Raw genomic sequence first — 288,358 nt, 5'->3', positions numbered from 1 at the left:
GAAAGGGAAATATTTATTTCTGGTTGACACGACATGTTTATACGAACTGTTACTCTGTGTGCAAAAGAATACCCAAACATATTAATTGTCTCACTGTGATGTATGTGAAAAGTAGGAACTTATGTTTTAAAAACAATGGATCAATAGAAATACATTTTCAAGATTATTTTACTTCAATTTGAATCTTCGTATGATAAAGACGTGGATGAAGACGTATGTATTTTATAACATATTCCTGATGAATATACGATGTTACTTAGAACCAAACCACTTACTTCAGTAGCGATAGAATGCCTATGTGCGTGAAAATTTAATTCTACTTTTTTCCACAGATTAATAACGTGTGGTACAGCGCGACTTGCAGTTTGTATTGTAGGCCGTCATTGCAAGACGGCAGATTCTTGTTCAAAATACTTCAATACTGGAGAGGGTTTACAATTAATTCTTGGGTAAACATTCTAAAGTCGAGTGAATTTCATTCATTTTGCAAAGAGTCGTATCGATATTAAGACATCCTTGCGGTTGCACCTTTGAAACGTCCCCTTAGAAAAATTATTGAATAACTGTGCTGATAAATCTCTTACATTATTTGATTTTCAAACAGCTGAGCAAAACTGAACGTACTAAGACATTTCGCTCTTTTCCTATTCTGATCAACACTAAACTGGCACACAATATTTTTAGCGCAACGCAATCTGACTTTCAAAAATCCCTAAAAAAGAATGGCCCTGACTAACATTAACCTATACCTTTCACAAATCACTTACCTCACAAAAATCATCGTTACTCGAACTACTGCAATACAGCGAGCGCCACTACTGGCAGCTAAATAAAAGATCTAACTACTGAAGGCACTAACTACTGATAGGTATAGTTAGCAAATGATAGATTTTGATAGAGAACAAACAATGTATTTACCTTAGTAATGTTCAAAAGTCATAATATATATAGCAGTTCATGACATCCATTCTTACAAATGTACTGTTTCTGATGGACACACGTCCAGATGATCTGCTTGCTAAAAACTCCGCCATCTCTCTCCCCACATCCACCACTGCTGGCGGCTCACCTCCAACTGCGCAACGCTACGCGCTGTTAACAGCCAACAGCCCAACACTATAATAGCGAATATTACAACAATGCCACCCAGCCACAGATTGCACACAGCACAGCCAGTGATTGTCATACAGAGCGCTACATGGCGTTACTAATATAAAAACCTAAACAGCCTACTTACACCTTTACGACTATCTTTTGTTCAAGTGACGAGATTTTCCCAGTTAGGAAAGTTATAAGCTTTGAATTAATGGTAGGTGTACCATGCAAAAGGTATTTCTCCACGCGAACCCACGAAAATACAAACTATTATTCAAGTGAAAAGACATCCAATTACAATATTTCTATATGTAAAAGATTAAGGTGCTTCACACCGAGCTGTTCCTATTTTATTTTAAATCTGTACAGACATTCAACAGTGATTTATTTATCGAGAACTTGAATATAGAAAGCCATAAAAATATTAAAAATAGTAATACTCGCACGTGATAAGAAACTGTAGTGTACATGTATTATTAACAGCACAACTACACACACACACACACACACACACACACACACACACACACACACACACACACACACAAACACACAACATACGAGAAAATCACTACAGCCTACCACCGATATGATACACAAATTAAACCAAAGGCGTTTTTTGTTGCGACAGGATCTCCTCACGCAACTGGATCACCAATTTGCTCCTCCGTATGCAAAATATTCTGTTGGCCCCCAACTACATAGGGAGGAATGACAGGCAAAATAAAATAACAGAAGTCAGAGCTCACACCTAAAGATTTTAGTTTTCGGTTTTGCTGTGAGCTTGAAGGTAGTCTAATGAACTCTCAGATGGTTGATTGTGAACTGGAGAGTCATCATGTAGATTAAGAAAATTTAAAGTACTGACATTAAAGCTGAATGCACAACGAGTTCCCAGTCACCTCCGTACTTTTAGCTTAACCACGAAGATATGAGAAAATTGTGCTTGAATTGAGGCAAATATACAGTCGTTTTTCTCTCGCTCTATCTGCGAGTGGAAGAGGAAAGTATATCACTTGTAGAGGTGAAAGGTATCATCCACCATGTACACTACTGGCCATTAAAATTTGCTACACCAAGAAGGAATGAAGATGATTAACGGGTATTCATTAGACAAATATGTTATACTAGAACTGACTTATTATTACATTTTCACGCAATTTGGGTGCATAGATCCTGAGAAATCAGTACCCAGAACGACCTCCTCTGGCAGTAATCACGGCCATGTTACGCCTGGGCATTGAGTCAAACAGAGCTTGGATGGCGTGTATAGGTACAGCTGCCCATGTAGCTTCAACAAGATACCACAGTTCATCAAGAGTAGTGACTGGTGTATTGTGACGAGACAGTTGCTCGACCACCATTGACCAAGTTTTCTATTGGTGAGAGATGTGGAGAATGTGCTGACCAGGGCAGTAGTCGAACATTTTCTGTATCCAGAAAGGCCCGTACGGACCTGCAACATGCGGTCGTGCATTATCCTGCTGAAATGTAAGGTTTCGCAGGGATCTAAAGAAGGGTAGAACCACGGGTCGTAACACATCTGAAATGTAACGTCCACTGTTCGAAGTGCCGCCAATGCGAACAAAAGGTGACCGAGACGTGTAACCAATGGCACCCCATACCATCACGCCGGGTGATACGCCAGTATGGCGATGACGAATACACGCTTCCAAAGTGCGTTCACCGTGATGTCGCCAAATACAGATGCGACCATCATGATGATGTAAACAGAACCTGGATTCACCCGAAAATATGTCATTTGGCCATTCGTGCACCCAGGTTCGTCGTTGAGTACACCATCGCATGCGCTCCTGTGTGTGAAGCAGTGTCAAGGGTAACTGCAGCCATGGTCTCCGAGCTGATAGTCCATGCTGCTGCAAACGTCGTCCAACTGTTAGTGGAGATGGTTGCTGTCTTGCAAACGACCCCAACTGTTGACTCTGGGATGTAGACGTGGCTGCACGATGCCTTACCGCCATTCGGATAAGATGCCTGTTATCTCGACTGCTAGTGATACGAGGGCGTTGGGGTCCAGCACGGCGTTCCTATTACCCTCCTGAACCCACCGATTCCATATTCTGCTAACAGTCATTGGATCTCGACCAACGCGAGCAGCAATGTCGTGATACGACAAACCGCAATCGCGATAGGCTACAATCCGACCTTTATGAAAGTCGGAAACGTGATGGTACGTATTTCTCCTCCTTATACGTGGCATCACAACAACGTTTCACCAGGGAACGCCGGTCAACTGCTGTTTGTGTATGAGAAATCGGTTGGAAACTTTCCTCATGTCAGCACGTTGTAGGTGTCGCCACCGGCGCCATCCTTGTGTGAATGCTCTGAAAAGCTAATCATTTGCGTATCACAGCATCTTCTTCCTGTCGGTTAAATTTCGCCTCTGTAGCACCTCATCTTCGTGGTGTAGCAATTTTAATGGCCAGTAGTGTACATGAGGTGCAGTTTTGACTACGTACGTAGATGTAAGGCCAAATCAACTGACCGGTAGCATCGACTTTGAACTGCGCCCCGGATTTAGATCTTCGGTTTGTAACAAAATGTTGGTACATTCTGTGGGGAGAAGTGCATCCTAGTAACTGTTACTGTTGTAAGGTGTCTACAGCTGGTGTCGTCGTACTGTGGCTGCCTAGTGAAATGCGGCAGAGAGACTTGTCACTTCCGCCGTCGAGGCGACCATCGAGTCACAAAACGCGGCCGCCGTGGCGCGTCCTGCCTCGGCTGTGAGCCGCCGGCCGCCGGCCGCCGGCCGCCCGCCCGCCCGCCTGTTTTCCTCAGGCGAGGCTTTACCGGCTGCCCCGCCAACCCCTTGCTGCCTGCTGCCTGCTGCCTCCTTCCTGCTGTCGCCTACGTGCGCTGACTTGGCTGCCGGCGCCTCCTCCCCAGCTACAGACGCGTCCCCTGCGGCCCCCTCCGGTAGCGAGCTACTGCATCTTCGGTGCGGCAACCGACCGGACTGTTGTTGTTGTGGTCTTCAGAGACTGGTTTGATGCAGCTCTCCATGCTTCCCCATCCTGTGCAAGCTGCTTCATCTCGAAATACCTAATGGAACCTTCATCCTTCTGAATCTGCGTTGTGTATTCATCTCTTGGCCTCCCTCTACGATTCTTACCCTCCAGGCTGCCCTCCATTACTAAACTGGTGGTCCCTTGATGCCTCAGATCATGCCCTACCAACAGATCCCTTCTTCTAGTCAAGTTGTGCCATAAATTCCGCTGTTCCCCAGTTCTATTCAGTACCCCCTCATTAGTGACGTGATCTATCCATCTAATCTTCAGGATTCTTCTGTAGCACCAAGTTTCAAAGGACTCTATTCTCTTCTTGTCTAAACTATTTATCGTCCATGGCTTTCAGAAAAGACTTCCTGACACACAAACCGATATTCATTGTTAACAAATTTCTGTTCTTCAGAAACGCTTTCCTTGCCATTGCCAGTCTCCATTTTGTATCCTCTCTACTTCGACTACCATCAGTTACTTGGCTCCCCAAATACAACATCTCGTGCACTACTTTGAGTGTCTCACTTCCTAATCTAATTCCCCCACACCACCTGATTTAATTCGACTACATTCAATTATCATTGTTTTGGTTTTGTTGATGTTCAACTTATATGCACATTACAGGACACTATCCATTACGTTCAACTGCTCTTCCAGGTCATTTGCTGTCTCTGACAGAATTACAATGTCATCAGCAAACGTCTAAGTTTTTATTTCTTCTCCACGGATTTTAATACCTACTCCAAATTTTTCTTTTGTTTCACTGCTTGCTCAATATACAGACTGAATAACATTGCGGATAGGCTACAACCCTGTCTCACTCCCTTCTCAACCACTGCTTCCCTTTCATGCCCCTTTACTCTAGTAACTGTCATCTGGTTTCTGTACAAATTGTAATTAGCCTTTCGTTCTCTGTATTTGAGCCCAGCAACCTTCAGAATCTGAAGCAAAATATTCCAGTCAACATTGTCGAAAACTTTCTCTAAGTGTACAAACGCTAGAAACGTAGGTTTGCCTTTCCTTAATCCATCTTCTACGATAAGTCGCAGGGCCAATATTGCCTCGAGTGTTACAACATTTCTGAGGAATCCAAATCGATCTTCCCGAGGTCGGCTTCTACGTCTTTTTCCATTCGTCTGTAAAGAATCCGTGTTAGTATTTTGCAGCGGAGACTTATTAAACCGATAGTTCGGTAATTTTACACCTGTAAACACATGCTTTCTTTGGGATTTGAGTTATCATCTTCTTCTTGAAGTCGGAGGTATTTCGTCTGTCTCATACATCTTGCTCACCAGATGGTAGGGCTTTGTAAGAGCTGGCACTCCGAAGGCTTTCAGTAGTTCTAATGGAATGACGTCAACTTCCGGGGCCTTGTTTCGTCTCAGGTCTTTCAGTGCTGTGTCAAATTATTCGTGTAGTATTATATCTCCCATTTCTTCATTTAAATCCTCTTCCATTTCCACAATATTACCGTCGAGTATGTCGCCCTTGTATAGACCCTCTATGTACTCCTTCCACCTTTCAGCTTTCCCTTCCTTGCGTAGAACTGTTTTTCCATTACATGTCTTGCAGACGTTTCTATTCCTTTTGCCTGCTTCATTTACTGCATTTTTATGTTTTCTCCTTTCATCAATTAAATTCAATATCTCTTCTGTTACCCGAGGATTTCTACCAGCCCTCGTCTTTTTAACTACTAGATCCTCTGCTGCCTTCACTATTTCATCCCTCAAAGCTACCAATTCTTCTTCTACTGTATTTCCTTCCCCCATTCTTGTCAATCGTTCCCTAATGCTCTCTCTGAAACTCTCTACAACCTCTGGTACTTTCAGTTTATCCACGTCCCTCTCCGTAAATACCAAACTTTTTGCAGTTTCTTCAATTTTAGTCTCCAGTTTATAACCAATAATCTGTGGTCACAGTTCACACCTGCCCCTGGAAATGTCTTACAGTTTAAAACCTGGTTCCTAAATATTTGTCTTACCATTATACAATATATCTGAAACCTACCAGTGTCTCCAGGCCTCTTCCACGTATACAACCTTCTTTCATGATTCTTAAACCTAGTGTCAGCTATGATTAAGTTATACTCTATGCAATACTCTACCAGGCGGCTTCCTCTTTTATTACTTGCGCTCATTCCATATTCACCTACAATTTTTCCTTATGTTCGTTTTTCTACTATCGCATTCCAGTCCCCCATGACTATTAAAATTTCGTCTCCCTTCACTTTCCGAATAATCTCTTTTACCTCATCATACATTTTTTGAATCTCTTCGTCATCTGTGGAGCTTGTGGGCAAATAAACTTGTACTGTGGTAGACGTGGGCTTAGTGTCTATCTTGGCTACAATAATGTGTTCACTATGCTGTTCGTAGTAGCTTACCGGCGCTGCAATTTTTTTATCAATTACTAAACATACTCCAGCATTTCCCCTATTTGATTTTGTATTTGTAACCCTTTATTGACCTGACCAGAAGCCTTGTTCCTCCTGTCACCGAACTCACTAACTCCCACTAAAAGTAATTATAACCTATCCATTTCCCTTTTTAAATTTTCTAACCTACCTACCCGATTAAGGGACCTGGCACTCCACGGTCCGATCCGTAGGGAGCCAGTTTTGTTTCTCCATGTAACGACGTCTTCCTGAGTAGTCCCCGCCCGGAGATCAGAATAGTGGACTATTTTACCTATGGAATATTTTACCCAAGATGACGACATCATCATTTAATCATACAGTGAAGCTGCAAGCCCTCGGGAAAAATGTCGCCTGTAGTTTCCCCTTGCTTTCAGCCGTTCGCAGTAGCAGCACAGCAAGGCCGTTTTGGTTACAGTGAGAAGGCCACATCAGTCAATCATGCAGACTGTTGCGCCTGCAACTACCGAAAAGACTGCTGCCCCTCTTCAGGAACTTCACGTTTGTCTGTCCTCTAAACAGATATCCCTCCGTTGTGGTTGCACCTACCGTACGGCTATCTATATCGATGAGGCACGCAAGCGTCCCCACCAGTGGCAAGGTCCTTGGTTTGGGGGGGTTGGGGGTGGGGGGTAGGGAATGCAATCGGACTATCAGCATGATGTTAGCATGCAAATTCTTACCTTCGATTAATTCTTCAGTAGCCGGCCGAAGTGGCCGAGCGGTTCTAGGCGCTACAGTCTGGAACCGCGCGACCGCTACGGTCGCAGGTTCGAATCCTGCCTCGGGCATGGATGTGTGTGATGTCCTTAGGTTAGTTAGGTTTAATCAGTTCTAAGTTCTAGGGGACTCATGACCTCAGCAGTTAAGTCGCATAGTGCTCAGAGCCATTTGAACCATTTTTTGAATTCTTCAGTACTGTCCAACAGCTACCTGCAAAGCCGTCGTCATACAGGCCGTGATATTTGCCATGCAGTGCGCTGACTTGATCTCCAGCGTGCTGCTGTATGCTAAGAAACGATCCCGCTTGTGAGTATTGTATGTCTGCCTCAATGTGGTATAAGAGACAGCAGGGTGCTCCAGTGGCAGTTTGCGGGTACAGGTGACGTGGGACAGTTACACAACACTCAATAGCGGTCGAATTGGATTAACGTAAACTAGCTGCGGTAGCCGCTCTCACACGAGACGAGACAGCTGACGTATCGGTGGACGTGGACCGAACACTAGAGCCACCTGCACGACACACAGTGGCCGCGTCACATATGACGTGCTTGTTAATATGGTTTGACTATGTACCTTGGTGCTTTGTGACTGCAGCCCTCTGCACCAGCAGCTGTCGTCTATATGTTGCTGGCAAATAACATAGTCCGCTCACAAAATGGACGGGCGTAAAACTGCTACGTTAGCTCTGTTAAAACCCACGTTTCCCCCTTGCCCACAAATTAGTGATATTGTTCTCATTTTAGTAAACACACACAAAACCTTCAGTAATCATGGAAATGTTATAAAACAAAAGGGGAAGAACTATCCATGTCCTATAAGTAAAGCCATTCGATTATAATAATGTGCAACAAATTGACGATAGTCTAGCACATATGGTAAAAATTAAGTTATTCATTCTCAGTTTTTAGTACAAAACCCTAATATCATTCACACTTGACTATTATTCCTATTTAGTAGCAGTATCTTTATAACATGTGAAACCCGAGTCTCGATTCATGTAGTGTAAGTAGTTTTGGCACTTAAATTGTCGTATCAATGCGCCACATACTTCTATTCTGTTAATAACGAAGTCCCAGAATCTTTTAAGGAACTCAGAGATTAGTTCAAAATTCTTGGATTTATTGAGACGCTAATTAGGTATGTAGCTCACACACTACTCCATATATATATATATATATATATATATATATATATATATATATATATATATACTCCTGGAAATTGAAATAAGAACACCGTGAATTCATTGTCCCAGGAAGGGGAAACTTTATTGACACATTCCTGGGGTCAGATACATCACATGATCACACTGACAGAACCACAGGCACATAGACACAGGCAACAGAGCATGCACAATGTCGGCACTAGTACAGTGTACATCCACCTTTCGCAGCAATGCAGGCTGCTATTCTCCCATGGAGACGATCGTAGAGATGCTGTATGTAGTCCTGTGGAACGGCTTGCCATGCCATTTCCACCTGGCGCCTCAGTTGGACCAGCGTTCGTGCTGGACGTGCAGACCGCGTGAGACGACGCTTCATCCAGTCCCAAACATGCTCAATGGGGGACAGATCCGGAGATCTTGGTCAGGGTAGTTGACTTACACCTTCTAGAGCACGTTGGGTGGCACTGGATACATGCGGACGTGCATTGTCCTGTTGGAACAGCAAGTTCCCTTGCCGGTCTAGGAATGGTAGGATGGGTTCGATGACGGTTTGGATGTACCGTGCACTATTCAGTGTCCCCTCGACGATCACCAGTGGTGTACGGCCAGTGTAGGAGATCGCTCCCCACACCATGATGCCGGGTGTTGGCCCTGTGTGCCTCGGTCGTATGCAGCCCTGATTGTGGCGCTCACCTGCACGGCGCCAAACACGCATACGACCATCATTGGCACCAAAGCAGAAGCGACTCTCATCGCTGAAGACGACACGTCTCCATTCGTCCCTCCATTCAAGCCTGTCGCGACACCACTGGAGGCGGGCTGCACGATGTTGGGGCGTGAGCGGAAGACGGCCTAACGGTGTACGGGACCGTAGCCCAGCTTCATGGAGACGGTTGCGAATGGTCCTCGCCGATACCCCAGGAGCAACTACGGGGGAAAATTCTAAAGCCGTTGAATTAGCTTCAGTTGCTGCTAATTCTCACATTAGTTCTCATCAGCTGAAATGTGATTCCCGAATTTCGCAAAGGAGTGTTCTTCGAATACCTAAACGTAATAAATTCCATCCACAGCACATTAGTCGACATCTATCCCTTCATGAGGATTATTTCAGAAGCGTGTTGAATTTTGCCAATGGGTCTATTACAAATAGAAAATGGTACGTTTTCAAACATTTTCTTTTCTGATGAGGCGACATTCATCAATCATGTTCAAGCGAACCAACATAATATACATTACTGGTCAGTGGAAAATTGTAGATAGTTACGGGAAACGGGAAGTTGAGCATTAAAGGCAGCGGTGCGTGAATGTATCATGTGACCATACTTCAGATAAGAAAAGTTAATGGCCGGAAAGTGTTTTTTTGAACAAGAACTTTCACCGTTGCTTGAAGATGTGCCCCATGTCGAACTGGGTGCCATGTGGTATCAACACGATTGTTATCAGTCTCATTACTCAACTATAGCTAGCGAAATACTAAACAGATATTATCCTGATCGATGGATAACATATAGGAGCGCCTCTGACCTGCTTGCTCCCCTGCTGTTACGTCATCATACTATTTGTGCAATTCAAAGAGTATCCACTGAGCAAAAATATCACTGATTTCCTATTGAGCAAAGACCTAAATCAAACAAAGAAAGTACATGGCAGGTATAATTCTTTAATAACACAAAAATAATTACAAAATTATCATTCAGAATTAACTTGTTAGTTAAGGACTATGTGACAAACTGTTTCGCGTGGTTTCATTTGCAGCAATTGACAGTGTAATTCTAGAAAATAAGAGAGAGAGAGAGAGAGAGAGAGAAAATCATTATAAAGCGGATATATATCTGGGGTGAGGCATTCATGTTGTCGTGGCCATCTTGCTCCGAGGGGAAGGTGAAAATTTTCAGTATTCATAAAAGAGTGATCGAAATCGTCCTTAAAATGCCTGCCCAATGTTCCTTTCAGGGAAATTTTCTTAAATGGGGTGGTGTATTTTCTTCTACCAGACTGGAAAAGGCATTGAATTTGGAGTATAAATCTTGTAGAACATTTATCCACTAAGGCTGGTTGATGGTGTGATATATTTTGTTGTTGTTTTTCAATGCAGGAAATTCATTTGTTAATGTCAGCTAGTTTCTTGATATTTTATTTTTATTCCCATAACGATACTCATTTGCTTACTGGTTTGGTGAAATCGATACGAGTTTATCCAGAGGTAACTGAAACCGATTAAGAATGTTACCTACTATTCTGAGTGCACTATACTTCGTTTTGCAATCATTGGTATTCGATAGGCGATTAATGAGGGAATCGATATGATTTATATTTATGGTGAAGCTTGTATGAACGCTAGAGCAACTTGCAACTTATACGGAGAACGGTTATGGGAAGCTGAGCATCATAGGCAGTGGCGCTTGAATGTTTGGTATGGAATTCTAGGGTTAAGTATCATTGGACCATTCTTCGGGGAAAATAAACATAATGGCCACATATATAGAAAATTTTTTAGAAAATTTTTAGGCCAAGAACTTCCACCTTTGCTTCAAGATGTGCCCCTTATGGAACGGGGTGCCATGTGTTATCAACACGATGGTTACCAATCTCATTACTCAGCTATAGAAGGAGAAATACCAAACAGAGATTACCCTGATCGGTGGATAAGATATAAATGGGCCTTGCCACTGTCCTTCTCGCTCCCCTGCCTCACGGCTGCAGACTTTTTCGTATGGGGATACATGAAGGACAAAGTTTATCAAGAAATTCCAACCTCACCCGAAAAACTATGTCAACGAAGTAGGAATGTCTGTGCAGGAATCAGCAAAGAAATGTTCCGATATGTTCAACTGCTTTTGAAGTGCGTTTTCGTAAGTGCAGCGAAGCTAATGATCGTAACTTTGAGCATTTACTAAACTGAAATTGCTTGTAATGTGAACATAAATTTTGGTTATACAGTGTACTAGTATTGTACGCATAGAGTGGAAGTGGATGTCAGTAAAGTTAAAGTGTGTCAACACTATTTTCTGTCTTCTCACACCTGATGGATAAAAGTAATGCAACATTTATACTCAAAATTGAAGGCCCTTCCCAATTTCGTAGAAGAAAATACATAATCCCATTTTTTAAAAAAAGTAATGTGAACCTGAAAACGTATCGAGAATGGCATTTTAAGGAGGAGTTGCGGTCACTATCTTATGTCCTCTTATAAATACTGAAAAACTTGTGTGAAAACGTTTTAGATTTTCTCCTTCGTTTCGGAACAACATAGCTTCGACATTATATATGCCTCATTCCCACTTATCTTGCTCATCCAAAATAACTTTTTTTCTGATACGTTAAATGAAAAATTGTTCATCCAATGGTTTTCAACATCATTGGAAATTTCCAGAATGACATTTTCACTCTGCAGCGTAGTGCGCGCTGATATGAAACTTCCTGGCAGATTAAAACTGTATGCCGGACCGAGACTCGAACTCGGGACCTTTGCCTTTCGCGGGCAAGTGCTCTACCAACTGAGCTACCCAAGCACGGCTCACGCCCCGTCCTCACAGCTTTATTTATGCCAGTACCTCGTCTCCTAGCTGTTTTCTCGCTCTCGCTCTTATATCGGTCTCCACGGCGGAGCCCATCTCCGTGCAGCTTAGCCGAGCAGAAGTAGCAGCCGTTGTCAGCAGGCCGCCTTATGCTGTAGCGTCGGTAATATATGCTGCTCTGACCTGTAGGGTTTTAGTTGATTATTCAACAACCCAAAATTCCAGCTGAGGTCTCTCAGCGTTGACATGCATAGGACCACTTATCCTCCTTATGGTGAGGTTGTGGTACCGCTTCCGATTACGTACTTCTTTATTTTACATTTCACCCATTTCCTTTGCTTCCCCTTCTCGTAGAAGAGAAGCGCACTAGATTCGATGCAGCGTCTGTTGCACTAGGCCCTTGCCAACAGCTCTATTAGATGAGGACGGTTTACATGTTTGGTTTACGTTGAAATCGATGATTATTCCTCGTAAAAGTTCATGACCAAATTAAAAAAGAAAAAAGATCGTAATTTTGTCGGACTTCATCTGTTAAAGTCACACTCACCAGAACCCTTTCGCATATTCATTTTTCAAGGGAAAAAATGTTTAAAATGGCTCTGAGCACTATGGGACTTAACTTCTGAGGTAATCAGTCCCCTAGAACTTAGAACTACTTAAACCTAACTAACCTAAGGACATCACAGTCATCCATGCCTGAGACAGGATTCGAACCTGCGACCGTAGCGGTCGCGTGGTTCCAGGCTGTAGTACCTAGAACCTCTCGGCCACCTCGGCCGGGCTTTCAAGGGAAAGTTTGAGCAAGTAATGGATACTAAATTGTATGACAGGATACCCAAACCACGTAGTATTTATTTCAGGGGCATTATAAGATTTCATTCCACACGTTGTGCAGATTCACCATAAACCCGCTTTGGGTGTGATTTGCCTTCTATCATCATTCTGGCCCCTAACTTGCACGTCAGTTAAGGGCACCGTGATAGCAAACACGTGGATAGTCTCCAGTACTTGCATCGGAAACCTATTGTGTCTGTGTCATAACGTCATATCTGAGTACTGTATTTCGCAAATACGGTCAGTGTTTTAAATTGGTATCTCGTCTAGGCAGGCAAGAGGAGAAGGGGTGGAGGGGTGGAGGGAAGGGGGGTGGAGAAATTGCTACAGAATTTCAGTTTTTTATAATTTTAGTGTAAGTTTCTCCCTTGTTTACTTCATTACGTGCATACTACTCCTTCGCCCTGCTTTCATTTCCTTGTCTCCCACTCCCACTCACTTCATTTTTCCCCTCGCCCCACTTCCACTGCCCACCATTGCCCTCCCCTCACCCACAGCTCCACCAGATACCAGTTTAAAATAATGACCGCAGTTGCGAAACACACGTCTCTGATATAAGCTTCTGACACAGATACCATGAGTCCCTGATGCAATTACAGTACATAGTAAATCCTATATATGAGCACAATGATTTTCTACCTACTGTAAAATAATAGGCAGTAAATACTCAGTTTTATTTTGTTTCAGATCTGAAGATGATCCGGTATGACCGAAATATAATCTATTTAAAAATGTACAACTGAGACTGAATATTAAGTGACTGCTTTTTAATTATCAATACAGTTGCTGTTCTTTCGCTACTAATATGTCGGCTATATTAAATTTATGTAATATTAAATTAAAATTTCTGTTAAATATTACATTTGATACTCATAACGTCTTCTCACAAGATCTTTGCTCAAAATCTTTTCATTTGATTGAGTCGAAACACAGTAAACACATTTATTTTATGTAAATATCTGACAGTGAATCGAATTCACTTGTCCAGGTCTCTGTCTCATCTAAAAGTCAAAGAATGCCGACATTAATTTAGGAGATGTGTTGTTCTAGTTTGAAGTGAAATTGCTTGAAAAAACTGATCCATCACATCTAACATGTGTTGATCTATACAGATCTCATAACAGTTCTACAAAATTTTGGAGGTTGAGAACTTTCATTATCAAATTCCGCTAAAGATTATCCATTTCCGCCAGCGGTTTTGATAGGTAAACTAGAATTATTAATGCAACCTACTATGTACCAGCATTCGTACATTTCTGTTGACTTCTGCGTCGTGGTCCTCTCCCCGTGGATCAGTTAGCAGTAAAGAGGTGTAAAAAAAGCCATTACGTTTCTTACTGCATATTATTCCTTGGCGGATTATTATTTTCTGTATACGGTGGATGTTTTCTCTAAGGAGAATGAGTTTTCCTAAAATCACCGTGCGCCTTGATATCTGTCTACACGTGTCTCCAAATGGAAGAGTACCGAAGTACAAGACTTCAAAATATCTTACGGAGATGCGTTGCTTATGGTCACCGCACATCTCTAGCCAGTATAAAAGAAGCTTGTCATAAATAACGCAGTAAATGATCACGAAATTAAGTTTGGATTAGAGAATAGTATTACTGGAAACACGGAGAATGGGCTAAGTTCTCGGGGCAGTTGGGTCGGCTGATCATGATAAGACAAAAGAGGAGGGATAAACTCTGCTTACACCGCTCTATCATTGACTCGATTTATGTGCTAGTGAGTCGCAAAAAGACTTTCGAAGTGCTGCCACTAAAATCTCTTTGAAAAGAGGAACTAAATCTACTACTGATTTATCCAGTGACCATATATCTGGAGAGTGACAGTATCTCTCTATCAGACAGGAGGCGATCTCTCTGCGAAGTTGGCACTTGGCCTCAGGCGCAGGAAAATTTGTACCTTTTCTGGGGCTACAAGAGGCTTTGTCTTATCGCAAAGATGCAGCTGCTCTTTGAGTGTTGTCTTCTTGTAAGTATGTTGTCGTTCCGATGTAGCGTTATCTTTGAAAATTTCAGTTTCCGCAGCCTGATGAATGCAACTAGGCTTTATCTTTCCGCCTTTGTCACCGACTATGCGCCAGCAGTCTAAGTAGTAGTAAGAGCGTATGTTGTGTGGTTGGACGGCCACTGTGTACAAGCCCCGTGGTGTTACTCATAAGTGTAAAAGATGATTTTAATGCGGTTTATACAGTATGAAAATGTGTGACTTATTTTGAAATTAGTGTATTCTGATAATATCTGGTGGACTAAACGTAACGGAATGTAGGAGAAGTATATAAATGTATTGATGTGATGCGGCAACGGTGACAGGAGCACAAACTTTGTAACTGTAAATTAATATGACAACTCATAAGTGGTTGTTGGGACTGAATTAGACACAGTACGTTTTTGGCAGTTTCTACTTTTTTTTTAATTTTGTGCATTCAGTAATATTACTTACAAAGCGACCGCGCCTGCTGAGCAGCAATTTCGTTCATATCTATGTCATATACTGGACTTGGCCAGAAATGAAAGTGACAGAAGTGGTAGTTTCAGAGGGGCAATCACTTTGAAAAAATAGCATTTTTGGTGTGGTCGGACGAGGCATTTACCATTTATGTTTCAGTAGTTCCCAGTTAGCGCCCGGTGCGGCAGAAAGAATAAATGCTATGCGGAATTATTTTATTTCTATTTTTACGTTACTTGCCCTAAAAATAAGCTGAAAAATATGAAGAAAGGAATCGACTGTTATAAAACGCAGTATGCTATAACCCTTTCAGGAAAATTATTGCCAATAATCTACGTGAGCCTACAAGACAGTACGGGATCTTTTGGACCGAGGATTCAAAAACGATAGACGAGTACAATGTAGGATTGCAGTCATTACTTCATGAAAATCTGGGGATCTTTTTAATAGACTTACACAAAAAAAATTCCATTGGTGAAGTGAAGTCCTACGTTATGGAGAGCGAATTTCTTCTGTTGAATGATTCGTGAGAAGGACAAACAAGTCCACAGTTACACTACGTGATTTTTCAAGATGATGGATTTCCATCGTGCAGTATTAAAGCGATTCTCCCAAATTCATCCCGCTAGTGTAACATTGTGATCCGTATTTTTCTCGTCAGGTAATAAATTGATCAGAAATTTAAAAAAATGCTATTCTCCTGTGCAGCGAGAAACAGAAATCGTATCTCGAGAACATTGCGTCATATTCCACACTATTGTTCATCACCATCTACCCTCACAAATACTTGGTGAAATGATGCGTCACGCGTGGTTTGCTGCAAGACTGTGCGATGAGAGTGAACCTTTTATAAATGAAAACCAAGTTTTTTTTCTATAGAACTTAAAAACAAGCAAGTAATTGTAAAATTGTGGCATTAGGACGTGTGCTACATGCCGACAAAATTACTGCTTTCCCTGTTTCTACAGTCAGTATCATCCCAGCACGTGTAAATAATCAACTTTAAAATAATAAAAATTTACGAAGTTCTCGTGTATGCTTCACATCTATCCCTGGAATTTATTTGTAATCCCAAATTTTCCTTTCCATTTCCATTTCATACCTTTTATGAAAATATTAATAACTAAAATATACTGAGCGTTATTTCGGTTTGTTTACAGTGTAAAATAGAATATGAAAAATGGAAATATGAACAAAACTTACGCACAAAGACTCGCCCCACGATCCCACGATTACCATTCTCTACCCTGTATCCTGCTCCAGACGCCGTGAACTGCGCTAACATAAATGGCTCATGTGTCGTCCAACTCTCACCAACAATGCTATTTTTCTAAACGCTTGACAATCTGTAGCTCCTCTTTCTGTTACTTTCATTTCTGGCCAAGCCTTAGGTATACCATACATATGAGTGAAACTGGTGACGAGTAGCCGTGATGTCCTTGCCACATCTGCAACATTTATTTATATACTGAAAAATTTTATGTTATTTCATGAAAAAAGGTATAAAATGTACGACCTTTAAAGTACTAAGTAAAAGGACTAAATATGCTATAAATAAAACGAGAAAGTTACGATTCCGGCAGTCAGTACTGGAAACTCGCCTAACTACTGCAGATTATACGAGCCTTATAAATACAATAAAGGTCTGGCAATAGTTTGCCACGGCCACTAGTGTAACGCTATTTGCTATGTACCCAGCGTGAGCTTTAGGAGAACGATACACAATGTCAGCAGGCTACTATGTCGTCAGGCTACTACCTGCGATACAGCAACCAACCATACAGTTGTGTACATGTGTTGCCGAATCACCGGTCTGGTAACGACACTTCCTCTGCAGATCAAAAGACGACAATCCACATCAATGCACACATGCTGTGTCGTTTTCAACCAAAGATCCTGCAGCTAACCTGGCACCATGTAGCACCAGCCATATCGACAGCCATATCGACAGAGATGTTCGCATCACCGCAGACAGCGCTGTCATCGCAACAATACCTCGATTCCGCAGGACACATGCACCCGGAGTGCCGAGCCAGTATACTTTTGTCGGACAGGTATTTAGCTCGCGTCCGACCGATCTGTAGCCAGCTCACAACTCTGCTTTACGCAGGCTGCATCTATGCTCCCATGAATGGGTGTTGAAATCACCGAGTCAAGGAGGAGTACCTCACTGCAACACCAATGGACTTCGCCCTTCCTCGATCACCCTATCGTTCACCCTCAAACTCAGCCTCTTAGTCTTCAGACATCATCCATGCCTGAACACTCTAACCAACAACACCCTCATGTAGTTCGTTTGAGTCTGAAGATTCCAGCAAAATGTCAGTGATCAACTTCTGCCGGATCCAACAACTGCAAACTCATGTCCCAAGAAACCGCGTTCCATTCATTATACACTCTAAACATACAATTGTTCCTTCTCAACTGAGTACTTTAATTTTAATGTGTTCTTGCCCTCGATCACGAACACTGCAGCGGTAATGCCAAGTTTAATCACAGTCTGTAGCAACTAAGATAGAAGCATCGACGACCTCATCCAAACCACAACGCTGACGAAGATAACTGGCTGGTAGATCCCAACAGCGACTAGCGTCCAGACTGTCATAATTCTGTGTTTTCGTGCTTGCAAAGAGCGGTCGCGCCATGCCCGTACACTGCTTCAGAGTGTTGCTTATGTTTCTGCGGCATGTGTGTGCCCTCCAAGCCCACTGTCTCTTTACAGTACGGCATCATAGGTCTCGGACGTCTTGGTGCAGCTCATACAGTGCATACAGCCAGACTCCAAGCTACTCTTACACAAGGGAACCTTCCCAGACGCTGCCGTCACCCAGCGCTGACAACACAATCAATGCTACCTCACAAATTTAACGAAGAAGTGGAGCCACGATCCGCTTTCCTCACATAGCTGGAACAGTACTCCAGGGCTTCTGCAATTCACAGTGACTCTCAACACTTAGACATTCTTCTCGCCTATCCCAGTTCTCTTACCCATCACGATCTTCGGTTCCTCAACCTTTGCACATACCTTACTACCCAATCTTAGGTTCACTTACGGGACCAGCTCAACGTCTATTACTACGCTTTTCGTACCCCTGCGCATACATGTACTGTTCTGAGGCACCTTGCTTGATGTCACAGGATCCCTTCATCGTCCTACATCTTTCTCCAGCTTTCTCTGTTGACGCAACACAACCCACATCGTCCTCCATGGCCCTCGTCGGCTCCCTACCGGTCCTTAAATCTTATCAATTCACCAGCACCTCTCCCATTGGCGCTTCTGTCATCAGCACTCCTGCTGCTAGCACTTCTGCCACCAGAGCATCTCCCTCTGGTAGATTAACATGTGGTTCATCCATCACCAGCGCATCTGCCACCGGCTCTACTGTATTCAACCCCTCTGAAGCACGTCTTTCTGCAGCTGTACCACCTGCACCTGGCCCCTCTGGAGGCAGTCCCATCATCGCCGGCCTGTGTCCCATCCACCTCTGGTTACAAATGCCCATAATCCTTCCTTTTCCAGGTCGCTTATGCACCGTTCTGTAGGATCTGATATGGTTCTCCTACAATGCATGTGTATTTCCCTCCAGAAGAGTCATATATCATTATGCAAGCAATGTCGCAAATAATGGCGCCTTCCTGCGACCCTGCACTTCCACTCCCTGGCCACATCTCCAGACCACCTCAAGCACTGTGCGGGCCCTGATTTATCTTATTTTATCGCGGTGATCATTTCTCCCTATGCAGGTGGGTGCCTACAGAATGTTTTCGCAATCGGAGGAGGCAACTGGTGACTGAAATTTCATGAGAAGATCTCGTCGCCACGAGAAACTCTTTTGTTTTAATGATTGCCACTCCAATTCACGTATCATGTCTGTGGCACTATCTCCCCTATTTCGCGATAATACGAAACGAGCCGCCCTTGTTTGAACTTTTTCTATAACATCCGTCAGTCCCACCTGATGCGGATCTCACGCCGCACAGCAATACTCCAGAATAGGGCGGACAAGTGTAGTGTTGCACCTTCTAAGTGTTCTGCCAATGAATGACAGTCTTCGGTTTGCTCTACCCAAAACATTACCTACGTAGTCGTTCCAATTTAGGTTATTTGTAGTTGTAATCCCCAAGTATTTAGTTCGATTTACAGCCTTCAGATTTGTGTGACTTATCGCGTAATCGAAATTTAGCGGATTTCTTCTAGTGCTCATGTGAATAACTTCACACTTTTCTTTATTCAGGGTCAATCGCCACTTTTTGCTCCTGAGCCGCCTTGTTAGCACCAGACATAGTGGCTGCGCCAAAGACTGAGACGGCGTGGAGTTTTACAATTATTTATTGACTTTTCTTTACAATTTCTCCCTCGTCGTCGCTGCCCAGCCCTGCTGATCCTTCCGCCTGCCTGCTGCTGTGTAGATTCTCTGACAATGCGCCGCTGATTGCACTCGCTAACCTGGCCACCAATGCTCCGATGAAGCCAGGATGCCCTGTGCTTCAGATGAACTCGTCACCTTGAGGTCAGCTGCCGACACCTGCTACACCGGCGGCTGGAAAGCCGTCAGTCGCGATGTCCGCGAGGTCCCGCCATGGATGGACCACGCGCCATGGGGCTGGGTTGCTATGAGGTCCAGGCGTCAGTCTCCGGCGGCGCCTGTGACCAAGACCATGCTGCAGCCGGTCCTGCTGGACGTTCTCGCTGTAGTTAGTCAGCCATGGTGCCGACCGAACCCGGGCCGACCTCCAGAGCTGAAGTTGACATCTGGCGGCGAACAGATGACTCCTGCGAGCCGGAACAGACTTCCGGAATCGTCACCTACGAAGGTTGAACATTCGGACACGGCCAACCGTCCTCAGATCCGAACTTCTTCCTAATGGCTTCTGTCTGTTGCCGCCTGCGCTCCACTATTTATATCCGGCAGGAGGACGTTTTTTACCCTCTGTGGTAGATTTTTGTTATTACTCCCGCAGTATATTGCAGCGTAACGTAGGGTGCTGGCCTCACTTCCCCTTACTCAGCACTCTCCGGGCTTTGCTCGGCGCTCGGTCTCCGTGTGTCCTTGCGTCAGCCAGTTGGTAGACTACTGTCAGCAGGGCTATCTGTGCCGCGCTTACTTCGCAACGCCTCGGTCGCCGGCTGCCTCTGCTTTGCCATTCTTCACTGCCACTACATGTGGCCGCAACAATACAGTTATGTTATCTAAATCATTTTGCAATTCGTTTTGGTCATCTGACGACTTTAAAAGACAGTAAATGACTGTATCATCTGCAAACAATCTAAGACGGCTACTCAGATTGTCTCCTATGTCGTTAATATAGATCAGGAATAGTAGGGAGCATGTAGCACTTCCTTGGGGAACACCGGATATTACTTCTGTTTTACTCAATGACTTTCCATCTATTGCTACTAACTGTGATCTTTCTGACAGGAAATCACGAATCCAGTCGCATAACTGAGGCGATATTCCAAGGGCACACAGTTTGGTTAGAAGACGCTTCTGAGGAACGGTGTGGAAAGCCTTCTGGCTGAAATGGTTCAAAAGGCTCTGAGCACTATGGGACTCAACTGCTGAGGTCATTAGTCCCCTAGAACTTAGAACAAGTTAAACCTAACTAACCTAAGGACATCACACACATCCATGCCCGAGGCAGGATTCGAACCTGCGACCGTAGCGGTCTCGCGGTTCCAGACTGCAGCGCCAGAACCGCGCGGCCACTTCGGCCGGCCGAAAAAGCCTTCTGAAAATCCAAAAATATGGAGTCAGTTTGACATCCCCTGTCGATAGCACTCATTACTTCATTAGTATAAAGAGCTAGTTGTGTTCCGCAAGAACGATATTTTCTGAATCCATGCTGACTGTGTGTCAGTAAATCGTTTTCTTCGAGGTACTTCATAATGTTCGAATACAGTATATGTTCCAAACCCCTACTGAAAATCGACGTTACTGATATGGGTCTGTAATTCAGCGGATTACTCCTATTTCGCTTTTTGGTTATTAGTGTGACTTGAGCAATATTCCAGTCTTTAGGTACGGAATTTCTGTGAGCGAGCGGTTTGTGTATAATTGCTAAATATGAAGCTTTTCCATCTGCATACTCTTGAAAGGATCCTGACTGGTATACTATCTGGACCGGAAGCCTTGCCTTAATTAAGTGATGTAAGTTGCTTAGCTACACTGAGGATATCTACTTCTATGTTTCTCATCTTCGCAGTTGTTCTTGATAGGAATTCGGGAATATTTACGTCGTCGTCTTTGGTGAAGGTGTTTCGGAAAAACGTGTTTAATAACTCTGCTTTGGTGGCACTGTCATCACAGACTTCACCGTTGTTATCGCGCAGTGAAGGTATTGATTGCGTCTTGCTACCGGTGCGCTTTATATATGACCAGAATCTCTTTGGGTTTTCTGCCAGATTCCGAAACAGAGTTTCGTTGTGGAAATTATTAAAAGCATCTCGCATTGAAGCACGAGCTCTACTTCGAAATTCTGCACATCTTTGCCAATCTTCGGGATTTTGCGTTCTTTTAAATTTGGCATGTTTTTGTCGTTGCTTCTGCAACAGCGATGTCACCTGTTTTGTGTACCTTGGGGGATCAGCACCATCACTTATTATGTGGTATATGTCTCTCAATTATCCTCGATACTCTTTGAAATCATTCCATATCTTTTCTACGCTTACGTGATCATACAGGAAGGAATAGAGACTGTTTCTTAAAAGGGCGTTAAGAGCATTTTATCAGCTTTTTTAAATAGATGTACTTTACCTTTCCTTTTGATGGTTGTGGGTGTTACAGTACTCAGCCTAGAAGCAACTGCCTTGTGGTCGCTAATCCCTGTATTCGTCATGATACTCCCTATTTGTCCAGGATTATTTGTTGCTAAGAGGTCAAATATGCTTTCGCAACCATTTACGCTCGGAGTGGGCTCATGAACTTATTGTTCAAAATAATTTTCTGAGAAAGCATTCAGAACAATTCCGGATGATATTTTATGCCTACCACCGGCTTTAAACGTATAAGTTTTCCAGCATATCGAGGGTAGATGGAAGTCGCCACCGATATAATTCTATGAGTGGGGTACCTGCCTGAAATGAGACTCAAGTTTTCTTTGAACTGTTCAGCAACTATATTTTCTGAGTCGGGAGGGTCGGTAAAACGTTCCAATTAATAGTTTAGTCCCACTGTCAAGTATAACCTCTACCCATACTGTTTGACAGTAACTATCTGCTTCAAATTTACTACAAGACCATCTATTTCTGACAGCAATAAATACTCTACAACCAACTGTATTTAATCTATCCTTTCTGAACACCGTTACATCGTTTGAAACAATTTCGGCTGAATTTATTTTCGGCTTTATACAGCTTTCTGTACTAATAACTGTATGAGCTCTAGTGCTTTCTATCAGGGCTTGGAGCGAAGGGCAGCGAGTGGAGTGCTTGGGGAAGGCGGATCTGATTAGCTTTCCTTGACTTCTTCTTATTATTTACTGCGTTCAACTTGTTTTTAAGCTCAACCAGCGGTAATTTTTCTTGCCTGGTCGCCGTTAACGCCACAGTTACCTGTCCTGGGGGTTAGTCTATGTAACGGCTGTGTACGCCCTATAGTGAGTAATATTGACGAACCCACATACGATATAGACAAACATCTACACTATCCGCCATTAAAATTGCTACACCAAGAAGAAATGCAGATGATAAACGGATATTCATTGGGCAAATATATTATACTAGAAATGACATGTGATTATAAAAAATGGTTCAAATGGCTCTCAGCACTATGGGACTTAACTTCTGAGGTCATCAGTCCCCTAGACCTTAGAACTGCTTAAACCTAACTAACCTAAGGACATCACACATATCTATGGCGGAGACAGGATTCGAAGCTGCGACCGTAGCGGTCGTGCGGTTCCAGCCTGTAGCGCCTAGAACCGCTCGGCCACTCCGGCCGGCCACGTAATTACATTTTCACGCAATTTGGGTGCATTCATCCTGAGAAATCAGTACCCAGAACAACCACCTCTGTCCGTAGTATAGGCCTTGATACGACTGGGCATTGAGTCAAACAGAGCTTGGATGGAGTGTACAGGTGCAGCTGCCCATGCAGCTTCAACACGATACCACAGTTCATCAAGAGTAGTCACTGGCGTATTGTGAGGAGCCAGTTGCTCGGCCACCATTGACCATACCTTTTCAGTTGGTGAGAGATCTGGAGAATGTGCTGGCCAGGGCCGCAGTCGAACATTTTTTGTATTTAGAAAGTACCGTACAAGACCTGCAACATGAGGTCGTGCATTATCCTGCTGAAATATAGAGTTTCGCAGGGATCGAATGAAGGGTCGAGCCACGGATCGTAACACATCTGAAATGTAACGTCCACTGTTCAAAGTGCCGTCAATGCGGACAAGAGGTGACCTAGACGTATAACCAATGGCACCCAATACCATCGCGCTGGGTGATACGCCACTATGGCGATGACGAATACACGCTTCCAATGAGGGTTCACCACGATGCCGCCAAACACGGATGCGACCATCATGATTCTGTAAACAGAACCTAGATTCATCCAATAAAATGACGTTTTGCCATTCGTGCACCCAGGTTCGCCGTTGAGTACACCATCGCATGCGCTCCTGGCTGTGATGCAGCGTCAAGTGTAGCCGCAGCCATGGTCTCCGAGCTGATAGTCGATGCTGCTGCAAACGTCGCCGAACTGTTCGTGCAGATGGTTGTTGTCTTGTAAACGTAACCATCTGTTGACTCAGGGATCGAGACATGGCTGCACGATCCGTTACAGCCATACGGATAAGATGCCTGTCATCTCGACTGCTAGTGATACGAGGCCGTTGGGATCCAGCATGGCGTTCCATATTGCTCTCCTGAACCCACCGAATCCATATTCTGCTAACAGTCATTGGATCCTGACCAATGTGAGCAGCAATGTCGCCATACGATTAACCGCAATCGCGGTAGGCTACAATCCGACCTTTATCAAAGTCGGAAACGCGATGGTACGCATTTCTCCTCCTAACACGAGGCATCACAACAACGTTTCAACAGGCAAGCCGGTCAACTGCTGTTTGTATATGAGAAATCGGTTGGAAACTTTCCTCATGTCAGCACGTTGTAGGTGTCGGCACCGGCGCCAACCTAGTGTGAATGCTCTGAAAAGCTAATCATTTGTATATCACAGCATCTTCTTCCTGTCGGTGAAATTTCGCGTCTGTAGCACGTCATCTTCGTGGTGTAGCAGTTTTAATGGCCAGTAGTGTAGCTTCTTATCTGAGACCATTGGTTGGCAAATGTTAACACCATATACGGAACTCTGCTGATTTTATCAACAGACTGGGTGCTTTCCAGTTAGGTAGTTCCGATCTTCTAGTGAGTTTTGATGTAGTTTCCCCTTTCACAAAAGTACCCCTTGCGGATACCCTGACGCTAATTGGTGAACAGTTTGAATCAGACATCACTTCTTTGTTTCGACATGCTCTTTCCTCAACCTATTTCATGTTTAACCAGGAATATTTTGAACAGTGGCAGCCCTCTGTCTCCTCTGGTGGCTGACTTTTTATGGAGGATTTTGAGGAAGAAGCAGTTGAATCAGCAGTTTGTAAACCAATTTTTTTGGAGATACGTCGGTGATACTTTAATGTGGCCCCACGGAGAAAGGAAGTTAATGGATTGTTTTCATCAACTCCATCCTTGAGAATATTCGATTTACTATGGAACTAGAGAAAGATCGTTGCATTTCATTCCTAGAAGTTTTGTTTGAACGGAAGAGTGATGGCACGGTGTGACATTCTGTTCATGGTTAGCCCACTCACACTAATGTGTTCTTGCATTCTTCAAGTTGCCATCACCGATCCCAAACCATCAGCGTGTTTAAAACTTTTGTGCACAGGGCACATACGGTGGCGAATGCAGAAAATTTGCCTAAGGAACTGGTACATTTAAGGACGGTGTTCAGAGACAATGGATACGCGACCCGGCAAATTAACAGGGCCTTCTCAACTGCAGCCAGGAACCGGGAAGTGGATTAAGAGGAGAACGAGCCAACCAAGTCCCTGGGTTTTCTTCCCTTCGCTGGCAATATCTCCTTGTAAATAGCGACGATTCGTAATAATCCTTATGTGAAAGTGGTTTTTCGTCCAAGATTTCGGATCTGCTGGGATCGGTGAAGGATGATTTGTTACTGCGGAAGGAAGGAATTTATAAAATACCGTGTCAATGTGGTATGGCCTATATAGGACAGACAACGCGTACAGTAGAATAGCATTGTATGGAACATCAAGGTTGCACTGGTCTACTTGAAGCTAGTTGTTCCGCAGATGCGGAACATTGTAATTCCAATGGACAGTCAATGGAGTACGACAAAACTTCGGTTTTGGCCACAGCAACAACTTTTAGGCACTCCATTATCAAAGAATTCGTTGAAATGCACATTGCGTGAAATCTAATGAACCGTGGCAGTGGTTGCCAACTGAATAACGCTTGGAAACCCATCATCTCCGAAATTTCCTCGAGACAAAGACACCAGAAGACTTAGATCGCTGCGGCCACCGACAATACCGACGACAGCTGAGTCATGCAGTTCCACCAGCGAAGGCGCTGACGTTGGGCGGTGTGGTCCTTCTGTCTCCGCGACTTCAACGCATGCGCGGCAGTACCTTAGCGCACTATATAAGACGGAGCAGAGAACGTCCTCGTCAGTATTCGTTCGGCTCACCTGAAGTTGGCTGGCAGTTGTCCAGCCGAAATATCGTTTAATGAAGTTTACGACGATCGGCAGCAATCCCGAAATCTCTTTGAACACCTACTATCTGCTCTCACAAACTGAAATCGAAACACTTCTGACCAGGCCTCGGTTCTCCTGTCATCTAGCGTCCAACTAATATGGTCACAAGCTCAGGAGATGGGCTGCAGGCGATGTCGAGCTGGTACCAAAAGTAGTGGCATTAATCGTCTGCTGCCATAGCCCATTGACTCCAAATAACGCCGTAGTCTCCAAACGGATACATTCGTCATTCGTCTCGCATTGATTTCTACGGTTATTTCAGCAGAGCTGCTTGTCTGTTAGCACTGAAATCTCTGCGCAAACGCCGTGTGCTCTCTGTCGGTAAGTGAATGCCGTCAGCCACTGCGTTGTCTGTGGTGATAGGTAAAACCTGAAATTTTGTATTCTCGGCACATTGTGAGAACTGTGGATTTCGGAACTATTTCCGAAACGGAATGTCCTATGGGCACAGCTCCAACTACCATTCCACGTTTGAAGTCTTAATTCCCGTCGTGCGGCTACAATTATGTCAGATATCTTTCCACATAAATCACGTTACTACAAATGACAGCTCCACCAATGCACTGTCCTTTACTATCTTGCACTCGCGATTCTACAGCCATCTGTACAGGTATATATTTCCGTCCCATGACTTCTCACCTCAGTGTATGCGTGTGGAAACATTTTGTCTGCAATACTGAAGATCTACCGTAGACAATGCGGCTTTTGCACACTTAGTTTCTTCTTCTTGTTCTCGTACCTTTTCACTGCATCGATGCAGGGTCAGCATCGTTATTTTCGAATTTCGTAGGGTGAGTTTAAGGGATGGTTGGCAGTCGTTCTTGTTGCCGCCGCATTTCTCCTGGGACGGGTCATGTTTACCCCAAATGTTATTCATGTAAAAGTGAGCGAAAATAATCCAGAAGTATGGGATTTGTGTAACTAAGGCAGGGCTTAGATGCCAGATGGGAATTCACCTTCTTGGATGTGGGAAATCGCCTAAAAACCACACCCAGGCTAGCCAGCATACCGACACTTGTCGTTAATCGGTCAGACGGATTCGATCCTATGCCGCCGCATTTTATCATCCCCCATGCAGTGCTTCAACACGCACAGCTATCCAGATATGGGTCTATTATACACTCAGTTTATGTTATCGTTTCTAATAGAGTTTCGCTTCCGTTCCAGTGGAAAGAAAGGAAAACCTTACTGAACTGATTTCACACAGTGGTACATAATTAAAGTTAGCTGTGCTGCTAGATGACCTTTTTTTGTTGGTAATATCACTTGCTAGATCTAGCACAATACGCCGATAAACATTCATATTAAAAGACCTGTTAAAGGGATTATAACAACCGTTGAGCTCTTCAAATCTCTCTGAGGAGAATCGAATACTGACCTGGAATACTCGTTGCCGTGCAGTGCTGTTTGCTAGCTGGCGAACGCTTCTGCTGAAACTGTCCACGCGCTCTTGAGTGGGCTCACCCGTGACATTTGCTGCGAGTTTGGACAACAACGAATTCAGAGTTTGCCGGGTACTGTTTCTATGTTTCGCGTGTGCACACTGTAGCGAGGCCACAGCTGGCAGCGTGGTGAAGGATGGGGACCTTATCTCCGCCGAAGTCCGCGGCTGACAAAGGGCAGCGCAGATCGCACCGGCTGAGTCGGGAGCCGCTGATAAATGTCTTTCCGATACCGCCGCCGCCGCCCCCGCCGTCGCTGCTGCTGCCACTGATAACCGCGTGCTGAGTGCATGTTCACCTCTGGCTCAGGGGGCGGAAATAAAGGCCCATTATCGTTACGAGCGATGAGCCGAACTTACGGCTGAATCAGAAATACTATCCGAGTCTGTTCGTGCTGTATGCCACGACCTGCAGAAGTTACATTCAGCAAGTATCATACTTAAGACCATTACGTTTCCCGTTGAAGAGTTAGTAATGGTCATCTAGTATAATAATTTTACAGCCCAAATTTCAAAACTCATCGACCACTTCAAATGTCTCGTACTCCTCAGCGTCCCCTGATTTAGTTAAACTGCGTTCCATTAACTTTTTCTCCTTTTGTTGATGTTTATTTTAGATCCTTCTTCCTAGTAAATGTTAGAAAGGACCTCACAATAATCACAATAACAATAATGTTATGACTCGTATAAAACTTAGCATTATTCAACTAACTCTATGCGCGAACATAAAATTTTATCATACATTAATAAGTTTATACTCTCAAGATTATTCCTACCATAATCATGAGCAATATGTCATGAACTGATGGACAAGAGCCTCTTCCAGTCTTCCCCTTGCACTGCAAACATCACCGTTTCGCTTCAGGTTTGCCCTTCTTGTTTCTTTAGATCATTTCGCTTCACTTCGCCCATTAGGTATTTTCTTGTTAAGAGGAACAAATTCAGATTCTTTTTCCTTAGTCATCTCGCGTAATCCTGTCGGTACACACACACACACACACACACACACACACACACACACACACACACGCACGCACACGGAAATTACAAAACATTATGCTCTCAGTTAATATAGTTAATCTACCCAAACAATAACGGTTACTAATGACGTAGAAATACTTCCGTTTCATTTCCTGTTACATAAATTTTCAGTGTAAAACATCACTACAGTTTTTACAAGAGAATTTCATTAGCTCTTATACAAAAAGAATAATATAGTACGTATTTCTAGCAGTTCTCAATTCTAAATAACTTACCAGGACAGATGAAATATTTGTTGCTCTAGGTAATTTAGTTTACACCAACAAATGTTTTACTTTTTCTAAGTTAATGGTTTAGATAGCCTTCAGAGCTATAGAAATGAAATGAGTGGTGTAGTTAAGAATTCAAATCGTAACGTCTAACATGGGAATATTACGGAGTGGACGAATAACCAGAACACAGCACTTGTGAAGCTACAGTTTGTGGAATCAGTCACATAATTATGAATGTACAGTGCACATCTCCATCTCCATTTGGCTGAACCTTTTAATCCTACCAATGAGTCATTTAATGCGTCCATTATAGTATTCTGTTTACACCAAGTTTCATCATGAATAAACCACGAGCTTAATTTCAATGTCTCTTTCGTGACAGGTGTACAGTATTTTCTAATGTCTTCTGTGCGAATCTCTTATCAGTGACTTCCTCAAACTGACAATACTCCACACTAGTTCCACAGATATTACACATTGCACATAATTTTCAGTCTCATTACAGTTATTTACGTTTATATGAACAATAATGAACATTGACTATATGAAATTAAATACTTAAATCGAAACCAAAAATTTGTTCATCAAATATATTCGTTTCTTCTTTGTTATGCCTATTTCGTAACCAGTATCGACTGGACACTCTCCACTTTCCCTTGTCCTGTGCCTTTTCCTTAATAGAATCGTATCAAGTGAGTAGCTGTAGTTGCATCTACTTGCGATGGCATTTAAATCGTACAATGAGCTCAGCTCACAAAAAATGAATGCATGGAATTCAATTTATAGCTAATAATGATCCACAAATGTATTCTAAGCACAGTCCGTGTGTGCCATTTTGTAGCTGATTTTTTTGTTGTAAGAAACCAACATGGGAAAGAGTGTATTCTTGATGATGATGATGATGATGATGAGGCTTTTGGAAGATTCTTGATACTATTTTCAACATTGTGAATGAAATCCATGATTCGTCTTTCAAAGGTTCATACTCCGAGCAACCGCAAGCAATACATCAAAATAGATATAATCTTCAAGTGGTGATGAAAATGGCGATGCTGATGAATGTGCACCAAACAGTTTAAAATGTATTCATACTACAACACAACCTAAGCACAATGAATGGAACTGCAAAAAAGTGGTAATAATTCTGTTTTCTTTCTATACAATGTCCACAGTATGAAGATTCGTTCATGATCGTAAATCTGACAAACTACATACTTTCTTGAAAGTAAGGGATTATTGTTCAAACTGATTTGTGATTTACTCCAGAAAACAATAGAACAATACAGGTAGAATGAAAAAGATGTATATGAGTGATTGAGATGTCAGTGAATTTGTATTAAACCTGTTTTCGCAGCAACCTGTAGAAATTTTAAAATTTGAAACATGAGAAGAACCAGCAGCTGTAGTGTACATTTCATGTATGAAAAGGTGATGAAAACAGCCGCATCAGTAGGGAATTTAAATACAATCTCATTGGGCTATTTTGCGGCTAACTTTCCTTATATTTAAACTCATATGTCACTGCCAGCCTCCCTCTTTTCTCTGTATCATCTGTATTTCGACACGTAGTCCACCAACATAACATGAAAAAGATGTTTATGAGTGATTGAGATGTCAGTCAATTTGTATTAAACCTGTTTTTGCAGCAACCTGTAGAAATTTTAAAATTTGAAACATGAGAAGAACCAGCAGCTGTAGTGTACATTTCATGTATGAAAAGGTGATGAAAACAGCCACATCAGTAGGGAATTTAAATACGATCTCATTGGGCTATTTTGCGGCTAACTTTCCTTATATTTAAACTCATATGTCACTGCCAGCCTCCCTCTTTTCTCCGTATCATCTGTATTGCGACACGTAGTCCACCAACATAACATGTAAGTTCCGCTGGTTGCTGAAACGCCGGCCTGCAGACGACGTGTCTTCCTGAGGTATTTCTTACCAACATTACCGGAGGACATTTACTACAGATTACTTTCGTGAGTAACTTCGACAGCCACAGCCACGACACTTCGAGTTTCCTTCACCTACAGGCGGCGACACTCGCAACACTGGGAGGCTCACCAGTGCAGTATTTAAGTTCAAATGGCTCTGAGCACTATGGGACTTAACATCTGAGGTCATCAGTCCCCTAGAACTTAGAACTACTTAAACCTAACTAACCTACGGACGACACACACATCCATGCCCGAGGCAGGATTCGAACCTGCGACCGGAGAAGCCGCGTGGTTCTGGACTAAAGCGCCTAGAACTGACCGGCCAGTATTTAGGATGCTACACGGTGACCCCAAGCGAGTTCCTGCTGACGAACAGCTGTCCACTTGTCTTCTGTCTGCACTCTGAATGTGAAGCTATAGGTTTACCAGTTTGCCACAAACTGAAGAGACAATTCATATTAGTTCTGGTCGTTTTATCGTTCTTTATTCAGACATTCAGTAGCATCTGCAAATTTTACGTGTAATAAGAATTTTAAGTTTGTTAAAATAAAGCTGATATTGTTTAATGTCTACCTAACAACTTTCTTTTTGGTAGTGGAGCCCTATAAGCTCACAGCAGTATCCTTTCCTTGAATGACTCTTCGAAGCAGACAGTTTCCAAATATGTGTTCAAGCTTTGACGTTTTCCTAATTGTTATTATTTCCACTAGCGTTACTGCCTATCCTATATTTATACGGCCGTCTCCATTCGTGATTTTGTCTGTTAGGTTAACATTTTGCTTTTTTCCATTTATCTACATTTCGAAACAAGTCAAGTCGTTTTACTTCTTATTTTGGACTGTCATGGTTCACTGCCATATAATACTACAGTTCAGACAAAATTCTTGTCGGCCGCTGTGGTCGAGCCGTTCTAGGCGCTTCAGTCCGGAACCACGCGGCTGCTACGGTCGCAGGTTCAAATCTTGCCTCGGGCATGGATGTGTGTGATGTCCTTAGGTTAGTTAGGTTTAAATAGTTCTAAGTCTATGAGTCTGATGACCTCAGATGTTAAGTCCCATAGTGCTCAGAGGCATTTGAACCATTAATTAGCTACACTAGATTGCTTGTTTAGTTTAATAACAAATCGATTCTACTGTTTCTTGGAGTGTAACGCAAAACATACAATAAAAGAGTTTCGTGTGGTTTTCGAAAACCAGAAATGTCAATATTATCTTTTCTTAGTTCAAAAATCAAAATTCAGTTACAAATAGTTATTGGACACATGCCTATGGTATTTAAAATGGGGTATGCACGTTATTCCACCTATAGACTCGTCGTAATACAAAAGTCAAAATTTCTTTCCCTGATCCAAAGTAAGTTCCAGTAAAATTAGAACTGTCAGAACACTTGATTGAACGTTTCGTTACAGACCAAAAAACTTAGTCAGGCCAGCGAAAACATAATTTTAACGTGGTACAGTTTCACCAAGAGTCAAAGAATTAATTGCCAGTTACGTGGCAACATAATAGTTTGCAGAAAAGGAAAATAACTGACGACCGCACCTTATTATGACGACAGAATTTTCAGAAATCGGTTACATATTATTATTTGTTATTATTTATCTTGCGGTACAACATAAGACGTCGGAATTCTGGGGCTTTCGAGCGTATGTGCACATTTGTTTACCATTCATAATTCCCGAGTAGTCAAGAGTTAGGTGGTAATAACCTTCTATGGGATGTATATATTACACTTCACAAAATGGGCACCGTCGACATGTTCAAAACAAACCGTTAACTTGCATCATGAATACCGAATGAAAAATGGTTCGCCACTGTGATCACAAAGGTTCGCTCCACCAAGATCGAAGGAGAGCTTGTTGGGAGTTACAAACCGTGCAGCAAGTTAAGCTAGATATCCCCTCTTAAAGGATGCAAATAGAATCATATTTGAGTAACGGGATGATGAATACTGATGGAATTTGATAGCATGCAACCGAATTTGAAACTCTGTCGTGGATCTTATCGCAAAACTTGTTATATCTTATGATGAAGCTGTAGATAGTGAATCAATATGTTTTATAGGCACGGAAAACACAGACATCCAGAGGCTGAATTTGTCCAGTGGTAGCAGGTGGTGCGAACTGCACTGTCACACACTTTTCAGGAGTGATTGTTTTCCCTAAAGGAGTATAGTTTTTGTATCCAGGCCAGGAATCAAGTAAAAGCATGTTATTATCAGCAGTTCGCGAAAATCAGGGCTCATGCCATAGATGTAGTTCTCTTACGCCCAGTTTCCCACTCTTGCCTGCTGTGACGTAAATATTGCCTACTGCCAGTGCACGATCATGCATACGGGAAACAGTCGTAGGTGGCAGAGCACCTCCCACTTCTCGCAGCGAAATTAACAACTTTAGAGTCAATTTATCATGCAGATTAACAGTCAGCATCACGGTATAGGAACGCATTAAAGTTAAAACGGAACTTGGCTTCGGTCACACAACTTGAGGCTGTTGCCAATGGGCATCACTGTGGGGGTCTGGATGGGGGTTTGTCGGGGACGGCCAGCTCGTCCCACGCATCCCCCGATCGGACTACGACTGTGGCTGCCCGGGATACAGCCCACATTGATGCTGATCCCTCACCTGTGGTAGAGTGGGAGGTCATCTCGAGGTGTGGCTGGGAGCGAAAGACATTCCGGAGGGCTGAACGGAAGGCCTCTCCAGTTTGTCTGACGAACCGGTTTCAGGCTCTGTCTCCGGCTGATACTTGTCCTGTTCCAGAGGTTGCCTCTCAGTCTGCTAGATCCGGGCAGTCGCAGAGGGTGGGCTTACTGGTAGTTGGGAGCTCCAACGTCAGGCGCGTAATGGGGTCCCTTAGGGATATGGCAGCAAGAGAGGGGAAGAAAACCAATGTGCACTCCGTGTGCATACCGGGGGGAGTCATTCCAAATGTGGAAAGGGTCCTTCCGGATGCCATGAAGGGTACAGGGTGCACCCATCTGCAGGTGGTCGCACATGTCGGCACCAATGATGTGTGTCGCTATGGATCGGAGGAAATCCTCTCTGGCTTCCGGCGGCTATCTGATTTGGTGAAGACTGCCAATCTCGCTAGCGGGATGAAAGCAGAACTCACCATCTGCAGCATCGTCGACAGGACTGACTGCGGACCTTTGGTACAGAGCCGAGTGGAGGGTCTGAATCAGAGGCTGAAACGGTTCTGCGACCGTGTGGGCTGCAGATTCCTCGACTTGCGCCATAGGGTGGTCGGGTTTTTGGTTCCGCTGGATAGGTCAGGAGTCCACTACACGCAGCAAGCGGCTACACGGGTAGCAGGGGTTGTGTGGCGTGGACTGGGCGGTTTTTTAGGTTAGATGTCCTTGGGCAAGTACAGAAAGGGCAACAGCCTCAAAGGGTGCGGGGCAACGTCAGGACATGCGGGGACCAAGCAGCAATCGGTATTGTAATTGTAAACTGTCGAAGCTGCATTGGTAAAGTACCGGAACTTCAAGCGCTGATAGAAAGCACCGAAGCTGAAATCGTTATAGGTACAGAAAGCTGGCTGAAGCCAGAGAGAAACTCAGCCGAAATTTTTACAAAGGCACAGACGGTGTTTAGAAAGGATAGATTGCATGCAACCGGTGGTGGCGTGTTTGTCGATGTTAGTAGTAGTTTATCCTGTAGTGAAGTAGAGGTGGATAGTTCCTGTGAAATATTATGGGTGGAGGTTACACTCAACAACCGAACTAGGTTAATAATTGGCTCCTTTTACCGACCTCCCGACTCAGCAGCATTAGTTGCAGAACAACTGAGAGAAAATTTGGAATACATTGCACATAAATTTTCTCAGCATATTATAGTCTTAGGGGGAGATTTCAATTTACCAGATATAGACTGGGACACTCAGATGTTTAGGACGGTTGGTAGGGACAGAGAATCGACTGACATTATACTGAGTGCACTATCCGAAAATTACCTCGAGCAATTAAACAGAGAACCGACTTGTGGAGATAACATCTTGGACCTACTGATAAGAAACAGACCCGAACTTTTCGACTCTGTAAGTGCAGAACAAGGAATCAGTGATCATAAGGCCGTTGCAGCATCCCTGAATATGGAAGTAAATAGGAATATAAAAAAAGGGAGGAAGGTTTATCTGTTTAGCAAGAGTAATAGAAGGCAGATTTCAGACTACCCAACAGATCAAAACGAAAATTTCTGTTCCGACACTGACAATGTTGAGTGTTTATGGAAAAAGTTTAAGGCAATTGTAAAATGCGTTTTAGACAGGTACGTGCCGAGTGAAACTGTGAGGGACGGGAAAAACCCACCGTGGTTCAACAACAAAGTTAGGAAGCTACTGCGAAAGCAAAGAGAGCTTCACTCCAAGTTTAAACGCAGCCAAAACCTCTCAGACAAACAGAACCTAAACGATGTCAAAGTTAGCGTAAGGAGGGCTATACGTGAAGCGTTCAGTGAATTCGAAAGTAAAATTCTACGTGCCGACTTAACAGAAAATCCTAGGAAGTTCTGGTCTTACGTTAAATCAGTAAGTGGCTCGAAGCAGCATATCCAGACACTCCGGTATGATGATGGTATTGAAACAGAGGATGACACGCGTAAAGCTGAAATACTAAACACCTTTTTCCAAAGCTGTTTCACAGAGGAAGACCGTACTGCAGTTCCTTCTCTAAATCCTCGCACAAACGAAAAAATGGCTGACATCGAAATAAGTGTCCAAGGAATAGAAAAGCAACTGGAATCACTCAACAGAGGAAAGTCCACTGGACCAGACGGGATACCAATTCGATTCTACATAGAGTACGCGAAAGAACTTGCCCACCTTCTAACAGCCGTGTACCGCAAGTCTCTAGAGGAACGGAAGGTTCCAAATGATTGGAAAAGAGCACAGGTAGTCCCAGTCTTCAAGAAGGGTCGTCGAGCAGATGCGCAAAACTATAGACCTATATCTTTGACATCTATCTGTTGTGGAATTTTAGATGTTTTTTGCTCGAGTGTCATGTCGTTTTTTAAACCCAGAATCTACTCTGTAGGAATCAACATGGATTCCGGAAACAGCGATCGTGTGAGACCCAACTCGCTTTGTTTGTTCATGAGACCCAGAAAATATTAGATACAGGCTCGCAGGTAGATGCTATTTTCCTTGACTTCCGGAAGGCGTTCGATACAGTTCCGCACTGTCGCCTGATAAACAAAGTAAGAGCCTACGGAATATCAGACCAGCTGTGGGGCTGGATTGAAGAGTTTTTAGCAAACAGAAAACAGCATGTTGTTGTCAATGGAGAGACGTCTACAGACGTTAAAGTAACCTCTGGCGTGCCACAGGGGAGTGTTATGGGACCATTGCTTTTCACAATATATATAAATGACCTAGTAGATAGTGTCGGAAGTTCCATGCGGCTTTTCGCGGATGATGCTGTAGTATACAGAGAAGTTGCAGCATTAGAAAATTGTAGCGAAATGCAGGAAGATCTGCAGCGGATAGGCAATTGGTGCGGGGAGTGGCAACTGACCCTTAACATAGACAAATGTAATGTATTGCGAATACATAGAAAGAAGGATCCTTTATTGTATGATTATATGATAGCGGAACAAGCACAGGTAGCAGTTAGTTCTGTAAAATATCTGGGAGTATGCGTGCGGAACGATTTGAAGGGAATGATCATATAAAATTAATTGTTGGTAAGGCGGGTACCAGGTTGAGATTCATTGGGAGAGTGCTTAGAAAATGTAGTCCATCAGCAAAGGAGGTGGCTTACAAAACACTCGTTCGACCTATACTTGAGTATTGCTCAACAGTGTGGGATCCGTACCAGATCGGATTGACGGAGGAGATAGAGAAGATCCAAAGAAGAGCGGCGCGTTTTGTCACAGGGTTATTTGGTAACCGTGATAGCGTTACGGAGATGTTTAATAAACTCAAGTGGCAGACTCTGCAAGAGAGCCGCTCTGCATCGCGGTGTAGCTTGCTCGCCAGGTTTCGAGAGGGTGCGTTTCTGGATGAGGTATCGAATATATTGCTTCCCCCTACTTATACCTCCCGAGGAGATCACGAATGTAAAATTAGAGAGATTCGAGCGCGCACGGAGGCTTTCAGACAGTCGTTCTTCCCGCGAACCATACGCGACTGGAATAGAAAAGGGAGGTAATGACAGTGGCACGTAAAGTGCCCTCCGCCACACACCGTTGGGTGGCTTGCGGAGTATAAATGTAGATGTAGATGTAGATGAAAAAATTCTCTTGGTACTGCTAATTTGCAGGATTCCTTTCATATGCATACCTCTTCAAACTCCGATTGCTTGGAGTTGAAAACATATTCCTTACTGAATGATGGGATAAGTTGGTTTATCTCATCCACAAATTTTTGGAGCGATTCTACAGTTTGCTGTGCGTCGTCATGTTGACGCCTTGTTTGAAATTTCGACGTTTTATATCTTCCTATACTGGAACTCTGTTTGAAGTTATGCAACTATCCACTGCTGCCCTTGAAATCACTGTTTTCTGTGCATAATAACGTACTATCATGCACATTCTGTAAATTGGCACGAGCTTCCTTGAAATACACGAAATTCCTTTGTTCCTTTCTAACGAAATGTCAACTTTGTCTACTGTTGTCGTCATATAATGCAATGTTTGCTACGTTTACCGTTGCCATTGTTCTGCATTGTATCTAGACCACTAGCACCGTGACACTGTTGCAAGTTATTCGTCGACCGAGCAATCCAGCTACGCTCCATAGCCTCATCCTGCGCTCATCATTGGATACCTCCAGCCCTGGCCCTTGTTGGCATTAGCCGCGAACATTCTGGTTGCATGGTAGGCAACACGTAGGGTGTCGAATGCCGTAAATATCATTGGCCTTTTGCGACCTCGCACTCAAAGGGCTCCTTTTAATATTACACAGAGAATTCGTCATTCACTAGTGAACTTGAAAGCAGCGTAGTTACAAGTACATACTCGATACCTCGCATAGGTTTAATATTTTGTACGTTTCGTAAATGCAGCTTCAAAGCGGAACATTCTAGCATTCTACAGAGAGAGAGAGAGAGAGAGAGAGAGAGAGAGAGAGAGAGTGTGTGTGTCTGTGTGTGTGTGTGTGTGTGTGTGTGTGTGTGTGTGTGTGTGTGTGTGTATGTGTTGAAGGGATCCTTTGTGGTAGTTATCGTCAATTTACGCGGCGGTGCGTTTGGGCGCCCTACTCGTGCGGTCTACCTGCTTCTGCTTCCGTCCAATACATCCGCTTCGCGGCTGCTGCCCACAACAGATCCTTTTAAAGCTCGGCCGCGTCTGCTCCCAATCGTCCGACTGATTCTTTGGTGTGGAAGGGCAGACGTGTTATCACTGTGCTTGGTGCCTCATACGTGTGTCGTTTTCAGAGGCATACTGTGTACAATTACAAGAGCGTTGTCGCTGAAGACCGGTTGCATTCAGTGTTCATCTTTCAAAAACTGCTGGAGTTCTGCTAACCGTTAATGAAGAAATATCCAAAAGAGAGAATATGGAATTGTGTATTCGACTTGATGCAAAACACTTTTGTTATTTATTTATTAAAGATAAAATTGTTTTGCATGAAGGTGGCCTCACATCCAATATTATGGTTTTTCTATGCAAACACGGGCCAATGGAAGAGTTTAGAGGTAAAATTATTGAATAAATACCATTTCCCTGTTGTAAAAGGTGCGTATTGCATGTTGTACTGCAAAGGCATTACCTTAAAACGTAAGACCTAATTTGCATATACATTTATACCCTGAAAACCACTTTGACGAGTATGTAGAAGGCACTTCCCACTGATGCACGTGTTATATTGTTCCATTCGCATGTGAAGCGCGGGAAGAATGGCTGCATAAATATTTCTATGTGCTTTGTAATTGAAGACTAGAAAGTCAAAAGAGGCTAAGTGCCAAGCTGAATGTTTCAAGAAATTGAAAAAAAAGATCATTTTATTTTGTGTAGGATGCCTTGATACAAATAATAAGTTGTATGCCACACTATAGGCCGCTGTGACCAAGTACGTAACTGAGAAACTGAACAACTAGTACGTCCTTAGCATCACAAAGAAAATCATACTTTGGAAGTCCATTGCGCTTTTGTTGTTTTTGCAATGGTTACAATACAAGACGACGCAGTATAAGAGTACCAAATACCATCTTACGACATTTTACATGCATTTAACCACCAGTGTCCCGCTGAAACTCCTTGTGGCCCTTGGGTAAATATGATATTATATTTAACAAGTCCTTCTCTTCCTCTCGCGATAAGCATTGGCGGCTGTTAACTTGCTTCAGTTCCATGTTTTGGAAATCAGTGACTGATATGCACTTCTTCAGGACATTGAACGTTGTCCATCCTTCCAGCTCCTTAAGAGTTCTTCGTATTTTGACCTCTCCAGGAGCAGTTGGAATCCTCGGTACAGTTGATAGCAGGATAATTGGTGATTATCAAGTTTTCCGCTTCTGCAAAAGTCGAGAAAACACGAGTAACGTATTTCGAGAACATTAAATGGCTATGCATGACATGACGATGTCACAAGCTTCATTAGGTCACTCGGAACAAAGCATTACACTGTCTTCTTTCTCTTTTCAGTGTGTTCCAAAATCTGGACCGCGTACCAGAAAGTTATGTCTTGAAATGAGATACTTATAGTCAACACTTTAAAACATACCACAAGACTATAGAAACTTTATTGGAATAGAATAGTTTTCTTTCTATTTTGTGAACAGCAGTTGTCCATACACACAGTTTTTTTCTCCACTGTCATGCTAGGTACTTGACTGAGAAATGCAAATAAAACGGATTCGATTTCATTGGATCCTCTGCCACCTTCCGTTTCATTCTACACACATACTGTGCCATCACCAGTGTCATGTGTCTGTAGACCGAAACTTTAAGATGAGAGTAGCCACAGATAGAACATATCCCAACGTGTAAGGAAAGGTATGAACGTAACCCGCTGGAGATCTATGGATAGCGTGCAAGTATCACTGTTTGATAACGTTGCAACAAGTGCATCAGTTTTTACCACTTGATGGACTTTCAGCTTTGCGATGGTGCAGTTCAAGTTATTGCTTAGCTTTGTCAGCATTCTGGTAGTTTGCTTTTCCTTCAAGAACCAGTCCGTCACATGTTCGGCTTGTATCTGATCATGGTTTTCTGAAGGCCACGTGCGGAAAATCTTCAAGGAAACTTCTCTGTGTTTATAAGTCACAGTACTGCTGGGATATTTTACTTTCAAAGCAAGGAAGAGGATATCCATATTGAGATCTCGGCTTAAGTACGACTTCGTTGCGCGCTATCCACGCTAGTGACTCAAATCTCTAAGCAGCATATGAATGTGAGCCCGAACAATCTGCCGAACTTCATCTGAATATTTTCTTTTAAACACTACGCTTTTTTAATCTTTGAAAACGTTACAACAATCATAATCTCTATTTTTTCTTTGAAATACCGACAACATCCATACAGGTCTTCTTACATACCTCTTACATTCACCCTCGGCATCAGGACCAGGAAATCTGGAGGCGACTTTCCGCTGGGTCGGAGTACATTCCATTTCATCGACTTTCTCCTGGAATAACGACCATGACCCCCATTAAGAACGTACGTTATGTCTGTTCATCTTGTTGGCAGAGCGTAGTAAACAGGTTTGTTTTAAGTTCCGTTGACAAGGAGTGACAATAATACCCACAGTTGCAGGGAACCTAAAACCAAATATTGTGACACATTATAACATTACACTATTATATTATATGTTTCCAATCATAAGAGTTTCCCGTACATTTATCGCGGAGCATTAACATTTGATACACCGACCGCTTACGATATCAGACTCACAACGCGTCACAACGTCAGCCATCTTCATTAACAAATGTCAACTGAAGAAAAGCAGAGTGTCAGTCGCAGAACGTCAGTGGTAGAACGTGGACTCTAGTACATATCGACATTTCTCATGGGTTAACGCCATCTAAGAGCGGTCACAGAGAACTATCGGGAGCACGTACGGACATAGCACCTCTCGTCAGAAAATATCCTCAGCAGAATCTCGTTCTTCACAAAAATTGTGCTTAGCCCATATCGAATTTCTTGTCTTCAGTTAGTATAATCTTGTCTCCGCGGTCACTAAGGGTACAATATGTAAGAGGTAGCAGTTTCCTCAAATATTACTGGTATTCTACATATTAGAAGTATAAATTGATGATAAAATCTTCTGAGTCGTTAGGCCACATCATATTTCTCTTCAAACTTATTCAGAGTTCGACGTTCCAGTACCTTCAGTGCGATGTTGCAGGAATTACGCTGGTGCCCCTGGGTGATTGAAGACAGTGTCGCGTTCACGTTTGTGAAATATTATTTGTTGGCGCTTGACCTCAGAAGTGGAGTAACTGGGTAAATATTTTCAGGCCGATTTTTCCTACAAGATAATGATAAGTTCAGGTAACGATGATGGAGGTGGATGGCGATAACGCAGACTTCTCTCCACAGAAGAGGACAAAGGCTCCGTACCAATGAGATCTGATGATTGTGGTGGCCATGGGAGACGCGACAAGCCATCCTCGTGCTCACAAGACCAGTCCTCGACGACGCTAGATGTGTGAGCAACGGTCCTGTCATCTAGGGACACAGGTTCGTCATTAGTGAACGAACATTGTACCATGGGGTGCACCTGTCAGCCAAGATGACCACATAATCCTTGGTAGTAATCAGACCTAGAGGAGTGACAACGGGGCGCCACAGAATTTGTCTGCCCAAGTCATCTTCAGATCCTCGTCATATTTAATTCTTTGAACTTGGCCAGAAGTTCGAAACAGTGTATAGGAAGACCTATCCCGCCAATCCATTGCTTCATAATCCAGGTTTTATGAGTATGGCGCCACATTTTCCTATAATGGGCATTTATAACACTCCCCCTCTGCCCCTCCCCCCTCTATCTGTTCATCTCCTTCTCCCACTCAGTATGTCCATCCCCCCCCCCCCCCCCCCAGCATCACCATCTCACTACCAAGTCCATCCTCCCTCCTTTCTCCGACCATGTTTTCCAATTTTCCTTTCTCTAGCCATTTGCCCATCTCCCCTCTCTCTGTCTATTTCTTCTGCATCCCTTTCTTTGGCTATCTCCTCTTCCCCCTCTCCATGACCACCACTTCCTCTCCCATCATCCTTCTCTTCCCTTTCTCTCAGCATCTCAACCTTTTCCCTCTGTCCATCTGCTGCTTTCTGCTCCCTCCATTTCCTCCTCCCCCTGTCTCCTCCTCACCTACTCAAAGTGGATCTCCTCCTCTCTATTTCCTCCTCCCCTCCTCCTCTCTGACCATCTCCTGCTGTTCCTTTTCTCTGTCCATTTCCTCCTACCCCTCTCTCTATCTCCTGCTCCATCTCTCTTGTCAAATCTTCCTCCCCACTTTCTCTTTCCTATCTCTGTCTATACCCCTTCCCTCTTCCATTCTCCACCTCCTTCTCGTCTCTTTCTGTGTGTATCTCCTACTTCCTCCTCTTTGTCTCTCTCTCTATCTCCTCCCTCCTCCCATCCCCTATCTATCTCCTCCTCTCCACATTATCACTTCCTCCCCAATTGGAAGTTTCTGGTTCTTACCCCCACTGTATTTCTTTCCAGGTAGTAAATAATATGACTACTAAGTTTGTATGAACTAGGTTCAGAGGCTTACGAGGAGATTTTTATTCATGGGATCTCCCACATATGCAAACGTAACATGTATCTCACATATATTTAACACATTTCAAACATACAGGGTGTTTCAAAACTGACCGGTATATTTGAAACGGCAATAAAAACTAAACGAGCAGCGATAGAAATACACCGTTTGTTGCAATATGCTTGGGACAACAGTACATTTTCAGGCGGACAAACTTTCGAATTTACAGTAGTTACCATTTTCAACAACAGATGGCGCTGCAAGTGATGTGAAAGATATAGAAGACAATGCGGTCTGTGGGTGCGCCATTCTGTACGTCGTCTTTCTGCTGTAACCGTGTGCTGTTCACAACGTGCAAGTGTGCTGTAGACAACATGGTTTATTCCTTAGAACAGAGGATTTTTCTGGTGTTGGAATTCCACCGCCTAGAACACAGTGTTGTTGCAACAAGACGAAGTTTTTAACGGAGGTTTAATGTAACCAAAGGACCGAAAAGCGATACAATAAAGGACCTGTTTGAAAAATTTCAACGGACTGGGAACGTGACGGATGAACGTGCTGGAAAGGTAGGGCGACCGCGTACGGCAACCACAGAGGGCAACGCGCAGCTAGTGCAGCAGGTGATCCAACAGCGGCCTCGGGTTTCCGTTTGCCGTGTTGCAGCTGCGGTCCAAATGACGCCAACGTCCACTATCCATACAAAATTCAAACGCGGCAACCCCTCAGCGCCGCTACCATTGCTGCACGAGAGACATTCGCTAACGATATAGTGCACAGGATTGATGACGGCGATATGCATGTGGGCAGCATTTGGTTTACTGACGAAGCTTATTTTTACCTGGACGGCTTCGTCAATAAACAGAACTGGCGCATACGGGGAACCGAAAAGCCCCATGTTGCAGTCCCATCGTCCCTGCATCCTCAAAAAGTACTGGTCTGGGCCGCCATTTCTTCCAAAGGAATCATTGGCCCATTTTTCAGATCCGAAACGATTACTGCATCACGCTATCTGGACATTCTTCGTGAATTTGTGGCGGTACAAACTGCCTTAGACGACACTGCGAAGACTTCGTGGTTTATGCGAGATGGTGCCCGGCCACATCGCACGGCCGACGTCTTTAATTCCCTGAATGAATATTTCAATGATCGTGTGATTGCTTTGGGCTATCCGAAACATACAGGAGGCGGCGTGGATTGGCCTCCCTATTCGCCAGACATGAACCCCTGTGACTTCTTTCTGTGGGGACACTTGAAAGACCAGGTGTACCGCCAGAATCCAGAAACAATTGAACAGCTGACGCAGTACATCTCATCTGCATGTGAAGCCATTCCGCCAGACACGTTGTCAAAGGTTTCGGGTAATTTCATTCAGAGACTACGCCATATTATTGCTACGCATGGTGGATATGTGGAAAATATCGTACTATAGAGTTTCCCAGACCGCAGCGCCATCTGTTGTTGACAATTGTAACTACTGTAATTTCGAAAGTTTGTCTGCCTGAAAATGTACTGTTGTCCCAAGCATATTGCAACAAACGGTGTATTTCTATCGCTGCTCGTTTAGTATTTATTGCCGTTTCAAATATAAGGGTCATTTTTTAAACACCCTGTATTTGTAGACATACCGGTATTTTATCTGTGCTCTAGCAGTTTTTCACACATCTTCGTGTTATGACTTCATATCACATGAACTATGAGTTGTATAATTATATACATTTTTGCACGTATATTCTGTGGCATATGTGATTAGTGTCTGCAATATGTGTAGCCAACAGTGTAAACAGCAAAGAAGAAATAAATTAAAATATCGTTTTCGTTTCATCATTTTGTAAAGGTTGTTAGAGAGGAAAAGTCTTGTAAAGGTATGAAATTATGTGTATAGATGGCTGTAAGTAACTATGTGCTCTCATTATAAAATATTGGATGACTGAATGTAACCTGGCTATTTGCGTGTTGTGAGCTGCGCTTTATTTCACGTCCCCCCTCCCTCTTCCTCTCTTTGAGGTGTAGCAAAATTTTATCCCCAGAGTGAGGTGACATACACTCCTGCAAATGGAAAAAAGAACACATTGACACCGGTGTGTCAGACCCACCATACTTGCTCCGGACACTGCGAGAGGGCTGTACAAGCAATGATCACACGCATGGCACAGCGGACACACCAGGAACCGCGGTGTTGGCCGTCGAATGGCGCTAGCTGCGCAGCATTTGTGCACCGCCGCCGTCAGTGTCAGCCAGTTTGCCGTGGCATACGGAGCTCCATCGCAGTGTTTTAACACTGGTAGCATGCCGAGACAGCGTGGACGTGAACCGTATGTGCAGTTGACGGGCTTTGAGCGAGGGCGTATAGTGGGCATGCGGGAGGCCGGGTGGACGTACCGCCGAATTGCTCAACACGTGGGGCGTGAGGTCTCCACCGTACATCGATGTTGTCGCCAGTGGTCGGCGGAAGGTGCACGTGCCCGTCGACCTGGGACCGGACCGCAGCGACGCACGGATGCACGCCAAGACCGTAGGATCCTACGCAGTGCCGTAGGGGACCGCACCGCCACTTCCCAGCAAATTAGGGACACTGTTGCTCCTGGGGTATCGGCGAGGACCATTCGCAACCGTCTCCATGAAGCTGGGCTACGGTCCCGCACACCGTTAGGCCGTCTTCCGCTCACGCCCCAACATCGTGCAGCCCCCCTCCAGTGGTGTCGCGACAGGCGTGAATGGAGGGACGAATGGAGACGTGTCGTCTTCAGCGATGAGAGTCGCTTATGCCTTGGTGCCAATGATGGTCGTATGCGTGTTTGGCGCCGTGCAGGTGAGCGCCACAATCAGGACTGCATACGACCGAGGCACACAGGGCCAACACCCGGCATCATGGTGTGGGGAGCGATCTCCTACACTGGCCGTACATCACTGGTGATCGTCGAGGGGACACTGAATAGTGCACGGTACATCCAAACCGTCATCGAACCCATCGTTCTACCATTCCTAGACCGGCAAGAGAACTTGCTGTTCCAACAGGACAATGCACGTCCGCATGTATCCCATGCCACCCAACGTGCTCTAGAAGGTGTAAGTCAACTACCCTGGCCAGCAAGATCTCCGGATCTGTCCCCCATTGAGCATGTTTGGGACTGGATGAAGCGTCGTCTCACCCGGTCTGCACGTCCAGCACGAACGCTGGTCCAACTGAGGCGCCAGGTGGAAATGGCATGGCAAGCCGTTCCACAGGACTACATCCAGCATCTCTACGATCGTCTCCATGGGAGAATAGCAGCCTGCATTGCTGCGAAATGTGGATATACACTGTACTAGTGCCGACATTGTGCATGCTCTGTTGCCTGTGTCTATGTGCCTGTGGTTCTGTCAGTGTGATCATGTGATGTATCTGACCCCAGGAATGTGTCAATAAAGTTTCCCCTTCCTGGGACAATGAATTCACGGTGTTCTTATTTCAATTTTCAGGAGTGTATATTCCAGGTTTTGTTGATCACAGTGGGGGTTTGAGGACAGTGGAAAGTGGATTATTAGTTCCAGTTTTCCCAAACAACAGACACTCAATAGCGTTAGTGCACAAAGATAGCTGAGGTATATCTTCACTGCCAAGTGTAAGGAACGTGAGCCGTGGTTGCAATAATACAATTTACTCGTATTTTGGAAGTTTCGTTTCATCATCTGCAATATGAAACCAGAGACACGTCATACAAAATTCAAGATGCTGCAACAACGAAACACATATTTCTAAAGGTGCATTCTATGAGCCGCTATTTGAAAACACAGTCATATTACATAAAATTCTTTTACTGCATTAATGAAGTGCACCATGGCACTTAGAGTTGTACAACGATTCTTCCTTTTTCCAAAACCATCTCAGAGTCTGACATCCGTGATAGCAGTTACATTTGGAGACTCTCAGGCCGTTTGCACTTTCATCTGGGCAACAGTTTTTTCTGCTGCGTCTTTCTCCCCCGAGATTATCCTGAGAGGGCAAGTATTGATCTGGGACCTGAAACAAAATAACGCCTTAGTCGCAATCGTACGTCTCGTTCCGATTCGGATGAAGCCATTAACCGACATCGAAGAACGTACTTGCATTTCCACTTCCTCGATCGAAGTCAGGAACTGTACCTCTAACTGTACCTTACTTTTCCACTGTTGGCAAACTACAGTCTGAGCACTGCTGAATTCTTTGTGCTTCTTCTTCTAAGCCTTGCAAACCTCAGTTCTGTGTTTTTAACAGCACGCGTTGGCTCGTCTAAACCAATCAGGCACTCTTTCTTATTGTCTGGGGCAAATTTCTGCCCTTTGCTTCAACCTCTGTTCCTGTTGATATGTTATCCCCCCGCACCGGAGATTTGCTATCATCATTATAATGCAACGTTTGAGTCCCTTTCCCACTGCTAAAGCTCATGTGATTAAATGCATTTTCAATGTCGTCCTCAAAATGAAAGTTTGTCAGTGTTTCAGAAGGCAAACTTGATGAAGCAAACAATGTTTAGGAGGACATCCAAGCATGTCTTCGTAGTGAGACCTTTTAATTCCAACACGAACAGCGCTGTTCTTCACTGACCGCACAAACCTTGGTGCTGGGCTCCACTCTGCTGTGTTGTTCTCCTGCATCCATGCAGTTAGTATACTTCCTGTCACGTGACTTGCTCTCTCTAGGCTGCTTTCCCCTGGCTGTGTCTAGGTTTGTCGTGCACAATCTTGAAATTGCGCTGATTATTGTGCTAACGAATTCTCTACCACTGAGTGACTGCAACCGTGAGGAAATGCCGAACCACCTAAAAATGTCAGCAATGTTATCGCATACCTCCTTAGCTGTATTCGACTTTTGTGGTCTGAGAACAACCCATCACTAATTTATAGTCTCGACCTCCATTGCAACTGGAAGTCAACGAGACCAGCTTGAAATCTGTAATTTAACTCTTGAACAGTAAGGGATTCACTACTATTCTTTTCTTTTGGCATTTTTGTTTTTATAGACATTGCTCACATATGCTGAGATAAATCTGCACATATCTGTATGTTACATTATGGCACTTTGATTTTAAGAATTTTATCATTCGGTAGCTTCAACCGCCGCCAGTCGTTATATGATCATCATGCAAAATATTATAGAGTTCTTCATAGTAAACACAGAACGTAATTTGGCTTCCTTCAGTAACAATTTAATTCCATTATCGCATTCATCTCAGAGCGCATCATATCTCGTCAAAAACTTGCAGCCTTTGCCGCCCCTCTTTCGTCAGATTTTATTGATTTAACCTTCTGATAAGTGAGTCGTACTTCTCTCTGCCCACGAAGACAGAATTATAATTGGAGTCGACTCCAAGATGTTCGTAGAACTACTCTGATTCAACCATAGCTACACTACTGTATAATGTAGTGATAACCAACTGAAGAAAATTACATTCATGCCGATGCCCGGTACCGTTGTTCGGAGCACAATTATTAGTCTGCTACTGGACTAGATAGCTAATTGAGAGTGCGTTCAATAATCTTTAACATGGTGTCTAATCGTACATACCACTTACAAAAATGCGCTAACCTCACTTTATTGTTGATTGATAGTTGTCTCCTGTAATGATAAGAGAATTACTGGAAATATCCGTGCCTTGTGGTCCATGCGGTTACGCACTCTCCCTTTACCACTTCCCACTTTGATACCAAGTCTTGCCAAATCAATCTCGCATTAAGCTTCAGTTTTAGCTTGTTATTCACTGCGAAAAATACTCCTTCTGTAACTGTCATTGACCTACCCTTTCGATGTACACTCACATTTTTCACAAATATTCCACTGCCGCCAATAGATTTAAGGAGATTAAACATCTAATGCCTTCAGTATTCAATTCACCTCCTAGATAGAATTAGTATTCCAATATGCGTCCATAGCAAGTTATATGAGTAAGTGTGGAGAGGTTGTCTAAATTACACGAGCTCAACTGCTGTTTAGGATTACTTAACGAAGGGACTATGTCACTTAGTATTACTTGCAATTGCGGGAGTATGTCTCTAATGTTTCGGCAGAAGATCACTAGAATCTTAATCGTTTCGTCTTGATCAGTTCTGGAGAAAATGCTGCAAATTGTAAAATCTTTGAAATTTCTCAACAAGGCTACTATACTCAATTTTCACTGGAATGATACAAGTATGACCTCATATCTCTTAGACATCGTTGATTCTATCGTGCACCACAATCTTCAGTTAGCTGCACATTTTCCCCACAGTGGCCGCCGAAATAGCCTCTCCAAAATGTTAATGAGGCCCCCAGGCATTGAAATAGGGTGCAAATGGTGGTCCCTTCCATCCTTCGGCACCATTTGCGTATGGGGTGCGATTCTTCACCGTACGTTTGAACTACCTATGTTTAATATACTCCCAAACCTACTAAAATTGCCTCCTCTTGACAAAGAACTCAGCAGACTTCTCACCAGGTGGACTGAATCTCCCTTACTGAGGTTCTGTTTCGGTGAAGACAGCAAGTCGCACTCGTTTGTTAGGAGTTGGATGCAATAACTTTTCTCCTTGGTCCCTTTCCTCGCTGAACAGGGCTTGTACTGCTGCCACTGACACGCCACTCACAGTGAAGTTGACAAGCACTCATAGGTATTATAATTCCTGTAGTGGAGACAGCATCAAGTGGAGAGATTAGTAGTTGAAGTATCTTTGGTATTACTGACACTGGGTGGTTGTAACTGAAGTTCATCTACTCACTGAGACACAGTTTGGGCCGTAATCATCATAAGACAGCGAAATTTGGTAGATATGCTACGCATTAATGCGGAACCTACTTAAGCCAGGAAAAAAATTAGTTCGAATTTTTGCCGCTAGGTGTAAATCTAGCGCTTTGAACGCAAGGAAGACTTATAGAAATGTTGTCATATGCATTAAATTAAAAACGGGACGTGAGAGAGGTAGAATATTTATTTTATTATTAACACAATTTTTTTCAATATAAGCACCAGAGATGTCGACGGGAAGCTGCACATGTTTTACTGTATACTGCTATTGTGGCCTGGTAGAGACCGATCGTATCCCTGGTAAACGCTTTCTTCTGGATATCCCCAGAGCCAGAAGTCACATGAACTTAGATCACATGATTTTGCAGACCATGCATCTGGAGAAACATCTGAAAATGACAGGTAGTGTAAGGTTGCACTCAACAGATCTAAGAATTGGCGAGCGACTTGAGGTATTGGTCTATCTTGCATGAAAACATTGGTTTCCACACAGTTGCGCTGTTCCAAAGCAGGAATCGCATGCTGTACAAGGAAGTGTTCATAAATTTCAGACGTTACTGTGCACCTGATAGGCCTTCTGTGTGTATTCTCTTCAAAGGAGAACGGAGCAACAATAAAGCTGCTTGTGAAACACTCCACACAGTCACATATGACAAGCGCAGTGGCTCTTTGTGTACAACACGTGGTAACAGTGTATTCACTGCACCCTGTAGTGATAAGTGTGCCTCGCCACTAAATATAATATTGCCCGGCCAGATGTCATCAACTTCAGTCCATGCTAGAAACCGAAGAGCAAATTCAGAACGCTGCTGCGGATCACGAGTTTTCAGTTGCTGTACCGTCTATATCTTGTACGTATACCATAGTAAAACAGACCGTTTGGCGAGCGAAAAGTGTTCGACTGCCGTCACGGATTCTTAGTCGCTTCACCATATTAATTTAGAGCTTGGAAAGTTGTTAAAACTTGAAGAATGGTTGTAAATGCAATAGCGTTCTGTAGCTAAAGCCTTTGTGTATCAAACTGTTGCAGAAAAACGAGAAACATTTGCGCTTGACAGTTCGAACAAGTTGCGGCAGTCTCCATGCGCCGGCACAGAAGGCAACAGTTGTCCGCACCAGAGATCCATCCCATCAAGCTGGCCACTATTCGGCGCAGCGAAGGCCGCAGAAGAATAGAAAGTTAACTGTGAAAAGCAATGGAATCTTGAAGTAATTGTCAAAAATTGTTTCCACGTATGAAGAGGTGTTGTCGATGCGAGTTGTTAGTAAAAAGCATGCGATAAACGTAGTAAATATTATACTCAACGTGACGTTATATCAACTTGCATTTCTTCAACGTAATTGACAGAAATGGTGAGAAAGGAAACTTAACAAAGTCGCAGAAGAAATACTTCGGATTACGAATATTGTAATGAGAGAAATAATTTTAGAACACAAAAGTAATCGAGTGGGCCCAATCTTACAAACACACACTTCTGCTATATTGGACGTCAGAACGTGAAATATAAAGTAGAAAGAAATGACTCTCGTAAAAATGAACGCTACTACACGAAAGTGTCAAAATCATAAGAAAAATTAAACTATAAATAACTTACCAGCTCAGTTACTTCTCCAAAGTCTGAGACTGTTGATAATGGTTCCCATGATTCTCCAAAGTAAAATTTACTTCGCGGATAGCCAAACCTCATATTGTGCTAGGAAACAGAGAACTATTTCTAATAAATAATTCCTCGTAAATCGTCTCATATTCGGACTAAGATAAACCGATGACGTTACATCGTTAGTATTTTGTAATCCAAAGATAATACTCATTTGTAAATGATGTCAGCTGCAGTTTTCTATTGACGACTCCTAATTGAACCACGTACTCCAAATATTCGGCAAAGTCGTAAACACAAGTTGGATATTGTGAAGAGCATCATATATGAAGACATACAATAGAGATCAACCAGGCACCGAACATTCGTGCTGGCATTCGTTTTCTTTGACACCTCAAAGAAATTTACACATTGAACATAACATAGGTCTCTTGCTACACCACAGGTGAGCCCCATAACACATGTAGTTTTCTTGCCTGTAACTAGAGGACTGTTGAATTACTACATAACCTAGACCTCAGGATACATTACATATTGGTCATATCTGTCTGCAACCACGGAAGGCTTTTCCACTTTCACATTTGTTGGTTTCACAAACTCACAAGCAAACTTTTGCATTTTAACCTAACCTAGACCTCAGACTGCGCTACAGGTCAGTCTGTCACCACATAAAGCTTTCCCGCTGTCACATTAGATGGTTTTGCCAACTCACAATCAAACTGAAGCATTCCAAGCTAACCAAGGCCTCTGGCTACGCTAAAGGTCAGGCTGTCACCGTAGAAAGTTTCTCCACTGTCACATTCGTTGGCTTCGCCAACCCACGAGCAAACTGTCGCATTCGAACCTAACGTAGACTTCAGATTACGCTATAAATCAATTTTTCACCACACAGACCTTTTCCATTTTAAGATTTGTTGGCTTGCCTACTCACATCCATATCGTCACATTCCATCCTAAGCTAGACCTCCGACTAAACAGATCAATTATCGTGAGGTTAAGCTGATCTACTGACTCACGAGGTAACCACTCTCTCGGAAATTCGGAACTTTCTCTTCGACATGTATTCAAGTGTTATCTACGAATTCGTTAACACTAATATCAAACAACTGACATCACTACACAATGCAAGAACCACTACACGGCATGTCAGTATTAGACAAAACTAGTATAGAAATGAAAATTACGATAACAGGTTACTCATCCGACTTATCAACAGCAGATTAGTATTGCTAATAGGTTGACGTCCAAGAAATTAAGGATATCTATGAATTATTACAAAACCCATCCTAATACTCAAAACCAGACATGAAACGAAATTAACAAAACAAAAGTAACTGCAAAAATTAAAATAAGAAAACGAGAAAGGTACCTCCGTTCCAAAAGAGAAACTTAACAATTCTCTTTCTTTGGTACATACATCCGCGGCACACCTTCCGAAAAAAAAAAAAAAGCAAACAAGCACCAAATTTGTGGAACATTCTTCCTCCAGCCATACTCATCCAAATGACTTTCTGGTATGGAAAATGTCCTTTTCCGTCGGCCAATAATAATTTTTATTGTCCCAGTGCCCTTCAGTTGTATTTCTACAGACTGTGTTTTCTTGTCTCTACAGTCAACGGAATGAATTACAGCCAAATGCATGCACCCAGTTTCGTTTAATCTCCTACAACCTGCCCATCCATGTGACTTTATGATGGACACATCTGATATAGAACATTTTACTAACTGAAGCATAGTACAATCTGTCCTATTTTTAATACAGTACCTTAAAAATCATGTCTGGAGAAGAGTGATTTCCTGAAACAACTCCCCCCCCCCCCCCCCAACCACCACAACCATGGCCCAACAACGTTATGGCCTGTCTAACCCTTTTTTTTTAGATTTGCGTTTCGTCAATTTCTATAGTAACCAACGGCCCACCTATATTTTCCATTCTTATAAAAAAATTCGTAAAAATTTCCCGGCAAAACGAATACCACTCTAAAAAAGTTTACTATCTGTTTTTGTCTCATGAGCAGCAAGACAAGTAGGAGATCTTCAACAAAAAAATAACAAACTAAGGAAACACTTTTCACAGGAAGTCCTGATTTCTCAAACGACGTTCCTCTACGATTAGACCGCCACACACCATCTCCTACAGAGTGTCACATACACAGATCGCTCGTGAATTTCTTAAAAACCTTGCACAGTGTCAAGTTGTTGCCACAAACACTACATTTACAATAACAAGCAATTAAATTGTACTGCCTAGCCAAACTGATGACATTTATTTGTTCCCTCAGTTCAGCAGGCAATTTCGCAAAATTAAAACGAACGTGAGGAATATGTAGGTCCCAAATCCCACTGTTTTCCTCATCTTCAGAATACGGAGCAGAACTTGGCCCCGCACTTGCCTCCATATTTCACAATGCTATTAATAATCAAAAGCAATTCCAAATCCCGCGCAAATACTAACAATCATTTTCTGTATAAACCAACGAGACTACGATCGATAGAATGTGCCTCTGTCAGGCACTTAAGAGTGATTTGCAGAGTATCAGCGTAGATGCAGATGTAGAATACTACACAGAAATTCAGTTCAAAATACGAACCGAAACGTGACGTCACAGTCACAATTTTGTCATAGGCCAAAGCCGACGGCTAGTATTGAACAGTCCTCTAGACCCTGGTTCTCCTATGGTTATTGAGTGTTAGAAGTTCAGTCCTACACGAGAGCCCAACGCCACAGTTGCCAAGTCGAAGCTGTAGATAGACATCCCGTATAACAGTCACCTTTGGAAAGACAATTGATCGTCGATCATGTCTGGACGGCGAATATCGTTGATAAGTTTGACTGGAGATCACTAAGTTAGTGTAATCGATTTTTGCAGACGAGTTCTGCAGTGTATCTGCTTTGAGTTTATACTGTTCCGTAGAGAAATTTAAGGTTCATTAATGTTAATTAATGTGACATTATTCTGATGGTAAGCTCTGGAAAGGTACAGATACGGCATGGTACTTGGTGAATGAGTTATTTGTCTCTAGAAGGGCGTATATATAGTTTATGTAGTGTCGCGGAATAGCAAAGGGTTGGAAACGTAGAATATTGTCAATGTTTCGTTGCCTATGCCAAGAGCCAGAGGCAGTAGGTTGGGCAACAGCTAAGAGGATTGCACATGTATGGAATGTGTCGTCACGCAGGGGCAATGGCGAGAGAGAATTGATTAGCACGCGGCTTAGTGTTAGATGGAGACTTTCGTAGTGTGCAAGACAGAGGTAAAGCGTCAGCTGTACTGCATTTCACAACTTCGCGTGCGTCTGTCGTAACAATACGTAACCCTGTCGCAAGAACACCTAAGGGGCGAGTACGACGGATGAATCGGCAGTATAAGTGGAACGAATACGGTCATTACAAACGAGCATGACGTCAGGACGTCGCTCGTGCTTCCTTTAAATACGCCAGCTTTGATAGCAACAAGACACTCACACTAGCACTTAGACGTGTACTGGGTCGCTGCGTAGCGCTCAGCTCGGTGATCGACATGTTAATCTTTATTAAGGAGATGTTGCAGTAAGGGCGGCCCATCCAGCAGCAGACGTGAGGGGACAGTACCAGCTCTGGTCCTCTCTGCTGCCGCTGTCAATCATCAACCCAGGATTAGCAGATATCGCGGCAGACTCGCTCGCCGCCAATACTGACCACATCAACGAGCCGTCGTCGAGATCGTGCGGGGCCTAGGCCCTGTGCATCCGCCGTCACAACCGGGTGAGCCGACGACGCTGGGGGACTGCAGCCCGTTCCGCCCGTCCACCGCGGACGAGCCACCAGGAGGAGCAGGGAAGAAGACGGGGTGGGATGGAGTACACTCCGCACTACGAGAACGCCTCTCGTGCCGACAGCGTCGGGACTTCAACCCGGAGCCACCTGCTGTACACCGTCGAGCCGGCCACCTAGCCGGGCGCCGCCAACCACGCGCGGCCAATGTAAGGGCATTCCTTCGTTACGTCACAGCACGCGGCGCTGCGCTAGCAAGACTGCGCGGCCCGGATCTGGTGTCATCGCTACGAGTCAGCGAGGACTCGGGGAAGGCCACATTGTACTCGGCAGGAATAAAGTTGTTATGAATGAATAATGTTTCTTTGGCGTTTCTGACGCTTCTACAGCCATTTCCTAGCATCCTGACAACTGGAGCGGTCACCGCTCGGCCATCCAGTCCACCGTAGGCGACCGGAACCACCGGGGCGCCTACAGATTCGTGGTCACGGAGGTAAGAGATGACGAGCTAGTGCTGAGGAAAAGCCACGCTCGATTTCAGAAAGCTGTTTTCCTTATTTGGAGAAACAACGTGTGCATAAGACTGATAATCACGGAACTCTACTGTTAGTACGATTCGTGGTTTTCCTGGTGCGCAAAAGACGTGAAAAGGCGTTGTGGTTATATTTTGTAGTGTTTAGAGGCACGCACGCTGTAAGGTACCTGAGCGTTTCCGATAATACTGTGGTTGGTGTATGACGCCGACTCTAAGGTAACTGCCTGCTGAGCGGTTGTGTTTGTTGATGTTTTAATACGCACTACCGGGATGGTGGCGTATCATACGTGATTTATTTACCGTTGAGTTGAAGTCTGAGTTGGTGTTCAATAAGAGCCTGATATCAGAATCTGCACAGTTTATATTGAGAGAATACAGCCTAACGGAAGCAGCTGATGGAACACGACGATATTCCATTGCTTGATATAGTGACGATTGACAGTTAAGCTATGGATTCTTAGTGTAAAAGCGAAAGCCAACGCCTGAAGAGGCCGAGCCTTGCTTCTAATTCTGAATTTAGTAAAAAAGTGGTCGTGGGACGTCGGCTTTTTGTTGTCTCTAATTTGTGTTTTAGCTTTTGTATCACTCTTTCACATTGAGGTTTAAAAGTTGCTTTGAAGTCAATTAATCGAATTAAACAAAGAAAGGGCAAGTAGCGTAAAGAAAGTAAAGATATAATTTTGTGTTTCAAAGCATTCAGAAGTGACAATCGCAAAGATTAGTCACTTTCAGTGGTGTCAAAGATAATGAAACATAGAAAATAGTTTGTTGTAGTTGTAATTCAATTACGATTTAAGTTCAGTAAGTATTGTAAAATGTTGTAATCAGAATTTCATTTGAAATATATAAACAGGATAATAAAATTCATAACTGAAAGTTTATGCCAAGGTTTTAAAGAGATAAAGATAATAAAAGGTATAATAAGAAAGGTCGATCAGAGATCATCGGTGTTAATGTTATCGCTGGTTTCTAGTAAAATTATAACTTTGTTTGCTTAGATCAGAATTCTCGTAGAAAGAGACGAATTGGCATTTAATGTTTGAGAGATTTTATTAAATCGTTACTTACCGCAGGTAAGATTAGCAGTAGCTACGGTAAATATTTCATACCTGTGTTGATATGCATTGCGTTTTTCCTAGTAATTTGACGCGCTCTGCTGTAGAGCATCTTATCGATCGATAGCATTGTTTTGAGAGAAATAACCAGCTGTAGCCGTTGTTATCTCGCCACGCGAAGTTATTAAATGTCTTAATGAGGTGGGAATAGTAAATATTGCAACATCACAGTGGGCGTCACATTGCGTGTATAAAGTCTCGTAACCGATATTGGATTACTGATATCCTTTACAACGTACTGTAAGACAGAATTAGAAATCGTGTATAGGTGCCATTTTAAAGTTTAGTCAATTCACATTTGCTATCAGGAGTAATGCTTCCCATGCATAGTAATATTATTGACAAGCTGAGTAAATTGGGTTTAGAGAACGGTATGTACACGTACTAGTGGCGTGCGCCCGAGTTCTTCTGAAATACAATAGCACACACGTTATTCGCGTGCAGCCACTAGAACGAATACGTAATTAACAATCCTGGATTGAATTTTAACGTTCATTTAATACTGGGTACGAGGTGCGGCTAATCGTAAAGTCAGGGCTATGTCACTTGGACAGGTTAGCGTATCATCTCGCCACGCCACTCTGTCTGCACAAAGAAGAGGCACAGTTCAATTGTAAGAGCCGGCCGGTGTGACCGAGCGGTTCAAGGCGCTTCAATCTGCAACCGTGTGACCGCACCAGTCGCAGGTTCGAATGCTGCCTCGGGAATGGATGTGTGTGATGTCCTTAGGTTAGTTAGGTTTAAGTAGTTCTAAGTTCTAGGGGACTGATGACCTCAGAAGTTAAGTCCCATAGTGCTCAGAGCCATTTGAACCATTAAACCGTAAGACATTCCGTTGAGTCGTGCGACAGACAGTTCTTGTGACGCCGGACGAGCACGAACACTACACGGGGAAAGTGTTACCTGCTCAGTTATACACTCCTGGAAATGGAAAAAAGAACACATTGACACCGGTGTGTCAGACCCACCATACTTGCTCCGGACACTGCGAGAGGGTTGTACAAGCAATGATCACACGCACGGCACAGCGGACACACCAGGAACCGCGGTGTTGGCCGTCGAATGGTGCTAGCTGCGCAGCATTTGTGCACCGCCGCCGTCAGTGTCAGCCAGTTTGCCGTGGCATACGGAGCTCCATCGCAGTCTTTAACACTGGTAACATGCCGCGACAGCGTGGACGTGAACCGTATGTGCGGTTGACGGACTTTGAGCGAGGGCGTATAGTGGGCATGCGGGAGGCCGGGTGGACGTACCGCCGAATTGCTCAACACGTGGGGCGTGAGGTCTCCACAGTACATCGATGTTGTCGCCAGTGGTCGGCGGAAGGTGCACGTGCCCGTCGACCTGGGACCGGACCGCAGCGACGCACGGATGCACGCCAAGACCGTAGGATCCTACGCAGTGCCGTAGGGGACCGCACCGCCACTTCCCAGCAAATTAGGGACACCGTTGCTCCTGGGGTATCGGCGAGGACCATTCGCAACCGTCTCCATGGGCTACGGTCCCGCACACCGTTAGGCCGTCTTCCGCTCACGCCCCAACATCGTGCAGCCCGCCTCCAGTGGTGTCGCGACAGGCGTGAATGGAGGGACGAATGGAGACGTGTCGTCTTCAGCGATGAGAGTCGCTTCTGCCTTGGTGCCAATGATGGTCGTATGCGTGTTTGGCGCCGTGCAGGTGAGCGCCACAATCAGGACTGCATACGACCGAGGCACACAGGGCCAACACCCGGCATCATGGTGTGGGGAGCGATCTCCTACACTGGCCGTACACCACTGGTGATCGTCGAGGGGACACTGAATAGTGCACGGTACATCCAAACCGTCATCGAACCCATCGTTCTACCATTCCTAGACCGGCAAGGGAACTTGCTGTTCCAACAGGACAATGCACGTCCGCATGTATCCCGTGCCACCCAACGTGCTCTAGAAGGTGTAAGTCAACTACCCTGGCCAGCAAGATCTCCGGATCTGTCCCGCATTGAGCATGTTTGGGACTGGATGAAGCGTCGTCTCACGCGGTCTGCACGTCCAGCACGAACGCTGGTCCAACTGAGGCGCCAGGTGGAAATGGCATGGCAAGCCGTTCCACAGGACTACATCCAGCATCTCTACGATCGTCTCCATGGGAGAATAGCAGCCTGCACTGCTGCGAAAGGTGGATATACACTGTACTAGTGCCGACATTGTGCATGCTCTGTTGCCTGTGTCTATGTGCCTGTGGTTCTGTCAGTGTGATCATGTGATGTATCTGACCCCAGGAATGTGTCAATAAAGTTTCCCCTTCCTGGGACAATGAATTCACGGTGTTCTTATTTCAATTTCCAGGAGTGTAGTAACAACTACCTAGTTAATAACTTCCATCGGGATAAGAGGCATTCCTCTTTCAGGTGCCATACCAAGCTCACCTGTGTTTCCGAATTTCATTGCCATCTTCTTTAATCCACTTAATGTCATCGGGCCCCTCCTCAGATCGTTCAGTCGGTGATTCTCAGTCCAGCACTGTAATTGCTGCCGTCCACATAAAACAGTTTCACTAACAGCGCACAGCTTATCTCCTTGTTCACTCACGTTATTGCTTGTAAAATGACAGCGTGAATGTCATACTGTCAAACAGTGCACAGTGTGGATCTGCTCCTGGTAGCCACAACCGAAACTAATACTTTTTCCTGCACAAATCGGTTCCGCATTAATGCATTGGCATCCCAGAATGAGATTTTCACTCTGCAGCGGAGTGTGCGCTGATATGAAACTTCCTGGCAGATTAAAACTGTGTGCCGGACCGAGTCTCGAAATCGGAACCTTTTCCTTTCGGGGGCAAGTGCTCTACCAACTGAACTACCCAAGCACGACTCACGCCCCGTCCTCACAGCTTTACTTCTGCCAGTATCTCGTCTCCTACCTTCCAAACTTTACAGAAGCTATTTACCAAGTTTTACTGTCATACGATAATAACATCACACTCTGGACCTCCGTGAGTAATTGCACTTTGACTATTACCATTCGGTACATGACAAGGAGTGATAGATCGTACAATTCCTGTAGCGGAGATGTTAGTACCTGAGATATCTTTGTTATTTCTGGTACATGTTTGTCGGCACTTTGACCAGTCATTTGAAGCAGCTCCCAATCGATCTATAAACAGAAGCCAATTCATCCCGTGACCTAGAATAGCATCTTACGGTGAGGCTGCATTCTTATTGGTGTAATTTTTATTTGAACACTGAATGAAGACCTCTAAATTATACTGTCTGATATTGTTTTAATTTCAGGATCTTATACGCTACAAGTATCGCAAGTTCCTTTTCAGGTACGAAGCTATGACGATTAAGAAAGTGATTTGTACAAATAACTAAAGGAAACCAGAGAAAAAAAATTCCAGGAAATAGGCCAGTTAGCAGGAAAAGTGGAAGTATCGCTAAATCATTTATTGTAAGTGAAAGAAAGGAAAACCTATCCAATTAGACAGATGAATCAACAATGCAATGTGACTTTACTTTGTTCTATGGCCACGTGGTCTCACACAAAGGGAAATCTCGAAAACGGCTTACAATTAGATAAGTAAAGAGAACTGCGAATGCACTGAGTTTCTACTTAGCTAACTTTGGGACATCTATACTAGTGCAAAAACGATGAACACCACAGTATTAGTTTATCGCACGTCATTCTCAGGATATTGGGTCGGGGGGGGGGGGAGGGGGGGAGGTTGAGGGGGGCTGAGGGGGTCGGATAATATTGCAATTCATGACTTGGCTACGAACACAGTCAAGCACGGTAGATTCTTTCCGTCATTCTGTCACGTCTCTGCGTCGACGCATCTTGCTCTGTTGGTTCCATGGATCCGACTCACAAATACCACTTTACTGCCACGATTTACGTCATCACTGGAGAGTTACATGACCACCTAGTAACGGCCCTACACCATCCATGGCTCTCCAATGTCTTTGCCTGGTGATTCTGTATTTCCCATTTGTTTGATTCTTTATTTACTTCTTCCTTTCGAACCATTTTCATCAATTCTACGCCCGGTAAAAGTGTACTTTGAGTGGAGTCTGAATTGCCTACGCTGCCACTGTTTAATAAGCCGAGTTTATGGACATATATCTTTGGAAGCAATGAAGATAACACTCTAAAAGTTTTACAGATTAGCTATACATATTTGTTTTGACTGAAGCAGAATTAGAAAACGAAATGCATATAACCAAACGTACTAACGTACACAATTTTACATTAAATATTTGTACATGCAAACACCTAACTTCACAATTAGGTAGTCAAACTTTTTTACCTACCGCTCACTTTTGTAAGTCAGTTAGTAGTAAAATTTTCTAACCTCCCACTGGTTCCACAGTAATGGTTATTTGTAAAATAGGGGAGGTGCTGTACAAACTTTTGTAAGACAGAGTTACAGAGGTTTAAGACATCTGATAGTAGTAGTAATAATAATAATAATAATAATAAGTGCTTTATAACAAACTTCACGTAACCCAAAGAAACATATGAAATGATCGTATGGCATTGTTGGCCGGGAGGCCGCTTGTGGGGAAGTTCGGCCGCCGTATTGCAAGTCCTTTTTAGTTGACGCCACTTCGGCGACTAGCAAGTCAATGATGATGAAATGATGATGAAGAACACACAACACCCAGTCATCACGAGGTACAGAAAATTCCTGACCCCCCCCGGGAATCGAATCCGGGACCCCGTGCGCAGGAAGCGAGAACGCTGCCGCAAGACCACGAGCTGCGGACAAAGAAACATATTTAAAGCCCCTACTGCATATCGCCCTCCATGAAGCCTGGAACGCCTACTAACGGGCGGTAAGGACCAGAGTGGCTACCACTGATTTCGATTCATTCAAACTCTGCCATGGAGGAGGATATTAGTGTTTAACGTCCCGTCGACAACGAGGTCATTAGAGACGGAGCGCAAGCTCGGGTGAGGGAAGGATGGGGAAGGAAATCGGCCGTGCCCTTTCAAAGGAACCATCCCGGCATTTGCCAGAAGCGATTTAGGGAAATCACGGAAAACCTAAATCAGGATGGCCGGAGACGGGATTGAACCGTCGTCCTCCCGAATGCGAGTCCAGTGTACTCTGCCATGATTGCGCTTCAGTTACTGTAATAAAACAACTCACGAAGTTTCATGTAGCAATTAAAAGTATTTTTCCAGATATGGGAACAATAAATATAAATATGTCATTTTGCGTCAGTCGTGTTTGAAGCTGAAAATGATAAAAACTCACTCATGTTTTTAAATGAAGGCACAAACCCATCTAGCAAAATAATCAGAATCTTCTTCCTTGCCCCCTTCTTTCTCTAAAAGGATCTTCCTGTGGGCTTACCTTACTTCCTTGGTGATGGACTCGCCTTAATTTTCCTAACGTCAACCACTGAAAGGTTGTTCTTGCATTGTTCTTATGTAACAAATGACTTTCTGCTACCACAGTTAGTGGAAATAATTACTTCTCTTGCCGCAAGTACACTTCTTGCCTTAAACGATTCATCTACGATTATTTACGTCCACAAAGATTACAAGATAAAGAATTAGTTAAAACTAATCTGCTTTTACTTTTGTTAGTGATTTGTATCTGTGTATGTGCCAAAGCCTCTCGCTCAATGTGAAAGCAAATACATTTGAACTAACATTACACTGTCTCACCTAGAATCGCATTTGATACCCTACTTTTAAACACTGACATGACTGTGAAAATTACTTTTGATGTGTGTGATATCACTTAGCCTAACTGCATTTGACTGTAAATGAATGTGAAGAAGATTATAAATAATAATAATCAGAAGACTTTGTCATGAAACAATCAACAATCATAGATAACTGTTGCGTAACAAAAACTTTGCGCTCTTATAAAAACGTATTCATTGATTTTACATGCAGTTATGGAAATTGAAACTGTTTCTAATATTCTCACAAAAGGTCGAGTTAGGCCGTACAATAGATAACTCGGCTTTGCTGACTGCACTACAAAAATGATGAGCTGAAATAAATCATTCCATGGCAGTTTGCCCTTTTAATTCTTTAACCAGACTGATTAGCAAATTAAATATTTTCGTCCTTTATTCAGAAATGGTAATCGCTGTCCACGCAATGGTGCACTGCATGACAGTGCAACATTAAAAAAAACATATTTCTCATTTAAATTGTCGGGGTACATTTCATGAAATGTTTTGTAAGTAAGTAAAATTTTTTTTAGCAATTATATTGAAACATTTTAATAGCACAGAAAAACTCCAGTTAACATGAAATATTGCCGGCCGCGGTGGTCTCGCGGTTCTAGGCGCGCAGTCCGGAACCGTGCGACTGCTACGGTCGCAGGTTCGAATCCTGCCTTGGGCATGGATGTGTGTGCTGTCCTTAGGTTAGTTAGGTTTAAGTAGTTCTAAGTTCTGGGGGACTGATGACCACAGCAGTTGAGTCCCATAGTGCTCAGAGCCATTTTAAAATGAAATATTAGTCTTTCTCAATATTATCTTTCTCAGCGTTGTCGCACATCGTACTGAATGCTTTTTAAGAGATTTTTCTTTTTAAATTACGTAATATATTGTATTTAAAATCCTAATAAATCATATTTAGGTTAATTGTGGGGGGTGGGGGGGGGTGTGGAACTAATTACAATACTGAACGCTTGACTGATAATTTTCCTGGGTACCAACTCACATTCGGGAGGACGACGGTTCAATCCCCCGTTTGGCTATCCTGATTCAGGTTTTCCGTGATTTCCCTAAATCGCTGATTTCCCTAAATCGCTCCAGGCAAATGCCGGGATGGTTCCTTTGAAAGGGCACGGCCGACTTCCTTCCCCGTCCTTCCCTAAGCCAATTAGACCGATGACCTCGCTCCTTCCCCGAAGAACCCAACCCAACGAACTCACAGATATTGTTAAACACAATGAAATCCTTTCACTACCATAATTACTAAACTAGCCCTCTTTTCTTTCAAATGAGCTTTCTCTCTAATCAACAACATCAAATCGTCCTGTATCTTCAGTTAAGCGCCTTGGAACACCTCAAATACAAATCTCTTTGCGACACATCCGCCATCCAGCCTCTCCACTCTGCCGTGACACATCACTTTCTGTCGCTACCTGCCCCACAACTTTTTCCGACTCCTTCAGTCACCCGAACTCTGTTCAATAACACTGAAACCTCTGGAAGGTAAAGAATACGACTCGCTCGTGTGTTCGGCAAGCAAAGATACTCAAATTGGTAATCATTCTGAATAAACCGTCAAATACATCAATCAATTGACATTACTCTCTATACATATGCCTTTCATAACCAATTTTCGTAGTACATACACCTTCCACAACCATTCAAATCAACTAAGTCATCACCTAAACTGAAGTACTGTTTGCTAGACTCTCTTCCAATGATCCTAGTTCCTCAAACTGTTGAGCTCTTTCGGTTCACTTGCACTGGCTGTATGCCATCTCAGCCGGCTGACCTATTTGCACACTGAAGGTGGACTCTTCCTGATGCAGATCACGCTATTTTGTGTTTCGGAAATTGTGGTTACATTTGAATCTACGATTCTTAAGGAGATTGGCCAATTCCAGACATATTTATTTTCTGTCAAGCAGCAGCAAATCACATAAAAGTCATTCGTTTTCTTACGAAACAAAGCCAAGCGGTGGAGATTTTGTGCACAGCAGGACAACCGACGTGAGGTACTGCGTCCCTTCATTCGATAGGTGAAAATCACAGCAGTTTCAGAGGTATCTATGTACAACGTGAGATGATTGTCTAACATTAGATATATTCAAAAAAATTTAGAATCAAATATTTTTAAGTGTCGCACGGAGAAAAATTACACACAATTTTATCCAGGAAGAAGTGGAATTACCGGAGTTTTGTCTGAAAAATATCAAAAATTTCACATTTTTGCTCACAAATTCCCCGTAACAGGAAGGGTTCACATTTGACTTTATGTTTTGGTTTCATAATTCTAAATTACTTGGCTACTCGCAAATGTTTAAATCTCCTAAAGGTAGCACCACAAAATCACGTAACTTTGATGTTACGGCGATTGACATAAAGTATATGGTTGGTAGAACTACCACGCTATTGAGCGTCAGAGCTGGGCAATCGGGACGTCTGTGGCCGTTGTTTGCGGATTGGCTCTTGCCGCGATCTCCGGAGACGTCGTAAACCGAGGCAACGATAGCAGGCGCGGTGAAAGCCTCGAAGGCGCCGGCAGCCATCCAGACACAGCCACAACCGACGCGCCGCGCCGCGCCACGCCACGCCATCGATGTCGGGACGGGTGTCGTTTGCTGCCTCCAGCTAACAAGGTCGCTCCACAGCTCTGCTGAAGCCGTATTTTCAGCAGTGGGAAGTGCCGTCTACAGACAAAAAGGAAGACGATGGGTAAATAAGAGAATCTGAAATTCCAGGCAAAAATATTCCACCAGTACGATCAGTGGAGGGGACCTTTCATGAGTGCACGACTCAAAACTTTACGCCTCACCTAACACCGACATATTAACACAATCCAGTTCAATAATTTGGGTGACGGACGCTATGAGCACCTCACCGAAGCGCTGAAAGACCTGAAGTGGCTGGCGCCTGAAGATAGACCATAACTATCCCGCCAAAGTGTACTTACAAGGCTTTAAGAGTCATGCGATGAATTTAGGTTTAGTGGAAGGTCGGGTATTATCGAACATCTGACAGCGGATTTTGTCCGACTACAGCTGCTTTCAACATCAGCGCTAGTGACAACAGCTTTCACGCTCTAGAGTGTTAAACTATGGAGGAACGAGACCGTTCACGTCATTTTGTATCAAAACAGCACTGCGTTTCGGAGAGGCCGAAAGTTAGCCGTTTCAGCGTGCGAAAGAAACTTTTCAATATTTTCTTTTGTTTGTAAGTAAGTCATACACCGAAGTGCCAAACAAACAGGTACACACATGCGTGTTCAAATACTGAGATATGTAAACAGGCAGACTACGGCACTGCGGTCGGCAACGCCTAGATAAGAAAACAAGTGTCTGGCGCAATTGTTAGATCGGTTACTGCTGCCACAATGGCAGGTTGTCAAGATTTAAGGAAGTTTGAACGTTGATGATTATGTTTTGGTTTGTGAGGCGCTCAACTGCGCCGTTATCAGCGCCCGTACAAATTCCCAACCTTTGTTCAGTCCAATCCCGCCACTTCCTTGAATGATGATTAAATGATGAAGACAAGACGAACACCTAGTCATATCGAGGCAGGTGAAAATCTCTGACCCCGCCGGGAATCGAACCCGGGACCCCGCGCTCGGGAAAAAGTTTGAACGTGGTGTTATGGTCGGCGCACGAGCGATGGGACACAGCTTCTCCGAGGTAGCGATAAAGTGGGTATTTTCCTTTACGGGCATTTCAGGACTGTACCGTGAATGTCAGGAAACCAGTAAAACATCACATCTCCAACATCGCTGCTGTCGGAAAAAAGATTCTGCAAGAAATGGGACCAACGACGCAAATTGCCGCAGATTTCAATGCTGGGCCATCCACAAGTGTCAGCGTGCGAACAATTCAACGTAACATCATCGATATATTATTTCAGAGCAGAATGCCCATTCGTGTGCCTTTGATGAGTGCACAACACAAAGCTTTACGCCTCGCCTAAAGCCCATCAAGGCCGACATTGGACTGTTGATGGCTCGAAACATGTTGCCTACTCGGACGAGTCTCTTTTCAAATTGTATCGAGCGGACGGACGTGTATGGGTATGAAGACAACCTCATGAATCCATGGACCCTGCATATCAGCAGGAGGCTGTTCAAGCTGGTGGAGGCTCTGTAATGGTGTTGGGTGTGTGCAATTGGAGTGATATCGGCCCTCTGATAGTCTAAATACGACTCTCACATAAGTATCCTCTCTGGTCAGTCATGTCCATTGTGTGCCGGCCGCGGTGGTCTCGCGGTTCTAGGCGCGCAGTCCGGAACCGTGCGACTGCTACGGTCGCAGGTTCGAATCCTGCCTCGGGCATGGATGTGTGTGATGTCCTTAGGTTAGTTAGGTTTAAGTAGTTCTAAGTTCTAGGGGACTAATGACCACAGCAGTTGAGTCCCGTAGTGCTCAGAGCCATTTGAACTATGTCCATTGTGCATTATGACGGAGTTGGACAATTCCAGCAGGACAATGCGGAACCCCACACGTCAGAATTGCTAGAGTGGCTCCAGGGACACACTTCTGCGTTTAAACAGTTCCGTTGGCCACCCTCCCCAGACATGAACATTATTGAGCATATCTGGGATGCCTTGCAACCTGCTGTTCGAAAGAGATGTCCACCCTCTCGTATTCTTACGGCTTTATGGATAGTCCTGCAGGATTCATGGTGTCAGTACCCTCCATCACTACTTCAGACATTAGTCGAGTCAACGCCACGTCGTGCTACGGCACTTCTACGTGATTGCGGGGGTCCTACACAATATTAGGCAGGTATACCGGTTTCTTTGGCTCTTGAGTGTTCACGCTAACTGTGAGATAAAGTCATGTGAGATGTATGCAGCCATTGAGGTTAACCTTAAACGCAGAGACAATGTTAATATAGACATTACAAAAAAGATACATAAGTCACAGGTGTTGTGGTGACTGATTTATTTAATGACGCGGGCCGATATAATTATCGTCAGATAATTTGAATAAATAACAAAAACTTAAACAGCACAATGGAGGCAGATTGATAATATTCATTAAACAAATCATACATCTCAAAACCGTGACTGCTGTATATTTTTTATTGCCCATATTAGCATTGTTTGAACGTTTAATAATAAGTGATATTAGGTTTTTATTGTACCTTTAGGTACGACGAATATGATTCTATGTGTATACTGCTGGCTGTGGTATTATGTTTTCGAAGTACTAAAAATAGAAATGTTGAACTACCACAGAGGTACGTTCGGGTGGTACTGCACAAAACAATTTCTGTTGTATCAGACAAAACAAGCCACCTAAAAGACTGCATTGTTAAGGTTTATTTTTCTTTAACAGGCAAATCTGGATAATTCAGGTCATTAATTTGTTGAAAATAACATGAATGAAGCCGTAAAAAAATGCCAGACTTTTTGAAATGAGCTTAAAATAAGAATCATGGACGCGAATGAGAAATACTGTTCGCAACACAGTTTGAGAATCACTTCTTGGAAACGCCGTAATAGTCTCCCATTACAACGCACTAGTTTCAAATTAGGCTCACAGCTGCTCACAACCTTCCTCTACAATGTATCGCAGGCGTCGTGCCCTGGGGAGCAGCCTTTAGGTCTCGGCCACGCTTTTATCAGCAAGGAGCCGACACATACGGAAAGAAAGGTTAGAGCTCCGAGGTTCAAGTGTGTTGGTGAGATATAAGGTGGGTTAACGATGTCACATTGGCACCATAATTCTACCCAACGGAACCGTCGACCTTTCACACCGTAGGAAGGTCGTGAGCCCACTCTTACCCACACTTGACTCCCTACTTTGACGCCTCTGTGATAAGTCAGAACCTCGACGACCAGCGTTCAGAAATCACGGAAGTTTTTTTATGGACGGCCGAGGAAAACATTTCAGACACACCGTCGCTCAGAATCGACACGAAAAGCGGTTATGGTACGGCATAAAGGGTGGGAATTGGACCACACCTTCCCTTGGTGAGTCAGTTGTCACATATTTCGCGGTTGAAAACGCCAGTTTGCAGTGTGATGATCAAAACCATGACGTTATTGAAAGTCTTTGACATTGCTGGCACCTTCCGGACGATTCAATCCTTCTCTAACAAAGTCGTGTGCCCGAAATCCCACTGAACACCAGAGCAAATATTTCGGTCACGCTGCACCTTTTCGGAGTGCAGTACGCTCGAAAGTTTTTGTGCAGTGTACATGGTCGAATCACTAGCGACAGTTCAAAGCCATTCGACGAAATCTCGACGTGTTTCGAAGGAACAAAGAGTGCTTGTGCTTTTGCAGCTCTCTTGTTTCGCGCCTACATTGGTGTGATCATGGAGGGGTGCGACATTGAGATATTGCAAACAAGGTGCCGTCGCTTGCATTAATTAGAAGTGGATGCCTGATGCTAAATATTATTAACTTTACATATAGAAAAATATTGCCTTCTCAATAACCTTCAAATCGTGAAGTACACACGTAATTGTATACATATATGAATTAGTGAATTAACTCTTTACGCTTTTGTTATCTATAACTATGGTCACTTTCAGAACTCAAATTAATAACAAAATTAATTAATGTAATAAGATTTTGCCTTAAATTGATATTGTAGCCAAGTGTAACCACAATAAAATAAAATCAGTGAATAGTTGATGGAGTATGAATGAGAACAGGAGGGTGTTTAATTTTACAAAATAGTGACAGGTTTTATTAATGCTTTCAGAACGAGAATGAGGCCGCCCATGTGGCCGAGCGGTTCTAGGTGCTTCAGTCTGGAACCGCGTGATCTTTACGGTCGCAGGTTCGAATCCTGCCTCGGGCATGGATATGTGTGATGTCCTTAGTTTTGTTAGGTTTAAGTAGTCCTACCTTCTAGGGGAATGATGACCTCAGATGTTAAGTCCCATAGTGCTCAGAGCCATTAGAACCATTTGAACGACAATGAGCTGGTAAATCTTACACAAATAATAACAAACACAGAAAAATGATAGTGTTTGAATGGCAAAGCTTTTATTGGGTGGTAGCTACACAGATTCTCCCATGAATTAACCCCTTTCCAACGCAATCTGACTTTCTTTACATGAATCCGCCGTGAGACCCAACTCTGTTCAATTAGAATCAATTACGATCAAGTATACCACAAACTATGGTTCACCTGAGAATATGGAGCTGTAAATATCATTTAACAACGTTACGCCGTTGCAGCAGTATTTGACCCTTTCACCTTGATTCAGGCAGCAGCATAAAACGGTGCTGTGGGAGACGAGTGGCGCACACCAACTATTGTAGAGTTCTGACGGGCCCACGAAAATTTGCAAGCTACGCTGTCTGGCGTACAGATTATTAGAACGCAGGATACTTCCCTATCAGAGACGAAATCTCGGCAGATTTCAATGTAAGGTGCATTCCTTTGCTGGCCTGGCCATATCAATTTGGCTCACAGGCACGACGGTTCGTGTTGGAATTGTCAAACGTCAGACGGTCGACTCAGAACGAATAAGATCACTATCGTGACACACAATAAGTCCGTCATGATATGCTGTTCCGCGGTCAGTACAGCTGGAAACTGCCACTGGTTCTTAGTCCACCATAATATAAAGACCACAACGGAAAAATCTGAATTTCTCCATCGGGGGAGGACCGGAAGACGAAGCAGGCATTAAATCACAACCACTTTCCACTATGCCTCGGTACGGGAGCCACATTAGAAAAAACGAAACCGGCCCCCGTTGCACAAACCAATCGAACTGTTCCCTACTCACTGAATCTCCCCTCTTGACTCACATGTTGGCCCGGTAGCTAATCGAGACACAGCACCGTGGTTCCCACGCTGGGGAAGGAAGCCTCCGCTTTGCACATCGTGAGAGGAGCCAATCAGCGAATCTAGATTTCTCTAGTCTGAAAAAAAGGAGATTTTCAACTAGGAAGGCGTCGTTCTCACGGTAAGTGTGGCCATGTTTTTGGTAAAAGACATGTACCTGTTGGGGACCAAGTCCCTCATTTGCAGAGATCTTATCTTTCCATGCCTACGATTTCTTAAAGATGTCTATTAAGCTTTCCATACAGTCATGTCCGTGATAAAATCAGTCTGGAACCGCGAGACCGCTACGGTCGCAGGTTCGAATTCTGCCTTGAGCATGGATGTGTGGGATGTCAAAAAAAATGGTTCAAATGGCTCTGAGCACTATGGGACTTAACTTCTGAGGTGATCAGTCCCCTAGAACTTAGAACTACTTAAACCGAACTAACCTAAGGACATCACACACACCCATGCCCGAGGCAGGATTCCATCCTGCGACCGTAGCGGTCGCGCGGTTCCAGACTTTAGCGCCTAGAACCGCTCGGCCACCCCGGCCGGCTGTGTGATGTCCATAGATTGGTTAGTTCTAAGTTGTAGAGGACTGATAACCTCAGATGTTAAGTCCCATAGTGCTCAGAGCCATTTTTTTTAGCTTCCTGGCGGCAGCGGAGCTACAGTATTGCTACTACTAAGCACGTGCACCCGCGGCCTTGTCCGTGCCGTCCCAGCTTCTACATGAGAATGCATTGAGTTATATGATCTTTCCATCATTTGTACAATTGCTCATTTTACAGCAGTCTCTCTTAAATGGCTTCCTCCATACACTTTCCACCAACTGGGTGCCTTTGCGATGTACTGCCACTTGGCCCAGGCAAAATATTTTGCTAACAGGCGTCCTTCTGTCTGACCCTAAGTGGAATAAGGAGAGTGCTAAGATACGAATTCCCCCTGCAAGTAAGATCCACTGAGTGCTGGTTCCCAGAATTACTCACACAATCTGTTCACTGCACTCAAAATTTATGGCCCCTGATCCGTGTCTCTCCCTGTTCTCTGTTGTCTCCATGGACCCTCATATACAAGTTCTGTACAGGTTACACATGCATTTATAAGAACATTCTGACGACATTTTCCGTCTGAAAAAAGGTCATAAATCACACTTAAAAAATGTAGTAGACACCGAGATCATGACCTAAAATATGAACATTAATCTGACCATCTTGTTAAATTGAGAGAGCTGCGTGCCACCACTCAATATGCGTGAATAAAACGGCAAACTCTCATTTTGGCAATATCATCGATGCCACCCATCCACCTTTGCTGAGCACTTTAAGAACGTACCTGAAGAGAGACAACCTTTGACGAAGTCGTAGCCGATTGCAGACAGGAAACCCCTTTCACACCTCTCGATTCCAAATGGCCTACTAGAAGGGGCAAGAACATGCAGGCGCCTAAGACTCTCCTCAAAGATTCTGTCTGTTCGGGTATATTTTAAAAGCGTTTAATAAAGGTTGGCAGGTGCTACTGACGGTGATGCCGAACTGGGTGGTGTTAGAGGGAATCTTTGTCGTTTTGTTCAACAGTGTATCAGTGTCGCATCTTTCCATGATCGCGCCACAGCCGATCGCAAAACATGAGGAATGAAAAATTTTTATGACCATTTGCTTCTTCGGATCACGGTCATATATCATCGAATGGATATGGACGGTCGGTAGTAGTTCCAAGTTGTGTACCACAGGAAAAATCATAGTAGCACTGCACTGAGAAGGGGTGTGATGGCGTTCACTGCGGTTGGTGGCCCATGATGTCTTTCGAGTAGGGTTGACTCTCCTGGGGGGAGCGTATCAACAGACTCAAAGCTTGACACGAAAGACGTCCCGCGAAATGTGGGGAAATCAACGCCCCAAGGTAAGGGGTTATTATTTTCATTGACGTCTTTATACCTTTTCCTAACGTCTTTGCGTACCTATTCTGAATGGTGGTGTGTCCAAAATGTTTTGCTCGGCCGACCATAAGAAAACTGCGTGATTTCAAAGCTGGGAGACTCTTTTCTCAACGCCTCTCCTTGCCAATTTGACATCATCAGTCCACCTTTCACCTAAGTTGAGCTTCTGTGCTATGGGCTTTTTTTCACTCCTGTCGACACCTTGCTAAATGAAGCTTTGCTGAACACGAGGATGACGTCACAGGGCACCACGCTTTTGCAACGTTAGAGCTGAAGGTTGTACGTACTTTTTAACCAAATTTTAAACTTACGCGTCGCAATGTGAGACAGTTATATAGTTAGATAGTAATCCGGTTATCGTGTTGTGCAGAGTTGTTGCAATAAGTAAGACTTAGCCTTGGGAAAACTAAAGGGTGTGCATGAGGCACGTTTTAGAAAATAATCTTTATCCGAGAAAATTTAGTTATGAGCAGAAAACACTCTATAATCATGTAAAAAATTTAAGTAACCAGGTTGTGCATATGACTATTGGTAAGTTCTTAAATCTAGCCTAAAAATAAGCAGGGAAACTAAAAGAATTAGTTCAATAGGACGAAAGGTTAAGCGATTAAAGACTTTCACCATGATTTTATGACAGGACATGAAGATTCAATGCTCGAGACAGCTGAATCTGCGAGACTGCAGCGAGCAACAAGTATAAGCAAGAATCAAATCGACAAATTCTTTCCCAGATTAGGTGACATCACTGACAAACTGAAGTTTATAAACATTTCTGATTCAGCTGAACCTTTCTGCAACAAAAATCACTACTATACAAATTTCAATTTCATTCCCGATACAACCCTCCGAAAATTTAAATGCACATATTGCAAAGGGTAGAAAAATATTAAAAACTGAACGAACGTTAGTTATTATCACATTGAGTTTATAATTCAATTAAGTAGCTTTGTACAGTGTTGTTCATTGTGAAGATGTACCGAATCGCCAAAGAAACTGGTACAGGCATGCGTATTCACATAAAGATATATGTAAACAGGCAAAATACGGCGCTGCGGTCGTCAGCGTCTATACAAATGGCTCTGAGCACTATGGGACTCAACTGCTGAGGTCATTAGTCCCCTAGAACTTAGAACTAGTTAAACCTAACTAACCTAAGGACATCACAAACATCCATGCCCGAGGCAGGATTCGAACCTGCGACCGTAGCGGTCTTGCGGTTCCAGACTGCAGCGCCTTTAAACGCACGGCCACTTCGGCCGGCTAGCGTCTATACAAGCCAACATGTGTCTCGCGCTGTTTTAGATCGGTTGCTGCTGCCACAATGGCAGGTTATCAAGATTTACTTGAGTTTCTACGTGGTGTTATAGCCTGCGTACGATGGGCACCGCATCTCCAAGGAAGAGATGAATTGGGGATTTTCCGGTACGACCATTTCACGAGTGTACCGTGAATATCAGGAATCCGGTAAAATATTAGATCTCCGAAATCGCTAACTAGAAACATTTCTCCTGGTCGAACGAATCTCGTTTCGAACTGCATCGAGCGGATCGACATGTACAGGTACGGGGACAACCTCACGAATCCATAGACCCTGTTCAAACTGGTGGGGGCTCTGTAACGGCGTGGGGCGTGCGAAGTGGGAGTGTTATGGGACCCCTGATACGTCTAGATACGATTCTGAGAGGTGGCACGTATGTCAGCATCCTGTCTGATCGCCTGCATCCATTCATGGCAATTGTACATTCCAACGGACTTGGGCAATTCCAACAGGACAATGCGATACCCCACACGTCCAGAATTGCTACAGAGCGGCTCCAGAAACACTCTTCTTAGTTTAAACACTTCCGCTGCCCACCAAAACCCTCCATATATGAACATTATTGAGCTTACCTGGGATACCTTGCAACATCCTGTTCAGAAGAGCTCTCCACCCCCTCCCACTCTTACGGATTTATGGACAGCCATGCAGGACTCATGGTGTCAATTCCCTCCAGCACTACTTCAGACATTAGTTGAGTCCATGCGACGTCGTGTTGAGAATCTTCTGCTTGCTCGCTGTTGCGCTACACGACATTAAGTAGGTGTAGCAGTTTCTTTGGCTCTTCAATCTAATACAACCATCATAAAATATTATAACTTCTCAAAAGCTATCATGCCTGATAGTGCTCCTGTGGTGCAAGATTTCAGTAATTACAGCGTACACAGAGCCACTCAATACCAAAAGTACGATCTTAAGTATTCCCTGACATGCACTTCACAGTGGTTTAGAGAATATGAATATAGACTACTTTGTACTCTTTCCCCAAAGAAGAGGTAAAAATTATCGATTAGCTTAGGATTCCCAATGTTACTGCTATGAGTTCACGAGTATCTCAAAGTATTCTTCGTCACTGTCACTCGCAGACCCTGATTAATTGACCTTCACTTCCGAACCTCTGTTTCAAATAGTTGTAGACAATAAATTGGAAGATATTCTTAAACCCATCACATAATTTACCTTTCTTCGAGAAATTACTATGTGGTATTTCTACTAAATATTGGAACAATTAACAACTACATAGAAAACAATGAGGCGTTCGTGTGGCTTTTAAATGTGTCTGATAATATTACGCAAATAACATGTTCAGATTTCTGACAAGAAAGATGGTGTAGTACGGTAAGTTACAGGACATACACAAAGAAGTGAAATAATATTGGATTCTCGATGGGGTACTCACTGGCCACTCGGAAACTTTTCCATTACCATTCTCTTTATACGATTCATAAATTCTAGACTAGGTTAAACCGCTTTTAAATGGCCTTAATTCATGTCAGAACATTTGTCTTTATACTTATTTAATACTGTCTGTTCCTTTATACCTGCATATGTATGCATGTCTAAAGAAATACGTACTGTTGACTACTTGAAGTGGTATTAATATTCTGAATTTTATTTGCAGTTGCGAATTCCTCATCAACGTTTTTAGGTACGGAAATGTTACCTACTGCCGCCACACGAAAATTTGCGCCGATCCAGTACTCGAACCCGGATTTCCCGCTTATCACGAGACCGCTACGAATTCTTCCTCTCCTGCGCCAGTCTCTTCATCTTTGAGTAACTCTTGCTCCCAACATCCTCAATTACTTGTAGGATACATTCCAGTTTCTGTCTTATCGTACAGGTTTTACCCTCTGCACCCCCTTCAGCTATTACCCAAGTTGTCCTTTCATGTCTTATCTCTTGTCCTATAATCCTGTTCCATCTATCTGTCAATGTTTTTTCACACTTTCCTCTTCTCGCATGGTCTAGAGAGAACCTACTCATTTCTTGTCTTATGAATGCACCGAATTCTCAGCATCCTTCTACTACACGATGACAACGACTCTTTCGTTTCCCGGTTTTTCACAGACGATAATTCACCTCCATGTAAGGCTACGCTTCAAAAGTACATTCTAGGAAATATCTTCCTCAAATGAAAACCGACGTTTAATACTACTATACTTCTTTTGGACAGGGGTGTCCTCTTTTCCTGTGCTAGTACGTTTTGTATGTCGTGCTTTCTTCGCCCTATATGTGTAATTTTGCTTCCAAAACAGCAGAATTCCTTACTTCGCGGTCCCAAATTTCATTTCGATGTTAAGTTTATCGTTGGTCTCATCTCTGCTGCTTTCTGCAGCATCCTTGGTTGTTTGGTTGAGTGGAGAAGGGACCAAATTACGCGGTCATCAGTCCCTCCGATCTTAGATTAACTAAAACCGATAAAATCCCAAATTAGGAGAGAATACTACAATGTCTATAAAATGATAAACTAATGACAGAGAAGGAAGGGAAAGGGCGGAAAAAGAGGTGAGGGAAAGAAAGTGACTAATGACGGGGGCGGGAAGGAAGAAGCACAGGAGACAAGAGAGACACTCAAGACATAACAGACCCCATAAGGAAAGGAGTGGGAAAGCAGAGGGCCAGGGTGAACAACCAAGCCCAGTTGAAGCCAATCCAGTCGGGGCAAAAGGGGGGAGCAACAGGGCCTGCCATCCCCTCCACTGACCGATAAGGTGGAAGGTATCTCCCTTAAATAAAGCAATAAAAACCCCCATCACGAATAAAACGTAAAACGAGATCCATCACTATAGATCACTTCTGAACCCTGAAAAGAACTGAGGAGACGGGAGAATTGGTGGCGAAGAGCCATCAGAGCGACAGAATCCTTTGAATCGATTGAGAGATCAAGACAGAGCTGCTGCTGAGAGATGCACCATGGAGGAGTATGTGCATGAGTGGAGAAGAGAGGTGGCAAAGGCAATTGTTGGAGCTCAGAAAAGAGCGACTGAATGTGGACAGCCATGGTAAGCCCACATCGTGGCCATCACTGCCACATCTCCGTATCTGGATAAAGGAGACTATAATTAGGGTGCTTTGGGGTGCAGCAAATGCAGAGCACATAAGATTTCAGCTGTTGTTGGCGCAAAACTCACAGTGGTGGAATACCCACCTGTGCGAGAAGGCTAGGTACAGGACTAGTCCGGAAGGCACCAGTCACAAGTCAGACCCCATAGTGGTGGATGGGGTCTAGTTATCTGCAGCTTCAAAGGGGACGCAGAATCATAGACATGACTTCCATATACTAAACGAGACTGGACCAATGCTTGATACAATCGCAGGAGAACAGAACAATCTGCACCCCAGGTGCTATTGCAGAGACACTTATGAACATTGAGTTGGGACCAGCACGTCCTCTGCAGCTGGTGAAGATGAGGGTGCCATGTCAACCGGGCATCGAAGACCAGACCCAAGAAGTGATGGGTGTCCACCACCTTCAGGGGCTGCCCATCAAGGAACAGTTCAGGATGGGTATGGACTGTACGGCGATGGCAGAAATGCTGACACATGTCTTGGCCACCAAAAACTAAGAGCCATGGGAGAGAGCCCATGAGTGCGCCTGACAGTTTGCCCCCTGTAGACGACATTCTGCAGCGCCCATTGTGGAGGAGGCGAGGTAGATACAAAAATCGTCAGCATACAAAGAGGGGGGGGGGACACTGTCGGCCCAACAACTGTCACCAGACCATTAATGGCTATGAGAATGAGAGTGACGCTCAGCACGGAACGCTGTGGAACACCATTTTCTTGCCGATGAGGAGAGCTGTAGGAGGAGCCAACTTGGACCCAAAAGAAGCGAAGTTACCGATAAAAAAGGGGAGAGCGCCATGAAGGGCCCCTTAGTGAGGGGTGGTGATGATGTGATGGCACCAGATGGTATCATAGGCTTTATGCAGATCAAAAAGGACTGCAAGGAGGTGTCGCAAATGGGCAAAAGCCGACCGGATGACAGATGACATGTGGACCTAGTTATCCACCATAGAGCGGCCACAGCGAAGACCACTTTGAGTCCATGACGAAAGCCAGGGGATTCAAGGATCCAAGACAGCCGCCAACTCACCATGCATTCAAGGACCTTGCAGAGTGTGTTAGTAAGGCTAATTGGATGGTAGTTATTCAACTGAAGAGGCGGCTTCCCTGGCTTCAACACTGGAACAACAACGATTTCCTGCCACTGGGTAGGAAAGATTCTCTCACTCCACAGATGGTTGAAGAGGGTCAGTATACGATGGTGGCCAGCCACCAATAAGTATTGGAGCATTTGGTTATTTATCCGATCCGGTCCAGGAGCAGTGACAGGACAAAGGGCGAGGGCGATGGCAAATTCCCACTCGCTGAATGGGGCATTATATGGCTCTCAGCAGCGAGAAACAGAAGACAAAGGCAGTCGTTCCGAACGCTCTTTCAGGTGGAGAAACGAGGGTGGATACTGAGCTGATGCCGAAGCTTTAGCAATGTGTTGAGTGAAATTTTCTGCTACAAAGTCTGGATTGGTAAGGATAACACCATGCACAGAAATTCCTGCATCCCCGGACTTGTGAAAAGCAGGTGTGGAGTCCTATGGCAGCTACATATCCATCCCAGCAATTCCGTTTCTGAAATTTTATTAGGTAGCAGTCCTGGGTGCGGAGTCGTTTAAAGACCAGAAGAAGAGCAGTAGAAGGGTGAAGTGTTGAAGAGCATGGCGGCGGTCTTTTATGGCTGCAGCAATTTCCAGAGTCCACCAAGGGACCATGTTCTGGCGTGGGAACCTGAAGAAGAAGGGATTGCTGAAAATGCTGCTGAAAGGGTGGCGGCAGTCTGAGTGGATTAATCCACACTGTCGTGTGGCAATACGGGGGGGGGGGGGGGGGGGGTGAGCAGAGGAGAAGGCACCCTAATCAGCCTTAGATATGGCCCACCTGGGAGGGTGACGGAGTGAGAGACACTGAAGGAAGGTCAAAAAAATCAGGTAATGGTCATTGTCACAAGAGTCATCTTGGAGGCCCCACTGAATGGAGGGAAGAAGGCCAGGACTGTAGATGGAGAGGTCAATGGTTGAGAAAGTGCCATGCGCCAGACTAAAGTGCGTGGGAGTGGTCCCAGCAATGGTTCAAGTCCTCCCTCGGGCATAGGTGTGTGTGTGTGTGTGTGTGTGTGTGTGTGTGTGTGTGTGTGTGTGTGTGTGTGTGTTTGTACATTTATTTAGATTAAGTAGTGTGTAAACTTAGGGACTGGTGACCTTACCAGTTAAGTCCCATAAAGTTTCACACACACTTGAACATTTTGAACATTTGTGTGGGAGTGCCTGTGTTTAGTAAACAGAGGTCAAGCCCTGCCAGAACAGCTTCAACTGTCCTGCCCACAGCAGTAGTCGTCTGAATACCCCAAAGAGGGTTGTGGGGATTAAAGTCCCCAAATAACAGGAAGGGAGAAGGGATTTGCTGAAGAAGGGTGGTGAGGGCATGGGATGTGGGAGGTGGAAGGTAAGGGTTACAGTTTGTGATTAGAGATGGACCCTGGCAGCACTGGCTTCCAGATTGGTACGGAGGGGAACCCATTTACTAACAATGTCCTTGCAGACCATGGTGCAAACACCACCAGAAGCCACCAATTCGGTTCTGATAGAAGGCATGGAACCCACAAAGTTCAGGTGAGTAATAATTGACAAAATGGGTCTTCTGGAGTGCAATACAAGCGTCAGAGTAGAAGGAAAGAACTCTGGAAGGTGATGCACAAGCATCCATTACAATTCCACTGGAGGATTCTCAAGCTGGTGTCCAACGTGGAAGCGAATGGACTGGAGTCAGTCATGCCACCGAGTTGCTATCCATCACTGATAAGGATGGGGTAATATCCATATAGCTGGGGTCAGACTCTGTTGGTTCATTGATTGTAGGAGGGGAAGGCTGCACCTCAGGGGGTACCAGAGGGGCCTTAACCTTGTTCCTGCATTTCTGCTTCATCTCTTGGGAAGGAAGAGAAGGGCAGACTTCAGCAAGGGTAGGCACACTGGAGAATCTTGGCGCCCACCGGCCACGGATCACTTCGCCAATGTGGAGCAGTAGATCACCTTTCAGAGGAGTGCCAGGAAGAGGAGTCCCAGGGGGGAATTCCAGTACCAGTGGCCGCTGAAAGAGGGGAGCACTTCTCTGGTGGGGCAGGAGGATCAGCACCTGAAGGGATGGGTATAGGTACCGACAGGGAGGCAGAGAGGGAGAGAGGGAGAGAGGGAGTGGGAGAGGGGGGGAGGAGGAGGAGGAGGAGGAGGAGGAGGAGGAGGAGGAGGCTGAAGGCATGGGGCGAAGGGGGTTGGGCTGGGAAGCGATGGGGTAGGAGGGGGATTGGATGTAATTGTAGCAAACGTAGACGCCATAGACACAGGATGGAGCTGGTCATACTTTTAATGAGCCTCACTGTCGGTGAGCCGATCTAAGGTTTTGTATTCTTGAATCCTCCTTTCTTTCACAAAAACTGGGCATGTAGGTGAGCATGGAGAATTCTGTCCATGACAATTTACACATCTCTCAAATAGGGGGCGCCCACAGTCACCACAGTGGGGATCAGTGGTGCAGCAGGAAGACATGTGTCCAAACCGTAAGCATTTAAAGCATATCATTGGTGGTGGAATATAAGGTTTTACATTACACCGATACACCATTACCTTTACCTTCTCTGGGAGGACATCCCCCTCGAAGGCCAGGATAAAGGCGACCATAGCAATGCAATTGTTTGTAGGGTCTCACTGCACACGGCGGATAAAACGAACCCCTCGCCGCTCGAGGTCAGCATGTAGCTCCTTGTCAGTTTGCAGAAGTAGATCTCGGTGGAAAATAATGCCCTGTACTAAGTTCAAAGATTAGTGGGGTGTGACAGAGAATGGGATGCCACTGAGTCACAAGTATGCAGGGCGTCAGATTGGGCACAGAAGATGTCTTGATGAGCAAAGCACCAGACCGCATTTTACACATTGATTCCACTTCAGCATACTTATCTTCAATTGTCTCCACGAAAAAAAATGCTTGGTCACAGCAAAGCTACCGCCATCCGTCCTGGTACATACCAGGTACCGAGGGAAAGGTTTCAACCCAAGCTGTCGAGCTTGACCCACCTCCCAAGTGGTGGCCAGGGATGGGAAGGCTGAAGGATCAGAAGAAGGAGTGAGATCTGCTACCACTCTTAAAAGACGGCCACAGAATGGCCAGGATGGTGAAGCTTTTGTCGCTTAATGTGCAAGGCATCCGCCCTAGAACCACCCACTCCGATCAGGGGCTCGCCCCGTGGGCGCCACCCAGCCACAGCAAAGACCATATGGCACGGCAGCCATTGCCGGGAGTTCTGGTGCCCCAAAATGATGAGCATCGACTCCTGGGCATACACAAGACGTTAACAGCTCAGGTACTAGTAGTGTGAGCCCTGTGGTTTCAGGAGGCTCAGCAAAATGTGTACTTAACAGCCTTATGACACAGACTGGCTACCATTATGGTGACCAAGCATTAGGGGGGCCAGGGAGCAAAGGGGAAGGGTAGGGGAGGGGGGAGAGCAACCTGCACCATGTTAGCTAGATAGGGAGTTCATCCCCAAATGGTTCACACTGAATGGAAAATTTTGGAGGATAGCCAGCTTGACATAACGAAGTCCACTAAGAGGGAAAAGAGGGGGCAGGGACAAAGAATAGAAAGGGAAGGAAAGGCGACAGCAATAGCTCGGGGCCCCATGTGCGCCACACACATACAAAAGGGCTGTGGGCCCCCGGGGGGTGCAGCATCCTTGTCCAGTCCCTTTGCTTCCTGTCGTTTTGCGTGGTTTATGTGGCTCAGCGATAGAGATAGCTGCTCTGTAGGTGGAACCACAACAGAGGAGTATCTATCGAGAGACCAGACAAAAGTGGGGTTTCTCAAGAGGGGCAGCAGTCTTGTCAATAGTTGCAGGGACAACATTCTGTATGATTGACTGATATGGCATTCCAACATCAACCATAGCGGACTTGCTGTGCTACTGTTCCAAACAATGGAAACTAGGGTAAACTACAGAAGTAATTTTTCCCGAGGGCATGCAGCTCTTCTGTGTGGGTAGATGATGGCGTCTTCTTGGGTAAAATATTCCAGAGATAAGATACTTCCCAATTTGGATCTCCGTACGGGATCTACTCAACAGGATGCCATCATGAGGATAAACAAAACTGGCGTTCTAAGGATGGCAGCTTAGAATATTAGATCCTTTAATCGGGCTAGTAGATTTACGAAATTTAAGGAGGGAAATGGATAGGCTGAAGTTAGATATAGTGGAAAGCAGTGGAGCAATCAAACAACTAGCTGCTTAACTGGACGTCTCTGTTGGTAGTGCTGACAGGCTCGTCCACCCAGTGGGCTAATCTAAGGGGTCTGGCCTCTGGGTTCCTCGCTGCCCAACAGAAGGCCATAAAGAACAATGAAGGTCAGTTTGTGCGGAATTTCTTGCGTATTATTAATCTGATCCCTACAACTTTCTGTAGAATGTAGTCACAGGCAATGAAACATGGATTCATCACTTATAATCGCAAACAAAACAAAGCTGCAATCCATTGAGTGTGGTCACACCACGTCTTCCCGAAGAAAAAGTTCAATGCCGCACCATCAGCAGGTGAAGTCATGGCGACATTCTTTTGGGTCTCTTAAGAGGTTATTCAGCTTGATGTCCTTCCTCATGCACAAAGAAACATAACTGATGACTTCAACGTATTCGGCACCATAAAAATGCAAACGAATCTCCTCTTCTCGATGGCAATGAAAGGTCCACATAAGTCTGAGCACGCGACAGGAGATAACAGAATTTCTTTAGACCATTCAACCTCAACCACTTCACGGCCTGTATCATGCACCTTCAGAGTTCCACCTGTTTGGACCATTGAAGGATGCACTCAGCGTTAAGCGGTACATGGATGTTGGGAGGTTATTGATGCAGCAAGACGTTGCCTCCGACGTCGACCAGAAGTGGGTATAGGGTCCCTCCCAGTAAGCTGGCGTAAGGTCGTCGCTTTGAACGGAGATTATGCTGAAAAATAGGGTTTTGTCGTCAAAAGGTTGGGGAATAATAAGGTGCATTGGAACGCTGAATAAAACTGCACTGTTTTCAGAAAAAGGCATGTGCCGTATTACTTTTCGAATGCCATCGTATAATACACTCTCGAACCACGTAATTCTTCCTCCAGATACATTCACACTTAGACTTAAGTGTCCGTTCTCAGAAGAAAGCCAATGAGAAGCCAGAAAAGACAATGTTTCCTTATAAGGGCGTGCAGTGCACACTCAGTGTGAGAGAGGAAACTTATGTCTCAGTCATTTCACATGATCTATAACCAACGCTGCCAGTTGACCATATACTATACTGTAAAACTTACTTTTTTTTACATACTCTTATAATTCATTATCTTGCTTGAACTGCTGTTTCCCACTGAACCATCATAATGATTCACATATCACAAATGTCAGAACGGAGAGTGTTAGTGAAAAATATTACTGGCCGTGTCAAAACGAACGTCTAAATTTGGCCAGCCACATCCTCCGGCTGCAAGGCGCATCGATCGATCGCGTCATCCGACTACGTCACCCTTGGGCGCGACGGCTGAGGCCTCGTAATTCGGCCAAAGAGCTTGATTCGGTTACAGGCGCCGCCTGCCCTGTCGCACTTCTCTACTCCACTCCCAGACCGGCCGCCCTGCTCCCGACATGCTCGAGTGTGTCGCCGCCACAAGCTTCCGCTCGGCCGGCAGACAAGCACAGTAGAGAGCTCTCAGCTGATACGGGCCTAAGTGGCGCCGTCCACAGGGACTAGGGACCACACTTCTCCACACTCCATTCCTAAGACTCCACTAAAAAGATAGTCTTTATCGGACATCTACGTCTAGGCATGCAATCTTGCAAACCATTGTGAAGGTAGATAGTATTGTCCGCCTTGTTTCATTTTGATTCCGTTCTAATAGCTTATGATATGCGGCGGAAACGTTTAAGTACCATCGCGCCTGCTGTGATTAGGCTAGTTTCGCCCTCGTGGCCTCTACACGTGGGGTCGTAATGAAATGACCCTACATCTCTTGCTAACTGCCTAAGCTGCGCACTCCAACGCCCCTCCTACCCACAATGACCTCCCGAAAGTTACCATTCGGAAATTAATCTAATAGTATGTAAATTTTTGGATTTTGTGTGTAAGGTAGTATTTCCGACTCTTTCAGTCGTGATTGTTTTATAGTTCAAAGCATTTTTCACGCTATAGCAGGCTGTCGTCACACAAAAGTATTGGTTGGTTTTTTCGACCTAGGGAAACTGCTACGTTTAGGTTTTCACACGCCAATACAGTTCGGTAATCTCCCGTATTTGGCTGACGTGGAACCTGTAATGAATACTATGCTCTATGGGTACGGCATGCTTGCCAAAAGTGGTATCTTCAATATCTCGCCCTCGTTAAGCAATCAAAAGCCTTGAGGAAAACAATACGAATCTGCGAAAATGTAAGACGTCTCATCAGTTTACTTACTTCATGTGCTTATTAAAATATTATGGCAATAACATTCATAAAATAAGAAAACGTAGGTGATTTGATCCATTAGAAGTGGTTCGTGAAAGACTATGACTATGAAAATCAGTAGTTTCGTTTATAAATAACTTTCCTGCTACCAGGAAATGTTTCCCATTTTCAAGTGTGTTTTTCTATGCGTACTATGTCAACTTTTTCGTTATGTTTACAGGAAAAATGTAATGACGGGCACCACGTTCACTGCAAGGTCGTGTCACCCAAACATCCAAAAAAACAGGTCGAGATTTCGACACCAGGTTTACAGAAGCCCATTAAAGCCTACACACGTAACAGTCACACAGTTTCAGCAATAACCACAAACATAGCACAATACAAGGCACCCATTTGTAAAGCAGAGTAAAATGTCAATGTACTGCGCCGACTGAATAAAAGGCATTATTTAATGCAGAGTTATTTAAATCTGTTAGAAGAACTACAGATGTTCTTACTTCGCAACAAAAGCAGATAAAATACTGAACAAAAATACTTGGGCCCCGCTGTGTAGGTCTTGGGCGCCTTGCCATGGTTCGCGCAACTCCTCCAGTCGGATGTTCGATTCCTCTCTCGGGCATATGTGTGTGTGTGTGTGTGTGTGTGTGTGTGTGTGTGTGTGTGTGTGTGTGTGTGTTGTCCTTAGGGTAGGTTAACTTAAGATTAAGTAGTGTGTAAGCCTAAGGATCCTTGACCTCAGCAGTTTGGTTCCATATGAACTTTACCACAAATTTCCAATTTTCCATAAAAACTTTGAAGTGAGTCACTGAATTTCCTTAGATGATGGCTTTTGGGTTTGTGGGGAACTCAACTGCGCGGACTTCACGACTTGTACAATGTCCCAATTTTTTACATAGTCCAATTTTTACGCAGTTCAGTCTTATCACTATCCCGAATGGTGGTGGTGGTGGTGGTGATGAAATTCTGAGGAAAACACGAGCAGCCAGTCCCCGGGTAGAGAAAATCCCCAACCCGACCGGGAATCGAACTCAGGACCACGTGGTCCAGAGGAAGCGACGCTAACCACGTTTTTTTTTTTTTTTGTTTCTTGTTAAGAATTTCATTTTGTTCGTTTCAGTTCGTTGTATCTGCTCGGGGCTGACGTCGCAAGACACCCTTTTCAGTTCGTCGTTGATCCATTAACTCAGTTTTTTTATTAACCCCTAGATCACAAGCTGCGGACATTTCGTTAGATGCTTAACAGCACACTTACGTCATTGTAGATATATGTAAGCAATTAAATAAACTTAGGTACAACTTCGTCCAGATTTCGCCACTAACTATATACGAAGATCCCTAATCAACTAATGCGCGTTTTTAAGTATTGCAGTACAGGAAACGGAACAAAGCAGAGCTTCACAAATAAAAAAAAACATAACGAAGAAATGGTACAGAACACAGAGGAAAAACGCACTTGGAAATGGGAGACATTTCACGAAACGCTTCGTGCAAAAAAAATTGTTCAAATGGCTCTAAGCACTATGGGACTTAACATCTGAGATCATCAGTCCCCTAGACTTAGAACTACTTAAACCTAACTAACCAAAGGACATCACACAGCCGGCCGGTGTGGCCGTGCGGTTCTAGGTGCTTCAGTCTGGAACCGCCTGACCTCTCCGGTCGCAGGTTCGAATCCTGCCTCGGGCATGGATGTGTATGATGTCCTTAGCTTAGTTAAGTTTAAGTAGTTCAAAGTTCTAGGGGACTGATGACCACAGGTGTTAAGTCCCATAGTGCTCAGAGCCATTTGACATCAGACACATCCATGTCCGAGGCAGGATTGGAACCTGCGACCGTATCAGCAGCGCGGATCCGGATTGAAGCGCCTAAAACCGCTCGGCCACAGCGGAGGGGCTGCTTCGTGCAAAATACTAAATAAGTAAACATATAATATTAAACAAAGGAATTAATGAAAACTATGTCTGGTATCAGAAACGTTACTCATAAGTAAACCCTCAAAAGATTATGAACAGCGGGGATCACTTCGACCATTGTTGCTGTCGTCATGAACAATGCCCCACAACTTTTGGCCGCTGCGAAAGTCGTGGGGTGTGCGCCTTTTCCGCAGCAGTGTGGTTGCGCGTTGGCGCAAGTCTGCGTGCACTGACGAAGAACTGCTTATTAGGAAGGTTACTTGTTACTCAGAGTGCATGTAAAGCATTCTTGTATGATATGCCGACTATCTGGCATGTGCGTTATAGATCGTCGAGTGTCGTGAGCACACAGACTTGTAACCATGGCACTGTTATTTTAACCAGTGCTATTTTAACCAGTGGATAAAATAACGTACATCCGTTGTGAAATGTCAGCTACGCCACTTAATAGTCTGCCTATGCCTGAACATCCGTGTCACTTATTTTAGTAATTGTTTCAAACAGAAGTACCTGATCAGGAAGCGACGCCTCGCCTATTACTGAGCTGGGACAGACCATTTGAATTGAAGATTCAATTGTACAATTTACAGAGTTCTGCAATTTTTCCTGAGCGTTAACCCCAAATTGCAACCGCCACACAGACTGCTGTCTCAGTACTAACGACGGCAACCCTACGGACATGGTGGTAACATATGTACAGGGAAGCTTTGTCGTTCAGAAGTAGCTTAAACAGTGGTAACAGGTTTAATAAAAGTGATTCATTGTGGAAGAAATGACTGAAGTGTACTACACTGATAAACATTATATCACATAGTAAATTAAAAGTATCACTGTAGCAAGTCTTGAAAATTGTATAAACTTTCTAAAGAAACTAAAGGAAAGCAAATCCTATACATTATCGTACATGCTTACTGTACATTCGTTTTTGCATGACATTTAATAAATAATAGATACTATTTCTTTTTCATAGATTAATAATAATGCACCAAGTGTTAACTAGACGTCGAAGAAAAGGGCCATATTTAAGATTTGCGAAAATATAATTTTGCAGCTGTTGGGCTTTTATTATAATTTTACTTGCTTAGTACGAAGCAGACTCGTTGAGCATGATACAGAAATCAAGTTTAGTTGCTGTGTCATATTCTATCACCATGATAGTTACGTTCGACAATCTGCTTTCACTTATTTAACTTAGATAAAGTTAGATAAATACCTTCTGTAACATTAACAACCAGCTACAGAAAGACTTATTCTTGAGTTCCTTTTTATCTACACTACTGACTGTATCAACTGAAACTTGGGAGTAGCGAGTGTACTGCCTTCAGGGGCAAGTAAATTACATTTGGCTTCAGCCACAGGAATGTTTGCATAATCTGATGCCTCCGGCTAAATACCATACTTGAGATCCTCCAGAGTCGTTGCGAAGTAGCAGCAGGAACTCCGTTATTGAATATGAGCACGCTGTGTACGCGGCAGTGGATGAACCAAGTGCACTGTTGCTACATGAACCACGTTACCTATAGGTATCTGCTCGGTAGTAGTCATTCTTTTTGCAGGCAGAAGATAGAAACACCAGGAGAAGGAAGATTCACTTACGCCTTCCGGTTAATTCTTCATTCTTCAACCTTTCTAGTTTTTTTCTAGCGATTTTTGTGCTCCGTCTTTGCCTGCGCCCTTGAAAGCGAACTTTCTCCCAACCTAACGGAGCAATATGTACAACGCTAAAATGTATTCCTAGATTTTTTAAACTCCTACATTTCGTGTGTGCTATTGTATCTATCAGGCATAGTTTCGCGTTTTATTATCTAGTGTATATCCGCCATCTCTCGTGTGGACAGGAACTGTGATTGTTGCGTTCAGATGCAAGATGAGTTGGTGACCCTTTGCTCACAGCTCCAGGCTGTGTTCGCCTCTGTCTTGCAGTTTGAGCCTGTTGTCAATGGGTATCACTGTGTGTGTGTGTGGGGGGGGGGGGGGGAGGGGGGGCTAGAAGACAGTATGTGAGGAACGTCCAGCACATCAGACTTGCACCCATTTCGTCCACTACTGTGTCTACCCTGGGTACCTCTCACACATCGTCACTGAGTGAGAGGTCGTTCAAGGTATGGCAGTGCCTCCCCAGGTCGTTTGTGAACAGGTTTTGGGCGCTGTCTGTAGCTGACGAAGTCCCTGAGCGGGATGCAGTCCCTCTCCCTGCTCCGGAGGAAGTGCCTCGGCTCACAAGGCCCGGACATTCACAAATGGTGGGATTACAGGTGGTAGGAAGCTTCATCATTAGGCATGCAGTGGAGTGCTTAGGGGTATGGCTGCCTAGGAAGGGAAGAAATACAGTGTGCTGTCGGTTTACATAGTCGAAGGAGTCATTCCAAATGTGGAGTAGGTGCTTCTGGGGAAGATTTAGCCAGCTTTGGATGGTGGCTCCTGTCGGAACTAATGATGTGTGTTGGTTTGGATCTAGACAGATTTTCTCTGGTTTCGGGCAGCTAGGTGAAGTGTTAACACTGCCAGCCTTGCTTGTAAGATGAAGGAGGAACTCATCATCCGTAACATCGCCGACAGAACTCCTTTGGTACAGAGCTGACTGGAGGTTCTGAATCGAAGTGTCAGACGATGCTGGTGTATTCTGCAGATTCTTCGAGTTTCGCCACGGGGTTGGGGGTTTACGGTTTCTCCTTAATAGATCAGGGATCCACTACTTACAGGAAGAGGCTACATGTATAGCGGGGACTGTGTGAAGAGACTTGGTGGCTTTTTAGGTTGGAGGATCTCGGGAGATTACAGAAAGGCATCACTCTAAAAGAGCACAGGGCAATCGTGTCACGAAGGTAGACCTAACAACATACAGAGTTGTAAATTGTCGTAGCCATGTAGGAAAAGAATCAAAGTTCTAAGCACTGAGAAAATCACTGACGCAGAAATCGTTATAGGTACGAACAGCTGGCTAAAATGGGAGATAAGTTCACCTGAATTTTTTACAATGAATGTAACTGTGTTCAGAAAGTATACATTGAATACAGTTGGTCGTGGTGTTTTTATTGCTGTTGGAAGAAGTTTACTTTTGAGTGAAATGGAAACAGATAGTTACTGTGAGTTAGTATTGATAGAAGTTATACTTGACAGCCGGAATAATTTAATATTTGTTACCAATCCCGCCCCCCTCTCCCCTCCCCCGTGCCACTCCATCCACATCGTGCAAAGAAAATTTGAGTCTAATTTCAAATAGCAGACGAAATCGTACAAATGTAGTTGGTGCCGACTTCAATCCACCTTCGATATTATGGCGACAATGCGTGTTTAAATTCGGCACTAGGCACAAAACTCCTTCCGAATCATTCTGAATGTTTTCTCAGTAATTTATTTTGAAAAATTATTTCAAGAGTACACTCAAATTGTAAATAGTTGTGAAAACATACATTATCTCGTATAAACATCATGTACATATACATAATCACAGCCGGCCGAAGTGGCCGTGCGGTTAAAGCCGCTGCAGTCTGGAACCGCAAGACCGCTACGGTCGCAGGTTCGAATCCTGCCTCGGGCATGAGTGTTTGTGATGTCCTTAGGTTAGTTAGGTTTAACTAGTTCTAAGTTCTAGGGGACTCATGACCTCAGCAGTTGAGTCCCATAGTGCTCAGAGCCATTTGAACCATTTGAACATAATCACATGCAGCCGCTAGCTCGTCGAAAGATCCGTATATAAAGACTGGATTGTTGCATAAGCACACCAATGACCAAGAAATGAAATAGAAGTAATCCACTGAATCACAGGCGTATCATTAACATCGATATGCAGCAGGATTTTGGAACAAATATTATGCTCAAACATTATGAATTTACCTCGAAGAGAACAGTTTATTGACACACAGTCAACACTGATTCAGAAAATATCGTTCTTGTGAAACACAGCTATCTCTTTATTCTCACAAAGTAATGAATGCTATCGACAGGGAATGCCAAATTGATTACGTAGATTTAGATTTCAAGTAGGAAAACTGTTATTCACAAGCGACTTCTAATCAAAACGCGTACCTACTAAGTATCTCCTCAGCTGTGCGACTGGATTCGTGATACCGTGGCAGAGAAACTGACAGAAAGTCAAAGATTAAAACAAAAGTAATAACTGGCATTCCCCAAGAGTGTGTTATAGACCACCTTCCGTTCCTAGTTTACATAAATGATTTAGGAGGCCATCTCAGAAGTCTTCTTAGATTGTCTGCACATGCTGCTGTTATTTCCAGTCGTGTTAATTCATCAAAAAATCAAAAACAATTGCAAACTGATTTGTATGAGATATAGGTATGGTGGGAAAGGTGACAATTGACTCTGATAAAGTAAAGTGTGAAGTCATCCACCTGAATGCTGAAAGCAATCAGCTACATTTCGGTTACACGATAAATTACACAAATCTGAAGACTGTAAATTCAGCTAAATACTTATGGATTACAATTACGAATAACTACAAATGGGACAATCACATACACAATGATGTGGGGGAAGCAATCCTAAGACTGCGATTTGTCGGCAGAACACTTAGAAAATGTAAGAGGTTTACTAAAGAGACAGCTTACACTACGCTATTTCATCCTTCTCTGAAGTACCGCTGTGCGGTGTGAGACCTGCATCACAAAGGATAAAAGAAGGACAGCGAGAGACTTCGAAGAAGAACAGCTCGATTTGTACTATCGCCAAATGTGGGAGACAGTGTACAAATATGATACGCGCACTGAGTTGGCAATCATTTAAACGAAGACTTCTTCGTTGTGTGAGGATGGTTCAAAAATAGTTCAAATGGCTCTTAGCACTATGGGACTTAAGATCCAAGGTCATCAGTCTCCTACAACTTAGAACTACTTAAACCTAACTAACCTAAGGACAACACACACATGCCCGAGGCAGGATTCGAACCTGCAACCGTAGCGGTCGCGCGCTTCCAGACTGTAGCGCCAGAACCGCTCGGTCACCATCGGCCGGCTGTGTGAGGATCTCCTCGAAATTTAATCACTAACTTTCTCCTCGGAGTTTGAAAAAATTTTGTTGTCGCCCCCCTGTATAGGGTGAAATGATAGTCGTAATAAAATAACAGAAATCGGAGCTCGTACGGAGAGATTTAAACGTTCATTTTTCCCGCGTGAATTGCGGGAGTAGAACGGTAGAAAAATGGGATGGAGGTGGTTTGATGAACCCTCTGCCAGGTACTTACTTGTGGACTGCAGAGTGAATCTATAGATGCAGATGTTGTTTGCTCACTTGGTACTGCTTCTTCAAACTTTCGCCACATAACTGGCTTTCACTCTCCCGTAAGTCGTGAAACCTGTGAGCATTGACGATGCCCTTCTTTGTCACTTTGTGGCACTAGAACACATCGTTGGTTCCTTTTTTTTTTTTCTCTTTTCGCATACGTAATCATATTTATTGTTTGTCCGACCATTCGACGAATTTGAACGTTATCCAAATTGTATTTATGCTTTTTCATTCCTGCATTTTCGAGCCCTTCCTTGGCGTCTGTACATTGACACGCGAGTTAATAAAATGGCCAAGGATTACTGTAAAGGAAAAGAAAAAAAAATATATATAAATACTCTTTCTTGCTCCGAGTCAATTTCGTCGAATGGTATTTTACTGTCCCTATTGTGTCCTTAACGACAGCAAAAATTGCGGTGACGGTGAGATCACGTTCAATGAGATTACAGCCCCGTAGCAACGCATAAGAAGGGTTCAGTCATCCGGGGGTTGTCTTTTTCGACCGCGAATATGTAAGAATGAGAGCGCCAAGGGAAGGGGTTGGCTCATTCACGCTCTTTATGACACCTTCTGAAGCCAGAAGAGATTTTAACTGTGCAGTGGAGTGTGCGCTGATATGAAACATCCTGACAGATTAAAGCTGTTTGCCGGACCGAGGCTCGAACTCGGGACCTTTGTCTTTCACTGGCAAGGACTCTACCAACTGAGCTACCCAAGCACGACTCATGACCCGTCCTCACAGCTTCAATTCTGCCAGTACCTCGTCTCCTACTTGTCGGAAGTTCTTCTGCAAACGTTACAGAACTAACACTCCTGGAAGAAAGGATATTGCGGAGACGTGGCTTAGCCACAGCCTAGGGGATGTTTCCAGGATGAGATTTTCAGTCTGCAGCGGAGTATGCGCTGGTGTGAAACTTTCTGGCAGATTAAAACTGTGTGCCGTACCGAACTCCTGAGTTCCTTTGCCTTTCGTGGAAAAGTAAGAGCACTTGCCCGCGAAAGGCAAAGGTACCGAGTTCGAGTCTCGGTCCAGCACACAGTTTTAATCTGTCAGGAAATTTCACCTTCTGAAGCCTTTTCGTGTCCAGTGTGAGCAGCGATGAGTCCGAAATGTTCCCTGCGCCACTCATAATGAAACCGCGTGGTTTCAGATCTGGTCGACACGGTTCTGAGCCCCGTCGTAGAGGCATTAGGAGAAGGGGTGTCGTTCAAATGTGTATGAATTTCTATGGGAGCGAATTGCTGAAGTCATCGCGCCCTAGACTTACACACTACTTATTATAACTTAAACTAACTTATGTTAACAACAACATTTACACCCATGCCCGAGGGAGAACTCAAACTTCCAGCGGGAGACGCCGCGCAATCCGTGGCATGGCATCTTAAGCCACGCGACTCCGCGCGGCGAGAAGGGGTGATAAATGGCTAACGAGGACGAGCATCCCATCGTGTGATACGTTCACGATGGCGTTGGGAAAGACAGCAGTGAAATTTGCTGACAGTGTGACGTCATTAAACCACCTTATAAATCATATGTACTTCTGAGCTGTGACCCTCCCTTCCTACGCTTAATTTTGCTGCTTGAACCATCGCCGAGCCCGAGCGACAGGTCGCAGGGCGTCACGCTTTCCGAAAAGTCTAGCCTCTACAAGACAAATTTCGTATTCTTCCGTCGCAAATTACAGGGTTCGACAAAAGTAAACCTTTAATTTGGTTTGCCTAATGTAAACGATGTATTCATGAGGTTATTGCCGTTTTGTAATAGCCGCAGTAGACTTTTAGTTTTTTATCTTTAATTGAGATTTTGATGGAATTATTATACACTACCGGCCATTAAAATTGCTACACCAAGAAGAAATGCAGGTGATAAACGGGTATTAATTGGACAAATGTATTATACTAGAATTGACAAGTGATTACATTTTCACGCAATTTGGGTGCATAAATCCTGAGACATCAGTACCCAGAACAACCACCTCTGGCCATAATAACGATACGCCTGGGCATTGAGTCAAACAGATCTTGGATGGCATGTACAGCTACAGCTGCCCATGCAGCTTCAACACGATACCATAGTTCATCAAGAGTAGTGACTGGCGTATTGTTTTCAATTGGTGAGAGATCTGGAGAATGTGCTGGCCAGGGCAGCAGTCGAACATTTTCTGTATCCAGCAAGGCCCGTACAGGACCTGCAACATGCGGTCGTGCATTATCCTGCTGAAATGTAGGGTTTCGCAGGGATCGAATGAAGGGTAGAGCCACGGGTCTAACACATCTGAAATGTAACGTCCTCTGTTCACAGCGCCGTCAATGCGAACAAGAGGTGAGCGAAACGTGTAACCAATGGCACCCCATACCATCACGCCGGTTGATACGCCAGTATGCCGATGACGAATACACGCTTCCAATGTATGTTCTCCACGATGTCGCCAAACACAGATGCGATCATCATGATGCTGTAAGCAGAACCTGGGTTCACCTGAAAAAATGACTTTTTGCCATTCGTGCACCCAGGTTCGTCGTTGAATACACCATCGTAGGCGCTCCTGTCTGTGATGCAGCGTCAAGGGTAACCGCAGCCATGGTCTCCGAGCTGATAGTACGAGTACATGCTGCTGCAAACGTCGTCGAACTGTTCGTGCAGATGATTGTTGTCTTGCAAACGTCCCCATATGTTGACTCAGGGATCTAGACGTGGCTTCAAGATCCGTTACAGCTGTGGGGATAAGATGCCTGTCATCTCGACTGCTAGTGGACCGAGCGAGGTGGCAAAGTGGTTAGCACACTAGACTCGCATTCAGGAGGACGACGGTTCAATCCCGCGTCCGGACATCTTTATTTAGGCTTCCTGTGATTTCCCTAAGTCACTCCAGGCAAATGCCGGGATGTTTCCTTTGAAAGGGCACGGCCGACTTCTTTCCCCGTCCTTCCCCTCATCCGATGAGACCGGTGACCTCGCTGTCTGGTCTCCTCCCCCCCCCCACCCGCCACCCCAACCCCCCAAAAAAAAAGAAAAAGAAAAAAAAGAACGATGCCTTTGGGATCCAGCTAGGCGTTCCGTATTACCCTCCTGAACCCACAGATCCCATATTCTGCTAACAGTCATTGGATCTCGACCAACGCGAGCAGCAATGTCGCGATACAATAAACCGCAATCGCGATAGGGTACAATCCGACCTTTATCAAAGTCGGAAACGTGATGGTACGCATTTCTCCTCCTTACACGAGGCATCACAACAACGTTTCACCAGGCAACGCTGGTTAACTGCTGTTTGTGTATGAGAAATCGGTTGGAAACTTTCCTCATGGCAGCACGTTGTGGGTGTCGCCATTGGCGCCAACCTTGTGTGGATGCTTTGAAAAGCTAATCTTTTGCATATCACAGCATATTTTTCCTGTCGGTTATATTTCGCGTCTGTAGCACGTCATCTTCGTGGTGTAGCAATTTTAATGGCCAGTAGTGTAGATTATCTACTACCAATTTTGGCTGGGATTCATTATGTCACTGCCTTTCCGCCAGGAAGTTTTATTGTGAGATTTGCGGCTGGTTTGACGGAATTAAGACCTGTAACGCAGGGTGAAGGTATTTTTTAATTAACTCGTGTGAGACGTAGCTATGAAATTTTGAAGGAAAAATTCCGATGGTCACAGTTTTGTAGGTAGGATTATATGTTTTGCAAGAGAGCAAGTGATCTCGTTTTGAAGGAAGGGTCAGGGTATTTTGCAGACGCCCAAATTGAGTAGCTGAAAGCAAATTTGTGCATTATGATGCCAACGCCTTACCTTTATAGGGTCTGCGTTGGAGTAAAAATCAACAATCATTTTGTATACGGTCTGCTCCCGTAAGTAACTGTATACTGCACGAGAATTTGAGCCACGGAGTTAGCAGGTAGTGGGGCCACACTTCATCCTAGTCGTTCAGTTCTCTGGCGCGTGGAAGGTGACATAGTTACGGACGCAGAATGTTTCCGGCCAGGCAACGACGCGTAAAATATTCTTAGGAGATCTTACTGTGAGTTTAGTACTTATGGATCATTACTCAGTGTAGACGCTTTAGTTATTCTTTGATGCGTATTTCCCAAAGACTTTGAACAGTTACATCTTGTAAGAACTGTAAATAAATTTGATTAGATGTGTTCATTTGTGTGCCACTCTGTACGTTTTCGTATGTATTCAGTTCCATGCTATAAGAACCTCGTGGCTGGAAAAACGCATTTAGGGCATTTAAGAGCTTTCGTGTTTCAATATGGACAAACATTTTTGGAACTTTTAGTATTTTCCATCCTCCGACAGATGATAGAATTTTGATACACTTTATTTTCGGTTTTTTCATTAAAACCTAGTACGTTCTACAAAAGAACATATTAACTGATACGTCATAAACTATGTTTATAATTACAATGCCACTTCATTATCCGCAAACATGTTCTTTTTAGGTGTAGGAGTTTGCCGTTTCTTCCCGTGCCCTTGTCGTAGATTTGGCAGCGTAAATCGTACCTCTATGGGGCGAGGGGGGTGGAAAATATAAATGAGGGATTAAACATGTAAACTTTTTATAATAAATTACATCTGCACTCCTGCAGCTACCAGTGGTGGAATGGGTCAGGCTCTGCTCGTTGACTAGCAGGGTGCGAGAGATACATTCAAGATGATCCACAGTGCCTGTTACAGGCATCTAGGCGTTGACTCGAAACTTAATAGATAGAGTTTTGATAAAGAGTCCGCCGTAGGTAAATCCTCCGTTTGGATGTAAAATACGTTTGAAGGCCGGATCAGTTTTAAATCTCCCACTTCACGGTACGGACACAGCGAAGACAATGACCTGCAACCTGTGTGGTCTACAGTGGTCGTGGCGTGATTAACTTTCGACTAGTCGTCTTCAGGTTCTCTAATACGAGGCGAAGGTCATCCTGTTCAAAAACGAGAGAGCGGCGCGTCGGTGGAGCACCACAGTCAACAGTGAACGTCCCAATTTTCATGGGCGTTGTTGTAATCGGACGAATATAGTGTGTCATATCACACTTGCGTCTTACAATTAGGATGCCTACGTTAAAGGCGCAGAGTTGAAACTGATGCTATATTTAAACTTATTTTACATGGAAACTGTACACTTGTATGCGTGGATAACTTGTCGAAAATTCGTTAATGTGCTCCCCTTTACAACCCTGAGAAGCCTTTACGAGACAGCATGTATCAGATAACGAGTCACACACAATCTTCTTCATCTCAATTATTAAATGAGACTTTCCGGATACTGTCGGACTGTCAACGTATTTACAACATGCAGGAATGTTTCGTATAGTGTGTTATGTTACTGAGAACCATCATTATATTAAACGACGTTCTGTCTCATTTACCCTGGCAGTTAAAATGAAGTATTTAGTACCATTAGTTTTATGACGTTTCATCCAATTGTAATTGAAGGTATGCATCAGACATTTAAATTTTGTGAAAGTATTCGCCACCCTGTAAGAATTCCCTTAGAACGTGGAACGAGTTTTACGTCAGATTGTGACTGCACGTTTATTGTGGCGTGTAAGTTATAACAAACAATGAAGGGATCATTAGGCTTCCTGATAACTACTGACGGGACCGCCCATTCGCTGATTGTTGTGAGTTCAGTGACACCCTCACTTTGTAAGTTATCTGGATCTCGTTTAATATCTGCCCAGAGTACAAAAGGAATCGGGCACATTCAGAAGAAACGTGGAATTGGATTTTCCTTTATCGTTACGTTTGTGAAGGTATTTGTTTTTCTTAGAAACCAGCGATATCGGAAAACATAATTATTTAGAATTGAACTAAAAATTCCAAAAAAGACTGTTTTCCGCTCCTGGGTCGTTTATGACAGTAAATCCAATTGTGGATTATTTGCTTGTGTGATATTTGCCTCAAATATGCCTTTTAAGGAAACCTCTTAATTGTCATACATGACTTATCTCCGATGAGGTGATGGCATTGGTGCTGACCAGAGTTCATAAGAGACCAGTAGACGTGTTTTAAGTTATCTGTTTTTGGAACTTCGTTAAAAATTGCTTCCCGGGGAGCTGCAGTGCTGTAATTTTGTGAGCGTGGAAACATCAGAGAAGCCTCGCATTGCACATACGGCTTCCTGAGCAACGGCAAACCACATCGTTGTGGCCGTGCTTATTGCATGCTGTGCGTGAGTGGCAGCGATGTGAACAGTCTGCCCTGCTGTGAGTTCAAAGACAAGCCGCACATGAGTGTGGCACTCACCCAGCAGCCTATATGGGCTGATTCTACAGAAGACGCAGATGATGTAGATTTTTGATGTTGGAAATTGTTCTAATATGGTCATCCTTGTGATTGAAGTTACACTGAAATGCGTTCTTGATTTTCACTAATGCGTTCTTGATTTCCACTTGCAATATCTCTTATAAATGCTGTTAACCATTTTTGATAGCTTTAAATATCCTGTGATTATTCACGTCCATTGTAAATTTTAACTAGGCCGCCTCATTTCGTAATAGCGAAAACATCGAAAAACCACAGTAAGGCAGTTTATAGACGTAAGACTTAATGGTCCCATTTTTACTATTCGAAAGGTATCTGAATCGAGTGCTCGCTCGACACGAAAATTGGTCTACTTTGCTTATTTTTATTCGCTTATGTCGTATGGTATAATATTCTGGGGTAATCCTTCCTGTTCTAAAAGGATATTTTTGGGTCAGAAACGGGCGGTTCGGGCTATAAGTGGTGCAAGTTCCCGAACATTTTGACGGCCCTTTTACACGAGTCTCGATATTTTGACATTGGCCTCTCAATACATGCATTCCTAACTGTCATTTATTGTTAACAATATTAGCTTATTCCAATAAGCAGCTTTCACTCAGTTAATACTCGACAGAAATCAAACCTGCATTTCGATCGGACTTCCTTAATTCTTGTACCGAAAGGTGTGCAGTATACTGCTGCATCCATTTTCAATAAGCTACCACTCGAATTCAAAAAACTTAACAGTAATCCTTTCAAACCGAAGCTGAAGAGTTTCCTCATGGATTACTCCTTCTATTCTGTCAAGGACTTCCTTGAAAAATTAAGCTGATTCTTGTCCTATTGTTGATTGCGTTTGCTTAAACTTATGGATTGACTTTTTTCGGGTTCTTATTTATATCTGTTATTAATTTTATGTTGTAATTTCATGTACTGACAAGTTCCATGACCTTGGAACTTGATCCTCAATTTGGTCCTAAGGAACTTGATGGGTAAATAAATAAATAAATAAATAAATAAATAAAGGCAAGAGTATCATCAGATTGTGGCAGTGTTATCGTCCTCAAGGGGGCTGGCAGAAAACCGTAACATCATTTTAATACTGTAGTGCCTTTTCTGTTACAAAATGACTAAGCCTAACATTCAAAAGGCATTTACACAGAATGGGTAATCTACGAGTAGTTTTTCTTATTTGGGGATTTCTTAGTGCATGAAACCTTGCATATTTTGAGAAATAATGCAAGTTTATTTTTCAGCGAAGTTCGAATTTTAGTGGAAATCTGTGAGTATACTGCCGTATTATGATAAGCAACATGCTTTCCTGTGTGTGTGTGTGTGTCTACTCAATAAATGATAAATAATTTTATCAACATTTTTACTTTCGTGACTTCGGCTCTGTCGTCGTCTTGGATGAAATTATGTTTGTGTCACCATCTTCGGTCATATTGTGTCTGTATAAACAAAGCAGGCATTCTCCAGTTTCAGTAATACATCATACTGCATCACCCTGTTGCTTCCTTCCTAAAATCATGTTGCAGTTTAAGTGGTGAAAACGTCATTGTCTTCCTTTCTAATGTTATGTTTCGTTATGCAGTGTATGTCTGGTGGTTTGATCAGACACGAGTTTTTTTTTCCATGTTGGTGATATTTGCTAGCCGGTTACAAGAAATACAATGTGTAAACGTCTCAGGGAACCTTCTTTCTGATTGGTGAACGTTTTAGAGAACCTGTGCACCTTAGTTCAGAATGGTAAATATTGCATCAGTTCGCTTGTACAAAGCGAACTGATGCAATATTTGGGCTGGGCCCAGTCATATGTAATAAAAATCAATAATTATACGTTTCTTGTGATGAATTATCTTCGCCCCTCCTAAATTGGTGGTGAAAAGCGTTAGGTGATGACAACACACAGCATCAGAATGAACACCTTTCACATAATTAGACACATTAAATATTTAATTTGAGAGTACTGCATCAAGAGCAGACAGAAATAATTACATTCAGAACTCCTGCTTGTGTCTATGTTTGCGTCGTATTTTGATTAGTTCAGTTTCGATCTTTTAGACCTAACTTTAAATGTCAACTGTTCGTTATCGTTTTACCTGTACATGACTAAGCACGAAGATAGCGTACACTACAATTCATAGTCATCTTTTACACCAAATCTGAGGAATTTGTATGTGTGTATCTGGGTAACAACATTATGATACTTTAAGTTAATATTCTCATGCTTGACGTAAACATTGCCCTCTTTTGCGTCGCTGACGTATTTTTGTAGACATTTTTAAATATTGTGATGCACCCTTGACGTATTTAGATACTGTTGTAACGCTTAAATATTTCCTTTGGGGATGTTAAAACAACCCAAATAATTATATTTACAATGCCTATTTGTTTGTATGCTTGTCCAATAGTTTAGCCTGCACATTTTTGTATCAATGGTTAAGGGTTTCAAAAGGACACATTAAAGTTTAGAGTAATGTTTTATAGACACCAGTTTGACATGTGTGTATGTGTGATTGTCGAGAATGACGTGATAGTTGACATAACCATTGCACTTTTTTCGTTGCTGACATGTTCTTAAAGCCAATTTAGAACACTGATGTACTTGATAAGCATCATAAATGTAATTTAAAATCAGTTTTAAGGTCTATTGTGCTATCAAAGTGTGGTACAGAAATTAAACTTTGGATGGTTGCAAATAGAGCCATCTGTTGGTGACGACGTGCAGTGGGAGCATAAACTAGCAACTGACTTTGTTTCGCCATTTTTAATTTTTGTAGAATGTTATTTAAATTAAAATTTATCTTTAGCAACTACCTATTACCAATGTATTAATTACACTGAATAAGTAAATAATGGTTTCTAACTACACTCCTGGAAATGGAAAAAAGAACACATTGACACCGTTGTGTCAGACCCACCATACTTGCTCCGGACACTGCGAGAGGGCTGTACAAGCAATGATCACACGCACGGCACAGCGGACACACCAGGAACCGCGGTGTTGGCTGTCGAATGGCGCTAGCTGCGCAGCATTTGTGCACCGCCGCCGTCAGTGTCAGCCAGTTTGCCGTGGCATACGGAGCTCCATCGCAGTCTTTAACACTGGTAGCATGCCGCGACAGCGTGGACGTGAACCGTATGTGCAGTTGACGGACTTTGAGCGAGGGCGTATAGTGGGCATGCGGGAGGCCGGGTGGACGTACCGCCGAATTGCTCAACACGTGGGGCGTGAGGTCTCCACAGTACATCGATGTTGTCGCCAGTGGTCGGCGGAAGGTGCACGTGCCCGTCGACCTGGGACCGGACCGCAGCGACGCACGGATGCACGCCAAGACCGTAGGATCCTACGCAGTGCCGTAGGGGACCGCACCGCCACTTCCCAGCAAATTAGGGACACTGTTGCTCCTGGGGTATCGGCGAGGACCATTCGCAACCGTCTCCATGAAGCTGGGCTACGGTCCCGCACACCGTTAGGCCGTCTTCCGCTCACGCCCCAACATCGTGCAGCCCGCCTCCAGTGGTGTCGCGACAGGCGTGAATGGAGGGACGAATGGAGACGTGTCGTCTTCAGCGACGAGAGTCGCTTCTGACTTGGTGCCAATGATGGTCGTATGCGTGTTTGGCGCCGTGCAGGTGAGCGCCACAATCAGGACTGCATACGACCGAGGCACACAGGGCCAACACCCGGCATCATGGTGTGGGGAGCGATCTCCTACACTGGCCGTACACCACTGGTGATCGTCAAGGGGACACTGAATAGTGCACGGTACATCCAAACCGTCATCGAACCCATCGTTCTACCATTCCTAGACCGGCAAGGGAACTTGCTGTTCCAACAGGACAATGCACGTCCGCATGTATCCCGTGCCACCCAACGTGCTCTAGAAGGTGTAAGTCAACTACCCTGGCCAGCAAGATCTCCGGATCTGTCCCCCATTGAGCATGTTTGGGACTGGATGAAGCGTCGTCTCACGCGGTCTGCACGTCCAGCACGAACGCTGGTCCAACTGAGGTGCCAGGTGGAAATGGCATGGCAAGCCGTTCCACAGGACTACATCCAGCATCTCTACGATCGTCTCCATGGGAGAATAGCAGCCTGCATTGCTGCGAAAGGTGGATATACACTGTACTAGTGCCGACATTGTGCATGCTCTGTTGCCTGTGTCTATGTGCCTGTGGTTCTGTCAGTGTGATCATGTGATGTATCTGACCCCAGGAATGTGTCAATAAAGTTTCCCCTTCCTGGGACAATGAATTCACAGTGTTCTTATTTCAATTTCCAGGAGTGTATTTATGGAGAGTATGCTTAACACTAGTTCTCATGTATTGAACGATATTTTTTCTTAAGAAATTTTCAGATGCAACTACTCGATCTGTCTGTAAACAATGTTTTGTGGTCAATAATAGTCAAGGTACCATCGGCGAACACATTCAAGGGTATATCAAGGTATTACGAGCGATCCTAAATCGGAACTTACTGTAGTTAGCTTTCATATATTCGCTGTATTTGACAGTGGGAAGAAGGGGGAAATACTTTTGGAGTCCTGATGTTCAAAACTAGTATAAACGTGTATATATGCATGTTCCATGTTGTACGAGTTACTCTTGCTGATACGAGTTTTAGGACAAAGTAGGTTGTGGCCCATTTCGGTAGTGCAGGTTGCCCACATCAGGGGCAGGTATGCACCTAGGTGCAAACCTATTGTTCTCCTTTGATTGACAGGTCCTTAACCTATTGTTCTGCTAAAAGGATACTTCATTATGATTGACAGGCACTTAACCTATTTTTCCCCCACACTCTCCCACTCCCCTTCCCCTCAGGAAACCACTTCCCTCACAGCTGCAGGTACACTTTCAGGACTGAGTTATAGGAATAGCTCCTCTCACTCTTATTTGATTGACTACTTAATTAAATTGATCAATTAATTAATCTCTCACCCTCCCAACCTCCCTCCCTTCTCCTCCCCAGAAAATGGCGGGAAGTTCAGATTCCATCAGGACAATGCAACACACCACAGTTTCGTCCACTAACCTAATGAAATGGCGGGAAAATAGGTCACGAGGAATACCTCCAATAACCTAGGTCATCCGACTGCCCTCAGTGGATCGAAGTCATTCACAGAACTGTTGTGCAAAGACAGGCTCGTTTCCCCGCAACCCATACGCGCTACTCTTTCTGGTCTGGACCTGCTTGCTTGCTTGCTTGCTTTTCTGCATACATATCCAGACTCTGGGATTACAAGAACAAATGTATTTTCGCATGATTTGCCATAATTTTACACCATTTCGCGGTACTTATCGATATGAAGCAACATAGCAATATCGCATGTATTGCAGTATACTACCGATCGCTCACGCATCATAATTCCGAAGATATAGACTGGAAATTCTTTCGCTACAAACCCGAAACATTAGCGAGGCGGAGCGTGCATTAGACCACTGAGTTACTGGAAACTTATTCCGTCTGTGAAGACCTTTATGTGAGAACTCGAATACAGGAAACTGATATTTCCACTCGCGAATACCAGTGTTGGCCATGTAACACATTCCAAATTATCCCTATAATTTCCCAACTCAAGTAAGGTGTTTCTCATGAGTAGAGAACCAGCAAATGTGTCCTTCACCTGCTAGATGCACACACCAAAATCAATGTTCCCTCAACTAAATAAAGCCAGGAAATGTTAAGAAACTGTCAATCTGACAATTTACGTGAGGGGCAATGATGGCCCAGCGCAAACACATGTTCATATTGAATCTTCTCAAATTTCCATGTGATCACGAAAGTTGCCCAACACATACTAAGTATTAATTCGCTACTCAGCCGCCTAGAGGACGACATGTTTAAGTCAGCTACAGTGCTACACTCCAACAGGCCTTCCCATTAGGACACCTCTAGCTGTTAACAGGAAACGTGAATCATTCATACTTTATAAGTATGCCAAGCACACATAGGCAGAACCATCCAAAAAATCCGGTCACACATATGTTTTATTATTGTACTTACAATTAAATGTTACAATCTCGGTCTCAATTGAATGACATTTGACAATGAGCGAGGTATCGGAAATATACCCTAGTGACAGCTGTGGCTATGGAAACAGAAATATCTGTACCATGCTTATGATCTGACATACTCTTCCCTTTGCTGTCATAATATTCCACTTCAAATCCATACCTTCCTTCGCACATGTCTGAACAAGAACAAGTACTTTATAAGCCTGATGCCCAAGGTGAACATATCACACATCCCCTACTAATAAGTATAATACTTTGTCGTCAATAACTGATTGCCTGCTATACGAAATAATACTGATCGAAAATCAACCATTGGTGGGAATGTATCATAAGTTTTTGTTGCGAGTGGTACCACTATGTCTTATAATGAGAGGCATAATCGTCTTACAAATGTCAGACGTTGAAAAACCCAACCATATTACCATCACAAGCGGTCTTGGTTCTACAGATGCACTCAAGTATCCATGTTAAAAGCTATACTGGCTTTATATATCGAGTTATTGCATTACCTCCGAATGAATTGGTTTTCCAGACAAATATCGAGACGGTGATCGTAGGAGTGTATATTATCAGACCAGCAGTCTGGTTACACGTAGCCTGTGATACAACCTCGTGAGAAAATTGCTGAATTTTGAAAAGGATTGTGGTATGAAACCGGTATTTGCAACTTCCTGACGCTGCTAGATATTTCTCCAGTATTTATAACGTATTCTCTCTCAATACCATGTTAGAGGTTCAGTGATATAACCACTTAGTTACAGGCGATGACTGATTGAGAATCACAAACAGTAGTCGATGTTTTTCTGATGGACGTCGTAAGAAATGTACAGGAGCTTTTCAGATATCTAGTGTCACGCCATCTGCTACAAATGATGCCTTTGATTTGGAATCAAGTCTTCTCATTCAACCACAAACCTGCATTGGACCCTACGGGGGAGTCCTTTAATGATTACAGCCACAAGCGAATCATATTTCGTGCACCCTCATATCTCGAAACGAGTCATCTCTCTCGAACCTATCTGCTATAGTAAAATTCCAGCCTCGTTTTAGGTAGTCCCCGTGCAGCTTGCAACTGCTGCCATTTCTCCAGCTTTATGCATGTGATATTTCCATTTTAAGCCAGATCTGAGTAGGACTCAGAGGAAAATATATCTACCACCTTCTGCAACCCGTGTAGAAACAGGCTAATCTGCATTATTGTGACAGGACTGCCTATTGACCATTCGATGGAAACAGGAACTGTGAGGACAAGGATTTTTTGCTACTGCATTGTGGTACGTCCCAAAGCTACATATAAGTACGACAGCTCCGTGTACATTCACATCTATTTTTGCCAACATGCTATCTTAGTTATTCTGCACCATCCAATAGAGAAAAACAGCTAACTATAAAAGCTCCTCCAACTTCATCCAATAGAGAACTCGATAAGATGTTTACCGCATCCCTTTCCTCCCATACATCCAAAACGAATACTGAATGCATGCAGACATCGAGCATATGTGATCATCCTATTAAGTATACAGGTTTTGATCAACTGCACAGACCAGTTTAAAGTTTCATCACCAGTATTGAAAGAGGATGATAGTATCCCAAGAACTATACTGTTAGTCGCAAGAGATGCACCATGTGACCATGTCTCGTTGCTTTAAACATTGCTTTTTTCTGCTCTAACATGCTTTGTACATTGCCAAACATTTTGCATTTCCGCCTCAACTCTGAGGTCCATGTTAGGTTCTGAACTGACATTAAAACTTCTCCTCCATGCAGAAAACTAGACGTTGCACTGTGACGTGATTAAAATCATTCAAGATGACTGCTGCGACATCAGCTGGTGACGTACTGGACATCATTCATGATGGCTGCCGTGACATCATCTAATGACGTGAGTACCATTACCCAAGGTGGCTAGAAAGTGCCACACCCGCCCCCTACCAAGCCCGCCCCGGGCGGGAAGTTTGAATTTAGGAGGGAAGATAGGTCAATTGGCCTCTCTAGCATGGTGTAAATCAAGTTGTTACTACAGTTACCGTAAAACACTGCACACACTGGACTATTTTAAATAAAAGTCAGTTACAACATAAAGAAATTGGAAGACTTTTATGGCGTTGGCGTAGTTTTCCAAACTACATTTAAAATCATCTGTTACAGTGACGGGATAGCTGATAGCACTGCATTCCATTTCGACTGATACCTCACATTGCAGTCATATACGCGATCACTGTTTCGGTGCTACTCATCCCCAGTGGGTGTCACGCCTCCATGAAACTCTTTATCCAACTCAAACAAGCGTTGTCAGTCAAACATTATGCGGTAACCAACAATCTGCCAGTGGATGGATGTGATGGAAAAGACACCCCCGATATATTGAAATAATAAAAATTACAGTTGATTGTGTGTACAATTTTACAGTAATTTCAACACTGACCAATCATGTGACAGGATGTTACCCAATTTCAGTATCATAGCTAAACCACCCCCTCTGCACTTTTCGAGTATCATTGCGAACGTGGATAGCTCACAGTGCAGTACGTCCATGCATTGTTAATTCTCAAACGTATCCACCATCAAAGTATTTCAAACAGTGCTCTACATATTTCTAACACTTCGAGCATAGTGCTTAATTTACGATCTATCTCTATGCTGATGGGAGCCAGAGCATTCTCGCAGTCTTATGGTAAAGTTGGAGACTGAAAGACCCCCCTGTCACTGTCATTGAGCAACCCACCCTGCAGCACTATTACCGAAATAATCTGCAATCGATCAGAAAGTAGACCGCTACACTCCAGGTCCTGTGAATGACTAGAGCTTGCCGAGTCCTCACCCATCCAAGTGCACAAGATTTCTTGAGATGCGCCCATGTGAAGGAGGTTAGCACTCCTTACCGATGTATAGTAATAGAATTGAAAGTGTTGTGATTTAATCGTAGCTGGTTAAAAATAACAAGAAACTGCTGATTTTTATGCGTGATGGAGTTCCAGATGGATGGGGTCAAAGCATTTTTACATAAATTAACCAAGCCATCAATTTTAAATTATTATTCCAGAGTCTAGGATCAGTACCTGGAAGGTACTGGTAAGAGAGAACATAAACACACGCACTCCTAAGGTTACAATGTTCCCACTTTAAATGGGCTATGTTAGACTGTTTGTGTTTCCGACCTATCAGTCATATGGAATGTAGTGCTGTTAATATTCCAATGTAAGAAATATGTTTCAAGCGCGTGACATACATCCTTCTTCCTGGTTTCTGTACAATAAACTATGTTATCGAACTGTAAAATGAAACAACTATATACATAAGACATTGGCTTTGTGTGATACGAGCACCATATAGCTTTCCAAAGATGTATAGTGCCCACTGGTCACATTAGATCACGCTTCAGAAATTATACTATGCCTACATCAGCCTTATATAAAATTATCGTTAGTAATGGGGAATACCTTTTATACAGAAACAGATAAACGCATAGCAGCAGCGTCCAACATGTGAAAATTACAAGTCATTCCGCCACTAACTCTGTAAACAGCACATCTGTCAGGCAAATAAATACACAGGGATTGCAGTGCCTCACAAGCACCTTTCGCTAACTTGGTTATGAAGCTGAAGTCTCGATTTTACATCCAAGATGCGACATGGGAATGGAGTACATCGCATAAATCATAGTTCATTTAGAGGAATGTGTGACGTTTCATCACACATGAAAGTCCTCTGAAGACCGTCAGGTTTACCGTTAACTATCGCAAGTAGACAGTCCTTTAAATCACATACAGAACACGTCAAAAGCATGCTATGTCACGCAATTGAAGAATCCTGACAGAACAGTGAAAAAATTGACCTACAGCAACTTCTCCCTCTCTAGAATGCATCACCTGTGTACCATTAAATCATACTTCATTACAGCTCCAGCTCAATCAATCACCCCACCCACTCTCTGTCATCCCTTGACGCAGATGCATGTAAGTTTAGAGGTGGATGGTTCTCTGTCTTCGTGAAAAGCGTCAAATACAGTAGTCAACTCGTTTGTATCACTGGTACCTCAATAGACATACAGTATAATGCTGCCTCGACCGAAAAAAAATTTACCTCGTTTTGTCAGATTCGTCTTGGTGATGCATACTTGTTACCATGTAGAAACATCTCTTCGCAAACCAGAAGATATGCTAGTACTTCCTCAATTTCCCTGCATTATGGCAAACCATGCGAAAATACATTTGTTCTTGTACTCCCAAAATCTGGAGATGTGTGTAGAAAAGGGAACCAAGAAAGGAGGTCTGGACCAGAAACAGTAATGTGTTTGTGCCGAGGGGAATCGAGCCCGTCTTTGCACAACCGTTCTGAGAGTGACTTTGATCCACTGAGGGCGCTCTGGTCATGCATTGGAAGTGGGTGACCACCCGATCTCACAGGGAAATATCTAGTGCCGCCTGTATACCTTCGGTGCTGTCTGTATTCGTGGTACATGTATGAATGATGTAAAAGGGGTAAAAGGGGGGATTTTGTATAGCACCAGATACGAATTGTATGTTTACTACATCGATACAGTACACAGTGATATATTGCTGGGTTGGATATCAGTTTCACACTCTAATATTCAAGCTCCTGTCCTCAGAGGGAGAACAATGTCATTGAGTAAGAGTCTTTCTGTATTTGACAATATCTGTGACACTTTACAAGAATTAATTGTTGGTGCAATATGGCGATCTGTGTAAAATAGTTTTTTGCCACTGAATGTCTCATCTGCAGTAAGAAAAAGAAAAGGTGGACGGTGCTACCACACTGGCAGCATCAGTAATTCAGCGGTTAAATTCTACAAGAGCCAATCATAATACCCCATTCATTCACTAGACATACTTAGTCCTGTGATATAGGAGTCTCTACATAGTGGTGTGGACGTTTGTATATGTTGAAAGCAGGAAGGGTAACATGTGATGGATGGGGTGCCATGATAGGACTGGAAGGAAGAATGCATTCGACATTATTCTGCGCTATTTTCGTAAACAGGTTCTGCTACAGCAAGAATTTCCATGCATATAAGCCAAGATATCACGAAAGCTCCTTCAAAACCGAGCATTGAGTATTTCTGGGACACTATACAATTTCGAAGAGGTCGACTTGGTTCTTATTTTACATAGCCATGTGACATTAGTATAACATTGAAAACCTTTTTTAGATGCACTTACGATGGTGTGTAACTATGCGCGTGTATTTCACAGCGATGCATCAGTCACGCTGAACAGGTAAAGGCATGATTAGACACAGCTCAAATGTCCCGTTAGGATCGTGAGGAAGAGAAAGCAGCCTGTGCTATTCTGCGAAACACTGGAATGGATTTCTGCAGCATCCGCAAGGCTGAGTCGTTCTGCAATTACGTCTTTGCTCCCATCTGGTCACATAACAAACGGTGCTTAGGTTAACACATATTTCTACGGTAAGTATGAGAGGGATGTCGCCTGCTCATGCTTGTGGGACCTGAATGGGCACCTATGCATGGCTTAGCAGCTGACGGTCATGTTGTAACTTTGTGGAGGATGCTGGTGCATCCCGACTTCTGAGAGTGCGTGCACTAGTGTCCTGTGCACTCCAGTCGACACAGGACAGTGGGCAGTGCATGCACGCGTGTTTGCATGTCTGTTGCATTATTTTGTGAGTGTGTATGCCGAGTGCTTTACATGCATTATTCTGATAATTTACGAGTTGTTTTCGTGTCTGCACTTCAGTGCAGTGCATGATTTCGGTGATTTGTGAGCAGTTTACAGGTCAGTATGCTGTGTGCTGCATTATTTCAGTTATTTAAGAGTTGTTTGCTTGTATGTACATCAGTGTACGGTGCAGGTCTGCAGACTGTGTATTGTGAACCCAAATATGTCAGGGCAAGTGTTTTGTATCAGTGTAATAAATAAGCTATGTGAAACGCCTAAATAAATTGTTCCAATATAAATAAAGTACAGTCCTACCTCTGTCCAGCAACGCAGTAGATGCTGAGTCATTTTCCCACTACTCTCCCCTCCAGACCACCATCCTGTATTACATCACAGGAGGGACGACAGTATGCTCTGGTGGTAGTACTGTGTACTAAGTCAGTTGGACTCTGGATCCCATGGAGTACACACTTGATGGTGGTACTGCCTCTAATTGTTTAAATAAAGACTTATGTCCAGCATGAAGCGAATCATTTTCCCACCAATTCGTAGGAACAGGTGGTAGTCGGGTAACTCAGGTTAGCGGAGGTAGCCCAAGTGACGTATTTTCCCGTCATTTTCTGAAGTTTGTGGACATACATGTGGCGTGTTGCATTATCCTGATGGGATCTCAACTTCCCGCCATTTTCTGGTGAGGAGAGGGTGTGAGGAGGGGAGGGAGTTTACCAGTGGGTGAGAGGTTAATTAATTGATCAATTTAATTGAGTAGTCAATCAAACTAATAAGAGGGAGGGAATAAATTCCAATAACAGACCTGAAAGTGTACCTGTAACAGCGAGGTGGGAGATTCCCTGATGGGGAGTGGGAGGGTGTGGGGGAACAATAGGAAGGATCCTTTAAGAATAACAATAGGTCAATGGAAGTTAATAGGAATACAAAAAAAGGGAGGAAGGTTTATCTGTTTAGCAAGAGTAACAATTTACCAGATATAGACTGGGACACTCAGATGTTTAGGACGGATGGTAGGGACAGAGCATCGAGTGACATTATACTGAGTGCACTATCCGAAAAATACCTCGAGCAATTAAACACAGAACCGGCTTGTGGAGATAACATCTTGGACCTACTGATAACAAACAGACCCGAACTTTTCGACTCTGTAAGTGCAGAACAAGGAATCAGTGATCATAAGGCCGTTGCAGCATCCCTGAATATGGAAGTAAATAGGAATATAAAAAAGGGAGGAAGGTTAATCTGTTTAGCAAGAGTAATAGAAGGCAGATTTCAGGCTACCTAACAGATCAAAACGAAAATTTCTGTTCCGACACTGACAATGTTGAGTGTTTATGGAAAAAGTTCAAGGCAATTGTAAAATGCGTTTTAGACAGGTACGTGCCGAGTAAAACTGTGAGGGACGGGAAAAACCCACCGTGGTACAACAACAAAGTTCGGAAACTACTGCGAAAGCAAAGAGAGCTTCACTCCAAGTTTAAACGCAGCCAAAACCTCTCAGACTAACAGAAGCTAAACGATGTCAAAGTTAGCGTAAGGAGGGCTATGCGTGAAGCGTTCAGTGAATTCGAAAGTAAAATTCTATGTACCGACTTGACAGAAAATCCTAGGAAGTTCTGGTCTTACGTTAAATCAGTAAGTGGCTCGAAACAGCATATCCAGACACTCCGGGATGATGATGTCATTGAAACAGAGGATGACACGCGTAAAGCTGAAATACTAAACACCTTTTTCCAAAGATGTTTCACAGAGGAAGACCACACTGCAGTTCCTTCTCTAAATCCTCACACAAACGAAAAAATGGCTGACATCGAAGTAAGTGTCCAAGGAATAGAAAAGCAACTGGAATCACTGATCAGAGGAAAGTCCACTGGACCTGACGGGATACCAATTCGACTCTACACAGAGTATGCCAAACAACTTGCCCCCCTTCTAACAGCCGTGTACCGCAAGTCTCTAGAGGAACGGAGGGTTCCAAATGATTGGAAAAGAGCACAGGTAGTCCCAGTCTTCAAGAAGGGTCGTCGAGCAGATGCGCAAAACTATAGACCTATATCTCTGACGTCGATCTGTTGTAGAATTTTAGAACATGTTTTTTGCTCGAGTATCATGTCGTTTTTGGAAACCCAGAATCTACTCTATAGGAATCAACATGGATTCCGGAAACAGCGATCGTGTGAGACCCAACTCGCTTTATTTGTTCACGAGACCCAGAAAATATTAGATACCGGCTCCCAGGTAGGTGCTATTTTCCTTGACTTCCGGAAGGCGTTCGATACAGTTCCGCACTGTCGCCTGATAAACAAAGTAAGAGCCTACGGAATATCAGACCAGTTGTGTGGCTGGATTGAAGAGTTTTTAGCAAACAGAACACAGCATGCTGTTATCAATGGAGAGACGTCTACAGACGTTAAAGTAACCTCTGGCGTGCCACAGGGGAGTGTTATGGGACCTTTGCTTTTCACAATATATACACTCCTGGAAATGGAAAAAAGAACACATTGACACCGGTGTGTCAGACCCACCTTACTTGCTCCAGACACTGCGAGAGGGCTGTACAAGCAATGATCACACGCACGGCACAGCGGACACACCAGGAACCGCGGTGTTGGCCGTCGAATGGCGCTAGCTGCGCAGCATTTGTGCACCGCCGCCGTCAGTGTCAGCCAGTTTGCCGTGGCATACGGAGCTCCATCGCAGTCTTTAACACTGGTAGCATGCCGCGACAGCGTGGACGTGAACCGTATGTGCAGTTAACGGACTTTGAGTGAGGGCGTATAGTGGGCATGCGGGAGGCCGGGTGGAAGTACCGCCGAATTGCTCAACACGTGGGGCGTGAGGTCTCCACAGTACATCGATGTTGTCGCCAGTGGTCGGCGGATGGTGCACGTGCCCGTCAACCTGGGACCGGACTGCAGCGACGCACGGATGCACGCCAAGACCGTAGGATCCTACGCAGTGCCGTAGGGGACCGCACCGCCACTTCCCAGCAAATTAGGGACACTGTTGCTCCTGGGGTATCGGCGAGGACCATTCGCAACCGTCTCCATGAAGCTGGGCTACGGTCCCGCACACCGTTAGGCCGTCTTCCGCTCACGCCCCAACATCGTGCAGCCCGCCTCCAGTGGTGTCGCGACAGGCGTGAATGGAGGGACGAATGGAGACGTGTCGTCTTCAGCGATGAGAGTCGCTTCTGCCTTGGAGCCAATGATGGTCGTATGCGTGTTTGGCGCCGTGCAGGTGAGCGCCACAATCAGGACTGCATACGACCGAGGCACACAGGGCCAACACCCGGCATCATGGTGTGGGGAGCGATCTCCTACACTGGCCGTACACCACTGGTGATCGTCGAGGGGACACTGAATAGTGCACGGTACATCCAAACCGTCATCGAACCCATCGTTCCACCATTCCTAGACCGGCAAGGGAACTTGCTGTTCCAACAGGACAATGCAAGTCCGCATGTATCCCGTGCCACCCAACGTGCTCTAGAAGGTGTAAGTCAACTACCCTGGCCAGCAAGATCTCCGGATCTGTCCCCCATTGAGCATGTTTGGGACTGGATGAAGCGTCGTCTCACGCGGTCTGCACGTCCAGCACGAACGCTGGTCCAACTGAGGCGCCAGGTGGAAATGGCATGGCAAGCCGTTCCACAGGACTACATCCAGCATCTCTACGATCGTCTCCATGGGAGAATAGCAGCCTGCATTGCTGCGAAAGGTGGATATACACTGTACTAGTGCCGACATTGTGCATGCTCTGTTGCCTGTGTCTATGTGCCTGTGGTTCTGTCAGTGTGATCATGTGATGTATCTGACCCCAGGAATGTGTCAATAAAGTTTCCCCTTCCTGGGACAATGAATTCACGGTGTTCTTATTTCAATTTCCAGGAGTGTATAAATGACCTAGTTGATAGTGTCGGAAGTTCCATGCGGCTTTTCGCGGATGATGCTGTAGTATACAGAGAAGTTGCAGCATTAGAAAATTGTAGCGAAATGCAGGAAAATCTGCAGCGGATAGGCACTTGGTGCAGGGAGTGGCAACTGTCCCTTAACATAGACAAATGTAATGTATTGCGAATACATAGAAAGGAGGATCCTTTATTGTATGATTACATGATAGCAGAACAAACACTGGTAGCAGTTACTTCTGTAAAATATCTGGGAGTATGCGTGTGGAACGATTTGAAGTGGAATGATCATATAAAATTAATTGTTGGTAAGGCGGGTACCAGGTTGAGATTCTTTGGGAGAGTGCTTAGAAAATGTAGTCCATCAACAAAGGAGGTGGCTTACAAAACACTCGTTCGACCTATACTTGAGTATTGCTCATCAGTGTGGGATCCGTACCAGATCAGGTTGACGGAGGAGATAGACAAGATCCAAAGAAGAGCGGCGCGTTTCGTCACAGGGTTATTTGGTAACCGTGATAGCGTTACGGAGATGTTTAATACACTCAAGTGGCAGACTCTGCAAGAGAGGCGCTCTGCATCGCGTTGTAGCTTGCTCGCCAGGTTTCGAGAGGGTGCGTTTCTGGGTGAGGTATCGAATATATTGCTTCCCCCTACTTATACCTCCCGAGGAGATCACGAATGTAAAATTAGAGAGATTAGAGCGCGCACGGAGGCTTTCAGACAGTCGTTCTTCCCGCGAACCATACGCGACTGGAACAGGAAAGGGAGGTAATGACAGTGGCACCTAGGGTGCCCTCCGCCACACACCGTTGGGTGGCTTGCGGAGTATAAATGTAGATGTAGATGTAGATGTAGAACTTGTCAATCAAAGGAGAACAATAGGTTTGCCTGTGAGTGCATACCTGCCACTGATGTAAGCAACCCTCACTACCAAAATGGGCCACAACATACTTTGTCCCACTACTTACGGCTACCAGCGACATCAAGTAAATACATCAGTGATTATCAGCTGCTTGTGGTCTCCCAAAACTGAGCCAACCTTTTATACTTTGTGTGGGAACATGTTTAATGTTACGGAATTTCGAACATTCGACAATAGACAAATAGATGCATACATTAGCTAGAAAGGTCGATATTGTAAAAAACGATGCGTATAACTTTTGAGGCTATATTACCTCAGTGATTGTAGTCACTGGCAGCCATACAACAGTCGACAGTGTCTAAAATGGAGGAATTATATGGGCATTTAGCAAAAAACGAATACAGGGGCAAAAGCAAAACTAATAAATTTCATGACCTATGACAGCAATATATCTGTGAGGATCGTGATCTTTATTTTCCCACAACAGAGATCATGGCAAATGCTTAGAGTCATACAAGGTAACTACAGGACACCCAGGTGTAGATAACCGGATGAAATAACGATGATTGGGAAGGGGGGGGGTAGGGGTTTGGAACTATCCGTATATCGGTCCATGGTTCGTATCAAGTTTCAAGGTAAGTTATTTGCCACAAAGCCACCTTTCGTTGCTAATAACAAGAAAATTCAAGTGGAAAAAAATAAAACCTACGACATTTTTCACCATTTGTTGTATTATCTCGTTATAATGGATTGGTATTCTTCACTTACATGAGACCTTCCAAAATTCCGTGTGCATAAATGAGCACAGAACCTCTTCTGTGTGATGCACCGTGCACCACGCTGCCACCACTAATTTATAAACGGCAACTTAATTTCTTTCAGCGACCTTCAGGAAAGTAGACTGGGGCGGAACGTAATCGAGATACATCATTCACCCAATGAACACAATGAACAATCTGAACAAGATAAAGCGTTGTAGCCGTCTTCTGGGACAATGGCAGATGTTTCCCCTAATCTCTGTTTTCTCATAACACGTTTGTCACAACAATATTATAGTGTGAATTTTTTAAACAAACTGTGGATCAGTATATGTATCAGAGCCTCTTCACAAAGAAATTGTACAAATAGCCAGAATGCAAAACATCCATAAATATATTCACATTATAAATGATATTGGAAAATATTAACGAAAACTTTTTAAAAGTACACGAATATGTACATCTTGTCTGAAATTGACATGTCAGAAAATAAAATTAAATCAATATGAAATACTGTTAAAAGATAGACAGGGTAAGAAGTCGTAGAGACAACATTTGTGTTAAAGAGAATTGGAACATGTTAGGAGACGTTCATGTTAGCAGACGTTTTTACTAATTACTTTTCAAAAATAGGCGAGATAATTGATTCAGGTAGTTCAGAAGTGAAAGCAAAACAGTATACCGAAATGGTAGTACAGAGAACATTTTGTGAAACAAAATTTGAATCACATTCCCATCTAAAATAGGAAAATCATCATAACTTTAAAATGTAAAAGATCATATGGTGTGGAAAACTTTCCAATAATGAATAAAAATTTGTGGCTCTATAATATCTAATGATCTCCGTAACTTATGCAATGTATCATTAATTCAGACATTGAAATATGCCAAGAGTAGCTTTCTCTTTATGAGAAGCGTCATTCCAGAAATACCACTAATTGTCACGCCTTACATTATTTTCTAAAAATTTTCAGAATATAACGTACTTCGGGTCTGTTATCCGCCGGCAGCAGTGGTCTCGCGGTTCTAGGCGCGCAGTCCGGAACCGTGCGACTGCTACGGTCGCAGGTTCGAATCCTGCCTCGGGCATGGATGTGTGTGATGTCCTTAGGTTAGTTAGGTTTAAGTAGTTCTGAGTTCTAGGGGACTTATGACAACAGCAGTTGAGTCCCATAGTGCTCAGAGCCATTTGAACCATTTTTTTTTTACTGTTATCCACCTGTGTAGGTGTGTTTAGCCAATCACTATTTAGTTTCAAAAGGGTAATGCTACTGAGACAATTATTTATAAATTTACTTAGCACAAACGACATTCTTTAAATTATAAAATATATCCCGTTGGTGGCTGTGACCAATCGAAGGCAGTCCATTGGATCCCTCATCACAATATGCAGAGGAGTGATTTTTTACAGGATAAATTGTCAAGCACATGCCCGATTTCGTTCTTATTTAAGAAACAGAATACTGAATGCTAACGTAAGGCATTCGAGTAATACAAAGTGGTACACCACATCATCTGCATTGGTGGAAATTACGATGGGTATCTCATAGAGTTTGACCATAAGCCTGACTGTTCTTGCTTTATTTTAGTTATCTGACATTTTATTTGAATCAGGAGGTATAATTACCTACGTTCACAGGTGATACAATCATTGTTGTGAAATCGAAGAAAGAAGCAAAAACCAGGAAAATAGTAAAAGAGATTTTTTGAAACTTACTAATAGGTAATGGAAAAATGAGCATGTTTTAATTTTTGGAAAAACACACGTGAACCAGATTCGTAGCGTAGAAAAAGTACCATATATTCATACAACGACAACAAATGATATACAGTGTAGAAGGTTCTAAGTTCTTCGGTAAATGTATTGATGAAAGCTTAAAGTGGAAAGACCATATACCAGACCTGTTCAATCGTCTAGGTTCGAGTACTTTTGCCATGAAACTAAATGCTTATTTTGGGGAGAAAGAAGTCAATAGGTAAACACATTTGCATATTTTTATCTAATGCCGCACATTTTCATTTGTTCATTCCTTATGGGGCAGTATTTTGGGATAACGCAAGTATTCTGCTAAGAGAAGAAAATAACTAGGATTATGTGTTTCAGATACATCCACCTTATAGGCATTTCTTTAAGCAGCTGAGGATATCAACCATAACATCACAGTACATTCAGTAACTGAGTTTGACAGAAACAGCATAGCTCTGAAAGATAATTCGATTGACATTATACATTCAGGAACTTATCTTCAAAACAGAAAGGGGCGAAATAAGCAGGTTTAAACCACTTAGACAGTATACCTATGGAAATAAAATGTCTGGCGGATGCAGAAGTGTCTTCAAACGTAGATTAAATATGATTCTTCTAAAAAACTCCTCTTATGCCAAGGAAGGATTCTTGAATGTAAATAATAACTCATTTTTACCGAAAACGCTGTAAATGACCAGAATGTAGCTTTAATTTAGTGAAAACGTCCAACATCATAACGTTTATCGTGAATACGATCTTTGCAGCAAATAACTAACTAACTAACTAACTCTCCTCTCCCTCTTACTGCGACATCGTTGGATGCTAATTGTCCACAGTTAGCCCAGAAGTGATATTAAGAACACGAAGTATCCGTTACATTGTAGGCATCTAGTAAAACGTACAGAGAAGGAGATTTAGAGTTGTTCACATAAGGTTTTACACTGCAATCCGTTGGTAGTACGCTTTGTCCAAGAGCAAAATTTTAAAAGATGTTAGATCAGTGGTACAGTAAGAGCGTTCAATCATCAGAAATATTTAACACTGATACGGCGGTCGACATGTGACTTGATGAGTATCTAATTAGTAAAGATCTTATGTCAATAATAAGTTGGTACTGAGCTGTAAGGTTAATCAGCAACGTATTCCTCCACCAGCAAGTGTGCTAAATGTGTAACACATGCAACTGATCGTGCAAGTGATTTCATTGCTCAATTAGATTTAGAAAATTTTCATACACTGTTCAACGCCAGTATACTAAGCAACAATCATCTGTTCGTATCTTCAATGCAAGTTTCCATTTGTGTCATGGCTGTTCATAAAACGCTCTTTCATTGCTTTTGGAACCATCTGTCCCACGGTCTGAATGTGATCCAACCCCAATTCGCTCATCTCCTTCGCCTGTCCCTCTTCACATCCCTTCCCCCCCCCCCCCCCCCCTTAACAGCAAAAAAATCACACTTTCATTTCAGAAGAGACACATTCAGTTTCTGCTACGATCACCTTAATTTCTTCACAATATTAGCAGACCCTCATTTCTTACTCTGCAACAGTAAGAAAAAACGTTATTTACTATCTACTTATTTTCAGTATTTTTTTCCATCCTCGTTAGATCTTGGTGCATTTATACTGTGCGTCATACATTCCAACTTTTACCTTAGGTCATTGCTGGTAATACTTTGTTTAACCTGTGAACTGTTTTATCCTAACATCTACGACAGCAGAAGTGCCTAATCCTCTGCTACATTATTATTGTTTTTGTTACTTTTTGTTTATCCCTTACGTTAGCTGTTCACTAATTTCTCGTCCCACATGTTTAGCTACAGCTGGAAGAGACTTAATCACTTATATGTAATGTCTCATGAAAGAGTATATTTATTCCGGGTGACGTTTGTCATGAGGGCAGTAAATGGAAGTTTTACTATTATCGCAACTAGTAAAATATATTGAAAGTTAATGTTAAGAATGGAACTAATTATTTTGCTTATTTAGTCTTATTATTCGTCACGTTTATTGTATTAAACTTTAACCGTAACATATAGTATTACAAATATTTTAACGTTAAAAAAGAGATGAATCACAATAAAGACGTCAACATTGTATAGAGTCGACAAAAAGTGATACATTTTAGCTGCCACTGGAATTACACCGTCTCTCTATATTTCACAAAATCCGTGACACTGACATGCGTTACCTGCATAATACTACGTAATTTTTACAACACAAAGCAGCTGAAATACAGCAACAGATAAATACCGCAGAAGCCAAGTAAGGCAGATGTTAAGCCGAGACAGTGTCACGTTGAAAATCCTCTTTGTCCACGGGAAATTTCGAATGTAATTACCTCCGCAAAATGGCTTTCGCTTGACTCCGGTAGTAATTACGTGTTCTATCAACTGAGAACATCAGCGAAACCTTTCACTGCAGGGAGCAGCAGTAATTACTAGAATTAGCCATAGAGAGAGACTTAATGTCAGGGGTCTCAGATTCCAAAGGACACTCGACGTACGCCGAGGTCTGTTCTGCTGAAGAGCCGAGCCTCCTTGCCACATCAAAGGATGTCGCCAGCAGACGCCAACGCGGCCGCTGCCGGTGTTCAGTGTTCACTGAGCACTACCTGACTTTTCTCGCTTTTTCTCTGGTTGGCATTTACTAGGACAGTGTCAGACATTCTCGGACAGGCATGAAAATTTCACTTTTACTGTATACTGATTTATTGTTTAATAACACTGGCGCACTTGTTCAGTGGAATAATTTCCTTCATACCGGTTTTCTAAGGATTTTGTGTTGTTTATGTTTCTTTAAAATTCATAAAATGGAGTACACTTGAAGGTAGGTTGCTTTATCTCGTTCAATAACCTACAAGCGATCTAGAAAATCAAAACGGAATTGATGATAAAAAGTGTATAAACGAGTAGGGAACGATGGAATTTCACTGGTTTATAAGATATATGATGTTATTTACAGAGAAAATGGGAGGAGGAACCCACTTATCAGTGTGACGTTCAGCCCGTATGGGTTGGATACATGCACCTACTCCATTGGGGAGGATTTCATCAATCTGTTGTATCCTCTCCTGAGGAAAGCTGGCTCGTAACTGTTGTGAATGGTCCTTGATGAACCAGATGTCGTGCTGAGACGGAGTTGACCGTTGAACTGGTCCCACAGGTGTTCTATCGCGAGCAGAGCTGATGGTATTGCAAGGTGCAGGAAAATATCAACATCAGTTCATAGAGATATGTGCCATGTATAAACGAGTACTGTCCTGTTGAAAATGGTACCATGATACCTGCGCTTGACAAGTGACGCATGATGACGTAGCACGTGCGTGATATACTATTGTACCGTCAGAGCTCCCTCAATAACATTCCACTGTCACCTGAAGTCATACCCGATGGCTTCCAGCGCAATGATTGGACAGATTTCACAGCAGTCTATCGTGGCCGCATAGTCTACGAGGGTCGATGTTTCGTTTTTACCTAAACTAAAGTCACATGTGTTCACTGCCGTTGTCAGCGAAGTTCGGAGACTGAAGTTGTATCCTATATGTCACATTGCGACACAGACGACCACTCGCGACTTCAGTACAGGACCGTTAACAGCAGATCTGTTGCCAGAATCATCCTCTGGGATGTGACGTCCAAACACCATGACGCGAACATTCCCTAATTCCAAGTGAGGTGGACGACCGTTTAATAGAGTGCGAAATAAAGCTGGAAAGTTGATTAAGCAGCACGCCAATGATCTAACCAGTCGCCCCTGAAATTGAGAACATTAATGAACAGTCATCAGACATGACATTACTTACTAAGTTGAGAGAAAGTAGCGTATGGTAACTTATAAAGTCTGTAAAACAAATAGTACACAGTGAGACGGCGGGTTGGCTCTGTCGTGTCTTTCTGTGACTGCTACACAGGCACGGCTTGTAAAATTACTTTGACGTGTGTCCAGGACGTATCCCAAAACGTGATACCTGTAATCTACATTTCAATTATTCGTGTGTCAGCTCGCCTAAACTGAACAAAGAAAGTGATACTTTCTATTTTGGAAAGGAATTGGGAAATAACGGCGAAAAATAGAAGTTCACTGTCCTCAGTAGTAAAATTATCGACCCACAACTAAAAGAATATCAGGCAGGATTTAGGTAGGAAAGATCTTAAGCAGAGCAAACACTGAATCTAAAGAAAGTAAGAGAATTGACAAAAAACAGGCTTGTGAAATATGTAATAACTTCCGTAGATTTTAAAAAGGCAAAATTACTCAATGGATAGACTACTACGGTCGCAGGTTCGAATCCTGCCTCGGGCATGGATGTGTGTGATGTCCTTAGGTTAGTTAGGTTTAAGTAGTTCTAAGTTCTAGGGGACTGATGACCACAGCTGTTAAGTCCCATAGTGCTCAGAGCCATTTGAACCATTACTCAATGGATGTAAGTACTAATCAACATTGCAAGGGAATTCCCAATCGACGATAACACTGGATAGATAATTAAAGGAACAATAACAAACACAACATCCGAAGTAAAATTTATGGGAGAACTGCCAAATTTTTTTGATGTAGAATGAGGAGTAAGACTACTTTCCATAATCGCTTTAGAGAAGGTAATGAGAGAACGGATGAAATCGATCAATATTAAGGGTATTCAATAAAAAGAAACACACATAAAATCACCACAAATTGTCTAATTTTTGAAGATTAGATGGCGTTATTTACTGGCTCATTGGATAGCGACAAAGAACAAATAACAGGACTACAGAAAAAAGTAAACAAAATATGACTGATACTATCATTTGAAAAAAAAAAGACTTCATACCAAATATCAGTGATCCTCCCCCTGTCTCCCCACCACCGTCAAAATTTTCAGATTCATTACAATAAAATATCTAAATCTAAATGTTTCAGATAAGTAGGGGAATGGATAACAAGCGATACGAAAGAAAAGATAGGCATAAAAAGTAGAGTACATGAAATAGGAAGGCTATTACATATGATAAAAAAATTCAGATAACCAAGTCTTTGCCCTGATTGGAAAGGTAAAACACTATAAAATAGTGGTAAGGCTGATTATCGGGGCTCAGTTCGAAGCGGCACTCATCACTGAAGGCAATTTTAGTCCAGTCAATGAGATTCCAGAACGAAGACGTGTCTGATATGGCCCGACAACCAGGAGTGATGGTCCGTGCCGCCACATTATTTCATGGCAAAATCCTTTTGGTTGTCATCCGCGGCGTCTTTACAGCACGCCCCGTTTTGTTGTCTTCAACTCAAGCCATACTGGGCTTACATTTCAGCAAGATAACGCCCGCCCTCATATAGTGAGAGTTCCTACTGTTCGTCTTCATGTTTACCAAGCGTTACCCTGGCCAGAAAGGTAGCCGGATTTCTTCCCAATTGAGAACATTTTGAGCATCACACCAGCGAACATTGAAAATGTAACTGGGATCAAAGAAATGTTTGTTAATATATCTAACACACTGATAACGAAAACAATGAAAAACTTGAATTAACTCTCGTTTCAATGTTAAAGGGGCGTCCATTTGATAATAATTATATTTTTTAGCATACATTGTCAATCCCTTCCCATACAGACTTCGAAATTCCGCTGATGATAAAGAGAGCGATGAATTTTCAGATAACGAGAGCTGTGTCACTTTTGTATCTGTTTTTACCCCGGAGTTGTAACAACAAGGGCAAGGAGGAGCGGAGCATATTTAATTTAAGCACAGTTTTAATATGTCACGAGCTACATACTATTCTTGTGCTGGAAGAAGTATTAATGAAGTGTAGTTCGTGCGTGTGGTCATTGTAACTCCTGTGATTCAATATGCCTCGCAAATGCGTTAACATTGCCGACAGTTCTTACTAAATTTGGGGACGGGCTACAATGAAATAGCAAAGGAGGCTAATAACGTGACGTATTGGGAAGACGTCCAGACTGTAATTTGGCGGGGACCAGGACAAGCCATGTGCTCCACTTACATGTTGCATATCTTGTGTCTCGAGTCTTCATTCGTGATTGAATCGTGGAAGACCTTCCATTCGCTTTGCTGTACCCGTGATCTGGTGAGGAATCATGTGAATGATAGCTATTTTTGTATGACAGCTCCATTAACAGACGGTATTTCCAAGAAGAAAAGGTCCTCCTCGACTTAACATACCGTCGGCAATACGATCAGTGCCTCACGGAGACAGCTCTCCTCTTCCTGTCCCACCTGATTGTGATAGTGACTTGGACGCTAGTAAAACTAGTGCTGCAGCGTCACCTTCAAAACGCAGATCTTCGAAAGATCCTGACATCGTCTTTAATGCTGAGTGCACTGAGATTAACAAAATAACACAGTTGAACTTAATGACGTAGTGAGAGAGCTGGATTTGCTGAGAGGTAAATCTGAACTGTTGGTGTCATGTCTACAACTGTGGAACTGTCTTGATAAGACGATGAATGAAACTGCGTTCCGTAACCGTCAAATACCATTCCTTCCATTTTTTTTCAGAGCGAAAATAACTTGCCATTTATTTTTTATGTACAAGGACTAATGGTAGCTGTAGGCATTGACTACAAAAGTGATTAGTGGGGGCTATTCATCGACTCCTCCAAAGTCTCACTTGTGTGCTACTGCATAATGTCAACGTCTTACCATTGATTCCGATTGGATTTGCACCTTACACGAAAGAAACATATAATGACATGAAATCATTATTGTAACTGAATTACGGCAAGCTTAAATGGCAGACGTTCGGGCATCTGAAACTCATGGACGTATTACTTGCGCTACAACAACGCTACACCAAATTCTGTTGCTTCCTGTGCCTCTGGAATAGCCGCGCCGAAGCACGTCATTGTAAAAAGAAAGAGTGGCCTAAGCTTCAGTCACTTAAACCAGGTTCTGACGGTATGACGCATGAAACGCTTGTCGAATCCAAGAATATATTTCTCCCTGCACTTCATATCAAACTGGGCCCGATGAAGAACTCCGTTAAGACATGGACAGAACTGGGGTAGCATTCCTCTATTTGGGCAAGGAATTTCCACGTCTTAGTGAAGCGAAAACAAAAAAGGGGATTTCGTGGGTCCCCAGATTCGCAAACTGTACAAAGGTGAACTTTCGACACCTTCCTTACACGAAATGAAGAGTTAGCCAGGGATGCCTTTGTTCAAGTGTTACGAAACTTCCTAGGAAATAAGAGGGCAGAGAAGGACCTTACAGAAAATTTTCTGCACTGCTACAGTAAAGTGGGGTGGAACATGTCTTTAAGTTACATTTCCTAGTTTCCCACTTGGACTTCTTTCCTGACAACTATGGTGCTGTAACCGATGAACACGGAGAATGCTTGAACCAGCAAATTTCGGACATGGAAATGAGATACCAGGGAACGCGAAGTGCATCAATGTTAGCCTATTACTGCTGCACACTAATCATGGATCACCAGCAGAAAACTACAAACGCCAGACAAAGCTGTTTCGCCTTCAGTGACCTTCCTATGATGGATTACACCAAGGTAAATACATGTAAAAGCTTATATAGGCAGGAAGGTTAAGTTCCCGTAACTTTAAAACAAAAGCTGATCTTGAATTTTCATCGACGTTTTTGTTCTCAGCACACCATAAAACAATCATCGGCTGTTTTTGTGCCAGTTACCGAAAAACAGTTAACTTTTTTTGGCTAGTGTTATGGGCAGGGCCCTCAACCAGTTCGCGATTTTAACTATCTAATGTGCCACTTAGAACGAATTTGCCACGATATCCCTCAAACCCGCAGGGGTGGCCTAGCGGTTCTAGGCGCTACAGTCTGGAAACGCGCGACCGCTACGGCCGCAGGTTCGAATCCTGCCTCGGGCATGGATGTGTGTGATATCCTTAGGTTAGTTAGGTTTAAGTAGTTCTAAGTTCTAGGGGACTGATGACATCAGAAGTTGAGTCCCATAAAGCTCAGAGCCATTTGAACCATTTTATATCCCTCAAGCGGCCATCCAGGAACTCTATTAATGCCAGACCGAATAATTGCTTGCGTAAGGGCCAGAGATGGACCAACGCGTCATTGACTCATTCCGAGAATTCCTTCACTGCGCGTCGTTTATTTACTTTTTAATTTATTCCTTTATTTGTTTATTTTTGTTTTTAGAGTGTATGTTATGGCTAGGCATCAAACTGGTGAGATACTGACGTAATCACAAAACGAACAGAAAATTCGCCGATTACACACCAACAGGAGTACAGTTCTAGGACTACTACTGGTACCATTACGCTGATGGCTGTAATAAGGTCACGAAGCCGAGTTAGAGAGCATTCACCGCAATGGAATCGTTATCGCCCTTCTAGCTTCATATACTTTGCAAGTATCAATCGTGGTAAACACGAATTCTGTGTCTAGCACTTAGCTGCCGTTACTCTACCATCAACAGATGGTTCTGAGTGCAATTTCCATGAAAACCTCTATAACATTTTCCTCAGCAGAGGATCTACTTTCCAAGCCTGATGGTTACTTAAAGTGCTCTGAAATATTCGCCACAAATGCCCATGCAGGTCCGTAATATATCAACTATACGAGCTATTATAAGTGTAGTATGCAAGGTGTGCAAACCATAAGGGTATAGAAATGGACGTCAATGATCAGTAGCTGCTAAGACTTGTCTGATATTCTCTTACTGCAATTAACAGAAAGCAAATGTTGGGTGCACCATTTTTAAATTGTATCAGTCATAGCCAGTAGTGCAAACGCAGGCACAAAGTTGGGAAAGTTTGGGAAAGGGACAGAGGAAGAGAGGAAGGGAGAGGTCGGAATGAAGGTGGAGGAGAGATACGATGAGATGAGAAAGAATATAGGTGAAGTGAAAAAGAATCCATGATGTAAAACGGTGAGGAGGAGAGAAAGGACAATAAATATCCTCTTTTGTGCTCCAGTGTTCAATCAACAGAATGCGTCATAGCGAATTCTTAAGCTTCGTTTGTAACAACACCAACGCTATACTATTGTACATATAATAATTTTTTCTTCTGATTTTCGATAAGTTAGATAATCGATGTTCCGATTTCATTTCTTTATCTTTTCATGTCATTATGTTAAAGAAACTGTAAACAATTTTCGATGTGAATATTAATGTTTATGTCAAATTTCAAGCAATATTTTAACAGAATTGAAATGTAAGAAACGTTGAAACTATTGTAAGGTGTTAAAGTTGTAATTGTGCGCCTGGTCCATACGTAGGTAATGTATTAGGATATGTAGAATGCAAAACCTCGGGTGAATACCCTGTCTGTAGGGTAGCGGTAAAAGGTGGATGGCAGGCGAGCGCGGGAAAATGCACACTGGTGCGGCATGGCATAACGGGCTCAGTAGTAGTCGGAGTTGGGCATTGGTCTGAGCCACACGTTCTGGATCGAGGAGGCTCTCCTGGAAGACGTAGTTTCATTGAGCCTCGGATGTGCCGTCCCGACGCCTATACAGCATGGCAAAATTCCATAGGCACTAAATGGAAAAGAATTGCGACGCTAAGAAGAAGCAAAGTGCCGATACATCAAGAGCCATTGCTGTGATTGTATGTGTGCCCTGTGCCTCGCCATCTCGCTGCCTGCCGACCGCCGCATCGATACGAATAGGTTGAAACTTTTAGTACTGTATTCGTGTGGACCAGTGTTACTTTTGTTCCATACTGTTCAATAACAACTTAAATTTTACCAGAACTGTCCTATCAGTTAATTATCCTCACAACTAACCTAGACAGGGTCCTTTCCACATGTTGTGCAATCCGAGTGTCCCGAAATGAAGATTTAAAGTTTATGTTAATAATAATTACCTGCAGACCTATCCATGTTAGAACGATGTTTAAAGAACTTTGTTGTTAATGAATATATAGGTAAACAACAAAGGTCTGACAAAGTTGGAAGATAATTTTGAAATTGAATTAGTAATGAAGTTTAATTAATTTGAGACAAAAATAATGGTAGTTAAATGAGCAGGAAATAAGACAAAAAGAGTAGTAACTCATATATTGGAAATCTTGAGTGCTTAATGATGTCAATAATCAAAATTTTCAATACAGTGATCATAACAGTTTCAGGGTCCCCCCCCCCCCTTTCTTTCTTATTATTCATTTGAATTCTGAAGTGTACTGAACTGATTTGACCAGCAAAGTTAAAGTCAATACAAAACCAAAATTTTTTGACATTGTATGTGGGTTTCGAAAGTGCTATTTCTAGGGTAACCTATGCCCGATTTTAATCCGGTCAATAGACAGTAGGAAGTTTTGTAGTAAACATTATAGTGTAATATAAATAATTACTATTAAAAACAGTCTTGATCACGATTTATTTAACAAGGTGACCGGTTTCAACCACTACTGTGGTCATCTTCAGACCTATAAGTTTTATACAAAGCTCTAATTAGAGGGCTACATACATTAAACAAAATACATAAAGTTATAAAGCTATAAAAACGTTGAATTACCATTGAGTAGGAACCTCTTTCTGTTGAAGAATCACTACTGGAGAAACCAGTGCACGTCTTACTATATATAATGGAGGCTCCACCCACTTCTGACTGCATGATGTCATTATTAAACAATGAGTTATAAGTCGAATTAAAATTTAAAATTTCTTAGTTAAAAGAACATTGTCAAGAATTAGAAATAAATACACACTAAACTTAGCTTATTAAACAGCTATTGTCAATTAAGAAGCGTTAAAAATATTTAAATATGTAGGAAAATGAACTTCGGTTTGGCAGTACATGGGTTGCCCTCTCAAGGCCTGTCGGTGAACCATTTGGAACCACTGGTTGCTATGGTGAAGTTAGACGCCGTTGCAAAGATGAAGCAGCATGCTTTTTTCACTGAAGTTATTGCAAGGTCGATAGTCGAACTAGTGGTTGCCATGGTGAGGACAAACACCAGTGCAAAGATGTGGCAGCAGGCTTCTTTCCAACGAAGTTGTTGCGAAGTAAAATGGCAAAGACTGTGGCGTCAGACGATGTATTATTGAGCAGCAACTTGTCTTTATTGAAACGAAAAGAGTAAGCTACAATAATCTGTAGCTGACATGTATACTACATGCTGTCCAAATACGATACGAAGTAGTTGTCCGATTTAGAATGTTTACTCTTCTGTCCTTTGTCTTGAAAGGTTAAAGAAAATTATATATATTCTTTTAACTATAAAGACTTTTAGCAAATATTTTATCTTTACATTGTAATTGTCTTTTACCAAACATTATTTTATCTGTTTTAGAATTTTGCTTTTATGCTTTTAGACTGCATATTGCTAATTTACATCATTTTATTTTTGACACTGGCTCATAATTTTATTATTTTAAATTCTTTCATTTTTATTTGCTTATATTACTGGCATATAACTTGAGGAATAGCAATGGCTTAAAACAGCACATGTAATCTACATATCAACTTCATAGATAATATTTCATTCATACAGACAACTACTTCGTATCGTATTTGGACAGCATGTAGTATACATGTCAGCTGCAGATTATTGTAGCTTACTCTTTTCGTTTCAATAAAGACAAGTTGCTGCTCAATAATACATCGTCTGACGCCACAGTCTTTGCCATTTTACTTCCCAACAACTTCGTTGGAAAGAAGCCTGCTGCCACATCTTTGCACTGGTGTTTGTCCTCACCATGGCAACCACTAGTTCGACTATCGACCTTACAATAACTTCAGTGAAAAAAGCATGCTGCTTCATCTTTGCAACGGCGTCTAACTTCACCATAGCAACCAGTGGTTCCAAATGGTTCACCGACAGGCCTTGAGAGGGCAACCCATGTACTGCCAAACCGAAGTTCATTTTCCTACATATTTAAATATTTTTAACGCTTCTTAATTGACAATAGCTGTTTAATAAGCTAAGTTTAGTGTGTATTTATTTCTAATTCTTGACAATGTTCTTTTAACTAAGAAATTTTAAATTTTAATTCGACTTATAACTCATTGTTTAATAATGACATCATGCAGTCAGAAGTGGGTGGAGCCTCCATTATATATAGTAAGACGTGCACTGGTTTCTCCAGTAGTGATTCTTCAACAGAAAGAGTTTCCTACTCAATGGTAATTCAACGTTTTTATAGCTTTATAACTTTATGTATTTTGTTTAATGTATGTAGCCCTCTAATTAGAGCTTTGTATACAACCTATAGGTCTGAGATGACCACAGTAGTGGTTGAAACCGGTCACCTTGTTAAATTATAGTGTAATGTTATGTACAGGGTTATTACAAATGATTGAAGCGATTTCACAGCTCTACAATAACTTTATTATTTGAGATATTTTCACAATGCTTTGCACACACATACAAAAACTCAAACCGTTTTTTTAGGCATTCACAAATGTTCGATATTTGCCCCTTTAGTGATTCGGCAGACATCAAGCCGATAATCAAGTTCCTCCCACACTTGGCGCAGCATGTCCCCATCAATGAATTCGAAAGCATCGTTGATGCGAGCTAGCAGTTCTGGCACGTTTTCTTGGTAGAGGAGGTTTAAACACTGAATCTTTCACATAACCCCACAGAAGGAAATCGCATGGGGTTAAGTCGGGAGAGCGTGGAGGCCATGACATGAATTGCTGATCATGATCTCCACCACGACCGATCCATCGGTTTTCCAATCTCCTGTTTAAGAAATGCCGAACATCATGGTGGAAATACGGTGGAGCACCATTCTGTTGAAAGATGAAGTCGGCGCTGTCGGTCTCCAGTTGTGGCACGAGCCTATTTTCCAGCATGTCCAGGTACACGTGTCCTGTAACGTTTTTTTCGCAGAAGAAAAAGGGGCCATAAACTTTAAACCGTGAGATTGCACAAAACACGTTAACTTTTGGTGAATTGCGAATTTGCTGCACGAATGCGTGAGGATTCTCTACGGCCCAGATTCGCACATTGTGTCTGTTCACTTCACCATTAAGAAAAAATGTTGCTTCATCACTGAAAACCAGTTTCGCACTGAAAGCATCCTGTTCCATGAGCTGTTGCAACCGCGCCGAAAATTCAAAGCGTTTGACTTTGTCATCGGGTGTCAGAGGTTGTAGCAATTGTAAACGGTAAGGCTTCTGCTTTAGCCTTTTCCGTAAGATTTTCCAAACCGTCGGCTGTGGAACGTTTAGCTCCCTGCTTGCTTTATTGGTCGACTTCCGCGGGCTACGCGTGAAACTTGCCCGCACGCGTTCAACCGTTTCTTCGCTCACTGCAGGCCGACCCGTTGATTTCCCCTTACAGAGGCATCCAGAAGCTTTAAACTGCGCATACCATCACCGAATGGAGTTAGCAGTTGGTGGATCTTTGTTGAACTTCGTCCTGAAGTGTCGTTGCACTGTTATGACTGACTGATGTGAGTGCATTTCAAGCACGACATACGCTTTCTCGGCTCCTGTCGCCATTTTGTCTCACTGCGCTCTCGAGCGCTCTGGCGGCAGAAACCTGAAGTGTGGCTTCAGGCGAACAAAACTTTATGAGTTTTCTACGTATCTGTAGTGTGTCGTGACCATATGTCAATGAATGGAGCTACAGTGAATTTATGAAATCGCTTCAATCATTTGTAATAGCCCTGTATTTATGAATTATCCACATAGGTACAGAAAGTGAAATTATCAGTTCAGTAGATTTTCCGGTTCTAAAATTTACCATATTATGCAGTATTACTACGTATTGTTTGGCATGAACGTACATCAACGTGTACAGGGAAGAAACTTAGTTAATGCCTAATTAGGCTGGCGACCGTATTATTTACAAATAGGTAGCATCTTCTGTGTTGTTTCTTGTCCATCCTAACGTGTAGTTGCACTTCGAACTTGCTTGACGTATCAGTGTTATTACTGAGTGGGTGTAAGTCTGATTTTGCCTCCATTCAGGTACACGCGGTCAAAATCTATACAAAAATCCTTTCTTTTAAGGTGAAGCCCGTCAACTTACCATAGTACAGGCTTTAAAGAGTATCGTGTGCAATAGCACAGTGTTACACGTTCCTCAACAGACTAGAAAATACGAGTCATCTTCGTTTTCACCTTAGAAAGACAGTATTTGCGTATGAAAGGCCTTGTAGAGCAAAAGTAAAATGAGCACTTCTTGTGGGATCGGAGGACGGTATACAATCATTAAAATGTCTGTTTAAAAATTGTGAAAACAACAAAAATATCTGATAACTACCAATGAAAGATGAATGTTGGGACGACCTTACGTAACTACCAGTGATGACGTCACCAACCAAGATGTGTTGATTTTTACGAATTCTTTGGTTACTATGCATGAAATACAGGGTTTTCCACAATGGACGCCATAATATATAAATCAACTAACTCACGAACTATGAACGATAAAAGTTTGTAATCCTGTTATTGAACTGAAAAAATCGGGCACAAGAGTTTCAAATTTCGTGTGAAATGCCTCCGACATGTGACTTTGGACTCTGTGGTCGCTCTAGATATCCAGCGTAAGCTGATCAGTATCAACTGAAAGTCAAAAAAGGCCACCAGGTATGTATTATATCATGTCGAGTAACTCCACAGACATCTAAAAAAAGAACATATTTCACGAGGCCATCCACTTCGACTCTGTGTAATAAAGAAAACTGTCTGTGGGTTATGTGCTAGTCATGATTGTCAGGGATTGCGTACGGGCTAAATATCATCTCTAAAGCACTATGTACCGCGATATACTCTGGTTTTAATACTGTCCCTTGCAAAGGTCTCACAGGGTCCTTTAAAGTGTAGCCAAATGTGACTAGTGAATACATATCACTCTTAAAACATTACGAAAATTTCACAAGCTGCGTCATTGTCGGAAATAAAACAGTGACTCGAATATAGGATAAATTTGCTTCACTTCACGTCTATTGTAACAAAGCTTTTGTCAACAGATTACCGGTTTCGGTCTATAATGAGTATTTTCAGAACTGTTTTGTAAAAACTATGTCCTAATGTACTGCAACCACAGTGACATCGTCAAATGTTAAATGCAAAATCAGCAGCAGCGTAGTAAAATAGTATATAAATAACAGCATATGCACGGGTCATCTTGTCAGCAGCACTACCTTTTATAACATTGTTTTTATAGAACAGATCTGAAGATGGTCATTATAGACCGAAACAGATAATCTGTTGACAAAAAGTTTGTGACCATAGACATAAAGTAAAGGATATTTGTTACGAAAACTACTCTACAGATATATACTATCATCCATGCGATGCTTGCAACACTCTGAAGTACTGACCAAATAAATCTCTCTAAGCCCTGTTACGTGTCAGTACTGAGTCAACACTTCTGTACGTATTTTATCCACAGTAGGCTGACAAAAGTCATGGGATACCTCGTAATATCGCGCAGGACTTCTTTTTCGCCTGGCGTAGCGCAGCAACTCGACGTGGCATGAACTCAACGTGTCGTTTGTTGTCCCCCGCATATATATCGAGACATGTTACCTCTATGGTCACGCATAATTGCAAAAGTGTTACCAGTGCAGGATTTTGTGCACGATCTAACCTCTCGATTGTGTCCCATACATGTTCGATGCGATTCACGTCGGGTGATCTGGGTGGACAAATTGTTCGCTGGATTTGTCCAGAATGCTCTTCAAACCAATCGTCGTTCGGACTCCAAATAAGTAAATAGCTCGATGCTGTTCAATGATCGTGAACTCGGCGAGTAATGGGGATGACGAGTAGGGGCACTACGTCAATACTGTGTGGATAAGTTGAGAATTTGGGTCGGACAGGAGGCGTGCTTGGATATTCCGTGCAGTTTCAATGACCACTGTGCCCCAGTGGCTCAGTGGTCAGAGCATCTGCCAGTAGTGCACAAGTGTACAACTTTCCCTATTGATGTAAATCAATGCCACTAGCAGGCACGTGTCTTGACTGATAATGGCTGCAGGATCAAAATGGTGGTATGTTGTTATTCAGGACGTTTCCAAAAGAACAGATACACACTGTCTGTTTTTTTCGCCCGTGTCCGAAAGAAAAAATACATATCGTGAACCATTGTGGCCGTGTGACATGGTCCATTGCTATCCACAAAATTTCCGTCGTTTTTTGGGAAGTCCATGAGTGGCTGCAAAAGCAGCTGAACATAACTATTTCCAGTTAGTGATAGATTCATTCCATGTAAACACAGACCACACCATTATGGAGTACCCACCGGCTTCCATAGCGCTTCGTTGATAACCAGGGTCTGTGGGTACATGGAGTCTGCACCACACTCGAACTCCATCATAAGCTGTTGTCAACTGACCACTTCACGATTTTCCAGTGGTCTAGGATGCAGCAGATATGGTCGCCACGAGCCCAGGAGAGTCGCTGCAGGCGACGCCGTGCTGTTGCCAAAGGCACTCGCGTCGGCCGTCAGCTGTTATAGCCCAGTAATGTCAAATTTTGCTCTACTGTCCTAAGGAATACATTCGTCGTACGTCACAAAATGTGTGTGTGAATTCCTAAGGGGTCAAGCTGCTGAGGTCATCGGTCCCTGTCGTACGTCACACACTGGTTTCTGCGGTTATTTCACGCAGTTCGATTTGTCTGTTAGCACCGACAATTGTGCACAAATTCTACACTCTCGGTCGTCAAGTTAAGACCGTCGACCACTGCACTGTCCGTCATGCCGAAATGGATTTTCCCATGTGTTTAGCCGCAACTAACATTCCACTTTCAATGTTAATCCCCACCTTTTAAAGTCATCAGACGTCTGACCGTTTTGATGCAGCACGCCACGTATTCCTCTCCTGTGCCAACCTCTTCATCTCAAGGTAGCACTTAATGCATGTACTCCAATCTGTCCACCTCTATAGTTTTTGTCCTCTACAGCACACTCCAGTACCGGGTAACAACAGTTAGCTTTTTTTTTTTTTTTTTTTTTTTGTCTTCAGTCTTCTGACTGGCCTGATGCGCCAACCTCGCCATCTCAGAGCAGCAATTGCCACCAACGTCCTCAGTTATTTCCTGGACGTATTCCAATCACTGTCTTCCTCTACAGTTTTTCCCTCTACAGCTCCCCATAGTACCATTGAAGTCATACCCTCATGTCTTGACAGATGTCCTATCATCCTGTCCCTTCTCGTTGTCAATGTTTCCCATATAGTCCTTTCCTCTCTGATCCTGCACAGAACCTCCTCATTCCTTACCTTATCAGTCCACCTAATTTTCAGTATTCGCCTGTACCACCACATTACATGCTTCGATTCTCTTCTGTTCCAATTTTCCCACAGTCCATATTTCACTAACATACGAGTGCAATGCTTTGCTCCACACGTACATCCTCAGAAATTTCTTCCTCAAATTATGGTCTATGTTTGATATTAGTAGACTTCTCTTGGGCAGAAATGCCCTTTTTGCCAGTGCTAGTCTGCTTTTGATGTCCTCCTTGCTTCGTCCGTCATTGGTTATTTTGTTGCCTAGGTAGTACTTCATCTACTTCGTGAGTATCAATCGTGATGTTAAGTTTCTCCCTGTTCTCATTTCTGCTACTTCTCATTATTTTTGTCTTCCTTCGTTTACTCTCAATCTATATTCTGTACTCAATACACTGCACATTACATTCAGCAGATCATGTAATTCTTCTTCACTTTCACTAGGGATAGCAATGTCATTAGCGAATCATATCATTGATATCCTTTCACCTTGAATGTTAATTCTACACCTTGAACTTTCTTTTATTTCCATCATTTCTTTTTCGATGTACAGATTCAACAGTAGTGGCGAAAGACTACTGTGGTGTGCATACTGTAAGATCTTCGGTACACACACCATCAGATTATTTGACTTGTCGCTCTAACGAAGTAAGGGAGTGTCAGCAGTATGTCTCGTGGTCTTATCATGGCGTGTTTATCTTCTGCCGTTAGGTCAGACGATGGAAATGCCACTTGCACGCGTAGAGTATCAAATTGACGGTGACCAACTTTAAACAGAACTTGATTAATTTTCACACATTTATTAAAATAATAAAAAGGCATAGATATTATGTAACTTGATTCTGGATGTTGTTTACAATGCGCAATCTGAAGTTCCTTTGGTCTTGGTACGTTAATCTTATTCTCACATACCTCTGATACTTGACAAAATGTCTATACATTTATCTTCATGGCTGTGTATAGGAATATTGTAATCATATTAGGCGCAGACTGAAACTTGACTATAGACTGGTACAGACAAATGCAGACTAATCCAGACTAATGCAGACTCACTGATCGGAGGTCTGTACACTCGTTATAATACCTCGCGCGTTCAGGTATCACTGCGCGAGTGTGATCCGCGAGGGGAAAAGGTTATACGTTAGCAGCAATCTCATTGGCTGCGTTACATATTAATACGCGGATCGGCGGAAGCAGAATTTGGTCCGTCTCTAAGACAGCGCCATCTCGTAGTTCGGAGACAGACGAGCGCTGCGCCTGCGCTGTTGTGCTTAGCGGGGCGCGCTCTATTGTGAAAGTTGTGCACGCGCTGACTACGCGGAACTATGTACACAACAACTACACTCCTGGTTCAAATGGTTCAAATGGCTCTGAGCACTATGGGACTTAACTACGGAGGTCATCAGTCTCCTAGAACTTAGAACTACTTAAACCTAACTAACCTAAGGACATCACACACATACATGCCCGAGGCAGGATTCGAACCTGCGACCGTAGCGATCGCGCGGTTCTAGACTGTAGCGCCTAGAACCGCTTGGCCACTCCGGCCGGCCAACTACACTCCTGTCTTACACCTTTTTTAATCCGATCACTTCGTTCTTGGTCGTCCACTCTTATTTCTTCTTGGATCTAGTAGATATTGTATATTACCTGTCTCTCCCTATAGCTTTCGCCTATTTTTCTCAGAATTTCGGACATCTTGCACCATTTTACATTCTCGAACACTTTTACCAGGTCGACAAATTCTATGAGCATGTCTTAATTTTTCTTTAGTCTGGCTTCCATTATCAAATGCAACGTCAGAATTGCCTCTCTAGTGTCTTTACCTTTCCCAAAGCGGAACTGATTGTCATCTAACACATCCTCAATTTTCTTTTCTGTTCTTCTGTATATTGTTCTTGTCACAACTTGGATGCATGAGCTGTTTAGCTGATTGTGCGATGATTATCGCCCAAGTCAACTCTTGCAGCCTTCGAAATTGTGTGGACATAATTTTTCCGAAAATCAGATGATATGTTGCCAGATTCATACATTCTACACACCAACGCGAACAGTCGTTGTGTTGCCACTTGTCCCAATGATTTTAATTCTGATGGTATGTTATCCTTCCCTCCAGCCATATTTGATCTTAAGTCCTCTAAAGCCAACAGTCGTTGTGTTGCCACTTGTCCCAATGATTTTAATTCTGATGGTATGTTATCCTTCCCTCCAGCCATATTTGATCTTAAGTCCTCTAAAGCCGTCCTGTGCTTTGCTATACAGTAGCTGTTCTCTCTGGTCCAAGTTTCGTCAAATTGTTTACTTGGCAGCGACACATCGTGTGAAAGTTGTTTGCGTCCCTAAGTCTTACACAGCAATGTGGTTACTTGTGAATTCAGTGTTTACTGAAAGACAAATTAAATTTCTTCCTTGGCTTTATAAACTCTCTCTTTATCATCAGCTTTAATGATTTATTTACCTAAGAAACAAAAAGTTCTCAATTATCTCCTACAGCCTGACGCATTTACTGGAAATTTGTTTCAGACAATTAGCTGAAAAGTAATATTTATCTGCCGCCAGCGTTTTGATTTCAGGTCATTGCGGCTGCCGACGCGGCTAATTTGGTGATCTGTTAATCATCCAGTTGTTCATCTGGAATCACGAGGTTGAGTTGACTCTGCATCCGGTCTACTGCCACATTAAAGTCGAAAGTAGTCGCCAGGAATATAATTCTAACCACTTAAACGGGAAGTAGATTACCAAAATAGTTATGTGCGTCGGTTAATTAATAGTGGGCACGTTACAAACTGCGTGAGAATATGATCATCAGTCCTAGTTATCAGATAATGCAGGTATATATTGTGAGATCCTTCGAGGGTAGAGACAAAATTGTAAACGAGAAGGATGAACACCGACGCCTGTGCTGCAGCTTTTGAAATGATTCAAGCTGTCCCAGCAGACACCAAGTGGCTTGTTAGTGGCGTCGGCCACCGCCGAGTCTGATAAAACGAGGCCCTCGATTTCGACGCTTCACAGGCAAAGCTGAATGCTATCTGCCTTCACGCTTTTCCCAATGCGGTGAATTTACGATAGCGGTTTCTTATTGCATTCCACGCTGTTCCATTTCTCTCAGAAAAACCGAAACCTACTTCAATAAAATCCTACGGTACTGATTTTACCACATAACTGACATTCAAGCAAGTGTGGAGCGCGAGTTGAAGATCCCAGGAAAGTATTTTGCTGTCTTTTTCACATGGTTGTATGGATGCTCTGTGCGTTGAGAGTTGGGAGCGGGGGCAGGAGAGGGACATTACTGGAACATCTGATGCACTAAAACTACCATCTTAACCACTCTATATTTTTTGTTACTGTAGTATCGTTACTTTCTCGACCGTCAGGGTACGTGATTATGCAAATTCTGACAAGATTTTCTGTGGTGCTTCTCAAACAACCAAATGTGACACGAATATAGTTAATTAAAAATGTACTTTTCATGAGCAGTTTGTCGTAGTGAACTTGGCAGTAAAAACTTTGCACCGCACTTATCATTTGAAAAGTTTACGAATCTTGATCTCAAACCTTTTTCCCAGTCGTATATCTCAGATAATCGCTACACTAGCCGCCTATGCAATGGATGTAAAAGGAAAACTGTTTTCTCAGTGTCGTTTAAGAGGTCGCGCTTTCGTGAAACAGTAAATTCGACTTATCTGCTTTGTGGAGCCTGTCAGATTGCTAATATTTTCCAGTGTATGCACTGTCACTTTATCACAAGATGAGTTGTCAGCAAAGGCAATGGCTCGCCTAATCGGAATACGGCACAGGGAGGCTAATCGAGTAATCAACTGTTATCGAGAGACACGAGACTCTGATGACCCGCCTTTTAGTGATAGCCAACACCAGCTGATGACCATTGTCAACAGATTTTTGGTTCGTTGGCACCCGAGGAGAATGCAACACAACTAAGCACCGACTTTCTGGAGGAAACGCAATGGGCCATGTCCAATCAGACAATATTCAACCATTTCCTCACGATCACATTTTCTCTAGGTGTCCAACATGCAGTATAAAACCCACCAGTAACATGATCGGCAAGGAATGTCTAATGGTGTCGTGTTTGTGTTTACCACAACTCTGTCGTCAGCGTTGCAAAATGGCCGTTCCTGATCCTTGGAATGGCGGCTGTGGAGGTGGTCTTCCTGTACTGTGGTGAGATGAGAGTCAAAATGGTTCAAATGGCTCTGAGCACTATGGGACTCAACTGCTGAGGTCATTAGTCCCCTAGAACTTAGAACTAGTTAAACCTAACTAACCTAAGGACATCACAAACATCCATGCCCGAGGCAGGATTGGAACCTGCGACCGTAGCGATCTTGCGGTTCCAGACTGCAGCGCCTTTAACCGCACGGCCACTTCGGCCGGCGAGATGAGAGTCAAGAACGCTGTTTCAATAAAATATTTTTTTTTATCATTCGGCTGTGGCTGACAGTAGCCAACAGTAGCAAGTGAAACTGTGGAGGCAGCAGAATGCTGGGACAACACAACGTGATGGTGGCCTTACTGATGCAAGACGATTGTCTGCTCTGACTCACAACGAGGCTACGTCAGACTGGCGTACACTTCCTGTTGCCCAAAGCAGCTGACTGGAATATGCAGACGACCCAAGCCAGGCCTCTCGAAGGTTGGTTGGAGTTTCAGCTATTGGTGATTCCAGAAGGAAGCTCGGAACCTTCAGCGCTAGCTGACCATTCATAGACCAGTGGAGTCACGTAGTTGGTGATATTGCTAAATGAAGCTATAGCTACTCGGCTGCAACTCCGATTCGTGTCTGGTGTGGATAGTGAGCCGGACGAGCGTATGGCGCTGATGGGAAGAAGTATATATAATTATCCTAGTCCGGCATGTTGTCGTGGGAACTCTGTTCCTGTCATATAGCTGGATGAGGAATGTTGCTTTTGCTCCAACATTTAAAAAAGTAGCTCAAAGCTGCTGTAGACCATTGCGTAGCAGAATGCTACGCTAGCACTACTGCAACGGCCAACAGCAAATCCGTGCAAATGACTGTCCTGCATACCCCTTGATTGGCTACTGTTTTCTGCCCAAATACCAATGCCGCAACAAAGGTGAGAAAGGGAACAACTAGAATGGAACTTGGGCCAATGGTGTATTTTCACAAACAGCTACAGGAATTGCCTGTCGCTTGATAATCGTCATAGAAGGATGAGGAGGCGGCGACACCAATGCGCATAACAATGACTCATTCTCACAGACTCAGTAAGAAGATTGGTCCGTCACATGCTTGATTCCTATCATGAGAGGATGTCGCACGCATCTCATTGGTTAAGGACATTCGATGGCTGTGCAGAATTGGGAACTGATTTTCCAATCTACTGTCCAGCTCAACAACTAATACTTCGCGGATGGATTCATCCTTCAGTGGCGCAATGCTCCAGCACACCTCGTTTCAGGAGTGACGAATCAGCCAAAGAACTGTAAAATCTATTGGCGAGAAGCCAAATCAGCAGCTTCAGACAGTCATATTAGCAGGATGTCTTCGCAGGAATCTTCACACATTGAATATCAGGAATGCGGACGTAGAAGAGTTTGTGAGATTCGAAACCCACTGTTTCGGACATCGTATGGGCAGCATCGCAAAGTACCTCCACGACCAGGCTAGTGTAGAAAATCTGTTGACATTCAAAACACTTGCCGGCCGTTGTGGCCGAGTGGTTCTAGGCGCTTCAATCCGGAATCAGGCGACTGCTACGGTCGCAGGTTCGAATCCTGCCTCGGGCATGGATGTGTGTGATGTCCTTAGGTTAGTTAGTTTTAAGTAGTTCTAAGTTCTAGGGGACTGATGACCTCAGATATAAAGTCACATAGTGCTCACAGCCGTTTGAACCATTTTCAAAACACTTCCCATTCGTCTCGAAATAGTTAAATACAGGGCCTGTATGTATTTATGGGAATCTTGTACCACTCTTCTTGCAAAATAGTGATACGTAACAATGATGGATTTGGATAGCCATCGCGCAGCATTCTCTCCATAGTGGACCACAAAGTCTCAAAGAATATTGACATCAGCTACTTGTGTGGGCAATGGGAAACGCGAAGGTTTACCCTCGGGCTCGCTGTACGAGCTGTGAGAACAGCGGCTCTGTCGTCATAGAAATCACCATTACCATTGGTTAACCAACATTGTATGTGCGATAGATCCGATCAGCTCAGAAGGTCACATAGTTCTTAGCAGTAACGCGACACCGAACAGTAAACGGGGAGCCTACAGTATATCACGATACAGCTGCCCAAATCATGATCGAACCGCAGCATGTTTCACTCTTGGTATGTAATCACGCTCGGAAGATGGAAATTGTGTGAACCAAGACTCACCTCAAGAAATTATTTTCTTCCATTGCTCCATAGTCCTGGTTTTATGGCTTCCGCACCACGTTTCCTGTGACGTGCCTTGGCGTCACTGGTTCACTTGTATCAATGGTTTTGGAATGCAATCTTGCGCCAGAGTTATGGAGCTCTCTTCCTGATTTTTTTTCTTTTTCGTGACGGGATTCGTGAGTGTGCATTCTGTTCTGCAGTGACTTTTGGTGCTAATGTCTTATTTTCCCTCTTCAATGATCCCCTGTTACGATCACTCAATGTGGTGTGCGTACTGTAAGACCTTCGGTACACACACCATCAGATTATTTGACTTGTCTCTCTAACGAAGTAGGCGAGTGTCAGCAATATGTCTTGTGGTCTTATCATGGCGTGTTTATCTTCTGCCGTTAGGTCAGACGATAGAAATGCCACTTGCACGCTTAGAGTAGCAGATTGACGATGACCAACTTTAAACAGAACTTGATTAATTTTCACACATTTATTAAAGTAATAAAAAGCATAAAAATAACTTAACTTGGTTCTGGATGGTATTTGCAATTGACAATCTGAAGTTCCTTTGGTCTTGGTACGTTAATCTTATTCTCACATATCTCTGATACTTGACAAAGTGTCTATACATTTCTCTTCATGGCTATGCAAAGGAATATGATAATCTTATTAGGTGCAGACTGAAACTTGACTATAGACTGGTACAGACAAATGCAGACTAATCCAGACTAATGCAGACTCACTGATCGGAGGTCTGTACACTCGTTATAATACCTCGCGCATTCAGGTATCACTGCGCGAGTGTGATCCGTGAGGAGAAAAGGTTCTACGTTATCAGGAATCTCATTGGCTGCCTTACATATTAATACGCGCATCGACGGAAGCAGAATTTGTCCATCTCTAAGGGAGCGCCATCTCATAGTGCGGAGACGGACGAGTGCTGCGCCTGCGCTATTGTGCTTAGCGGGGCGCGCTCTAGTGGGAAAGTTGTGTACGCGCTGACTACGCGGAACTATGTACACAACACTCAACATACACTTTTGTCCGCTGTGATGCTTAGTGCATGATCGTTTTCCGCTTTCCCTGTGTGTTGTACAAATTGTCGATACTTTGCCATTCAAAACACCGAACACTTCGGCTGCCTTTGTTACCGAAGCACTCTCCATACGGGTACCAACAATTTGCCCAACTTCAACTGCGCTTCACTCCTACATAACATCCACACAACTACACACAATACCATTCGGACTAGGTCTGACACTTGCAACGTATTGAGGACCCTGCACAGATGCTGTTCGTAATCAAATACAACAGTGCAGCCTGCAGGCTTCTCTAGCGCCTGCATTTATGTTCGAGCACGCATTTCACGCGGTGTTTCCATATTTTGTTCCAAATGCTGTATGTTATGATCCAAGGGGTGGACCAGTACGGTATTGTTACTCAGTAGTAAACTTGGAATTCACGAAAGTTCCAGGATATGCACTTTCGAAAAGATTGTCTGTATTTTGGTATCTGTCATCTATTTATTTTACAGTACAGTGGTAATTCATTTTCATGAGACTTATTCTTTGACTACATGCTCCCTTTGAATGTACATCTGCGTCAACATAGATACTTCGCAAGCCACCGTAAGGTCCGTGGTGGAGGGTACCCTGTAGCACTACTTGTCATTTTTCCGTCCTGTTTCATTCGCAAACAGAGCGAGGGAAAAACGACTGTCTGTACGCCTCCATATGAGCTCTAAATTCTCGTATTTTATATTCGTCGTATTTCAGTGATTTATGTTGGCGGCAGCACAATCTTTCGGCAGTCAGCTTCAAATGCCAGTTCTTCACGTTTTCTCAATAGCACGAACGAACCTGTCGGAGGAACATTCGCTGCTGATAATTATACAAGAGGTTGGAAATACCGCTAGAGTTGTAAGGTTTTTTTTATTTTACATATGACCGTTTTCGGGCTCTTACACGCCGGAGTGGCCGAGCGGTTCTAGGCACTTCATTCTGGAACCGCGCGACCACTACGGTCGCAGGTTCGAATCCTGCCTCGGGCATGGATGTGTGTGATGTCCTTAGGTTAGTTAGGTTTAAGTAGTTCTAAGTTCTAGGTGACTGATGACCTCAGATGTTAAGTACCATAGTGCTCAGACCCATTTTTCTTCAGGTGTGACAACTTTGTGCTGTGACCCCGAGCGCTCGGGGCCACAGCACCAACTTGCAACACCCGAAGATAGACGTATAAGAGCCCGAAACCGGTCGTTTGTTAAATAAAAGAACCCTACAAAGCTAGCAGGTTTTTCAGCCTCTTGTTTCTCAATAGTGTTTCCCGAAAAGAACGCCGCCTTCCCTCCAGGAATTTCCATTTGAGTTCCTGAAGCATCTCTGTAACACTTACGTGTTGTTCGAACCTACCGGTAACAAATATAGAAGCCCTCCTCTGAAATGCTTCAATGTTTTCCTTCAATCCGACCTGGTACGGATGCCCAACACTCGAGTAGCACTCAAGAATACGTGGCACCAGCATCCTTTGTGCAGTCTCCTTTACAGGTGAAACACTCTTTCCTAAAATTCTCCCAATAAACCGAAATCCTACCTTCCCTACCACAGTTCGCACTTGCTCGTTGCACCTCATATCGCTTTTCTACGCTACGGCCAGATATTTAAACGACTGCACTGTGTCACGCTAGAGACTAGTAATACTGTATCCGAACATTACAGCTTTGTTCTTCCTACTCATCCGCATTAACTTACATTATTCTACATTTAGGGCTAGCTGTCATTCATCACACGAACGGAAAATTTTACTTAAGTCGTCTTGTATCTTTTCACAATCACACAACTTCGACATCTTCCCGTACACCACGACATCAACAGCAAACAATCGCAGACTGCTGCCCACCCTGTACGCCAAATCATTTGTGTATGCAGAGAACAGCAGCAGTCCTGTCACACTTCCCTGGAGCACTCCCAACGATACCCTTGTCTCTGATGAACAATCGGCGTCGAGGATAACTGTGTTCTCTTATTTAAGAAGTCTTCAAGTCACTCACATATCTCAACTTATTCCATATGCTCGTACCAACGTTAACAGCCTGCAATGGGGCACCGTGTCAAATGCTTTCCGGAAATCTAGAAATATGGGATCTGCCTAATGTCCTTCATCCTTAATTCTCAGTATATTATGTGAGAAAAGGGCTAACTGAGTTTCGAACGAGCGATGCTTTCTAAAACCATGTTGATTCGTGGACATAAGCAACTTACCCTCAAGAAAGTTTATTATTTTATAACTGAGATTGTGTTGAAGTATTCTGCTGCAAACACAAGTTAGAAATATTGGTCTGTAATTCTGCGGGTCCGTTCTTTGATATTTCTTACATATTGGAGTCACATGGGCTTCTTCCTCGTCGCTTGAGAATTTGTGCAGGGCGAGAGATTCACGATAAATGCAAGCTAGGTAAGGGACCAATGCCGTGGAATACTCTTTGGAAATTCGAACTGGGTTTCTATCTGGACATGGTTATTTATTTATTTCCATATCTTTAAGTTGTTTCTCTACACCAGGTACGCTTATTTCTACATCGTCCAGACGGGAGTCTGTCCGATGGTCAAAAAGCGGTATGATTGTATGGTTCTCCTGCGTGAACATTTCTTGGACGTGAAATTTAAAACTTCACCTTTCGTTTTGCTTTCATCAACTGCCACACCAGACTGGTCAACAAGGGACTGAGTGGAAGCCTTCAGACTCGCTTAACGATTTTACATACGACCAGAATTTTCTCGGGTTCTCTGCCAGATCTTTTACTAAGGTGTGACGATGGTAGTTATTGCATGCTTCGTGCATGGATCTTTTCACAGACGCAAGTCGTTTGTGCGTCCCCTTTTGAACCTTGACTGGAACAGGTTCCGCTTCTCAGCATCATACGAATTTCGTTATTAATCCGTGGAGGGTCTATCCACTTACTATGCACGTAACTCTCCAGACCACGATATACAGTCTGCTTAAACTTTACCCATAATTCATCTACACTCATCTTACTGGTACTGAGTGATGCCAATTCACTGTCTAAGTCATAGATGGTTGAAGATAATCAGGTAGTAGAGAACTTTTCTATGGCGGGGCATTTTTAGTGACAGTTAACGCAGACACGCAGCTTCTTGCAACAATGGCTTACGATTTATATCATCAAATCTCCAGAAACGTAACAAGAATACTCATTGAAAACGAGGGAATATGAACGATCGGAAACATAAGAAATGAACATTAACGATGACTGTTCCGTCGTTATCGACGACAGGTAGGAATGTAATATGAAACTGGATGTATTCATTGCGGAGGATTATCCGACTGTTCGCTTTGCTCGGTTTAACGGAAGCCTCTAATACCTAAATGACAGAAAAAGTACTATCAAGCCGTTGCCGAGCTGTTACTAGAGTCACCTGCTGTAACGATCATCAGCGACTTCAGGTCGTCAAACACACACTGCAGACTCAGACTACTCAGTTGAGGTTCAAATGGTTCAAATGGCTCTGAGCACTATGGGACTTATCATCTGAGGTCACCAGTCTCCTAGAACGTAGAACTACTTACACCTAACTAACCTAAAGACATCACACACATCCAAGCCCGAGGCAGGATTCGAACCTGCGACCGTAGAGGTTTCGCCGTTTCAGACTGAAGCGCCTAGAGCCGCTCGGCCACACCGGCCGGCCTCAGTTGAGGAAGGCGACTCTTAGAAATAAGCAAGGAGAGCAAATCAGAGCACATCTCTTGTGCGAAGGAATTCTAATCGTTCTGTCGCCATTCTTCAGTCAGCAGCATTTGTCAGTTTCGCCTTATTGGTCGAAAGCAAACATTCTGACTTCCGTGTATCCTAACTGCGGTAATGTGTTGAATATAAATATGTTCGACAATGAACTTCTTCTTTGATCATGCGTGGCTACAATAGACTAAACATTATATGTGTCTCAATGTAGTTTACATTTACATGTTCTGTAGGCGTTGTGATATGGTTTTCTCTAAGACATGATCTAATTTGGAAGGTAGACGCGTGTGTATAGTTTATAAACATAATAATAAATGTCAAAAGTGATTAGGGCAATGAATGGATATAACGTTTGTGATTTCCAGCGCTGGATAATCATCAGTACAAACAAATAACTATGGATATGAGATTCGGCAGGAAAATATCGATTTTATGATTGCTCACATTCGGAAGACATTAGAGTGACCGTTACGTTTTGCAAGAAAATCAGTTCAGTGGGCATCTTCAGTAAAAAGAAAACCTGTGGCTGTTCTACAATGACAAGAGCAACACGCAGTCGTAGTATTACGAATTCAGCAATCTAGTTCGCATGGTTGCACAATAACGTGTGTAACTTATAACATATCTAACTTCGTCTTCTATCTACATATCTGTCTACCTATCATTTATTTGTCTATATTTTACCTATACATATACACATGTGTAAATTGAACGCACAACACTGATGTGTGAAACGCGGATCTGCTGCTAACTAGTGTCTGCCTGCTATGAAGGAACTGTTGGATATTTCCGATATCTTATGTAATCCATTCCAAGATTGTCAATAAATGTGGACGTACAAAGATAGCAATGAAGGTATTCTACAACCTTTTATTAATAGCGCACTTTCGTAAGAGGTGACTACCACGAAATTTCTATGGTGCACACCTATGTTTGGTCCTCTTCCGCCTATTGCACTCACAAGTGAAACGCCTCCGACAGGGCCAACCTACTACGCACATACTTGTCAGGTCATTTATTTACAACCTAAAATAAAATCATGTAAGATTTTTGGCTCAATAGCCCCTTCCCCCTTTCTTTGTTGAAATAGAAAATCATCCGGAAAATTCATGACGTGAAGTAGATTCAAAATTAACGGGATCGATACATAACTGAAAATTTGGTATTTGTAACCACATACGAGGTCAAAGGTACAATCCAAACGATGTTGTTTTCATTGAGCAATTTTGGCAAAAATGTTTTTCGGTACAGTTAGAAACATCGGTGCAAATGCCGAAGAGAGAAATGCGATGAGGGTTTTTTTTCTGTCAGCTGCCTTTGACATCACAGCCACGAGAATAATTAAAATTGAAAATTAGATCTGCTGCTTTAATTAATTTTCTGTGAAACCGCTTCACAGATATGTAATTCACATGTCGGGAAACCATACGGGCTGTCGGAAAATTTTACTTCCGACCGAACACTGGCCACCAAAGTTCGTCCTCTTCAAGTTAACTTTGTGAAGAGTAGTTAACGGGTATCAGTAATGCACTACATCAACAAACGCTGTATGTATTTCTAAGTCAGGATTGTCTTCAACATCTGCCGTATCCCTCTTCGATTATGAATAGGACCTTACTATACAGGATGCTTCAAAGGGCTTCATCCAATTTCACAAGGTTCTATCTAAGACACGAGTGAACAACGTTCTTGCCTCACTCTTTAAACGGAAATCAGTCTGAGTCGTACCCTTAACACAGTGAAAGTTTGAACTTACTGCAACTGCTAAGCAAATGTTGAGAGTGCATGCACCTGAGTTAAAGAATACATCACTGTTCTGGCCAGCTGAGAGATTTAGTTACGCTATTAAGGCTTTTTTAGTTTGAAACCTGACTACATCATTAGATTTTCTGAAACAGCTTTCGAACTTTGTGAATATTTTTTCATTATAAGTAACGGCAAAATATTCTCCAGTTAATAACTTCTGTTGAAGACTAATTGTTCACTTATGCTTCTTGGCGACACTAGAAGTCATTTAATGCTTTGTTATGCCCCGCAGAGGCGGCAGGGCGTAGCCACTCTGCGGCATTCATATGGAATGTGTGTCGCCTATGAACCAGTCGTCTGCTCTGCGTAGAAGGTGGTAGGCCGAGCAAAACTGACATTTCTGATTATCTTCAAAAATATCTTTCTCCACCTAGAGGTTCTCATTCTTAATGAAAATCATTCTATTAGTTTACTGAGATTGATAGTACGCTATACACCTGATTAATAGATCCTGCTAGTTCAGAGAAATCGCATCATCCAAGATGCAGTGAATACCAAAGGATGCCTAGCGTCACTTGGAACCGTCAATGAACATCTCACCTGTGAGAAAACTTGTTCCCAGTGGCTTGATGCACAACCATCAGATGTTTGTCACAAAGATATCTGAAACACGCGATACACAGTACAATGTAATTTGGCTAAGCTGTTCCCCTCAGGTCTTTCCTGTATCGTTTAGGATATCTTGATTCCATTTCCACTCAGTGAATTTTCGAAAATTCCTCAATAAATGCCGTAAAGTCAGTTTTCTTAAATATTCCAGTTACAGCGATATTGGTATCACCTTCACTTTCTTCAATGAAGCCATAATAATTTCTGATGTTAATACCACAGCTCTAAAACAGTGACATATTCAGCGGCTTTTTACACTTCAGAAACCGATTATTATGAGAGGCTGTTGAATTAAAACTGAAAACCACCACAACAGGACAGTGGAATGGTTCCATTCAAAAGTTATCACTAAGGAGGGTACTCCTACAATTGCCAACTAAATCGATGAAGTGCAGCCTTCGTCCCATTGGCAGTGTGAGTACGGGAGTTATCGTGAAACAGGATGATTCCCTCTGCCAATATTCCGACAGTCCTAGGACAAACGACAAATACAGCAGTGGAAATATCTCACGTCTCCACCGCCGAAGAAGTGCAAAGCTGTTCACGTAAGTTCCGGTACAGCCATCACGACATTCTTCTTGAACAGTGGTGGTCTCTATTCGAGTTCCGCGAACATTAAACCACAATTATTGCTCAGCGCTATGAAGACACTTTACACTTTGCAGAAACCGCGACGCGAAATAAAGTCAAAACGCCTAGGAATGTTGTAGGACGTAATCATGTTGGATGATAACGCTGACCCCCACACTGCCAATCGGACGAAAGCTACACCTCAGCGATTTGGCTGTGAAACACTGCAGGATTCTCCGTATAGCCTGGACCTTACCCCGCGTGATTTTCACGTAATTGGAGACTTGAAAAAAGAAATTTTTATTTCACTGACCATTATAGTTGGGGAGTAATTACAATATTTCGCCCTCTGAATTTAACTGGTCTGAGTGTAAAACCTTTTGTTGTCTTTTGTGGAAGTTCGTCATTACTTACCCAAATAAGCAAATACGACACGTCACGTAGTGCCGAACCACAGTGTTGAACCACCGTGGTACTAGTAAAAAAAAAAAAAAAAAATCAAAGGCGAAGTGTAATTTCCATTCAGTGTGTGTCGTTCACGTGTCTTGAGTTTTGCTTAATTTAAAAAATTAAATGTCTTTCGCAAACTTCTTTCGCAAACATAAACAAATAATATACGGAAAATTGTTTACGCAGTGTGAAAGAAGACCACGAAGACAAAAGCTGTGTTGCACGCCCAATGGTACTACGTCCGACGGAGGACGACAAGAATGGAATTGGAAGTGCGCAGGAATACTACGCAGAGGGTACAAATCAAGCCGCAACGAGCAGAGCGAACGAAATCATTCATCAGGTAGCTGTTGCTCTTAATCCACGTGTTAGCTCCAGAGATTTTCGAATATCTCTGGAATATTTAAGCCCAGCATGTTCGAATTTTGCGCGCTAACAGCATCCATCCGTATCAGATAATAATAATAATAATTTTACTGTCGTTCAGCTGATTACAGCAATAGACAAAGTAAAGAGCATATATTTCTACATAAACTACTATATCGAAGTGAATTGGTTTACATAAAATAGGTACACGTTAGAATACAGTATTTTCATCTTCAAAGAATTCGTCAATGAAGTAAAACGGATTGTTCACTGGTAGCTTGTATAATTTAGCTTTAAAGATATTTACAGGCAGTTCATTAAAGTCAGCACTTAGTCTATTAAACATCCTTAGTCCAAGAACTAGGTAAGAGTTATGCGATTTTGATAATCTATGATATGATACGTCTACAGATGTTCTGTTTGTAGTATTATGGCTATGAATATCACTTCTCAACACAAAATTAGACACATTGTTTCTAATGTACATTAAAACATTGTAGATGAATATGTTTACTACTGTAAGACACTGCAATTTAATAAACAGAGGTTTACAATGTTCTGTTTTATCAGAATCTGTTATTATTCTTATTACTTTCTTCTGTAAAAGTAAAATGTCATTTACATGACAGCTACTACCCCACAGTAAAATTCCATAAGAGATGGCAAAATATGCTGATCTCACATAGTCATTGGGAACATGTCTTTTTAAATTTCTAATTAGATAAATCACTCTTGAAAGCCTAGCCAATATATTTTTAATGTGTGGTTCCCACGTCACTTTATTGTCAATAGTAACACCTAAAAATTTAACAGTTTCTAATTCCTGGTAGTTAGGAATCTCTCTGAGGCTAAAGTAAAGTGTCTGGGTTTTGTTTTTATTTAGCAAGAAGCCATTAGCTTTGAACCATAACGAGGACTGAGCAAGGGTATTTTCGGTCAGTGTTTTCAGTGTACCTAGATCAGAGCTTTTATGTAGAAAAGTTGTGTCATCAGCATACAATATTGTATGAGATTTTATGAATAAGGGCAGGTCATTAATCATTAGTATAAACAGTAAAGGTCCAAGCACCGACCCTTGAGGCACTCTGTACCTAACATTAACCAAATTTGATTTCTCCCTACCAATGCACACAACTTGTTAACGGTTCTCTACAAAAGACCTGAACATATTTATACTGTTGTCATCAAAACCATAGTAAACTAGCTTATTCAGCACAGTGTCCTGCTCTACACAGTCAAAGGCTCTGCTCAGGTCACAAAATGTAGCCTGGGCATAGTCCCTAGCCTCGGACACATCTAGGACTAATTTTACGAGGGAGTCCATTGCATCTGTTGTGGATTTACCTTTCCTAAATCCAAACGGTTTATCACTAATTATATTTAGTTTACCCAAGTAGGCACTAACTTGCTCATACATAATCGTTTCTAAAATTTTTGAAAAAACTGGGGTCATGGATATCAGACGTCACTTCACTAACAGATTAATTAGCGGGATTGTACAAGACGAATTTAATTCTGTCACTCGGTTGTGATTCCACATCAGGACAACAGGTCCTTTATTCAAAGAATTCTCTTTGTCGATGGAGCTATCTTTACAAATGATAGACAGCTGAATGCATTCTTGGGTCGCTGAGAATCCGCACAATTTCAAGCAGATGGAACAACAGAGGCAGTGGAGCGTGGAAGTGTGGAACGGGATTATTAGAGGCTACGCGAGTGGTCTTCATTGAAGAAATTTTCCTGGCTAAAAGGTACGCACAATTACTTACCGAAGTACTACCTGCTCTTGTAGAGGAAGTAGCACTCGAAATACGTAAATGTACGTTGTATCAGCATGATGACTGCCCAGCTCACTAGTCGCTTGTCGCCACGAAGGTGCTCTCCTAGCTATTTCTTGGTCGCTCGATACGACTTGAAATCAGTTTGCCTGCAGGTTCACCTGGTTCGACGGCTCTGGACGTTTTGTTTGAGATCACCTCGAAGTCTTGGTACAAGTTCAAACGACCCAAGAAGATTTATCACATCGCACTACTTCAGCATGTCTAATGAAATCGAAATGATCTCTTCAGTTTATCCAGATATGGATGCATGACCTATTGCAAAGGTGTGTTTTAGTGGCTGGTGGATATTTCTGGCTCATAACGTATATGAAATTTTAGAAAAACATTTTTCATAACACCCTTAGAAATTTCCCTTTAGCTGGTGTTTCTGATATAATTTTGCAGTGTAAATGTGTGTCTTGACATTACACCTATAGCACCCAAGTCATTATTTAACAATCTCTATGCGTCAACTCCGTTTTAGACAAATAGGGTTAGTGTTTGATAAACACATTTCCTTTACAGCACTGGCAGGAACGAGAGAATTGTGATTCCTGAAATTTCCTCGGAGTCATGAGTACACCATGAAGTTTCGGGATTCCAGCCGTGTGACGTCGACTTCTTCCCATGATATTACGGCTGACAACCATTCAGCCATCGGCAGGTGAGTGTATTGCACTCCAGATTGATACTATACATCGCTACCTTACGTCAAAAATTGGCACGAAGAAGCAAGCGCAATAGCAGCCACTACCTGAACGACTTCAGTCGAGTTTTATGGTCTCTGCAAATATTGGTACACCTGTGGTGCGCAGGCGAGTGCGTAATGTTGGCCGGCCGAAGTGGCCGTGCGGTTAAAGGCGCTGCAGTCTGGAACCGCAAGACCGCTACGGTCGCAGGTTCGAATCCTGCCTCGGGCATGGATGCTTGTGCTGTCCTTAGGTTAGTTAGGTTTAACTAGTTCTAAGTTCTAGAGGACTAATGACCTCAGCAGTTGATTCCCATAGTGCTCAGAGCCATTTTTTTTTTTTTTTGCGTAATGTTAATATCACGTGTGCGCTCTCTGTCGAAACGCGGAGATAAAAGTCAGATATAAAATTAATAAAATTAACGGTCGTCAGACGCCTCATTAGTCATAAAATGTTTACTTTTTGAAGATATCAAAGAAATAACCGGGTCTCACAGGAGCATCCAGCTGAATATCGCTGTCACGATTAATAACATCTTCCGCCAAACGAATAGTTAATCTGCTGGTGCAGTGACGCCTGGATGCTGTTATGGCTCAAAATTCGAACGTGCTGGGCTTAATTATTCCACAGATATTCGAAACTCGCTGAAGCTAACACATGGATTACGAGCAACAGCTACCTGATAGATGATTCGATCCCAGATGGATCTCTTCGAGGGCAAGATTTCCGTGGCTGAATACTCCATGGAATGTCATGTCGAGATACAATGCTCTGCTGCGGCTGACTTGCTGGGCTGCGAAAGGCGAGAGTGGCGATGATACTGAACGGACCTTCCACTCACTGTGCGCATTGTCTGTCCGATGTAGGCTTTGCCACACTGGAAAGGTATTCTGTATATCCTAGCCCTTGGCAATCCCAAATTGACCCTTTCCGAATCGAGATGGGCACAAGTCTTTGTAGGTGGGAGGAAGATTACTTTGACATGATGGTTCCTTAATGTTGTACCTTATTTCAACGAAATATTGCCGGTATTCGGGAGCAATGCACTGTACATGAACAGCTCCCTCACCTCCTGAGCTTGTGAGTGGTCAAGTTTCTTCCTCAATAAATCTGTGCAGATCTGAATCCACTATCTTGGAACAAAGACTATAGGTGTTCCAGCTCTTTTGCAAGCCTGCCTCTAACATACCCAACATTTCCCCAACTACAAAGACTTGTGCTCTTCTCGGTTTGGAAAAGCACGATCTGAAACTGTGGAGGTTTGAGTCCTAAAGAATACCTTGCCACTGTAGCAGAGCCTACATTGATCAGACAATGCACGTGTTGTACGTAAGGTGCGTTGACCATGATCGCCACACACGCCTTTCACAGCGCAGTAAGTCAGTCATTGTCGAGCACTGTATGTCCACAGCACTTCCATTTATTACTCTGCCAGGGAAATCTTCGCATAGACAAGATCATTCAGTTATTAAGTAATAAGTGGAAATTTGTTCGGTGGAAGATCTTATTAGTGATGTCGACGTTTAACTGGATAATTCGTGAGAGCCGGTTATATATGTTCAGAAAGTAAACATTTTATGGCTAATGACATGTCAAATGATAGTTAAAGTTATTAATTTGACATCTGAATTCCGATTCTGCGACTCCGCATTCCGACGGAGAGCGCAAACGTAGTATCACTGTTACGCATGCGCCTGTGCTCCCTAGAACGTCATCACGCTAAATTTTGGTATAAAGTTAGTGATTTGATTTAGCAATGTCCAGCGCAAGACACTCACCTGAAGATGGGTGAATGGTTATCAGACGAAATAACGTGCCACGAAATTGATGTCCTCCGACTGAATGCCATCAGTCCAGACACTCTGTGACCATAATGGCACTGAAACAGCGAATAACACAGAAAAGCTCGTATCGCTAAATGACGTTTTCCAAAACAGTATCACAGAGGAAGATCGCACTTTATTGCTATTTTAAATCATTGCACGAACGAAAAAGAGGCAGATATCAAAATAAGTGACCAAGGGATAAAAAAGCAACTGAAAGCAGTCAGCAGAGGGAAGGTCACTGGACCTGACGGGATACCAGTTCGACTGTACACATACTACACGAAAACATCCCACACTTCTAGCAGCAGTGTGGATCTCTACTAGAGGAGCTTAGCGTTCCTGACCGTTGAAAAAAAAGCACAGATGATTCACAGCTTCAGGAATCATCGTCGAACAGACGCACAAAACTGTAGGCCTATAACTCTTATGACTGCCTGTTGCAGAATATGACCAAGTTTTATGCTCGCGTATAATGATATTTCCTGAGACTGAAAAACTCCTTTGTAACAACCGACATCGGTTCCGAAAATAACATGACCAAGCCCGAAGGAGGACTCGAACAACCCACAGTGGAAGCCGCGCGAACCGTGGCAAGTGGCCCTACACTGCACGGCTACCCCGCGCGGCGACTGTTACCTTTCACAATTATATAAGTGATCTCGTAGATAACTTAGAAAGTTCCACGAGACTTTTCGCAGATGATGCAATTGTATACGGAGAAGTTGGGAAGACGTGCAAAGAATCTACACTTCGTGCAGAGTGTGGCAATTGACCCTCAACATAAACAAATGGCAGAATATCACTGGAAGCATTTACGTCAACAAAATATAAAGGAAGAAGCATACGGAGCGATCTGAAGTTCAACGAACACATAAAATTAATTGGGAGTAGGTAAGATGCCACATACAGATTCACTGAGAGAATCTTCAGGAGATATAGTCCACCAACAAAGTAAATGCAAAACGCTCGTACGACCAGTACGTGGATACTTGTCGTGAATATTGGATCCGTGCCTGTTAGGATGCTCAACCAACCTCAGCAGCAGACACTGCAAGAGAGGGATTCTCCATCACGTTACTGTTAAAGCTTCGAGACCGTACTTTGCTAGAAGAATTAGCCAATACATTGTTTCCTTCTAAATACATCTCGTGAAAAGTCAATCATGATAAAAATCAGAGAGATTCGAGCCCACACGGAGGCTTACCGGCAATCACTCCTCCCGCAAATCACATGCAGTGGAACAGGGGAAGGGGGGGGGGGAGAGAGAGAGAGAGAGAGAGAGAGAGAGAGAAATGACGCTGGTAGGCATCGAACGTGGGATGCCACACACCATAACGTGGGTTACGTTATGTACTATAGGATTTAGATATAGATGTTAACTACTGTCTTGATGCGTCTGAGTCTCAAGTAATGGAATATTATTACTCAGATATATATTACGTATCAGATTCTCCTTTATGTAATTCATTATTGACAATTTAATTGCTGTAGACTTTGCTAGGCATTCTTTTGTGGTTATTCTAAAAATTATAGTGCTAATAACTGTAAGATGGTTATTTAGCTTACAAATAGATATATAGGTATAATTTTCGCTTACAGACACTAATATCTAACTCTACAGATAAATGACATCGCTCACAGTGTTGTACTTTTGCCATTGATAGCACCAAGTATATTCGCAATTTTGTTTTGTTTCTGGATTGTACGATCCGGATGAATAATAATTAACATCAGTAACGCAGCACATACTCGTCTATGACGCCTAAAATTATGTGATTTTTAAAAATATTTATGATCTGATTTAATTTTGAGTAGTGTATTTAAAACAAATGTACTCTTGTGTGTTCCACATATTGTGGCATTTAAAAATTTTCTCACACTCGTCACCGCATACAATTTGCTTATTCAAGACGCGCTGTCGCATCTTTTCAGTACTGAGGAAATTGTATATTTTTTTTTTTTATTTCGTCAGTCTCAGTTGCATTGGCACAATCAAAAGTAGTATGTCAGTCAGTGAGTTGCAACAGGGACATAGCTATGATCAACGAGGATACTTGTTGCTCACTGTATACTTCACTGCAGTGAAGTTTTTCAAGCCTTTTGGCACCTTATTGTATGAACAGTTACGCTTAATAGCGAGGTGTGTGGTTTCAGAATGGGCGTGCCAGCCTGAAATCGGTAACCACTACAGTTGAATTTTATATCAATGCAATTGAGATGGACGATATAAAAAAATATTGAATTTCCTCACTGCATATACCGTTTCGACCCTGGTTTTATTCCAGATGGAGCCGGCCGCGGTGGCCGTGCGGTTCTGGCGCTGCAGTCCGGAACCGCAGGACTGCTACGGTCGCAGGTTCGAATCCTGCCTCGGGCATGGGTGTGTGTGATGTCCATAGGTTGGTTAGGTTTAAGTAGTTCTAAGTTCTAGGGGACTTATGACCTAAGATGTTGAGTCCCATAGTGCTCAGAGCCATTTGAACCATTTTATTCCAGATGGATAATCATCCTGAGAGAAGTAACTACAGAGGCAGCTTGAACTAACAACTGAAAACTACAGATGTGTGTTGTACAGGTTACTTGTGAGCAGACAATGTTAAGTTGACGATGTGGCCGTAGTGCAACCACACTGTCGTGTTACAAATCACAGCGGAGTAACATCTCTGATTCAGGTGTTAAAGGCATTCCGCAAAATGAGGAAAAAGTGCGTGGATAGTTTGCCACGTACACCTCCACTCCTGAAGAAAAACTACGACTCGTGGACATGTGCCTCACATTGACTGAGATGGGAAATGCCGACAATTGTTTACTCGAAAAACTCATCATGGGTGACGAGACCTGGTGTTGTCAACTCAAATTTATACGTGAAGGATAAATGCTTTGACAGTATAACCAACATTCAAGCCAATGTGACGCGCGAATTCGACAACTCCCCAAAGAAAGGCTTTTCCGACAGTTTCACATGGTTGTATGAATGTTCTGTGCGTTACTCTCAAGTGGGAGGAGGCTATGTAGAACACCTGCACTGATACCACCATCACAACGTTTCTTAGTTTTTTATTAATTCATTCTCGTAACTTTTTAAACTGGTAAGTTACATCTTATCAGTCGTCCACAAACCGTTTCATTATAAAAAATGTAACAAATGCAAAACAGAACTGTACTTGCGTTAAAAAATGAAAACATTGGCTGTTGATAATTAAAACATTTGCTCATAATCAACAACATAACTTTTAAAATAATCTCTGTTTGTTGACTTTCTGAAACTTTCTATGGTAACTGTAACACACCGTCCTTTGTAAAGAACTGCACACAATGGGTTTTATCGATATCCGATTAGTATAGATGGTGTAAAAGTCTTCCTTTTGGTGTAACATAATTAAATTACTAACGGCAGCGAATACATGAAGTGTTTAGAATAATAATAAGCTGAAAATGTTGATGTCAGTTAATTTTCTGTTTATATTGTACATTACCTTTAGAAAAACAAAGGGAGCTGTAGGTGCATATGAGTGAGAAGGCATTGACTGTTTCGAGGGTCCACTGCAGCTTGTATGGCAAATAAAAGCGCCCAGTGTTAAAAAAATTCAAAAGGGAAAAAAATCTCCTTAAACAAACGTTGGCTGATGAAACAGCTCGCTTCCAGTGGTAAAGCAAAGAAATCATTTGGAATGGTGAAATTTCCACCTGCGGAAGGTAGGCTGTATTCCGTATTTGTACGGAACAAACTAAACATGCCGGCTCGCTTCCGCGCTCAACCCTGTTTGCCGCCCAGTAAAATCATCAAAGCGCCCGAATTTGCAGCGATCAGCCCTCCCTGCGTTTCGCCTCCACAGCGGACGCCACCGGCCGATGGAGCATCGAATGACTCCCGCGTGCTCAAAGAGACAACAAACAGACGCAGCACGATGCAGCGAATTCTGTGATCAAACGAGCGATGGGCAGTTTTTCTGCATCTGATGCTCTCTTCTCATAGCAATGTACGAGCTACAGAAATACTTTGATGCATTTATCACGTGGAGTCAAACAGGCTCCAATTTTCATAGAAGCGTTACAGTTTCGGTCATAAAGAAACACAACCCAAGATATAATCTATCATAACCGTCTTCACCATAATTCGTACCACAATCCGGTCAGGGTCAACAATACTACTGTTACCTTCTGCCATTACACATCCCTTACTGAACAAAATTTTCGCATAGACTTTTCTATGCATGACATTGATCGTCAGTACACATCGGTGTTGCAAATACACGTTTGCTTATCATCCACCCATCATTCCATCGTCAAGTGAGTTTTTTCTCTTGAAAGCCAATAAAGAGTTACCCCTGGTTCATGCACCATTCTATCGCCCACCTACGAATCCCAACACAGTCTTTCAATTGCTCACTGAATAACGCTGAGTTTGTAAATGATTTGGGCGTTATTATTATAAAGATATAATTGAAAGATAGATTTTGCTGTGGTTCGTCTACACAAAGTTCTTACAGCCGGGGTGGAGGGGGCAGCAGGGTAGCAGAATTGCCGTATCTGGCTCCAGAGCGGCATATGCAACCCTAGCGAGTGTGAAGAATGCCTATTCAGTAAAATCAATATTCGACGCTTGTCATACAGAGTGGGGCCGGCCGGGGTGGCCGAGCGGTTCTAGGCGCTACAGTGTGGAACCGCGCGACCGCTACGGTCGCAGGTTCGAATCCTGCCGTGGGCATGGATGTGCGTGATGTCCTTAGGTTAGTTAGGTTTAAGTAGTTCTAAGTTCTAGGGGTCTGATGACCTGAGTAGTTAAGTCCGATAGTGCTCAGAGCCATTTCAACCATTTTGAACAGAGTGGGGCAAATAACAGTGGCCTGGAGAAGAGGGTTCCAGGGTAAAAGAAACAAAACAAACGAAAAGAAATGCAGCACTAACCCGACTACTGCGGATGTTGAAAGTGACCACCACTGATCTTTGGCACATTTGGGGCCTGATCAGCAAGTTCCTGAAGGCGGATGCAAAATGGATTGCGGGAATTGCTGCAGTTCAGCTGCAGTTCTTAACGACTATGAGGGTCTCGATACACCTTAGACCTGACGCGTCCCTGCATACAGTAATCGCGCACTGATAGATCAGGCGACAAGGGTCGCCAGATAGGACCGTGACCAAACCGTCCTCTGCTAACAACGCTGTAAGGAGTGAATATTGTATAAATGTGCTCCAAGTTTCGGCCGGTTGTATCCACAATTGCTCCATCCTGTTGTAAGTAATTGTACACTCCTGGAAATGGAAAAAAGAACACATTGACACCGGTGTGTCAGACCCACCATACTTGCTCCGGACACTGCGAGAGGGCTGTACAAGCAATGATCACACGCACGGCACAGCGGACACACCAGGAACCGCGGTGTTGGCCGTCGAATGGCGCTAGCTGCGCAGCATTTGTGCACCGCCGCCGTCAGTGTCAGCCAGTTTGCCGTGGCATACGTAGCTCCATCGCAGTCTTTAACACTGGTAGCATGCCGCGACAGCGTGGACGTGAACCGTATGTGCAGTTGACGGACTTTGAGCGAGGGCGTATAGTGGGCATGCGGGAGGCCGGGTGGACGTACCGCCGAATTGCTTAACACGTGGGGCGTGAGGTCTCCACAGTACATCGATGTTGTCGCCAGTGGTCGGCGGAAGGTGCACGTGCCCTTCGACCTGGGACCGGACCGCAGCGACGCACGGATGCACGCCGAGACCGTAGGATCCTACGCAGTGCCGTAGGGGACCACACCGCCAATTCCCAGCAAATTAGGGACACTGTTGCTCCTGGGGTATCGGCGAGGACCATTCGCAACCGTCTCCATGAAGCTGGGCTACGGTCCCGCACACCGTTAGGCCGTCTTCCGCTCACGCCCCAACATCGTGCAGCCCGCCTCCAGTGGTGTCGCGACAGGCGTGAATGGAGGGACGAATGGAGACGTGTCGTCTTCAGCGATGAGAGTCGCTTCTGCCTTGGTGCCAATGATGGTCGTATGCGTGTTTGGCGCCGTGCAGGTGAGCGCCACAATCAGGACTGCATACGACCGAGGCACACAGGGCCAACACCCGGCATCATGGTGTGGGGAGCGATCTCCTACACTGGCCGTACACCACTGGTGATCGTCGAGGGGACACTGAATAGTGCACGGTACATCCAAACCGTCATCGCACCCATCGTTCTACCATTCCTACACCGGCAAGGGAACTTGCTGTTCCAACAGGACAATGCACGTCCGCATGTATCCCGTGCCACCCAACGTGCTCTAGAAGGTGTAAGTCAACTACCCTGGCCAGCAAGATCGCCGGATCTGTCCCCCATTGAGCATGTTTGGGACTGGATGAAGCGTCGTCTCACGCGGTCTGCACGTCCAGCACGAACGCTGGTCCAACTGAGGCGCCAGGTGGAAATGGCATGGCAAGCCGTTCCACAGGACTACATCCAGCATCTCTACGATCGTCTCCATGGGAGAATAGCAGCCTGCATTGCTGCGAAAGGTGGATATACACTGTACTAGTGCCGACATTGTGGTGCATGCTCTGTTGCCTGTGTCTATGTCTATGTGCCTGTGGTTCTGTCAGTGTGATCATGTGATGTACCTGACCCCAGGAATGTGTCAATAAAGTTTCCCCTTCCTGGGACAATGAATTCACGGTGTTCTTATTTCAATTTCCAGGAGAGTATATCTTTTTCTGCTCCGTTGATGCTGCAACAAATAGTATCCGTTCGTCTGCCCCTTCCTGAAGAAGAGTTTGATGACCACAACCCAGGTGCTGACCGTGGCTAGATGGCAGTCACTGAGGCAACATGATGCAGGAATAGCACAACAGTTGCTGGCGACAAAGGCACCCTTGCTAACGAAATTCGTGTGTCAGTTTCACAGCTCAGTGAGGCTTTCCAGCTCCTTAGTTAGTTAATTAGTTCTACGTTCTTTCTGTGTCAACAACGTATTGCAACACCTTTCGTTGTCATTGCTGTTATTATTCTCCTAATAATAATCAATAGTTAAAAAAGAATTATAAGCCAACCAACTTTTTTAAACTAACCAGTCTACCTGGGAATGGCAGCAAAAGGCTGGCCACTTCACCCCATTAGGTAGGGAAAAGTGGCCACTATGTAAGCATGCAGAAAAACGTTTATATATCCAATAAAATATACTTTTACCTTAGCTATAAATACTTGGTGTGATACCTTACAGTACGTAGATTCGAGATGTACATGCCACAAGCTTCTGTTAATAGCCATGGTTACATGAAAATTCAGTTTCAATTAGAAAGGCTAGTTTACCCCACCTTCCTCTACATATGTACAGTGAAAAGAAAAAGTAATACTTGAATATCAAATAAGATGACAACGGAATTGGCAATGTGATGTAAATAAAAAACCGGAAAGCTGCGACCAAGACTCGTGCTCTGAGTGTTTCGTACAAACTTAATTATGTATACAGATAATAATTATACTTTCGTGCGGCTCAGCGGCCTGGTGCAAGTCTTTCTACTGGACACCACTTTGGCGATTTGCATGTCCCTAACCTACCCGAGTTATCCAACAGGGGCAAGGAGGCCTACAGTTTAGCGTGGACTCCACATATCTTTCACGGGTGAAGGCTGAGTAAAAATAGACTGAAAAATCCGTGGTTCGACCTAGATTAGAACCCACAAGTTCTCGATTTCCTGGTACGCGCCTAGTGCCTGGCGCTTCTTTCCCCTAGTCAGGCACTTTACCACGTTTTTTAGAAAAGGTAAAATGCTTGTCCGGCAGGAAAGAACGTACGGTCAGCTTCAGACGAGGTCAACACAAGGTGGGCAGAGATGGGATCGAATCCCGAGGTCTGCCCACGATGCCTCACCTCCTTCCCCTTCCTGTCACTGTGCTGGCCTATTTGCTATTTTTTATTTATTTTAAATAAAACTTGATAGAAATAAGTTCTACAAGTCCGGGAATCAAAAGAAAACTTCTTCTCTAGGAAGAACACAGTGATGCAAGCAGCGATCCACAGTAATCCCAGCGATTTGCGGCTATAGCCACCGTAGCCCATGGAATAACAAGTTAATGAAAAACCCTGCAGTGGTAACAGGGTGTATTTTCGTTGGTTAATGCGGGCCTCACAGAGGGAACAAAATAAATCCAATATGTTCATCAGCAAGCATATGCAATCGACAGACAATACCGTAACATCATCTGTGTACGATCGCAACGAGAAGGTTTCTCCCAATGTCTTCCAGCCATATCATTTATTAGAAGTACGGCAAAGCAGAGGTTCTAGGGATAAGACAAAAAGCGAATATAGAGGGAGCTCCCCTGCGGTAAGCCCTCTTGTACTGTAATCTGAGGAGTAAGTTGTTCACTCACCAAGACAGATGCTTCAACACCAGTAAAAAGATTGACAATAGCTTCCACGCAAAATAACTCACACCGGGGCCCTCTAACACCTGCATCAAATACAATGACCGACATCGTCAATTGCCTTATTAAAAACAGGAGCAGCTGCAGCGATCGGCATTCGACTACAGATGTAAGGACCGTGCGCCCAGGCACACAGAACTTGTGAATTGCAAGAATTCTCTCCGGAAATATCGACACATCGCTATCGACAGATTTGTAATCGAAATTAAGTTGTGTAATCGGGCAGTTCTTATTAATGTCTGGCCGTCCGGTTGTCTTCAGAATCAGCACGATTTCATCACTCTTGAAGAGGGTAACTGTGAAACCCCTTCTCCTCTCCCCAACCCCCACCCCCTTCGTGTCACTTTATTTACGGTGACGTAATGACATCGCCTATAAAAGGCCCAAAGTGTACATAAAATTCCTTAGGAGTATCGTCGAAGCCGGAGATTTTTGTAATGGTGAACCAACAATAAGGCGATATATGGCATCTCCTGTAAAGTCACTTAGAAATTTCAACATTTCATGCGACAGTAAACACGCAATCCAGGAGCGAAGTAAATGTATCAGGGAAAATTCTATCAGTACCACGGACGTCATGAAGATCGATAAAGTAATAATAGATTGCCCTGGAAATGTCACGTAGGGACGTTAGTACGTGACCATCGTTGTGAGAGAGGGACGCAATACGTGCTCTTTTTCGACATGGCCGCATCCGGATAGTATGATATAAGCAAGTCAGTTCATCCTCTAGGAATGAGAGCGATTTCGATCCCATTATGTCCGTTAATTTCTTGTCTCTTTAACTGACGAAGCTTTGCCTTAACAAGGTGAACATCCGAAATCCGGAGGAGAGCTTGTCTGACACATTCATAAAGTTGTCGCAAGATGGAATAATATACACTCCTAGAAATGGAAAAAAGAACACATTGACACCGGTGTGTCAGACCCACCATACTTGCTCCGGACACTGCGAGAGGGCTGTACAAGCAATGATCACACGCACGGCACAGCGGACACACCAGGAACCGCGGTGTTGGCCGTCGAATGGCGCTAGCTGCGCAGCATTTGTGCACCGCCGCCGTCAGTGTCAGCCAGTTTGCCGTGGCATACGGAGCTCCATCGCAGTCTTTAACACTGGTAGCATGCCGCGACAGCGTGGACGTGAACCGTATGTGCAGTTGACGGACTTTGAGCGAGGGCGTATAGTGGGCATGCGGGAGGCCGGGTGGACGTACCGCCGAATTGCTCAACACGTGGGGCGTGAGGTCTCCACAGTACATCGATGTTGTCACCAGTGGTCGGCGGAAGGTGCACGTGCCCGTCGACCTGGGACCGGACCGCAGCGACGCACGGATGCACGCCAAGACCGTAGGATCCTACGCAGTGCCGTAGGGGACCGCACCGCCACTTCCCAGCAAATTAGGGACACTGTTGCTCCTGGGGTATCGGCGAGGACCATTCGCAACCGTCTCCATGAAGCTGGGCTACGGTCCCGCACACCGTTAGGCCGTCTTCCGCTCACGCCCCAACATCGTGCAGCCCGCCTCCAGTGGTGTCGCGACAGGCGTGAATGGAGGGACGAATGGAGACGTGTCGTCTTCAGCGATGAGAGTCGCTTCTGCCTTGGTGCCAATGATGGTCGTATGCGTGTTTGGCGCCGTGCAGGTGAGCGCCACAATCAGGACTGCATACGACCGAGGGACACAGGGCCCACACCCGGCATCATGGTGTGGGGAGCGATCTCCTACACTGGCCGTACACCACTGGTGATCGTCGAGCGGACACTGAATAGTGCACGGTACATCCAAACCGTCATCGAACCCATCGTTCTACCATTCCTAGACCGGCAAGGGAACTTGCTGTTCCAACAGGACAATGTACGTCCGCATGTATCCCGTGCCACCCAACGTGCTCTAGAAGGTGTAAGTCAACTACCCTGGCCAGCAAGATCTCCGGATCTGTCCCCCATTGAGCATTGAGCATGTTTGGGACTGGATGAAGCGTCGTCTCACGCGGTCTGCACATCCAGCACGAACGCGGGTCCAACTGAGGCGCCAGGTGGAAATGGCATGGCAAGCCGTTCCACTGGACTACATCCAGCATCTCTACGATCGTCTCCATGGGAGGATAGCAGCCTGCATTGCTGCGAAAGGTGGATATACACTGTACTAGTGCCGACATTGTGCATGCTCTGTTGCCTGTGTCTATGTGCTTGTGGTTCTGTCAGTGTGATCATGTGATGTATCTGACCCCAGGAATGTGTCAATAAAGTTTCCCCCTCCTGGGACAATGAATTCACGGTGTTCTTATTTCAATTTCCAGGAGTGTAATTTCTGTGTTTGCCGGAGACCCCTCAAAAAAAAAAAAAAGGTTCAAATGTGTGTGAAATCTGATAGGACTTAACTGCTAAGGTCATCAGTCCCTAAGCTTACACACTACTTAACCTAAATTATCCTCAGGACAAACGCACACACCCATGCCCGAGGGAGGACTCGAACCTCCGCCGGGACCGAGACTCCTCACCCTTTCAGCGCCGTAACGCATTCACGCTTTCTCAAACAATTGTTTTGCATACCCTCACCACTATTCTATTAGAGAAGGATAACGGTCATGTGAAATCAATCTACGGGCCCAAACTTCTCAAAAGATAATCTCGAGGGACGGGTCCTTTGCAAGAGATGTTCTACATCAACGCGAGGCGATACGGTTTCACTGGTTGCAGCACATGACTTAAGGTCACAGCTACGGCAAGGTGATCACGTCTATCGCTAACAGTTGCCAACATAAGGAATCAGAAAAATGAAAACAATTGATTCTGCGGCTGCAAGTGTATGTAAAATGCTGATACCTGACGAGAATGGGATAGTGATAGATCAATGCATCACATGTTTGCGAAGAACGCACTAATCATCTCATTCCTTACTAAAATTAAAACAGAGTCTGATCCACACGATGCAAAACCCAGTTAAAATCTCCGCCTTACAGCATTTTCTGTGAAGTTTGACGAAATGAACGAACTACATCCTCTTTTTAAAAACGCGCTCGATCTGTGGAATGGCCAGATCCTGAAGGGGTCATAAAGAAGAATTAACATAAGGTCACTGAAAGTGCAGCCTGTCCCTCGGCCGTTATCAGGAACTTCAAAGTCGGTCAGTGGTGTTCCCTCTTTTAAAATAAAGCGTTACGAATAGAGAATTCAGGAGCCATGCTGAAAAAAAGAACAGGAAAGCTGAGAGTAGAACAATCAAATAATACTTCTTGCAAAAATATTACGCCTGCGCTAAATAAATTGTCGCAACGCCATAAGTCTAAGACCGGAACAAATTCTGCTCACGTTCAAGTACAGGCCTGCATGCAATTATTAGCAAAAGAATTCAGGTGATTACTTGCAAGTGACCTTTAAAGTCGTGTATCACAGTCTACAGCAGAGTCAATGGATGAAGTTGAATGTAAAGTGCTGGATCCCTCTGCTCCACCCTTTTTATGTCTTTTTCTTTTTCACGATGCCGTACGCTCCGGTTGAAAACGCTGTTAATTGGGGCTTTGCGGGAACGCGACTGCCGCATGCAGTAACGTGGTGGGTGCTGCGGAAGTTCATTATCCGGCGCAGAGAAAGGAGTCCGCACACCCGACTCCTCTACAGCTGCGTGGTGCGGCTCTCAAGAATCGACGGAAACGAAAGTTGGCAGTATGTCTTTTACCGTCATCACGTGTTCCACTGACACATCTGTGCCGATCTGCGACCGATCAGCAGCGGCCTGTTGCATGCTTTCCCCATCCTGGGGCGCAGGAGGAGGACAGTAATACGTTACAGACTTTGAGATTCCTGGCAAGTATTTCGATATAGTACAGAACTCCGAAACAGGTTAATCCTCATGAGATCCCGACGATGTGATCTGTGTCTCTGAAGACACATCTGACAGGATGCTGGACGAATCTTGAGCAGCTGACGTGTTATCATCTGGACCTAACTCGGCGAGGAGAGAAGCATCCTTCAACGGAATATTTTCAGTAGAGCGCACAGGGGAAGAGGAATCGACAGATCTTGTATCCGCCTACGCTTGTTTTGGAGTGGAAGAGGCGGTTCAAAAATGGTTCAAATGGCTCTGAGCACTGTGGGACATAACATCTTAGGTCATCAGTCCCCTACAACTTAGATCTACTTAAACCTAACTAACCTAAGGACATCACACACATCCATGCCCGAGGCAGGATTCGAACCTGCGACCGCAGCAGTCCCGCGGTTTCGGACTGCAGCTCCTAGAACCGCACGGCCACCGTGGCCGGCGGAAGAGGCGGCAATGCTAAAACTACAGCAGTGGTTATTCACTAGGACCATCTAGCAATGGTCTCGCATTGCCTATAAGGAAGTTTTGGGTTAATGATGGTCACTTGGGGAACGAGATCTGCTGAAGTTATGCTTTTTCGATGTTCATAAGTGGATTTCAGGACCGCGATACGACGCTAGCAGTTTGCGTAATGTCCGCTCTTAGTTCAGATAAAACAAGTCCCTACTTGTCCTGTGTAAATTACATGTACTCGGCATTCACACGTCTGCAAATGAGAGAGGATATTTCGGTTGACCACCATATCCTCGGATCGAACACCGCTATGAATTTGTAAGCTCTGTTGAGCGTACCAGCGTTCCCGCCATATTTTCTGTACGTCCCCAAACTGAGGTAGGATGTTCTTGAGGAAACTGTCATCAATCCGGGGGAAAGATTAAATAGCCTGATATTCGTATGTTCCGCTTCCGCGTTTGCCAGAATAACCACACTATTACAATAATCACGATGAGTGAAAGGGACTTCGTGTCCCTGCCACAAAAGGAGCTTGTCTACCTAAAGCGGCTGTGTAAAATTGGTTTAAGGATAAATAAAAGCGTATGAACTAGTTCCGAAGTTACCTTGATCGTGTCTACAAGCCAATATTGAATTTCTAATAGACCTGGTTGCACATGTCGCGTGGATTCGTAAAAACTGATGGTATCTGTACGTGGAATGTTCCTGAGAGCCATAAGCGACCTCATGCCTCAAGCCAACTCGGCGTCAAAGTTGATTCAAATACACGAGATGCCGAGAGGTAAACAACTATGGGACGCGCACAAAGACTTGCACTTCACTAGAGCGCTGCTGTAGAGGCGCAACCAGACAGAACTTACTCCGCTGTTGTCAGAAACGGGAGTGCCGCTAGACGACAAGGCACGACATGTGTGTAACGACATGTGTGTAGATACTTCATCTATGGGTACTGATGAGTAAGGCTGCGAGTAATAAAATGTGTGACATACTTGTATGTTTTGACTGCATTCAGTTAGACGCTTATATAATTTACACCCACATTTCTCAACATTTTCCCAACTGGGCTCACCAAATTACGTTTCAGACTTTCACGACACCAGTACAGGTGATTTTTTTCCTAGATACAAAAAAGCAAACATAATGCACATGCATTACTTTATTATTATTATATTTATACTCAAGTAGAATGACGGGCGATTTATTGAAAAATGGGCTACTTCGAGAAAAGATTTTCCAATAATTTTTTTATGTTATAGATATTTTATTTGCGGAAGATTAAGAGACATATAAAATCCCACGACCCACCCGATATGTATTCGTGACACACCAATTTGTCAGAACACGGCGATTGAGAAACGCTGATTTAAATCGCCATGTGACTATAGACTTTAGTATGTGACAGATTTCAACCTGATACCTGTATCCATTCTTGGGGAAAAAGGACTATTAAGAGTCGGACAGATAGACAGACAGATGGATGGACAAGAAAGTGATCCTATAAAAGTTTCTATTGAAGTAAGGGACCCTCAAAATTGACCATGGTTTCAGTGTTTATAAAACGTCTTCTTCAAAAGAAAATAGTAACAAGATAAGCAGTTTAGCAATGAAAACATTTTTTTATACGTTCCTGTTTTCATTTTCCACTCCTAAGAGTGGAGCAAGCTCTATGAGATACGGTCCATTAAGAGTCGTGCTTCTATTCAGCCAGTTACCTGAGAAGCTGATAGTGGGACATATGGGGGTCCCAATTTGGAATAAATGGGAGCGGATTACCAATTCTGGCATTAGCCTTACAACCAAGGAAAATCTCCTGAAAGCCTTGGTCGGAACAGGAGGACTGGAACCACATATTTTACTTTATTTTTGGGACAATATCCTTCGTTGAGGATGTTTTTCCAGCCATAAATTACAATTTTATGTACGTGTGAAGAGCATAAGTGATGAATCGTGTATAATATATAACATATATATATATATTATATTATATATAACATATCTGAAAACCGGTTCAGATTGTCACTATTTACTTACGAAGAAGACGTTTTCATAAAAATTGAAACCATGGTGAGGGTTTAAATAAATCTTCCATTTTGCAACTGATTGGCTGTTTATTATTTCTTCAGGAAGTTTTCATCCTATGGTGGCTGCTCCAGCCAGGTACAAAAGTTTAAAAAGTTTTGAAAGGAGGACATAAGATGAACAGCAGCAAAAGCAAAACTATGATAATGGAATCTAGTCGAATTAAATCAAGTGATGCTGAGGGAACTACATTAGGAAAGGAGTTGCACAACGTTACACATGAGTTATGCTATTTGGGCATCAAAATAACTGAGGGTGACCAAGGTAGTGAGGCAATAAAACGTAGACGGAATGGCAAGAAAAGATTTGTTAACATAGAAAATAGATTTAAGTTTTAGAAAGTCTTTTCAGGGGTATTTTTCTGGAGTGTATCCCTATACGAAAGTGAAACATGGTCGATGAACAGTTTAGACAAGAAGAGAATCAAAGCTTTTTGAAATGTGGTGCTACAGGAAAATGCTGAAGATTAGATGGGTAGATTATGTGACGAATGAGGAGTCACTGAATTGAATAGGGGTGACAAGAAATTTGTGCCACGACTAAGTGATGAGTTGAAAGGAGACATTCTTAGACAACAAGACGTCAATAATATAGTACTGCAGTGAAGTATGGGGGTTAAAAACTGCAGAGGGAGACGACGAGATAACTACTATAAGCTGATTCAGAAGGATATAAGTTGCAGTCCTTATTCGGAGATGAAGAGACTTGCGCAGGATTGAGTAACATGGAGATATAAATCAAACTAGTCTTCTGATTGAAGAACACAACAACACCATCTACCTATTGCTCTTGTGGAATAAAGAGTGTCCATATGAGTCTATATGCCCACCAATCTCCGTTGTCTAATTCTCATGGGCTCTACGCGAGGTATACAACAGTGGCAGCATAATACGTTTTCTCTAAATCTACCTGAAAATGCATATCAAGTTTTTTTTTCGAAAGATTCGCTATTATGTTTCTCAGGCACCTTTATTACACTCAGGGACGGGCTACACAAGCCTATTACGACCTCGGTGACACGCCTCTCAACTCGCTGGATACCTTCTGTCACGCCTGCTTGATGCTGCTTCCACGCGCTGGAACAATACTCTAGAATTTGTCTTGTTCACATATGCAACACGCAGTACATATCTAGGTCCTCAATTGCTGTTTCTATTACTCATTTTGTGTGTTCGTCCAACATCATTTTGTGTAATATGTTACACAAAATACTTACGTGATATAATGTGTTGAATATAATGAACAATAATGTTGTGGACGGATTATTGTGAACTAAGTTAGTATCTTGCGGGATAGCCGGCCGCTAAGGACGACCGGTTCTAGGCACTTCAGTCCGGAACCACGCGGCTGCTACAGTCGCAGGTTCGAATCCTGCCTCGGGCATGTATGAGTGCGATGTCTTTAGGTTAGTTAGGTATAAGTAGTTCTAAGTCTAGGGGACTGACGACCTCAGATGTTAAGTCACATAGTGCTTAGAGCATCTTGCGGGATAAGCTATTTATGAGAACATAACGCTATAAGAGGTCTTTTTATCCTTATTACCTTTCCCTTCGTTAGGGCACACTCGTTATCACTTTCGGAGCCTTTCAGCAGTTTCCACCCATTATAACGTATTCCAAATATTTATCAATCCAATACAACATTTGCTTAATAATCCGAACGATCCTATCTGGGACAGTGGTGGAAGATGTGTTACTGTGACGGACAGCTTACAGAAACTATGAAAGAAGGCTACCTCCTAGCCAGCATTGATTGTTTACGATACCGAGAATATTTAAAGCAAAGTTTCTAATGATTAATTTTTCTTTGAGAGAGCTCGTTTATATTCAGCAAGATTATGGTGTTTGAGAATATAATACTCTCTACTATCTTTGAAAAGTGGGACGACCATTATGTTCGTCTTTTATTGCATGCGTCGGTTCTATTGTCATTTTATAAACAGAAGTGTCCAGCACTTTTTATAGTCACATGGGTAATTTTCTAAACAGGAAGGAAAACAAAACAAAACCATCAAGTACTATTCAGTTTTTCCTTTGAAAGTCTTATTCAGCATCATCAGCAGAGAAAAAAAGGAACAGAACTGAAAACAAAAATTGCGGTCACAAGTTTTTGCGAAATGTTTTCCTAAAAGCAGCAATTAGATGTTCGAAATCATGCATTACATATGTGGGGCCGACTTCTAATTTCAGCGTCAACGTTTGGCTTGGAATTTTGATGAGTACTACAGGAGTTTGTGTGATGGATGCATTCCGCTGCTGTGTGGCCTTAAGATACTAATGCCACGGGAAGCCCTGCAGTAAAATAGTTTACCAGGGGAGATGCTATTTCTACGTAAAGTTACAGGTTAAATGTTTCACCACTGGAAAATGAAGGAATATTTGAGTTTAACGTCCCGACGATATTGAGGAAATTAGTGGCGAAGTTCCAAGTGTTTCAAGGATGGGGAAGGAAATAGGCCATGCCTTTCCGAAGGAACCATCCTGGCGTTTGCTTGCATCGGTTTAGGAAATTCACGGAAAACCTAAATCTTCACGGTCAGAAACGAACCTCGGCTGTCGTCTTCGAGAATGCGAGTTTAGTGTGCTTACCGCAGCACCACGTCGCTCTTTAGCAACGGAGTCATACTTTTACGCAAACCGTTAACTGTAGGAACTGAGATGTTCATACGTTAGTGACCTAAGGCTACAACGGGGTGAAATTCAGTAAGTGATTCCTATTGCTATCTGATCGAAAGTTCCAGTTTTAATCCATCTTTTCGATTAACCATTATCTACTGCATAAGTTTGAGGGTAACAAAACGTTGTCAACAGTGATCGAACAAGACACACTCGCATGATTTTGAATATCATTCAAAGGCCTGTCTAATATTTTCGTAATGTATTTTATTCCTTGTTTGTAGACAAATTGTTTCACAAAACGCTTCACACGTTTATCAAAAACTTTCATACTTTCAAGTTTTATTTAGAAACCATGAAATAATATATATAAACATCAGTCGGCAATGTATTATTTTTAAGGGTTTAGTCAATAAGATACCCCATTTGTCTTCTTCCAGTTCTTCGATTGCCTTTAAAAATTCGGACGCAACTCTGATTATGTGATTTTTGCTTCAAACCAGTAATTTATTTGTTCTTAATTCTGCTGATAGATTCCTGGCAAATTCACACTACTCTAGTTGTGCTTGTGTCCATTATTGACTTTTCATTTGGCTATGAGAACTCAGACAAAAATCACTAACAAAGTTTTTATTGATTATCTGTTATTTCCAGGTATCAAATAGTTTTCTGCAAAACTAGACCTTATATTGGTTAGTTTGATACCACATTTGTCCATTTCTCACTCTTAGTTTAGCAATGAAAACTGGGACAATTGTACGGATCCTTGTTTACACTCGTTTAACAAATTGAAATAATAAAATGTTGAGTACAGCAGTCCGATATTGTTCTTATTCACTACTCTACCGTTGTAACCTCTCCCCAAAATTTTAAATAAATGTTAATTTGAAATGGAACCATGCGTAACCTCCACACAAAAATTAAGGAATGAAAATCGACCTAAATAATGAACCATGAACGAAATGTAACCTCCTAACAGAAATAATAATATCTGGTAAATTTTATAAGGACAGCAGCGCTGACCTTCGGCCTGTATTCTGAATAACAAAAGCAAAATTCTTACCTCAATAATCTGCAACTATATCTGCTCTTATTTATCGACACAGCTTCGTGCAATGCTGGTGTATATATATATATTTTTTTATTCTTGGAAGGAATGCATAGGAAAAATTCTTTAAATTGAAATGAATGCTTTTTCTTCAAAAGAGTGGAAAATTGTTTAAATTGAAATGATTACTTTTCTTTAAAAGAGTTATAAAAAAATTATTATTGGGGCATTTTTTCTGAACAAATTAAATTACAATTAACATACATTATAAATATGCGCAAGGCTGCTTCTTTACCTTCTACAACAATACTCATCCTCCAGAGTCCTGACCAGGTTCGCAACCAGAGCACACAGCCGACGCATGCCGACTCCCTACTTCCGTATCCGACTGACTACTACTGCCGACATGCGCAGACAAGCGCAGACTGACTTCTACTGTCGACTCGCGCAGACTCGCGACAAGCAACAACTAACAATAAACTACTCTCTGGTCAGAGATTCTGTCATGCCTCGCCCATCGCCGCTGAAGCATACACCTTACATAACCCTCCACTGGGGGTGCAAAAATTTGGCAGCGGTGGTGAGTCAATTGGACTTGCCATGAGCAACAAATTTTTCTTAATTAATTAACTTTACAATCACAGAATATGTACATATATATAGGTGCAGAACATGAAATAAAATATAGTGCACATGCACTGAATACAGAAGATATCAATTAAAGACAAAATGTATATACAATGAGTACAAAACATATTGACAAATGGCAAAGGTGCACACGAACTGTAGTAGTGAACATTTCAAGAAATCACAAATGTATAGGCAACGAGTACAAATCATATTGAGAAATGACAAAAGTGCACACGCACTGTAGTTCAGAACATATCAGCAAATCACAAAATGTATAAGCAATGAATACAAATCATGTTAACAAAATGACGAAAGTGCACACGCACTGTAATACAGAACATATCTGGGAGTCACAAATTTATACATAATGAGTACAAATGATATTAACAAATAACGGAAGTGCACACGCACTGTAGTTCAGAATATATCAGCAAATCACAAAATGTATATGCAATGAATACAAATCATGTTAACAAAATGACGAAAGTGCACACGCACTGTAATATAGAACATATCTGGGGATCACAAAAAAAATGTATACATAATGAGTAAAAATGGCTTAAAGTGCACACGCACTGTAAAACTCTCTAATATTTTTTACAACAAATAAACATATTAAGTACAAATGACAAAAGTGCACACGCACTGAAGTTCAGAACATATCTGGGAATCACAAAATTTATACACAATGAGTACAAATCATATTAACAAATGGCAAAAGTGCACACGCACTGTAAAACTCTGTAATATTTTACAACAAATAAACATATCAAAGAGTGAAATAAAGTGAACACGCACTATAGAAGTCTTCAGTATTTTCAGGACAACTGAGCTTATTAACAAATGAAAGGAAGTGCACACGCACAGTATATGTGTGTATCAATTTAACAAGAATTAGGAAAGGAATGGGAAGGATTGCGTCATGGTTGCAGCACTTTAGGTTGCACGCAGCTGCACTGAAAGTCCATATCTTTCTACAGAAGCACAACACCAAGTGAGACAATCTGAAGCTCTTTTCCTTGAAGTATTAATCAGTGTAGCCAAGACACTGAAATGTCGTAATAATATTCCATGCTATCATTTTGGTGGTACACTAGGTACACCAAACAGTGGGACCATAATAACATCTCCATCGCTCAAGGTGGTGGACAGCATGTCGTGTCAACGCCATGTTCTTGTAAGTAGACCAACGTAGAATTAGTGCAAAAACCAAATATAGTGCTCCATGATCATGAGGATAGACAGGACAAATGGATATTGCAGTAATTTCTGGTAATTATGTCAGAAGGTGAAGGACATTAGGTCACATAATAGTCTTCATTGAGAATTACACTAGTCTAACAACTGATTTGAGTAATTGGTGGCACTCATCGCCCAGTTACTGAACATTTCTGTACCATGTATGTAGTATTACAGAATAATGTTCATAAATCGTTTGTTTACAGAGAACATTGGCACTCATTGCCCAGCTACAAACCATTAGAAGTCATCATTGAAAGCAGGAGCTAATAAGTGGCATAGGATTACAGAATAATGTACATAAATCGTTTGTTTACCGATAACATTGGCACTCATTGCCTAGCTACAAACCATCAGAAGTCATCATTGAAAGCAGAAGCTAATAAGTGGCATAGTATTACAGAATAATGTACATAAATCGTTTGTTTACCGATAACACTGGCACCCATTGCCTAGCTACAAACCATCAGAAGTCATCATTGAAAACAGCAGCTAATAAATGACATAGTATTACAGAATAATGTTCATAAATCGTTCGTTTACAGAAAACATTGGCACTCATTGCCTAATTACAAACCATTAGAAGTCACCATTCAAAACAGGAGCTAATAAATGACATAGTATTACAGAATAATGTACATAAATCGTTTGTTTACAGAGAACATTGGCACTCATTGCCTAACTACAAACCATTAGAAGTCATCACTGAAAACAGGAGCTAATAAGTGGCATAATATTACAGAATAATGTACATAAATCGTTTGTTTACAGAGAACATTGGCACTCATTGCCCAGCTACAAACCATCAGAAGTCATCATTCAAAACAGAAGCTAATGAATGGCATAGTATTAACATAATTCAGTTAATTATAGTAGTCATTGGCACACATTGGCCATTTTATTACAATAATCAGTGGCATTCATTGGCCAGTTACAAAGCATTTTTTTTATTATTCAGAAGTCATTACTCAAAATGAGTTAATTATTGGCATAACATTTATACATAATTAGTCTAATTATAGTAACCATTGGCATCATATGTCATCTTATTACTATAAACAGTGGCATTCATTGGCCAGTTACAAACCATTTTTTTTGTATTATTCAGAAGTCATTATTGAAGTGACACACTATTCAGAGCTGATCAGTATTATTTAGAACTCTCTTAAACTAGTAGCATTATTTGGGACTGGTAATTACTTTGGTTGCTTTTGAGTTATTGCTGCAAATGAAGATGTATAACGTCATTTGTCATGAGTCAGCTGTAGCAAGGTTATGAAACAAAGGCAGTATATGTGATCACATTTATAAATGATAGACACAACTGGGTAAAAAAAATGCAAGTACTAGTACATGTTTATTAAGTAACAGGTTTAGTAAGTATCATGAAAAGCTTCTCCTGGAAAAAATACAAAATGGATTATTGAGCTGAAAGGAGAAACACATATTATGCCGAAAAGTAATGAACTTCGAATTAACAGGTAGAGAAATGAGTATAAAATATGTATGTTCTCTAGCTGTCCTTTCCAAAACATTCAGTCATCATACCATACGATATAACACATACTCTCAAAACGAACTGCAACAAATACTTAAATAACTACATAGCATCTCTTAACTAACAGCAAATATATAAACTTCATCATTATTTTCATCTGCAAAGAAAAAACTTCATTGTCCATATTAGCATATTCTTCATCATTATTCATCATTATCCATATCATCATAACTCCATTATTATCATCACCTGTAAAGAAAAACTTCATTATCCATATTAGCACATTCTTCATCATTATTCATCACCATTCATTATCATCTGCAAAAGAGTCACTTCATTATTCATTATACAACTATTCCTTATTTCTATCATATTTCATCACTAAAACTAAAATGTGTAGTTCTGTCTGACAGCCTGCATCAATCGCCTCGTATTCTGAAAGAAAAAGTTAGTTAAGACTGCTATTCTACGATGTGTATAGTATATTCTTGTTAATGCTTGTTAATTCTGATCCATTTACTCTTCATCACGAGGTATTGCATCCTCTTTCGTTCATTCCGAAGGTGAAATTCCCATTTCTGTTTAATTTATTTCTTTTGCACGTTATTTCTTTCTGAAAATGATGAACAAAGATTAATGTCTTGCATTTAATTCATATACCCATTAGATAAAAACTGGTTTATAGTAACATAATTGAGCATACAGCATTGCATGACAGAAAACGTAATATGTCAAAAACATTGACAGTGTTCACAAGCAAAAATGTACACAGTGTATCACAATGTAGCAGCAAAAAAAAAATACAGTAGTCACGAAGTTTAGCTATCATAAGGCAAAATGTTAAAGTCAACTGGTGTTTGTTATATCTTAAATATTTCATAGTGCATACAAACAAAACAGGAAAACAATCATACATACATAAAAAAAATGGAAAATATCCTCGGTCTGATGTGTAACGACAAGAAAAGCGACCTGCTAACCTTACCTTGCCGGGCACTTGCCAAGAAAAAAATGCGATAATCATCAGTACGTGTTCATGAGAATATAATTGGATAAGCGGTCATAAAAAATTAGGAAATGGCATTACAGTGTGATAAATCATAAAGTATCTTCATTCAATAAAAGGTTTGATGTTCGACACGTGGTGGTTCCCTTTGGTTTTTCTGGTTCTCAAAGTTTCGACGTGTACTACATTGGGGAGAGGAATGCTGCGAATCCGATATGAATCTGCGTATCGAAGTTCAAATTTACTGCACCTACCTTGTCCTTTATTGGATAAATAGTGTGTACATACTAATATCTTCTGTCCAATGTGAGTCACGGCGTATACAAACCTGTTTTTGCTGTCTTCTCCGGCGCTCTGCGGCCCGTTTGATGTTGTTCAGCGCAATGTCAATTATTTCATGGTGTCGTAGTCGACGAGATGTAGGAAATGTTACTAATTCTTTAATTTTGTTAGGTTGTTCAACATTTTTCAGTATAACAGACGGAGATAGCATAGTAGATTCATTCGGTATGGAATTAATTACATCCTGGAATGAGAGTATGTGTGTGTCCCAATCAATATGTTTTTTATGGCAGTATATTCTACACAGTTTACCAATTTCTTTCATTAATCGTTCACAAGGGTTCGAAGAAGCATGGTACCTGGATATATAGATCGGAGAAATGTTTCTAGCTCGTAACATACGTGTCCATATAGTAGATCGAAACTGTGGTCCATTGTCGGAAATTACTTTCAACAAATGCCCTACATGAAATAAAAAATGTTTTACAAATGCTTTCGAAACAGTTTTAGCAGTAGCTTTGCGTAACGGAGTGAAAGTAACAAATTTTGAAGTGAGTTCAACAGCGACAAAGATGTAGCAAAAACCTCTATTGGTTCTGGGAATCGGACCAAAAATGTCTACAGCGGCCATGTGTCTTAATTTAACAGGTACAATGGTTTGTAATGGAGGAATATGTGAAGTCGTGTCTGATTTAGGTTTCTGGTAGATTTTACATGACGCTAAAACTCGTCGTATACGCTTCTCCATGTTGGTAAAATAACGGTTCTGTCTCAGTATAAGAAAACATTCTCTAGCTCCGTAAAGTGCGTAACTTAAATGAGTATACCAGATTAATTTGTTAACAAGTTCGTCAGGAATGCATAATAACCAATTGTTTCTGTCAGGGTGAGAGCGGCGAAACAGAATGTCATTGCGTACAGTGTAATGGTTTCTCATGGTAACATTATTCCTATCTTGCCAAAGGTGTTTAATCTCTTTCCATACGTTGTCTTTACTCTGCTCTTGTGCTATGTCTTGTAATGACGACGAAATGAAATTTTCAAATGCAACTTGTTGAATGTACATGACGCTGAAATTTGCTTTGCAGAAGTTGGTTGCGATGTCTTGCTGATTATTGCTGAGAGAACGGGATAGTGCATCTGCTACAATATTTTGTGTGCCGGGAATATGAACAATTGTAAAATTAAATTCCTGTAGATGAAGTTTCCATCTGCTTAATCTGTCGTGTGTAAATTTAGTCGAAAGTAAAAATTGTATCACTCTATGATCTGTATAAACTGAAGTGTGTCTTCCATAAAGAAAATGCCTAAATCTGGTAAAAGCCCAAACAACACATAATGTTTCAGGTTCTGTAACAGAATAATTGCGTTCAGCAGGTGACAGAATGCGACTCGCAAAGGCGATGTTTTTAATTACTGTACAACCATCTTCTTCAATTTCCTGAAAAATATGTACGTCTAAAGCGGTGTTAGAACTGTCGGTGGCAATGGAAAAATTTCTGGTAAGACTGGGTGCGATAAAAGTGGTGCATTCAACAAAGCATGTTTCAAATAACATTCTCGTGAACAAGATTCTGTGTATCTGAAATATTGCTTACGTTACTGGAAGATGCAACCTGCACTGTATCTAGTCAAATTCTATCTGACGTGTTATTATTTTCGGGAGGATGCTGTGGCAGTTCCACTATTTGTACTGTTCTGTTATTTCTTCCTGACGTCTTACGTTCTGGATGATATCTACTGTCTGGTTCATTCATGATAATATGTTGTTGCTGATGTTCTTGCTGCTGATAAGAACGACTGTTATTAAACGTACGCTGAAAATTGTGCTCATTACTTTTACGTCTGTCATGATAGTCATTTCTATACGGTGCATTGCGATAGGAATTGAAATAGTGTGTTTTCTGTACGTACTTATTTCCTTGTTGCTGTGCGTTACTATTTGTTGGAGCTGACGCTAAATGCGTACGCGGCGAAACATTAAAGCCTGGTTGACCTTGAACATTACATTCTTGGTTAGGTATGCTAACCGGTTGGTTTTGTTGCTGCTGCGGTGAAAAACCTCTATTGTTACCAAAATTATGTTTGCTGTTGCTGATAATTTTGACGATACTGATAATTGATATTTTGTCTGTTATTAAACTTCTGATAGTTTTCGTTCCTGAAGCGTCTATTGGCTTTGCTATTGAAATTGCGTGGCTGATCGTAATTGCTGTATGTTTGTTGACCTTGGCTATTATACGAAACATTTTTATTTATAAAGGAATAATCCGATTGTTGCACTTCCAAAAGCTGTAACAGATCCCTGAATGCCGAAATACACTCCTGGAAATGGAAAAAAGAACACATTGACACCGGTGTGTCAGACCCACCATACTTGCTCCTGACACTGCGAGAGGGCTGTACAAGCAATGATCACACGCACGGCACAGCGGACACACCAGGAACCGCGGTGTTGGCCGTCGAATGGCGCTAGCTGCGCAGCAGTTGTGCACCGCCGCCGTCAGTGTCAGCCAGTTTGCCGTGGCATACGGAGCTCCATCGCAGTCTTTAAGACTGGTAGCATGCCGCGACAGCGTGGACGTGAACCGTATGTGCAGTTGACGGACTTTGAGCGAGGGCGTATAGTGGGCATGCGGGAGGCCGGGTGGACGTACCGCCGAATTGCTCAACACGTGGGGCGTGAGGTCTCCACAGTACATCGATGTTGTCGCCAGTGGTCGGCGGAAGGTGCACGTGCCCGTCGACCTGGGACCGGACCGCAGCGACGCACGGATGCACGCCAAGACCGTAGGATCCTACGCAGTGCCGTAGGGGACCGCACCGCCACTTCCCAGCAAATTAGGGACACTGTTGCTCCTGGGGTATCGGCGAGGACCATTCGCAACCGTCTCCATGAAGCTGGGCTACGGTCCCGCACACCGTTAGGCCGTCTTCCGCTCACACCCCAACATCGTGCAGCCCGCCTCCAGTGGTGTCGCGACAGGCGTGAATGGAGGGATGAATGGAGACGTGTCGTCTTCAGCGATGAGACTCGCTTCTGCCTTGGTGCCAATGATGGTCGTATGCGTGTTTGGCGCCGTGCAGGTGAGCGCCACAATCAGCACTGCATACTACCGAGGCACACAGGGCCAACACCCGGCATCATGGTGTGGGGAGCGATCTCCTACACTGGCCGTACACCACTGGTGATCGTCGAGGGGACACTGAATAGTGCACAGTACATCCAAACCGTCATCGAACCCATCGTTCTACCATTCCTAGACCGGCAAGGGAACTTGCTGTTCCAACAGGACAATGCACGTCCGCATGTATCCCGTGCCACCTAACGTGCTCTAGAAGGTGTAAGTCAACTACCCTGGCCAGCAAGATCTCCGGATCTGTCCCCCATTGAGCATGTTTGGGACTGGATGAAGCGTCGTCTCACGCGGTCTGCACGTCCAGCACGAACGCTGGTCCAACTGAGGCGCCAGGTGGAAATGGCATGGCAAGCCGTTCCACAGGACTACATCCAGCATCTCTACGATCGTCTCCATGGGAGAATAGCAGCCTGCATTGCTGCGAAAGGTGGATATACACTGTACTAGTGCCGACATTGTGCATGCTCTGTTGCCTGTGTCTATGTGCCTGTGGTTCTGTCAGTGTGATCATGTGATGTATCTGGGACAATGAATTCACGGTGTTCTTATTTCAATTTCCAGGAGTGTATTTTCCTTTTGCTGACCCGTTAAAAGTGACACTCTTAATGACCGTGGTAATTTAGAAATACATAATTGAATAAGTGCAGATTCGCTGTATGGTTCACTTAAGTACTGGTTTTGTTGGAACATGTGTTCAAAAAATTGTGTGACACTAGGAAAATTTGAGTTCTCATAATTCGGTAAACTAATTAATTGATCCTTAATTCCACGCTGTGTCGTCTTCGACCAGTACGCTGAGAGAAAAGCATTCTGAAATTCTTGTACCGAGTAGCATTGTCTCGTGGTCGGTCTCATACGAGTTGCTGGTTCGCCTTCCAAAAAATTGCAAATAAATTCAAGCTTGTGCGTTACTGGCCAAGTCGGTGGAAAAGCAAAGCTAAATTATTATATCCAATCCGGGGGGTGAATCTGTGTTCCGTCATTTTTAAATACTTTAAATTTTCTCACGGATAGAAAATGCTTATAATCAAAATTATCGTCTCGGTATGTCTGTACAGGTTCACGATTGTATGAGAATCTATTTGTCTGTGACTGTTCGGAATCTAACTTTCGTACTCTCTGTAAATTACCTAAATTATACTGGCCATGTGAGTCTGACAAATGTTCGCAAAGTGGCGTCTGCTGTGATGTATTGAACGCTGAAACATTTTTCATCTCTGTAACCTCTTGCTGTAAAGTTGACAATTTTCTACGTAATGTATTATTAGACGAATCTATCTCACTAATGGTCTGCTGTAAATTTTGGAATTCAGGTGTTTGATTAAACGAAATCGGTGAAGTTTCATCTGATTTGCTGTCATTATTACTTTCAATAGCGTCAATACGACTGGCCAATTCATCATATTTTTCAGTCAGTATTTTTACCTGATCATCGTTTTTAGTGTCAGTAGCATTAATTTGTTTTTGTATTTTACTTGTGGTTTCGTTCAATTTTTTAACGTCAGCTTTGATGACATCGGAATCCTGTGTTAGTTCTAATTGTTCGAGTCTGTCGGTCACTGTTTGAAAATGTGGTGTCACCGCCAGACACCGCACTTGCTAGGTGGTAGCTTAAATCGGCCGCGGTCCATTAGTACATGTCGGACCTGCGTGTCGCCACTGTCAGGATCGCAGTCCGAGCGCCACCACAAGGCAGGTCTCGAGAGACGTACTAGCACTCGCCCAGTTGTACGACGACTTTGCTAGCGACTACACTGACGAAGCCTTTCTCTCATTTGCCGAGAGACAGTTAGAATAGCCTTCAGCTAAGTTAATGGCTACGACCTAGCAAGGCGCCATTAACCATTTGTAACGTTGCATGTAGCTCAAGATAGAGTCTCACTTGTATCATCCAGAATGCTGTATACCAAAGGACAATATAAAAGTTAAGTGTTCTAGTAGCTACGTTCTTTTCTTTATCACATTCATTACGAATCCTGTTCCAGACTTAACGCCAGACGGCGTGAGTTGACGCGTGTCCTTTCGGCTACTTCACTGTGGACTGGCTGCCTTAACTGTCCACTACAGAAAATCTACTGTGTGTGTATCTGTTTTTGATTTAAGGTCGGAAATTTCATCACGCAATTCTGTGTTCAACTGCTTGATAGTGTTAATTTCGTCTGATACAGTACCAATATTGTTGTCTACGCATGTTTTTGCTTTCGTAAACAATTTGCGTTTATCTTCCTGTCTCTGTGCGGTAATTGTTTCCATAACTTGTCGTTTTACTTTATTTTGTTCCTGTGTGAATTTACGGAAACGCGTTTCACTGTTTTGTAGGTGATGATTAAAACGTTCGTCAATTTGACTGTTCTGTTGGTCGCATTTCGCGTCTACTTTGGCATCCAGTGTGCGCGAAAGTTCTGCTGACATTAATTTAAACTCCTCGAGTAACTGTGTTGCCTTTTCAGAGCATTGCTTACCGACTGCACTAATTTCGCCTCTAAGTGATTCTGTTGTAGCTGTTTGCATATCTCTCAATTCTTGAGCAACAGATCTAATTTCTTCACTACTTTTCCTAGCACAAGCATCAATTTCCACACGTAATTGTTCTTTAGTATCATCACACTGCGCGGCAACGGCTGTAATCTGTTCACTAAGTTGTTTGGAATTGTCGTCTAATTTTTCATTAATTTCATGAATAAGTTGTTTGTGATTGTAGTCTTGTCTTTCATTCTGTTGTTTGGAATTGTTGTCTAGTTTTTCATTAAGTTGTTTGTTCATTTGTAGCAACAATGCCATAATTTGATGCGAGCCAAAATTAGCAACTCTGTTCTCTGTGCTGTGTGATGGTGTATCCGCAATTGTCACGTTTTGTGTGACAATTTGGTCATTCTGTAATTTCTGAAAGGGTTTGCCAATCGGATGTGCACTATCGGTCACTACACCGGAATTAAATAAATCTGTCGTACTCTGATTACACTGTTCATTTTCATTAGAAAAATTTGTCTGTTCGTCACATAAATCCTGCAAACCGGGTGTGTCAAGCTGGGCAGCGCTCATTGCAACAGAACGCCCTCCCTTCATCAATTGTCGTCAAATTAACAGAGGACACAATGGAATTCATTTGTTCATCATTAGGATCAAAATTATTACAAGTGTTCGGTACACACTGATTGTCTATAAATGGAGTATTGTCATCATTACACTGAGTGTCGCAAGTACTATCGGTCAAATTATTAGAATCGGCTATTTCGCTCATTACACATCGCGATGTACTGTTAATAGTTTTTCGCGGCATTTTTCACAAATCAAAATTATTCACTAATGAAACAAACACAATGCAAAATGCAACAAACACTATTACAACAAAGAGCAACAAATTGCCGATGATCTGTGGAAGAAAGAGTGACATATTAGTAAATGCGTTGCGCTAAATGCAAACTACGTTTAAGTAAATAACAGCAGATATATGACTACTTCTTAGAAGATCCACAAAGAAATACGATCCTGGCCGGATGTCGCCAAGTGTAACCTCTCCGCAGAAATGTTAAATGAAAAACAAGAAAATGGAGCCAAGCATAAACTCCCCGCAAAAAAATTGATAAATGAAAATTGACCATAAACTCACAATAATATTAATTAATTAATGAACCATGAACGAAATGTAACCTCCTAACAGAAATAATAATATCTGGTAAATTTTATAAGGACAGCAGCGCTGACCTTTGGCCCTGTATTCTGAATAACAAAAGCAAAATTCTTACCTCAATAAACTGCAACTATATCTGCTCTTATTTATCGACACAGCTTCGTGCAATCTTGGAAGGAATGCATAGGAAAAATTCTTTAAATTGAAATGAATGCTTTTTCTTCAAAAGAGTGGAAAAATTGTTTAAATTGAAATGATTACTTTTCTTTAAAAGAGTTACTTTATAAAAAAATTATTATTGGGGCATTTTTTCTGAACAAATTAAATTACAATTAACATACATTATGAAATATGCGCAAGGCTGCTTCTTTACCTTCTACAACAATACTCATCCTCCAGAGTCCTGACCAGAGTCGCGAGCAGAGCACACAGCCGACGCATGCCGACTCCCTACTACCGTATCCGACTGACTACTACTGCCGACTTGCGCAGACTGACTTCTACTGTCGACTCGCGCAGACTCGCGACAAGCAACAACTAACAATAAACACTCTCTGGTCAGAGATTCTGTCATGCCTCACCCATCGCCGGCGAAGCATACACCTTACACCGTTTCATCATAACTCACAAAACGACAGACGGACAAGGGAGAGTAATACGACATTGCAGCCCCTGTGGTATTCCTAATTACGATGTACTGTTTATTCGGGAAAGCACGCATGTGAGAAAGTACATAGCACCGTAATTAGAAATTGCACAGGTACGGCAATATAGTATTTATCTGCCGACGCCATCAAAGCGAATTTCAAGTTCGGGAATATACATAATGTATGTACCAGTACAGGTTGTACACATGGAGTAGACGACGCGGATAGCCAAATCGTAAGGAGACCGCACGCGATAAGCGGGAAAGCCAGGTTCGAGTTCCGGACCGGCTCAAATTTTCATTGTCGTCAATCCATTAAGCAGTTGAAGGTCATCCATATACGCACCTGCGAATACATTTCACAGATAGGAAGGGCAATGTGCGGCTGTGTATTATGGTTTGCTCTCTCTTGCCTATAACTTCAGGATGTTTTCGCCAGCATGATTTTTAAAGGCGCCGGGAGCATTGAACTTCAGCCCAGCTGGCAGCGACGGAAGTCCGGAGAAAAGGGGTGCAGGAACGCCCACGGCTGGTGCGACAGTCCCTCATTGTTATTGACGGCTGCAAATGCGCCGGTCTCGCAATAGCTGTGGCATTGGCTCGCAGAAGTCCGTGCATAAAAAGTCAGCGTCACAGCATATCAGCGTCCTCTCCACCTCTGCTTAGAATTTACACTCATGCTCACATAAATGATCAAGAAAACTTTAGCAGAACTTTCTTGTGTACTACATGGTGAGAAATATTGCAAGTGTCCATCAGTGTGCATTGCTTTCCGGTACACGAAATGATCAAGACGTCTTCGTGCCTCCCACTCAACTAAAACATCCATACTGGGATTCAATTAAAAGGAGGTGAGCATAGATTAGAGTAAACAGCAACAATTTTAACAGAGAGAGAGGGTAACCGCTTAGTAGGTTAGTGAGGTGGGCTGTGGATCTGGGAAGAAAGCAAAGACGAGTGCTTGGCGCTTGAGGCGGTAGCGGCGGATTTATAAGTGGCAGTGGCCTCTCGCGCTGAGGCCCACGAGAAATACAGGTCCAGCAATGAACATACAACGCTAATCATCAGGTCGCCCATACCTCGTGAAGGACCGACTCTGTGCAGAGCTCACAGAAAATCAGTATGTCAATGAATAGGCACCCACCAGTGGTCTTAAGTTTGTCGTGTTCTGTCGAGAGCTTGTATGCGTGTAAACGCGCAGTTAAGAATTATTAAAATTGTCTTGAATACTTATTCACTCCCAGTTAGAGACGGCTACTGGCCCTCCTAAGACCGGCAGTGCCACTTGCGGTGACGTACGCGCCGCAGCCTGTCTTCCTCATGTGCCTCGCCTCGTGCCACTTGACGTCACTGGTCCCGCAGTGTACTGGAGCTGCGCAAGTCGCCTTCCTGATGGGTGCCAGAAACTGTGATCGTGCATATATAACCTGAAAATCGTGCCAGCCACGGCTATCAGAGTTTTCTGCTCCTGACGACCACGATACGGTGGTAGTCATCGAAAGCCTGTTTTTTTTTCGAAATGATCCTGCTAGATAACCTACAAATCTTTTTTCGTCGCGAAGGACCTCCAGGGCAAAACAATGGCTCTGAGCACTATGGGACAACATCTGAGGTCATCAGTCCCCTAGACTTAGAACTACTTAAACCTACGTAACCTAAGAACATCAGACACATCCATACCCGAGGCACGATTCGAACCTGTGACCGTAGCGGTCGCTTGGTTCCAGACTGAAGCACCTAGAACCGCTCGGTTCCAGGGCAGATTATATATATATTTTCGATATTTAACTCTGTGGGTGTGTCAGCGATGGCAAGTATCGTTGTGGTTTAAAAATACTTGTAAAGCTTGTTGCATGTCGCCTAATGCTCTCATTCTCAAATACTGGACGAATGTAACTTGAGTAAATTGTCACTATGAGTAACGCTGTCCTAAGCTTTGTATACAGTCCTTAGCTATAGTGTATGACTTAATGTGAGATTATAGTTCGTAATGACTAGGTTATGACTAAATTTTAAATTTATAAATTGGGTGAATAACTATATGAATCACTGAAAATCCTATTTTTTTGCCATTAAAGGGCAGGCAACGCGCATCTGGGGCCGTATTCTGATTTAGCCGTCTAATAATACAGTAAGTGGCCGAGCGGTTCTAGGCGCTTCAATCTGGAACCGCGCGACCGCTACGGTCGCAGGTTCGAATCCTCCCTCGGGCATGGATGTGTGTGATGTACTTAGGTTAGTTAGGTTTAAGTAGTTCTTAGTCTAGGGGACTGATGACCTCAGATGTTAAGTCCCATAGTCCTCAGAACCATTTGAACCAATACAATAAGAAAGCACATTCGCAAAAATATTTGGAATGAAGAATCTGGCCTCTGTTTGTAAGATCATTTGGTTCTCTAGCAACGCATAACTTCGCTTTAGATACAAAATTGCTGACTGTTAGAAGGGAAGGAAAGTAGACCCTAGCACCCTGTTGATATCCACTTCACTGAAGGCATATAACTGATTCAGGATGGCTATACAAATCTCTCGTTGTCTGAAACTTTCAAGGCCCTCTAAAGGAAATCCTGTTTACAGCTGGTGAGACACGTATACAAACTTGTTGTCAGTAATTATACGGAAAGTACACACGTTGTACTCGGGGTGTGGTGTGTGTGTGTTTGTTGGTCGGCGGGGGGGTGGGGGGGGCGTAGGGTGGGCGGCGTATGTATGACTGGAAACTTTAATTGTACCAAGATGACCGGTTATGCTGCCATCATTCGATCTTCGGAAACTTGTTATATAACTGCTATACTACATTACATGAATTCAAAGCACAAAAAGCACTCCGCACAGAAACATGTTGTTGTTGTTTTGGTCTTCAGTCCTGAGACTGGTTTGATGCAGCTCTCCATGCTACTCTATCCTGTGCAAGCTTCTTCATCTCCCAGTACCTATTGCAACCTACATCCTTCTGAATCTGCTCAGTGTATTGATCTCTTGGTCTCCCTCTACGATTTTTACCCTCCACGCTGCCCTCCAATGCTAAATTTGTGATCCCTTGATGCCTCAAAACATGTCCTACCAACCGATCCCTTCTTCTAGTCAAGTTGTGCCACCTCTTCTCCCCAATCCTATTCAATACCACCTCATTAGTTACGTGATGTACCCACCTTATCTTCAGCATTCTTCTGTAGCACCACATTTCGAAAGCTTCTATTCTCTTCTTGTCCAAACTGGTTATCGTCCATGTTTCACTTCCATACATGGCTACACTCCATACAAATACTTTCAGAAACGATTTACTGACACTTAAATCTATACTACATGTTAACAAATTTCTCTTCTTCAGAAACGATTTCCTTGCCATTGCCAGTCTACATTTTATATCCTCTCTACTTCGACCATCATCAGTTATTTTACTCCCTAAATAGCAAAACTCCTTTACTACTTTAAGTGTCTCATTTCCTAATCTAATCCCCTCAGCATCACCCGATTTAATTTGACTACATTCCATTATCCTCGTTTTGCTTTTGTTGATGTTCATCTTATATCCTCCTTTCAAGACACTGTCCATTCCGTTCAACTGCTCTTCCAAGTCCTTTGCTGTCCCTGACAGAATTACAATGTCATCGGCGAGCCTCAAAGTTTTTACTTCTTCTCCATGAATTTTAATACCTACTCCGAATTTTTCTTTTGTTTCCTTTACTGCTTGCTCAATATACAGATTGAATAACATCGGGGAGAGGCTACAACCCCGTCTCACTCCTTTCCCAACCACTGCTTCCCTTTCATGCCCCTCGACTCTTATAACTGCCATCTGATTTCTGTACAAATTGTAAATAGCCATTCGCTCCTTGTATTTTACCCCTGCCACCTTCAGAATTTGAAAGAGAGTATTCCAGTTAACGTTGTCAAAAGCTTTCTCTAAGTCTACAAATGCTAGAAACGTAGGTTTGCCTTTCCTTAATCTTTCTTCTAAGATAAGTCGTAAGGTTAGTATTGCCTCACGTGTTCCAACATTTCTACGGAATCCAAACTGATCTTCCCCGAGGTCGGCTTCTACCAGTTTTTCCATTCGTCTGTAAAGAATTCGCGTTAGTATTTTGCAGTTGTGACTTATTAAACTGATAGTTCGGTAATTTTCACATCTGTCAACACCTGCTTTCTTTGGGATTGGAATTATTATATTCTTCTTGAAGTCTGTGGGTATTTCGCCTGTCTCATACATCTTGCTCACCAGATGGTAGAGTTTTGTCATGACTGGCTCTCCCAAGGCCTTCAGTAGTTCTAATGGAATGTTGTCTAATCCCGGGGCCTTGTTTCGAGTCAGGTCTTTCTGTGCTCTGTCAAACTCTTCACGCAGTATCTTATCTCACATTTCATCTTCATCTACATCCTCTTCCATTTCCATAATACTGTCCTCAAGTACATCGCCCTTGTATAAACCCTCTATATACTCCTTCCACCTTTCTGCCTTCCCTTCTTTGCTTAGAAATGGGTTGCCATCTGAGCTCTTGATATTCATACAAGTGGTTCTCTTCTCACCAAAGGTCTCTTTAATTTTCCTGTAGGCAGTATCTATCTTACCCCTAGTGATACATGCTTCTACATCCTTACATTTGTCCTCTAGCCATCCCTGCTTAGTTGTTGTTGTTGTGGTCTTCAGTCCTGAGACTGGTTTGATGCAGCTCTCCATGCTACTCTATCCTGTGCAAGCTTCTTCATCTCCCAGTACCTACTGCAACCTACATCCTTCTGAATCTGCTTAGTGTATGCATCTCTTGGTCTCCCCCTACGATTTTTACCCTCCACGCTGCCCTCCAATACTAAATTGGTGATCCCTTGATGCCTCAGAACATGTCCTACCAACCGATCCCTTCTTCTGGTCAAGTTGTGCCACAAACTCCTCTTCTCCCCAATCCGATTCAGTACCTCCTCATTAGTTATGTGATCTACCCATCTAATCTTCAGCACTCTTCTGTAGCACCACATTTCGAAAGCTTCTATTCTCTTCTTGTCCAAACTATTTATCGTCCATGTTTCACTTCCATACATGGCTACACTCCATACAAATACTTTCAGAAAAGACTTCCTGACACTTAAATCTATACTCGATGTTAACAAATTTCTCTTCTTCAGAAACGCTTTCCTTGCCATTGCCAGTCTACATTTTATATCCTCTCTACTTCGACCATCATCGGTTATTTTGCTCCCCAAATAGCAAAACTCCTTTACTACTTTAAGTGTCTCATTTCCTAATCTAATACCCTCAACATCACCCGACTTACTTCGACTACATTCCATTATCCTCGTTTTGCTTTTGTTGATGTTCATCTTATATCCTCCCTTCAAGACACCATCCATTCCGTTCAACTGCTCTTCCAAGTCCTTTGCTGTCTCTGACAGAATTACAATGTCATCGGCGAACCTCAAAGTTTTTATTTCTTCTCCATGGATTTTAATACCTACTCCGAACTTTTCTTTTGTTTCCTTCACTGCTTGCTCAATATACAGATTGAATAACATCGGGGAGAGGCTACAACCCTGTCTTACTCCCTTCCCAACCACTGCTTCCCTTTCGTGTCCCTCGACTCTTATAACTGCCATCTGGTTTCTGTACAAATTGTAAATAGCCTTTCGCTCCCTGTATTTTACCCCTGCCACCTTTAGAATTTGAAAGAGAGTATTCCAGTCAACCTTGTCAAAAGCTTTCTCTAAGTCTACAAATGCTAGAAACGTAGGTTTGCCTTTCCTTAATCTTTCTTCTAAGGTAAGTCGTAAGGTCAGTATTGCCTCACGTGTACCAGTATTTCTACGGAATCCAAACTGATCTTCCCCGAGGTCGGCTTCTACCAGTTTTTCCATTCGTCTGTAAAGAATTCGTGTTAGTATTTTGCAGCTGTGGCTTATTAAACTGATTGTTCGGTAATTCTCACATCTGTCAACACCTGCTTTCTTTGGGATTGGAATTATTATATTCTTCTTGAAGTCTGAGGGTATTTCGCCTGTTTCATACATCTTGCTCACCAGATGGTAGAGTTTTGTCAGGACTGGCTCTCCCAAGGCCGTCAGTAGTTCCATTGGAATGTTGTCTACTCCGGGGGCCTTGTTTCGACTCAGGTCTTTCAATGCTCTGTCAAACTCTTCACGCAGTATAGTATCTCCCATTTGATCTTCGTCTACATCCACTTCCATTTCCATAATATTGTCATCAAGTACATCGCCCTTGTATAGACCCTCTATATACTCCTTCCACCTTTCTGCTTTCCCTTCTTTGCTTAGAACTGGGTTTCCATCTGAGCTCTTGATGTTCATAGAAGTGGTTCTCTTATCTCCAAAGGTCTCTTTAATTTTCCTGTAGGCAGTATCTATCTTACCCCTAGTGAGATAAGCCTCAAAATCCTTACATTTGTCCTCTAGCCATCCCTGCTTAGCCATTTTGCACTTCCTGTCAATCTCATTTTTGAGACGTTTGTATTCCTTTTTGCCTGCTTCATTTGCTGCATTTTTATATTTTCTCCTTTCATCAATTAAACTCAATATTTCTTCTGTTACCCAAGGATTTCTACTAGCCCTCGTCTTTTTACCTACTTTATCCTCTGCTGCCTTCACTACTTCATCCCTCAAAGCTACCCATTCTTCTTCTACTGTATTTCTTTCCCCCATTCCTGTCAATTGTTCCCTTATGCTGTCCCTGAAACTCTGTACAACCTCTGGTTCTTTCAGTTTATCCGGGTCCCATCTCCTTAAATTCCCAACTTTTTGCAGTTTCTTCAGTTTTAATCTACAGGTCATAACCAATAGATTGTGGTCAGAGTCCACATCTGCCCCTGGAAATGTCTTACAATTTAAAACCTGGTTCCTAAATCTCTGTCTTACCATTATATAATCTATCTGATACCTTTTAGTATCTCCAGGGTTCTTCCATGTATACAACCTTCTATCATGATTCTTAAACCAAGTGTTACCTATGATTAAGTTGTGCTCTGTGCAAAATTCTACCAGGCGGCTTCCTCTTTCATTTCTTAGCCCCAATCCATATTCACCTACTACGTTTCCTTCTCTCCCTTTTCCTACACTCGAATTCCAGTCACCCATGACTATTAAATTTTCGTCTCCACTCACTATCTGAATAATTTCTTTTATTTCATCATACATTTCTTCAATTTCTTCGTCATCTGCAGAGCTAGTTGGCATATAAACTTGTACTACTGTAGTAGGTGTGGGCTTCGTATCTATCTTGGCCACAATAATGCGTTCACTAAGCTGTTTGTAGTAGCTTACCCGCGTTGCTATTTTCCTATTCATTATTAAACCTACTCCTGCATTACCCCTATTTGACTTTGTGTTTATAACCCTGTAGTCACCTGACCAGAAGTCTTGTTCCTCCTGCCACCGAACTTCACTAATTCCCACTATATCTAACTTTAACCTATCCATTTCCCTTTTCAAATTTTCTAGCCTACCTGCCCGATTAAGGGACCTGACATTCCACGCTCCGATCCGTAGAACGCCAGTTTTCTTTCTCCTGATAACGACATCCTCTTGAGTAGTCCCCGCCCGGAGATCCGAATGGGGGACTATTTTACCTCCGGAATATTTTACCCAAGAGGACGCCATCATCATTTAATCATACAGTAAAGCTGCATGCCCTCGGGAAAAATTACGGCCGTAGTTTCCCCTTGCTTTCAGCCGTTCGCAGTACCAGCACAGCAAGACCGTTTTGGTTATTGTTACAAGGCCAGATCAGTCAATCATCCAGACTGTTGCCCTTGCAACTACTGAAAAGGCTGCTGCCCCTCTTCAGGAACCACACGTTTGTCTGGCCTCTCAACAGATACCCCTCCGTTGTGGTTGTACCTACGGTACGGCTATCTGTATCGCTGAGGCACGCAAGCCTCCCCACCAACAGCGAGGTCCATGGTTCATGGAGGAACATATCTTGATAAAATCCACGCCTTTGATAAAATACACATAGTTGATAACATCCTCGTACCATACATGCATATCGGCGCCGGATATGATTGTCCCAACGTTGCTACACAGTACGGGGATTTATCAGCTGTGTGCATTTTCTAACGGCGTGCTGAATGAATAAAAAGTAAAGTGTCATACATACAGATTGAGCCTATACGACAGACAGTGACACTCTTTCGTCACGAATAAATTAGCTACGCATCAGTCGACGTGAATTGTCTTGTGAATTGTGATCAATTTCCGGAATAGTAGGACGTGTGGAACACCAATTAAAAAACGAGAAATTTTGATTTCCGAAGAATGTAATAAATCATTTATGCAACATGAGTAACAAAACTTTTCACGTAGTTCAAAATACTACAGCTGAGCTCTAAAGTGTTATATCGGAAACATCACCAGATGTTTCGTATTTTTGCTACGTATTTAATATGAGGAATCTTAGCGTATCAGTGAACAGCGTAAATGAAAAGTAAATGTACTTTGATATAGCGATAATTCAAAAGTAGAAATAGATGCAAAATTTGAAGTATAATATCATTCAAGAAACGTATAGAAATCAAAGATAGGCAGCACCGAGGCTTTCAAATAATATAAACGGTTACAGAATTGGAAGAAAGACTGTTAGGATGGCCTCAAGAAGTGCAAACGTCCAGTGCCCAAAGATGATTTTCTCGGAAAGTGAAGTGTAATTCATAAGATGACATTTCTGGAGTTTAGGGTTACGTGTGGTACTCGACTAGCTAAGCATAGGCCTACCCTCTGATGAAGTACTATTCGAAGTTGCAGCGGAATGTCGTATTGATTTTGATGCGAGAGACACGTATACATCAACGGGTATGATTTGGTTTCGTGATGCACAGTTCCTAAAGCTGTTCCATTCATTTCTGTCGAAGGAAATAATACATGTTCCGTGACAGGACGTAGGCCAATTTAGTTCGGTCGATATCTCGTAGATACTGGTGGTGCAAGAGAAATGTTCCGGATACAGTCGTGATTACAATTTTTAAATTAATGTTACAAGGTTCAAGTTGATAACGTAAATTGTTGTAATTAATTTTATTATTCAAGCCATCACCATATTTTTTCCCTACTTTTGATAACGGGTCTGACATAAGTAAGTCGAAATTACCGAAAAACTGTGATAATGACTGCATTTTGAGTAAAATGTGAATATTTCGTTACTTCAGTTTCCCCATATGTTGTGTTTAAGATTATAAATATAATAGAGATAAATTCTTGGAGCACAGTATCTTTGTGTCGTTTCTTTTAGTAATCGTTGTTAATATGCTTGCTACATACAAGATTTCATTACGGGTGTACTTTATCTCTCAGTTTCTGGTAAATTACTTTTGGGACACCAGCAGCAATATTAGTGAGAGCTTCCTGAAGTTATTATTATCAATTGAGCTTGTGTATTGTGAGTTAGTTATCTAAGCATGACTGGCGTTTCAAATGAACAAACATTTTCGCATAGCGAAAGGAAAAGGCAACAACCCAGCTGCCCTTTGTCACCTGTTTGACGACGCATTGCGTAAAACACTTACACCTACTCGGAGCAAACGTGCGAAGAAACCGAGACGCCTTATCTAAATTAGCTCTGGAAGCGTCTCTAAGGGAGCAGAGAGGTCACTTCACTTCAAAGCGGTTTTCGCTGTTTGCTGCTGCTGATGAATTCCTTTCACCTTCATATTAGCTCAGGCTGAGGAAGCCCGAGCTTCTGAGCCACAAACTGCCGTGGGCTTTGCTGCGAAGTTGCTTCCTGGCGTAATTGAGTATACGCTAGGCAACGCAGTGCAAGTCGCATTCCACAAACTTCTGCTGTCATGCTTGTGAATGCACCCCTACGAACATTTATGTCACCTCCCACACAAGAATCCTTGTAAAGTACTTAAATCTAGTCAGGAGACTTATATTTGTCCGACTAACGCGTGGGGGCTTCAGTAACTTGTAAACGTCTCTCGCATATAGTGTTCAGAGCACCATTGTTTCTCCGTGTCGTAGCAAGTCTAGGATTTATTACAGGTGCAGGTCGAGCGGTCACCACAATACACTTAAAATATTAGTTCATTCCACTACAACTCTTTACTGTAGAAAACTTTACTTAGATGCATTCCATGCCCACTGGAACCCAATATATATTACTGTCGCTGACTACAAGAAGAGCTGTTCAAACACGATTAGTACCGAAGGACTGTCACATACACATATACGAGGCCTGTTCAGAAAGTAAGCTCCGATTGATTGCCAAATTGAAACCACAGTGAACATCAGAAATGTTTTACTTGTAACAATTAGCTACACCTTTCAGCTACTTCTCTACGTAGTCGCCGTTCTGACTTAGACTTTTGTCATAGCGTTGTACCAACTTTTCAATAGCCTCATCATAGAAGGCAGCCGCCAGTGCTTTCCGCCAATTCTCCACGCTGGCCTACACCTCGTTGTCTGTGTCAAAATGTTGTCTTCAAAGACAGCGGTTCATGTGACCAGAGATGAAACTCAGGGGGAGACAATTGCGGACTGTATTGTGGGTAATCTCACAGTTCCATTTGAAAACGATGCAGGAGCATCTTCATTGCCCCTGCAGAATGCGGCTGAGAATTGTCTTGAAGAAGAAACAGCACGACAGTTATATAATGTTAGCTGCATAGCTTCAGGCGAAATTTCTCACCAGGCCCTCGTACTTGGCGGCAGACAATATTTTCTAGACATCTTTACGCACTCACTGCGAGCTCAGAAATGAGAAGAGCGACGTGATGCTAACTGGGGTAATACTAGAGACACTACCCAACACATCTGTGCAAAGCTTTATCGGATTTTCATAGTCGTTTCCATTTCGCGACGGATCGGAGCTTACTTTCTGAACGCCCCTCGTATATATACTTAACATACGTATACATGTACATATACTTTAGGTTTCGATGCCCAGCTACGTTTAATAATATTAGCGCTTCCGGATTGAACCATGTTAGTACTGGTCCTTTAACTGACTACCACAGATTGGGGCGAGGGGCGCTGCGCAATGACGTAAGTAGACCTCCAGCAGCGGCGGCATATTGAACTTCTTGACGGCGTGTCTTCCCCGACGTCTCTCATTCACGGCTGCGTCAGGCAGACACTGCTTTTTGCGTGTATTGCAGTCGTGAGTTACCAACTGTAGCCTGGCACCTCGCTTTTCGAACGACACCACAATTGTATTGACGAAATGAAAAACTTGTTTCCATGGCAAGGAATAATGAAACACACCTGTTATATTAGCCCGAGTCAGTAGCAGCGTATGAAGGCGTGCTGAAAGGCAATTACCTCATAATTATTCCCGCCAAAACTTTTGTTACTGTCTTGTTATGTTGATGTTGTTGTTGTTGTGCGAAGACTGGTTTCACGCAGATTTCCATGTTATTCTGACCTGTGCAAGCTTCTTCATTTCTGAATAACTGCTGCATCCTACATGCTTCTGAATCTGCTTACTGCATTCACCACTTTTTCCAACTGTTTTCTTCTAGCTATATTGTGCCCCAAGTTTCTTTTCTTCCTAATTATGTTCAGCTCTCCATTATTTACGCGAAACATCCATCTAATCTTCAGCATTCTTCTGTAACTCAACATTTCAAAAGCTTCTATCTTATTCATATTTGAAATGTTTATCGTCCATATTTCATTTCGTACAGGGCTACATTTCAGGCTATTACCACCTCCAAATAACACTAAAATCAATGTACAATGTTAACAAATTTCTCTTCTTCAGAAACGCTTTCATTGCCACTGCCAGTCTGTATCGTATACCTTCTGTACTTCGGCCATCATCAGTTATCATGCTGCACAAAAGGTAAAACTCATCTACTACTTTAGGTGTCTCATCTTTGTTTTGCTTTTCTTGATGTTCCTCTTTTATACAACTTTCAATACACAGTCCATCCGTACAAGTGCTCCTCTAAGTCCTTTGATGTCTCCGACAGAATTACAATGTCATCGGCCAAAGTTAAAGTTTTTTACTTCTTCCCCCTAAACTTTAATTCCTACTGAAAATTTTCCTTTGTTCGCTTTACTGCTTGCCCAATGTACAGATTAAATAACATCGGGGATAGGCTACAATTCTGTTTCACTCCCTTCTCAACCACTGCTTCCCTTTCATGACCCTCAACTCGTATCAGTCCCGTCTTGTTTCTGTACAAGTTGCAAATAGCCTCTCACTCCCTGTATTTTACTCCTGCTACATCAAGAATTTCAAAGAGAGTATTCCAGTCAATACCGTTAAATTTTGCTCTAACTCTACAAATACTATAAATGTACACTCCTGGAAATTGAAATAAGAACACCGTGAATTCATTGTCCCAGGAAGGGGAAACTTTATTGACACATTCCTGGGGTCAGATACATGATCACACTGACAGAACCACAGGCACATACACACAGGCAACAGAGCATGCACAATGTCAGCACTAGTACAGTGTATATCCACCTTTCGCAGCAATGCAGGCTGCTATTCTCCCATGGAGACGATCGTAGAGATGCTGGATGTAGTCCTGTGGAACGGCTTGCCATGCCATTTCCACCTGGCGCCTCAGTTGGACCAGCGTTCGTGCTGGACGTGCAGACCGCGTGAGACGACGCTTCATCCAGTCCCAAACATGTTCAATGGGGGACAGATCCGGAGATCTTGCTGGCCAGGGTAGTTGACTTACACCTTCTAGAGCACGTTGGGTGGCACGGGATACATGCGGACGTGCATTGTCCTGTTGGAACAGCAAGTTCCCTTGCCGGTCTAGGTAGAACGATGGGTTCGATGACGGTTTGGATGTACCGTGCACTATTCAGTGTCCCCTCGACGATCACCAGTGGTGTACGGCCAGTGTAGGAGATCGCTCCCCACACCATGATGCCGGGTGTTGGCCCTGTGTGCCTCGGTCGTATGCAGTCCTGATTGTGGCGCTCACCTGCACGGCGCCAAACACGCATACGACCATCATTGGCACCAAGGCAGAAGCGACTCTCATCGCTGAAGACGACACGTCTCCATTCGTCCCTCCATTCACGCCTGTCGCGACACCACTGGAGGCGGGCTGCACGATGTTGGGGCGTGAGCGGAAGACGGCCTAACGGTGTGCGGGACCGTAGCCCAGCTTCATGGAGACGGTTGCGAAAGGTCCTCGCCGATACCCCAGGAGCAACAGTGTCCCTAATTTGCTGGGAAGTGGCGGTGCGGTCCCCTACGGCACTGCGTAGGATCCTACGGTCTTGGCGTGCATCCGTGCGTCGCTGCGGTCCGGTCCCAGGTCGACGGGCACGTGCACCTTCCGCCGACCACTGGCGACAACATCGATGTACTGTGGAGACCTCACGCCCCACGTGTTGAGCAATTCGGCGGTACGTCCACCCGGCCTCCCGCATGCCCACTATACGCCCTCGCTCAAAGTCCGTCAACTGCACATACGGTTCACGTCCACGCTGTCGCGGCATGCTACCAGTGTTAAAGTCTGCGATGGAGCTCCGTATGCCACGGCAAACTGGCTGACACTGACGGCGGCGGTGCACAAATGCTGCTCAGCTAGCGCCATTCGACGGCCAACACCGCGGTTCCTGGTGTGTCCGCTGTGCCGTGCGTGTGATCATTGCTTGTACAGCCCTCTCGCAGTGTCCGGAGCAAGTATGGTGGGTCTGACACACCGGTGTCAATGTGTTCTTTTTTCCATTTCCAGGAGTGTAGTTTTCTCTTTCCTTAACCTCAGCTTTATTTGGGCAGATTACTGTTCCCTTTTTATATGTGTTTGCAGGGTACTTTTGGTAGAGGACGACGCGTACCTATTTCCTGGGCCTGGAACAGAGACGTGTTTTCTTTCTGTTGTGGTGACACTTTCGTCATCGCAGCACGTCTAAGTCGGCCTGCAATCTGATGCCTTTACCAGCCGCATCGTGTTGGCTCAAGTTCAGGAAATTAGATCATTTGATACGTGCCACGGTGGAGTGTCGCCAATGAATCAAGAACTATTAACCTATCCAATTTGTTAATTCAGTAAGATCATCAACTTTGAATCGTGTTCTGCCAGCTCGAAGTTCCTCCTCACTATACTTGCTCTTTAACTACTCCTTTAGACCTTGCACCCTTGTCGCTACTTCTGGAGCGTATTAAGTTTCAAGGCCTTTTAATTGTGACTATGAACTGTAGACTTTTTCCTTTTATCCACAGTCATAAGCTAACTCCACTTGCTTGTTACTGTTGGCTGTGATTGCTACCTGCTGTATATGCCAGCTTATCTTGTATATTTATTTGACGGTCATTGTCAATGTTTCTGCTGCTGTGTACCATCTGGGAGTTACGTTTAAATTTTATGCCTTCCCAGCTTTTCTTATATTTTGCGGGTATTTTGTGTGTTCTTTATTGCTCAAGCGATTCTATTAAGATTTATAAATTGTTAAGGGCTTTCCAACAACCACATGTCTTGAGAATTGTTAGTATTTTTCGTGGTAGACATTTTTAAGTCATTTTAGTGACAAAACTCAGTTTGTTGGATATCCTTGCCGCCACACCTAGTTGGTCTAGCGTTTTACTTGTATTTGGGAACTGTATATTCCTGGTTTCAAGCTCTGTTCGTAAACGGTATAAATTTTTGAGAACATTATAAATCATTTGATCGTGTTCCAGTTCTTTAAAGTACTGTGAGTGTTGTTATTATTTTAACAAGGTTTTTGAATTCTAATTATAAAAATTGTTGTTAACCAATAAAGTGTATTCCAAGAAACAACAAATGACGAAATAGGTGGGTCCATATTCCATGCATTTTTCCTTAAAATTATCCCAACCCTTGTTGTGAGCTATCGGTCTACAGTTCACAATAATAAATTGTTGTGAGAGTCTTTATTTGATCATGCATATATCTTACAATTTAAAATCTGATTCAACAATCCATATCTTACCATTACATAATCAGTCTGAACCCTCCTTGTGTCTCCAGGTCCTTTCCGCGTATACAGCCCCCTTTCATGATTTTTTAACCAAATGTCACCCATGATTAAATTATGCTTTGTGCAAAATTTTGCCAGGCGTCTTGCTCCTTCTTTCCTCCACTCAATCCATATTCACCTACTACATACATCAAACAAAGTTTCACATCACCCCGGGTCCCAGAACTCCTAAAGATAGACGTTTATTGTGGGTGCTGCATTACAGACATAGTCCATTTTCAGAGATGTCACTAAACCTGGCCAAAGAAGTAAACAACCATGCATGAGCAGTGCCTATTAGACGGAGGGCGTCCGACAGCAGATCAGTTCCTGTCATTCCACCAGAAAGGAGATACACGGGTCGTCTTGTCTGTAGTTCAACCATGCCTAGACGGTCAATACCGCGGTTCGGTTGCGTCCGCATTGTTACTTTGTGCCAGGAATGGCTCTCCACAAGGCAAGTGTCCAGGCGTCTAGGAGTGAACCAAAGTGATGTCGTTCGGACTTGGAGGAGATACGAAGAGACAGAAACTGTCCATGACATGCCTGGCTCAGGCCGCCTAAGGGCTACTACCGCAGTGGATGACCGCTACATACGGATTATGGCTCGGAGGATCCCTGACAGCAACGCCACCATGTTGAATAAATGCTTTTCGGGCTGGCACAGGACGTCGTGTTACGACTCAAACTCTCCGCAATAGGCTGCATGATTCACAACTTCACTCCCGACGTCCATGGCGAGGTCCATGTTTGCAACCACGACACCATGCAGCGCGGTACAGACGTGACAACATGGTGAATGGACCACTCGGGATGGGCATCACGTTGTCTTCACCGATGAGGGTCGCAAATGGCTTCAACCAGACAATCGTTGGAGACGTGTTTCGAGGCAACCCGGTCAGGCTGAACGCCTTAGATACACTGTCCAGAGAGTGCATCAAGGTGGAGGTTCCCTGATGTTCTGGAGTGGCATTATGTGGGGGCAGACGTACGCCACTGTTAGTCATGGAAGGCGCCGGAACGGCTGCACAATACGTCAATGCCATTCTCCGACTGATAGTGGAACGATATAGGCAGCATATCGGCGAGACATTCTCTTCATAAACGACAATTCGCGCCCCCATCGCGCCCATCTTGTGAATTACCCTTCAGGATAAAGACATCGCTCGACTAGAATGGCCAGCATGTTCTTCAGACGTGAACCCTATCGAACATGCCTGGGATGGACTGAAAAGGGCTGTCTATGGACAAGGTGACCCACCAACCACTCTGAGGAATCTACACCGAATCGCCGTTGAGAAGTGGGACAATCTGGACAAACAGTGCCTTGTTGAACTTGTGGATAGTATGCCACGACGAGTGCAGGCATACATCATTGTAAGAGTACGTGCTACTGGATATTAGAGGTACTGGTGTGCACAGTAATCTGGACCACCACCTCTGAAGGTCTCGCTGTACGGTGGTACAACATGCAATGTATGGTTTTCATGAGCAATAAAATTTGCAGAAAGGATTTTTCTGTACAGGTTCCGGAATTCTCGGAACCGAGGTGATCAAAACTTTTTTGATGTGCATTTTTCGTTATTTTCCTTTTCCTGCTATTGTATTCCAATCTGCCATCACAATTACAATTTCTTTCTACGTATCCGTCTGAAAAGTTTCTTTTATCTGTATTTTAAACATAGCTGCACAACAGCAACGGTTCCACGTAATAAAATTATAAACAGCCGACCAGTTGCAATGGGTAAAGAAATCTTTACCTAGGTTTCAACAAATTTAAATGTCTTCTTCAGAAGGTGGCAATTTTACATTAGTATGGACTGATGTATCATCGCCGTTTTTACAAATGTCTGCATAAATCCATTTGTCCAAATTAAAATATAGCCCTAAAAATAGGGTTTGTCATGTAAATATAAATTAGTACATGGATGTTGCAGAGCTCACAAGCGACTTCTTTTATCTTATCATACATTTCTACATTCTCTTCATAATCTACGGAGGTAGCTGGCATATAAACGTGTACTGCTGTGGTTGGTACGGGATTCAAGTTCAACCTATCCATTTCTCTTTTTAAATTTTCTAAGGTACCTACCCGATTAAGTGACCTAACAGCCGAAGCTGCGATCCGTAGAATGCCAGTTTTATTGCAGACTGGTGACGGCATCCTTCTGAGTTGTCCCTGCCTGGAGAAAACGAATAGAAGACTGTTACCTCTGCAATACTTTACCCAAGAGGGTGCCATCATACAGTAGAGCAGCATGTCCCCGGGAAAAAAACGCGGTTATAATTTCCCTTGGTTCCAGCCGTTCGCAGTACCAGGACAGCAAGGCGTCTTGGTTAATCTTACAAGGTCAGATCAGTCAACCATCCAGACTGTTGTCTCTGTAACTACTGAAAAGGCTGCTGTCCCTCTTCAGGAACCATACGTTGTATAGGCCTTTCGACAGATATCCCTCTGTTGTGGTTGCACCTACGGTATACCTGCCTGTATCTCTGAGGCAAGCAAGCCACGCCACCAACGGTAAGGTCCGTAATTCATGGATGGAGAGTGCAAACACGTAAAACTTTTCAAACAAAAGAAATGTAATTTACATTATACATCTTTATCTTTTCTGGGGCCCTCTGCTGCCATAGAAACAGCGTGCTGTAATCGATTTTCGAATTCGAAAATTTTGTCAGCACATGGAGAACCCTCTCATCCTGCACGACAATGCCAGACCACACACGAGCGCTCGAACGTCTGAAACAGTCCGACGCTTTGGATTCACTATGATCATGGTAGAATTTAAATAAAGTTCCTTTAATATTTTTCATATAAGACATCAGACGCATAACTTTTCAGCACGTCCACGTATAATTATATTTTATGTTCCAATTTGTTATTATTATTTATTTTAATACAAGCCTCTTGCATATTTGGCATATAAGAGCGAGGAGATTGCTATCCACGTGACGTAAACAGTTTTTCCATTTCTCAAAAATGGTTCAAATGGCTGTGAGCACAATGGGACTTAACATCTGAGTTCATCAGTCCCCTAGAATTTAGTACTTAACCCTACTGAAGATGAACAGATAGAGAAAGTGTATGAGGATATTGAAAGGGTAATGCAGTATGTAAAGGGGGACGAAAATCTAATAGTCATGGGCGACTGGAATGCAGTTGTAGGGAAAGGAGTAGAAGAAAAGGTTACAGGAGAATATGGGCTTGGGACGAGGACTGCAAGAGGAGAAAGACTAATTGAGTTCTATAACAAGTTTCAGCTAGTAATAGCGAATACCCTGTTCAAGAATCACAAGAGGAGGTGTTATACTTGGAAAAGGCCGGGAGATACGGGAAGATTTCAATTAGATTACATCATGATCAGACAGAGATTCCGAAATCACATACTGGATTGTAAGGTGTACCCAGGAGCAGACATAGACTCAGATCACAATATAGTAGTGATGAGGAGTAGGCTGAAGTTCAAGACATTAGTCAGGAAGAATCAATACGCAAAGAAGTGGGATACGGAAGTACTAAGGAATGACGAGATACGTTTGAAGTTCTCTAACGCTATAGATACAGCAATAAGGAATAGCGCAGTAGGCAGTACAGTTGAAGAGGAATGGACATCTCTAAAAAGGGCCATCACAGAAGTCGGGAAGGAAAACATAGATACAAAGAAGGTAGCTGCGAAGAAACCATGGGTAACAGAAGAAATACTTCAGTTGATTGATGAAAGGAGGAAGTACAAACATGTTCCGGGAAAATCAGGAATACAGAAATACAAGTCGCTGAGGAATGAAATAAATAGGAAGTGCAGGGAAGCTAAGAGGAAATGGCTGCAGGAAAAATGTGAAGACATCGAAAAAGATATGATTGTCGGAAGGACAGACTCAGCATACAGGAAAGTCAAAACAACCTTTGGTGACATTAAAAGCAACGGTGGTAACATTAAGAGTGCAACGGGAATTCCACTGTTAAATGCAGAGGAGAGACCAGATAGGTGGAAAGAATACATTGAAAGCCTCTATGAGGGTGAAGATTTGTCTGATGTGATAGAAGAAGAAACAGGAGTCGATTTAGAAGAGATAGGGGATCCAGTATTAGAATCGAAATTTAAAAGAGCTTTGGAGGACTTACGGTGAAATAAGGCAGAAGGGATAGATAACATTCCATCAGAATTTCTAAAATCATTGGGGGAAGTGGCAAAAAAACGACTATTCACGTTGGTGTGTAGAATATATGAGTCTGGCGACATACCATGTGACTTTCGGAAAAGCATCATCCACACAATTCCGAAGACGGCAAGAGCTGACAAGTGTGAGAATTATCGCACACTCAGCTTAACAGCTCATGCATCGAAGCTGCTTACAAGAATAATATACAGAAGAATGAAAAGGAAATTGAGAATGCACTAGGTGACGATCAGTTTGGCTTTAGGAAAAGTAAAGGGACGAGAGAGGCAATTCTGACGTTACGGCTAATAATGGAAGCGTTCGACAATATAAAATGGTGCAAGCTGTTCGAGATTCTGAAAAAAGTAGGAGTAAGCTATAGGGAGAGACGGGTCATATACAATATATACAACAACCAAGAGTGGACAATCAAGAACGAAGTGCTCGTATTAAGAAGGGTGTAAGACAAGGCTGTAGCCTTTCACCCCTACCATTCAATCTGTACATCGAGGAAGCAATGATGGAAATAAAAGAAAGGTTCAGGAGTGGAATTAAAATACAAGGTGAAAGGATATCAATGATACGATTCGCTGATGACATTGCTATCCTGAGTGAAAGTGAAGAAGAATTAAATGATCTGCTGAACGGAATGGTTTGAGAGTAAATCAGAGAAAGACGAAGGTAATGAGAAGTAGTAGAAATGAGAACAGCGAGAAACTTAACATCAGGATTGATGGTCACGAAGTCAGTGAAGTTAAGGAATTCTGCTACCTAGGCAGTAAAATAACCAATGACGGACGGAGCAAGGAGGACATCAAAAGCAGACTCGCTATGGCAAATAAGGCATTTCTGGCCAAGACAAGTCTACTAATATCAAATACATGCCTTAATTTGAGGAAGAAATTTCTGAGGATGTACGTCTGGAGTACAGCATGGACTGTGGGAAAACCGGAACAGAAGAGAATCGAAGCATTTGAGATGTGGTGCTATAGACGAATGTTGAAAATTAGGTGCACTGATAAGGTACGGAATGAGGAAGTTCTACGCAGAATCGGAGAGGAAAGGAATATGTGGAAAACACTGGTAAGGACAGGATGATGGGACATCTGCTAAGACATGAGGGAAGGACTTCCATGGTACTAGAGGGAACTGTAGAGAATGTAATACGTCAAGCAAATAATTGAGGACGTAGGTTGCAAGTGCTACTCTGAGATGAAGAGGTTAGCACAGGCAAGGAATTCGTGGCGGGCCGCATCAAACCAGCCAGTAGACTGATGACACCCTGATAACCTAAGGACATCACACACATCGATGCCTGAGGCAGGATTCAAACCTGCGACCGTAGCGGTCGCGCGGTTCCAGACTGAAGCGCCTAGAACCGCTCGGCCACACCGGCCGACTTTCCATTTCTAACGCGTACTATTGTTTCCACGGTCAAAAATATCATGTTAGCTGCCGATCACTAAGAAAAACTAACTGTGAAATTGAGCTGGATCTGTGACTAGAGCTGAATCTATGATTAAAGGCAAGTGGCAGGTGTTGAGTAATCAGGTAATGGGCTTAAAGTAGAAATTCGAGTACAAAGGGCAGCTGACTCACCCACTACTGGAGGGGACCGCAGCCAACGATAGAACGTAGCATTGCAGCTGGAGCACCTGCGAGATAGCGGCTTTTGCCATTCTGAGCTTGCTTGACAGAGAGACAGTTAGCTTGCGACTACTTTCGTACTAAATATCGATTCTCGTCTTAATTATTTTAGTCGTAAATAAAATAATTATTGTAATTGATTATTAACATCTTTTCCTCAGTGGGTCTTCTTCAAAACTCTCGGTTTGCTCAGCCAACTTGACAGTTTCAGTAATATCTTGCTCATTTATCACGTAAATACTTTGCTTTACAGTGTCTTACTAAGTTGTTCCGTACATATGTTTCGTAAATTACCATACCAAGACGTTGATTTAATTTTCTTGCCATATGAATCCAGTTACTATTACTATAGTCGCACTCCGGCCAAGTACTTCGTGCTTTTTGGGAGCTTTTTACATTGAAATGTGTGGTGTACTTGTATCTTCCTGGAGAAGGGATTTTTGGTACATTTTTGCATAGCACTTGAAGGCTAGTGACCACCAAGTCCTTTTCCTTAGTGTGTAGTGATTAATGAGGTCAGAATCCGCGCGGCTTTAACAAAATAAGGATGCTGTTTTATACTGCTTTGAAATGTGTGGTTATTTGAGTCTGTTTCGAGGTGTTATTTAGTTGATTTTCGGATGTTGTAGCCACGGTGCTGCATATGTATGCAAGATACGCGAGAGCGTCTGGAAGCTGGATTTATAAGATTACCTATACATTTTGCATCTTGTGATACGTTAGTCGTGCTGTTTCTGAGCATGCATAACTATTCGTGAGCTGGTTTACAGAACGAGAGGCCTTTAGTAGGAATACACGGCGTGTTCTGGAGGAGATAACGATATTATCTCAAGGTTAGTGATAAGGGAATCTGGTATCAGGTTACCTACTTAGGTTTCTTGATCCTTTCACTTCATGTTACCAAGGGAACTACCGGGAATTGATCAAGGTCACCCAGGGGAATCATCCACGCAACTGGGCCACGTGACAAAAAAATGGTGGGAGGCTCCCTCTGGACAAATGTGGGTCAATCTCCCCCTTGTGGTAAACCATTTGCGTTTCTTACTTTTATGTTTTCGTTTTCTTTAAAGGCAAAGAGAAACGGTGAAATGGTAGCCCAGCGTAGAGCCTGTGCCTACCGCCATGTATTTTTGATTTTCAGACGTTAACAAACATGTTTTTCCTCTTTCTCAGTAAGAGTAAGGATTCGCGCACTGCTACTTATCTTAGCGCCTAGTCGTAGACTGCCATTTTGGGCGATGTGAATAAGTGAGAAGATTGTGTATTCTGTGTGCATCGAACAGAATAATATAGTATTATTTTATTAACTAAAAGGTTGTACGAGTTATTATTTCAGGTACTACTGTAATAAGAAGAACAGAATCCCACCTGTGTACTTCGGAAAATTACGAAGATCCTATTAACGGAATATGGACACGGTCAAGATTTTGTAGGTGGATACGGCGATTGGGCATAATATTATAAATTGGTAAGCATAAACCTACAACATTTATGTGGAACTAAAATTAAAAGATTCTTTACCCGTTTACAGACATAGCCGAGCTTATTGAGCTTGTCCGAGTGCCGAAAAATTAATCTCGTTAATTCCATGTATCTAAAAGGCCACATTATTATTCTTTTGTTTTTAATTATATTATACCCTCTTCGTCCTTTATGACAGTATGAGCACTACGGTCTTTTGAGATGAGAACTTCATAGTGAGAGGACGATGAAGAGCCACCAGCACCAGCGCGGATGAGTCAACGTCCCTCGGCATAAGAGGAATAAGAATGATGGCAAGTACGTAACATAATAATTACTGTTCTTATTAACAAACTACTGTTATAGCTATGGACCGTTAAGGTTCCAGTAGCTGAACGAGCCCCTGAACGTGTTGTAGTTGAACTTTCGGGTGAGGCTACACTACTGACTGCACTGCTGTAGATGAACTTCCCGAATTATTGCGTCTGAACTACGCTATACAGCCACCTTCTCTCGACAATACTAAGCAGCAGCAGCTCGCAGAACCGCACTCAAGTGCTCCTGTCAAAAGTACTGCCGTGCTCAAGGACATACAGGGTGTTCAATTAAAACGAAGACATTGAATGATCTCTAAAACTACACATAGGACCAAAAACAGTTCGAATTTGTTTGTCTCCGAGGGGGACATCCAACGATACCACACTCGACCCTCGCACCCCAAACCGTGCGGTGGTGGCGGGGGACAACTTTGAAATATTAAATGGAATCCCCGTTTTTATTTCAGATTACGATTCTACGACAAAATGTACATGCGTTTTGTCTGGCGCATTTTCTTAGTTTTGCCACAGATGACGCTGAGATTGGTGCAATAACAATGAGTACAAAAATGGCTCTGATCGCTATGGGACTTAATTTCTAAAGTCATCAGTCCCCTAGAACTTAGAACTACTTAAACCTAACCAACCTAAGGACATCACACACATCCATGCCCGAGGCAGGATTCGAACCTGCGACCGTAGCGGTCGCGCGGTTCCAGACTGTAGCGCCTAGAACCGCTCGGCCACTCCGACCGGCAATTAGTACACAATTGTAATTTACTACATGCTACTCAGTGGCCTTTCAATATCCAGTGGCACATGGAACTTTTCTCCATGCTGCGAGGGTAGGACAGGCCAGCATATCGTAGCTTCTAACAGAAACCGCATTCATAAGATTGTGTACCTCCGACATATCGGATAGGGGACTACTTAGACGCGCCACTGTGTTCGTGGCTCCAGGCGAACGCTACTATACTTTTAGAATTAGTGTTAGTGTTCAAACGTAGTACCGCAAACTTTAAGGCGTTTAGTGATGATCCCCTTTTCAAAGTACCGTACGTAGGAAAGAAACATATCTTCGAGAATGTTAGCACAGGTGTTTCTGATGCAGTCTAACATGTCTACACGGCTTATTGGCACTTGACGGTACACATTATCTTTTAAATATGTCCGCAGGAGGAAATCCGGTGATATCAAATTCGGCGACCCAGTGGGTCAATTAATAGCGCCAGGCCTGTCGATCCACCGACCAGTGTAAACACGATCTGATACCTCCCGTACTTCAGTTGAGTAATGTGCTGGGCAGCCGTCGTTCTGAAAGCACATATGTAGTCGAACCTCCACAGCAACATCCTGTAGTAGTACTGGTAGTTCCTGTCCCGTAAACGTTTGATCCATTCAACGTGCCGTTGATGGTGAACTTGCCGTAGCTAGTGGGGATTGTCTACACTTCAGTAATGAAAGTCATACCGGTGAACGTTGCCATAGTTCATGAATGTAGACTCATCGGAAAATATTACCTCTGCAAAAAATGCGGGGGTCGTTTGCATTTGTTGACGTGCCCATTCACAAGGCACTACCCTGTTATGGAAATCGACGTCATGAAGTTCTTGATGCAGTGACACGTCGTATAGTTGATACTTACGAAGATACGGTATTGTGACAAGATTGCCTACGGCGATACCGGAATCGCAGTGTAATTTCCGGGCGCTTATCTCTGGGTTGTGTTGCACTGCCACTAGTACAGCTGTTTCATTAGGTTTCCTGCAAACCGTTTTCTTCGTTTCCTTTTGCCGGTCTCTACTCTGCTGCCAGACGTAGAGACGTACACAAACTTGTAAAAGAAGGAACGAGGGCCAGCTATCTCTGGAAAAGGCTCAGCATACAAGGCAACAGCAGTCTCAATATTTCTCCTACATTCGCTGTAAATCAGGATCGTTTCAGTTTTTCTTCTTCTGTGGCTGGTGCACGTTTGCTCTCCAAATGATAAGCAGGTGTGCAGGAAATAAACGCTGCGCAAGCAATGTTTAGAACCGCTATCTGTTCTACGTCTGTGCGATACCTAAGTTCCGGTCGCAGAGTAGTACGTGTTATTATACGTCTTAGTTCGATGCATGGCCATGGAGGCGAGTCGAGTATTTCCCTGTTCGATATGTCTGAGGAATACAACGTTACGAAACGGTTCTTCAACTAGAGCTATGAAATACCGGCGTGTCGTATCCTCGCAGATGAAGATAGAGTTAAACGTGCCATTGGATATTCAAGGGCCATTGGGTAGCATGTAAATTACGATTGTGTACCCATTTCTGTTCCCCCGATTACAGCACCACTTGTAGCGAAACGAAGAAAATGCTTCAGACAAAACGTATGTAGATTTTGCTGTAGAATCGTAATCAAAAACGGGGCTTCCCATTGAAGATTCAAAGTTGCCACCTAGATAAGGGGTGGAGTGGCGGGTCGAGTGTGGTACCGTTGGATGCCCCCTCAGAGACAAATATATTGGAATTTTAACATTTTTGATGCGATGTGTAGTTTACAAGCTATTTCAACGTCGCCACTTAAAATGAACACCCTGCGTAACGTCACTGCGGGTAATCTAAAAGCGTGAACGTGGTTCTGGATCCTGATAATGACTTTGCTGTGGTTGCTGAAACTGAAAACGCGCAGAGTCTTGATTCTATGGTTCCATATTCTCGGTACGAGTGGGAATGTATGAACAACATTACGGGTTATATAAAGTATAATGCGTCTGACGAATATGATCCATCGCATACATCTATTGAAATTCAAATTCTAGGCCGTTAAGTCACAATTTCTGGTGAGGCCCTTGTAGTCCGAATATGTACTTCGAATATTCGAGTTTTGAGAAATTACGAAATATTTACTGTGCAATATCGATCGTTACAGGAAGACTGTGTCGTTGGCGGCCGTATGTAATAGCTGCGTGCTGTGAATTTGTAGGCTATTTGAGTAAGTTTTACAATGTACCAAGTGGAATAGTGTTAAATACCTGTACTGTCCTTGTACCAAAGTGTGTAGCTGTAGAACCTGTAAAGACTGTTCACAGATGGAATTACTATGTGAATGATGCCGCCTATTGCCTTGAATACCATTCAGGCCCAGTTTAAGGTCTACAGACGGCTGTTATTTTCCTAGTTTTGTGCTGCTACTATGTTATATGTGAATAATGCTTGGTGTTTGTGAGTAAAGAGTAGTTTTTATTTTCTCAACCCGCCCCAGTCTTATCCGACAACGTACTACAAGAACATATATCGCTCCAGGCAAATGCCGGGATGGTTCCCTTGAAAGGTTACGGCCGACTTCCTTTCCCATCCTTCCATAATCTGATGTGACCGATGACCTCGCTGTTTGGTCTCTTCCCTCCAAACAATCAATCTTATATAGGGAATGGTTTCAGTCTGTTGACACATTATTTCTTTCTGTTCAGACTTGTATAAAATTGTATCAATCAGTCCCAATTCTGCAACATCTATATCTGATGGCATTGTGGGGAACAATGTCCAAGACTAAAAAATAAGTTTTCCCTGCTTTAACTCCTTTGTAACACTTATATCGTCTTTGTTGGAGTCAGTGTTAAGAATCTCCACTTATTTATAGTAGATAACTAAAACCGTTTGCAGACAGAAGATAGTTGATATGCTTTACTCGTACATGAGTATGTGGCCAGTGAATTTTCGGCCATTCTTATTAATCCAGTACACAAATTAAAGGAAGTTGTGAAACTCCACATAGCAGTTGTTCTGTAAATTATATATTAATTGACGTCACATGGAAGCATTTGGTACAGAGTGTAGCGGATCACATTGTAAATACTGTTTGTTGGTGTCTAATACACTTAAACAGTCTTGCACAGCGTCAAACACACTATCTATTCTGCAGTTTTATACTGTAGCCTCCAGCCTGGTAATACGATGTTCTTTAGCTAAGGAAGACCTAAAAGTTTCTCGTAGTCACAAGTCTGCACACTTTATAAAGTCTATAATGTGGTTACCGCTAACTTCATTCACTCCATTGCTTCTGATCTGACATAAATTCGTTATATATCCTTACAGTTGGAGCTTATCCACGTTAAACAGTCAATCCGAATTTTCTTATCATTGCTACAATCAAATTGCTCTTTCACTGGCAGTCTTGTTCCATGTAGAAGCTGTGTTTTGATATCAGGCAGCTGCAACTCTTCATTTTGTTAAAAATCCCAGCCCAATTTTGAGTTATCTCCAAATCCAAAAGATAATTTTCGTCTACACGAAGCTGTTGCAATATGCCAGGCAGCTCTTCTATTACAACATCCATTTTAACGTCTGGTAATTCCATTCACTATGATATAGCCACAGGATTTTTGTATTTTTCGAAACGGTTTCCAGTGCCTGTTATAGACTTTTCCCAATATTCGTCTTGCCGTCTCACTGTCATTCCCGTATTGGAGAAACGGCAGCTTCGCCTTGACACCATGTCTCGCAGTGACGAACTTGAAGATCTTACTATCCACATAATTTTTAAATGATCCACACATCTCCTTTTTTAACATTGCAGACCGTCCATTTTCTAACGGTTCCTGATAGTCCACTAAATTACAGATTTCAACTATCATAATACTGTCGCAAAACATTTCTGTAATTGGTTTAAGCACATTTAAATTCTTCTTGCTGAGGAAGGTACCACCATCGGTGTAATTGTGTTGCCAATATCAGTAGCAAGATTGTCGAGGTTCTGCTGTAATAACCACAAACAAAAGAGTTCGTCTGCTGGCCTTGTCTTCTTCCTTTATAGCATTGTAAAATAATTTTGGGTATTGGACTGCGTCCTTATGAAATACTAAAGCAACTAATTACCGACGTTTCGACCGACTTGCTACTGCCCTCTTCAGGGTGTTTCATTACCGTATACTGGTGAATGTCTTTCTTTATTAATTGTTAATTCCACTTCTCTGGCGGCTACCTACGTCACATATCTGGGATGTCAGTGGACAGTTTGACGAGATATGAAAGAACCATCTTCATATAGATACGGCTTACCGGCTAATGATCTTCTTTAGTGCAGATGCACTCACATTGCCCGAACTCTTACGGGAATCGGTAAATTGACAGCCGCGAGTAATGAGTATAGTGGGCAGGGGCACTAAGAATGTAGTGTGTAGACAGCACGTTGGGAATGTGAGTCTCACGGTGAGCGTACCAGAGATAAGTCCCTTCAGTCGCACTGTCCTCTCTGTCGTCGGTGGCTCAGACGGATAGAGAGTCTGCCATGTAAGCAGGAGATTCCGGCTTCGAGTCCCAGTCGGGGCACACATTTTCAAATGCCCGTTAATATTTATCAACGTCTGTAAGCAGCTTAAGGTCTTGATTTCATTGTAATTTCAGTTTGAAGAGAGATTGTTGTAGAGGTGAAGACTGTATGGTACGCTATTACCTCTGGCCGATTGGAAAGGAGCTGGCTGTTGCCTGTGCTACTCTGGGAAGTCACTGGTAGGCAGCCACTCTTTGGTGACAGGAAGGCAATAACGAATCGACAGCTTTCATCCATGGTAGTTCTTTCCTAAAGCGAGGCGTAAAGCGCGCGTGTCAACTCTCTCGCGACCGCTTTGGCTATGGAGTCCCCCCTCTCACCTGTATCAGCTGACATATTCATGGAAGCCTTCGAAAAAATCGCACTAAATGCCACACCACTACGCCGACGCTGTTGACTGACTTACGTGGGCGACACGTTCGTTATACTGCCGTATAAGGAATGAGAACAACACAGACTTCATGAACACCTCAACAGCTTAGAAAGGAACATACAATTCACGATGGAAATGGAAAACGAGCGATTCCTATATGGAGATCTATAAGACAGTGAGAGACAGACTAGGTCATAAATTCTTCAGGAAGCCGAAGCACACCAGGAAATGCACCAAAATTTATTACAAAAGAGTGCTGTGCTACGTACGAGGACCGCTCGAGCTGACTGAATTATGAAAGCCACATTGAACATTAATAGGACGGCCTCAAGGTAACACCCCGCGCGACCGGATACAACAGCAGAGATATGCAACGAGCTACAAGATACAGCGAAGACAAAACAGACAAAGAGACAGAAGATAATCTTGCTGGTGCTCGCATACATACTTTAAGTGAGAGGCGTCAGCCATCGCATAGACAAAGTTCTGCGTGGCGGAGGAATGAAACCTACATTTCAGGGTGGCTGCAAGATTCGAGATTTGTTGAGATCTACTAAGGATCCCGTGAATGCTCTCCATACTGCAGATGTTGACCAATTTCGATGTAAATGCGGAGAAGTAATCTTGGTGAAACCGGAAAACACATTAGCACTCGCTTTTCGTTATGTACGACTAGGACAGAACAACGAAGTCAGCTGTAGCAGAACACCACAAGGAATGTGGCCGTCTTATCAGTTTTCGAGAACCTCGTGTGCTTGCTCGGCAGCCCTGTATACAGTAACCGAAACTTAGAGAGACTACTGAGATAATTAATCACCCTAACAACATGAAAGGGGAGGATGACCACAGTTTTCTGCGGCCTGGTTGCCAGCTATTCCAGCCCGGCGGATCTTGAGTGCTCTCTAGCCAGCAGCACCACTTGGCGCGGGTTTAACAGCAGAAACAGCGGCCGCGAAAGACCTGCCGTGTGGTCTTAACGAATCGCTGCAGGAAAACACTACGTCTGGATGCAAGCCACCGATTTGCTGTTATCTTCCAGTTACCAACGAGAGACTGCCTACCAGTCACTTACCAGAGTGCCACAGGAAACAGCCAGCCGATACGCTACTTCCTACCGATCAACTACTAGAGTTGACTTCCAATCATCCATCAGGGTAGCGCAGGCAATAACGTCTCTTCAAATTGTTCAATGACATCTCAAATATGTGCCATCGGTGGCCACCAGAGAACCAAATCTGATAGTATATAAAACAAAACATTGACTAGTATACAGCAGAGAAGCGCCCTAAAGAGGACAGCAGTAAGGCGGTCGAAACGTCAGAAATTACTTTAGTAGTTTACAATGGCACAGAGCCAGTACCCAAAATTACTTTATTAAATATATTCGCATTTGTCTTAAATGCTAGTATAAATTTGTTGCATATGACTAACGCTCTCGTACTTCCACTTCTTGTGTTGTTCCTAACATGTCATATATGACCGCACCTTCGACTTTTTGTTAAAATGGACCATCCGTCTGAAGATCAAATATCTATTTTAGCAACATGATTAGCTAAATATTCAGATTAAAGACGCGAAAATTGTTGTAATTGTATTGTCAGGACCAGGCTGTTCCACTGAACGATTACTCTCTATAAGGCTTATTACAGCATCTCTTCTGTTACAGATGTATGTTCCAGTTTGAAGAAGACAGCATACAAGACTACAGGTAAGAGGCAATTGTCGCCTATGTCCATAGAGCGGACAGAATGGTTAAAGTGTTATTAGAAGGTAGCAATAGCACAGATGGTATAGTTATCTTGTACAGTCAGAAACGTCATCAATTCTGTTACGACTGGCTGTTCAGTATTAATCAGATGAAATATACTTCATTAATCACATATGTGTTCGTATTCAGTGTCAGTCACATACGCTTTTGTACTCATTATTAGTCTGTTGTGCTCCGGTATTCAGCATTAGTCAGATACGCTCGTACTTTCCGGAAGAGAGAGCAGTTTTCAAAGTAGGACGGGCACCTACAATCTGCTACACTTTCAGGGTAGACTGACAGCTTTAAAATATTATAAAACAAAGGCGTCCTCTGACTGACGCTCGTAGCCGGCCGAAGTGGCCGTGCGGTTAAAGGCGCTGCAGTCTGGAACCGCAAGACCGCTACGGTCGCAGGTTCGAATCCTGCCTCGGGCATGGATGTTTGTGATGTCCTTAGGTTAGTTAGGTTTAACTAGTTCTAAGTTCTAGGGGACTAATGACCTCAGCAGTTGAGTCCCATAGTGCTCAGAGTCATTTGAACCATTTGACTGACGCTCGTCCTTCTAGCCATTCACTTTGAAAGTCTGATGCGGCAATCTACACGTCTACATCGCTGATGTTAGTTCGTTCTAGGACTATACAACGCCTTGTCTACGCGTGATGACAAATTTTTGTATGACGAATTTCACACGGTCCTTGGCGCCCCTTTAGGATTTCCAGAAAAGGATCAAAATGGAAGGACTGGAGCCCACGAGTTCTCCCTTCAACATTCACCCTTTCATAACAATACGAGCTTGTCTTTATTACATAAATGTCAAGTGTCACCGGTTAACAAGAGCAACTGATTGTTATCAAAACTGAAAAGTCCCACTAAAATTGTTAACTGACCCAGATCTAGAACAAGGAATAATCCTCACTATATTGTTTCACAAAACTAACAAGACAAATAATGTTTTCATTATAGCACAACATGTCTGGAAAGACGTTAAAACCAATAAATAGTATAATTCTCACGAAATTATTGCCCTTATCAAGGCAGTAATATTAAAACCATTTAATTCCACAATTTCTTAAGCATTCAATTTTTCTTCAGAAATGAGTCGCCCTCCAAAAAAATAAACAAGAAAATAGTTAGAGAAAATCGAAAGACGCCCTAAGAATAATTAAGTGGCACAAAGTGGCCAAAAAATAAACATTTTAAAAATATTCAATATTAAAATTTTACTTTTAAGAAAATTAAAAGTTTGGAACAACTTCTTTCGCTGATACACTGTAACAGGAGTCGCGTCAGAATATGAAAAGCCATGCAGCCAAAAGTTTATACAATAGTTTTTGACAATAATCTCAGTTTGTCTACCATGTTGGCACACAGGGAAAGCTAGGCTCTACGTAGAGACTGAAAACCCCTTGCCACCGTTACACACACTGGCTAGCATTTCCGATGCTTATGTTGCATTTGCGGAAACCAAGAAGTCGGTTGAACCGACCGAATGTTCTGAAGGATCCCGAACTTGGTCCCGCAGCTGGATAGACCCAGACTAATTTAGACAAAAAATGTATCAGGCGCACCTGAGATATGGATATTCATATTAGTTAAGATATAGATACGAGATCTTTATATCAAACGCACAGAGCGGAAGAACGATGCACTACATCCCGGGTACAGTAATGCTAAGCAAGTTGAGACGTAGTAAAATTTGCTGTTTTGAAAAGCGCGCCGCAGCGCGTAGTGTAAAGCAGTCGCTTTCCGTTTCTGGCGGTGGCGCCGCGGTGGCAATCGCAGCTTTAGTGACTCCCTCTGGTGGGAGAGAGGAAAAGATGCCTGTTCACGTGCATTTAAGGGCCGCTATGAACTCCGCAGTTTGAGTCTCGGCAGTTGGTCAGCCGGGTCAGTGTGGGGCAGTCAGTGTCTGTCTGAAGTCGGAGTGCGAGTATGGCTGTCGTTTGGATCAAACTTTAAGCCAGAAGTGGTCGCCCGATCGGGGCTGAGTTCCTGCATATGAGACTGCGCGGTAGGCGGCCAGTCTGTTCGAGTTGCACGGGCAACGGTCATTGGCGGTTGGATTGGTCGGTTTGTTGGTCGCGCACTGAGACACGAGATGACTTGTCCGCCTTGAGCATCGGCGTATGTGAGGTTCCCACGTGAGTCCAGTGGGCAGCGCCGTATTGAAAGGGGTAGTGGCTTCGCGGTTCACAAGAGAGTAACAGGAGCGGAACCATGACATCGGGCTGGCCGGGGTGAGCTGCGACGCCGTGCGACGGGAGGTCTGGGCGCCTTCCTGCGTCCGTTGAAGCGGCTGGCAGCGGACGGTTCGGGAGAGCGTTGGAAGTGCTGCGCCAGGTCTTCGCCAGCAATCGCAGTTTATTAGAAGTTAAGTGACTGAAGATATGTTCTTTCATGTACTTGTCAAATTCTACTTGTTTTTCCTGGTGAGGTCACCAGCCGCTTTGTTATGGGGTCGTCCCACCATTCTTCTCCGTTTGTCCACCCGCAGGAAGGTGGTTATTGTGAAGTGGGTGGTCAGTTTTTCCGTTGTGGAATTGGGGAGGTTTAGAGCAATCTTCGGTTCGGGTTGTTTAGTAACCTCCCCCCCCCCCCCCCCGTCAATCTGCCATACATTAATAGCTGCCTCTGTCATGTTTGTCGGATTTGGTGTCAACGAATTTATAGAATTAAGGTAAGAGCCGAGATCCTGAAATACGTTTTTTATCTTGCCTATCATCTTGCGAGGCGGTATATGTGTAATGTAGAGCATGTTGTACACTTTATGTAAGTCTGTGGTTCATGGGTTTTATGTAAATAGTCATGTTTATAAAGTTGCCACCCTTCCACCGTAAGAGCCCTTTTAAAAACAAATTGCACTTTTGGTGGAAAATAAGTTCTTAGGATGAGTGTTTGTAGTCCGCAGCTCGTGGTCGTGCGGTAGCGTTCTCGCTTCCCACGCCCGGGTTCCCGGGTTCGATTCCCGGCGGGGTCAGGGATTTTCTCTGCCTCGTGATGACTGGGTGTTGTGTGATGTCCTTAGGTTAGTTAGGTTTAAGTAGTTCTAAGTTCTAGGGGACGGATGACCATAGAAGTTAAGTCCCATAGTGCTCAGAGCCATTTTTGATGAGTGTTTGTACCATTTCCATTCCTCTTACAGGGTGCATAGTTAATATGTTTATGTGACTTGTTAAAAATTTTAGTTTAAAGTTATCTGGTGTGTTGCAGATTTGCACCAGAGTAGTTTTTCACAGGTCGTTGTGAGCGGTAGTGACTACGGCCGTGTTGAAAGGGAGCGGAAGCTTCGCAGCCCGAAGGCTATTACTGTAACAAAAAAAATTTTTTTATTCTGCCTCTGAATAGTTGTAACTTGATATTTCGAGGGTGTTTTTCTGCTTATTATTTTAAAACTGCTTTGAAAAAGCTTTAGGAATAAAATTCACATTTGTTAAATTGTAACTTGATATTTCGAGGGTGCTTTTCTGCTTATAATTTTAAAACTGTTTTGAAAAAGCTTTAGGAATAAAATTCACATTTGTTATTTGTAACTTGATATTTCGAGGGTACTTTTCTGCTTACAATTTTAATTCTGTTTTTTGAAAAGGCTTTTATGAATAAAATTTCCATTGGTTGAAATTTAATTTGTTTCCATCAGTTACTCCTTGGCAACTACTTCCATGCCCACGTAGTGTGTTAATGTTCTTGATGAATCGCTAGTAAATAAATAAATTCTTTAAGAAAAGATTTTGAAAGTAAATTTTTACGGTTCACAATTCTTCGTGCTTATTATTTATATTTAAGACTGACAAAGTAGTTAACTATCTGCCGAAATGCAAGGTCGCCTCCAATTCAATCACTTCAGTAGCAAGTGCCGATAAACAAGTATAAGGCAACAAAGACCCTCTAAACAATTTTCGCCGTAGGCGGCGCAACAAGTATGAAGAATACAAAGGGCATTTTATTACAATAAAGATATTAAATTAACTTCATTAAACGGAATACTACAAACAACTAATAGCTCTGAGGGGGTGTGCTCCACTAATCAACATTCAGTAACACTTAGAAATCAGGACAAGTGTCTGCAATCGTGGTCTTGCGGTAGGGTTCTCGCTTCCCGCCCGCAGGGTCCAGGGTTCGATTCCCGGCGGGGTCAGGTTTTCTCTGTCTCGTGATGACTGGGTGTTGTGTGTCCTATATAATAATTTCATAATCACTGACTCGCAAGTCGCCGAAATGCCGTAAACTAAAATGGACTTGCAATACGGCGGCCGAACTTCTTCATACGGGGCCTCCCGGCCAACAATGCCATTCGATCATTTCATTTTTTATCAGGAGAAGTGAAAAACTCCACTAGCTTACGGTTTTTATCTCTTCCGCCAGCAAGCACACAGGTAAATAACACACCCTGGACATCAACTGGCACAACTGCACTGTTATCTCGGACACACCTTATACTTAGCAGGCTCTGTGGGCAACTCAAAAACATACTAAAATATACATCAAATGGCCCTGACCACTATGGGACTTAACATCTGAGGTCATCAGTACCCTAGAACTTAGAACTACTTAAACCTGCGAACGTAGCAGTCACGCGGTTCCGGACTGACGCGCCTAGAACCGCACGGCCACCACGGCCGGCAAAATATACATCAATTCCTCATGCAATCAAAAGGCTGTAATAGTAACTGATGTGCTATCTTTCTCTCACACCACCACGAAGTGAAAGATAAGGACAAGACGGTCACAAAGGATGGATTGCATGTGCAAACACACGTAATATCTCGGCTTCCAGAATAATAATCTTCATTTCTTCCAACTTCGGCCAGGAACACACAGAGGATAGGCCGAAGAGGGAATAATCTTGCATGTGAAGCGATGTTGCGACAAATCCACGGCTCCAGTTTAAGAATGATGACGACAGCAATGCACTTCCAGGCCCAGATCAACCGAGGCGCCACAGTCCAGTTGGACTAATCAGCACACTCCTCCACAAACTCGACCGTCGGTCACCAGACCCGGCCTAACGTGCTTCTCGCGAGGTACTCCACCTCACTCTCCAAGCGCCACGTGCGTTCCTGGTAAAGCGTCCTACCAAACCTGCTTCTTCCGGTGGAAGATGGGCTCTGTGCGAACTGCCACACCTCACAGTTATCATAACCATCTGCAGCAAGCACAACGATTTTTGAAATGCATGAGGTCGCTTCAGCAATATGCCGGCAATTAGCACCCCAATAATAGGAACAGAGTATTTCACGGTTTTAATTATGCTTAATTTCAATTATAGATCAAGTTTCACAAAAATAATGTGTATTACTCAATCTGCCATGCGACTGGAATGAGTTATAGGAAGACACTGACAAGAAGCCGTCGTTTGAAACAAGACATGCATCTAAGCCAACGAATATGGAGAAATTATCTTTCGCAGACCACATAAATTACTTCTCAGATAACGATATGTAAAAGCAGAAACAGATGTATATCATCAGAGTTGGTGCAAATTTAATGAAAACAGGTAAACAAGTCAGATCTTGTATACTGTCCGATACTTTGCATTGACGTGTAGTCAGGCATAACCGATCGGCATTCGGGAGCAGTAGGTTTCAAATTATCCTCTAGTTACTAGAATTTTTGTTTTGTTTTTCTTTTCCGTAAGTTCAAATGGTTCAAATGGCTCTGAGCACTATGGGACTTAACATCTGAGGTCATCAATCCCCTAGAACTTAGAACTACTTAAAGCTAACTAACCTAAGGACACCACACACATCCATGTCCGAGGCAGGGTTCGAACCTGCGACCGTAGCGGTCACGCGGTTCTAGACTGAAGCGCCCAGAACCGCACGGCCATACCGGCCGGCTTTTCCTTAAGTGAATGTAATGTAAGGATGACTGATTTGCAGAGGTGACGCTCAGTTTTCCTGCCTATCCTTGTCTATTGCCAGGTTTTTCTTCATCGCGAGTGCGTTCGACTTTGAATCAGCATTTAGTCATAAAATAATTGACTTCACGCATCGTGTTTTTCTGTGTAGGATATTTACTAAAAACTATTACATACGGTGTGTTAGGGATACAAGTGCAGATATTGTGATCGTTTGTACCTTAGTACATACCCACTTCAGTGTGTTAGTTGTTGAACAATTCTATACAGGCTGTTAGCGGTACAAAGGTAAATATTGTGATCATTGGTACCTTAACACGTACGTACTTCACTGTTACTTATTTTTCCTCAGCGTCTAACAGTCTTCCTGCAAGCATGTCACGTAATTTTCTACCTAATGTTTTCTGCACTCTCGTAAATACACCACTAAATAGACTACAACAGTGAGTACAGACTCACAGTCTTGCGACACATTTCCGTACTTCAACACCTGACCTGCTCCCAGAGGAAATTAAGCACTTGCCACAGGTACTACCCAATCTAAGAAAGGCCTCAATTATCAGTGTGCAGATGGAGTAAGTACAGATGTAATGTGGTTTAGTACACTTCAAAATTGTGAACCACTAATAGTGAAATGTTCAGCATTAGCTCAATTTAAAATAGAGAAGAGATCGACGACACCATGAAGACTTTAATTCACTTGCAGCGATTAAATAGAACGGACAACGGTGAATGAATTGATAGTGGTGTTTCTGGTGTTATCTACGGCTTAAATGAATTTGATGCAGTAAATCAAATAAACCCGAATCATGGAGCCCATTCGGGTATTTTAGCAAAGCTTACCTCGAATACAAGCTCACTTGCTGACGTTTTAAATAGTGCACTGCTGTGGACTAAAATTGTATTTTGTGTATAACTTTTGTGTAAAGTAGTCAATCAAAGACATAATTTTCTCTTGGCTCCTAATCTGGTCCACATATCACTCTTCTCCATATGTTCTACTGGCAGAAAGAGATATGCACTTTGTCGAAAGTAATACGTGTGCTCCAGAATGACGGGGCATGAGTCGTGTTTGGGTAGCTCAGTTGCTAGAGCACTTCCGGCGAAAGGCAACGGTCCCGATTTCGAGTCTCGGTCCGGCACACAGTTTTGATGTGCCAGGAAGTTTCATATCAGCGCACACTCCGCTGCAGAGTGAAAATCTCATTCTGGAAACATCCCCCAGGCTGTCGCTAAGCCATATCTCCGCAGTATCCTTTCTTTCAGGAGTGCCAGTTTTGCAAGGTTCGCAGGAGGAGAGCTTCTGTGAAGTTTGGAAGGTGGGAGACGAGATACTGGCAGAAGTAAAGCTGTGAAGACGTGGCGTGAGTCGTACTTGGGTAGCTCAGTTGGTAGAGCACTTTCCCGCGAAGGGCAAAGGTCCCGAGTTCGAGTCTCGGTCCGGCACACTGTTTTGATCTGCGAGGAAGTTTCAATACGTCTGTTGATCAAGTAACGTAAGGTCGAAGCAAGTCTTGTCCTTAGGTGGCTTCAGTGATAATGTCCTGGACATGGATTAGTGGTGCACGCTGCTCTTCCGTGGTGCTCTTTCACATGAAGTAAAGTGGAATCAGTTTTACTGATAAGTGTATAACGTGCAAAACATACTTTGGAATGGTTATGTTCAGTATACATACTGATGTAGACACTTCCTGTCTAATGGCCCTGTTGAAAGAAGTTTACCTTTCTGTTATTGGGTAAATCGAAGGATTAAGTAACGATAAGTGGCCGGAAAAAATTGCCTTGCTACTGAAATACAGAACAAAATGGAGAATTATAGGTTCTCTCTTGCTACCAACGCCTATGTTGCAAACGAAAAGAAGAAAGGAAAGGGAGGGATGAAGGCCAGAGATTTGCTTGCAGTCAAGTACATGGTCGGTAGAGACGGGCCACAGTATCAGACTGCGCGACAACACGGATGTCTTTCGTGCTTTTATTTATATATAGGTATCCCGGCATTTGGCTTCAGCGAAACAAAAATGACGGAAAACATAAATGTAAATTGAGTTTGAAGCCCGATCGTTCTGAATGTGAGTCCAGGGTGCCTCACATTAAGCCAACTCGCTCGGTTGATTTCCATTAAATAATATTCTGACGTAATTTATGATGGTACGTTTTACATTTGAAAACAGCTGCGAGGTGATTTGTGGAGAAAGGTTTTACCAATGACTGATTTTATTTATTTTATGAAAAAATGTCTCGATCGCTTAATATTTAGCGATCTAGAACGTTTTTATTCTCAAAATATTCATAATGATCGCGGATTCATAACGGCAATTTGTTTCCTTTATTAACATGATTTTGTTTATGCAACATTGCTTTACTGCTCTCTGCATGTTATCGTTTGTTGTATATTGTACTTCACATGCAAATTCAGTTTCATTTGTTACCAATGGCTCTTTGGTTAGTTTAATGTCAGATAATGTACTAATGTAAACGTGTACTGAAGTGTACATTATGTGTACTGGTACAGTGAGTAAATTAGAATATAGGTTGCCTTTCTTGTATTCTGGGTATGGAGCTTGGTACCTGTGAAGGCACTAATTTAAACCATTTGACGGATATATGGGACGGATTTAGCGACTGATATATTTCATAATTCTGTGTGGATCATTCCATGCTTCTGAGAACCAACTGTCACTAACATATTCGTATATGTGTGTGCTTGTTTCTTGATAACTGCTCAGGTGGCGAATTTAGCTAACAACCAATGAATTAAAATGTTTGTTGGTAGGTAGTTGTAGAAACGACTGGTATTGTAGCTGTAAATTGTCGTAGCTATGTTGGGAAAGAACCAGAGCTCCAAGCCCTAATAGAAAGCTCTGAAGCGCAAATAGTCGTAGGTACAGAGAGCTGGCTAAAGCCGGAAAGAAGTTCAGCCGAAATTTTTTCAAACGATCTAACAGTGTTCTGAAAGGATAGATTAAATACAGTTGTTGGTAGAGTATTTATTGCTCTCAGAGGTAGTTTGCCTTGTAGCGAAATTGAAGTAGATCGTTCGTGTGAAATAGTGTGGGTAGAGGTTATACCTGACAATCGGACTAAACTATTAAATGGGATCGTTTTACCGACCCCCGACTCAGAAGATATAGTTGCTGAACAGTTCAAAGAAAACTTGAGTCTCATTTCAAATAAGTACCCCACTCATACAATTATAGTCGGTGGTGACTTCAATCTACCATCGATATGCTGGAAAAATTATACGTTTAAAGCCTGCGGAAGGCATAAAACGTCATCGGAAATTTTACTGAGTGCTTTCTCAGAATATTATTTCGAACAGTTAGTTCATGAGCCCACTCGAAGCGTAAATGGTTACGAAAGCAAATTTGATCTTTTAGGAACAAATAATGGACAAATAGTGAGTTTTGTAAAGAATACAGGGATTAGCGACCACAAGGCAGTTGCTGCTAGTCGGAATACCGTAACACCTACAACCATAAAAACGAAAGGCAAATTGTATCTATTTAAAAAAGCTGATAAAAATGCTCTTTACGCCTTTTCAAGAGACAGTCTTCACTCCTTCCGATCTGATCATGTAAGTGTAGAAAAGTTGTAGAATGTTTTCAAAGAGACAGTATCGACAGCGATTGAGAAATATATACTACATAAATTAATAAGTGATGGTACTGATCATCCATGGTACACAAAACAGGTCAAATCGGTGTTGCAGAAGCAACGAAAAAAGCATGCCAAATTTAAAAGAACGCAAAATCCCCAAGATTGTCAAAGTTTTACAGAAGTTAGAAATATGGCGCGTACTTCAATGCGAGATGCTTTTAATAATTTCAACAACTAAATTCTGTCTCGAAATCTGGCAGAAAACCCAAATAGATTCTGGTCGTACATAAAGCACACCAGTGGCAAGTCACAATCAAAACCTTCACTTCGCGACAACAACGGTGAAGTCACTGATGACAGTGCCACTTAAGCTGAGTTATTAAACACGTTTTTCCGGAACTCCTCCAAAAAAGAAGACTAAGTAAATATTTCTGAATTCCAATCAAGAACAACTGCCAAGATGAGAAACATAGAAGTAGACATCCTCGGTGTAACAAAGCAGCTTAAATCACTTAATAAAGGTAAGGCCTCCGGTCCAGATTGTATACCAGTCAGGTTCCTCTCAGAGTATGCTGATGAAATAGCTCCATATTTAGCAATTATATACATCCACTCGCTCACAGAAAGATCCGTACCCAAAGTCTGGGAAATTGTTCAAGTCACACCAATACCAAAAAAGGGAGGTAGGAGTAATGCGCTGAATTGCAGGCCTATATCACTAACGTCGAATTGCAGTAGGGTTCTGGAACATATACTGTATTCGAACATTATGAAGTACCTCGAAGAAAACGATTTATTGGCACGTAGTCAGCACGGATTCAGAAAATATTGTTCTTGTGAAACACAAGTAGCTCTTTCTACACATGAAGTAATAAGTGCTATCGACAGGTAATGTCAAATTGATTCCATATTTTTAGATATCCAGAAGGCTTTCGACACCGTCCCTCACAAGCGTCTTCTAACCAAACTGCGCGCCTACGGAGTATCGCCTCAGCTGTGCGACTGGATTCGTGATTTCCTATCAGAAGGGTCACAGTTCATAGTAATAGACGGAAAGTCATCGAGTAAAACAGAAGTAATATCCGGCGTTGCCCAAGGAAGTGTTGCAGGCCCTCTATCGCCCCTGATCTATATTAACGGCGTAGGAGGCAATCTGAATAGCTGTCTTGGATTATTTACAGATGACACTGCCATTTACCGTCTTTTAAAGTCATCGGATGATCAAAACGACTTGCAAAATGATTTAGATAAGATATCTGTATGGCGAGAAAAGTGGCAGTTGACCCTGAATAAGGAAAAATGTGAAGTTATTCACATGAGTACCAAAAGAAATCAGCTAAATTTCGATTACGCGGTAAGTCACGCAAATCTGAAGGTTATAAATTCAACTAAATACTTTGGGATTACAATTAAAAATAACCTAAATTGGAACAATCACATAGATAATATTGTGGGTGGAGCAAACCACAAACTGCGATTCATTAGCAGAACACTTAGAAGGTGCAACAGGTCTCTAAAGCGATTGCTTGCACCACGCTTGTCCGCCATATTCTGGAGTACTGCTGTGCGGTGTGGGATCCGCATCAGGTGGGACTGACGGATAACATCGAAGAGCTTCTGTAAAGTTTGGAAGGTAGGAGACGAGGTACTGGCAGAAGTAAAGCTGTGAGTACCGGGCGTGAGTCGTGCTTCGGTAGCTCAGTTGGTGGAGCACTTGCCCGCGAAAGGCAAAGGTCCCGAGTTCGAGTCTCGGTCGGGCACACAGTTTTAATCTGCCAGGAAGTTTCATATCAGCGCACACTCCGCTGCAGAGTGAAAATCTCATTCTGGGAACATCGAAAAAGTACAAAGAAGGGCAGCTCGTTTAGTATTATCGCGAAATAGGGGAGATAGTGTCACAGACATGATACGTGAATTGGAGTGGCAATCCTTAAAACAAAGGCGTTTTCCGTAGCGACGGGATCTTCTCATGAAATTTCAATCACCAGTTTTCTCCTCCGATTGCGAAAACATTCTGTTGGTATCCATCTACATAGGGAGAAATGATCATCACGATAAAATAAGATTAATCAGGGTTCGCACAGAAAAATTTAAGTGCTCGTTTCTCCCGCGTGCCGTTAGAGAGTGGAACGGTAGAGAGACAGCTTGAAGGTAGTTCATTGAACCCTCTACCAGGCACTTTATTGTGAATCGCAGAGTAATCACGTATATATGTAGAAGTAAAAGTACAGCATGATACAGAAAAAAAGACAATGTGCAGGAGCTTTAATTCTGCTGTAGACACGAGCATAAAATCAACTTCCTCATGGCCTTACAACTGCCACCATAACTGTAAGAGTAGACCAAAAAGTTGCCCTTCGAAGGCAATCCATAATCGTTATGCCAATCAGAAAAAATCGGGGTGAGCATTGAGCCGACCATTCTACCGACGTGGAAGACACATTTGGAAAAATAATGTCTCCTGCTGCGTGAAGAATTCCGTAACTGCCTACTTCAAGGCATTTTGAAGTGACCGAATGCATGATAATCGCATGGGAGAGAGCAGGACTATAGGGCGGGTGCTCGAGTGTCTCCCACTTCAGTTGGCGTAGCTTCTGCGTTACGATACTTGCGATATGGGGATGTGCGTTGTCATGTAGGAGCGGCACCTCTTGCCGCAGTTTTCGACAGACATTCTGCCCATACTCATTCTTCGTTCTCAGACGGATGGCTACCGGTGCTTTTCCTTCGGCAGCCAAGAAGTGGATAACAGCACGTTTGTCCTATCTGGACGCATTTGGTTAGAACATCTCCATTGTTCACGTCTGCGTATTTACCGCACGCATGTCGGAAAGACACAAATGTCACCCTAGTCCCTTGCCTACAGTCATGTCTGTACTTATACACAATAACATTGTGGGCGCTTCTCCGAAGTCGCGCTTATTTAGAAACAAAATGCAGTTGAACAAAACCAGACTAAAGTTAAAATTGTTCTCTGGTACTCGTCGTGTGAAGCTATGGTTTCATTATAGGTGGGAAATAAAGACGTTAATTTATTTAGGGATAAAATATTCTTTTTTACATCGATAACTATGTTAAATATAGTAACTTGACTCAAATAATTTTGCTACATTTCTATAATGTGACCCTCACCGACACCAATAATGTCGTACATGGACACATTTCTCAGGCCTAGATTGAGTAAATCGTCCTCGGTTGCTAACAGATCTGGTGAAGTTATTTCCATTGAGGGGAGCAGGATTGGCTGACATCTCGTCTTGGAGTAAGCACCAGTTCACGTGACTCATTCGTAATTTGTCCTTCATAAGAAAGTCGTTACATGTGATAATTCAGCAACTTTTCAAAAATTTTGTTGGTTGCAGATTCAGCTCTGTTATCATCCATTCCATTTCTCTGTCTCCGACTTTACCTCTCGCTTTAGTGCAAAAACCTCACTTCCCAGATCTCTGATTTTCGAGTCGTAATTTCTGTATGTCACTGCCACAAAACATATTTATTTTAAATTCTACTGCTTTTCACAATTTGACTCAAAGTTTGTGTTAATTCATCAGCAATCATCTATTATATTTTCTGGATATTACGTTCTACTTCGATATAAAATCTGTTTACAGGTCGATTGCAGCCCTGATACTAAAAATATATATAGTTCCTCAATTGGATCCAAACGGAAATTAGAAAGTAATTATCACAGTTTTTATGATATATTACAAAAATAATAATTTTATTCATTACTGCCCTGGTCGACACAGAGTCATAGACCTAAATAACATCCCGAGCACTATTTTTTTCGGAGGCATTGCTGCTGCAAAGATTGAAAAATAATATTCCCAATTGTAATAACAGTCACAGGGAAAGAGATAATAATAATTATATTAATAATAACAGTTGGATGTATGACATGTGAAAACAATGGCCAATGAAGGTAACTAATTAAATTTTACCGCTGCTGATATCGCTAAAACGATACGTGTATCCCTTCCACCCAACAATTTTTTAAAAATATATTTGCCGGCGGTGTCATATAGCCAATTACATTAAACACGCGTACGAAACTCTAGTGTTCCAGATAAAACAGGTCGCCAATGCGAATAAAGTGAATACGTAATTATCGTTCAACGAAAAACTTCACGCCGTCGATGAAGTCATTAAGGACCGAGTACGTATTCTGACCGACGAAGTGTGGAAATTTGGTGTGTCCTTGCGAAGCACTCATCCTAGATCCTGCCTTAAACGATTTATGGAAACCAATGTAGGCATAAATCTGTATGAATAGACAAGGAATTAAACCACTTCATAAGAAGCGGACGCCTTTGAAGCCATTATTCTCACTTTCTCGTAGGCTTCATTAACATTTTTAGAATATCCTCGAGTTTAAAGCCACTTAAATTGCTTAACTGTCCCCGAGCTATCGACAGAGATCTCCTCTGCCATTATCAAGTGGATGACTATCGTGTGGATGCCGCTGCCGGTGTATAAATTTCCAAGCCGTCACCAGTGACGTCACTGGTGCTCAGTCCTGAATCGTACATGGCAATGATTTCGTGGATCGACCACCGCACCCACTTCAACTCGCCAGCCGCGGTATCCCAGGCTGCACTCTGCCGACGGTTTTTTTCTGATGTTTTCATACCTACGGCTTCGTTTTGTACCTATCCCAGAAGCTGTCGGTTCGGTTAATAGTAGTCGTCGAATACAATTCAGTGTCCATTTCCCAGTGCATCTTACACTACAGCTGATTATTTTCCGGCACAACGTAACTGGAAACACCTTCCATGATCTGTGAGGTGCTGTTCCACAATATGGACAGTCTGACCGACATAAAACTGCCTACACTTGCACTGTGATTTGTATACTCTAGGTGTTCTGAGACCTACATCGTCTTTCTCAGGCCGTAGTACTTGCCGTATCATTAGTGGGGACCTGAAGACTGTGTTAATTTTATGTCTCTTCCAGAGCCGACTAATCTTGCTTGTCACTGAGCCACAAAACGGTAAAAACCCTAATTTTTTAGATTCTCTTTTGGAGGCCTGGATTATATGAAACTACTAGCGAAGTTAGTTTGTTGTAACCGTTTTCCTTTCACGACAACAGCATCCACACGACAGTCAACAACTTGGCAATGGCAGAGGAGATCTCTGCTGAAAGCTCGTGGGAAGTCAACCACCTGACGTGGCTTGAAACTCGAGAATACTTTATAAACAGATATCGCCGCGAGAGAATGCGTTCGTACATTGTGCATCAGTTCTTCGGGAAACTGAAATAGCTTCAGAAGAAGACTAGAGAGTCGTTAGTCACTGAAACGTATTACACTGCTCATACTGTATCTTGACCCCCCAGGGGATCCACAACTCTTTTGTGGATACGTGCGTAGCGAGCACGGGACCCCGAGCTGATGTGGCCTTCCTTCCTTTCCGGGCTGCATACCTTCCCTTTCCGCATCCTTCCCCATCCCCCATCTTCGCCCCCCCCCTCACCTCTGGCTCTTTCCTTCCTTTTCTCCCCCTCTGGGGGAATGGTTTGTGCCTACGTCCGGAGACGGACGCTTGTAAATGTACCACATTCTTCGCCTTCCTTACTTGTAAGTCTTCGTCCTTCCTTTGTCCCTCTCTTTTCCTTACCTCTTCTCTCTACCCTTTTCTCCGCTGCGGCGTTTGAGACCTCTTCTTTCCTTTCCCTTTCCCTTTCTCTTTCTTCCTCCCTGTGCGTGTCTGAAGGCCGACCCACGCACTTCCATGCGTAGCCGGTGACGGGGTAACGCGTAATTCCCCGCCCCGGGTAGACAGGTAGGACACGTACGTACCCCCTGGTAACGGCCAGGCCCAGGGAGGGGTGATTACCCGAGCTGATACCTTCCGAAAGTGCCGATTGGTCCCTCCGTCCGTTTGTCGGGAGGTGTGACCTGAGGTGTGAACAATCACCTAAGGCGGGAGTGCCCTCAGAGAGGGCCCCCACAAGGGAAGAGCGCGCCATCGGAGACGCCGGTAATCATGGGGCATTCTTCCGCAATGGTTTCCTCATCTTCCACTATGTCTGCTCACAAACGTAAGTTCACTGAGTCTCAACCACAGTCAGTTCTTCCATCGTTGCCACAGTTCCTTGTTGTTTCTCGGTCTGACGAAGGTCACGACTTCTCCACAGTCAACCCTTTCATAATTCAGAAAGGTGTCGACGCAATTGCAGGTCCTGTAAAGTCTTGTTCCAGATTACGGAATGGCACCCTGTTGTTAGAAACACACAGTGCCCTCCAGGCACAAAAATTGCTGCGTACCTCACTACTACACACTTTCCCTGTCCGGGTGGAACCGCACCGTACCTTAAATTCCTCGCGTGGAGTTGTTTATACACGCTCCCTCGATGGACTGTCTGATGAAGAAATTCAGCACTACCTGTCAGACCAGGGCGTAACGGCTGTTCATAGGGTTATGAAAAGGGTTGACACGACGATCATTCCAACCCGCACTGTCTTTTTGACATTTGACAAAGTGCAACTCCCATCGAAAATCAAAGCAGGCTATGAGATAATTTCCGTTCGTCCTTACGTCCCAAACCCTACGCGTTGCTATCGGTGCCAGCGATTCAATCACACCAGCCAGTCCTGTTCTAATCCGGCCAAATGTGTTACGTGTGGCAGGGATGCCCATGAGGGTGCTTGTCCACCTCCATCCCCTCGCTGCATCAACTGTATGGGTGACCACGCTGCTTCCTCTAGAGATTGCCCAGTTTTTAAGGACGAAAAGCTCATCCAGGAAATAAGAGTGAAGGAAAAGGTGTCGACCTTTGCTGCTCGGAAGTTGTTCGCCAGTCGACAGCCCACCGTGCCTCAGACAGGCAAATACAGCACTGTCCTTGCTTCTCCTCGGCCAACGAAGGAGGCGGCCACGCAGACTTGCGACCTCACCTTTAGTGCCACGGTCGTCCGATCGGCCAGCGCAAAGATCGCCCGTTCAACTTCACCACTTTCGCCTGCCCACTCCTTGGCTCACCCTTCGTCGGGTTCTGCTAAATCTCGAGCCCAAAAGTCAGACACCAAGTCTTCGAAGAAAGAGCATACTCGTGAAGAGTTTTTACGTACGGCAACTTCACCACCATCGGTTCCTCCTTCCTCTAAACCTCATACTTCCAAGAAGGCTACAAAGAAACCCAGTTCCTCTCCTTCTCCGCCAAGGCGTGTCCCATCCACAGCGCCACCTGGCGGAAATCGCCCTCGGCCGTCTTCTGTGTCGCCGAGGCGCACTGCTGGTGGCCGGTCAACCGGCCGATCGCTGGTGGCAGGAGCTGCTCCTGACCAACCTATGGATCAGGATCTTCTGCCTTCGGCCGAATGCCATTCCATGCTGTCGGTCGCAAGCTCTGAGCAGTCGTTGAGTTGACAGCACCCTTGGTCACATTCCTCCATTTTCTGTTCACCCTATGTCCATTATCCACTGGAATATCCGCGGCATTCGAGCCAATCGGGATGAATTGTCGATCCTCTTACGATCCTACTCGCCGGTCATCTTCTGTCTTCAGGAAACAAAGCTGCGTCCAAATGACCGCTTTGTTCTCCCTCATTTTCAGTCCGGCCGATATGACCTCCCCTCTGTGGAAGGCACTCCAGCCCATGGAGGACTCATGATTCTTCTCCATGATACTCTCCATTATCATCCAATCCCCTTAGACAGTTCCTTCCAAGCTGTCGCCGTCCGTCTTTCCCTTTCTGGATACACGTTCTCTCTTTGTACTGTATACATTCCATCGTCCACACCAATGGCACGAGCTGATCTCCTTCATCTTCTTGGTCAGCTTCCACCCCCCTATTTGCTGGTTGGGGACTTCAATGCCCATCACCCGCTTTGGGGATCTCCACATCCTTGTCCACGTGGCTCCCTATTGCTAGACGTCTTCCACCAAGCGGATCTAGTTTGCCTCAACACTGGGGTCCCCACGTTTTTGTCTGCCTCCACGACAAATTTATCTCATTTGGACCTTGCGATCGGTACTGTTCCGCTTGCTCGGCGCTTCGACTGGTTCGCCCTTGATGATCCACACTCGAGTGACCACTTTCCATGTGTCCTTAGGCTGCAGTCTCAACTGCCATATATGCGCCCGCGACGCTGGAAGTTTGCCCAAGCCGATTGGACACTTTTTTCGTCTCTAGCGACATTCGATGACCGTCGCTTTCCCAGCGTCGACGATGCGGTCACACATATTACCGACGTTATTCTTACAGCTGCGGAACGTTCCATTCCACGCACCTCCGAATTGCCCCGGCGCCCCCCAGTTCCTTGGTGGAACGAGGCATGCCGTGACGCAATCCGTGAGCGGCGACGTGCTCTTCGCATTTTCCGTCACCATCCTACTTTAGCAAACTGTATCCGCTATAAGCAACTCCGTGCGCGATGCCGTCGCGTCATCCGCGATAGCAAGAAGGCAAGCTGGCAATTCTTTATTAGCTCCTTTAACACCTTCACTCCCTCCTCGGAAGTTTGGAGTCGGCTTCGACGGTTCTCAGGCGCGCCTAGTTTCTCCCCGGTCTCTGGGCTCACTGTCGCGCATGATACCTTAGTGGACCCCGTCGCAATTTCTAACTCATTGGGTCAGCACTTTGCTGAGATTTCGAGCTCTTCAAATTACCCGCCAGCGTTTCTCCCGAAGAAACGTGCAGCGGAAGTGCGACCTCTTGCTTTCTCCTCTCAAAATCGCGAAAGCTACAATACTGTTTTCTCCATGCGGGAACTGCAACATGCCCTCTCTTCTTCTCGCTCCTCCGCCCCTGGATCGGATGGTATCCATGTCCAAATGTTGCTGCATTTATCAACCCATAGTCTGCGTTACCTCCTTCGCCTTTATAATCGAATTTGGACCGACAGTACCTTTCCCAGACGATGGCGGGAAGCTATCGTCGTTCCCATTCCGAAACCTGGAAAGGACAAACATCTCCCCTCTAGTTATCGCCCCATTTCTCTCACGAGTAGTGTCTGTAAGATTTTGGAGCGTATGGTGAATTACCGTTTAGCTTGGTGGCTGGAATCCCGCAGTCTTTTAACACCTGCCCAATGCGGATTCCGACAGCATCGCTCTGCAGTTGACCATCTTGTTGCTCTCTCCACTTATATCATGAACAATTTTCTCCGGAAACGCCAAACGGTAGCAATATTTTTTGATCTGGAGAGAGCATACGATACCTGTTGGAGGACAGGCATCCTCCGCACACTGTTCTCTTGGGGCTTTCGAGGCCGGCTGCCCCTTTTTCTTCGCGAATTTATGGCAGAGCGAACATTTAGGGTGCGGGTGAACACTACTCTCTCCCGTACTTTCTCTCAAGAAAACGGGGTACCCCAGGGCTCCGTGCTGAGTGTTGTACTGTTTGCCATCGCTATAAATCCAATTATGGATTGTCTCCTTCCTGACGTCTCGGGCTCCCTCTTTGTGGACTATTTTGCGATCTACTACAGCTCTCAACGGACCAGCCTTCTTGAACGACGTCTTCAAGGATGTCTCGATCGCCTCCACTCTTGGAGCCTCGAAACCGGCTTCCGTTTTTCTCCCAGTAAGACCGTTTGTATTAATTTTTGGCGACGTAAGGAGTTTCTTCCGCCCTCCTTACATCTAGGTCCCGTCAACCTTCCGTTTTCAGACGTCACTAAATTCTTGGGTCTTATGTTTGACAGAAAACTGTGCTGGTCCTCCCACGTTTCCTATCTTTCGGCTCGCTGTCTGCGAACGCTCAACGCCCTCCGTGTCCTGAATGGTACCTCCTGGGGAGCGGACCGAGTGGTCCTTCTCCGCCTCTATCGCGCCTTAGTGCGCTCGAAATTGGACTATGGAAGCATCGTCTACTCCTCTGCTCGGCCGTCTATTCTTCGGCGTCTCGACTCTATCCACCACCGAGGATTACGTTTAGCGTCTGGAGCTTTTTACACTAGCCCTGTGGAAAGCCTTTATGCTGAGACTGCTGAACCTCCGCTGTCCAATCGGCGAGCGGTCCTTCTGAGCCGTTATGCTAGCCATCTGTCTTCCATGCCTGCTAATCCAGCCCACGACCCTTTTTTCGACGCCTCCTTTGATGTAGGGTATGCAGGCCGCTCCTCCTCCCTACTACCCCCGGGAGTCCGCTTCCGTCAACTGCTCCATTCTCTTTCCTTCCGCTTTCCTAAAACCTTCTTGACAACTTGGGGTACAGCACCACCTTGGCTTCGTCCCCGGATCTGTCTGCTCCGTGATCTTTGTCAATTTCCCAAGGATGGTACGCCTTCACTTGTTTATCGTCGGGCATTTGCTGCTCTATGTGCACAAATGACAGACGCCACCTTTATTTACACCGACGGCTCGAAAACATCGTTGGGTGTAGGGAGTGCCTATATTGTTGGCGACGCCCCAAATCACTTTCGGCTTCCCGACCAGTGTTCTGTTTATACTGCGGAGCTTTTCGCTGTTCTCCAGGCTGTCCACTACATCCGCCGCCATCAGCGGATACAGTACGTAATCTGCTCAGATTCTCTCAGCTCTCTCCTCAGTCTCCAAGCTCTTTACCCTGTGCACCCTCTGGTCCACCGGATTCAGGACTGTCTGCGCTTGCTCCACCTGGGGGGCGTCTCGGTGGCGTTCCTCTGGCTCCCGGGACACGCTGGTATCTGTGGGAATGAGGCGGCTGATATAGCAGCCAAGGCTGCAGTTTCTCTTCCTCGGCCAGCTATTCAGTCGCTTCCCTTCACCGATCTACGGAGCGGTTTATGTCGCAAAGTTGCTCATTTATGGCATGCGCATTGGTCAACACTTCCCCGCAATAAATTGCGGGAAGTGAAAGCCCTTCCTTGCGCTTGGACCTCTTCCTCCCGAACGCGTCGTCGGGAGGAGGTAATTTTAGCTAGACTCCGGATAGGGCACTGTCGTTTTAGCCATCGGCATCTTTTAAGCGGCGATCCTCCCCCACTCTGTCCCCACTGCTCTCAGCTGTGGACGGTAAGACACCTTTTAATTGAATGCCCCTATTTTAATCCGTTACGCTCCCGTCTACAGCTATCGCCTGATCTATCGTCGATTTTAGCAGATGACACGCGCTCAGCCGACCGCGTTCTCCAGTTTATTAGTGACAGTGAAATGACGTCAGTCATTTGAAGTTTTATCGGGGACCATCAACCCCTCTCTGTAGTGGACTTTTAAGCCTTGTTTCTGCTTTTCGTGTCCAATTTTTTGAGTTTTGTTCCCATTTTTGCTGTTTTCCATTTTCAGTTTTTATTTTTTCCTCAGTCGCGGACCGGGCGCTAATGACCATAGCAGTTTTGCGCCCTAAAACCAAAATAAAAAAAAAAAAAAAAAAAACTGTATCTTGACATAGTCTTGATTGCGGCTTCCGCTGAAGCGTATTTCAAGTTTACTTCTAAACATAACGTTGTACTGTACAGAAAGGCTATGTAAACTACTAGGAATCTGTAAAAGTACGGTAATGACATTACCGTAATAATGCTTCCATCTACTCTAATTGTTTTCAACATGATGTTGAAGCTATTTGTTGAAACTTTATGTTAATAGCCCGACACAAGCCCAGTGACATATTATTATTTAAACACCAGTGTGATAATGCTTGGATGACTTCATCCGTAGCGTCATACTCTCATTTATTCAATTTTGGGCCATGTCTTTGGGTTTCACATTCGTTTGACGTTGCATCTAAAACGTATCACACATCTTTGTTCACAGGGAATGCCTTACCTCACACTGAACAACTACACCTGATAACAACACGTTAAGCTATTGTACAGCCTTTGTAGTCTCTTAATGCTTCCGCCTCCTACAGTACGCGATTATTTTCTCGGCAGGTCTCTGAGAAAATTTGACCAAAAGTATAAATATCAAATAAGAAAATACGGACCACCTACCCAAACGCATTGTGAACTGATCAACACACTCCACTCAACACACAACCACTCCTCCTCACCCTACCCAAAAAATAAAAACTTATCCACCTTCTACACCAGTACTTTTTCGATTAGATTTCTATGCTTGTGACGAAAAGAGGAAACGGCAGAATTTATTCCAATGAAGCCCATTCCAGAGATCGCTTTTTCTCAGCCATATCCCGTTGATCTGGAGTTGCACAAAGCGGTTCCCAGTTTCTCATAGGTGGTGTAAGTGCTCCGGCTGATGCCTTACATTCAAGGTGAACTCTTCCCCCTCTATCCCATTCTGAGCTACAGAGGAATCTTTTGTCGGAACAGCGGTATTGTATCTTTTCTTCTGCGACGTGTCGCAAGGCACAAAGGTGCAGTGCGTGTGTGGTGGGGGCGGGGGTGGTGGGTGGGGTCGTGGTGGGGGGGGGGGCGGGGAGCGTGGATGGATGGATGGGGGTATGGGTCATTTAAAGTAAGCTGGCTGTCATAAGGTCATCATACCCTCTGAATGCTTACTGCGGCCCGTTTCCCCGGGTGATTGCCCATTGCTGGCCTGCACGTGGTGTGAGGGCGCCGTCATGACGCCAAATCACAGCCGACGAATTACGAGGGTGTACTGGCAGGTAGTGCGTACAATTTTTTTTTGTTAAAATTCCTGAAGTTTTTTTAAATAAGACAGATGTCGTTAACATTCTACATCTTTATTCTTAATGTATAGATATATGAAGCCCTCTGCCGCTACAGATCTCCGAACAGCGGTGCGTGAGAAACAACATGCTGTAATCGATTGTCGCATTGAAGAGTTCGTCCACACATGGAGAATTCTCTCCTTCAGCATGAGAATTCCAAACCACATTTGAGTGCTCCACATCTGCAAGAATCCGACTCCTTTTGTTCACAGTCATCGATCAACGTCAATACAGCCCCAACTAAGTCCCATCCAATTTTCATCTGTTTCCAAAACTTAAAGAACATCACTTTGATGTTGGTGGAGACCGAGGTGAGATTGTGGCTCCATCAGGAAAATTGTTAGGTGTCAAGATTATGCCATCACATATATAACATTCTTGTAGATTTATGTTTATCATGTTTTTCATGTTTATCATGTAAAACCGGATTAATAATTTCATTGGCTCTTACTGGCTAGCACCACGAATCAACACTTTCTCTCGTACAGTGTTATAGGGAGTAAATTATGATTGTGCACTAACAGAACGAGCCAAACGGCCTCACATTCTCCAGAAGCCGCTTTCGGCTAAGGAGTGGCTGGGAAGCATATTGCTGTATTCTGCATGGGGAGACATTCATTGCCCTGAAAGAGAACAGTTCATAGTGGTTGTGGTTTATCGATGCTAGAGACCGCATATCCCCTACAGCGTGGCCAGTTCGGGTGTGAGGTGAAAAAATTTCAGAATAGCATACCGGGAGAAAGAGCGCAAGGATGAGACAGGTCACCATTTTAGTGCGGAGTGCACGGCGTCGTAAACAATGCTCTTGGGCTTACCTCAGTGGAATTTTTTCACAGGCTACGCCGGCGCAAGCCTCCAGCTGCCAAAAAGCAGAGACGTGTTAAGGAGGGGAAGTGGTGCCTTCCTTCTGAAATGACTGTGAGCTCAGGTGATGGGTTTTCAGAGTAGTGACTCGTGTAGTGAGAGGTAATGTTTCTGTAACCACCATTGGGATTCTTCCTCTTGAGCGGAAATGTAGACGCCGTGTTTCCAGCTGGGAGCGGCGTATGGCGGGAAGAAATGGACTTCCCTTCCAACGACGATCACCACTGGCCTCTGAAAATCGCTATAAGTGACTTCAGAAATGGTTCAAATGGCTCTGAGCACTGTGGGACTTAACTTCTTAGGTCATCAGTCCCCTAGAACTACTTAACTAACTTAAGGACATTGCACACATCGATGCCCGAGGCAGGATTCGAACCTGCGACCGTAGCAGTCGCGCGGTTCCAGACTGTAGCGCCTAGAACCGCTCGGCCACAGCAGCCGCCATAACTGACTTCGCTGGCAATAGCCATAGCACGGGAGTTGGCGGTCAAATTTTAAGACGTGTGGCTTTTAACATAGAGAGCACGTGAGTGATTTCTCTGAGACAGAGTTGTTATTCTGTTTACTGAGGTGATGATACTTTAGCTCTCGATGAAGTTCTTCTTCACGGGAGTAATCTATCGGTTGCGCCTTTGTCCCGTATTTAGTGCGGAGTTGGTGTGGTTAAATCGGATTTGGCATCTTAATTTGAAGGGGTGGCCGGATGCCCTTCCTGCCGCCACTCTATACCTTCTGGCCGGATTCAGAGTATTCCATTTTACGGCGTCTAGTGTAAATCATGGAAAAGTGCGGATGTGTTTCAAATGTATGTGGATCGTGTAACTGAGGCGGGACGTGAGGACCAGCCCGGTATTCACCTAGAGGGATGTGGAAAACCGCCTATAAACCACATCCAGGTTGGCCGGTACACCGGCCGTCGTCGTTAATCCGGCGGGCGGATTCGATCCGGGGCCGGCGCGCCTACCCGAGTCCAGGAGGTTAGGTTAGGTCAGTGTTGTTTAACGTCCCGTCGACAACGAGGTCATTAGAGACGGAGCGCGAGCTCTGGTTAGGGAAGGATGGGGAAGGAAATCGGCCGTGCCCTTTCCAAGGAACCATCCCGGCATTTGCCTCAAACGATTTAGGGAAATCACGGAAAACCTAAATCAGGATGGCTGGAGACGGGATTGAACCGTCGTCCTCCCGAATGCGAGTCCAGTGTGCTAACCACTGCCGAGTCCAGGAAGCAGAGCATTAGCGCTCTCGGCTAACCTGGTGGGTCTTCTTCTGCGCGGGAGTATATTGAGTCTAATTTATGTTCGTGGTTAATAAGCAAAGGCAAATCTAGACTCGCTCTCTCTTGTACAGCGGAAATTTCAGTTGCAGGAGTTTGCAGGCGCACAGTGTGTCCACTGAGTAGGCAGACGATTGCAGGCACAACATCCGCACAGGGGCCAACGCCCCAACGAGCAGATCACAGATTCATTACAGTTGAAGTCCGTACTCTCCAATTCGGGAAATAGGGAAACAGTGACAGAAAAAGTGTTTACTTCCACTTGGTTGCCCACTGAGCTTTTTTCGGAAAGTGCCAGTTGGTCTTCTGTTTCTCACCTCTAATAAGTATCTGACAACTTTGTTTCCACCTAATAACTGGGAGATGTGGTCTAAATTGAAACATCTGTTCTGCCAGTCTCGAAATTACATTTAGGGCAGAATTTGATATTGTGTATTTCACATTTGTACAATTTTTTCAGCTTACATTATTTTAGAATAAACAATTTATAGTATCCCGTTGTAATTAATTCTAGTAGCAGCCCAGTAAGATGTATTAAGCTGAAGAGAAATAAAACCACAAGACTATACTTCATTCTATGAAACCCATAGGTGCAATCTGTCAATAGCAGGGTCAGTTTAATCGTCGAATAGGCGTGTGAATTCCATTGTGAAAACAATATTAGGTTGCCACACATACTCACTGCAAAATTTACACACTACGAGGGCTATTATTTTAGTAAAATCCGATCGGACACGAAATGGAAACCACAGAGAAAATCCAATGAATTTTTGCACAGATGTGTTGGACGGTGTCTTTGGTATTGCCTCGATCGCATCACGTCGATCTTCAGTACTGACTGCAGAGTGAGCACTTACAGATACCAAGAGAATAGTGTCTCCCGCCAACTACGAGTGCCTGTTGAGAGATCTGGCTTGATTTCACGCAGCCCGCACATTGCAACTGTCATGCATTTCCTTCTTCAAGAAAATTCTCGACCGCACACTGCAGGAGGAATGAAGACCCTCTTGCAGCTTTTCGATGGTAAGTGTTTGATTACCCACCATACACTCCGTAATTGCCTCCACCTGAGTTTTATCCCAGCTCACCGTTGGCTATAAAGACACCGTTTTGGCACAGACAGTGACCTTAAGACCAGCCTGGAGAATTGGCGTAAAGCACAGGCGGCTACCTTCTATGACGCGGGCACTGGAAATTTGGTACAACGCTAAATTAAGAGTGTGATTAATAAATCCCACATCAATAAAAGAAGAGATGTAAAACGATATGGTGAACCTTTTCCCTCGTGTGTTGACATGTCTTTGTACCACAGTTTTCACCAATATGGTTGACCACTACTTGTAAGTGAGTGTATCCATAGCACTAAGCGGCTATAGTCGTGTACGGAGCATAGTCCCAAATCCCACATCTGGGTGCAAAGAAATGAATAAATAACTTTTAAACTTTTAGCATATCATTTAATTATTCATCTAATGTAAAATTTTAAAATACTAAATATTAAGAGGTATAACCTCACGTTAAAGTTTTAAAACAATAAGTCAGGTATTGAAGTTAGAAACAATCACAAGGCAACGCATCTCACATCGCGCAAATCACTCAGAGTATATTCATCCATTGTTTGAGAATGAGAGCACTTAGTGAGATGCCACAAAATCTACACATCATTTCAAACCTTTTCGAATCTTTTTTCCTCCGTGGCAGGACCTACAAAATAATGAAAGGAAGAAAAATATATCTCATTAGTATCGGGCACGACGCCTGAATTTATAACGTCTTTATTGAGAATTCTATTCGCCACATATTTTTCAGGCAGTGTCTAAATATACCAGTGAATTTACGTGCAAAATTATACAATAGTACAATACAAAATTAAGAAGATATAGCATCAGAAAAATCAAACTGCTTGGAACTGATGTTTCATATATGGGAGTTCAATTTTATTTTACATCTTTCGTTATTTCCAATGTTTGTCTTTCCCTGACGCTGTCGACATGGCTTGGTAGCATTTGGAAGCTTTGCCGCCCCCGAGATAAGGGCGGTGACTCTGCGCTGAAAACTCTATTAGCGAAACGTCGCAGCCGTGGGCGATACCCCTGAATGGGGCTGTTTCTCCCGAGGGACGGACATTAAGAACAAAGGGCTCCCCGCGGCCGCTTTTTTGTCTCTGTTCTGCTGAAATGTTTTGCTGGCTCCCGCGGTGGCGCCATAACTGAGGATGACTTGCAGCTTCTGCCGGCCTGTTTATCTTCCCTTTCTCTTCCTGGTGCACGTTTAGTGAGGCAACTAAAGAACAAAAGCCTTCTGTACTGGCTAACCTGTTGGTTATGTTTCAAAATATTCCCACTTTTCCACACTCATCCTCATAAATTAAGGATGATGCTGATACATGCTGAAACAACGCACTGGTGGGCGGTTTGCGGGTTTAAATCACCTCGGGGTACGACCATGCGGTGTATTTGACCTGCAGTCGTCGCACAGTGGCAGTCCACATACGCAGAGGTGTGTTGGTGCATGTCAGAGTACAGCGCAGCGAGAGAGTGTGCAGATGTTTTCAGTCGTGCTAATAGTGACTGTGTGTTGAAAATGGCTCAAAGAACTTATATTGATGACGTTGTGATGGGTAGAATACTAGGGTGACTGGAGGCTGGTGAAACACGGCAGGTCGTACCACGGGCCCTCCGTGTGCCACAAAGTGTGATCTCAGGATCATGGCAACGATTCCAGCAGATAGGAAACGTGTCCAGGCGCTACAGAAGAGGTGTCCACAGTGTACAACAACACAAGAAGACCGATATCTCACCATCAGTGCCCGCAGACGGCCACAGAGTAATGCAGCTAGCCTTGCTTGGGACCTTACTGCAGCTACTGGAACAGTTGTCTCCAGACAGACAGTCTACAGACGACTAAACAGACATGGTTTATTATCCCGGAGACCTGCAAGGTGCATTCCACTGACCTCTGGTCACAGGAGACCACTTAAAGCTGGCTGTCAAGAACCCAGGTTATTATCACGGACGTGTCCAGGTGTAGTCCGAACAGTGAATCTCGCCGGGTTTTAATCTGGCGTGAACCAGGAACCACATACCAAGCCCTTAGCGTCCTTCAAAGGGACCTGTATGGAGGTCGTGGTTTGATGGTGTGGGGTGGGATTATGATTGGTGCACGTTCACCCCTGCATGTCTTTGATAGAGGAACTGTAACTGGTTAGGTGTATCGGGACGTAATTTTGCACCAGTATGTCCACCTTTTCAGGGGTGCAGTGGGTCCCACCTTCCTCCTGATGGATAATAACGCATGGCCCCACCGAGCTGCCATCGTGGAGGAGGACCTTGAAACAGAAGAGATCAGGCATATGGAGTAGCCTGCCTGTTCTGCAGACCTAAACCCCATCGAGCACGTCTGGGATGCTCTCGGTCGACGTGTCACTGCATGTCTTCAAACCCCTAGGACACTTCCGGAGATCCGACAAGCAATGGTGCAAGAATGGGAGGCTATACCCCAGCAGCTGCTCGACCACCTGATCCAGAGTATACCAACACATTGTGCGACCTGTGTACGTGTGCATTGTGATCATATCCCATATTGGTGTCGGGGTACATGAGCAGGAAACAGTAGCACATGTGTTTCGGAAGGTTTTATCAACTTTTCACCATGGACTCACAAATCTGTGTCGTGTGTGTTCCCGATGTGCCTAAGCTATTAGCGCCAGTTTTGTGTAGTGCCACGATATGTGGCACCACATTCTGCAATTATCCTTAATTTATGAGCACGAGTGTACTCCAGCCACCTTTTAAATATACACTGATGGGGCAAAGTTGCTAACACCAAAAAATTATTATTGTAGAGTAATGAATTTCATTAACATTGCAACATCACAGGTTAATGGATGCATGAGATTAGAAACTGCAAATGTGACATGTTGGTACATTAAAGGCAGGTATAACCGCCAGAATGTTAAATGCAAGCATTGCATGCCTTGTACATGTGCCGGACGTCAGTTTGTGGGATGGAGTTCAATACCTTTTGTACTTGCTCGGACAATACAGAGACAATTACTGGTGTTAGTGGATGACACGGCAGTTGTCGTCCGATGATGTCCACTATGTCCTTGATGACCGAGTAGGGCAAGGCAACATGTCGAACTTTGTAGAGCACGTCGGATCACAACAGTGGTATGTGGGCGAACATTATCCACTTAGAAAACACCCCCTGGAATGCTGCTCATGAATTGCAGCACACCAGATCGAACCACCACAGTGACGTATAATTTTACAGTCAGGGCGCGTGGTATAACCACTTGAGTCCCACTGCTGTCATATGAAATCGCACCTAGACTACAGCTCCATCTACAGATCCAGTGAGTCTAGGCCGCAGATAGGCTGGATGCAGGCACTGCCACACAGCCATCACTGAAAACCAGAACCAGCTTTCATCAGAAAGCTTGCGACTCTACATTCTGGTGACTATCGCTGCCGGCAGTCATGGAAAGTTGTTACATGCCTGTGACGTCTTTCTTCATTATCGCAGAAGGAACATTCAGTTTCTCCTAGCACTATTACACTACCACATTCAAGCTGAGTGAGGTGTTGATAGCGCTCACGACCGTTACAGTGTGTATTTGAAGCAAACTTTATTTGGATCCTCATAGTGGCGCTATTACCGCCACTCATATCGAACTGGTGCGAGACTTGAAAAGACATCATCTTCCAGATGTTTAAACACGCCTACCAACTTCCGTTTATGCCGGACAACATCTTCTAGGAGATAGGATTTTTTTATGTCAGTGTATTTATTTTATGTAACCATTCGGGACGTCAGGTGCACCGACATGTCACCGTCTTTAAGCATGAGACGTTAATACCAAATTAATTGATCTTGGGTTGTATGCATTCATTCCCAGACTCAGTGTTCGCTGGGCCCATCAGTTAGCCGATGTAGTGGAATGTCGCCACTAATGAGAGAGATTAGTAGAAAATAAATTACAATAGTCTATGTATTGCAAACTGCCTGGAAAAAAAAAGGTGTATGGGACCCAGAAAGAAGGAGGAAACGAAAGAAACTAAGGGTTGAAAGGGGACGTTGAGTTACTTCAGTCATTACAAAATCGAGTCAAATTACGAAGAACTTAACAGTATGAGCCTACTTATCGGTAAGATGTAACATCCAGTCGGACCTCCGTGCATGCAGTGATTTGGCTGGGATGTGTCTCACAAGGCCGTTTGAGGTCTGCAACCCTCTTAGGAAATTTATAATAAATTCATTTTACAGGATTCAGTTCCTTTAGTATATACTGAAAGTGAAGCACCCAGAAGGCAAAGTCAAACCTGAGTGTGTTAGTGTTGTTCGTGTTTAGTGTTGTTATGAGATGTAGTATACCCTCTCTTGGACCAAGTTGGCCCAAAACTGTTGTAAATGGTGAACAGATATCCTCAATATAGGCACTGACGCAAGTAAACGTCTGAGCTCCCACACATGTTCTATCAGCCACAAATCTGAGGAAGTTGACAGCCATGGGAGTAGCTCATCATAGTGCTAACTGTTCATAGATACATGTGCCACGTGTGAACGAGCATTGACCTACTCAAAAACGGCACGACGATACTTTTGCATGAGAGGTAACACATGTGGATGCAGAATGTCCATGAGGTATCGATGTACACCAGGAATTCCCTCAGTTACTACCAGCTTTGACCTGAAATGACCCAATGGCTCCCCTCACCAAGGCATTAGGAAGTATACTGCTGTGTCTCTCCAAAACATTGGAAGAACTGGACATCTAGCAAGGTCGCCGCCATATTCAGCGTTGGGTATATGGGATAGCTGCGAACCGTGATGCATCGCTGAACAGAATGCGACGCATTCATCAGCACTCCATGTCTTCCAGTCATGGCACCATTCCAAACGCAGACGTTAGAGTTGCGTGTTAACGGCATCCTACGCTTAGGTAGGTACATCTCTAGTCTGGGTGCTGCTAGCCTGTGACCAATAGTGTAGTACGACACAAAACGTTGAAACGAGTACACTACTTCTTCTCGGCCAGCAGGCGCTGATGTGAGGGGATTGCAATGTACTTGATGCACAATACAGTGATCCTTCCTTCTCGTAGTGGTAGGTCAGGCCCTTGACAGTGAGTACACCTATCCTCAGGTTCCTATACACTCCAACATCGAGACACTGCCACATGCGAATGTCGCACAAACCTGAAAATTGCACGAATAGACTAGCTAACCAATTGGAGACTCACAGTGAGGACATTTTGAGACTCTGGCAGCTGCTGATAACGCTCACTTACCTGATTATGATGTTGGTGACGATGATTTCGGTTTGTTGGCCGCTCAGCAGCATGTCCATCAGTGCCTGTATAAACTCCAAACGTTTCCACGTTCCACTCTTGCCATTTTCCTGAATGATGATGAAATAATGAGGACAACACAGACACCAAGACTCCAGGCGAAGAAAATTCCCGACCCAGCTGGTAATCGAAACTGGAACCCCGTGATCCAGAGGCAGCAGCGCTAAACCACTAGACCAGAAGCTGCGGACCTCTTACATGAAAGCCGGCATCTAATAGTAGTTCACAGTTATCACTTAACAACTGACGCTGTTGACGCATCTTATATACCCTACCATATCTGGTAGCAACAGTAAACACGAACACCATTAACTCACTCTGGTGGCTGTTCTGCCTATAACAGACAATAGTAACTGTAATCATTTACATATCCGCAGCCGGCCGAAGTGGCCGTGCGGTTAAAGGCGCTGCAGTCTGGAACCGCAAGACCGCTACGGTCGCAGGTTCGAATCCTGCCTCGGGCATGGATGTTTGTGATGTCCTTAGGTTAGTTAGGTTTAACTAGTTCTAAGTTCTAGGGGACTAATGACCTCAGCAGTTGAGTCCCATAGTGCTCAGAGCCATTTGAACCATTTTTGAACATATCCGCAGACGATGTGTATGTGCTCGATGTTTCGTTGACATCTCATCGTACCTTTTGGGTGTTTTAAGTTTCTTCTCGGTCAGTACGTAATAAAAGGCACTGAACAATGAAAATTGTATTTACACACATAAAAAAAAGTTTCGCATCACCTGGTTTCCGAGAGTTCCGGAACATGCACAGAAAATTGGAATAGAGATCAATATAAACATCATTTCCGCCATTTTTATTCCTCATGAAAACCACACATTGCATATTGTACCACCTTCAGAGGTGGTGGTCCAGATTGCTGTACACACCAGTACCTCCAATACCCATGAGCACTTCCTCTTGCACTGATGCATGCCTGTGTTCGTCGTGAAATACTAAGTTCATGAAGGCACTGTCGGTCCCGATTGTTCCACTCCTCAACAGCGATTCGGAGCAGATCCCCCTGCGTGGTTGGTGGGTCACGTCGTCCATAAACAGCCCTTTTCAGCCTATCCCAGGCATGTTCGAAAGTGTTCGTGTCTGGAGAACTTGCTGGCCACTCTAGTCGAGCGATGTCGTGAACATGAAGGAAGTCATTCACAAGATGTGCACGATGGGGCAGCGAAATGTCGTCCATGCAGACGAATGCCTTGCCAATATGCTGCCGATATGGTTGCACTATCGGTCGTAGGAGGGCATTCACGTATCGTACAGCATTTACGGCTCCTTCCATGACAACCAGGGGCGTATGTTAGCCCCACATAACGCCACCATCAAAAACAGCAGGGAATCTCCAGCTCGTTGCACTCTCTGGACAGTGTCTAAGGCGTTCAGCCTGACCGTCTCTAACTATTGTCTGGTTCAAGGAATCTGCGACAGTTACTTATGAAGAGAAGGTGATGCCAATCCTGAGCGGTCCATTCGGCATGTTCTTGGGCCCATCCGTACCGCGCTGCATGGTGTCAAGTTTGCAAAGATGGACCTCACAATGGACGCCGGGAGTGAAGTTGCGCATAATGCAGCCTACTGCGCACAGTTTTAGTCGTAACACGACGTCCTGTGGCTGCAAGAAAAACATTATTCAGCACATTATTCAGCATGGTTGCGTTGCTGTCACGGTTCCTCCGAGCCACAATCCGTAGGTAGCGGTCATCCACTGCAGTAGTAGCCCTTGAGCGGCCTGAGTGAGGCATGTCATCGACAGTTCCTAACTCTCTGTATCTCCCCCATGTCAGAAGAACATTTCTTTGGTTCACTCCGAAACGCCTAGACACTTCCCTCGTTGAGAGCCCTTCATGGCAAAAAGTACCAATGCGGACGCGATCTAACCACGGTACTGACCGTCTTAGGCATGGTTGAAATACAGACACCACGAGCCGTGTACCTCCTTCCTGGTGGAATGACGAACTGACCGGCTGTCTGACCCCCTCCGTCTAGTAAGCGCTGCTCATGCGTGTTTGTTGAAATCTTGGGGCGAGTTTAGTGACATCTCTGAACAGTCAAAGGGACTTTGTTTGTGATACAATATCCACAGTCAACGTCTACCTTCAGGAGTTCTTGGAACTGGGGTGATACAAAACTTTTTTTATATGTGTATTTTAAATTTCCTAAGACACTCCCAGACCTCAAAAATTTCCATTTGAATTTGGACAAATTTAAGTTGTTGTTCGTTTATTTCTATCTGTGTTGTCCAATATCTACGATAATAATGGACAAACAGTAAGTAAATCGTTTACTATATCAAAAGTAATCGCCATACATCTATGCCAGTGTGAGACATGACGGTCAGTTGCTTCATGGAAAAACGTTTGCTGTTGCCTAAGGAAGCGTAATGGTACCCAGGAATGCATCTCTTCGAAGCAACCACGCCGCCACGAATGTCTTTCTTCAGGGTTCCAGTTATGTGGAATCGAGTAAGGAAATATCGGAACTGCAGGCACGATGTGTAAGAACTTCCCAGAGGAACATCTGCAGCGATGTTGAAACAATTTTTCAACAATTTTCAAATTAATGCACAAATTTTGCTGTCTGACTGCTAAGAACTGAGGCTTTTCCTAACTGCCTCTAAATTTTTTTTGTATGTGATTGTATATTGTGCTTCGTTTTCGTTTAAATGATTCTATTATTATTATTATTATTATTATTATTATTATTATTATTATTATTATTTATTAATCTCTCCCAGGACATCGTTGATTTACAAGTATCGTCTGATTGATTGAAAATGGTATCTTAAGTTTCATATAGGCCTATACCTGATTCTTTGTGCATTTTTGTTGGAAAAGAAAGAAATAATACAGTGTCGATATTTATAAACAACTGGTGACAGAGACAAATGACTCGCTTCCACTGTCTAAATTTTCTATATTGCTACCGGAAATAGGCTTAATGTTTGGAACAGGCTAGTAAAAGTGTGTTAAGATTTGGTTTACATGGAATTGTAAAGTATGACTCGAAAAATGGGGTGAAGCGGCATGAATATCAACACAAGTGACTGCAGAACAGCTGAACAACTGTGTTTGCTATTTTTGTACATTATTCGTTTGAATAAATATCGAACAAATAAACCAACGGCCTCTAAGATCGCGATGGTGTGTACAGATTTTTATCTTTACCAACAGTTCATATAGACTATCAGAAAGACCTTCCCCCATGAACCATGGACCTTGCCGTTGGTGGGGAGGCTTGCGTGCCTCAGCGATACAGATAGCCGTACCGTAGGTGCAACCACAACGGAGGGGTATCTGTTGAGAGGCCAGACAAACATGTGGTTCCTGATGAGGGGCAGCAGCCTTTTCAGTAGTTGCAGGGGCAACAGTCTAAATGATTGACTGATCTGGCCTTGTAACATTAACCAAAACGGCCTTGCTGTGCTGGTACTGCGAATGGCTGAAAGCAAGGGGAAAATACAGACGTAATTTATCCCGAGGACATGCAGCTTTACTGTATGATTAAATGATGATGGCGTCCTCTTGGGTAAAATATTCTGGATGTAAAATAGTCCCCCATTCGGATCTCCGGGCGGGGACTACTCAAGAGGACGTCGTTATCAGGAGAAAGAAAACTGGCATTCTACGGATCGGAGCGTGGAATGTCAGATCCCTTAATCGGGCAGGTAGGTTAGAAAATTTAAAAAGGGAAATGGATAGGTTAAAGTTAGATATAGTGGGAATTAGTGAAGTTCGGTGGCAGGAGGAACAAGACTTTTGGTCAGGTGATTACAGGGTTATAAATACAAAATTAAATAGGGGTAATGCAGGAGTAGGTTTAATAATGAATAAAAAAATAGGAGTGCGGGTTAGCTACTACAAACAGCATAGTCAACGCATTATTGTGGCCAAGATAGACACAAAGCCCATGCCTACCACAGTAGTACAAGTTTATATGCCAACTAGCTCTGCAGATGATGAAGAAATTGATGAAATGTATGACGAGATAAAAGAAATTATTCAGGTAGTGAAGGGAGACGAAAATTTAATAATCATGGGTGACTGGAATTCGTCAGTAGGAAAAGGGAGAGAAGGAAACATGTAGGTGAATATGGATTTTGGGGAAGAAATGAAAGAGGAAGCCGCTTGTAGAATTTTGCACAGAGCATAACTTAATCATAGCTAACACTTGGTTCAAGAATCATAAAAGAAGGTTGTATACCTGGAAGAATCCTGGTGATACTAAAAGGTATCAGATAGATTATATAATGGTAAGACAGAGATTTAGGAACCAGGTTTTAAATTGTAAGACATTTCCAGGGGCAGATTTGGATTCTGACCACAATCTATTGGTTATGAACTGCAGATTGAAACTGAAGAAACTGCAAAAAGGTGGGAATTTAAGGAGATCGGACCTGGATAAACTGAAAGAACCAGACGTTGTAGAGAGTTTCAGGGAGAGAATAAGGGAACAATTGACAGGAATGGGGGAAAGAAATACAGTACAAGAAGAATGAGTAGCTCTGAGGGATGAAGTAGTGAAGGCAGCAGAGGATCAAGTAGATAAAAGACGACGGCTAATAGAAATCCTTGAGTAACAGAAGAAATATTGAATTTAATTGATGGAAGAAGAAAATATAAAAATGCAGTAAATGAAGCAGGCAAAAAGGAATACAAACGTCTCAAAAATGAAATCGACAGGAAGTGCAAAATGGCTAAGCAGGGATAGCTAGAGGACAAATGTAAGGATGTAGAGGCTTGTCTCACTAGGGGTAAGATAGATACTGCCTACAGGAAAATTAAAGAGACCTTTGGAGAGAAGAGAACCACTTGTATGAATATCAAGAGCTCAGATGGCAACCCAGTTCTAAGCAAAGAAGGGAAGGCAGAAAGGTGGAAGGAGTATATAGAGGGTTTATACAAGGGCGATGTACTTGAGGACAATATTATGAAAATGGAAGAGGATGTAGATGAAGATGAAATGGGAGATAAGATACTGCGTGAAGAGTTTGACAGAGCACTGAAAGACCTGAGTCGAAACAAGGCCCTGGGAATAGACAGCATTCCATTAGAACTGGTGATTGCCTTGGGAGAGCCAGTCCTGACAAAACTCTACCATCTGGTGAGCAAGATGTATGAGACAGGCGAAATACCCTCAGACTCCAAGAAGAATATAATAATTCCAATCCCAAAGAAAGCAGGTGTTGACAGATGTGAAAATTACCGAACTATCAGTTTAATAAGTCACAGCTGCAAAATACTAACGCGAATTCTTTACAGACGAATGGAAAAACTGGTAGAAGCGGACCTCGGGGAAGATCAGTTTGGATTCCGTAGAAATGTTGGAACACGTGAGGCAATATTAACCTTACGACTTATCTTAGAAGAAAGATTAAGAAAAGGCAAACCTACGTTTCTAGCATTTGTAGACTTAGAGTAAGCTTTTGACAACGTTAACTGGAATACTCTCTTTCAAATTCTGAAGGTGGCAGGGGTAAAATACAGGGAGCGAAAGGCTATTTACAATTTGTACAGAAACCAGATGGCAGTTATAAGAGTCGAGGGGCATGAAAGGGAAGCAGTGGTTGGGAAGGGAGTGAGACAGGGTTGTAGCCTCTCCCCGATGTTATTCAATCTGTATATTGAGCAAGCAGTAAAGGAAACAAAAGAAAAATTCCGAGTAGGTATTAAAATTCATGGAGAAGAAGTAAAAACTTTGAGGTTCGCCGATGACATTGTAATTCTGTCAGAGTCAGCAAAGGACTTGGAAGAGCAGTTGAACGGAATGGACAGTGTCTTGAAAGGAGGATATAAGATGAACATCAACAAAAGCAAAACGAGGATAATGGAATGTAGTCAAATTAAATCGGGTGATGCTGAGGGGATTAGATTAGGAAATGAGACACTTAAAGTAGTAAAGGAGTTTTTCTATTTAGGGAGTAAAATAACTGATGATAGTCGAAGTAGAGAGGATATAAAATGTAGACTGGCAATGGCAAGGAAATCGTTTCTGAAGAAGAGAAATTTGTTAACATCGAGTATAGATTTAAGTGTCAGGAAGTCGTTTCTGAAAGTATTTGTATGGAGTGTAGCCATGTATGGAAGTGAAACATGGACGATAAATAATTTGGACAAGAAGAGAATAGAACCTTTCGAAATGTGGTGCTACAGAAGAATGCTGAAGATAAGGTGGGTAGATCACGTAACTAATGAGGAGGTATTGAATAGGATTGGGGAGAAGTTTGTGGTACAACTTGACTAGAAGAAGGGATCGGTTGGTAGGACATGTTTTGAGGCATCAAGGGATCACAAATTTAGCAATGGAGGGCAGCGTGAAGGGTAAAAATCGTAGAGGGAGACCAACAAATCAATACACTAAGCAGATTCAGAAGTATGTAGGTTGCAGTAGGTACTGGGAGATGAAGAAGCTTGCACAGGATAGAGTAGTATGGAGAGCTGCATCAAACCAGTCTCAGGACTGAAGACCACAACAACAACAACGTCAGAAAGACACACCTATCTTCAGAAGAGAAAGTTTCAGTTAAACTATGTACGTTAAACTTCACATATACAAAGTGACGTCGCATACTGTGATCTTGAATTTCCCACTGCGTTTTGGTATAGTTAGATTACATTGTCACACGTCTAAAAATAGCACAAAGCCACATCTCTCCCTTTACTACTGAAATGAACCCTATGCCAATAACAAGTTGATCTTAACTGTATCTCTACTAGAATAAATATTCACGTTCGCTTTATGTACATAAGTAGCATCAGTCATTGCTATGAAGGTTTAACTTCATCAGGGCTTTACACTCAACATTCTCATAGATAATTACCTCATTACAGAATCTTCTATGAGAAATTGTTAGATACTATCCAAATCAGAAATAGCGTTAAGCTGCTGAACGATAATCACAGACTTTCTGTTTCTTTATTCACGAGGTTCGTTTCACCAATTATCTTATGCTCTGAGAAATGTGGCGATATATGAGGTGAAGTAAAATAGGTGTATTACATGGATTCAGTCTGCTGCGAAAGATAACTTATAATTTTAACATATGTTATGCTAACGAAAAAATTTGATCAAAACCTTTATGTACAGTACTAGAATGAGCTGAAAATTTTAACATATGAATTTGTGGCTTCTTAAAAACGTAGTAAATAGTAATAGCCAATAGAAGTTATCAAATACGTACTAAGATACTGTGTTTTTATGTCAATAACTTTTTAGCTCCATAAAATCGATTTTTTTAAGTTTCTGAAAAAAGCATTTAACAAGCGATCAAGATTATTAAAAGAAACAAAAGAAAGACGTCATTCGCCACGTATAGGATCATTAAGCAAGTTCCAAGTAACGGTAGCATTTCCCAAATATTTATAAACAACTGATGACCAATTTCGGTGTCACGTTACTTACACGACGTTTGCATGTGGAATTATAAAGAATTCTCGCTGGATGTTTGAAACCGATAGGTATTATTTTTCCATATTCCTCCATTTGTAAGCTCAAGACAAGCTATAATTTTTTTTTTTTTTTTTTTTATACAGCAGGTTTCGATCTCTAATCATTACTAGTATGCGGTGGCTGGGTTTTGTGAGCATTAACAGGTTTCAGAGCTATAAATCATACAGACAGGGAAAAGAAGATTTCCATTTACCGTTCCATCTACGACGAGGTCATTAAAAGCTATGAATGGCGAAGAATGGAGAAGCTAATTGGCTTCCGCCTTTAGTAGGAAAGATACCCCCTTAAATGTCTGAGAAAAAACACGGAAAACCTACCTCTCGGCTGCCAGACGTGGATTGGAATCACTCCTCTCCCGAATAAGAGTATCATCAAGTCTTACTCTAGAGTCCCTTCGTCCAGAGAAATTCTTTGACAGTTAACATCAGGCTTTGCACTGCTGAGTTACGCCTCTATTACGAGCAGTCACAGAATACGATCTTGTTTACGTTTCTATGGAAACGATTATTGCTGCAGTTCTAGGCCATATTGTTTTCGGTCTATATGGTTTCTATACTTCGCGGTTTAAAGCTGCCAACAAATATCAAGTGTATCCTCTCACAGAGTAGAGGATAACATATGACTTGCTGCACCAGAGTTAGTTTTTCTATGACAAATGTCCTTTCTACGAAGATGCGATTCAGGTAAGTTCATCTTTTAAAGTGAGTTAAAACTGTACTCACATTCGTACAACAGAAGATGGAGTGGCAGTACCTACGGTGAACTCAAAACTGTGAAATATCTCCATCGGAGAGGACTTACCTTACAAGGAGTCGCGACGAAACCTGAAACACATAACACAACATTAGGTCGTAAGCATCCCACAATGAGCCGGAAATCTGTCACATGTGAAAGAAAAAATTGCAGCTGAAGCTACTTCTGTGTGTATAGTACAATGTTAATATTAGTAAAGGCTTGTGATCAATTCTCACTCTGTTTCCCTATAGTTCTTCCTACTCCTCCTCGACGTTGGTCTTTCTTTTCTTAGGAACGCAGAACAGTTTTTCTACTATAAGGTAATGTAACGCTACAACTAAAGTCGCGTCTCGTCAAACATGCAGTTTCCACAGCGAAAAAGGCCACTTCAGTCACAATCCGACATTTTTATTAGCCTCTCTGGTATGTAAACTGCATTTTAGAAGAGCAGCCACTTTTTTTCATGAAATACTCGCACACAGACAAATCGTTACAATTCTAATTACCTCGCTTTCGACGTATTATACTCGAAAACCTCCCACGGTTAGATTTATCATGTTGACTACATTCAGAAAAAGCTGAGTAGGTACCTATCGCAATGAATGAAATCTTGATCTCAAAAAATGTGAAGACGTTAGAATTGCCCATTACAAACCCTAGGCAAAGCATTTGAGAACAAGATTCATTTAACTGCGACAGTTTACTTTAGAATGACTGCTGCTTGTCATTAAATGTTAATTTTGTACCTTACTTCGTATTTCCTTATAGCAATACTGTGTGTTTGTTGTTTGTTTACTTTTGGTAAATATTAATTTAGCCTGGTTCATTGTCCGCGACAATGAATCCTGCTATTTGTGAGATAGCTGTTGATGTTATTCTTAATGTGTTTAACAGGTTAGTAGGTGTACTCACATGTTGCAGTTATAGTACAGAGATGTTTGAAGACATCTATACAGGGCAGAGAGATATTTACACTATTTATACTATTTTACTTATTATTATTATTATTATATTATTATTATTATTTACTTTCTCAGACGTTAAGTCAGGTTAAAAATGGAAAGTGACGCGGACCTTGATCAAGCGTCACTTCCTTTTAACTGTATCGTATGTTTTATATTGTATTTAGGAACTTTCGGGTAATTGAACATGTATCAATAATTACTGATTTCTGTAGCTGTATATATAAGTTTGGATGTAGCTGTATTGCACTGATGTGCTGGTGGATATTGTGTGGTATGACTCCTGTAGTTGATAGTATAATTGGTATAATGTCAACTTTATCCTGATGCCACATATCTTTGACTTCCTCAGCCAGTTGGATGTATTTTTCAATTTCTTCTCCTCTTTTCTTCTGTATATTTGTTGTATTGGGTATGGATATTTCGATTAGTTGTGTTAATTTCTTCTTTTTATTGCTGAGTATGATGTCAGGTTTGTTATGTGATGGTGTTTTATCTGTTATAATGGTTCTGTTCCAGTATAATTTGAATTCATCATTCTCCAGTACACTTTGTGGTGCATACTTGTATGTGGGAACATGTTGTTTTATAAGTTTATGTTGTAAGGCAAGCTGTTGATGTATTATTTTTGCTACATTGTCATGTCTTCTGGGGTATTCTGTATTTGCTAGTATTGTACATCCGCTTGTGATGTGATCTACTGTTTCTATTTGTTGTTTGCAAAGTCTGCATTTATCTGTTGTGGTATTGGGATCTTTAATAATATGCTTGCTGTAATATCTGGTGTTTATTGTTTCATCCTGTATTGCAATCATGAATCCTTCCGTTTCACTGTATATATTGCCTTTTCTTAGCCTTGTGTTGGATGCGTCTTGATCGATGTGTGGCTGTGTTAAATGATACGGGTGCTTGCCATGTAGTGTTTCCTTTTTCCAATTTATTTTCTTCGTGTCTGTTGATGTTATGTGATCTAAAGGGTTGTAGAAGTGGTTATGAAATTGCAATGGTGTAGCTGATGTATTTATATGAGTGATTGCTTTGTGTATTTTGCTAGTTTCTGCTCGTTCTATAAAGAATTTTCTTAAATTGTCTACCTCTCCATAATGTAGGTTTTTTATGTCGATAAATCCCCTTCCTCCTTCCTTTCTGCTTTATGTGAATCTCTCTGTTGCTGAATGTATGTGATGTATTATATATTTGTGGCATTGTGATCGTGTAAGTGTATTGAGCGCTTCTAGGTCTGTGTTACTCCATTTCACTACTCCAAATGAGTAGGTCAATATTGGTATAGCATAAGTATTTATAGCTTTTGTCTTGTTTCTTGCTGTCAATTCTGTTTTCAGTATTTTTGTTAGTCTTTGTCTATATTTTTCTTTTAGTTCTTCTTTAATATTTGTATTATCTATTCCTATTCTTTTGTCTGTATCGTAGATATTTATAGGCATCTGTTTTTTCCATCGCTTCTATGCAGTCGCTGTTGTTATCCAATATGTAATCTTCTTGTTTAGTGTGTTTTCCCTTGACTATGCTATTTTTCTTACATTTGTCTGTTCCAAAAGCCATATTTATATCATTGCTGAATACTTCTGTTGTCTTTAGTAATTGGTTGAGTTGTTGATTTGTTGCTGCCAGTAGTTCTAGATCATCCATGTATAGCAAATGTGTGATTTTGTGTGGGTATGTTCCAGTAATATTGTATCCATAATTTGTATTATTTAGCATGTTGGATAGTGGGTTCAGGGCAAGGCAGAACCAGAATGGACTTAATGAGTCTCCTTGGTATATTCCACGCTTAATCTGTATTGGCTGTGATGTGATATTATTTGAATTTGTTTGGATATTAAGTGTGGTTTTCCAATTTTTCATTACTGTGTTCAGGAACTGTATCAATTTAGGATCTACTTTGTATATTTCCAATATTTGTATTAACCATGAGTGGGGTACACTATCAAAAGCTTTTTGGTAATCAATGTATGCATAGTGTAGTGACCTTTGTTTGGTTTTAGCTTGATATGTCACCTCTGCATCTATTATCAGTTGCTCTTTACATCCTCGTGCTCCTTTGCAACAGCCTTTTTGTTCTTCATTTATAATTTTGTTCTGTGTTGTATGTGTCATTAATTTCTGTGTAATGACTGAAGTTAATATTTTGTATATTGTTGGTAGGCATGTTATGGGGCGATATTTTGCTGTGTCTGCTTGATCTTTAGGTTTCAGATAAGTTATTATTATTATTATTATTATTATTATTATTATTATTATTATTCTTTCCTTTCTCAGACGTTATGTCTGGTTAATAATTGAAAGTGAAGCGGACCTTGATCAAGCATCACTTCCTTTTAACGGTACGGTATATGTTACATTGCATTTAGGAACTTTTGGGTAATTGTACATGTATCTATAATTACAGATTCCTGTAGTTGTATGTATAAGTTTGGATGTAACTGTATTGTGTTGATGTACTGGTGGATATTGTGTGATATGACACCTGTAGTTGATAGTATAATTGGTATAATGTCAACTTTATCCTGATGCCACATATCTTTGACTTCCTCAACCAGTTGGATGTATTTTTCAATTTTTTCTTCTGTTTTCTTCTGTATATTTGTTGTATTGGGTATCGATATTTCGATTAGTTGTGTTAATTTCTTCTTTTTATTGGTGGGTATAATGCCAGGTGTGTTATGTGGTGTTGTTTTATATGTTATAATGGTTCTGTTCCAGTATAATTTGTATTCATCATTCTCCAATTATGGTGCATACTTGTATGTGGGAACGTGTTGTTTTATTGGTTTATGTTGTATGGCATGTTGTTGATGTATTATTTTTACTACATTGTCATTTCTTCTGGGGTATTTTGTATTTGCTAGTATTGTACATCCACTTGTGATGTGATCTACTGTTTCTATTTGTTGTTTGCAAAGTCTGCATTTATCTGTTGTGGTATTGGGATCTTTAATAATATGCTTGCTGTAATATCTGGTGTTTATTGTTTGATCCTGTATTGCAATAATGAATCCTTCCATCTCACTTTATATATTGCCTTTTTCGAATTTACTTTCTTCGTATCTGTTTATGTTATGTGATCTAAAGCGTTGTAGAAGTGGTTATGAAATTGCAGTGGTGTAGCTGATGTATTTATATGAGTGATTGCTTTGTGTATTTTGCTAGTTTCTGCGCATTCTATCAAGAATTTTTTTAAATTGTCTACCTGTCCGTAATGTAGGTTTTTTATGTCGATAAATCTCTTTCCTCCTTCCTTTCTGCTTAATGTGAATCTTTCTGTTGCTGAATGTATATGATGTATTCTATATTTGTGGAATTGTGATCGTGTAAGTGTATTGAGTGCTTCTAGGTCTGTGTTACTCCATTTCACTACTCCAAGTGAGTAGGTCAATATTGGTATAGCTTTAGTCTTGTTTCTTGCTGTCAATTCTGTTTTCAGTATTTTTGTTAGTCTTTGTCTATATTTTTATTTTGGTTCTTCTTTAATATTTGTATTATCTATTCCTATTTTTTGCCTGTATCCTAGATATTTATAGGCAACTGTTTTCTCCATCACTTCTATGCTTTGGTTATCCGATATGTAATCTTCTTGTTTAGTGTGCTTTCCCTTGACCATACTATTTTTCTTACATTTGTCTGTTCCAAAAGCCATATTTATACCATTGCTGAATACTTCTGTTATCTTTAGTAATTGGTTGAGTTGTTGATTTGTGTCTGTTTCTGCTTGTACACACCGTGCATGTCTTATGTTGTACCAGATTTGACCATATGTTGCTCCAGAAGTGTTGCATGTCTGCTATGCTGAGAGGTGGCAAGAGCCCCCTCTCATATTTCTCTGAGTAATTCGATCTTCCTCTCTAATTGCATGCGGTGAAAAGTCGCTATTCCTTCACACATGGACGTCCCACACAGCGTCGCTCGTCACCCGGGTGGTCCAGTGACAGGCAGGCACTGCTGATCTTGAAAGGGTTAAGCTGACAGGTGTGAGGGAGTCGAGTGTGTGCTTTCCAGACGCCGAAATTGTCATAAGAGCGGCGGCAACACGCCCACAGGCTCCTGACGGAGCGGCTGGGCTAGGGATTCCGTTACTTTGCAGAAACTTAGTGAAAACCGTTTCTGGCGGGCTACCAGCGAGGCGTCGGAAAGACTTTTGTTCCCAGGCAGTCTTGGCGGGCAAATTCCCGCGTTTTCTGCAAAATCGTAAATGTGATTGGCTTGCTCAGGGCATAGCTCCGTGACGTAGCAAAATCGGCGGAGAAATTGGCGCCAAGAATCTCCATTGGCGGAAAGGTAGTGCTTCGGCAATAGAGTGGAATTTTCCGCCGGTTTTCGAGTTGCTGATTGGAACGTTTAACCACGACCACTGTCGTGGGGGCGGGAATGTTCTGTGTTCGGTTTGTACGGATGCTCTTGTGAGAGTCGGCTCTCGTCTTTCGGTCGCTGCTCCTGACAGCCTGCCTTCCGTTGGCTGTCTAATATACTTTTATCTAATTGTAGCTGTTTGACGAAGTCGCTGAAGTTTCGACTTCAGCGTAACTTTCCGAGTACAGTTGGCAATTGAGCGTCCTGCGTACAAGCAGCCTATGTTGTCTGTCTTGAGTAGTTTTGGCTAAAGTTGACTGTTTCGGAGTTACTGTGTGACTTCCCTTGTTAAAGTCAATCATTGTACCGTCAGTGATCGTGTTGCGGGTTGCGGGTTTTCTTCGTCTCCCACAGAGCCGCATTTGTATTGATAGGAAGTGTTTAGTCTGGAACAACCAGACCAGGATATACTCACGACATTATCATAACCACGACGGGACGTCGAAGCAAACAAGTCATCACTTCCGGTACGCTGATTGTGTCGTTGCAGTTAAGAAGACAGCTTGGTAATGTATGTCTGCAGCATCGGCAGATTAGGGAATTTGCACTGTGATAATCAGAGCTCAGCAGAGCACGCCTGTTTCCGTCTTTTCTTATGTGGTTCTGTCTTGGATGTTCATTGTCTTTCTCACTACTGTAGCAGCAATTAATGTTGGGTTGGCTTTGTGTTTCTCTTAAGATTTGAGTTGCAAGGGATTGGCTCCACATACCACTTCGTCATAAATGTCACAATCTAGTTTAGGGACAACTTCACCTTCACAGCATTTATTTGAGGATCGAATTTGATGTATTGTAAATTTTTCGTGTGTTTTGTTTATGATTTTGAGTTCAGTCATAATAACTCAAATTGTTATTTTGGACAAAACTTTCATTCTGTTAATCAGTAGAGCAACCCTTTCATTTCTCACTACGTTACTGAAACTTTCCCTTATTTAATTGATGTCTATCAAATTAAATTATTGCAGGTGCCAAACTCTTTTCTACTCCACTTGCAGGGTCGATTACAGACAGTTCGTGTTCCTTCTTAATCGATGTGCAACAGCAAAAGTCGGAGTTAGAATAGAGGGGGGGGGGGGTTAGAGCGTCATTTACATATGAAGATTCTAGAAGAATTTAGTGTTAAATACACTGCTAGCCCCGGCACCTCGCAATGTTTGGTGGATTGTCTATTTTAATGTGTGTGTTATCTATTGTCTGATAAAATTTCTTTTGTTTTGTGTTGAATGTTTGGTTTTGTTTCCTTCTATTTTCACTTTTTTTGTATCTTCTAAGTCGTTTGGCCAATGCTTGTAATTTCTGCTTCTTTTCATCTAATTGCTCTATCGCTTCTTGTTGTGACATTTTACCTAACCTTTTTCGTTTTTTGTCTGATATTTCATTTCTTATAATTGTGTTAGCTGTCCGATGTCTTTTCTCAGTTTTTCTATTCTGATCTGTAGCCTATGTTGCATGGCTGGTTTTGTGGTTTTCTTCTGTGTGTTGGTTGGTTCTGATCTCTGCCTAGTGTGTATATTTAGTGTAGTGAGTGCTCCTATATAAATCAGTAGTTGTAACTCTTCCATAGTTCAATAAGAAACCAAGAAAACAGAAGACCTAGAGATCCCCTATAAGCCAATTGGGAGAATTTCAAATTGACCATGTGGCCATCTCATATAACTTCCAAAAGGAGATCAGAGATATCCAGGTTAGGAGAGGTGCAAATATTGACTCAGATCATTATCTCACAAGAGTTCGGGTCCAATTCACCCCAAGAAGGAAAACACCAAGAATTCCACCAGCAATCCCAAAATTTGACCTACAAAAACTAACAGAATCAGAAACAATTAAAAAATGGGAAAATTCTCCTGCAAACAACTGGGAAACATTCAAGGAAAAAATCACAAAAATAGCGAAGGAGCAAATACCACTGAAGAAGAAGCACAAGCATCCATGGTGGAATATGGAATGCGAAAAGGCAATTCAAGTTCGTACAGAAGCCTTTGCGAAGTACAGTTCAAATAAAAATGAGAAAACTCTTCAAAACTTTTTAGAAACACGGAAACTTTCAAATAAACTTATTAGACAAGAGAAGAGAAAGTATGTAACTCAGCAACTGGAATCAATAGAAGCAGATTTTAAAAATTATAATACGCATGGATTCTACAAAACTTTTGCAAACCAAATTAAAGGGTATATCCCTCAAAATGTCTGTTTTCGGAAATCAGATGGGAATATGGCACTAAGCGACGAAGAAAACTGTGAAGAATTAGCCAAATATTTTGAAACGCTACTAAACTGTCCAGAACCAACAGAAGCTCTTCCAATATCCAGCACTAAAGCCCCGCAACAGCAAGACTCTGTACCGCCAACTGAAGAAGAAATTATCAAACACATAAACAAACTCAAAAATAACAAAGCATCAGGAGAAGATGGAATTGTAGCCGAATTTCTCAAAAGTCTAGGGTCTAACTCAAGAAATGAGCTAGTTAAAATTATTCAAAACATATGGGTTACTGAAGAAATACCAGAAGATTGGAAATGTGCCCTAATACATCCGTTACATAAAAAAGGGGATAAATCGGATGTGAACAACTATAGAGGAATCTCCTTACTTGCCGTCACATACAAGATATTATCAGCTTGTCTTCTTGAAAGAACACAAAAACTGCTAGAACCCAAAATCTCAGATTTCCAAGCTGGTTTCAGACCAAACAGATCATGTCCAGAACAAATTTTAAACTTGAAATTGATTACAAGGATGAGACAAATGCGAAGGAAGCCTACAGTATATGTCTTTGTCGACTTTAAAAAGGCATATGATTCAATTCACAGACCCACACTATTTAAAATTCTTGAAGAACAAGGACTGGATAAGAAGACACGGAACATCATAGAGCAGACATTAACAAATACAAAATGCAAAGTGAAATTCATGGGAAAACTTTCAAAATCATTTGAGAACTGGGGTTAGACAAGGTGATGGATTATCACCTCTGTTATTTAACTTAGTTCTGGATAGAGTCATGGCAGAATGGGAAAAAGAACTCAAAAAAGAAAAGTACTGGAAACCAATATCACTGGGAACCAAAAAAGATGACCTACAAATCCCCTACTTAGCCTACGCAGACGATCTTGCAATAATGGCAGATTCTAGTGAAATGGCAGTCAAACAGATAGAAACCTTAAAAGAGTGTGCAGGAAAAGTTGGCCTACAAATATCTTTTGAGAAAACGGTGTTTACAACAACAAATCTAGAAATTTCTAAGTTACAAACCAAATATGGAGAAATTAAGAGGGTACCATAGTTTAAATATTTAGGAGAGATAATTTCTGAAAAATACTCACAACAGGAAAGAATATTAAAAGCTCGTAGGGGTCTAGGGCTGGTCCAAAACATTTACAATAAAAAATGTCTGTCTATAAATACAAAAATTAAACATTATAAGTCGGTAATTAAACCAATAATGCTATATGCCAGCGAAACCTTGACACTTAAAAGGAAAACAGATATGGAAACCTGAAAAAAGAGGAACGGAAAATCATTAGGAAAATTCTGGGACCAAGATGGACCAAAGAGGGGTATAGATTACAGAAAAATTCTAAAATTGAAGAATATTCTAACATAGAGATAGACATGAGGAAGAGGCGTCTAAAATTCTATGGCCACATAATGAGACTTCCCGATCACAGACTTACAAAAAAAATAGTAAGATACGTAGCATCCCTTGTTAATGGAGGACAATGGATCAAAAATGTAAAGAAAGATCTGGAATTAGCCAACATTACTACTGAAGACATGAACAAAAGAAACAATTTCAAACTTAAAGTTGACAAATGGGAGGTCAAACCAGAGACAAAAGCGCCGAGAACTGGAACAAAATGGAGCGAAGAAAGAAAAGCTGAATTCTCGCACAGAATGAAGACCTGGTGGGCAAACAAGAAGAATAAGAAGCCCCAGAAGTGAACCATCTTTACTTAGTGTCTTCCATGTTGGGAGCTTTACGACTAATAATAATAATAATTTTCATTTATTTTGTTGTGTATGATTGTGTTGATAGTTTTTATTCTTCTTTTGACTTGTGGATTATTTGGTGGTTATGCAAGAATGGTGTAATATCTGTATTTGTGTCTTTGTATTCTATATATGTCAGCTGAAATTTTTCTTCTATATCTAACATGTGTGTCACTTCCTGTTCTATTTGTGCTTGTTCTGGTGGCTGTCTTAACATTCTGTTTCCTCTGATTGTTTAATTGATGCGTGTTGTTCTTGGTTTGTTTGCTCTGGGATGTTTGAGTCCATTACTGTATTTTCTTCTTCTTCTTCTTCTGATTGCACATTATTTTGTTCCAGTATTTGTTGTACTTGTTGTTTGATGTTTTCTAATTCTGACTGGGATATCCTGTTATTTTTTATTATTACACGGATCTGATCAGCTAGTCATTGTTCTATTAAAAATTTTAATTCTGAGTATCTGGTAATAAATGTTGTGTATACTTGTGATCTGTATCCAGTTGTGTTGGTTCCTAAGTTTGTTGCTTGGTAATAACAGAACATGAGGTGTCAGTTAACTTCATCTGACCATCACACCCTCTGTCTTTGTCTTCCTTCTAGAGTGGTTGCAGGAAGCATATCCTGCAAAACACCTCTAATTGGATTTAAATCATTTTCCGTGTGGCTAGCAGTGTTGTTACCATTGTGGACGGGCATAGGGTTCAAGCGTCGTCCTCGACCATGACAGCACTTGTCCGAGGTTTCATTAGTTCTGTCCTGAAACAACTAATCACACTAAAAGGAGGGTTAGCCCTATTAGTGGTTTGTTCTTTTCGTCGCCTTTTACGACTGGCAGAACATACCGTAGGCCTATTCTTTTCCCTGGCCTCACGGGGTTTATTATTATTATTATTACCATTCATATGGGTGGTCTGAAGAATGCCTTCATGTTTAGTATATGGGACCCCTAAAGAACCCAAAAGAAGATTCCATATGGAGTGAATATACGAGCCGCGCGGGATTAGCCTAGCGGTCTGAGGCACTGCAGTCATGGACAATGCGGCTGGTCCCGGCGGAAGGTCGAGTCCTCCCTCGGGCATGGGTGTGTGAGTTTGTCCTTAGGATAATTTAGATCAAGTAGTGTGTAAGCTTAGGTCCCATAAGATTTCACACACATTAGCACATTTTTTGAATATATGAATATTATGTTTCCAAATCTTTACGAGCACAGCATGTTGATGAGTATTTTTGGTAATTTATTCGTATTTTCACTCTACTGTAGCTGATAATTAACTTTAATTGCTGAAACTGTGTGTTTCGTATATATTTTTATCCACCTTTAACTTGACAGGCTAATTTTTCCTCTTTCAGACGAAATTTTTTTCCCGTGTGTGAATTTCTAGCAGGTGGAACTATATGGTGATTGAGATATACAAAACAATGAACACACATCATGCCGTTAGAGAATAAAAGGGAAACTAATAGCATTATTTGCTCGTCAGATTGTAGTCTTCCAAAAGCATTTATAAATAAACTCTCCTGTCACATTAATATGACCACGTGTTAAAGTCCTGCAAGGTGAACTGCTGCGAGACGTACAGGAATAGAGTCAGTGAGCTTCTAGAAGGTAGCGACAGGGATGTGAAGCCATGCTGACTCCAGCTCCGCTGGGTTTCTCGGCTGAGATTCATGGCGCCGGCAGCCCGATCGAGATGATCCCACACATTTTCGATTGGGTTAAAACCTGGAGAATCTGGTGGCCACGGGAGTATGGTAAACTCATTATGGGGTTATTCGAGCCATGCATGTACAGTGTGACATATCTGACACGTTACATTGTCCTACTGGTAGATACTTTCGTGCCAAGGAAAATCAAACTGCTTTCAGGGGTGGACATGGTCGTCAAGAATAGATGCATTGTTGTCCATGTCCCCGATATGTTTTATTTACCTTCCACTGCTAGTACTGCCACTTGCTGTCTGTGAGTCATTATTTGACGTCACACACAGGCGCTGATCACATTAATGTTACTGGACCTTGTATATTCTCAGCTTTACGAAGAGAGAGCTGTGTGTGAAAAAAAAAAGGAAAATTGGGATTTACCATCCTGAAGACGACGAGGATAAAGAGATGTAGAATGAATGCGGTCTCGTTGTGGATTTATCAACGAAACAGCACCGTCATTCACTTGAGGCGATTTAGGGAAACCACAAAGTACGTAAATATTGTTTGTCAAACTAGGATTGGAGCCCCATTGCTCTAATTCAGTACCATCCACTTCCCTCGATGGGGTAAACGATGTTGCCCGCACAACAGGAGAATGGTAAGTTTTATTATTATCTTCTAGGTGCACTGAACATTGCTACACGCACGAGTGTTGACGACACTGGATTTGCGTTAGGGACGTCAGTAATTCACCTTTCGACCATCCCAATTTGCTATACATCAAATGAATTCGTAATTGCGAATAAGGATAACCATTAGCTGTACAATGGAATGACGACACTGAAATTTGTGCCAGGCTGGGACTCGAACCCGGATTTTCCGCTTTTCGCGAGCGGTCGCCTGACCGTTTGGCTACCCGTGCACGACTCAGATACTGTCCAAAGTTCCATATGATGTCAACAATGCGTCTACGACCTGTACTCGTACATCCATTACGTATATTCCCGTACAGGTCAGACGTTGTCCTTGAAAGTCGCTTGCACGGTATCAGCAGATATATACGATATGCAGTGCATGTGTTATTCTGAATACGATCTAGTGTTCCTTTGCATCGTAATCAAAATATTGCAGGCTCTGCAATATCGTATACATCTCCTGATAACGGGCAAGCAACTTTCAAGTACAACGTCTGACCTGTACGGGAATATACACTACTGACCATTAAAATTGCTACACCAAGGAGAAATGCAGATGATAAACGGGTATTCATTGGACAAATATATTATACAATAACTGACATGTGATTACATTTTCACGCAAATTTGGTGCATAGCTCCTGAGAACTCAGTACCGAGAACAACCACCTCTGCCCGTAATAACGGCCTTGATACGCCTGGATGGCGTGTACAGGTACAGCTGCCCATGCAGCTTCAACACGATACCACAGTTCATCAAGAGTAGTGACTAGCGTATTGTAACGAGCCAGTTACTCGGCCACCATTGACCAGACGTTTACAATTGGTAAGAGATCTGGAGGAAGTGCTGACCAGGGCAGCAGTTGAACGTTTTCTGTATCCAGAAAGTACCGTACAGAACCTGCAACATGCGGTCGTGCATTTCGCAGGGATCGAATGAAGGATAGAAAATCGGCTCTGAGGACTATGGGACTAATGTTCTGAGGTCATCAGTCCCCTACAACTTAGAACTACTTAAACCTAACTAACCTAAGGATGTACCCATGGTCTAGGGGTTAAACCGGCACGGTAGCTCAGCGTGTCCGGTCAGAGGGTTCAACTGCCCTATGTAATAAAAAAACTGAGTTAATCGATTAACAACGAACTTAAACGAATGTCTTACGACGTCCGCACCGAGCAGATGCAGCGAACAAAAGCGAACAAAGTTAGATAAAAGAAAAAGGGTAGCTTCTTTGATTCATAATTAAAACGTCTTCGGTCCCTGGTTCGATCCCCGCCACTGCCTAAATTTTGTTAAATAATCAGCAATGGCGGCCGAAGACTTCCGGCATAAGAAGTCAACCTCATTCTGCCAACGGCCTTGTCAAAGAGGGCGGACGAGCGGATAGAGGTTCAGGGCACTCTTGTCCTAGGGGTGGGAAATTGCCCCTAAAGGCGGAAGAATCAGCAATGATCAACGACGTGAGGATGCAGAAGGCAATGGAAACCACTGCATTAAAGACACGTAACGTGTATCCACACGACATGTGGCCTGTAATTGAAGAAGTGTCATGATGATCTCTCCTTTGGCAAAAGATTCCAGAATAGTCCCCAATTCGTATCTCCGGGAGGGGACTGCCAAGGGGGAGGTTACCATGAGAAAAAGATTGAATAATCAACGAAAGGATAACGTTCTACGAGTCGGGGCGTGGAATGTCAGAAGCTTGAACGTGGTAGGGAAACTAGAAAATCTGAAAAGGGAAATGCAAAGGCTCAATCTAGATATAGTAGGGGTCAGTGAAGTGGAAGGAAGACAAGGATTTCTGGTCAGATGAGTGTCGGGTAATATCAACAGCAGCAGAAAATGGTATAACAGGTGTAGGATTCGTTATGAATAGGAAGGTAGGGCAGAGGGTGTGTTACTGTGAACAGTTCAGTGACCGGGTTGTTCTGATCAGAATCGACAGCAGACCAACACTGACAACGATAGTTCAGGTATACATGCCGACGTCGCAAGCTGAAGATGAACAGATAGAGAAAGTGTATGAGGATATTGAAAGGGTAATGCAGTATGTAAAAGGGGACGAAGATCTAATAGTCATGGGCGACTGGACTGCAGTTGTGGGGGAAGGAGTAGAAGAAAAGGTTACAGGAGAATATGGGCTTGGGACAAGGAATGAAAGAGGAGAAACACTAATTGAGTTCTGTAACAAGTTTCAGCTAGTAATAGCGAATACCCTGTTCAAGAATCACAAGAGGAAGAGGTATACTTGGAAAAGACCGGGAGATACGGGAAGATTTCAATTGGATTACATCATGGTCAGACAGAGATTTGAAATCAGATACTTTATTGTAAGGCGTACCCAGGAGCAGATATAGACTCAGATCACAATGTAGTAGTGATGAGGAATAGGCTGAAGTTCAAGACATTAGTCAGGAAGAATCAATACGCAAAGAAGTGGGATACGGAAGTACTAAGGAATGACGAGATACGTTTGAAGTTCTCTAACGCTATAGATACGGCAATAAGGAATTGCGCAGTAGGCAGTACAGTTGAAGAGGAATGGACATCTCTAAAAAGGGCCATCACAGAAGTTGGGAAGGAAAACATAGGTACAAAGAAGGTAGCTGCGAAGAAACCATGGGTAACAGAAGAAATACTTCAGTTGATTGATGAAAGGAGGAAGTACAAACATGTTCCGGGAAAATCAGGAATACAGAAATACAAGTCGCTGAGGAATGAAATAAATAGGAAGTGCAGGGAAGCTAAGACGAAATGGCTGCAGGAAAAATGTGAAGACATCGAAAAAGATATGATTGTCGGAAGGACAGACTCAGCATACAGGAAAGTCAAAACAACCTTTGGTGACATTAAAAGCAACGGTGGTAACATTAAGAGTGCAACGGGAATTCCACTGTTAAATGCAGAGGAGAGAGCAGATAGGTGGAAAGAATACATTGAAAGCCTCTATGAGAGTGAAGATTTGTCTGATGTGATAGAAGAAGAAACAGGAGTCGATTTAGAAGAGATAGGGGATCCAGTATTAGAATCGGAATTTAAAATAGCTTTGGAGGACTTACGGTCAAACAAGGCAGAAGGGATAGATAACATTCCATCAGAATTTCTAAAATCATTGGGGGAAGTGGCAACAAAACGACTATTCACGTTGGTGTGTAGAATATATGAGTCTGGCGACATACCATCTGACTTTCGGAAATGCATCATCCACACAATTCCGAAGACGGCAAGAGCTGATAAGTGCGAGAATTATCGCACAATCAGCTTAACAGCTCATGCGTCGAAGATACTTACAAGAATAATATACAGAAGAATGGAAAAGAAAATTGAGAATGCGCTAGGTGACGATCAGTTTGGCTTTAGGAAAAGTAAAGGGACGAGAGAGGCAATTCTGACGTTACGGCTAATAATGGAAGCAAGGCTAAAGAAAAATCAAGACATTTTCATAGGATTTGTCGACCTGGGAAAAGCGTTCGACAATATAAAATGGTGCAAGCTGTTCGAGATTATGAAAAAAGTAGGGGTAAGCTATAGGGAGAGACGGGTCATATACAATATGTACAACAACCAAGAGGGCATAATAAGAGTAGACGATCAAGAACAAAGTGTTCGTATTAAGAAGGGTGTAAGACAAGGCTGTAGCCTTTCGCCCCTACTCTTCAATCTGTACATCGAGGAAGCAATGATGGAAATAAAAGAAACATAGGCCACAGAGCAAACACGTACAATATTTCATACTCAGGCAACAAAGAAATGGATACTACAGGCATGTAGTCGTGCTGGTGAATTTGGTATCAGTATCCTACTGAAGCATCGCTTTCTGAGGAAGGAAAACATCTCACTACAGAAGTCTCTATGAAACTTATACAGTGTCGGATGCTACAAATTTGATTGTTACGACAGGTGTGAAAACTGCACACAGAACACTTGTGCGATCCGTTCTTGAGTACGACTCGAGTGTTCGGGTTCCTGACCGGGTCGGATTAAAGGGAGCTACTGAAACAACTCAAAGGCGTGCAGGTACTATCAACATGCTTATACCTATTACAGCAATGCTCCGCGAACTCAAATAGAAATTCCCGAAGGGAAGAAGACGTCCTTATCTCGGAATACTTTTAGGAATATTTAGAGAACCGAAATTCGCGACATTTTGCAAAAGTAACTGCCATCAACATAAATCTAGCGTATGGACTTTTAAGACAAGATAACAGCGAGAAGTGTTCTTGTCAAGGACTATTCTGAGTGATGACATGACGTTGGTGTATTACAAGTGATGTGACTGTCTCAACATAGATGGTTCTTATGCCATCGACCAGAAGCTAGACTGGGCGTGACACGAATGCTATTTTGTAGAAATAATTGTACCAAAGCAATAATTGTACAAGTCAGGTGCAGATGATCCCTGTAAACTAACACTGAGGATTTAAAGATCTGAGGTCGAACGCCGGTCAGCACAGGAATTTTCCTCTGGTAGTTATAATTTCCCTTACAAAGAATGAACCCGCAAATTGGGGTTATGATTCCACATCAGCTGTAGCATATTTCAGAACAAATAAGAATTTTTGCCAGACTGTGACTCGAACCTGGATTTCCAGCTGGTAGCGAGCAGTGTCCTTAACCACTTCGGCTATCCGAGCACGCCGCCAGCAGCAGCCAAAATCTCCACTTGTCCTGGAATCTTCACTGGCTTTGGCTTGCGCCATATTCCCGTGGATTCCCACAGAGAGTGAGTCACTGTTTACTCTCGTCATGTAGTTGCCATGAAATATACCGGAGATTTGGGTGCTCCTGGAGCCGTGTTAACGTGGACACTCGTGCCAAGCGGGAAACCTGGCTTGTTCTGAAATAATCTGCAGCTGATGTGAAACTATAATCGCAGATAGCGAGTTCATTCTTAGTTGATTACTTCTGCTGATCATCATCAAGGCAATGTCTCACACTGCCCTACAGTGTTCTTTCTACGCCTCACGAAGTCTGTTAATGTGGTAAAAGCCTAGATTCGTTAGAGTTCTGAGTCCATGCGTAACTAAACTCAAGCACTCGACTCTGACTTGATAAATACCTTGGTTTATTCATAATTTTAACAGTACAGTAAGTAAAGTGCATCATAACTTATCTGTCTCGAGTCAAAGTCCCCTATAGTAAAACCAGAGAGAGTTAGTTATACTACAAACTCCAGGTATCCACAGCGGAGAGGTCGTAAGCAATTAGCAAAATTGCCGTTGGATAGATTTACGTAACTTCTTTCAGTTACAATTGGTATAAGCCGGTGAAAAAAATCAGCTCGTTCTGTTTTACACGCGATCCAGAAAGCAGTAGATACAGGCTCATAGGTAGTCGCTATGTTCCTTGCCTCCCAGAAGTCATTTGATGCAGTATCGCATTGCCGCGTATTTAACGACAACATACGGACGTAAATAATATTGGAGCGGCTCCGTGTCTAGACTGAAAAGTTTCCACCAAACAGGATACAGAGCCTCATTCTGAACGGAGAGAAATCTTCATATGTAAGATTAACATCGGCCGTACCCAAAGAGTATTATGGGACCATTATATTTCACAATACACATGGTGATCAGAAATAGTCTGAAAAGCTCGAAATGGTAGATTAGCACTGAAGTTAGCCTATCAGACTAGTGAGTGAACTAATTCAAGCTGCTCGACAGAAATGGTGTCGCCAAACATGGACTTCGTTTGGTTTCCAAAAGCCCAGCTAGAGGATGATCCAAAAATTAGACATGAGACCGCAGTAAGGATCGAAACCAAATCAAAGGCTGAGCAGTTTCGTGAGCCGTAATTTACGCTATGAGGACAACTAACACTAATTGTATCTAGCATGCCGCTACGAATTTCACACACAACGTCCGGACCGGCTCACTTCAAAGTATCGATTTTTTTTCTTACCAATTATTTCCCAGCACAACCTGCCCTGCAAAACCCTTACAACCTTTTCAGACTGCTTTTGACTACACTGTATATCATGCGCTATGGAATACTGGAATGGCTATATGACATATTTCTATACATAATTAAAAAACGATATTCGCTTACAATGTATAAATAACAAATTAGGAACACGTAGTTATCGGACATGGGTTTTATATTAAATACTAGAATATAATCCACTGCATTTTGTACCCTAGTTCTTTGCTATCAACAACAGATGACTCCACTGTTAAAAAACGAGCAAATTTTCGATCTTTGTGTCGCAAGTTGCTTTCACTGTCACCAACAGGTGTTTGCACTGGTAAAAAACTTTTAGCACTTTATCTCTGGAACCCACTTACTAAGACACAAGAAGGAATTAAATTAATTACTTTCCACATTTTTGAAACTTGTCAGATTTCACAATATCCTAAAATTCCAGCAAAATACATCAGCAAGGGAAAAATGATGATGTTCATGTCGATTACCACACAGTTTACTTAAAATTATTTTCCACGCATATCCATCTACAAAACATGATACAGAACATAGAGGGTGAAGATAACACGTCACGAAAAATATGTAATGGATAACAGTTGTTAAAAGTGATTGAGACCTAACTGAGGTTAAGAACGAAACGTTATTATTTTTTGCCGTCTATGATACTTATCAAATACCACAGCACACTAAAAATGCGTTATCAGTTTAGCAAAATGTGGTGTTTACGTTGTAAAAGTATCTAAATATATAAGGTGCTTTCAGTATGATAATGTGTACTATCATCGCTTAATATTTATTTCATCATCAGTTTAGGATGGAAGTGAAGATTATGTGCCACAAGGAAAAAAATTATAATCGATCATAAGCGTTATAAAAACTGCCGCATTTGGAACTATGGATCACTGAAAACTTTTAATGTACTACATTACACTCATTAACAGTACCGTGTTATGCACAATACGACGTTAGGAAAGGAAGACGTTTGGTTTTATGAAAGAGTAGCCTGTTTTATTGTGATACATCATCGAAACCGCTAAATGATATGCATTGTTTTTATACACTCTCATGAGACGACCAGCAAAGCTAACGGAATGGTCCGATATCTCTAAAGAGAATGTGAAAATCAGTATCTCAAAAATAACTATCATTTGTAGTATTATATGCGAGAGTTTTCACACTTTACATCACATCTGAATTGTCTGTATTATTTATTAAAATAAATTAGTATGCATATTTGCACTACTGATAAAATCTACTAGTTTAAGCAGCACTAATAAGAATTACACACATCGAGAAGTTTTGCATCAACTCGATTCCGAGACTTTCGGAACCTGTACAGAAAATAGGAGTAGGGATCAATATAAACATCATTTCCGCCCTTTTTGTTGCTCAACCACACATTGGATGTTGTACCACCATACACCTAGAACTTCACAGGTGGTCGTCCAGATTGCTGTACTCACCGGTACCTCTAATACCCACTAGCACGTCCTCTTCCATTGATGCATGGCTGTATTTGTCGTGCCATAATGTCCACAAGTTCATAAAGGCACTGGTGGTCCAGATTGTCCCACTCCTCAACAGCGATTCGGCGTAGATCCCTCGACTGGCTAGTGGGTCAGGTCGTCCATAAACAGCCCTTTTCAATCCATCCCAGACACTGTCGACAGGGTTCATGTCTGGAGATCATTCCGTTCACTCTTTTCGAGCGATGCCGTTATCCTGAAGGAAGTCAAGCACAAAATATGCACGATGGGGCCGTGAATTATTGTCCATGAAGACGAATTTCTCGCCAATATGATGCCGATATGGTTGCACTATGGGCAGGAGGATGGCATTCACGTATCGTACCGCCGTTACAGCGCTTTCCATGACCAACAGTGGATAAGTCGGCCCCACATAATGCCATCCCAAAACACCAGGAAACCTCCAGTTTGCTGCACTCGCTGGACAGTGTGTCTATGGCGTTCAGCCTGACTGGGTTGCCTCTTAACACGTCTCCAACGATTGTCTGGTTGAAGGCATTTGCGATATTCATCGGTGAAGAGATGATGCCAATCCTGAGCGGTCCACTCAGCATGTTGTTGGGCCCATCTGTACCGCGCTGCATGGTGTCGTGGTTGAAAGATGGATCTTGCCATGGACGTCGGGAGTGAAGTTGCGCATCATGCAGAATATTGCGCACAGTTTGAGTTGTAACACGATGTCCTGTGGCTGCGCGAAAAGCATGATTCAACATGGTTGCGTTATTGTCAGGGTTCCTCCAAGCCATAATCCGTAGCTATCAGTCATCCGATGCAATAGTAGCCGTTGGGCGGCTTGAGCGAGGCATGTCATCGCTTTGGTTCACGCCGAGACGCCTGGACACTTCCCTTCTTGAGAAACCTGTCTGCGGACGCGATGGAACCCCGGATTGACCGCCTTTGCATGATTGAACTACAGACGACACGAACTGTGTACCTCCATCCTGGTGGAATGATTTGATCGGCTGTCGGACCGAGGCCAACGAGAAAGACAGGCCGTGGCGCGTACGTCACGAAGGTAGTCCTGAACTCGCTCGCTCGCTCGCTCAGCTCAGCAGACAAAATGCGATTCTAAACCTGTTAACTCGTACGTACTAACGAGAATTGCATCTTCCACTGGAATCTGCTATTATAAAGTCTTACTGATTAACAGTACTACAGCAAAACTTAATTTAAGATCAGTACTCGATATAAATGGGATAACGGCTTGTTTATAGCATTTAGTCTCTTCTGCTTAACAGTACTCATTACATGGTGGAAGTGGTGCCGTATGCAACTGATAATCATTTTAGCATGATTTTATTTTATTGTACGCCAGTACAGCCCTAACAAATTATAAGCAGGCCCATGGACCTCCCATCATTATAGGACTAATAACATTAAGATTCCATAATAGCGGATTCCAGTAGAAGATTCAGTTTTCGTTTGTACGGACACGCTTGGTTACGAATTAGCAGGTGTAGAAACGTAGTTTGTCTGTTGATTTGAGCGAGCGAGCGCAGGACTACCTTCGTGACGTACGCGCCGCGGCCTGTCTTTCTCGTAGGCCTCGGTCGGACCCTCTCCGTCTAATAGGCGCTTCTCATGCATGGTTGTTTACATCTTTGGGCGGGTTTAGTGACATCTCTGAACAATCAGAGATGCTGTGTCTGTGATACAATATCCACAGTCGACGTCTATCTTCAGGAGTTCTGGGAACTGGGTTGATGCAAAACTTTTTTTAATGTGTGTATTATACTTGAATCTGCAAATATAAAAACATAAACATTATGTTGTTTTAACAACACTGATTTATTTTTCTCAGTTAAGAATGGTCAGAAAAGTATATTAATAATCGAGTTTATATATCAAAACTATTCATTGAAACTGCATTTATTACAAGAAATACGCTCTTATTATAGCTAAAAAACGGGCTATGACTCGAAGTCCATGAGGAAAGCGACGGTGGAAATTTAACGCAAAACAGCGATGTGCCTACACAGAAAGAACAGCAAACCCAACTCTGTTTGCAATCAAATTTTATAGACGTGAGCTCTGTTAAATGCTCTCAACATTTTATTGCAAGTGTTACATATTCCTCTCATCATCCAATCCATGATTTTATGTTCTCATGTCTAACTGCACTTTATTTGCCCCACCGAATTTAGAAGATAACCAATGTGTCTCAAAATCCCCCATAAACAGACAGTATTTCACTATCGTGTGAATTATTACCTACTGCATTCAAAGCCAGCCAGGATATTTATCATTGTACCAGTTGATATGCGTGCTATCGATTTGTTGGAGACTGTCTGCCAATCACGAAAATCATCCTGTACTTCTTCTCTTGTCCTTCATCATAATAATCATCATTTTCCTCAACTTAATTGTCCTTTTCTTCTTCTCCACGCTCTGTTTTCATAAATGATTATTTTTATCGTCTTCCTTTGGAATATGTCGCCCAAGTTTTAAGAAGCAGATCTGATCGTAAGTTGAAGTACATATTTCCTGAATTACATTATCAGCTCCTCTATTACATCCTGATGAGATTTTTTTTTGGTCAAACATTAAGCGCAACCGGATTACGGTCTGAAATTTAAAATAATGTCACATTAATATATATGTCAACTATTGGTAAGAGAATATATATATTATCTTTACTCACTTAGTCTGATGGGGAACTGAAGAGCTCATCTTCTATTCTGAACAAATCTGGTGAGATTTTTTGTATCCACGTTTAGGCACAGCTTGATTAGTTTCTGAATTTGAGAATAGTATATCTCCGTTAAGTAATGGTAGCAGATTATGTCAATGTTGTTATTTTTCTCAGTCTTACTCATTGAGTCTGATGGCAACTTGATTCTTTAAACAAACTGTAGCTGGAATTGTTTTAACAGATTGGGGACATTTCGTTTCTAAGCTTGAGTATGATTCATTTCCATTCTTTAATCTTATATGCAGTGGGTTATGAGGAACAGTAAAACTTATTGCTGACTTAGTAATTGATAAACCTTCAACAACAGTTTGTTTAGCATTTTTCAGATTTGATTGTGTCCATTCAACTTTGTTTTCCTCATATGAATTACACAAATCTGAAATACGAAAAGGTGGATACTTTTAGAACAATGATAGCCATTTCAGAGCGTGGCCATTTTTGGTGGACACCAGTCCCCTAGGTCTTTGTACTTCCATTCTCGTAATAGTTGGTTACAAGTAGTTCGGCTGCTCGGTATGAAATGAAACATCTGCAGCCGTCTCTTTTGCTTTTAATTTATTTACGTAACCAGTTTCGGTGTTCCATTACACCATCACCAGACCCCACGAGCATTGTAAATTGGAAGGAATCCGATCTAGTTCGCAGCCATAACAGGAGCCAATATTAAAAATTGGTGTCTGTGAATCCCTGGTTTACTTAACAGTGTAGCTTCGTTCATCAACCAACGACTGTTGTTCTGACAGTAGTTGGTTGTCGAAGAATATGATGGTATACTGTAAACCAGAGGTCTACAGACACCCGTGATTTACTATTGGTTCTCGTTATGAGTGCATATTAGATTGGATTCCTCCAAGTTTACGTTCATCAAAGGGCCTGAAGATGATGTAATGGAACACCGAATCTGGTTTCATAAACAAATGAAATGCTGAATAGATGGGTGCAGGTGTTTCAATTTTCATTTTACTCCCCTAGGTGATCACCACTACCGTATTAGGTGGCCACCATTCCCACTTAGGGTATCAACCATTCCCCTTACGTTATCATCACTCCCCCTTTGTGTTGGCACCATACACTATATGGGTGATCATTATCCCTCTACTAGGTGGCTACTTTTCCCATACTAGGTACTATACCCCCTAAATGTCCGCCATCTCCCTGCATACTAATAGGTGTCAGCTTATAGAGTGACTCCCATTACACATTTAAAACCCTAAATAAACGACCATGTAGTACAAAGTAGGACACTTGCATAACTCTTATCAGTGCTGCTTAAACGAAAAGCATTCATCATTAGTGCCAAAATACATGCTGTGACTAACTTAACACCTAATACAAATAATTTAGACGTGGAGTAAGATATGAGAAAACTCACATGTAATACCATAAATGGTAAATAATTTCAGTTATTTGCGAGATATCCAATCTCACATAACCGTTAGAGACTCATCTCTCTCTTATCTCTTTGTTCGTTTCATGAGTGTGTGTATAAACAGTGCATTATGTTCTGCAGTTTAAGTGATACATCACAATAAAACACATTACTCTTTACTAAAATCGAACACTTTGTTCCTTTTCTTCTAAACTCGTAAATATGGCGGTACTTTTATTAGATATAGGGTAGTTGAGTAAAGATGTTTACCAAGCCATAGTTCCAAATGCAGCAGTCTGCATAATACTTGTCATCAATTATTATTTATTTCATAGACATACATAATCAACCCTTTCCTCATAAACTGGTGATGAAAGATACGTCAGCTGATGACTTTACACATTATCAGGTTAAATACATTTCACATAGTCAGATATGGTTGCACGTAAACATTGCTTTTTTTTTGCTTTGCTAAAGCGTTTTAGAATATTGTGTCATCTGACAAGTATCACAGATGTGTAGCCGGCCGAAGTGGCCGTGCGGTTAAAGGCGCTGCAGCCTGGAACCGCAAGACCGCTACGGTCGCAGGTTCGAATCCTGCCTCGGGCATGGATGTTTGTGATGTCCTTAGGTTAGTTAGGTTTAAGTAGTTCTAAGTTCTAGGGGACTAATGACCTCAGCAGTTGAGTCCCATAGTGCTCAGAGCCATTTGAACCATTTTGAACAGATGTGTAAATTAATTAATTTAGGGCTCTGTTGTGTCTTAAAGCAGGTGTGGTCCATAGACCGAATTCTGAAGATTTTTATCAGTGTAGATAGCAGATGATGACAGTGACCGCAACAAGTGGTATAAAGATCGAACATTTGATACTTTTTAACAATGTAGCCGTCTGCTGATGACAATAGGCAACTGAGATAAAAAACCACACCTGATTTTATTTGGCGTTTCCAGGATTTATGGAAGAGTATTTAAGATAAAAGTCGTGTTTCACAGGTACATATTCCTAAGCTGTTATTTATATTTCAGAAGAAAATGTTGTTATTTATAGAGATTATTTTATAAACACTTTAAAATATTACACAATGAATGATTTACACCTTTGGAATAAATTTATTGATGTGAACAGTGAACAAATTTTGGGAGTTTATGATGAAAAATGGTTCGTGATTTTTTATGAATGTCAGATAGCTTGTCTAATTTTAATGAATATTTTGATATTTTTGACCACAGTCAAGATAGGGTTACATTGTAGTAGTAATGCTAGACTCTGACTGTAGTAGAGGAATGTGTGTGACATATATTTTATTCAGGACGTTTCTCTACTTTTGAGCACAGCGCAGAAGTATCTACATTGTAATTGGTTCTTTCATTTTTATACGAGACTCTGATTGGAGGAGGGGGAGATGGAAAGCTAAGCAATTTGTGTACGCCATTTTACGTAAATGATTGAGGGCCTTGACTTCCAAGTTGATGTTACATAATTAATTACTTAATATCTGCAGTAAATTTGTAAAACTACACCTATGACTGGTTGGAAAGAGGAGGGTGGTGGAGTGTAAAACAAACTATTGGCCTGTTTCCATAATCTTACCTTTTTAAAACTGTGTTATGGTTGGCTCGAAGTTAAGCACTGTCGGGCTGAGCTAGCACTTGGATGGGTGACCATCCGGTCTGCCGAACGCTGTTGCCAAGCGGGGTGTACTCAGCCGTTGTGAGGTAAACTGAGGATCTAGTTGATTGAGAAGTAGCGGCTCCGGTCTCGGAAACTGATATACGGCCGAGACAGCAGTGTGCAGACCACATGCTCCTCCATAACCGCATCTAGTGACGCCTATGGGCTGAGGATGACATGGCGGCCAGTTGGTACCTTAGAGCCTTCATGGCCTGTGCGGGAGGAGAGAGTTTATGGTTGGCTGGATACAAGGAATGAGAGATGAGAAAGTGGTGTGTCTTAATGCTTGAATTTCCTTTACTTTACATCTATGGTCACAATATTTTTGTCATCGGACTACCGGTTTCGGTCTATAATGAGAGATCTGTTTTATTAAAACTCCCGAAGTCATGAATTGCTGTTTAAGACGATTGTAGTGCTATTATAAATCAGTATGAAATTGAGCGTGCAGTATATTCTGCCCGGAATCACTATAAAGCGTATGACTGTGCTCAGGGTCAATAGTTGGAGTTTCTATCATTACAGTACAGTCTTAATAATAGTAAACTCACGAACCGGACCTGAGTGAAGGTTTTCCTTACATTTTGGCAGGCGTTTCTGGGACGTCAGACCCGGAATATGGGTCAAATAGCATAGATGTTGCGTCATTTAAGTTCTTGCCGAAGGCTCCTTACAAAGCCACAAAAAGAGAGTATAGTTCCATTAAAGAAAAAAGCCAAGTCGGTGTTATAATGCAGCACCTATGGCATTAGAGATTAGTTGTATACGACAGAGAATTTGACACATGATCCGCTGTAGTGTAACTTGGCGGAAACCAGACTTAAAAACATTTACTTGTTATCGATATGTTTTGAGTGACCAGTCCTGTCTCCCTCGCACTGTATTAGCTTTCTAGTGGGTAACATTTGAGTTTCCTATTGCTGTTCGGTAATGTTACCACTGTTTATAGGGAATCAGTTTGTAATTCAGCATTCACCGTCAGCGCTTTATGCATTCACGTATAGTCTAAGTGCAGGGAGAGACACTGCTCATTTCGCTAATGGATGTACGACTGAGTAACAGTTTTCACAATGATTATGAAATATTCATATATTTAACTAACCAAAGCATCTATTTCTAAGAAGTTTGATGTCTAGTTTAGCATAGAATATGTGAACCGTAAAGCGGTCAATATTCAGTTGATGTCATATGTGCTTCGTTTCTTCCAGACGACACTAAAAGACCCACGCTATCAAGTAAAAACAGACCCAAATTTTACACGACCTAAACTTCTAGCACAAAGTGTTTTCATGTCTTCTCAGAACTATAATTTCAGTCAGGACTTTTAGGATCCTTTGCCAGGAACTGGAACTTCTGCGTGCCATGTTACACTATAACTTGAAGTTAATCAGTCTGTTCATTCTACGTCTTCTTATATCACTACTGGCAAATTCAATGGTGCACCAAACTTCGGCACGCAAGTAAATTTCTCCTTATATGTCACTGCCAAGCGACAGCTCGATACAACTTGTACCATACATACACTGCTGGCCACCGTAAATGCAACACCAAGAAAGACAAGAGGTAGCACAACAAAATTTATTTTGTAGATAACATGTTGATCAAGTATCAGATGATTACGTTTACAGACGTCTGTGACATGTGGTTCCTACCAGAATAGCCGCCATTGTTGGAGATCACCGCTGTCACACGTCTCGGCATTGAGTCAAAGAGACGTTGGATGTGTTCCTGCGGTACAGCAGCCCAAGCAGCTACCAGACGTTGCCAAAGATCATCTGGTGTGGCAGCTGGGGATGTAATCTGGGTCACTCGTTGAGCAACCATGGACCACATGTTTTCTATCGGCGAAATATCCGGAGATCGAGCCGGCCAGGGAAGCAATTCAATCTGGTTATTGACGAAGAACCTTTGGACAATGCGTGCCACGTGTGGTCACGCATTATCCTGTTGAACTATGGCTGTGGCAGAGCCCTGAAGGTAAGCAAGGACAACTGGCTCCAGCACCTCGGATATGTAGCGCCGGCTATTTAAAGTACCGGCAATGCGTACAAGAGGCGTGCGAGAGTAATATCCAATACCACCCCATACCATAATACCCGGTGCAAGACCAGTGTGGCGGTGCATAATGCAGCTGTCCAGCATCCTCTCTCCACGGTGTCTCCACACTCGAATCCGACCATCGTGGTGCTGCAGACAGAAGCGTGCCTCGTCAGTAAAGACAAAGTCATTCCATTCTGCCGTCCACATCCATCTGTCATCACACCATTGGCGACGGAGACATCTGTGGTTCTGCGTCAATGGTAGACGAAGCAATGGACGTCTTGCGGACAGACCACTCTGCTGTAAACGGCGTCGAATGGTACGCGCAGACACTGGATGATGCGTTACAGACGCAATGTGCTGTGCTATGGTTCGGGATGTCACTGAGCGATCCGTCACTGCCATGCGCACAATTTGCCTATCAGCACGTGCAGTGGTGCACCGAGGTGAATGCGATCGACCACGTCGGTCCGTCGTACCCTCCTGCATCCAACGGTCACATATCCGCATTGCAGTTGTTTGGTTTCGTCCAACACGACTAGCGATTTCTCTGTATGATAATCCACAATCTCGGTAAGCCACTATCCCTCCTCTGTCGAACTCGGATACTTGATCAAAAACACACGTGCCGAACGTACACTCGTCTAAATCGCCAAGCCTTAAATGGCGCTATGAAGTGGCGCCACAGGCGCGCGTGATGTTCGTCTGCGCTGAAATTCTAATCAGTTGCATATCTCATCGCTGCAAACTCATGGTGTAAATTTCACTTGATTCGGATGCTTCCTTCAGGGTGTTGCATTTACGGTGGCCAGCAGTGTATAAAAAAACTCCTACAGTATAGACCAGAAGGTAACTAAAACAAATACGCAATGAGATGAACAGAGACCTTTAAGCAAAGACCTTTAAGCAATACCTGCAGTCAAATCCCGCGATTTGTGATGGTACCCTCTATATTACACACACAGTTATTAATGATGTATGTTATCACCACCGACGGAAATACAAGCTCTGCAACGTGCTCCTGTGCTGACCAATGGGTTGCTAAGGAGCTCTTGTGGTAGGGGGTTCTGTTCCTTCACCAGCGCTGCTGACAATTACGTGATGGTTCAAAGTGGCTCTGAGTACTATGGGACTTAACGTCTGATGTCTTCAGTCCTCAAGACATAGAACTACTTAAACCTAACTCACCTAAGGACATCATACACATCCGTGCCTGAGGCACGATTCGAACCTGCGACCTTAGCAGCAGCGCGGTTCCAGGCTGAAGCGCCTAGAACCGTTCGGCCACAACGGCTGGCCAACTACTTGATGGTCGTTCATGCATGTGCTCGCGCTGCAGTACTTCTGCCCACCATATCCCACACGTGCTCGATGGGTGAGTCTGGGATACGATCAGGCCGGTCCGTTCACCGAATATCCTCTCGTTCCATTAGCTTCTCCACCTGCGCTTATCGATACGGTCGCGCGTTGTCGTCCCTACAAATGGATTCATGGCCTACTGAACCCCTGGAAACACGCTCAAGGGTGAGTAGCACTGTATCACAATGATGTTAGTGGGTGCACAATGATGAAAGATTTTGAGGTCGGTAAGCGCATGCAGCATTATACCTCCGCACAACATAACACCTCCACCACCAAATCGATCATGTTCGACAATGCCGGACGTACCCTCATACGGTGAGAGGTAGGAAAGCGTACTGTCGAATATGACCCTTTTGCAGTCCAGGCGTTGTGGAATTGGCAGCCATAATGTTGCATGTGCATACTGACCTCCAAATCTTTCAAACCGTGACAGGTCACGCGGTAGCGTTCTCGCTTCCCACGCCCGGGTTCCCGGGTTCGATTCCCGGCGGGGTGAGGGATTTTCTCTGCCTCGTGTTGTATGCTGTCCTTAGGTTAGTTAGGTTTAGGTAGTTCTAAGTTCTAGGGGACTGATGACCACGCATGTTAAGTCCCATAGTGCTCAGAGCCATTTGAACCAAACCGTGACACTGTACACTTTACACCTTGTGCGTCTTTTCAGGGCGGCATTGGACTCTGACCTCATTTTTTGTGGATGAGAGTACGGAATCACATCTAACAGCGCATGTGGAGCAACTCATGGAACGTAAGGATATTCGGCCAATGAACTGACTTGCCCATTTCCAACGGTTTAATTACATTGAGCACATGAGAGATGCGTTGGGGATAAGTACTGAATGACGTGCAAAGCACCAATGACCATTGAGCAGCTGTCAACCACGCCGATGAAGGAATGGAACGTCCTATAACAAAAGTTACTCGCCATTATCGTGGCCAACAAGGGGTGTGCAGTCCAGGCTGTGGTGGCCACATCTTATTAAGAACCATGTCCCGCCTTTTCTAATGCCCAAGGAACCATCATTAATCGCGCTGACTTCAGTGCAGTGGTTGTATTTGAATAAAAGTGTGTTTAATCTCATTCCATATCAGTTTCATTTGCCTTTTGTACTACACTGCAGCAGTTCTTCCTTTGTTTGTATAGTTCCTGTTCCCTCGAGCTGTGTTACTCGGCCAGGACACTCTTACACATGATCGACAGTTACTTTTGTCCGTAAATGTTGGTGGCCATTAAATTATCTCAAAATTTCAGAAAAAGGGGAAATGTACTAGGGGCACAAATGTCATTCCCAGTCTTCACTGATAGTGACCCTGAAACGTGGCACTCCCTTCATACGTTTTCATAGGAGTGAAGCTGCCCACAGATGTGCACAATGGCTTGGCCAACTTCGCACTGTGCTCTTTGAGCTAAAATGCGTATGGTTAATAATAGTATTGTCTTCGCGAGATTTTCGTGCGCTCGGTGGAAGTGCGGGGCATGAACATGTTTACTGCTGGAGTTAGCGTCTGGAGAGGATTCGCTGCAATATCTACAGACAATGGTTGCAACCGCAATACCCTGTTTGCTGTTTTATTTGGTGAGATCATTTCTTTGTAAGAGTCTCTCTGCGCGATACAATTGCATTTTTCAAAAAAAAAAAAAAAAATGTTCAAATGTGTGTGAAATCTTACGGGACTTAACTGCTAAGGTCACCAGTCCCTAAGCTTACACACTACTTAACCTAAATTATCCTAAGTACAAACACACACACCCATGCCCGAGGGAGGACTCGAACCTCCGCCGGGACCAGCCGCACAGTCCATGACTGCAGCGCCTGAGACCGCTCGGCTACTCCCGCGCGGCAATTGCATTTTTAACGTAGAAATTGTCTCAGTGGTTTGCATGATGTAGTCATGTGCATCACAGCACATATTTGTTATTTTTCCATCATCATTTATATTTACTTTGACACGCTTATTTTAAGTGCAAAATAGAATCCTGATTTAGTTGCAGCCGATATTTTTTGAGTGAAAACTATAGGTATTTACTCACAATGTTCTGCCAAATTCTTTTTTATTTTTGTCATTTGGAACTTTGTGTTTTCTTCATTTCTTTCACTTTCTATAATATCCGACTGACTGTCCACGGCTACTGATACAAATATTTAAAGGAGGTATAGCTCCCTATTCTTTCACTTTCAATATTCATGTAAGAAAGTGGACGGTAAATAGTGTGAATTTTCTTGAATGGCATATTCATGTGTAATTAATGATTTCCTTTGCTAGTGGTTTAGTATCATAAATGTTGCATCTGCAACTACTCGTATGATAAAAGTTACATAAAATTTATTTCTACTACGCAAACATCTCCTAACAACCATTACTAGACAAATGCAGAAAAAATATTAGAGATCATGCCAGGCACTCATTATTCCGAGACGTAACTCTTTTTAATTTAGTTCTTTCCTTATTACATTCCCTTGCAGAGCAAAGCAATGTGCATATTTCTTGGAGTTGTCAGCTCCACTGAGAGATGTTTGGCGAGTAGTAATGAGGTGTAGCAGAAATTAATTGTGTTAGTCAATTGTGGACTCTATGGAGGACTGAGGTTACAGACCGGCCGGGGTGGCCGAGCGGTTCTAGGCGCTAAAGTCTCGAACCGCGTGACCGCTACGGACGCAGGTTCGAATCCTGCCTCGGGCATGGATGTGTGTGATTTCCTTAGGTTAGTTAAGTCTCATAGTGCTCAGAGCCATTTGAACTTATGAATCCATGCTTCGACTTATCTTTGAGCTTATAGACAAAGCAACTGAGGGTGTGTAATACACACCATATCATTCAAAAAAATGGTTCAAATGGCTCTGAGCACTATGGGACTCAACTGCTGTGGTCATAAGTCCCCTAGAACTTAGAACTACTTAAACCTAACTAACCTAAGGACATCACACACATCCATGCCCGAGGCAGGACTCGAACCTGCGACCGTAGCAGTCCCACGGTTCCGGATTGCGCGCCTAGAACCGCGAGATCACCGCGGCCGGCACACCGTATCATTCATCGATGCTTTGACATCTGTGTGGGCTTACAGACAAACTAGTGGAGATGATATTTTCTTTGTCTAATGTGTAATATTCATTTTTCCCGTTTTTGAATGATCTAACACATCTCATGGTAGGAAGACAGATCAGTGGGGACATTACTGGAATTACAGTATGGCAGAACTACGAAAGCCGCGCGGGATTAGCCGAACGGTCTAGGGCGCTACAGTCATGGATTGTGCGGCTGATCCCGGCGGAGGTTCGAGTCTCCCCTCGGGCATGGGTGTGTATGTTTGTCCTTAGGATAAGTTAGGTTAAGTAGTGTGTAAGCTTAGGGACTGATGAACTTAGAAGTTAATTCCCATAGGTTTTCACACACATTTGAACATTTTTCAGAACCACGAAAGCTATTATAAGTAGAATAGCGGGAGAGAATAGATATTTTATGAATGAATCAGCTCTGCTGGTATGAAAATCTTGACTTAATTAAGGAGGTGGATTCAAATGAATAAGTTTTCAATGCCTGAGCGATAAAAAGGCTCGCAATGAACTGATTTTGCACACTTTAGATGTCCTCCGTCAATCCCACCTGGTAAGGATCCCACACCGCGCAGCAATATTCTAACAGAGGACGAACGAGTGTAGTGTAAGCTGTCTCTTTAGTGGACTTGTTGCATCTTCTAAGTGTCCTGCTAATGAAACGCTCCCCTTTCCCACAATATTATCTATGTGGTCTTTCCAACTGAAGTTGTTTGTAATTTTAACACACAGGTACTTCGTTGAATTGACAGCCTTGAGAATTGAACTATTTATCGAGTAATCGAATTCCAACGGATTCCTTTTGGAACTCATGTGGATCACCTCATGCTTTTCGTTATTTAGCGTTAACTGCCACCTGCCACACCATACAGCAATCTTTTCTAAATCACTTTGCAACTGATACTGGTCTTCGGATGACCTTACTAGACGGTAAATTACAGCATCATCTGCGAACAACCTAAGAACTCTGCTCAGATTGTACCCAGGTCATTTATATAGATCAGGAACAGCAGAGGTCCCAGGACGCTTTCCTGGAGAACACCTAATATCACTTCAATTTTACTCGATGATTTGCCGTCTATTACTACGAACTGCGACCTTCCTGACAGGATATCACGAATCCAGTCGCATAACTGAGACGATACCCCATAGGCCCGCAGCGTGATTAGAAATCGCTTGTGAGGAACGGTGTCAAAAGCTTTCCGGAGACACAGGTAAGATAAAAATAATGGCAGTAGAAGTCTTGAAAATATTTACAGTGATCGATAAATAGTTCACCCACTTGGGTGGATGTCAAGATGTATATCAACATTCCCTGCTAAGAAGCATTGCAAGTATTAACCTCGATAGTGGTGAGTAGGAAAAAGAATTGTTTCCTTGCATTCAAAGTGAGCTCATTCCGCCAACGTGGAAATAATGTTGTTACAGAAAAAATAGTAAATAGGCTGTAAATTACAACTACTGCATATACTTCAAACAATATGCTCTCCTTTATAGTTCATTGCAAAGACACTTATTACAACAAGAAATTAGTTTATTATTACCCAAAAGAATTCAAATGATCTGACGATGTCATGTGAGAACAATGTCCACAAATAATTTAATGCTTGAAGTACCTGTAGCAATTATCAACGATGCGCTGTTTCTCTCCGTTAGAGGAGTCAGAAGCAGAGAAAGTATAAAATAATGAAGTAACAGAGGTAAGACTATACATTCAACTACCTAGGCCATCATAAATACGATATTTGCTCAGGCAGTTTTGTCAGGGTAGAGAATAAAAAAGTTATTCTTGTACAAAAACCACATATACATTTACATAGAAAACAACTATTTCTTTATGTGTGCCTGGTGTAGATGTAATGTGTGAGCGCAGTAACATATGGAAGCAACAATGCCGAATCACTTTCTTTTTCAGCATTCTGTAAAGCAGACAGTAACACTGCTGGCATCCACTTACGCAGCTAACTGTACTTGCAGTTCGTGTGTATTGGCACGGAACATCACAGCATTCGAAATTCGGAATTCAAATGAAGAGTTCAATGGAATATTATACATGGAACAGACTGAATCGTTATGGGGGGAGAGGGGGTCGATCTGTGCGAGACTCCATAATACCTTGCACCAATCAGTCATACGTAATTTCAATTAACGAACACCCTACAGAGCGTTCTGCTGTCTAGACGTACCCACCCTCGCGGATGTGTAGTGCATGAAAGAAGGCATCCCTCAGCTATTAGAGATGGACATGATGTCAGTCTGCTAATGCTTTGGTTTGTGATTATTACTGGTGAACCTGGATAATCCTACGTTGTCAACACAAAAGTACAGCGCCTCCTGAGCTGGAAGCATTGCAATTTGCGCGTCCCCGTTACAGAACCTTTTTTTTGCGATTACACTATGATACTGAAAAATCTGATCAATCGGAGTGATGTAATGTTAAAGAAGGAGACGTGTGGAACATTTAATTATTGGTTACGTAACAAGTTCTCCACATTCATCATTGTGAGACACAGTATCAAGGCAAAGCTACCGTTCTTTCTTCATGGGAATGACAGTATGGCTACAGGAGGAAGTTTGAAAGTAACTTCAGAAAAAAACAAAAATAAAAAATTGGTTAATAAATTGGAGATGAATCATGGATTATTTAGTGTACACCATCAATACCAGACAGATTCCCATGTGAAAAGCAGAAGCTTAAACAAAAAAATTTACCAGGTCGCAGAATTACGATTGCATCGTTATAACACACAGAAAGAGAGAGGAAGTCTTTTCTGAAGGTATTTATCCGGAGCGTTGCCATTTTTGAACGTGAAACATGAACGATAATCATTTTACACAAGAAGAATGCTGAAGATTAGACGGGTAGAACACTTAGCTAAGTGCTGAACAAAATTGGGGAGACAAGAGATCTGTGGTACAATCTGACAAAAATAAGGCATCGGTTGGTAGGACACCTTCCAAGAAATTAAGGGCAGAGTGTATGTCCTATACTCCCGATATTAAATTATCAGATTTTGTGACAGCCTATCTTGAAAAACTATTAAGACACCAATTTTCCTTAAATTAATGCACTTTTGTGGATATACTGAACTACAACCACTGCAAAAATTGTACAATCGATTGTGTCACGATATTTTTCTCAAACTTCCAATTTACTGGAAAAGTTTCTAAAGGGTATGGACATAAAAACTAAACAACATAAATTTTTTCTTTTTGAGTTTCACATGTGTTGAACTTTATTCTTGGTAAACTGTGAAAATTAGATGTTTCTACCCTCAGTGCTTTTTGATATAATGGGTCATTTATAACACTAGAATTGTTCTGGAGCATTATCTGTGTCCTCTACATTGTCATAGTTGCCCAGTGCTTACCTTCCTCTTTCCTTTATTGCTTCTTTTGTCTTTAGCAGCAGACACTGCTTGGCCTACTTCAAATACAACCAGTTATTACAAACCTGTAGCTGTTTTCTATCCTAATCTCACTCCTACATTCCCAAGAACCTTCATTCTTTTGTAGGTCCCACCATTAAAAACTATTACATTATCAGACGCTGCAAACTACAGAGTCACGAGGCCAGCAAATACATTTATAGGCACATGGCACTACACAGCTATATTGAAAAATATGTTCACACTCAGGATCTTCCTTTGTAAATATTTCTTTAGTAACTCTTGATTTCCCAAATCTTCGAATATAGGGTTTACTGTCACTACTTTTGGCAAAGGTTATCAATAATCTCTGCTTGCGTGTACTTACATAAAGCACTAGTGCGCGTGGTCACTTCAGATACATTATTGTGGTTGTTTACACTTCTTTCCCTGATGAACACGTGTTTTCTATCACATCACACGAAAATTCGTATCCGGTTTATACGGTACCTGCAAATTTGCATTTCATAAATACGCTTTCAGCACACTACAGAAACTGAATTGCGTCAAACAAGTCTTCGGAGTGAAGACTACACCGAAAGAACAACAAGAACATTCTGCAACAGTCTATTGTATCGAAGCATTGATAAATGATACATTAGCAGGACAGAGAGCTTATGGGTATTCTCACCATGCCTGTAACTGTCGGCTCCTAGCACTGAATACAGTGTAATCAATTTACGCTACGGCTTTAGGAAATGTTGCAATACGCTTAATAATACTAATAATAATAATAATAGGAATAATGATAATAATACTAACGATGCTAATAATAAAACTTTATACAAACCTGGCCTGTGACATTACGATTTACTGTTTCTCTCCTTTAGAAGCGACATAAGGCTAGACCGGTGGGTGTTTGCTCACCATACTGTCACGTCGCCACACACACACACGCACACACACACTTAGCGGTAATACGCACACACGCTTGGCTGCTAAAGGCAGACGGGAAGCTCTATAATGTATGGAAAATGAGAGCACTGTTTGTTTCGGGTTAGAAACCCCAGAATGTTGGACATCAAAGTAGCTGCCTTCACCGAGTGAACACGAGGTCCAGCGGCAAAATTTGTATTTTGGTATAAGGGGTCTGTGGTCTTAAGTCTTTCGCTCCACAATAATAACGTAATTTTTAGTTATTCGTTTTATTATCCAAATTTCCTTTGTCAGTGAAACTAGCCTCAGAGCAGAGAAACAGCAGTTTTTTTTTCTACCATTGCAACGCACAACATAACGCAAAGAGTAATGAAACAGCAACCGTCAGACGTAACATGTTTACTTCTACCGTAGTGTGACAGTATACAGCTCTTCTATAATCCGCATACCAACCTAGGAAGTGTGGCGGAGGATACAGCGTGAACCACTGACATTACCCACCATACCTATTCCACTCACTAGTGGTTCACTGGATCCGCAAATAAGTTTCAGACTTTACTCGCTAGGTCATTTATGTATATTGTGAAATGCACTAATTCTACAGCACGTAACAAATGCAGAACTGATCCATTTACGGATGTTGCTGAAAATGTCGACCGCCATGATCACGCCACAGTAACAGCGATGCAACAGTGTACGACCAAGATTCCCAGCAGTTTGGCGAGCTACTGGAACAGGATGGCCGCGACCACTTCGATGATGTGGAAAACTAAATGCAGCAACTGTGTAACGAACGTATCCCTGAACACCCCACTCAATTTTAATCGGTTGAGCTCTTGTCCATCCTGTACAACGTCCGGAAGCTGCAATAAATCTGTTGTCACTAAAGGGCGTTGAAGGATGAATTGTGAGTATTCAGAGATACAACAGGAACCATTATTTAAAGAAAAAAAATGTCTAGTAAACATGGGCTCTAGCGTGTGTGCCTTAAGGGCAACTCAAACTCACACAACCGAATCAGCATATCTTTTCACTTAATATCACAAATGGAGTGGTCAGCGTCTTAAAATAAAACTTGTGTATGGTTTCACTATTTCCGCTCCGCAAGTTGAATTTTACACCCGTGATTCCCGTGACCATACCAAGAGTGGTAGTGTTTTGTTGGACACATGATTACGTTTTGTTCATTCCACACTGCTCTGTGAGTCATGATATACTAAAGCACATGGCGTAACTGTCACATGAGGCCCCGCTTGATGGTGTTTAATGCGATGAAAATAAATACAATCGAATGAAAAGAAACAAAGTGTTTACTATGTATTAAAAATTGCCTGCCAAGCGCAGCAAAATGGCTTCTTTTAGGAGAAACATCTAAAATAATAATTCTTGTCAAATCAAGTATTATTGTCATATCATAGAATCACATACCTGTGAGCAGACTATGCTGACCTATTTCAGGGTCTTGTATAGCCTATTCTATCTAAAGAACAGTCCCAGAATCACACAAAAGCTCAGAACTGCTTTGGATCGACACTTCAGTATGCGCACGTGCAGGCATGGACGAAAGTTGTTGGGTGCTACACTGAACACACGCGTTATCTTACGTTTGATTCAGCTCGATCAAAATCACAGACTTATCAGTACAAAGGAAGAGTTTCACTGTGACTTCATTTTAGTTTTCTTCACGGCAGCATAATTTT

The 288,358-nt window shown here is 42.9% G+C and overlaps 1 non-coding gene across 1 annotated transcript; it reads right to left on the bottom strand.

The window, feature by feature from the left end:
- Positions 1–11,854: 11,854 nt before the first annotated feature.
- On the bottom strand, positions 11,855–11,929 carry Trnas-cga (transfer RNA serine (anticodon CGA)). The gene has a single exon. It is a non-coding gene; the product is annotated as a tRNA-Ser (tRNA).
- Between the last annotated feature and the right edge of the window lie 276,429 nt (positions 11,930–288,358).

The sequence above is a fragment of the Schistocerca nitens genome, chromosome 9 (genome assembly GCF_023898315.1).
Source record: "Schistocerca nitens isolate TAMUIC-IGC-003100 chromosome 9, iqSchNite1.1, whole genome shotgun sequence".
Classification (NCBI taxonomy): domain Eukaryota; kingdom Metazoa; phylum Arthropoda; class Insecta; order Orthoptera; family Acrididae; genus Schistocerca; species Schistocerca nitens.
Note: the sequence above shows the minus strand (reverse complement) of the source record. Positions and strands in the feature narration are given on the sequence as shown.